The 284,765-nt window shown below is 38.4% G+C and overlaps 1 protein-coding gene across 11 annotated transcripts; it reads right to left on the reverse strand.

Moving 5' to 3' along the window:
• Window positions 1–67,558: 67,558 nt before the first annotated feature.
• ADD3 (adducin 3) lies at window positions 67,559–236,101 on the reverse strand. Of its 11 annotated transcripts, XM_036734605.1 has the most exons (18): window positions 233,795–233,975; window positions 165,298–165,371; window positions 156,438–156,538; window positions 154,358–154,491; window positions 96,775–96,995; window positions 83,848–83,986; window positions 81,443–81,594; window positions 80,424–80,504; window positions 78,949–79,098; window positions 78,281–78,424; window positions 78,071–78,169; window positions 76,984–77,166; window positions 76,063–76,320; window positions 74,836–74,955; window positions 74,170–74,256; window positions 72,531–72,654; window positions 70,654–70,749; window positions 67,559–69,846 (listed from the first exon to the last, which is right to left on the reverse strand). In XM_036734605.1, the coding sequence occupies exons 5-18, from the start codon at window positions 96,967–96,969 to the stop codon at window positions 69,554–69,556; spliced, it is 2,121 nt and encodes a 706-aa protein (XP_036590500.1). In that variant the 5' UTR covers window positions 96,970–96,995; window positions 154,358–154,491; window positions 156,438–156,538; window positions 165,298–165,371; window positions 233,795–233,975; the 3' UTR covers window positions 67,559–69,553. The 11 variants fall into 11 exon arrangements, with proteins under 11 accessions (XP_036590500.1, XP_036590501.1, XP_036590502.1 ...); XM_036734606.1 differs by lacking the exon at window positions 156,438–156,538; XM_036734607.1 differs by lacking the exon at window positions 154,358–154,491.
• Window positions 236,102–284,765: the final 48,664 nt, after the last annotated feature.

Genomic DNA, 284,765 nt, shown 5'->3' on the forward strand with positions numbered 1-284,765 from the left:
GAATATCCGGACTGGAGGCTGTGGAACCCTCTCTCTTGAGTTGTTGTTGTTTAGTTGTTTCAGTCATGTCCGACTCTTCATGACCCTATTTGGGGTTTTCTTGGCAAAGACACTGGAATGGTTTGCCATTTCCTTCTCTAGTTCATTTTACAGATGAGAAACTGAGGTAAACAGGGTTAAGTGACTATTGCAGCAAGCACCCTAGCATACCCAAGATGGCCTGCTAGCACAGGTTCTTAGATCTGCTTTTCTAGGAAAGACTACTCTAAAAGGGGTTAACAATCCTACTTTTAATTACATTCCCTAGTTCAGGGGAAAGGTCAGTACCCTGAACGTCAGAGAAAATACAAGCAGAGAAATTAGCAAAAAGACCAACACACAAGGCTCTTAACTTTTTGAACCAAAGCAATATTGCTACATACTTTACATGCACCACTGAATCAAGAGAGCCTTTACATCTGAGCAGTTGGAGAATTCTGAACATTTGGCTACTCAGAGTTTCGACCAGGGAATCAAAAGATCCTTCTCATAAGCGAACCCCCAAAGCAAAACCTCACCTCAGAGTAAATATACACTTTTGGCTAATAGGCTCAGAGCCAGAAGGCATCACAACCCTCATGACACAGGGCCTAATTAGCTTCGTATCAAAAGGTATGAAAGTCTTCCTACAAGCAAGCTTGCCCTAAGCAAGCTCATCCTTAGGCAAGTCCCTCCCCTAATGGACTCTGTGACTCAGGCTGTATCACAGCTGTGAGCTGGGCCAGAGCTCAAAGCAGGTCACATAGGCCTATTAATGGACAGGGAAGATCTTCTTATTCCATTAACATTACGGTGACTTGGCCAGGGTCCCACAGCTAGTAAATGTCTGAGGCTGGATTTGAACTCATGAAGATGAGACTTCCTGGTTCCAAGCCCAATGTTCTATCCATGTCACCATCCAGCTGTTCTGCTCTTGGGTTACTTAATGAGTTAATGAATTTTGTGCTTTTGAGCACATTACTTAACCTCTCTCAATCTGTTTCCTCATCTGTAAAATAGAAATAATACCATTTGTCCTATCTACCTCACTGTGCTGTTGAGGGGAAAGGACTTTGTAAATTTCTATATAAGTTGTCAACTATTAGTATACAAACCCCCCCTGGATTATATCTAGTATTAGGTACTATTTCAGGTAGAAGGATTTATATGACATGGTTCCTGTCCTTACAGAATTTATAGCTTGGAAGAAGAAATGACATCTATACAAGTAACTATGATAAATGTATATGAGAGATATGAACTAAGTGCTATAGGAATTCTAAGGAGAGATTTGTCAGTTCTAACTGGGGAGAAGAAGCATCTGGGAAGGCTTCATCCTAGAAGTGGTATCTGAGCTGGGACTTGACAGAATTTCAACAGTCAGATGTAAGAGAAGAATTCCTCAGATGTATAGGATGGGAAAGTGTGGTACGCACTCAGAGAACAGCAAGTCCAATATGCCTGGAGTTTAGAGGACATGATAGGGATTAATGGAAGCTAAGCTTGGAAAGGTAGGCTTGGGAAAGATCGTACTGGGCCTTGGATGTCAAGCGAAGAAATCTCCAATTTATTTGCTGTTTTAGAGAACCATTGGAAGTTTTTTGTTTGTTTGTTTGTTTGTTTTTATTAGTAGGGTACCATAACCAGAGCTTTGCTTTAGGAAGAATTACTCCAATAGCAGTGTTAGGATAACTAGGAAAAGAAACACTGGAACACGGGAAGTAGCAAGGAGGTCCAACTCTGAGGTTCATGGGTTTACTAGATTGTGAGCTCCTTAGGGTCAGGAGTATATCTTATTTAATTCTTTGTAACTCTACCATTGCCCACAGCTAATTTCCCTCTCCACTAAGGGACTTCTCTGCAGTGGACCCATGCTCCTGGTTACTAGGTTTGGACCTTTTACATTCATCTTAAAGAAGGGACAGGTTCTTTCTCTTTCATTCTTTCTCTTTGATTCTTTATATCTCACCCCAGAACCCAGAGAAAATTACTGAAAGCTTAGGTTTTGGCCCACATCTAGTGTCTCCCTGAAGGAGAGGGGAGAGAAGTGAAATAATTAACTTACATTTTGGGTCTGGATAGGACAAATATTTATTTTCTCTACACAAAAGAAATGCTAAACATAAAGGGTCTCCCAAGCATGAATTAATAAAGATTTAAAGCAAGGTATAGTAATCTATAACTACTGTTATGCACTCCCAGGAGGTTAAGGCAAACATTAGAACATAACAGGGAACATAATATGGGACTGATATATAGGAATTTTGAAATTCACCTTGGTCTTGCACTGTCCAAATAAATCTCTCCAACTTCATGTCTTCTGGCAAGCCAGGCTAAGGAGTTGAGCTTCACTCCCTGCCAATGGTTATCTTTTCTAAAATAGAAACTCTCCCTGCCACTAGTCAACTCTGACCCAGGGGCCCAGGATCTCTAGACCTCTTGAACGCACAAAGTTATCTCCAAGGTTATACACAACCATCTCAAAATCCCTATTCAGTCACCCATGCTCAGGGAAGGAAACATAAATTAGAAAAGGGAGCCAGGGCCCCAAAGCTCAGGCTCAAACTTGACTAAATCCACATATGTGCTTTAGCTGTGATGTATTTACACTTTGCCATTTTTTCCTAGGGTATAAGAAAGGGTGTTACCCTTCTCTCACCTTCTTATGGAAAACCAGGGAGAGCTGCTTGCCATGTGGTAGAGTCAAAGAAAGAGAGACAGAGGACAGAGTCACAACCATTTTAAGGTCTATTGAGTAGACTACTCCTCCTGGCTTAGTGGCCAATATTAATTGATGCAGCTTTGACACAGCATCCCTTCCCTCACATCAGTTGTCATGGGTTAGTTACCAAGGAGCCACTCAAAATTTGCTATGCTATCCAAAGTGACAAGTTGTTCAGACACAAGTCCATGTCTCCACAAGTGGCCAGGGAAACCCTGTGCATCACAACTCTTTTTACAGTCATCTCCTTTTTAACCAGAGAGTACAAGTTGAGAAGAAGGTTAATAACTCATTTTTGAGTTAATCAGTAAGGCACAGAGACAGAAGGCACTTCTTTCCAAGTCAGAAACCCTCCCCTGAGGTCTCCCTACTTTTTCTTCCCTAGATTATGAAGACACTTGAACCCAAAGGGAATAGTAGTGTGTATTGGTCCATGTGGGTGGTGATCAGTTATGACTTTCAGGGTTGCCAACTGGATTTACTGCTGGACAGAATCTCATTTCTATTCCAGATTCCCCCAAGAAGAGAATGGGGATCATCCTGCATCCTTCTGGGCCTTCTCACTAGATTGGTAGTATAGGATTCTAACCCAACAGGTGATTTCTTTTCACTCTCCATAACAACTCAAAATGGAAGTAGATGAAAAAAATTTGAAGTAGATGGGGGGGGGGTAGAGAGCCATGTACTTAAACCCTAATCTCCAATATAACTGTCCCCCAAACCTGCTCTGATTTGAGTCAATTAGCTTATTTCTGAAAACTGCTTCCCTGTATGAAGAGCAGAAGGGGCTAAGAAAAATACGCATTGAATCTGGGCCAATGAAAATGATCTACCGGCGATCAGAGAACCAGAGCTAAGAGAGCTCTGGGAAGGACCTCCAACCCAGTGACTAGAACACAGCACACACTTAATAAATACTTGTTCATTAATTGAATGATGGCTCCCTCAAACAATTTTAGAATCATAGGATCATTGATTTGATAGATTTTGTTCATTTGTGTGTTTGTTTGCACTGCAATTAATAGATCTTAATTATTTACTTAGAGCTAGAAGGGACCTTGGAAATCCAGTCATAGGACCACTGGATCATAGGCTGTATCTATATAGTTCTTTCCCACACCTTCTCACTCTGTGCAACTCTTGTTAAAGCTGAACCATAAATCCTTCATAGCTGGGTAAAGAAGAGTATAAACGCCTGTAAAAAAAAGGTAAAAGTCTGCATAATTATATCATATTATCATTACTGCTGTAGTTAGTCTGGCTCTGGCAAAATTATTCTAATCTTCCCTTTCCTATCTAGGGGATCTGGGGGCAGGAGAGCAGGGCCCTGGCCTTGGGCAGGAGGAAAGGGGTGTAGTTCACCTGCTTTCTCTCCAGCTGGTTAGACCAGTACCAGTGGTAGAGATAGGCCTTTCTAGTCTGTTAGTATCTCTTTTGTGGATGGCTTTTTGTTTTTCTTTGAAAGAAAAGAGATTGCGTGTGTGTGTGTGTGTGTGTGTGTGTGTGTGTGTGTGTATCTAGGGAAGTTTCTTCGATCTCCTGGGTGACCTGAAAATACCCCAAATATTTACCACCAACAAGAGATTCTGACCAGGATTTATAGGGACTATTTTCAGGGCATCGTTAAAATCTGCGGAAGAGTTCTTTTTTCTCAATGGATCACCCCAATGCACCTGCTCTTTTTCTTTGAGAGATAATCCTTTTCTAATCCTTTTTCAAATTTCACCTGCCGTTAAGAGTCCACTGCTGTTGTCATTTTTGAAGGACAAACCTGTTTTTCTAGTGATAATTGCATTGGCCATCTGTCTACATCAGCTACCACCCCTATCTTCCCTGCCTCCCACCAAATACAATGGGAATAATATTCTGATGGAAAAAAGCTGTTGGAAGCCCTACAACATTTGGTCCATGTTTAATTATATTGCTATTCAAGATAATGGTGACACCAATACACATTACCTCTTTGGACTTCCTGAAATCCCTTGGCCACAGATCTGAAAAACAATGGCTCCACATCTTATTTTGTTAGTTTGTCTATATGCAGGGATTCCAAGGGGTTTCTGTTGCCTCTGTTTGGGAAGTAATTAGCCAATGGGGCATCCTGGTGGAGTCCAGAGGATGCTGACCCCAGAGTGAGAAACATCTGATTCAAATCCTACCTCTGAGACATACTGGCCATTTGACGCTGGGTTGTTGTTGTTGTTGTCGTCGAGCTGTTTCTGTTGTCCAACTCTTCATGAGCCCTTTTGGAGTTTTTTTTGGGCAAAGATAAGTGGTTTGCCATTTCCTTCTTCAGCTCATTTTACAGATGAGGAAACTGAGGCAACCAGAGTTAAGTGACTTGCTTAGGGTCACACAGCTAGTAAGTGTCTAAGGCCAGAGTTGAGCTCAAAATCTTACAGACTCTGGACCTGGTGCTCTATCTACTTTGCCACCTAATCTCTCAATGTAACAGGCAACTTTCTGAAACTACAAGTTGCATTGAAGGTGTCAACCTGCATTGGAAGAGAGATTTTTACTTACTCATGAGTTCCCTATACCCATGAAATCACAGATCTGATTCCTTCCCCTAGCTAATATTCATTTGTGTGAGTGCAAAATGTGAGAATGACTGTTTTGGGATGAAGTTCTAATCCAAATCCTTTTGAAAATCCTTAGGAAGTCTCTAGCAAGCATAGCTACAAAGATTCCAGCTGTGAGGAAACTTCTACAATATGAATAAGATTTATGGATTTGCTTCAAATCCAGTAGACTGGATTGAATTTGCCCACACTGAAAAGCCATAAAGTCACAAACTTTTGGAGTTAAAAAGAAGAGAAAGAAAATAAGCATTTAAAAAAGTGCCTACCATGTGGGGCGGCTAGGTGACATGATAGATAGAGCACCGGCCCTGGACTCAGGAGGACCTGAATTCAAATGTGACCTCAGACACTTACTACCTGTGTGACCCTGAGCAAGTCACTTAACCCCAATTGCCTTCCCCAAAAAGTACCTACTATGTGCCAAATACTGTGCTAAGCACTTTCCAAATCAGTTGGTCCTCATAACAACCCTGGTATGCAGGTGCTGTTGTTATCTCTATCTTACAATTGAGACAACCGAGCCAGATGGTGTTTAAGTGACTTGTGAAGGGTCATAAAATCACTATGTGTTGGAGGCTGGATTTGAACTTAGATATTTCTAACTTCAGGTCTAGCATTCTATCTACTACACCAGAAATATTCTGCTGCCTCAGAGATTTTCTGCTTCAATTTGTACTTGACCAAGAATCCCTCTGTAAGATCCCTAAGTGGCCATCCAACCTCTACCTGAACATCACCAGCGAAGGCAAGCATACTACCTCCATTCAATTTTGGGACAGCTCTAATTATTAGGAAGTCTTTCTGAGGTCAAATCTAAATTTTCCTCTTGGCGCCTTTCCGCCATTGCTGCTCGTTCTCTCTTTTAGGGATAAAGACAATAAATCTAATCTCTCCTCCACATGACAGACTTTGAAATATGTAAAGAAAGTGATCATGTGCCCCTCTCAAGTCTTCTCTTTTCCAGGTTAAACTCTACCCCTTGCTCCTTGTTTCTTCAATCAATTTTTTTCTGGGAAGTTAGCCAAATATCCCATAATCCAGGTCAAAATTCATCCTTCCACAGAAACACAATTGAGGTTCTGTCTACACCAGCCCCAAACACCAGCCACTACAGTGGGATGAAAATCAATTGGTTTAGGGAAATCTATAGTCAAACTGGTTGATCAAACAAACCAAATAACTGTTGGGTTGATGAAAATTTTACTTCTGCTTTAACTGTTCCCATGGTGTCGATCCAGTTCCCCCTCCCCCATTTTGGTGAAAAATCTAACCCTTTAACTTAGGATGAGTTGAACATTTTTGGATGTTTTGATGTTAGTTAGGTTTGTGATTTGGACAGCAGAGCTGAATGAGTCCCAGACCTGGATAATGTAGGCTCTGATCTTCTCTTTTGTAAAATGAGGCTAAAACAACTTGTAGAGATAGAAATTTGATCATTCAGTGTTAATGATGTATGTTAAATTCCGCAATAATATTAAAATACCATCAGGTTTTTCTCCCGCCTCCCTGTACCTCTTCCTGAGAATTCTAAGAAAGGATCAATCCTGAATATGGGTGTGAGTTTTCTTTTCTGGGTATTATTCACACATTTTTCAGTTCTAGCTCCTTTCTTCCCATTAGTTCTGTTAACAGCAATGACAATTTTGGTGACTGTTTCACAACTTTTCTGCACTGACATTGGAAAGGCTTGGGGGACACAGATCCAGGGGAGCCCCTAAATTGGATTCAGCCTATCTCTATGTACATAAGCATTTATTAAACACATACTATGGACCAGGCACTATGGACCAGGCACTATGCTAAGGAATGGAGACACAAATACAAAAGTAAAACAATGCCTATCCTTAAGGAACTTACATTCTCTAGGGTGGATACAACACATTTATAGATAAGTAAATGAAGGATGTGTACAAAATAAAAATAAAGTGATTTGGATGCAGCACTAACAATTGGGGGAAATCAGAAAAGGCCTCTTGAAGAAGGTGATGTTTGAAAGTGAGCCTTAAATTGAGGAGCTAGGAGTTCCAGAAGGTGGAAGTGAAAAGAGAGAGCATTGTAGGCATTGTAAACCTGGGCAAAGACAAGGAGGTGGGACAGGGAATATTGTATATGGGGAACAGCAAGTATTCCAATGTTTAGAGTGCATGATGAGCAGTAACATGTAATCAGCCTGGAAAGATAAGTTAGAGCCAGACTGTGAGGGCTTTGAATGCTAAGCAGAGAAGTTTGTATTTTATCCCCAAATTAAGTGAAGATCCACTGGTGCTTCTTGATTTGGGAAGTGACAATGTCAGACCTGTGCGTTAGAAATATCAAGGTGGCAGCTGTGCAAAAGAAGGACTGGAGAAGGCAGAGACTATAGGGACACTAATCAAGAAGTTATTTCAACATAGCTGAAGTGTGAGGAAAGAGAAAGGGACAGATGTGTGAGGCACTGACAAGGTAGAATCAGTAAGACTTGGTAATTGATTAAAGATAGGGCTGGAGGAAGAGTGAATTGTGGACGACTCTGGACTTGCCACTCTGAGTGACCAGATGGATGGTGGGTGCCCCAAACAGTCATAGGGAATGGAGGAAGAGGGGTGGGTTTAGGGAAAATAATGAGTTCTGTTTTGGACAGACTGAAGCTGAGATGCCTGTAGAAGATCTAGGTGGAGATGTTTGAAATATGGAGATCAAAAGATAAGGGCTGAATATATAGGTCTGGGAGTCATCTCCACAGAGTTGAATCCATGACAGCTGACAATTACTGAGAGTGTAGAGCAAGAAGAAGGGGCTCAAGACAGAGCATTTGGGTACACCCATGCCTGAGTATGGGATGTAGATGATTACCATGCAAAGAAGACTGAGAAGGATCAGATCAACAGGTAGGAAAAGAACGACAGCAAAGGAATGTAATGAAAACCCAGTGACAGGAGAGAATCCAGAAGGAGGGCATGTTCCGCAGTATCAAATGCTACAGAGAGGCCAGAAAGAATCAGGACTGAGAAAGGGCCATTGTATGTAGCAATAAAGAGCTCATTGCTCACTTTGGAAGGAATGGAAGGAGCAGTTTCATTTGAGACAAAAGCCCAAATTGCAAGGGGCTGGGAGGGGAAAGTGAGGAAGCAACAAGTGTAGTGAGGAGCAACAAGTGTAGACAAGCTATCTCTAGTAGTTCAGAGTTTCTCCTCTAGGGAGGAGAAATATAAGGGGATAGCATGAGGGGATGGTAGGGTCAAGTGAAGGGGGTTTTGTTTTATTTTGTTTTTAAAGAATGGGTGAGCTCTGGTCGTGTTTGAAGGCAGCAAGGAAGGATCAATGGGTAATGATAGGTTGAAAATTAGGGAGGGAGACAGGATTATTATAGGGGCAAGTTGCCAAAGGAAACTGGAGGAGATGAGATCAGGACACAGATAGAGGGGCTGGCATTGGGAAAAAGAGCACCTTCATTCTCTGAGATTGTACAAAAGAGAGAGAATAGAGGGTGATGTTGAGATGATTAGAAGTGTGGAATTGGGAGGACAGAACTTACAGTGAAGGGTTTTCAGTTTTTCTATGAAGTTTGAGATGAAGTCCTTTGATGAGGGAGAGAGGGGAGGCGGTGAGGTTGCTAGCTGGAAAACAGAACAGAAGGTTTGGAACAGCTGTTTTAGGTAATGCTACAGAGAGCATTATGATGACTCGGAATGGAGGAAAGGAATTGCTGTGCAGCGGTGATGGCCCAGGTGAGAATGGAGAACATACATTTGTTGTGGACCCACTCAGCATTGTTATGTGACTTTCTCTAGCAATGTTTCACAGCAAGGTAGCATGAGAAGAGAAGGTAGATGATGATGGTATTCTGGGTTTGGGATTTGGAAAAGGATGAATGATTAGAGAAATGGAGGGTACGGGAAGGCAAGAAATAGGCAAAGCTTGCCTTTTGTTTCTTTACATTTTCATTTGCCTCTCCTGGCTTCTCTTCCCCCACCTGTTTTATGTCCTACCTTTACTTTCAACTGGCTACCAACTAATCTCTACTAAGGTATTAGTGAATTAAATTGAACTCATCAAACAATGATTTAATGTCTACTTTGTGCAAATCCTTGTGTTAGGGAGAAAAAGAAAAAAAATTATTTAGTTCCTTCCCTCAAAAAGGTTGTTGTCTAATGGGATGGGTGTAAAAATAGCTATGAAACAAGGTAGAATGTAAGAGGCAAATGAGATTTAGGAAAAGAGCTATGAATAATTTGAGGAAGGAGAAACCCTTTTTTTTCACCTGGTTGGGATGGGGTGCAGAGAAGATATCAGGGAGGGGGCAATATCTGAATAGGACTTCCAAAGGAGAGAGGGTTTTTAAGGAGATGGGGGAGGAATGGAAGAGTCTATTCCAAGCCAGGAGAGGATGTCAGCAAAAACTCAGGGGTGGGGAAAGGTAGGATGTGAATGGGAGATGGAGAATAGTCTGATTTATTTAAAAAGTACTGTGAATGTAAGCAATGAAGCTGAATAGGAGTGAGATTGTAGAGGACCATGAATGTTTACTCAGGAATTTAAGTTATATTTGGTAGGCAATGGGGAGCCACTGAAGGTTTTAGAATGATATCATCATAGCAGTCTTTTAGGGAGACTACTCAAGCAATGGTAAGGTGTTGCCCTAGCCAAGAGGTATTTGCATTTTTAAAAGGGGAAATCTCATACGGTTGTACTTCCTTCTACACAACCTCTAGTTTTCCTCCCTTACTGAGACCAGTAACAATTCACGTTTATATTGTGCCATTAAGGTTCAAAGTTTTCAGGTCCAGCTACAGGGCCATCTCTGAGCTCAAATTCTGCCCAGTCCAATTCAATCCAATTCAACAAATACTTATTAAGATTAGGTGTGGTGGAATTCATTTAAAATCCCTGCTAGTGGGGGAGGCTTAGGTTAGTGGATTGTTTGAGTTTGGGAGTTCTGAGCTGCAGTGTGGCTAAAAGTGATTGAACATCTGCATTGTCTGGCCCCACGGTGGGGTTGGGGTGGAGGGGATGTAGAGGGAGCTGGGAGGTTGGGAGAAGGAGAGAACCAGTCTGCATAAGGAGGGGTGAACCAAACTGTTCTGGAAATGAGCTTCCAGGACAGTAAACATTGCAATCAGGCCATTGAGTGGCTACTGTAACCTCCAGCCAAAGAGAACAGGGACAACAATTTCAAACAAAAAGAAAAACCATTTATTAAGCACCTACTATGTATGTGTAGAGCACATCTGAATTGCCATTGTATAAATACCACTAATCTGAAATCATAAGATGTTAAAGAAACAAGGAACTTTAGAAATCACTGAATCCAATCCTTTGTCCTCCATCCCCTTTTTTAAGGGAAGCTAGGTAGCCTGGTGGTTTAAGCATTGTGCCTGGAGTCATGAAGACCTGAGTTCAAAGCCTCTATCCTGAGACACTTACTAGCTGTGTGACCTCGCATAAGTCACTTCACTTCTGTCTCAGTTACCTCATCTGTAAAATGGGCATAATAACAATACCTATATCCCATGGATTTTCTGAGGATAAAATGAGATATCTATAAACTACTTAGCATAACTTAAAGTGCCATATGTATGCTATTATTATTATCATCCTACAAATAAGGGTATTCAAGACTCAAGTGTGAGAAGAAACTTGCCCAAGGTCACACAATGAGCTAATGATAGAGCAATAATTAGAACTCAGATTTCTATACTCACAATATGGGGCCATTTTTAAAATGCTAATATATATATATATATTTTCCAATTACATGTAGAACAATTTTTAATATTCATTTTTTAAAATTTCAAGTTCTAAATTCTCTCTCTCCCTCCCCTTCCCCTCTTTGGGAAGGCAAGCAATTTGATCTAGATTATACATGTACATTCACACAATACATAGTTTCATATTAGTCATATTGTGAAAGAAAACACAAACAAATAAAAGCCAAAACAAGAAAAATAAAGTTCAAAAAAATACGCTTTGATTTGCATTGACTCCATCAATTCTTTCTCTGGAGTTGAATAGCATTTTTCATCATAAGTTCTTTGGAATTGTCTTGGATCGTTGTATTGCTGAGAATAGCTAAGTCATTCACAGTTGATCATCATACAATATTACTGTGTACAGTGTTCTCCTAGTTCTGGTCACTTCACTTTATATCAGTTCACATAAAGCTTTCCAGGTTTTTCTGAAAGTATCCTGCTTGTCATTTCTTATAGCACAATAGTATTCCATCACAATGATGTATCATTACTCGTTTAGCCATTCCCCAATTGATAGGCATCCCCTTGGTTTCCATTTTTTTTGCTACCACAAAAAGAGCTACTATAAATACAGGGCCCTTTTCCTTACACTCTAGGGCAGAGGTGTCAAACATGTGGCCGGGCAGCTTGTGTCTCTCAACACTCCTGAGTGCACCTGAACCAGATTAAAATGTAATTGGGAAATATTTAACCAAACAAAAATACAACAAAATATAACTAACATTGATATAGTTTTCTAAGTGAATAGGGTCCCTGTTTCTCTTTGAGTTTGACACAGCTACTCTGTGGCTCCACATTAAATGAGATCTCTATGTATGCCAACTGACAAGCTGGGCAGGGTCAACTATATGAACCTCTTACTTCAACTTCTTGGGTAGTCAATATCGACTAATCACTTCGGAATGTGGATCACCCCACGTCTCATCTCTTCATGACAGGTTGAGTGACTTTATAGGTTCATATTTTAATTTAGGGGTTTTACATATGAGGAAACTGATGCTTAAAGGACTTGCCAATTTCAAACAGGTAGCAAATAGCAGAGTTAGAATTTGAACCAAGGGCTTCTGACTCCAAATCCACCAATGTTGCCACTCAACTTAGAGCAAGACCTCTTTCTACTTATTCCAGTCCATGGACTTCCCTAGTCCAGCCCCAAAGCCCCTACTCTCAAAGAGTTTACATTTTATCAGGGATACATTTTGTCAGTACACATATACATACTTACAGGTGGATACAAATAGATACAAAATAGGGAGGGAGGGCACCAGGAGTGGAAGAATCAGGAATGATACAACGATACAATGGAAAAAGATCTAGATTTGAAGTCAGGGGACCTGAGTTCAAATCTTAAACTGTTACTATGTCTGCCTATGAACTATTGGGCAAAGTACCTAAGCCTCTCTGAAAGTCCTTAGTTTTTCTTGTCTATAAAGTGAATAGTTTGAACAGGATAAACCAGAAGGGTCCTTCCAACATTAAATCTATTATTCTTATCTTGAAAGAATGCCAGGAACATGGCATCCGGACCCCTCTGCTTTTTGTGTTTCATTGGCCTTTTGGTCACAATTATTATAAAAAACCAGTGATTAGGGCACTTGAAGAGCTCCACATGACCTTGTATACAACCTTCCACCTCTCCCTGATTTACTTTCTAATTAGTCATTGTGTCAGGACAAGTGTGTTTTTTGTTGTTTGTTTGTTATTGTGGTTATCAGAAGGAACCTTACTTTCCCCAAAGAGAAAAGCAATTTCTTCCTCCTTGGATTTGCCAATATCTCCTCATTGTAGTTTCTTAAGACAGTAGCCTAAAGGAAATCACTGACACTGCAGCTTATCTGCCTGTCAGGGGTCCCTTCTCCCTTTCTCTAGTCATTAAAGACCATCTTCAGGTAAAGTATGAAAGTCTCTACTGGAACCTGTTGCTCTTGCAATTTAGAGAAGAGGAGAGGAGGAATTCAGCCTTTAAGCACCATAGAAATGCTTGAGATACCAATGGTTCAAGTAAAGCAATGTCATAATGGGAAATGCATCGGGCTTGGAGTGAGAAGGTGCCAGTTCAAATTCCATTAGGTGCTTATTAGTTATGTGACCTTGCACAAATCACTTACATATTTTAGTTCCCTAATATGTAAAACGGAGATACTTGCAGCAGAGTCATTACCTGCAAATCTATTCTGGTGATTGAGAGAAGTAGGATTGCATGGGATGGGGTGGGGTGGGGCAAAGTTAAAGACCTCTGACCTCGAGTTCAATGCAGTCTGTCCTTGCCACTGATCCCTAGACTGGGGACAGCCTGTAATTGGAGAAAGATGTCAAAGTGACAGGGCCCTTAGGGGTCTGTATTCAGGGATGTGCTTTCTCTATCCAGGACTCAGAAATTCATTCATTCATTCAATCAGTCATTAAGCACCTCTATGGGAGTTGCTAGGGATATAAATACAAAGAATGAAATCATCTCTACTCTCAAGGAGTTTACATTTTATCAGGGATACATTTTATCATTATACATATACATACTTACGGATGGATACAAACAAATACAAAATGGGGAGGGAGGGCACCAGGACTGGAAGAATCAGAAAAAGCGTCTTGGAGAATATGTTGCTTGAGCTGTATCTTAAATGAAGAAAGGGCTTCTATGAGACAGAGAGGAGGGAGTGCATTCCATGCATAAGGGACAGCCAACAAAGGCATAAAGAAAGGAGATGCAGTGCCTTGTGGGAGCAACAGAAAGAGAACTCATTTAGCTGAAATGTAGAAGGGGTGGGGTGGGGAGCAAGGTATAATGATGCTGGAAAGATAGCTTGGGGCCAAGTTATGAAGGGCTTTAAAAAACAAAAAGAAGATTTAGATTTTATTCTAGTGGCAATAGGTTTAAATACAGTTTAAATGCAAACTGGGGTGTACTGTTGGGAGAAATATATGATTCCTTCCTATGTAGGTCTTTTCCACTTTAGGGAGTATCTTAGGGACTCTGTCTCATATAGTGGATAGAGAGAAGGTTTCGAAGTCAGAAAGGCCTGGGTTCAAGTTGTGCCTCTGAAACATATTGGCTGCCTGACCCTGGAAAGATAACCATCTGGAGACTGGAGTGGAGAGAAAGTTGTGGCAAGCAGACCAGACAGGAGACTATTGGAATAATCTAGGCATGAGGAAATAAGACGTGGCACCATGGTGCCATGGTGGTGGCAGTATTAAAGGAAGGGGTGAGAGGAGGAGATGTTACAAGGGTAAAATTAACAGGCCTTGGAAATGGATTGGATATGGAGGGTAAGAGAAAGTGAGGAGTCAAGGGTGGTATTTAGATTGTGAGCATGGGGAACTGAGAGGATGGCAGTGTCCTTGACAATGAGAGGAAAGTTTGGAAGGGAAGAGGGCTTGGGGGGAAAAGATAATGAGTTCTATTTTGGACAGGTTGAGTTTAAGATGTCTACAGGACACTCAGTTTGAGATGTCTAATAGGCAGTTGGAAACTGGAGACTGGAGGTCAGCAGAGAGGTTAGGGCAGGACAGGTAGATGTGAGAATCATCAGCACAAAAATAATGATTGAATCCCTGGGAGCAGGTGAGATCACCAAGTGAAATAGTAAGGAGAGAGAAAAGAAAAGTACTGACCTTCCGGGTACATCTACTACTTCACAAAGGTGTGAGGAAAGTGCTTTGTAAATATTATAATAGTACATAAATATGAGTAATTGTTAATATTGGGCTTGGTTTGGGGAACTTCAGCAGGTGAAAATAAGCTCTAGATAGGGTTGTGAAGTCTAGCTACGGCCTCTTGAGTCTTGAGTCAGTATTTCTTTAAAAGGCTTTGATTTAAATGCAATTGCTTCTCTTTTCACCCTTTGACATTCTCCTAGGGTTAGAATCCTCTGCCCAGCAGACTGGGCAAATTACTGTAATGCCAAACTATTGAATGACACTTGGGGGGAAGGTCATTGAACTTCTAGAAATTACTGGAAGGCTATGGGATGATTGCATTACTGTATTCTATTTCTGAAGACCAACAGTTCATTTTCTAAAGCTAGTTCCAATTTCCATGACCAGATCTTTGATCAAAATGAGTGTCTGATATTTTTTCCAGCTAACGTGCTTGGTCAAAGCGATCATGTTAGGTTATTCTACTTAAATAAATCAATCAACAAACTTTTATTAAGCATTGCTATGTCCTAGATACTTTGCTAAACACTAGGGATATAAAAAAAGCACAAATAATTCCTGACCTCAAAGACCTTACTCTCTAAATGCTAAATGGTGGGAAAAGCGTGTATAAATGTAGGCGCATATAACATATGTCCAAAGCAGATGAAAGGTAACCTTAGAAGGGAAGAAAATAGGTGCTTCAGGGATATGGACAGGCTTCTTGCTGGAGTGAATCTTGAAGAAAGCTAAGGGGAGAAGGTGAAGAGGCACAGCCTTCCAGGCTTGGGGGACAGACACTGTAGATGAAACATGTATGAGGAAGAACAGAGAAGCTTTTTTTGGGCAGTCTGTTATGAGGCCATTCCTATGGCTATGATTGAAGGAGGAAGATCATTGAAAGAAATTGGGGATATTTAACCTGGAGATGAAAAGATATGGGAACATTATGGCTGTCTTCAGATATTTTAGTGGTTGTCATGTGAAAGAGGGATTGGATAACTTTCGCCTGATCCCAGAGAGCAGAACCGCGGTCAAAGGAGAAGTTAATAGAGAGGCACCTTGTTGTCGCAGTTGTCGTCACCAAGTTGTTTCAGTCATGTCTGACTCTTTGTGACCCCATTTGGGGTTTTCTTGGCAAGGATACTGGAGTGGTTTTCCATTTCCTTTTTCAGCTCGTTTTACAGATGAGGAACTGAGGCAAACAGGGTTAAGTGATTTGCCCAGGGTCACAGAGGTCAGATTTGAACACAGGAAGATGAGTCTTCTGGATTCCAAGTCCATTGGATTGGTGACTAAAGGTGACAAAAAAGGAAAATGACAACTGTTGGATGAACTTTGGGGAAACTGGCTCATTAATACATGTTGGAGCTATGAATTTGTCCAGATATGGAAAGCAATTTGGAACTATTCCCCCGAAATCACTAAAATGATGACCCTTTGACCCAGTGATATCACCCTAGGTTTATGTCCCAAAGAGAATAAGAGAAGGGGAAAACTGACTGTACATATAAAAACTTTGATAACAGTTTCATTTTTTGTTTTGTTTTTGTAGTGTCAGAGGACTAAAAACTAAGGGGGTGCCCATCGATTAGAGAAAGTCTGAACAAATTATGGTATATGAATGTAATGGAATCCTATTGTGTTGTAAGAAATGAAGAAAAAGGTGATTTCAGAGAAACCTGGGAAGGCTTATATAAACCTGATGCAGATCAAAGTGAGCACATCTGGGGGAAGCAATTTATACAATAACAACACATGGTAAATACAAGCAATTTTGAAAGACTTAAGAGTTCTGATCTTATGTAGTAACCAGCTACCATGAAGAACCTTCCTTTCTACTTTCTGGGTTTTTTGGGGGAGGCAATCCAGGTAAAGTAACTTGCCCAGGGTCACACAGCTAGTAAGTGTCTAAGGCCGGATTTGAATTCAGGTCCTCCTGACTCCAGGGCCAGTGCTCTATCCATTGTACCATATAACTGCCCTGCTTTGTACTTTCTGACAAAGAAGTGATGGACTCAAGGTGTAGAATGAGACCTACATTTTTGGACATGACCGATGTAGAAAGTTGTCTCCCATGACTATGCTTACTTGGGTTTTTCCTTTTTTCCTCCCTCTATGGGGAAGGGCCATGGGAAGGAACAAAAAAAAAAGGCTTGTTAATTGAAATGAAATGAAAGTTTAAAAAAATGAAGGAGGTTTGGAAAGATTTTTAAAAAAACTGTGTAAGGAGGTACTATAGGTGTTATTACCCCCATTTTACAGATGAGATAATTGCAATATTCATATATGTTGAGGTCTATATTCTCCCTATGATATATATTATATACATTACACAAATATATGCATAGATGCATATATACATACATACATACATACATATGTGCGTACAGAGAGAAGACAGAGAGACAGAGAGAGAAGGAGAAAGAGGCATTCACAATTAGAGAAAAGAGAAATCTGCAGAGAACAAGAGACAGGTCAGACAGTGAGGTAAGAGAAGAAACAGGATAGTACAATCCCAGGGGAAGAGAATCTCAAAAGGGAGAGAATAGTCAACACCTCTAAATAGCAGAGAGGATGAAGAAATCTAAGAAAAGTCTGTAGAACTCGGATCCTGGGAAGTCAGTGGTTAGAGCAGTTTCAATGAAAGAGACAATGACAATGAAAATGACAACGAAAGCCAGATTCCAGATTCCAAACGGCTGAGGAGTGAGTGAATGGTGAGAAAAGGGAGCCAGCAATAATAGACTACTCATGCAAGGAATTTGGCAGTGAAAGGAAAGAGAACTATAGCTTAAGTGGGTAGTGGGATTGAGGAAAAACTTTTTTTTTAGGTAGGGGAAATCACATTGTCTCTTATTCCTCCCTGGGTATCTGGATCTTTGCCAAATGTTCCTTGGGGGACAATTCTAACTAGCATCCATTCACAATTAATTCCAATGTATTGCCTGCTTGAGGCAAGTCATAAATGTTCCAGGTTTATACCAAAAAAGGTACCTTATTTACTAACACAGATGTGTGTGTAGTTTTTAGAGTTTTTTTTTTCTTCTTTACATTGGTTACTTCAAAAATCAAAAGTAAAGTTTACTCATCTGGAACTTCAGCATGGTAGAGTGTCAGAGGACCTTGGCCAGGTCCTCATTCTGACTAAGCACCTTACTACCTGTATGACGTGATTGTCACTCTACTTTTCTGGGTCTCATTTTCATCATCTGTAAAATGAGGGGGTTGGATATGATGATCTCTTTCTCTCTAAATAGTAGGATCCTAGGTATTATATAAGTGTATGAAAACTGGGCTGTATTAGCCAGATGATTCATTTCATGACATTTCATCTGAAGGTATTATGTATTTTCATGCTTGACAAAGTCTTCTTACTCAGAACTATATTCTCAGCACTCCATTATGCCCACTCTTTGATCTGTAAGCCTTGGCAGCTTCCTCTGGACAAAAACAACAAAATTCAGATCTGATCATTAGAAAATACAGTTGCTTTGTGTTATCAGGAAGGAAAGCAGTGATGGAAGGAGGATGGATGGATATGGGGTAGATTGTAACCTACTAAATTGGATTCTGGGAATCCCAGACTGAGTTAGACCCATGGGCCCACCAAAAGTTTAATTCCCAAGATTATCTGGGGCACTTAGCCTACAATCTTCATCATTTTTTGTTTTTCTTCCTTTGTTTGTTTGTTTTGGAGGGGGGAAGGCAGGGCAATTGGGGTTAAGTGACTTGCCCAACATCACACAGCTAGTAAGTTATGTCAAGTGTCTGAGGCTGGATTTGAACTCAGGTCCTCCTAACTCCAGGGCCAGTGCTCTACTCACTGTGCCACCTAGCTGCCCCACTTAGCCTGCAATCTAGATGCTACTTAGATGAGTACTCATTGGTCTCCCGAATAGACCTATTTCTTGGGTCTCTATTTGGGAGAAGCCAAAGTGGTGGAAATTTCTGGACCCTGGTCCTCACGATCCAAAGGACCCTCATGTTATAATGTGATTCTTCATTATCTAGACTTCAATATATTGCCGATAAGCTATCTAGGAGACACTTTAAATCACATTAACCAGCACATAACTCTATACAATAAATGCCTGATACAACTTGGTTAACTCACTGCAGGGGAGCCTGCCTAGTCTATAGCCCCAGTGTTTTAATGGGATTTTGCCAGTAGGCTCAGTCTCCTGAAGCTAAGGTGCCCTATAAAGACCCAATCTGACTCAAAAGAGATTCTCACTAAAGGCGGTTTTGTTATTAAGCGAAAAAGACCCTTCCCCCCACCCCAACTCTCAGACATGAGTCCCTGTCATTAGTTACCCCTGCTTCTGCAGTTTTATTATGGAAATGACATATTGAAATACAAATTGGAAGCTGTACAGTATAATTACTAATACTGCATATTCATCTCTGCCTTTGTTACTTTTTTTTCTATGCTATAAAGCCTGCTCACCCTCATCCCAATCCCCAGTGAGCCCAGCTCTGTGTGTATGTAATATATGTGGTGGGGGAGGTGGTAGGAAAGGGAGGGTGGAGAAGGGAAAGGAAGCCAAAGGAAGTACCTGCCTTCCCTGAGAGTTTCTATTTTGGTGACAATACTGCACAGAAGCCGCACCCCTCGGACCACAGATTTCAAAGTGCCTTCCAGCGCCAGAGTAAGAGTTTGTTGGCAGTGTCCTGGGAAATCACAATCCATTACACACACACACACACACACACACACACACACACACACACCCCCTACCACCACCACCACCAACAATAACAACACCAACAGAGATATTTCCAGTTATCCCAGAATTATCATCCATTCTCCTAATATCATTGTCTCTTTACTTGCTGAAGTCTCCTCATTACCTTCTGCAGAAAAGGGGAATTCTTAGTCAAGTCAAGTCAACAGGCAAGTACTGAGTGCCTTCTAAGTGCTAGGTATGCTAAACACTGGGGTTACAAAAAAAAAAAAGCAAAAACAATGTCCGCCCTCAAGGAGCTCTCAAGTAATGGGTGAGGCCACATTCAAACAACTAAGTACACGGAAGATACACATACATGCATATACATACATATACATTATATATATACACATATACACACATACATAGACATCTGTCTGTCTGTCTCTCTATCTCTCTGTGGAAAGAGAGAAATAGATATCATTATCTCCCCTCTGAGATAGCCTCCAATGACTATATATAGAGTATGTGTGTGTGTATATAATATATACAACTATATACACATGTGCATCAACATATATGTATACACACACCCATACCCACATACATATATACATACACATACATACATACATACACACACATAGTTGTTGTTTGTCCTTTTCAAAGATGACCAATGACATCACAGGGGTAATGACTTGCAATTGAAGTGAGGCAGAGTTACACAAAGTTGTCTGTCTTGTTCTCTCTTCCAGAGTCATTGAAGTCCTGGGGCAGGACAAAAGTCAGGACAACTGGCAAGGGCCCAGGATGGAGTGGATGACCTTGGCATCTTTGATGTCTGACCAAGCTCTAAGGTCTCCACAACACCTGCTTCAGCTGCCTTCATGGCTGTTGGAAGAAAGTGTTCTCGTCTGCCCGTTACAGTCATTAAGCCTTCATATGTTCGGGGTAGTTATCCCCCTAACTCACCAATGGGTTTGAAGCCTGTCCAGCCTGGTTTCACCCATCCGCCATACATGCTACAGCTTCTTGCAGCCACAGGTGAAGGTTGGGTGACAAGTAAGCACCAAAGGGGGATGAGCAGCCCTGAAAAGTGCTTGGCAAGCCCTCCCACTAGAGGTGCTAGTTCTCCCTATACACCCCATATATAATTACTATGTATGTATATATACATACATGTGTGAAGCACACACATATGTGCATATATGTATATGTGTGTATACATACATATGTATGAGAGAAGTAGATATTGATATCTCCCCTCTGAGGCTGCCTACAATTACCATATATAGAATATATATTATATATGTGTGTGTATATATGTATATACACATATATGTGTGCATGTATGGGAAAAACTATAAATACGTACATAGGGAAAGAACACACTGTCAAAAAGGGGGACCCAGAAGAGGCTTCTTCTAGAAGGTGGGATTTTAGCTGAGACTTCAAGGAAACGTGGGTGGCCAGGAGGCAGGGATAAGGAAAGAGAGATTTCCAAGCCTGCAGGACAGTCAGTGAAAAGGCACAATGAGTAGATGGAATGCTTAATACAATAAAGGGCAAGGAAGCCAATGTCCCTGGATCCTAGTGCACATGGAGGGAAGTCAGATATACGAGAGAAAGTTCAGAAGGGCTTAGGCCTAAGTTGTGAAGGGCTTTAAAAGCCAAAGAGAGGATTTTACATTTGATCCTAGAAGAAACAGAGAGCCACTGGGGTGTGTGTGTGTGTGTGTGTGTGTGTGTGTGTGTGTGTGTGTGTGATCAGACCTACATTTTAGGAAAGTCACCGTGGCAGCTGAGTAGAGGTTAGATTGGAGTGGGAAGGGACTTGAGGCAGGGAGATTAATGAGATTATTATAGTATTCAGGTTTGAGGTCATCTGCACCAGGATGACAACAGTGTCAGAAGAGAGTTGTTGTGAGGGTAGAATCAAAAGGACTTGGCAATAAATGGGATAAGAGAGAGTGAATGGTCAAGCATGATGCCTAGGTTATGAGCCTGGGTGACTGGTGGGATGGTGGTAACCTCAACAGTAATGAGGAAGTTTGGAAGAGGGGAGGACTTTGGGGGAAAGATAACAAGTCCAGTTTTGGGCATGTTGAGTTTAAAATGTCTATGGGACATCTTGTTTCAGACAGGCAGTTGGAGATGTGAGCCTATAGGATGGGAGAGAGGTTAGGCCTGGATAAATATATTTGAGAATCATTTACATATGATAATGATTTTTGGATTCATGGGAACTGAGATCACCAAGTGAAACAAAATATATAGAGAAGACAATGGCCTTGGGGGACACCCGTGGTCAGCAGAAATGGGCATTCTCTCTGTTACAACCTCTGTCCTTGTAAAGAATAGGCTCAAACTCAAAGCAGTTTCTTTTTTTTTTGAGGGGGAAGGCAGGGCAATTGGGGTTAAGTGACTTGCTCAAGGTCACACAGCTAGTAGATGTGTCAAGTATCTGAGGCCAGATGTGAACTCAGGTCCTCATGTCTCCAGGGCCATTGCTCTACTCACTCTGCCACCTAGCTGCCCTCAAAGCAGTTTCTACAAAGCATCTGCTCCACCAAGTTGACTTCCAAATGTATCACAACCAATGGACAGAATTACTCCCTTGCTTATAGAGCCGTGAATCTTGGTTTCAGGGTTTAATTGACTGCTGAGCTATGTTGTAGGACCAGGCTCGGCTGCCTGAGAACTCTGACATAGATTCTTGCTCCCATACTTCTGGTGCTCACTATCCCGACCTTTCCAAGCTCATAAGGTCTTAGCCATCTCCATTGTTCCTTTACTAAAAACACAAAGAGGCAACAGAGTCGTATTCACAAGCTGCATGTTGGCCCCAAGAGGGGAGGGCCTCAAGCCTCTCTGCATCCAGAGGTTTACACCAAGTCTTTCTCACTCAAGTAGGAAAGAGGAGGAGCTCTGATTTGGTTGGTTAGTACCTTTTAAATGTACTTCCGCAGCCAATCAAAAGTTGGTCGTTTCACCACCTGGTTAGCAGACTAGAAGCAATAAGAGAATGCTTAGACAAGAGTACACTACCCATCTTCTGGGAAGGAAGGCCATTCATAAAATACTTCTTAGGTGCCTTTTGTAAGCAAGACACTATTCTAGGCCTGGGTATATAAAGATAAAAAGTGACTCATTCTCTACCTTAAAAGAGCTTACATTTATTAGGCCATGGGTAAGGGAACCACAAGTAAGTATAATACAAAATGGGATTTGATGGGGATGAAAGAGAGATATAGGCAAAGTGTTGTAGGAAAATTTGCAAAAGGAGGAAAAACTTTAAGCTGGAGGAAACAGGGCAGTTTTCTGGGAGGGGCTGGTGGTTTCTAGAGAGAAAGTCACAGAGGTGGTGTGAACTGAACCTAAAAGGGAAAAAGAATTTTGAGTGGTAAAGATTTAGGAGGTTTAGGGTTAGACAGATGTCCCAAAGGGGCAAATTTAGCCTTGATGTCGGGGGGAAATTCCCACTTCCAAATAATTGGAGCTATCTCAAAATGGAATGGGCTTCCTCGGGACCATGCAGATTCTCCCTCACTAACTTTAAGCAGTGGCTGAATGACCACTTAGCAAGTATGTAAAAGTAGATACTTTTTCAGGTATGGATTGTACTAAACGGCTGCTGAGGTCCTTCCCAGATCTGAAATTTTGTGATTCTCTGGTGCCCATAGCTGACTCAATTCTCTGCTCCTGCCTTGTTATTCTGTTCCACCAAATGTCTTTGTTTTGAATCCATGGTCATTGAGCTTAGTCTGGTAAATGCAGCAAAAATGGGGACTTATGAGGTACAGGTTCAAATAGAAGATTATCCCTGTAGTATGGATTTCAGTGCTGTTGAGTGCGTGCCAAGATGGGGGAAGGTCTGGTGCTATACTATCATGAAGGAAAAAGCCCAGTATGGGGAGGTTGAAGCCTTCTAAATAAACTTCATCAAGGACTATCCATGATAATTGACCTGGTGACATCTGCATCATATCACCTGTTGTATAGCTTTAGATGGGTGGGTAAGAGGCAACCCCAATCCCCCATTCCCTTCCTAGACCTTCCTAGCCCAAGACCCAAACCACTAAACATCTCCTTCCTCTCAAGCCCCCAAGAATAATCCCTGAATATAGACCTTACTGGCAGACATATCCCTGGGGAGTCTGGTTTAAGACTTGGAACGATTAATACCAAGGAAAAGGGGAACAATCTAATTTGCTGCCTACCATCCCTGCCTATCATCTTAGTGCTAAGGCAGATGAATTAGCTTACTGGAGACATGGCCTGGGCCTCTGCTACAAACAGACTCTGCCTGGCACTGGCTTAGTTGAGTTAGGTCTCCCTGTCACCAGCAATTGGCTCGGTCCACTATTAAGCCTTTATTAATATCTGCTATTTACCAGCTCCATTCAAGGCACTGTGGTATGAGCGGTGGGGAATAGAGAAGTAGCAGTGGACATTGCCTTATATTGTTAGTTAAGCTTTTCTGGCAGGGGCCAAGTCTCATTGGCTTTTGTATTCCTGCTCAGGAGAGCTGAATGTTAAATTTTTGATGTAGCATTTACACATTGGGAATCAGATCTACAAACCAGGGCTTGATTTATTGTTTTTTTTAATTGTCTGGATTTAAGAAAGTTATGGAGAAAATGTTAATAATGCAGATTAAATTTAAAAGTATGTCATGGATGTATTCCTACCCGCCTCCTGCCCCAGGAGCCTATTGTTAAACATTTATCAGCACACTGCTGCTTATAGGTGTATAGCACAGGGTTCTTGCATGCAGTAGGTGGACAGTAAGTATGTGGCAACATATGTAGGTGAGCAAGAATTATTAGGACTAAGTGAAGACCCCTCCTAGACATTCTCCACCTTCTTGTATTTTCAGAACCATGGCATCACAGGTGGAAGGAATCTTTGAGGCCACCAAGTCCAATGCAATCCAAGTAAGAATCCTCTCCATGATATGCTCCCGAAAGGGTTACTCATCCTTTGCTTGAAGACCCTGGTGAGGGGGAAGCTACCAGCTCCTGAGGCAGCACATTCTACTCTGGGAATGTTTTACTTCTTAGGAAATTTTTCTTCATGTGGAGCCTAAATCTGTTTGTCTGGAACTTCTACTCATTGCTCTTAGCTCTGCCTTCTGGGTTGAAGCAGGTAGTTTAATCTGCCTTCAAATATTTGAACTATCATTCCTCCTAAATATTTTTATCTCCAGGCAGGAACGTTCCCATTTCCTTCATCTGCCTATATGGCTTCAAATGGAGTCCCTCACTATCTCATTTGCCTTATTCTAGACCTGCTCTAGCTCCTTAATGTGCTTTCTAAAATGTGGCACATGGATTGAACACAGTACTCATCACTCTGGACCTTTCTTCTTGCAGGTCAGTTAGCGAGGTAGGCAGGCACGATTGCTGTAGGTTCTGGCTATCATGTCATTTTGTACGTGGTTGAATAGCAAAGTGTCATTCAATATTCACTGTTTAAAATAGTCAGACTAAGAGTTGTTCATCAAAGCCTCCATGGATGGACAGAACCCATCCAAGCTACAATAGGATATAAGTTCCTTGAGAATAGGCATTGTTCCATTTTTTGGAGGGGGTCACCAGAGCCTAGCACAGTACCTAGCATACAGTAGGCACTTAATAACTGCTTGCTACATTATTGGAATATTGGACCTTCTGGTTGCTGCACATTCATGCTACTAAACATATGCTATGTCTTTGGTTCAAGAACCTTGAGTTCAAGGATAATAATAATAGTTGACATATAAATGCAATTTTATGTAACTTATCATTTGAGTTTCATGACAGCTCTGAGTTAGTAGCTACTAAAGGTTTTATCATCCCTATTTTATGGATGAGAATATTGAGACTTGGAACAGTTAAGTGACCTGCCCATGGTTACAGGGCTAGCGAGCGTCAGGAGGAGGATATTAACCTATGTTTAATTGAACCCAAGTTCAGCACTCTATGTAGTATGCAATGTCCCATTGTGATGCCTTTCTATTGGTTGGCCTCCATACCTGGAATGTACGCCCTTTCCCTTTGCCTCACAGAATTGTTTTCTTTCTTCATGATGCAGGTCAAACACCACCTTTTATGTGAGGTCTTTCTGGATCTCCTCAATTGCTAGTTCCCTCCTTCCAGAACTACCTTGTATTTAACTCCTTGGTATTTATTCTTTTTATGTCTATTCTATATATAAATCCACCCATCCATAAATATCTGTATCTGTAAATGTATGCATCTATGTTTAGATGGATAGATAGATAGATAGATAGATAGATAGATAATCTACTCACCTCTTGGAATGTAAGATCTTTACAAATAGGGATTATTTCATTCCTTTATCTGTATCCCAGGAACTTAACACAGAGTCATAGGTGCTTAATAAATACTTGCTCACTGATTAGATGTTATATGCCCTAGTAGAAAGTGAGCTCAAGGAAGGGAGGGTTTGTCTTTGTAGACTCAGTGCCTACCAAAGTTCCTTTAATGTAGAAGGTGCTTAATAAATGATTATTGAATAGAATTCTTCCACTCCTTTTAGAAATACTACTGTATTTTTCTGAGATATGTTTTATAGCAAAGGTTGATCAGGGGATCTTTGTGATTTGCTGCAGAATATCATAGGAATAATTTCTTTGAATCATTTTCATCTTAAGTATTTTCTGTGCTTCAGGAACTAAGCTGTTATATTAAACCTGGTGAATGTAACGTATTTTGAATATCTTTTCTAAAAAGAGACCTTGTTACCCACATTTTGGGGAGACCTTGGGGAGAAAGATACGGAGAGAGTGATGAGAGGGAAGGGGGAGGGGGAGAGAGAGAGAGAGAGACAGAGAGAGAGAGAGAGGGAGAGAGAGAGAGAGAGAGACAGAGAGACACAGAGAGATAGACACAGAGACACACACAGAGAGAGGGAAAGAGAGAGAAATCCCTCACCTCTCTTTGGTGAGAAGTCCATCTCCAGGATGAACTTGGTTCTCTATGAATCCAGAGCTGGAGTCCCTTACGGGAAGGAGGTCACATTTGGGTTTAAGGCAAAAATCTTGTGAAGGAAAACATTTTGCATATGATTTATGGAAACTTTCTGTCCAAGAAAAGAGAAAGCAAGTTTTTGGGGGGTGGGGGATGGGAGGTGGAAGAAAGGGCTGGTGGTTTTCAAAGGGAAAATATCACTAAGGCCTCTTTTTAATTTTTTTTTGTTTGCTTGTTTTCTTATTTTCTCAGAGATCTTTATAGCCCTTGACTCCTAGATTTGAGCAGGTTTCAAGCAATGACTTTGAATATTTCTGGGAAGGGTAGGAAAATTCAGTCAGCCAGTGAAAACCCACAATTGTGCCCCAGAGCTATACCACTCCCTCCCTTGAAAATACATCTCTGGCTTCTCCATGGGAGGTACAGCAAGGATACTCTGATTTTATTACAAAGAAAATGCTTCTAACCACCAGTGGCAGAGCCAAGCCTGCAGAAGAGCACGTAAGACATACAATAGTCAGGCTAATGAATGAATGAACAGCCAGGAATGAGGGATCCATCTCTCCAGAGTCCCTAGAAGGACCACACATTGGGCTCAACTTTCAAAATCAAAAGTAAAGCAGAAGGGAAGTCAACTTTTGCATCCCAAGTAACTATCATGGAAGCCATTAAAAAGAGAACCCCTCCAACCTCAGTCACCCAAGCAAATTCCAAAAACAAATCTATACTTCTGGCACCATCAAAAAGATGAACTTGTCCCCACAAACATTAAATATTCTCTTTCCCTCTCTTTTCTTCTTTCTCTTCTCCACCCAAATTTCTAATCCCCAAGCCCCCAAAGGAAAAGCCTCCAAGTGAAATCTTCAAAATACTGTATTATTACATTGTAAGAAGAACCAGAACAATATTTTTGTCTCAACCAATGATTTCATCATTGAAGAGAAGGGTGTGGAAACTCCCTCCATCCGTGGCACATTAGGATCTCATAGTCTTAGAGAATGGCCTGCAGCAACGAGAAGTTGCGTTAGGGAGTTATCTAAGAGTACTGATGCAGGTAACATAGCCTGATCCTGACCTTCCTTACTTAAGCCACATGCATTGATGAATTGGGTCCCCAGAGCCTAGCTGGCTACATCTCCCTCTCAGGGTACTAAGGGAACCCATGAAGGACAATGTTTTTTTTCTCTTATGGTATCATCTCAAGGCACTGCCAGTGATTAGCCACCCAGTATCATTTACCCAATTCACATCCATTGGATTTTACAATTGGATATTTGCTAAAAAGAGATAGCAAGAACAGAAATTACAAAGCACTCCTTTCCCCTCTCTACCACCATTCCTCATGGTGCATACTCTCCCATATGAGCACAGTTTTGGAGGTAGAATGAGCTCCAACTTAAAACACCTTTACAAAAATTTGGTTCCATGCCATTATCTCTACTGTATTTCCTGTTTCTGCATCTTTTTTTTTCCTGGAGAGGGAAGGTGAGACAATTGGGGTTAAGTGACTTACCCAAGGTCTCACAGCTATTAAGTGTCAAGTATCTGAGGTCAGATTTGAACTCAGGTCCTCCTGGCTCCAGGGCCAGTGCTCTATTCATTGCACCACCTAGCTACCCCTGTTTCTGCATCTTTGCAATGCCTATCTTCCCATACCTGGAATGTACTTCCCTTTGTCTCTTAGAATTAGGAATTTAAGACTCAGCTCGAGTGACATCGGCTACTTAGAGCCTTTTTTGATTACTCCTGTTGCTGCGGCCTTTCCCCCAAACCCTTAATCACTTTATATTTACTTTTAGTATAAATAGGCATTATACTTCTTCAAAGGCTTTTTCTGAATCTCTTGAGATAACCACATGACTTGGGAATGTTTTCGTTTTTAATTTGATTAATTATTTTGATTGTTTTCTTCATGTCAAACCATCTTTGCATTAATGGTATAAATATGACTTGGTTACAAAGAATGATTTCCTGGATAAATAACTGCAGTTTGACGGGATTTGATTTAAAATTTTTGGATTAATATGCATTAATGATAATTGGTCTATAGTTCTTTATCCTTTCCTTTATATTTATTTTTTAATGATTTTGTATGTGAATATAAATGTACATGTGGTCCAACTGCCTCCCACCCCCCATGTAGATTCTTTGAAGGCTGTCTCATTTTTGTCTTTTATCCCCAGAGCCTGGCACATATTAGGTGCTTAAAAATGATTGATTGATTGTTTCCAAGACTTCTGGATAAGGTCCCTAAAACAGGGCATCAATTTCTATTGTATTCTCTTACATAGTTTTTAAGGAAGGTCTTTCCTTCTCAAATGGCATCTCCACACTGGAGTTTTCCAAATAATTCAATGAATTGAATCAATTGGAAGTCTGCTCTTTGGTTCGAATTCAGAGATGGCTAACATGAAGGAGACAATTTAAACCTACACCAAGAAAGAGTCAGTCACAGGCAGTTAAAAGTGTGTTCAGCTTCTGAACTAGGAGTATCTAGGTCCCAAGAAGAGGGGAAGCAGTAACACTCTGCTGAAACCAGGCCTATAGTTTCCAGCTGAAGCTACACAGAGCTCTGCTTGGCCAAATGTCCATTAATGACCAGGTAGTGGAGAAGTCCTGCTAGGTGGCTCAGTGGATAGAGCTCTGGGCCTGGAGTCAGGAAGACCTGAGTTGAAATTTGGCCTCAGACACTTTCTAGCTATGTAGCCCTGGGCAAATTGCTTAATCTCTCTTTGCCTTAATCCACTGGACAAGGAAATGGCAAACTGCTCTAGTATCTTTGCCAAGAAAACCCCATGGACAGCGTCCATGGAGTCACAGAGTTGGACATGACCGAACAACAAGTGGAGAAGTCGAGTGTGAGGCACCAAATCCCAGTGACTAATGCCAATCAGGAGGAAGGAAGCACTGACCAAGAGCCCCAACTATTCCTGCTTAAGCAGCATACTTATTTTGGTTCTTGAGGCACTCTCTTTTTCTATTATAGAATGGGAACCACCTAGGGGGCACATCTAGTCTTGATGCCTACTTAGAGAGGAAATTGGAAATCAGGGTTGAGAAATCATGGGAGCTGCTGTGCTGCTGTTGCTGGTGGCTTGATTCCCTTCCAGCCACTCTGGTGGCTGGCCTGGCCATTGGCCCAGTGACACCTTTATATGAGGGCCCTTGTTTCTGGAGAACAGGGTGAGACTGGCTGCAGATGCAGACTCCTTACAATGTGATTGTCTGTCTCAGTATCCTGGCACAAAGAAACCAAGGAGAACCACCAAGAGACTTGTGGGTAAAGGGTATGGAACAAGAAGCACCATGTGAGAGCTTCCTCAAGATCTCATTGGGCACTCTTCCTTTCACATTTGGGTTAGTCAACAGCATTTAATTTTTAAGCACCTACCATGTAGCCGGCACTGTGCTAACAATATGCAAACAATTATATATAACGAGATATAGAAAGGATCTACTGAAGATAATAAACAGAGGAAAGACAATAGCCTTAAGGGAGAATGGAAAAGGCTTCTTGTAGAAGATGGGATTTTAGTTGGGACTTGAAGCCAGAAAAACCCAAGAGGCAGAGTTAAGAAGGGAGAGAACTCCAGGTATGAGGGACAGTCAGTGAAAATGCCCAGAGCTGGGAGATTAAGTGTCTTTTTTCAAGGAACAATGAGGAGTCCAGTGTCGCTGGATCACAGAGTACACAGGGATGAGTAGGTTAGATAGGACAGGTAGGAGGGGACCTGTTAGGTGGTGCGGTGGGTAGAGCAGTAGTAGATTGGGAGACAGGAAGACTTGAGTTCAAATCCAGCCTCAGACACTTCCTAGTTGTGTGACCCGAGGCAAATCACTTAAGTCTGCCTCAGTTTCCTCATCTCCAAAATGACGATAATAATAAGGACCTACCTCCCAAGTTTGTTGTGGGGATCAAACGAGGTAGCACGTATAGAGTACTTTGTAACCTTGCAACTTCCCCCTTAAAGCACAATATAAATGCTAGCTATTTTTTAGGAAGGACTTTGAATGTCAAACAGAAGATTTTATATTTGATCCTGAAGGTGACAGGGAGTCACTGGAGATTGTTCAAAGGTAATGAATAATGGACTGTGCAAAGATATGCTATAGCTGTTTCTGGTCAAGAAATCTGGATATCTATCAGTCCTTTGGTGGCTTTGGTGGTAAAACAGACAAACAAAAAACAACCACTCATCTTCCATGCTGCCCCCCTCCCCCACAACAACAATAACAACAAGAAGTCAGAAGCAGAACTTTAACCCTAGTTTTCCTTACTCGAAGGCCAGCTCTGAGACTACTATACATAGTGACTGGTATATAGTAGGTACTTAATAAATGCTTGTTGAATTGACTGCACTTCACTGCATACGCCATTCCGTCCTTCTTATTGCCTGTGTGAGCCTGGACAAGATACTTAATTTCTTTGAGTCTCATAATGCTTGCTGATGTGCATTGGCAGAGGGAATTTCCTATGTCAGTGACCTTGCAGATCTGATAAGCAGCAAAAACACCAGTGGAAACTCATTTTATCTTGCTTTAAGATTTGCAAAGCACTTTCCTTATAAGAGGCACAGTGGACAGAACAAGAATTTGGAGCCAGAGGACCTGGGATTCACTTAGCTTTCTACCTTGCTTCTTGTGTGACCTTAGACAAATCACTTAAACCCAATGGGCCTCAGTTTTCTCATCTATAAAATGGCAAGGTTAGATCAAATGACCTCTAAGTGTCTTTCCAGTTGTAGGTCTAGGATCCTATGGAATTTCATCCCATTATTTCAGGTTTGAGGCATGTGGGTAGGAAGTATATTAACCCCGTTTTACAAGTGAGGAAACTGAGGCTCTGAGAAATTAATTGACTTGCCTATGGTCATATAACTAATAAGCCTCCCAGGCAGATCTCCTGAGTCTGAATCTATCACTTTCTACTTATCTGTATTTTTGTGAAGTTTCTCTTCCAAGTGTAATTGCTCCCCAAGAGGAAGCAGCAAGGTACAGTGGGAACAGTGAAAAGAATGCCAGTTTTGGTGTTGGAGAAAGTGGTTTCATTTCCCATTCCTTATGTTTACTATCTGTGTGACCTTGGGCAGATTACTTAACCTCCCTGAGTCCTAGGTTCCTCAAATGAAAAATGAGAGGTGTGGACAAGATTGCTTCCCTTCCACCTTTAGAATGATGACACTATAATTCCCCATTATAACACGGTGGAAGAAATCCATATATGCTCCAAGTCATTTCTTCCTCTCTGAAATAGGTCCAAGCTCAACAGAACATACACAGCCTGTAATGCAGGAGTGTCAAACTCAGATAGAATCAGGGGCCACTATATATAAGGATCCTGGCTGGCTGCATTTTGACTTAGAAAACCACATGTTAACATTATTTATGTTTTATTGTATTTTTATTTATTTTGTTAAATATTTTCCAATTAGGAAATCAATTTTAATTTGCTTGTTGGGTTAACAGAGGCATATGTCTTCTTTTCCAACTTTAGCTTTATTCCACCCATCCCTCAGAAGCTTTGAGTTAAAAGGCATCTTGGAGACTATTTATCAAACTATACTTGAGCAAGAATCTCTTCTCTATCATCCTCAAAAAGTGCTAATCCAATTTTGCTTTGAAAACCTCCAGTGAGGGAGAACCCACTACCCACAGAGGCAGCCCATTCTATCCTTGAGTAGCTTGAATGGTTAGCAAGATTTTCTTTCCATCAAACTCAAATTTGTTTCCTTTCAACTTTGACCCATTTGCTCCTAGGTTTGCCTTCTGGGGTCAAGTAGGACAAGTCTGCTCCTCCTTCTGGTAAAGGCCCTTTAAATACTTAGGGACGAATATGCTCTTGTGGGTCTTCTCTTCTCCAGGCTAAACAATTTCCTTCAATCATCTTCATATGATGTAGACTTAAGGCTCTTCATTATCCTCATGGTCACCCTCTTATGGACGCTCTTTAGCCTGCCAATGTCCCTCCTAAAGTATGGTGTCCAGAACTGAATGTAATTCACCAAATTTTCTCCTGGGCTGGCAAGGGAAAAGTACAATAAGGATCTAATTTGTATTCCGGACACATTCTCTCTCCTAATGCAGCCTAGAAGAGTATTAGCTTTGTTGGCTTTGTGCCAATGTTGACTCATAAGTAACTCTCAGTCCACTAAACCCTTCAGATCTTTTTTTCACACTAACCATTGTCTAGCCATGCTTTCCTTAACTTGTATTTCTGGTTAGGTTTTTGAACTGGTGGCTAATTTTTGACTTCTTACTATTAGGATTAGATTTTATAGATTTGTCCCCATTACTCTAGCCTGTTGCATAGGAACAACAACATTGATACCTGATATTTATATAATGGCTTAGTAGATAGAGGGCAGGATTTGGAGTCAGGAAGACCTGAATTTGAATCCTGCTTCAAACACTTAGTAGCTGTGTGACCTTGGATAAGTTACTCAACCTCTCTCAGCCTCAGTTTCTTTATCTGTAAAATGAGGATAATACTATTATCTATTGAACAGGGCTGTTGTGGGGATCAAATGAATTAACATATATAACATTAATAAATATAAAGCACTTTATAAACCTTAAGATGCTATATAAATGCTAGCTATGAGGCAGCCAGATGACACAGTAGAGCACAAGACAATGAATGGCAAAGAGAAGAGAGGAAAGAAGTACTCATGGGGAAAGTATTGCAGAAAAATTATCAGAGAGACTAATAAAAAATAAGTAAACGAGAAAAGGATCTTAAACAATGAATAAATATATGGAGTTTGTATATATTTGTTTGCATGTTGTTTCCCTCATTAGATTGTAAGTTCCTTGAGGGCAGGGGCTGTCTTTTGACTTTTTTTTGTATCCCTAGCACTTAACATAATGACTGGCACATAGCAACTGCTTAATAAATGTTTATTGAACAATATTGAATGACATTCAGTCAGAATGATATTCTGCGAACATTCTGTGCCTGGCACAGAGTAGACAATTAATAAATGTTTATTAATCGATTGATTGAAGTGAAAGAAATAAACTTTGATGAAAAGGAAACTGATACCCCAACTACAACTGGACTTGTAGAAATCATATCTCAATGACTGCTAGAATCTCTCAAATACTTGAGAGAAGCAATACAATAATTAAAATAAAACATAGGGATGGGATTTAGGATAAAAGCCATGCTCTCAAAGGACTTAAAAAGAATGAGAGAATTGAGAGCAAATGATGCAAAATCTCTCCGAAACAGCAGATGCTTTGAATTTGCTATTCTGAAGTGCAGAGGTATAAGAAAATGAACAGAACAAAATACAAGATTGTTAATACTTGAAGCTTCTTCAAGTCAAAGCAGACAGCATGAGAAGGACATTGATTTAGAATGGAACTTTGAAATGATCTACTTCAACCTACTCATTTTACAATCAGGAGATTAGGGCCAAGAGAGGGTAAGTTACTGGCCAAAGTAACATAGGCAAAGTGGCAGGCTCAGTATTTGAACCTAGATTCTTTTAATTCTAAATGCATCATATTTTCTGCTGCACCACATGCCTCCCTGAGTTTACAGACAGAATTTGTAGAAACCGTCTAAAGGTCTTAGGTGTTTCACAAAACAGAAACAAAAACAAACCCTGACATTAAACAAAAGGTCTGAATCCCATATTTTAGGAAATCATGCACAAATATTACCAAGAACTATTGGAAATAGAGAGGAAAGCACAGATTACTATGGGGTATCCCTCCATAGAGGGATAAGTTTTAATGTAGTTTTAAGCTATTATGTATTAAATATTAAGCTATCATTGAAGCTTAAAACTGCACTGAGACTTTTGGTATACCCTCCATGAAAATCTCACTGACAGAAAGGAGATCCAAGTTTAATGCACAAAGAAGCATCATAGTCAAGCTGCAGAACTTCAAGATTATATACCAGGTTTTAAGAGCAGCCAGAAGGAAGTCCTTCATATGACAAGGAATCACATCATCCAAGACTATTTCTTGTTTATGAGAAAACAAGAAGCAATTTTAATATGACAGCCCATAAAAGCATTGCCAATCATTTTGTAATCCCAATATAACACATTTTGAAAAATAGATCTTAATGATCAATGGAAAAAATGGAATTGTACCAAAAGGGAAAAAATTGAGTTATTCTTTTCAATACAAGCTTGAGGCAAGCAAGGTAATTGACATAAGAAAGGTATACAAACATAGATTACAAGAAGAGACTAAGAAGTTATGCTTATATATATTTTAGGGCCACACGAAGCTACTGCGTGTATGTATGTTCAACCTTTCATCCCGTTTAAGGGTCACTGATAGATGAAAGAGAAGATATCTATGGACAAACTTCAAAAGGGTTCAAAGAAACTTTGAAGGAGGAAGAAAGAGGGACGAATTGCATAAATATTTCTTGCACTAGAACCCCTGCTCTCTTATTAATGGATTAATGTTTTATGGGGTGGGGATACACAGAGGAAGGTCTTTTGAGTGGGGAGATGGGGACAAGAGAGACTAGATGAACTGTTGTATGACCTGGGTGCTGGAAGAGAGGGAATTATTGTTTTTGGTCTCTCATCTTCCCTTGAGGGCACTAGGAGAACAAAGAGAGAGTATTGGGGGAATTGCCACTGGAGACTGGGAGTTGGGTTCCATCCAAGGAGGAAGAATACACTGGGGGCATCATAACTCATTCTCCCAGAGATAGGGGTGGTAAAACAGGACCTTGCTCATCCCAGGCCCCATATCTGTCTTGACTTGTTGAAGTCTCTTCCTCTAAGTTTCATCTCAGTGATAATCTCTTCATGAAACCTTCTCTGACTACCCCCCCACCTCCAATTTTGAAAATTATAGCTTCCTCCCAAATTGCACAAAGTTCTTTTACTGGATGCTTTATTTGTGCTTATCAAGTTTTCCTTTATATTATAGTTCTTTTAAAATTATTTTGTTTCTTGATATATTTCTTTTGTTTTGCCATGACAGATACAGACCAAGATAAAACATTTATAAAGTACACCCCCTGAAAACACTTTAGCAAAACCACCTAATTGCAATAAATGGTTATGTCATTGTGAAGATATAAACAGAAAGGATAGTTCTTTAATTCTGATGGTATATTTGTCCCCAGTTTTGTTATCTCTTAGTGTTGTCTTTACATTGTGCAGTCATCATGTACATTGTTGGTTTGGTTCTTCTTTTCTCACCCTCTTCACTTTATACAATTTCTCCCCACATCTCTCTGAATTGTTCATTTCTGTCATACCATATGGCACAGTAACGTTCCATTACATACGTATGCCATAGCTTGTTCAGTCATTCCCCATCACTGGACACATATTTTGTTCCCAGCTTTTTGATATCACAAACAGTGATACTATGAATATTTTTGCACATATGGGTCTTTTCTTGCTTTCAGTAACCTTATGACATGGTTCTTATAGTAGGATCGATGGGTCAAAGTGTTTGAATGATTTTTGCGATTTTTCTTGCATGATTTCCACTTGGTTTCTAGAACTTCTGAACCAATTTATAGCAATACTAGCTTTGAATTACTGGGGCTGCCTTTACATAGCTCCTCTGTCATTTAGTTTCCCCATCTTTTATCATCCTGATTAGTTTGGAGGCTGTAAAGCAGTATCTTAGAGTTATTTTAATTTGTATCTCTTTTATTATTAGTGATCTGAAGACTTTTTCCCCAGAGAGCTGTTGCTAGTTTGTATTTTCCTTCTTTGGAAAACTACTCACTCATATCCTTTGATTACCTGTCTATTAGGGAATGACTTCTAATCATGTAGATTTGTGTCAATTCCATATAGATTTTGGATGTCAGATTCATATCAATTTTAATGCAAATCTTTTTCCCCAGTCTGTATCTTTTCTTCTGATTACAGTTGCATTAATTTTGTTTAAGTGAAAAGTTTTAATATTTATATAATTAGGATCGTTGTTTTGTCTTTTATAATCTCTTCTGTCCTGGGCTTAGGTATACATATTTTCCTATCAATAACTGTGAAGGATATAACTTTCTATTCTCTTCTAATGAATTCTAGTTGATTATGCAGATATCTTTACTTCTTCTTCCCATTTGATTGTAATACTAAAGGGTTACCATCTAGAACTGAAAGTGGCCTTAGAAATCTGCTTTATTTTACAGATGAGAAATTGAGGCCCAGAGAAAGAGTGATTTGCCCAAGGTCACACAGGCAGAGCTACAATTCAAACCGAGGATCTCTGATTCCAAATCTAACTCTCCTTTATCTACTATATCATCTGTCTCTTTCAGAGCAGGGTGTATATTCTATTTTTCTTTTTCTCTTTAATAACCCAGCCTAGTGACTCAAATGTAATAGTAATACCTAATATTTATATAGCACTTTAAGGTTGCAAAGTATTCTCCATATGGTAAATCATTTGATCCTCCATAGAAGGTGCTCAAAGGTTGAATGGAATGGGACTATTACAGTATAACAAACACTTTTGGGGACATAATCTCATTTTATTCTTGCTCTTGGCAGAGTAGGTCTCAACATTTCAGGCCCAGATAAGCTGACACCTGCTCAAGGTCACAGAGCTAGCAAGTCAGTAACAAATCTGGTACAAGAAGCTAGGTAGTCTTACTCCCAAACCAGATCCCTTTTCAAAAGAGAAAGAAAAGGGCGTGGGGAGGATTAATAAATTTATTTGCTATTTTTTACAAGCATTAGTTATCATATCTCTCTTCCACTGTCTTCCTCCCCCCAAATTGAACAACATTTTAGTAAAAGAAAAGCACAACAATTAACAAATATGCATAGGACAACAAAATAAATCCCCACATTGCCCACCTATGCCTCATTCTGCATTTTGAATCCATCATTTCTGTGGCAGGAGGTGAGTGCAGGGTTTGAGTCCTCTGGACTTATGGTTTATCATTAGATTGATGAGAGTTCTAAAGCCTAAATATTTTCTCATTTGATCCTTATGACAACCCTGGGAAGTAGGTGTTATTGTTATCTCTACTTTACAGATGAGGAAACTGAGGCACATAGAGGTTAAATAGTTTGCCTAGGGTTACACATATAGTAAGTATCCTTCTGAGGCTGAATTTGAACTCAGATTTTTCTGACTCCAGGTCCAATGTTCTATTCACTGCACCACTTAGTTACTGCTATATGCAAAGTACTCAACTACTCTGGGAATGGAACCCTCTCTCCCATTGCCTGTCCCTCCTATTTCTTCTGAGATCTTTCTCCTTTGATCATTCCCTTCTCTAATCTCCAGCCTTCCTCATTTACCAGTGTTACAAATATGTCCAGAACTTCTTAAAAGAGAAGAATTATAACAATCTCATCCTTTAAAAACCTTCACTTGATCTTGCTATCCACTTAAGCTATTCCCTTATGTTTCTTCTTCCCTTTCTCTGCCAAATGCCTTCAAATAAATCATTCACATTCGCCACTTCTATTTCTTTACCATCCACTCTCTTCTGGATTCCTCACTACCAAGTTTCTGACCCTATGTTTCCTTACAATCTCTTAACCAATAAATCTGAGGGCCTTTTCTCAGTCTTCTCTGAAGATCTGGGCACTATGGATCACAGTCTCCCTCCACTTAGATACTCTCTATTCTGGCTTCTATTATGCTGAAAGAATACTTCACACTCTTCTTTATTGTATCAACAAGCATTTATTAAGTATCTACTACGGGTTGGATAATATACTACGTGTTGTATTTAAAAAGACATAGATTAAGCAGACCTTGGCTCTCACTGATCTTACCTTCTCTAGGGGAGACAATGTATACCTGTTCAAGTATATATAACATATATATGAAATATATACAATAATCTCTGGGCAGCTAAGTGGAGGCCTGGGGTCCGGAAGATCTGAGATCAAATGTGACCTCAGGTACTTCCTAGCTGGGTGACCCTGGGCAAGTCACTTTATCCTGTTTGCCTCAGTTTCTTCATCTGTAAAATGAGCTGGAGAAAGAAATGGCAAACCGTTACTCCAGTATCTTCACCAAAAAAGCCCCAAATGGGGTTAGGAGGAGTCAAACACAATTGAAAAAATGACTAAATAACAACAAAATGCAATAATCTATGAGACTAGGCTGGAGGTGGTATTGTGGTATGAGGGTAGAGGGTTGAGGTGATCAGAGCTTGATATGGTCGATGAGGGAACAGAGGAAGGGAATAAGTATTTATTAAGCACCTACTGTGTGCCAGGCACTGTGTTAAATGCTTTATAAATATTACTACATTTGATCTTTATGACAACCCTATCAAGTGGGTGCTATTGTGATCCTCATTTTATGGTTGAGGAAACTAAGGCAGACAGAGATTAAATGACTTGCTCAAGGTTGCTTGCTTGCTTGCTTCCTTCCTTAGTAAGTGCCTGAGATCAGATTTGAACTCAGACCTTCCTGAGTCCAGGCCCATTGTCCTATTCACTTAGTTGCATAAATGCTCCCAAAGCCCCAACTGAAAGCCATTGGCAGGAAAGAGAATGGGGGTAAATACTGGCCTGTGTCACTCACTCAGAAAGGGAGCGTGCCTACTGATGATAATTGCCTCATTAACATAAGCTATTCCTCATGAGACCACTACTATCCTTCCAAGCTTTTAGGCTTGAAACCTTAGTAATCTTTGATTCTTCCTTCTCTCCTTTTCCCCTTGCCTCATCAGTTGCCACTTCCTGTCAATTGCACCTTCCACCTAATCAGTTGCCAATTCCTGTCAATTCCACCTTGGCAATCTCCCTTATATTCATCGTCTCTCCTCTGATCACCCTCGTTCAGACCTTATCGCCTCTCTTTGGACAACTGTGATGGCCTCTTCTACATTTTTTGAGGTGGAATTGGCTTGCTTCTTGTCTCTCCCCTTCCAATCCTTTGTCCACAGTAATCTTCATAATGCACTCCTCTACTCCAAAAGGTTCAATGGCTCCCCACTGCTTCTAGAATTAACAACAATCAACCAACAATAAATAAGCATTTATTAAACTCGAACTCCATAACTTGCCATTAAGTCCCTCCACGAATCTCAGCCTGACCAACCCTGTCAATTTTATTTAACTCAGATCCTGTTTACACACTCTGCATTCCAGCAAGGCTGGACTTGTAGCTGTTCTTCAAACTTACCCTGCCCTTTCCTGTCTGTGCATTCTTAAAGGTCATTCTGTATGCCTGGTATATTCTCTGTCCTCATATTTACCTAATAAAGATATTAGGTAAAAGGACAACTAGGTGGCATGGTGGATAGAGCTCTGGGCCTGGACTCAGGAGGACATGAGTTCAAATCCTACCTCAGACACTTACTAGCTATATGACCCTAGGCAAGTCACTTTAATCTCTACCTGCCTCAGTTTCCTCATCTGTAAAATGGGGATAATAATAACACCTACCTCACAGAGCTATGTGGACCAAACAAAAATACTATTTGTGAATGCTTAGCACAGCACCCAGCAGCACTTAAAAAGCGGTTATTTCCTTCCTTCTTCCCCATTCTTCTAAAGTGAACTCTGGTGCCACTTCTTCCATGAAGTCTTCCTTGATCATTCCCAACTGAAAGTGATTTCTTTTCCCTCGTATTTATTATAGCATTTTTTTCTAGGCAGCTAGGTGGCCCTGTGGGTAGAGTGCTAGACCTAGAGTCAGGAAGACAGATTCAAGTCCTCATTCAGCCTCCAACAATTAGTAGGTGTGTAACAGTGGGCAAGTCACTTAATCCATCTCCCTCAATTTTCTCATCTGTATAATGGGATAGCACCTACCTCCCAGGATGGTTGTAAGGATAAAATGAGATATTTAAAAGTGCTATATAAATGCTTGCCAATATTATTATAGAATAAAATTATAGAATGTGTCTTTTCCTAAAACTTATAGCAGTAAAGCATTAAGAGACAGAGGACCAGTGGGTTTGCAGTGAATTAAATAGCCCCAGTTACCCTGCCATACCACTCACTGGGCAGTTTCTAGAGGCTCCTATCCTTCCTGGGAAAAATAGAAGAATAGCAGGTTATCCTTAAGGCAATTGGGATCGTGTTCAAAGCCAGGAGAGCCATTCTTATCGTTTTTCTCTATTATTGGACGGGGAATGAATACTCCAGTGGTCTGTGATCTATATCAATAATGTAGGTATTCCCTCCCAAGAAATGCAGATTGCAACTCATCCATACCTTCTGGTCCCGGTAATTTTGGCCCATGTCCTACTGTAAACAAATGCTTCCAAGAAGATCTGCCCAATGCAGTGGATCCTCCTCGAGGTCTTTTGTTGTTCTGTGGGTCCTGATGCAGTCCTTATCCCATCTATATCTGATCCCTGGATCTTGTGCATGAGTGCCCAACATTTCCTGGGTGAAATGGGTTACACCTCTGCTTATGAGCAAATCATCCTCTGTTCTTCATTTCATTGCTCATCCTCATCATAGTGCTAATTGCTCACACTTATGTGGAATTTTATAGCTTTAATTTATTTCAGTTGAACCAGCATTTATTAAGCACTTGCTATGACAGAGGTTCTGCTCTTGGTGCTAGGGATAAGATGACGAAATAAGATATGGCCTCTGTTAAAATGCTATATTGATAGTCTTACCCAGTTAGAAGTACTTACAACCATTGTTTATATACTAATTTAAAGTGACATGGCTAGTAGGTATTTGAGGCTGGATTTGAACTTACTAAGGAGTCTTCCTGATTCCAAGCCTAGTGCTCTATCCACTGTGCTGCCCAATCTATACACAAAATATTAGTAAAGCTTCATTTCCCCTCATATTATTAGATTAAAAAACATAACTAGAGATTTCATATTCTCTTCTACCGCTCCAATGGGCCATCTCATGTACTGCTGCCCTTGTCTATACAATCCATTTGTCCACCTCTCTCCCTACCATCAGACCTTACCCATAGCTAGGTGGTGCATGGTGGATGGAGCACAGGGCCTGGAGTCAGGGAGCCCTGAGTTCAAATTAGGCCTCAGACATTAGTTGTATGATCCTGGATGAGTCACTTAACCTTAGGTTGCCTCTGTGTCTTCAACTTTCAAGTGACACTTAAACTGTCACCAGGACCTAGAGACAAAACCTTCATCCAGCTGTTCTCAGACTTTTTAGACTCAGGACCCCTTTGTACTGTTCCCCCCCCCACATTACTATACTTTCTCCCAGCACCATACTTCCCCTCCCAGAGAGCCATCCCATAAAATAAATAGTAAATTTTAAGACAAAAAGAAGAAGAAGAGGGTAAAAATTAGCATAACTGAGAAATACTTTTATAATCTTAAAAATTATTTAGGACCCCTATAAGAGCTTTTGTTAATGTGGGTTATACCTATCAATATTTACTATATTAGAAATTAAAGCACCTTAGCATTATTACGAAAATAGTTTTGACCTCAGGGACCCTCTGAAACAGTTTCAGGGATATTCAGGGGTCCCCAGACCTCACTTTGATAACCTTGGCTAATCCAAAGGAGGAAAACGTTGGGAATTTCAGCCTTAATTGCAATAGGCTAATGGCGTAGCTCAATTAGGATGGAGGGAGAAAGAGGGCCTTTCATCACTTCATAAACCAAGCCAAAGAGTCAGTGACCAATTCACATCTGAGGGGCCAGGCCCAAGAACTCTCAAAGTCATCACATTTAGGTAGGGCATGGTTTAAATTGGTGTTTTAGACCTCGACACCCTGTCTGTTCTGTATAGAGACCTGACCCTGGATTCCAAGCTCAATGATGTCCAATGGAGATAAAGAGCACATATAGGGCAGGGGCTCCTGATCTCTGAGAAAGCTCACAAGAACATAGAAACTGAGTGGTTGCCAGGTGCAATGACATCAAAAGGAGAGGGAAATACAGGCTTTCACTTCTAAGAGAATACAACAAACAGCAAAGGATGGTAAAAAAAATGATCTTTCTATCCAGGGATGCTGTTAGGGCTTTTGAGAAAGGGGTTACTGCATTTCTGTTGATGGAAACCTGCTGGATCTCAGGAAAGAAGGAAGGAAAATCCTTCCTTCTTTTTTCCTTTCTTTGCCTTCCCATACCTTCCCTTTCCTTGCCTTCCCTTGCCTTCCCTTCTCTTCCCTTGCCTTCCCTTTACTTCCATTCATCCTTCCTTCCTTCTATCCATCTATCCATCCATCCATCCATACTTCTTTCCTTCCTTCCTTCCTTCCATGCTCTCTGGGAATGGCCCATTTCAGATGGTTTTGGTGGAATGGAAGAAGGCTTTTTGGGAAACTGGCATAGGCCACTCCATCTCAAGCCACTGAGAATTCTTTCCTAGCACTTTCCTGCCTCATTCCCACTGGCCCCACTCCTCAGACAATTTCCTCTTATTTTGGCATTCAAGGCCTTCTACAATCTGGTCCCAGCCCACTTTCCTAGACTTATCTCCTGCTACTTCCCTGATCTGTTTTAGCCAAACAGCACAATCCACATAGAGAAAACTCCAACCTAGGAATCAGGAGACCTCATTTCTAATCCTGGCTTTTCAACTTTTTAACTTTTGTAAACTTTTCCTTTTTTCTATGCAAACTTGGGTAAGCCATGTATCCTCTTTGGGCTTCAGTTACCCTCATTAAAAAGATAAATGGATTAGATGAATCTATGCCCCATACTTTCCAGCCTTTATTCCTTTGCCTATGCGGTTTCCTATGCCTCACATATTTTCCCCTCATCCCTAAATTTCTGCTTATTGAAAATTCTCCTTCTCCAAGGCCAACTCAAGTGCCTTCTACATGAGCCTTTCTTTGATCTCCTCCAGCTAGAAGGAATTGTTTCCTTTGATTGAACCCTCATCATAACCTATTCATACCCTTCTTATGCACATAGCACATTTAGCTTTTTGGCACCCCTGTATTACACGCTATACTAGATTACAAACTCCTTTTGGTCGGGGTTCATGTCTACCCACGGATACATAGGAGGTGCTTAATCACCCTCAATCCCACAGGTCATCTGGTGTGGGGATCTTAGTACTGAGCTTGGAGTCCAGAAGAACCAAATTCAAATCCTGCCTCTGACACTTGCTAGGACTGTGACCTGAGTAGATCACTCGATCTCCTTGTGCTTCAGCCAGCTCCTTAGCATTTGGCCACTAAATTCAGTAAGGCCCTGACCTCAGTGGGATCATATTCTAATGGGAGAGACAACATTCAAATAACTAGGTACATAGAGGGTTTATGTTATTGTTGTTCAATCACGTCCAATTTCTCGTGACCCTATGGACCTTATCACACCAGGCCCTTCTGTCCTCTACTATTTCTTGAAGTCTGTCCAAGTTCATGTTCATTGTTTCCATAACACTTTCTATCTATCTCATCCTCTGCCATCCTCTTTTCTTTTTGCCTTCAATCTTTCCCAACAGGGGTATTTACAGAGTAGATAAAGGGAGCTTATTGAGGAGGTGTGTTACATGGTTAGGCCTACTCTTTAGAAAACTCATCTTTGGGGCAGCTAGGTGGCATAGTGAGTAGAGCACTGGCTCTGGAGTCAGGAGGACCTGAGTTCAAATCCGGCTCCAGACACTTGACACATGTACTAGCTGCGTGACCTTGGGCAAGTCACTTAACCCCAATAGCCCTGCTCCCCCCCCAAAATAAAAATAAATAAAAAAGAAAACTCATCTTGGCAGAATGGATTGGAGTAGAAAGAACCACAAGGCAGATAAACCAGTTAGAAGGCTATCATAGTCATCTAGGTGAGTGAAGTTATAGGCTCATCCCCAATAAAACCTGAAAGTTCAGGGGGGAGAAGACCAAAAGGCTGAGAGTACATCTTTTAGCATTTTCACCCCTCCCATTATAATGGGAGAATGAGGTCTGCTCCAAGGAGATGGTCATGTCACCCTAGAGGCAGCACAATGGGACCCAGCTAGCTGAGGTGGGTGGAAAGGAAAGGGAGGGGCAGGACCTCGAGTCTAGTTATATTAGCTGGTATGGTAGGCCCAAGCAGGACTGAGCTGGCAGCAGATGAGGTTGGGGATGTGGGACTGGAGGCCAGGAGACTGAGTTCTAGCTTCGACACCATGTATCCACATTGCGACCTCTCCAAGCTAAGTAAGCCTGGATATGTTACTTTGGGCTCTAACATTCTTTAATTTAGAGTCCTGAGAAGTGAGCTAAGACATTAAAGAAGGTGCCAGAAGGGTTGGAAGAGGGAACAAATGACTCCAGAAGGCCAACTAGAACAGTGACCAGGGGATACTGAAGTGGCCTCTGATCCTAAGGGAGAGGCTATTTACTTTTTGCTTTTTTTTAATACTCTGCTAGGTGTGCGTAGTTCTTAAGTACATAGGTACTAAGCATGGGTAGAAAGAGATAAGAACCCTTATGAACCCTGGACTGGTAGAAGCAGGGACAGGTGTATTGGGATCACCAGGGGATCATCTCAAGAATGGACCCCAAGTAGGGATGGAGGAAAGGATACTAGGCAGTATCTCAGGGCCTTCCTATAACCTTAGGCAAATTGTGGAAGGAATTTTCCCTCTGACACAAATCACTCTTTCTGCTGGGGGAGGATGAGGAAGGGAGGGAGGGAAGGGGAGAGAGAGAGAGAGAGAGAGAGAGAGAGAGGGAGGGAGAGAGAGACAGAGAGAGATGGGAATCGGGGAAGTTCAGGCGATCTCTTGGTACCAATCTCCTGGGATCCAGCATCTGACCCTTAATCCATTGCTACTATTGTTTTTTCTTATTCTTGATCTTCCCATTTTCCACCCCAGGTAAGCCATGATCCAGGTGTTACCATGGTGGCATGATGATTCTTCAATCCAATTCTACCTTCCCCAGATGTTCAGAAGGAAGGTTGGTTATTTTATCTAGGATAGCTTGGGTTTCGATGATGCATTGGAAAGACCACTGGCATTGAAGAGCCTGATTCTGTTCCTTATAGCATTGTATCTTTGGCAACATCACAAGCTCCCTGGGGTTTAGCTTCCTTAACTGCAAAATGTGGGTGTTGGAATTATTTGACCTCAGTGTTACCTCCCAGCCGCAAATCTATTGTCTTATCTCTAATGCCCCTTCCAGCTCTGAGACTGTTACAATTCTACGACATACTTGCCAAAATTAACTGCTGAGGCAGCTAGGTTTGGAAGAGGCTAGAGTACTGGACCTGGAGTCAGGAAGACCTGAGTTCAAATCCAGCCTCCGACCCTTACTAACTGTGGGCAAATCGCTTAAGTCCGCCTCAGTTTCCTCATCTGTAGAAAGGAGGATAACAACAGTGCCTACTTCCCAGTGTTGTTGTGAGGATAAAGTGAGATATTTGTGCAATATTTTCCAAACCTAAAAGTGTGGCACAGTGGATAGGAGTGCTAGGCCTGGAGTCAGGAAGACTCATCTTTCTGAGTTCAACTCTGGCCTCAGACACTTATTAGCTGTGTGACCCTGGGCAAGTCACTTCACCCTGTTTGCCTCAGTTTCCTCATCTGTAAAATCAGCTGGAGAAGGAAATGGCAAACCACTCTAGTATGTTTACCAAGAAAACCTCACATAGGATCTGAAGAATCAGACACGACTGAAAAAAAACCTAACTGATGATGATTTTTATTAAGTGCCCACCATCACATAGCCAAGTATGTGACAGAGGCAGAATTTGAACACAGATCTTTTAGACTTGGAGGAACTATTCAAAGTACTGGGGATCTTTTTCAAATTTCCATGAGATATCCTAATAGAAAGGAGAGGTCAGCTCAGGAAACTTTCTAAGACCACAATGTGTGGAGCAGGTATTGATAGCTTTGACACTGATGGCAGTGATCACAAGATGTTCCATGGAGTAAAAAAAAAACCAACCTGACTCCATGATGTACTGTGTGTGCAGGTCTTCTGATGGTAAGCATGGGACCCAAGCCATCCTCACTTTTTAATCTGATTCTCGTTCCGATCAAAGGTCCACATTTATGAGACAGTTGGTCAGGATTAGGAGTGTCAAATGTGGAAGTGAATTTTATATAACTAAGACCACATGACCCCTGTCCTCAAAGAGTTCACATGGGTGAAGAATATGGGTACAGGTAACTATCATTAAAGAATATAAAAAGTGCCCATCGGAGTCTTAGAGGAAGGTGAGAGATCAGATGCAGTCTGACTTTGAGCTTGAACATTTTCTTATAATAATCCGTCTGCAGCCAACCCACAAATACACTTTTCCTAGGGAGTGCTAGACTCGAGCACATGCTGGGGGGGTTATATTCTATTTTCTCTCTTTTATCCTAATATTGTCTCACCAAAAGCCTGATTTTCACTGGGTCTGAGCCAGATTTCTTTAGCCATCTCGGGTGTTAATTATAATTTTTTGGTGTACTTTTCACACTTCAAAATGTTACCCCCCCACTTCCTCCCCTTCTCTCCCAGGTACTCATTGCTGACAGGAAGAGAGGTTTTTTTTTGGGTGGTTGAGGGGAGGAGCATTATTGAGGGCAGCAGCTTCATCAGGATATCTAAAAGCCCTGAGAGGAGAGGGTGTTCCCCCAAACCCCTCAGCAATGAACATCATTCCAGCAGACTTCAAGAGTAGCAAAAGTGAACTCTTCACAGCTGTCTTGGAAATGTGGCTTTCAATCTCAGCCTCCATTTTTCTCTCGGAACCCTCTACAACTAAACCGAGACCAAACCAACACAGTCTTCTCCTGAATATTCCTCTCTATGTATATTTTCTTCCTACTCATTTAGAAAGCAACTCTATTCCGTGTTGCCCCTTGCTGAAGAGGGCATTTCTTCTGAAAAATGAAAATTTAAAAGCAGGGCTTGGCTATGAAGAGCAGTTGGTTCCTTCTCTCCTGGGGATTTCAGGGAACTCAGTCAAGCATACTTGAGATGGTACCATTGCATCTCTTCTATCCCCTTACCCTGCTACCCCCTGTATGTGTACAAGGCCAGAGGGTGGAAAGTGTTGACTGCGTAGCTAGGGTGGAAATGAGAATCCTGGAAAAGGCTTCCAGCCTGCATCTGATATTAGCTTTACTCAGCTTTACTTTGGCTCAGTGTCTCTGGTGGTAGGGAAGGAGTCATCCTTTAGCGAACAGGGCTGAGAAGAGGATGTGATGGCCTTGGGAGTCAGCTGAGAAGAAAGGTACACCAGGACCTCAGGTCGTGCTCTCTTTGTTTGGCCTCAGGATATGTCTCCAAACTCATCTCCCATCACTCCCCTCCCCCAGTCCTCTACTGAACTGCTGTTCCTGCCTTCACAATGTGATATCCATCCTTTCACCTCTGGTTCACTCATTTCTGTCCTTCAGAGTCCATCTCAAGGCTTGCTTCCTCTGCAAGGCCTTCCCGAAGCTCCCAATAATCTCTTCCCCCTTTCAAATCCTAGAGTACTTAATTACGGGTGTTCAGGAAATATTTTGGAGTTCTAATCCTAGCTCTAATATTTACCAGCCACATGACCTTGGGTCAAGAATATCCTGAGTTCATACTGGGTCTCAGTTTCCTTATCTGTCAAATGAGAATGTGACTCTTTGCCTCTCTCCTTCTGGGGCTGCTTTTGTGGATCAAATTAGATCATATATTAATGTGCTTTGAAATAGGCATAAATCTAAGGGATTATTATTTTTATAGGAAGTCCAGCATTTTTGTCTTTCAGTATCCACACCCACATGTGTGTGTGTGTGTGTGTGTGTGTGTATTTCCACATATATTCATATAAAATCTCCCCAACTAGACCATAAGGTCCTTGTGATCTGGGACCATGTCTCACATATCTTTGCTTTTTCAGTGCCTAGAAAAGGAATTTTGTATTTAGTATATGCTCAATAAATATTTGGTTAACTCTGAATGCAACTATCAGCTCTGTTGGAGCAAAGCTTGAGGGTTCCAAGGAGACCCAAGAGCCCATCCCTAGGTAAGATTTTAAATCATCATCCAAAGCCTTAAAGAAAGTGAGACATGTAGAGGCTGCCAGGTTTGGATTAAAGATAGAACCCAGGTATTCCTTTCCTCTTCCCTTTCCCTTTCCCTTTCTCTTTCCCTTTCCCTTTCCTTTTCCCTTTCCTTTTCCTTTTCTCTTCCCTTCTCTTTTCCTTTTCAAATGCAATATCAAGATTTATTCTAAATTTTTAATACAAATGTATATGTTTTATTAAGAGCTTGACTTCACTATAGAGTTGACTTCACAGCCAGAAAGATCTGGGTTCAAGTCCTGCTTCTGAGACCTACAGGAGCATGACCCTAGGGAACTCATTAAGACTATTAGTTGCAGAGCACATGAGGACCTCCATTGAAAGAAGGTGTTCCCCCATCCGAGTTCCCTACACCAATGAAATCACAAGTCCAGTCCCTATAACTATTAAAGTTTAACATCAAACATCAGCTCAGCCAACTAAACTTGCTTAATAACTATTTACATTTAAATTCATTTCTATGCCTAAAGTCTCACAGTGATTTTCTAGTCACTCCCTCTAGAATGTCATCGGAATTCTTTATCCATACATTCTTATTCATTTTTCCTTATATATGGTCATAGGGTATATATTCTTTTGATTCTGCTCTTTTCACTTTATATTATTTCATAAACATCTCTCCAGAGTGAACTATATTCCTAATAATTGTTGGTTTTAATTGCACTGTTCTTACATTAATGTACCACAAGTACTTCAACATTCCCCTGTTGTACCCTTAGGTTGTTCTGAGTTTTTCATTATTAACTCTTGCAATGCTATATAATACTGTTATGGCCATCATTGAACAGACAGCTATTTTTGCCCTCGATAACATTTTCAAGGTATATGTCTAAAAGTGGAATAATGAGTAAGACCCCAAGGGTTTCCAATTCAGGCTTAATGAGAAAAAGAAATCTTTTAATTCATAGAATTCACAATTAGATCCTATGAGGGCATACCCAATTTGGTTCATCATTTTGAAATTTTATTTAGTTTTTTATTTCTATGGGCTCAAGGAAGGTCCTTATTACGTGTGACAGATTTACAAGAGAATATGGATAAGAAGCATATGTAATGGGCAAGCATAGATGTGTTATAATCTTCATCACTGGAGGGAATAAAATATCCACGTGAATGAGCTCAAGGAGGAGATGACCAAAGAGGCAAAATCCTGGGGGAGATGGGAAGGGATGAAATCAAAGATGGAAGTGGAAGCAAGGTTGGTCTTGGTGTGGAGAAGGGCTATTTTTTCATTAGAGATTGGATCAAAGAAGTGAATGAAGTGTGCAGAGCCATTGAGGAGGGAAGAAGAGGGAACTCGTACTAGATGGCCTCTATTTTTCTCAGTAAAATAGGTTTGGTGTCTTCTGTTGAGAGGGAGGGAGATAGGTAATGTAGGAGACTTGTAAAGAGAAGAGAAGGTATTGCTGGAGGGAGTTTGATAGTCAATTATGAAAGAACAAAAGGATGCCATCCTGCACTGAGGGCCTAATTAAGATTAGATGGCATACATTTGTAGCGCATACCCAATTAGCACAGCAGGGTGACTATTTCTAGCAGTACTATCCCTCCTCAGTCTTCTCTGCTGCTTCTTCATCTATGTTCCATCTCCTAATCATGGTTGTCCCTACCAGGTTCTATCCTGGACTTTTCTTCCTACTTTCTTTCTTGGTTATTTTATCAATTCCTTTAGGTTTCATTATCATCAGCCAGGTAGTACAGTGCATAGAATACTAGAGCTGGATTCAGGAATACCAGAGTTTAAATCTAGCTTCAGATACTGACCAGCTATGTGACACTTGGCAAGGCACCTAACTTTTTTTTTTTACATCAGATTCGTCACCTGTAAAATGGGGATAATAATAGCACCCAGTATTGTGGTGAAGATAAAATGAGAAAACGTAAAATGCTTCGCAAACCGTAAGGCACTATATAAATGCTAGTGGTTATAATTATTATTAATTGTTATCATTATCATCATGTAGATGACTCCACAATCTCTATAGCTAGCCCTCATCCCTCTTTTGACCTATATCATCAGCTATCTATTGGACCCTTCTACCTGGTTGTTCCATTGGATATAGGATTCCATAGAATATCCTATTTCAAACTCATATTTGAGAAGGACTCATTATCTTCCTCCTCCCTCAAAAAAAATCCTTCCCCCTTTTCTGAACTTCCCCTTTTCTGATGAGAGCATGCTCATCCCCCTCATTACCTACATTTGCAATCTAGGAGTCATCCTTGGATCTTCCGTCTCCTTCATCTCCCGCATCCAATCAGCTGCCAGATCTTCTTGATTTTATCTCCACAACATCTGTCCTTTTCTCTCCATTCACACGACCACCACCCTAGCTCTAGTCTTCACAACCTCTTGCCTGAATTACTGAAATAGTTTTATATAGGATTTAGTCTCTCTTCTCCAGACCATCTTCTGAAAGCTACACAATTACTTTTCCTAAAGCACAGGTCTATCCAAGTTACTTTCCTGTTCAAAAAGGGTCCATGGCTTTTCATTGCCTGTAGGTCTAGGACAGGGGTGGGGAACCTGTGGTCTCAAGGCCACATGTGGCCCTCTAGGTCCTTAAGTGCAGCCCTTTGACTTGAGGACCTAGAGGACCACATGTGGCCTCAAGGCCACAGGTTTCCCACCCTGGTCTAGGATAAAATACAGACTGCTTTCTTCTGTAATCTGACTCAGACCCACCTTTCTACGTTTATTACAGATTATTCTTCACACAGTAGGTTCTAGCTAGACTGGTCTATGTGTTGCATTTTGGATAAAACATGTCATTTCCCAACAACATACCTTTGTTCAGGCTGTTCCCCATGCCTGGAATGCACTCCTTGTTCCACCTCTATCTATAGAAACCCTACCTCCTTCAAACCTCTTCTACCTGAGGCCTTTCCCTACGTCTCCTTCCTAAAATGTATTTGTATTTATGTGTAGGTGTATACAAACACATATATATTTACTTATATGGATACATATGTGCAGAGACTATTTGTTGTAGTCTCTACCTCTGGTGTCTCATCCATAATAGGCACTTAATAAAATGCTTAAATGCTTGGTGAATGGTAGGACTCCAGTAAAAATTGGAGATCTGGAGAAACTAAAAGACAGATAAATTGAAATGCAAAGGAAAATCTTCAGGTGCAAAACAGACATTCCCCACCCTAGAAAGGGTCTAAATTGTGACTAGCTTCATTGAAGATGAAGATGCCAGAGAGACCATGGACTAGACTCCAGGTTACAGAGGGTATTAATACTCTTGTTCCTAGCTGTTCATCTCTATAAGATCCCCAAGGGACCATGGGAAATGGAATTGATCAATTGGGACTGATCTTTTTAAGGCAATGCAGAGTGCTTTACTGAAGGAGAGGGCTTTGGACCAGGAAGAGTGACAAAGCTTCAGAGTCTGAGGGAGTCAAAGAGAAGGGTCCCACTGCCCTCACTGAAAGAACACTGTAACACACACATGGTACCACCCAGCATAGCCAGTAGCTGAAGGTAGAAAAAGACTGCAGCTTTGGATGAAGAACAAACCCAGGAAATACAGCTTGTCAATTTATCTCCAGCTTCCGGGATGGTACCACAGAGAAAGCACTGAATCCAGAGGTGTGCTCATTAAAATTTTTAATGTAAGCATCTGCACCTTGGAAAATGGCAAGCTCCAAATCAGGGTATGAGTGTTTTATTGATTATCTAGACTCAAGAAATGATGGAGAAAATGATAACTCAGATGAAACTTAAGAGTGTATCAAACATACCTTTTTGGTGGGAGAACTAGTTTTTAAACATTTACCAGCAAACCCTGAATATCTCTCAATTCTGAGGCCTTGGGTTCAAATGACACCTTATATGCTTACTATCTGTATGACCTTGGCCAAATCATTTACCTTTCTGGGCCTCAGTTTTTTCATCTGTAAAATAAGGGAATTGGACTAGATGGCTTCTGTTTCCTTCTAGCCTGATTTATGACTGTATTTCTTACTGAATCAAATCTAAAATCCTTTGGCTGACTTTCAAAGCCTTTCATGATTAAAACAATTACAAATTTAATGTGAATCTCAACAAATAAAATCAAATAAGCAAAATGAGAAATGAAATGCCCAATAAAACCTTACACTCCAATTTAATTTATATTTCGATAAGAGAAAAAAAAATTTAACAAAACAACTGTGGCAACCTATTTGCATTGGCTTCTCTTCTGGTTTTGTTTCTGTCTGTGTACTGATAAAGACTTGTTGCTTTTTAACATAGCAACACTCTGGAGTGATCCACATATGCACTAGCAAGTTGGGTTCTTGGAGTCAGAAAGGCTCCATCTCTCCCTCAGGTTTCTTGGGGTCAGAGATAATTCTCTAGTTCTATTGTCTGGTGTGGTCTTCCCATTGTTAATTAACAGTTACAGTTAGTATCTCCCTTATATTATTGATAATTTCCAGTGATAAGAACTCTAGTATCATTTAACCAATTAATATTAATATTTAACCAATTAATATCTGTTACAAAAGTATATATACTATTGTGTAAGAACAGAAGTAAAAACATTCCCCCCCGCCCAACACCTGGCCATCCCTAGGCAGAGTGGGCTCAAACTTAAAAGACTTTTTACATGGTATTCACTCCACTAAGCTCACTTCCAAATCCAGCATAGCCAATGGATAGATTGTTGTAGTTCTCTCTTTGAGTTATACTGGGTCAGACACGTTGTTTTGATACACACTCAGTTGGGTATAGACATTTATCTTACCTTATTGGAAAGTAGGAGGGGAAAGGGGAAAGAAAAGGAAGGGGGTGCTGATGGAAGGGAGGGCAGATTGAGGGAGGTGGGGTTGAAGAGTATATAGAGAGCTGGAAAGAAGTCTTTTTCCTAGGCTGGGAGCTTTGACAAATGGTCAGCACCCAAACATTAACAGCATCCCTCCCTTGGAATTATTCTTGAGATCCTTGTCTTGTCCTGGTTTGTGGTGTGATGGATAAGGATGTTCCATTCCCTCAGGGTACTGCCACCAAGGTGCTTTTTTTCCTAAATTATTAGATAAGTCCTTGGCTCTAAGTGATTACTCAAGTCTGCTAGTCCAGATCCTGCGGGGCATAGATTCTAACCTGACTGCCATTCATTCATTCCTCCATATATTTGCTGAATCCTACTATTTGCTCTGGAGTTGTACCTTGGTACCTATTAGACAGGCCCATCTGAGCTTTGGATGGTCTAAGCTGTTTGTTTGTTTGTTTGTTTTTTGTTGTTGTTTGTTTTTTTTGAGGGGAGAAGGCAGGGCAATTGGGGTTAAGTGACTTGCCCAAAGTCACACAGCTAGTAAGGGTGTCAAGTGTCTGAGGCCGGATTGGAACTCAGGTCTTCCTCACTTCAGGGCTGGTACTCTACTCACTGTGCCATCTTGCTGCCCCTTCTAAGCCATTTTTAATGCAAAAGGGATGCTTTCCCATCTGTTTATCCAAAATGTCCTCCTCATTCTTCACGGCCAGGGTCAAATTTCACCTCTTCCATGAGGACTCCTGTGCATCCCCTTCTCTCCACCCTAGATTTGCCCCTCTTCTGTACTCCTACTCCTACAATTGTTAATTTTTCTTACTTGACTCTTATCATATATTGCATGATAATGATTGGTTATCTTTTTATGTGTACATAACTATAAGACAAAAAAATCTTCTTGAGGACGAAGGTCATGTATTATTGTTGTTCATATTCATTTACAGAAAAAAGCATAAAGTATGAGCAGAGGGGATGAGGAGGGGGAGAACTCTGACTCACTTCCAAATCCTTGATGGACCAAGCCAATATCATCCCAGCAAGCAGAAGGAAACTGGACTCCTGAGTTGGGGCCGAGATGGGAAAACCATCATCTCCAGAAGGCCAGTTCTGAGGATGCATACCCTTGCTGTTCCCCTTGACAACTAGGCCCATTGCCTTTAGGTGGGTTCTGAGAAGAAAACCATCCCACCTTTGCATTCTCAGTGGATGCTAGGGCCATGAGGTAAGAGGCTGAGGATCTAGGCTTCCTGAACCAAGCCTTCCCAGGGATCGTTTATGCCTCTCCATGTGCCTGGCAGTCAGCAGAGGGCCTCAAGGCCCCCTGGCCACATTAGCATTCATGCGGTCTATAGAGGGCACCAAATATGCTTCCAGCAGTTCCAGGTTTCCAGGCACAAATGGGTGCCCAGGTCAGGGAAGTGATGATGGGAAAATGAGAAATAACTTCTGAAGGTGGAAGAAAGGAGATTAGTTGGGGGTGGGGGATGATTATGAAAGATCTCTCCAACCATGGACTGGTGTGGAACGGGAAACCTCCTTCCCTCCCTCCCTCCCAACCCTCCATACCCACTGATACCCCTCCCTATTCCTCTTTCATCCCACACACATGCTTTGTCTCTCCAGAACTGCACTTGGCTCCAGGTTAAAGAAGCACCCCCAGGCCCAGACACAGCCCCTCACAGGAAACATGGCTGGCCGCCATCTGTTCTTTCCCCAACTCCTCCACTCTCCCCCCATCCCTTCCTCAACCACCTCACCAGTCACTGCTTGTCCCCTCCCAGCCCCCAAACTTCTTTATCCATGTTTACTAACTGTCAATTAGCTGGGCTCAATACCCTGAAAATAGAAAGCCAGCCATCCGCAGCAATGACTGTTTCTCCAGCTCCTGGCAAAGAAAAGAGGAGAGAGCAGTAGTGAGAGAGGGAGGTACCGTCACCCGGCTGAGGGCTCTGAAACCTGATCTCCCTCCTCCCCCTCATCCCCAAAAGTGAAGAGGGAGTTGGCCTGTTTATATTTGGCTGCTTCTCCCTCCTGGCTGACCCCCAGTGTGAGGGGTGAAAGGGCCTGTTGTGAAGCTGAGAATAGGGGGAGAGTTGGGGGTTTAGGTACTCCTGACAATAGGGAGAGGGGAGGGAGAATGGAAAAAAAAAAGATTCCATTTGTCTAGGGAGGAGTCTGGCCTGGAAGCTGATAGATTTTGACTTAAGAGGTTACTTTCTAGCTTTAGCACTGCCCCGCCCCCCCCCCCAACCGTACTTAGCCCTCTGTATCCCCGTTCTGCTTGTCAGAATATAGTCCCTGGTTGTGTTGAGTTGCTGTCTGTCTCAGTAACCCTTACAAGAAAGAAGCATCCCAGGCTGCCAACACATCTGCCCTCCTAACCCCTCCTCAGATTTAATCATTGCTCAGCCAGCACTCTAGCCCTTGGGGCCTCTACTGAGGTTTCCTTGCCCTCCTTCCTAAAGCACAGCTCTGAGTAAGATTGGGTCTCTCAGGAAATTCCAGGAGGGGCCACTGGGCTCTAAAAAGCCTGTACCTTTATATACACATTCTCCTGGACACACCTGGAAGGGCCAGAAGGCACAAATTATGGAGCAGGAAGGTCCAGATAAGGTTAATATTCACTTCTTATGGAGGAGAGGTAGAAGGGCCAGACATGGAGCTGGGGGTGTGCATTTGAAAAAATAACTGCCCTTTTGAACAGACAAAAGCTGGTCCCTGGCTCCCCTTTAGGGCTTTCTAAGCCCTTTTCGATCTCTCGGATCAGTTTGGACTTGCACAACACATTCTCAGGGTCTCATGCTGAATGTTACCCAAGGTTTCCTCTGGATCAAAACAGCCCTACAAAAGGAAGGAAGCTAAAAACTCAACCTTATTCCTTCCAAATGGGGAAAACTCACAGGGGAGATGAAAAGTGTCTAATAATTCAGTTTCATGTCCGGTCCTTTTCTAGCATCTCCCTTCCCCTACAGCTCTAATCCTGGCTCCACTTCCACATCTAATCACTAGTGGCTATGGTAACCCAACTTAATGAAATCCCACAGCTCAGAAATGCATATACTTGCAACGCCATGTTGCCCCAAACAATTCCACTCATTAACCAAGAATGAAACAAAATCGCCAAACTTTAATACAAAGCGACACCCCTTTCCCCCCTCCCCCAGACCTTCTCAGGAGCTGGAACCACTAGGGTAGCAGAATTCCAGTACATTTTTTCAGCAAGAACTCTAGCTGGGAGGAGGGGCAGGCAGGCAATGTGGGCCAGAGTGTCCTCTGGAAGAATACTTAAGCTGCCCTGAATGCCCAGCAGAGCAAATACCCTTGGTCCAAGGGGAGCTGGGGGCCCCTGAGTGCTGGCTGCTAGAGTCATATTCCAATTGTTCAGCTACTCCATGGGTCCACTCATATCTCCAGTTAATTCATAACCCCTATGAGGCCCACCTGCCATTTACCTTTAGGAGTTGAGTCAACTGATCTGAAAATGGGACAAGGGGGGTTAGTGGGGTGGAGAGGCATCTATATTTGGAAGAGTAAATAAAGTTAGGCGGGTTCCTCTCTTGTGTTATCAGGCCCTAAGCAGACCTGCATCAGTATGCCTGGCAGTTACCTCCTCAAGGCAAACAGGACCTGTTCTGTTATCTTCATACTGCCTGGTTTTCAGTTCTTCACCCAGGATCACCATTCTCAGACCTAGGCCGCCACAGTGACCTCATTTGATTCCCAAGTCTCAGCCAGCCCCATATGAAAGAGGAGTTGGGTGGCTTCCAAGATCAGGGCTAAGGGGGAGAATGGCAGTGCCTGGACGCCAGCCTTTCACATGCCCAGGGACCCTGTTGTGCAAATGCAGGTCTTGTTATTCCTGTCCTGGTGTGGCAGATACCATAGAGGATATAGGTTGGCATAAGCTTAGGGTAATTAATACCACTCTGATGTCAGAGTACCTGGAAAGAGCTTAAGCAGCCTTAATATTAGAATTCATTTAACAACTTGAGTGACACTAATCTCAACTATCAGCAGTAATAAAAAGATGCCCTGGAAGGCTAGTGCGAATCAGCCGAGGTGGAATGCTTTCCATGATTTATACTCGTTTTGCACCTTCGATGCTGCTTGATAAGTACCTGGATTTCACTTATCCTGTCTTTACCCATTCATCTGCTAGCTTCCTCCAACGATAATCTGTCCTAAAGTACGGGATGTGCATGGGCCAGGAGACCATCAGAGCAGTGCACATGCAGCCTGTGAGACAGTGATGAAATTCCTGGTGTGGCTTTCAACAGAACATTGTATTATAAAAGTAGAAATTACCTGCCTATATTTGAATAACTTAATAATGGGTTAACTGAATAATTAAATCATTTTAAAGAAATAGTCTGTATTGAATATAATTAGTACCCAGGGGCCAGCCAGCTTGCCTTGTCCGTCTATCTGATAGGATTGTGTAGAGGGGGGTGGGGTGGGAAGGGAAGCACTTGGAAACCTTAAAGTACTCTATAAAAGTGCCTGGCTGCTGTTCTTGGGATTTCCTGAGTATACTCCCACTGATAAGTAGAGGAGGTCCAACCCTATCCTATTTGGCTGCAGAAAATTCCCAAGATAGAGAACAAACGGGTGACTTTATTAAGCAGGTTTTATTGAAGGAAAACTTACTGTAGGCTGTTGTGGGGAAGGTTCTATTCAGCAACACGAGCACACAGGCAAAGAAGACCAAAGTCTGGGGAACAGGCAATTTCTTTCCCAGACAGAGTTGGGCTTGAGATTTCTCTTGGAAAGGACAGGAAGATAGGACATCCTCTCCAGAAACAACCCAGGTGGTTCTCCTAAACACACCTTAAATAAGCACAATCCTTTGTTTGTGTTTTCAGCTGGATCCCCAATGAAATTGGCTCAGACCCAAGTGTTCTCATTGACCTCCTGAATTTCGTATAAGGTCATTCAAGGCTCTGGAGCTTCTAAACAGCCTTTTGGGTGAAGCCAACACAACAGTTCCTTTGTTCATCATCTTTCCATGCCATGTGAGATCCCAAATCACACCTCGGAAAGTTTCCTATTGGCTAATGCCCATTCAAGCCAATCTACATAGAGGACATCTGTTCATTCCTTGTCTCCTGCCCTCCCCTTTCAAGGGAATACAAAGACTGGATGTCTCGTCAGTTAAGCAAAGAGGTTTGGAAAGAACAGGAGAGAGAATCTCCCAACTGCATACAAGACAATGGATAATGGTGAAAGGGGTAGGTCTGTTGTAGTTTATCTTTCCCTTAACATGAACTCCTCCTATTCTACTAGGTCAAGGAGACACTGGAAAAAAATAGAAAAGAAGCTAATGGAATAAGAACAGTCAGGTGCAACTTCTTTTGTGGACACTTAGGGGTATTTGGATGATACATTATACATACGTTTGCATGATACATTATACACACATAACACTTATACAGACATGCATGATACATACAGATACAAATAGTTTCATCTGTTGTGTGCACTGTATTATACAGCCATACATATGCTACAGCTCACGTCTTGACTGGCCAACATTCATTAGTGATAAAAGCATAGATAAACTGGGAATAGAAGGGTGAACTACATAAGCTAATGGCTTGTTTATTTAGCTGATGGCCACTATCCTCAAAGACTTTTAAGTAAATCTAAAAGGTGCTAAAATGAACCAAAGAACAAATATTAGATAAATTCACTGTTTTCTTAGCATATTCTTTTAATGTGCTGATATCTCTGTATGCAGATTATATGTGGCTGATGACTGCTGAACTTTTTTTAGACTTTAGCCAGGACCCCACCCTCCCCTCAAAAAAAATTATTCAAATTCAGATGGCATAACTTAGCATGCTGCCACCTCAATGGTGGATCCTGTTAACTGGATTATAGTCTTTTCTGTACTCTTAAGGCTTATACTTGGGTTTGCAATGTCAACCACAGAATCTGCCATGGTTTGCAACACTGTCTCAGAACTTGTCAGTCCAATTTCTTTGTTCAGAAGGTACATCCCTATTCCAGAATCAGGTTGATTCACCTAGCACTGAAATGTGCCAGTCAGCCATATTGGCCAAATACTTCCTTACCTGAAAGTCATTTTCACCTTGGAGGAAATGCAATTTTTGGGAAGAGAAGTCCCTAAATTTGGGACATCATGTTAATCACAGGAAAACAACCCCACTCATAGCAATACTGGGAGCCTCAACTTAATCGGTTAACTGAAAGCTGTTGTTCTTAATAGCAGTTATTAGCACATTAAGAGAGAAGGCTGGGGAAACAGTAAATTTATCTTACATTTGTTCTTTGGTTCCTCTGGATAATTGCCCAGATTATCACTGCAGGTTCTACCTTCCACTTAATTCTTTCCTTGCCCACTGGCTGGCCAGAAGGACACATACACTCTTTCCTTCAGATATGCTTCTTGACTCAAACTATTAAGAAGGTCATAAAGGACCCTGCTTTCTATTTGCATATAATTATGTATACACAGGCTGTATAAGTCTGTTAGCAATAAGCATGTGAGCCTCTGCAGCGTGCAAGGCACAGCATGTGTAGTGTGGCGCTGTAGGGGATACCATGAAGTACAAGATATGGTCTCTTATATTCTAGGACATTAAAAGTCTCACTGGGCAGATGGGATGTACACACAAAGAGTCAGTCAGCCAATAGACACTTATTAAGCACCACCTATGTGCCAGGCACCATGTTAAGCAGTGGGGATACAAAAAGAATAAAGACAGCCCTTGCCCTCATGGAGCTCACACCCTGGTGGGGGAAAACAAGAAGGAAACAAATATGTACAAACAATCTATATGTAGGACAAATGGGAAATAATTAAGAGGAGGAAGGCACTAGAATTAAAAGTGGTTGAAAAATTCTTGTAGAAGATGGGATTTTTGTTGGGCCTTAAAGCCAGCCAGGGAAGGCAATAGGTGGAGATGAGGAGGGAGAGCATTCCAAGCATTGAGGATAGCCAGAGAAAATGTCTAGAACTGAGAGATGGAGTGTCTTGTTTGTGAAACAGTAAGGAGACCTATATGACTGGATGAAAGAGTACATGGAAAATAGTAAGATTAGACAGGTCGGATAGGGTTAAGTCATGAAAGGCTTTGAATGCCAAACAAAAGATTTTGTATTTGAACCTGGAGGTGATTGGGAACTACCAGCATTTACTGAGTAGGGGGCATGATGTAGCTAGACCTGTACTTTAGGAAAATTACTTTAGTGGCTGAATGACAGTAGTACGCAAAGACTTGAGGCAGGCAAATCTATTCAGTGGGCTACTGCAACAGTCCAGGCAAGACATGATTAAGGCCTGTATCAGGGTGGTAACAGTACCAGAGGAGAAAAAGGAGCATATATAGTCAAGAGATGATGCAAAGGTGAAATCAACAAGCCTTGGCAACAGATTAGATATAGGAGGTAAATGTGGTAAGGAGCTGAGGGTGATATCTAGGTTGAGAGCCCGAGAGACTGGGAGGATGGTGTTATCCTCAACAGGAATAGGGAAGTTGGGAGAGGGGAGGGCTTAGGGGAAAAATAGCAACTTTGGTTTTGGACATACTGAGTTTAAGATATTTATTGGACATCCAGTTTAAGATGTCAGAACAGAAATTGGAGCTGTGAGATCAGAAGTCAGTAGAGAGGTTGAGGCAGGACAGGGAGATTTGAGAATCTTGTCAGCACAGAGATGGTAATTAAATCCATGGAAGCTGATAAACTCACCAAGTAAACTAGGATACAGGGAGAAGAGAAGAAGGCCCAGGACAGAACCTGGTGGGACACCTATGGTTACAGGGCCTGATCTGGATGAGGATCCAGCAAAGAAGACTGAGAATGAGTGGTCGGAAAGGTAGGAGGAGAACCAGAAGAGTGATGTTTCAAAACCCTAGAGAGAAGACTATATCAAGAAGGAGAGAGTGATCATCAGTGTCAAAAGCTGCAGAGAGATTAACAATGAGGACTGAGAAAAGGCCATTGGAGTTGGTAACTAAGAAATCATTGGTAACTTTGATATTATCTGACCAATTTCAAGTTAAATTTTGGTTGTGATCATTACCCTGAGAATCACTTTGCATTTTTTTCCCAGCTTTTCTTTGACATCCTCTGTCATTGACCCAGATACATCACAATGGAATGGAATGGGTTAGAGCATGAGGAAGTAGTAGTGGGGAAAGATGCTTCAGAAGTAGAAGACAGATTAGAAGGTCTGATAACCTACACACCATGGAAGAGGAAAGAACAGAAGAGCAGGGAAAAGCTTTTCTTTATTGCAGGGTGGTATTAGCGGGAGACAACTATTGGTTTAGGGTCAATTACTGGTTTTGGGGACTTGGTGATTAACTTCGGTGGTTCCAAGTGCAAGGTTTCTGTTGCCTAACTTGATGGCAGGCTTCAGAGAGCTCACAGAAATGTCTCCTGGAGGCAAGCATCGCTAAGCCAGCCAGGGGAATTCAGTGAATGAAGTCATTATTTGTAAGCTTCCCCATTTCTGATACCACTAAGCTTTGTACCCTAAATCACATGTAAGTAGTGGCTGTGATATGCTACTATAAGGGAATCAAGGAATCCTTCCTTCCTTCCAAGGATTACACTAATCTCTGACAGGAGTAAAGTTTACTGGAGTAAAGTTATTGTTAACATCTTTGGGAAGAAAATGACTCCCAAAGAACATAGTCTGTCTTTCTATTTATCAATTCAGTCATTCTATTGTATTTTTTTTCAAGCAGGTGGTATTGGTAAAGTTTGAGGTTTCCAAAAATATTAGTTGGCTCACAGTGACTTAAGAATCAGATATATTTCTGTTATCACATTATACAGACAGCACCTTGAAACACAGATGCCCAAGCCTAACTTTATTAAATATGTAAGCATTGCTCTCTCTCAACATTAACCAAAAGGTAAAAAAATAAAATATGGCCACTATCAGATCATGTATCTATGTTGAATAATTTTAGTGAGGGGAAGTGTAAATATTTTTTAAAACTGACAATATTTTCTATGAACATGGAAAATGGCTGATATTTATATAGCAATTTATGATTACAACATACTCTTGCATATACTCATAAAGAGGGAGTATAGAGTAGTGCTAGGGGGCAAAATGAATAGAATGTTGGGCCTGGCATCAGGAAGACCTGAGTTCAAATCCAGCCTCAGACACTTACTAGCTGTCTGACCCTGGGCAAGTCACTTAATCCTCTTTGCCTCAGTATCCTCATCTGTAAAATGACCTGGAGAAGGAAATGGCAAACCACTCCAGTATTTTTGCCCAGAAAACTCCAAATGGGGTCACAGAGACTCAGACATGACTGAACAACAACAACAAATGAAACAGTTAGAAAGAGTTCTGGCCTGGGAGTCAGAGCACCGAGGTTTGCCTGGTATTTACCACCAGTGTGACCTATGGCGACTACTCTGGGCCTTAGTTTCCTCATATGTAAAATAAGGGAACTGAACTAGGTGATGTCCAGGGTCTCATCTAGCTCTAATACTATGATCCGATAATAATAAGAGCTAACATTTATATAGTGCTTACTGTATGTGAGACACTGTATTGAGTGCTTTACAGCTATCATCTCATCCGATCCTCACAATAACCCTGGGAAGGAGGTGCTGTTATAATCCTCAGATGAGCAAATTGAAACAAAAAGAGGTTAAGTGACTTGCCCAGGGTCAAACAGCCAGTTAATGTCTCAGGTTGGATTTGAACTCAGATCTCCCCAACTTCAAGTCTAGTGCTCTATCCACTGTATCATCTAGCTGCCATCATCTTATCTGATATTCAAAACAAACCAGTATAGCAAGCAAGACAGAGATGCCTATTCTCATTTTGCAAATGAAGATACCAAGGATCTGAAAGGTAGATGCTCCATATCACACAGACTTTCATTTACTTTTGCCCAGATGACAATTCCAAAATATATTAGCTAAAAAATAACATTCAGGCTCAATATATTTACACAGTAAAGATCTTTGGAAGAGTTTGACAATATATACCAATGAGTCTACCATGAACACTTTTTCTTCAATTAACACCAAAGATATATCTTGGCAGCTGAAGCTAAAGTTTAACCACCTGCCCACGAGATATTATCCAATTAGAAGGGAACAAATAGTAGAGATAAACACAATTTCCTGTCAGCTCCTCCACAATAGGGATCTTAAAGACCCATCAATTGTGAAGAAATAGGCACCTAGAGATTTGATAATAACTGTTCATGTGAGAGGGCAGCATAGTTTTAAGCAGTCAGAATATTTAGTTTATAATCTTTTAAACAATCTATCCAACTCTTTGTTGCTCTGGGTCCAAGGTGGCGTAACAATTATATCTCTTACCCAGAAAAACTACTGAAGTAAACAGCACCCTAACGGGAGTCCACAGAACAGGCTGTGTCACCTCTGAAAGTTCATAACCATACCTCTCTCCTGACTACAATTGGCATCTGCTAGGGAATCATCACTTCTCCCAGCCTGGGGGTGTACTCAGAATCTCCAATCCATGTACTGGCCTGATTTGACTCTTTGATTTGTGAAATCTGACCAAATGATTATTTGTTTTGCTATAGGGGCCATAGTTAAATTAAGCTGGCTGTTGAGAAGCAGCTGGTTCATGGTCTAGTTGAGCTTTTTATTTCCTGTAATCACTAGAATGAGGGTGAAAGGGTTGGGAACCCCTTTTTGTATTTCCTTGATGTCTCATCTGGTGTCTTCTATGTCTTGGAGTGGCCAATAAATTACAGTAGCTTAGCCTTTGTTTATGCATTTCAGAAGCACAATTTAAGGATCGAAGAAGGGTTCCTTAGCAATCTGATATTCTTCAGTGCACAACTAAAGTATCTTCATAAAATCAATAGCATTGATTTTAAGGCTTGGGGATTGACACAGAGCTGGTATTTGGATGTGTGATAGGAGTTGTCTAGGACAAAGAAAAAGGGGCTTTAAAATCACAGGCAGCATCATGACTGGACTGGGAGAATGACAAACCCAAAGGTAGTTTATGCAGGCATAAATCTCGTTCAAATCTGGAGACAAAGGAGTAGCTTAATCAGTAACCTGCACCATTGCTCCAGCACAAAGACTTAACCCTCCTGAAATGACACAGGTTCAAAAAAAAAAAAAGACTTGATATCCATCCATCTTCCCATATATTACCTTTCTGCTAGAGGGCAAAGAAAATATACATCTTTGAGGTCCAATCATCAAAATGCAGCTGTTGGGCATGAGAGGTATAAATGGGGTTTCAAATAATAAATAAATGAACATCTCCATTCGCCCAAGGAAGTGTCCAAGGGACCCTCATGTAACCACTGACAGACACCTGAATAATGGATCACCTCCTACAACTTGGGAACATCATCTGGTAAGCCTTCTTTTCGCCTTTGCCACCCATCATAAAATCCTGCTGATTAATATTTAAATCACTAATGTAATTTGAGATAGTTTACTTATTGATTCAATACTGAAATGAAATCTATTGGAGGAGCACTAGCTATTGCATGTGTACTTCATTTATTAGTTGCTTGGTGTTATTTTGATTTTAAAAAGCCAATCTTTCTATAGTATCTTATCTTTAATCTGTGTTCTTTTCTGTATATCTAATTTATGCACATCCTGAAGCTACCAGGCATTCAGTCCTGGTACTTGGTATTCCCCAAATACAAGGAAACAAAGTAATATTCCTATCCAGGCTGATAAAAGCTTAGATAAGATTTAGCATAATTCTATCTCAAAATATGTATGGTCAACTGCTATTGAGTTCAGGGGAATACGTCTAGTTCAGAATTGTGGCATACCAGGAGAAGGGCAGAGAGGGGTGAGTGTGTAACAGGAAGTTGTTTGTTTTAGAAGTTAGACCTAGATAAACTTCTAAATCTGCTTCTGTTTTTGACCATCTAGGTCACTTCTGTTGATGGGCTGTACAAGTCAACACCAACAACGAATCTATCTGTACCCCTAGTACTTTACCGTAAGCACTAAGAAGTGTTCATTCATTTGCCAGACCATCATCCATGTCTTTTAAAAGCTTTTACTATGCATAGCCACAGTAAAGTTATGGTTGGCATCTGAACAATTTCTTCCAGCCAGCCAGTCAACAAGTATTTACTAAACACCTATGTTTGAGGCACTATGCTAAGCTCTGGGCATGGAACCACCCATAACTGGAATATAGTTGTCAAGTCATTTCCCTAGGCACAAAGGCTTTTGAAAAGTAGCTTATTAGTTTGCTAAAACCAAATCAAACCCACCAATGCCACCTAATGGCCATCTTTTAGTCACATGCTCTGGGTAATAAACACCAGTTTTTGATTCCTGGTGAAAGTTTCAAATGCCTTGGCTCTGTTTTAATTTCCAGCATTTCTCAGAGGGAGGTACGGGCTGTTTAAGGAGATTCCTTTAAATAAAGGTGCAATCAGAGGACTTTAGCACTAGTTTAGCTTTCAGAAACCTTTACTTAGTTGGGTGGGGATACCTTTTTAGTTGAAGTCGACTTTTACTTTGGCCTAGAACCCTAGACCCACAATTGAGAGGTGGAAATTGTCTTAGGTAACATAGGCCATTTTAATTGCACAGGTACAAAGAAAGGCTCTTCCTGTAATTCTATCTGTTGCTGGAACAAAAAGGAGAGAGGCTGTTTTTGTCTTCTACATATGGTGATGTGGATTCTAAGAGAAGCCAGCTTCTTATCACCACAGGCCAGTCAGACTTGGTAGTTCTTCAGTTTCCTCATAATTTGTCACCTCACTTAAAAAATACCTGCCTCTCAGTCAAGGGTAATTGCTGGATGCCAACATCCCCCCAAATGAAAGGAATTCCGGGTGGAATGGGAACTTTAACATTAGCTTTTAGATCATATATTAGCATCCCAAATCACTTAAGAGTTTAGGTGCACACAGATACCTGGGGTGATTTTACATAATAAATCCAATGTCTTGGAGAAAAGAACAGTAATGCATTATTAGTTCACTTTCCTTATATCTGTCTCCTGGGATCCTCTTCTCACGAGGAAGCCAGTGTTTTGCTTTTGTCATTTCATTTCAATTCAACCTTTTCTAAACCTTCATTATGTGCTTACTATGTACAGAGCACAGAGTCGGGTATAGGGAGAGATTCAAAAATTAAACCAGAAATACTTTCCTCACTTATAAAGTGCATAATATTGCTTTTTGTAAGGGTCTACTGTGTATGTCATCTGAAGAGCAGCCTAAGTTTGGGACTGTTGGTGATAAGAGTGATATGTTTTTTCATTCCTCATTCCTCTTTCATTCCTCAAAGATTGTCTACCAAGACAGAGAATAGTACCCACACTAATGCCATTTTGGTATCTTTGAAGTAGGTATGGAAATGGGAATGCTGGTCAGTTGAGAAACATAGAAAGTCTGTTGCAAGAGATGGACTTCTCACCAGTTTCCATTTGTGACTGTTTTTCCAGTGATAACTGTCTGGAAATACTCTGTTGTCTGGAAATAAGTACCTGGAAATACTCTGCGTTTTGTAACAGACATGAATGATTTAACCACAAACCAAGCTGATTGGGGGAAGAAGGTGTTGTAGGGGGTGAGAGGGGAGGTTAGGATGGAAGGTGGGGGGAGGTAGAATGTTTTCTGCTGTCTGAAGACCGAAACCAGGCAACAGGATTAGAAGACAAGACTTACTGCACCCTCTAGTGGCTAGTACACAGACAGTTTTCACTATTCCTGTGGCCCAAGTTTTGACCATGAAACCCTCTTCTCTTTGATTTATATACTTGCCAGCTAAATAAATAATACCTTGCCTGTTACTGCATGATGGCAAAATTACTTTCATTGGCTTCTGCAAAGAAAATTACCTTTTGAGTTTTATAGACAATAAATAATAATAATAATAATAATAATAATGATAATAAATTAGGGTTCCCCCCCCCCCAGTTTCACAAAATGGAAAGAGCTTCATTCCAAATGTCCTAGGACAAACCTTTTTAAATGAAATGGCTTCAAAGCATAATTGGCCCGGGGTGGGGTGGGGAGCTGAGGAGTCATCTTTGCTCCTGAAGGAAAGGCAAGTTTAGAAATGAGTAGTTTACCAAAGCTATTGCTTTTCACTGCAGTGTTATTTAGATGCCAAGGGAATAATTGGCTACATTTAAAAAAAATGAGTACATTCATTTTCTCATACCTTTAATTTTCATAAAGTATATTAAAAGCCTCAGGTAACCAGAACCCTCAATTGACTGTACTTTCCCCCCAGCAAATCACAAGAAAATAAGCCCATTTAAGGTTATTTTTTTAAAAGTTGATTTTTAGACTGTGTCCTGCATTTCAGACACAATCAATACTATTTCCTATACCAGTGGTTCTGGGCAATGAGAAATAATGTTTAAAAAAACCTGACCTTTGAGAAAGAGCCTTAGGTTTTAAATGATGCTTACTAGATAACACCTACCTAGGTAGGGAAGGAGAATCAGACAACACAGAAAGAGTTTCACCAAAAAAGACTCAAAGAGAAAGGTAATCAGAAAATAATTCCTGGAAATATTAATCCCAGTTAACTGAAGTTTTTATATAAAAGCTAACTGACAACAAAATTCATTTTGCTAGGCTTGACCACCCTTGAAATTAAAAGCATCTGATACTGGAAAGGTCTATTTAAAATACTGTTTATTTGTGATTTAACATTAATTAGCATTACATCTAGGAGCAATCTCAGATAACATTTATATATTTTTCCACAGGACACAGAGTTGGTTGGCTCATTCTTTATGCCAAAGCAAGTCAATAGAGGCATTAGCAGAAGGTGCAAAGAGCTCACTGTTGCATTTAAAAATACTTATGCACATTGTATTCATTTAGATAGATTCTTTGTTTAAAAAAAGTTATGAAAAGCATAGTTCACAGATTACTGTTTCTACATATGTTGTAATACAACAAAAATGATGTAGAACATAAACAAAATCCTCAAAAACAAAGTTAAGCAAAACTGAAAATTTTCACTAAAAGATTAAAAACACTGATTCCAGTAGTTAGTGATATCTAGAGTATGGTTTCCAGGATTTATTTTAACTTGGCATCATCACACATATACAGTCAAAACAGAACCAGCCCCATAACACACCATAATCAACATGATTTTTTGCATGCCAACTCACCCTCCAGAAATACTTTGGATTATGTTGGCCACTGGCCATTTGGGGGTCACAATGAGCAGTCACTAATTTGTGGTGGATTCATGAAGTCAAATTTTCATAGAAGGAAAAAACTGCTATGTTAAGTTTAGGTTTAGACTTCTATTTACAATAGAAAGGAAGAGAACAGAAAAGATGAGATGACCCATAAAAATGAAGAAGTGGTAGTTTCCCCTGGTGGCATAAACCATGCTCACCTATTCTAGTGCTATCCAATAGGACATAAGTCAGAATGATCTGACCCTTTTAAAATGTAAATGCAACCAAGAGTTGCTTTTGGCAGAGACATGAATTTTAAAAGTCTTAATGCACATTTTCCATGCCAATTTAAGAAATCATGATCTATACTGCATAGTAAACACCAGGCATTCCCAAATGGAGACTTTTCTTACCCAACGTCTCATTTTATTCTTGACATTTCACTTTCTGTTGAACAATTTCCTCCTTTCATTTGGTTATTTATTGAGATTAATTTTTCATTCATTAGCAATACCAAGAGAAAACATTTACTAGGATTTTAAGCATGAATCCAGTTTCATTTTTATGTGCTATGATCCTTTTGATCCTGAGGCCCTGGATTCTTGAATTCTATTTAAGTACACTCAGTCCAAAGCATTTTCAAATAGGCTCTACTGTTAAATGATTGGCTTAAATGCTTATAACACTTTTTATACTGAATGGTATACAAACATCTCAACTTACAAAAATTTGTTTTGCCAGAGTTAAACTAAGTTATCCATGTTATGTGTACAAAATCCCCTTTATTGAAAAATAAGGGGTTTTCTAACTAATAAAAAAGGAAGTTTTCAAAAATTATATTTCACTAAAATGAAATATTTGGCAAACAAAGTTACTTCAGATGAGGCCATTTTACACAATGCAAAAGATTCCAAACCAACCTTTGCTTAAAGTTTTTTTTTTTCTATTAGGTGCCAGTGTATACCTGTTTTGTAGGATGTAGTCTAAAAAGATTTATATATTCTGTTACTGTCTATCCACTGAAACAGTGGGTACAGAAACAGAAAAGATGTGGTCAAAAATAATAATAAAAAAGTATAATCTTATTACCAAGAGAGGCACAGCAGTTGAAAAATAAAAACTTCTCTTGCTCTCTCACTGGTAATATTCCCAGACAGACACAATGGTGAAGGAAGGCCTGAAGCACTTTGGGAAGAGCTCAGACTATGGGGCACTGCATCAACACCTGCTGGAGCAGATCTCATTTAAACTGCAAAATGTTTCAAAACTCAGAGCAACTTTTGGACCTACAATGTGAGAGATGAATTCGGGTTTTACATCTTTTCTTTTTAATCCAACCCTTTTCCAGTTCAGTTTTTAATTTTAAAGTCCAGTTTGCTGTCAATCCCTAATGCTGATCTACAAATGTATATTAATGGTTGACTTAAATGTGGCTTTTAAATGTGCAATGTCACATCATAATAAAAAGGAGGTACTTAGGCTTCAACTTTCTCCTTTTTCTTGTTCTTTTTCAGAAAAGATGGAGTGCGGAATTTCTTCTTTTTCTTGGATGGTGATTTGGAAGGAGAGCCTTCAGGGGAGAGGACTTCTTCGATTTTTTCAGAAGGCCTAATGGTAATCTCAACATTCTCTACAGTTGTGCTCGTGGTTAATTGACTCACACGCTTGGCAAGATCATCTTCTACATCATGCATATCATCTTTGCCATTCACTACCACAACGGGCACTTCCATGGACATGATGCTCTTGGAAAATATCTCATGGTTTTCTACAAAAAGGAAGTTTTCTTGTTACTGTCTAGGCTTGGTTCAAACATTTGGATTTTGTGAAAAACAATGTGCAAGAATTTTTTTTTATCATTAAAGGAAAAACTTTAATAGAATGTAATTCCTATAGTTTCATTAAATGCCATTTTCTGGGTAATTCATATCATAATTACATGAGGCTGGAAAAGATTTTCACATCAGTTTTGGGGGTGATCCAACAATCAATCTCAGAAAGATTATACGCTTCTGACAGCAGGAATTTAGACCAGGCCCGCACAGCTTGTGACCTGTGTGCCAAAGGATTGTGGGCAGCCCAAGAAAAATGCAGAGGAAAACATTCTTTGTATGTAGAGGAAATCCTCTAGTGGGCCACAAGCAGGCCCGAGGGCTGTAAGCCACAAGTTGTGCAGGCCCGACTTAGACAGCTCCAAGTGGATACAGTTCAATCCAATACATACTCAAGAAATGCCCATCATGTACCAAGGCACTGCTATAATACCTTGGACATTATTACTAAGGCAAAGTCTTTGAATTGGGCATACAAAGACAAGAAGGAAAACAGCCCCTCAAAGAACTTAATAACTGCTTATAGCAGATGATTTGTCTTTAAAATTATCATTCTTTTCATAAACTGAATAAAATGATTAGCCCTTTATGAAAAAGATCTCACCCACTGGAGAGTTCAATAATATCTAAGGTAAACTTATTATCATTAAGGATTTAATTTCTTTACATGAGATAACATGAATGATAGGGAGACAAGCTATAAGACCATCTCAGGGGGGACAATGGGAAACTACATTGAATACCTTCTAATTTTTCAGGGACATTTTGCGGTGACTGAGTTTGAGACTGAATTTGTGAGACAGATGAACCATCATCTGAGACTATTTCCTGCTCAGCATCTGTAGGATAAGAGTTTAGTTAAAAGCCATGCAAAACAAAAGATTGAGATTTCAGTCCAAGTTAGTGCATTCATTAAGGGTCTGTTTATGGTAAGACAATCCACCCTTCATCAATGAATTTGTCACGCTAAAGCTTATCACAAGATTAGTAAGTATTCATTTTGGGAGGTTAATGTGTTAAAGTTTTTGGCTGGCATCAGGAAGCATCAATAAATTAGCTAGTTTACACTCAGGATTAAAAAGGAAGTAGGGTCCGGTATAGAGCTGTTGGCCACCCAAGCAAGCAGCTTATATGTATAACTAACTCTCAGGTACAGTGTCACCTAGAAAATAAAAAATGCACTTTGTGGCCTTAAACAGTTATGAAACATTGCTCATTGTGCTACATTAGTGCAGGAGAATGCTTTGTGGTCCTGTTGAACAATATCCATCGCTAATTCCTGCCATAGCAAAATTAGTAGGCTACTGCAGAATATTATGGATGAAAGTGGACAAGCTTTAAAGGTAGATATAGTACATTTCAGTTTCTAAAACATAATATTTGTTACCTGGTACCTTTAGGCTTTCAAAAATAAGAAATTAAAAAGGGACATTTTATAAATATAGAAACTGGAAATAACTGCCAATCTTATGTTAATATAACAACTAGAGTGCAAAAATACTCCTTAGAATATTTATTATATTAATGAGCCAAGATGGCTCTCTTCTTTAATGATACACTGATGAAAACTTCTGCTCTGGAACATCCAGATGTCCTTAATTCCTCCTGTAGGGCTTTTAACAGGGACACAGTTCTTGAACTACCTTGGCTCTTTGCTTCTGGGTGAGGAGTAAAGATAATTATATATATTTTTCTAAGCAGTGATATGAGTGAGAGCAATTGTGCATGCTAATAAGAGTCTCCTTAGAAAAAAGAATTGGCTGGGATGCTTTTGTTAATATTTCCAAGACCTAATCCTAAAGCAGAATTGTGGAGACAGGACATTCACTTGGCATTCTGGTACTTAGCCAGGCTTTGCCTGCTGGGCTGCCACTGAGGACTATCTTCAAATACCTCAGAATTCTTAGAGTTTAGCTTTTGCCATTGATTTTTCCAATACCGCATAACCACACACCAAAAGTAATCAAGTAAAGGCATGTAACCTGACACCCTGTACCACAAATTTGAAAGAAAAGTGTTAATATCTTGGCCTTGGCTTTAGTATGCATCTATTCAGTTTAATAGATATTTTCTTACTGAGAACCATTGGAAATTTTTGCTTCTAGGATCACAGAATCATAGCTATAGAACTGAAAGGGACCTTATGGGTCATCCAGCCTAACTCTTTCACTTTATAATTGAGGAAACAGGAGCACAAGGAGGTTATGTGATTTGCCCAAAGTCATACAACTATTAAGTGGTAAAGCCAAGATTTGAACCTAGGCCATCTGATTCCAAATTCAGTCTTCTTCCCATCCCCAAACACTACCTCTCAGAAAACTTTGTCTTAAAACAAAACAAAAAAAACCCTTCCATTCCAAAATTGCTCTCTACAAGTGTACTCAGGGTGTCTAGAAGGCATAGTCCCTGGTAACTCTCTACATTGCTTCTTTCCATTTATGAATTAGTAATAAATAGAAAAAGAAGACCAGGAAAGGGGAAAGTTTTTTTTTTCTTCCCCAAAGCCAAGTAGCTTCCTTTGCCCTTCTATTCATGACTCTTGGATCTCAGAAAGATCATGAGGAGCCCCCAATGTTCAGAGTTTGGCAGCCCAAGCCTAATCTACAATTAAACCACTGACCTTCCAGGCCTTGCTGTTTGCGTTCGATTGTCTTTTTATACTCTTCAAGTTCTCGTTCTGTCAGATCGCTGAAGGGGTTAGGTGGAGCTGGTGGAGCATGTTCATCTTCTTCAAAATGCATAGTCTAGAAAAGAAGAAAACAATTGCTATGTGTAATAATCAATCAATCAACATTTATTAAGTGCCTACTTTGTGCAAGGCATTGTGCTAAGCACTGAGGATACAAAGAGAGGCAAAAGACAGTCCCTAGCCTCAAGGATATTAAATCTAAAAGGAGAGGCAACACACACACACACACACACACACACACACACACACACACACACACACACACACACACACACCATGCTATTTACAGCATAAACAGGACAACAGAGGGAAGGCACTAGATTTAAGGGGGACTGAAGAAGGCTTCCAGTAAATGATGGGATTTTAGTTGGGACTTAAAGGAAGCCTGGGGAAGTCAATAGGTGGAGTAGAGGAGAGGGAGCATTTCAGGCATGGAGGGGAGGGAGAGTCAGCAAAAATGCCTACAAATGAGAGTGTATCTTGTTCATGGAACAGCCAGGAGACCAGGGTCACTAGACTGAAGAGTCAGGGAGTAAGGTAAGATTTGAAAGGTAGGAAGGGACTAGGTTATGAATGGCTTTGAATGCGAAACAGAGCATTTTGTATATGATCTTGGAGGCAAATGGGAACCACTGAACCAGTGGAATTTATTGAAGGGGTGTGTGTGTGTGTGTGTGTGTGTGTGTGTGTGTGTGTGATAAATGGACTTGGGCTTTAGGAAAACCACTTTAGTAGCAGAATGGATGATGGATTGGAGTGGGCAGGAGGCAGGCAGACCCACCAGCAGGCCATTACAATAATAATAGAGCAGGGGTGGGGAACCTGTGGCCTTGAGGTCACATGTGGCCCTCTAGGTCCTCAAGTACAGTCCTTTGACTGAATCCAAACTTCACTGAACAAATCTTTTTATTAAGGGAAGGCCTTATTATAGAGGGCCAGAGATTCCCCACCCTTGTAATAGAGTAATAAAAACAAACAATCTATCTTTTGTGAACAATCTATTATTTGTGATGCCTTAAGGCTCAGGGCCAAACAAAAGCCTCAATTCATTCCAGTATCTGAAATACTGTGACTGCTGACAGAAAATCAAGATTCCCATCCACCCCAATAATGTCCTTGTAGGTCAATTTTAGGAAGTAAGTTTGTAAACTGAGCCAAGTTCCGATAGATGTTATTAATTAGGAAATATACTAATAAATGAAAAAAAATGATTTTTTCTTTTACAAAATGATTCTAAATAAAAAGGTAAGGGGCAGCTAGGTGGTACAGTGAGTAGAGCACCGGACCTGGAGTCAGGAGGACTTGAGTTCAAATCCAGCCTCAGACACTTGACATACTTACTTAGCTGTGTGGCCTTGGGCAAGTCACTTAACCTCAATTGCCTTGCCTTCCCCCCTCCAAAAAAAAAAAGACATGAAAAAAAAAAATAAAAAGGTAAAGATAAAACTATACCCAAAGAATTTACCTAAATTTGTCACGAAGATAGTCTTTAAATATTTCTCCTAGCATTACCAACTAATACCAATTAATGTGGTAGCTTAAGTGAAATCATTTTGTTTTGTTGACTTACTGAAGAAGGCTTATCAACAACAATGCCAGCAAGCAACTGAGATTGTGGTCCTGCTGTCTTCAAGTCATACCTGTTTTGTTCCCGAATCTAATGAAAACACAGTGAAAGCAAAAACAAAGCCTTTGTCATCCACTACATAGATGCCTTTTACTTCTTAGCTAAACACTAACATCTGGCAGAGAGTAATCACATATTAAGAACTAACCAAGAGTTTCTTTGATTTTTATCCTTCAAGGTATACCTTCAGACTTCTTCCTGAAGCCTCATTGATTACTAATAGCACTTATTATCTGTCCTGCTTGATTTGTCACTTGGGTACTACCACAAGGGGGTGTATGATTCAATGCTTTGCATGTATGTGTTATTTCTACAACTAGATAATAGTTCCTTGAATGTTAAGATCTTGTTTTACACATTCCAGTAAGCAGCACAGATCTGGGCACATGGTAGACGTTCATTAAAAATTAGTTGAAATGTTGAGTTCAATTCAAATACTACAACCTTCTTTAGCCCTCAACACCCCCCTGCCCTTCCATATTTCATTTTGGAATTGTAGGATTTGATAGTGATTTTAATATACCATTAAGATCTATTGAACTGTGAAAATACCTAGCAGTACACACAGAATACAAATTAGTTTGATGACCATTCAATAACAATTATTACCTTGTTTCTCTTTTCCAAGACCTCACTTGGGTTTGTATTCAGAGGAACAAACTGGTTTGGATCTTCAATTTTGATGGGTGTTCCACCACTAACTTTAGAGGGATCCTCTGCTTTCATCCACTTTAAGAAAGAGTAAAAATGTATTTAATAGAATGAAAAGCCACAACCAAAACATTGTGATTAAGATGATGCAGAAGGCTAGTCTTGTAAAGAATTTCCCTAATAACATTAAGCCATTCGATCTGCAGCATCCACCAGTTTTATCTATGTCCCACAATATGTCTCTTCATAAATAAATATCATATGCACACTGAGTTACTCATTCAGACATCATTTTCTTCTTGTGGTAACACATTTTCCACAAATATTTCACCTGAAGTGAAAATGCAGGAAACAAGTTTCATTCAGTGCTGTTTTCAGAAATTCTACATGGATGTTTCATCTATGGTTCAGGGTTAGGGAGCCACTTCAGGAGGTTCAGTGCATATGGTTTCTGGACCTTCACTTCCCATTGCCAGTCAGTAGAAAAACAAGGCTACACAGCTGAATCAGCATTTTGGAAAAGGAAGCACTCTTGGCAGCTCCTCACTTTGATCCTTAAAGGATGATGACCATTAATAAGTTTAAAGATTTTGGTGATGATGATCCCTGCCATACTACCAGTTGCCAATAAGACGGACAAGAGAAATTCACAAAGGTAGGAGCTGTCTAGAAGGCTTATCTCACCACCCACAGCTTTACAGGCTGACAGACAATCTAAGAGGTAAAGTGAGAAATAGTTAGAAACCTGAGATCTTAAGCAAATACTAGGAGTTTCAGCATTCTAATATTCTTGATTTACATGATGGAATTGAATATATTTAGATACTCAAGAGTTTTCATGTGAAATGTCATGGGAAAAGAAAATTAAAGGAAAAAAATCTGAAGCAAAACCTTTGATGAGAAAGATGGATTAACCTGTTCTCTAGTGCCATACACTATACCTAAAGTGCCACTTGGGCATAATAGCAGCTTTGGGAAATTTCACCCAACTCTCTCTGGAATTATTTGAGTTAAGTTTTGATAATCTCTTTGAAGAGATTTCAGTAGGTTCTGATTCACTGCTATAGCATCGAGTGCTTCTATACTATATTGCTAATGATTTGCTAGCATGAAGCTATTCAATGCCTGGGTGACTCAAGAGAATAGTGAGGACAGACAGGCAGAAGACATAAAATAATGGCGTACTGTGATTTTTGTTCTGGGACTGGTTTCCCCATTCCAAGACTCCTCAGGCACATTCACTCTCATGTAAGTATTTGGTGAGTTCAGCCATCTTGTCTTTTCACGCTGCTGTTTCTGTGCTAAGAATTTGAGAGGTGAAAGGGGCACCATATCGTCTTCAAAAGAAAAGGCAGTCACAGTTGCAGGGATCTCCACATCACTTTTGTGTCTGGGCTTCTCTCGGATCAAAGGATGCCTATAAGCATAGCCAGTTCTGTACCCCTAAAGGAGAGAGAAAATAGCACTTGGAAAATCAAAACATCCTGATACCTTAAAAAAGATGATTCTGAAAATGGTTTCTTTTGTTGTTAGCCTCTCCTCCCCCATAAGCTGAACTACCTGTCAACAACAACAACAACAAAAAACCCTTAAATAAGCGCACCCAACACAATAAAACTCCTCCAACTTTCGTGCTTAGCACTAAAGTTAAATAGACAAATTTCATTTTCTGGTCACAATTCATTCCAGTTTATACTACTACCTGAGCAGTCTTGCTTCAGACAATGTTACTAACACAATTCCCGATTAAAAACCAGATTTTTCTACCAAAATAATAAAACACTGAGAAATTCTTTGCTACATGCTCATATTTGATATATATTTAAAAGTGTTTTGCTATCAAATATCCCTAAGGCTTTGTGGTTTCTTTTCTTGTGTGTCTGGGCATTCTGTCCTAGAATATTTGTGTAAGAGTTAGGAAATCGAAGATAAAACAACATCTGTATTTTCCATTCTCACACTTATATATACAGAGACAAAACAGAAAGCTTTTCAGAGCAATTTTTTTCTAAGAGGGGGTCAAAGGTATGCTCCAAGCCCCAAGAGAGCCAGGGAACCTTCCGGGGCTGACACAAAATTGATGCTAATGTTGGACTGTCCACCTACCAGGTTATCCAGTGTCCTCATTAGTCCTTCAAACTCAATCTCCCCAACTTTCCACTTCTGTTGGGAACTCATATTCACACCTCCTCCTCCTGTTGCTGCCAGAGAATGAGTGAAAGTCTTGTATTTCTGTAGGTCTAGTAAAAGCAGATTGTCTACTCCTCCTGCTCCTGCTAATGCCCGCACCTGTAACCAGTGGAAAAATTTACAACCAGATAAGGTGATAATGAGTGGGTTATAGTTTGTTTAAAGGAGCAAAGTTCTTGATTAGTAAAATTATGTGAATCTCGGACAGGCTGCTAAGCCCAAAGGAAAAGGCCTTTCTACCTTTGTAGAAATTCATAGTTAGAGACGTTAAAAACCAAAATGAAAGGCACATGAAAAATTTGAAGGTCAGCTGAGAGACCTTAAAAAATGTTCTCAATAAATCAATAGTACTAACTACTTCTTACATAATACATAACACATAACAACATACATAACATAATTACATAATACATAACATGTATGAGATGTCTTAAATACACCAAAGGAAAATGATAATTATAATTTTTTATTAATAACACATTTATGTCATGCCTTCAGGTTTACTAAATGCTTTCCTTAAAACAACCCTGTGAAGTAGGTAATATCATCTCCACTTTAAAGAACAGAAAACAAAAAAAAACGTGATATACTACAGCTTGAGGATAGCAAAGGAAATCACACAAATTCACATTAATCCTGTCCTTATTCCTTTGGCTTTAAAAAAAGCAGTTACAACTAACATACAATATTTTAAGAGCTGATGAATCAGGTCGTGGTTCTTGTTTCTCTTTACCTCTTAGCACCTCCATAAGAAGGTAAGCAGGAGCAGAAGGAATATGCTACCACACTCCTTGTTTAGAGACTTGGCAAAAAGCTTTGAGAAGTGGCATGGTGCAGACTGACACTAAAGATGATATAGTTGGATTATCTGTAGCCTTCAATGTCACCCCCATGTCCAGTTGAACAGATAATCAAGTATTAACCCTAATTAGAAGAGCTCTTATTTAAGGACCTTCGGCCAACTGAAATTTTAGACATTAAGGAAACAGAGCATACATCTTACCTGTACCTCACAGGCTATTTGCACATTAAAAATATAATGAAAGGCTTCCTCTACTGTTTCTCCAAGTGCTACCACACCATGGTTCCTTAGCACCAGCACCTAAAATAGAAGCCCCAGAGCCACTTGAAATAATCACCACAGCTCACATTGTTTGAATCAACAGCAACAGCAACAAAAATAGCCCCCACAGCCAGAAACCCTGTCACATACCTTACAACTTGGACCCAGAACTTTCTGTAGCTGAATTCTCTCTTCTTGTTCATCCAGGGATCCCTGGTAATCATAATATGCAACTTCTCCCAGGATCAGTGCCTCTTGAGAGATTGGAAGGATCCCACACTTCATTGAGGACACCTATTTAGTTGAATCAACATGATGATGAAGCCCAAACAGCAGTGAACATCTACAGGGACCAGACACCCTGCAGACAGCTGAGGAAGTACTGGGCTACTCTTTTTCCCTGCACTCTTCTGCAAAATACTAGATACAAGATCCCAGAAGCTGCAGGGTACCACCAATTTAAATGGCGCGCCAATTTGTTTCTATAGAGAATATTAAATGTCTTGTTCCCATCCAAGGTCACTAACATAACTTTCATTCAATGGCTCAGATTTTTTTAAAAAGTCCATATTCCTGATTCTACTGCTCCTCCTACAATTTGTTATAAATAGAAGATCTGAAGCCTCTGGTCCAAAATATCCTACTTTTACATTCCAGGTACAGAAAGAAATCACTGGAAAGAGTTTTGACTGTTAATGGTTTAAGGAGGGCTTCTTTGAAAGTGTAATAATGCAATAGCAGAAGAACAAAGAACACAAAATTAATTCATTTCCCCCAAGTCACTGTAGGGACCCTCTGCTCCCCACCCCACAACTTACTGCTGCCGTTGCAGGTGTATGGATGTGTATCACACATTTGACATCAGGGCGTGTGGAGTAGATAGCAGCATGAGGACTGAATCCTGTATGGTCGATTCTCAAATTTGTACTTCCCTGATCAACTACTTCTCCTATTATATTGACCTTTACCTGCAAAATAAAAAAGAGTTGCATGAGGCTCTGCTCTTGTCCCATGAGTCAAACTTAAGGGAAACTGTGGTAGTATTTGCAATCAAACTTAGTACTGCCAAGACAGTACAGTCCTTGAGAAGCTTGCCAGTAACTCAAGCTTTTTATTGGGAAAATCAGGTGGTCTAGGGAAGTCTGCTTTTTACTACACTAGTTGGAAAGTTTCCATTTTGCAACACTGCAGCATCTGGGACTAATGTTAAGCCCTGCCATTCCTGAGGCTCTTGCGAGTAGACAGGAATGCCTTCTTAACAGGTCTTTTTACCTCCAATCTCTTCTATATAGGTTCTTCCTAATGCATAACTTTGATTATCACTCCATAGATTCATCATCATCACCATCAACAACAACTCCAAACCTTCAACTGTTCCCCATCACCCTCCACATAAAGCCTAAATTTATTATCTGGCATTCAAACATCCCACAATCGGATTCTACCTCACCTGGATGGCCTTATCTTATGCTGCTTTCCCACATACTTCAGGGAAAATGGACTATTTGCCGTCTCTCAAACACACCCTGTGTTTTCTTCTCTTTGTGAGTTGTTCATGCTTTTCCCTTTGCCTGGAATAGCCTCTTTCTTCTCAACTTCTTCCATCTTGCTCTAAAGAAATCCTCCTTGTCCTTTCAGGCTTGGTTGAAATGCTACCTCTTCAATGAACTCTTTCTAGATTCCCTTTCACCTCGAGATGAAAACAATTTCTCCCTCACTCTCCCACAACTCAAGGAATTTTTGTGCCCTTCTTCCAAAATGATCACATTATAATATGTATAATATGTGTGCAAGGCTTATTGTCCTCGCTATATAGGGGGAAAGTATTATATTTCTAATTTTCTCTGTCTTTCTCAGCACCTAATACCTACAATACACAATGAATTGTGCATAAGAAATATTTGTTGAACGAATACTAGAGCATAAAAATACAAATGCCCGGCTATGACGCTATGAGAAATGTTCTTTATCAATGTCTGTGATGCACTCTTTCTCTTTTTCTTTTAGTAAGGTAGCCAACACAGACCACGAAAAGTAAAAGAATATATTATCTTCAAAATATGAAGAGCTGGACTAATCAAACCCAGCCTACTCATCAGGACACTTCTCTTACACTTAAACTTCATCCCTCCAAACAAACAATCACTCGAATACCACTTCAGAGTTTTTGCTCAGTCAGTTTTTCTTTTACAACTCTATGTTTACTTGTTTCCTCCCAGACTGAAAACCATAAGATGTGCAAGAAAGGTAATGGATCACAGAGATAGTAACACAGTAATAATGAAAATTATACCAAGTTGGAGGCCGTGGCTTCAGAAAAAGACAGACCCCTAGGAATAATGATAATGTGGTCTTGTTCCTTGCTTATTCTTACCTGGAAATGAGAAAAAAAATAACAAACACACAGGAAGTTACAATCTAGCACCAAATTTTACATATGACACTAGTAAATAACAAATACTCCTTGCCATATATGAACATTCTGTACTTTTACTAGAGATTTACACCATCACTTGATCTTGTGAAACCAGGAGACCAAATGTTATTTCAATGTTAGATGAGGGAAGTAGGTTAAGACTCATGGCTTAAGTAACATGTCCAAGGGCACAGTGAATGGCAGACGTAAGACTCAAACTGAGGTTTAGGTTGACTTTGGACTTTATGGTTATCTTTCAGGAGGTAGGGATCAGGACGGTTGGGGAGGGAATGCTTTGTTTGCCAATTTACCTATGGTGAAAGGGGATGCTAATCACAGCAAAACTATCTTGAAAATGTTAAGTGCTGTGCCTCTCTTCCCAAGGAGGCAAAAAAAAAATATCAGGTCAAAGTGAAGAGTGAAATGATCAAATCACCAAAAACCCTCAGAAATCTTCTGTCCATCCCTGCCCTTCCCCCCACATCGCTTCTTTAATGCCATGAAAACTCAAAGGAAAGCGAGACTGCTTTCTGCTGCCACGTGGATAATGTGACACCCTAGGTTTCTGAGAGTTAGTGATGGATAGATATTTAGAGACCATCCGGCTCAGTCCCCTCATTGATAGATTTCCTGGCCTGGATTAAAAGCATGGCAGTCAGTGAGTTGAGCTGAACAATTTGGGAGAGTTGTAGTCCCTTCCTCAGGGATGGGGAGGTTCAAATAAATGTTAGGTGTTCTGCAGTTAGAAGACACAGGTTGAAAGCTGCTTCCCTGATACATTCCCTTTCCCCTTCTCCTCCACCCTTACTCTGGGGAAAGGAGAAATAAAACAATGATACCTTCTAAGCAAGAGTGGATTATCAAAAAGAAAGTGTATTAATTGGTTAAAAACTCACGGTGATATAAGAATTTGCCAAGTGTGCCCATCCGAACAAGTCAGCAAGTCTATATAAGCTGGCTAGTTTACAGCGAGTGAGTTTTTCCCCCTTTACATATGAGGTGGTATCTACACCAGGAAGGTCATTGATGGGTGTAACCATTCCAAGGCCTGGGGAGAGAAAGAAAGAGAGAGAAATAGACTAAACTCAATTTCTTATAAATCAGTTCAGTTCATATTTCCTTCAGGAAGCAGTCTAGGTTTGGGATAATCCCTGCTTTACCAGCTCACGCAGTGTTTCCTCAGACAGGCTTCCTTCATGGAACACATGAAGAGTATACACAGCAAAATTAATATCAGCAATATTTTCTTCTTTCCTGGTAAAAGCTGCTACTTATTTAGGATGTCAGGAAATAACCATTTTCTAAGACTTGAGTAGCCCAAGACCCATACATAGCCTTTGAAAAGAAAGATTAAGTGACACTATGAAAATACTATGGAAACACTAAGACTGCTAGTTTTGTTAGGGGGAAAAATACAATAGTTACATTTCAAATTAAAAAACCTCCAACTTTTATACAAATGTAGAAGGCATTTAAGTTAGAATGGAGTTAAATAACAACTTGGCTGCTGCTCTCACTACATGACAGAAACTGCTCTCCTAATAGTCACCAGTGACCTAATTACCAAACCCAATGACATTCTTTCAGTTTTCATCCACTTCGACATTTCTGCAACATTTGACACTGTTGCTCACCCCCCAATCTTGAAATTCTCTCCTCCCTTGGCTCCTATATTGTTATCCAGGTTTTCTTTCTGACTGACTGATCTACATCTCTTTAACTGGCTCTTCTTCTCTTGACCCCTAATAACTACACAGCAGCTGTGCTAAACCTCTTCAAGCCCCTTGTTAACCCTGACTCCTCTCTCTCCCAATAGACTGACCTTGCATCCTCTTCTACTTTACTGTGAAGACTGAGACCATCTGTCAGTAGCTCTTTTATTTCCACTCCTCCATACCTCAAAACCTCTATGTTTTGACTCATCCTTTCAGCTAAAGAAGATGGCCTATCATTTCTCCTTGCCAAGGCTAATCTTTCCACTTATGCACTTGATTCTATCAGCCAGAACCATAATTAGAAAGCTTTGTTCCAATATACTGAACTGAGAAAGGTACCCATATCCCTTAAAATCATTTGCAAATGTAGAGAAATAACTGAGTTTAGTATCTACTTAGCAAGAATAATGAAATAAAATAGGAAACCACCAGATGGCATGCTGGAGTGAGCTCCACCTCCACCAAACCTCCCCAACAGTGACTTCATGATGATGTCCCAGATTTCTCCCCATCCTCCCTCCAGGGGCAGTGTCTAAAGCCTCCTGCCTTACTTAACTGAAAACACTTTGGGCATGGTGGGTGGTACTTGCCTCAGCTCCAAAATTTCTAGTTATAGTTCTACTACAACTTCACATTTCTTCTGGAACCTTTATAATTCTATTGTTCATCTTTCTGCTCTTCCTTGCCTCTCTCCATCCCCCATAGGAATTCTCCTTCCTTATCTCTATTGTTTCCTTTTTTTTCTCTTGTAACCTTAATCTAGCCCCTTGTATTCTAAAAATGAGCAAACCAACCACTTTTCCATTACTCTACTCCAAGCTCATACTCTACTCAAGCTACTGTCCTACAGTTTTCTTCCCTTTCACTGCTAAAATTCTAGAAAGAGTTATCTGGACTCATCTCTTCCACTTACTCTCAAACCCACTCACTCCATAGCCCCTGACATCTAGCTAGCATCCCTAGGGTTTTACACAAACTACTCTGAGATCACGAATAGGTTAACTGCAAAATTTGATGGCATATTCTCAATTCTAACACTTGATTCTTTTGTAGCATTTGACACTGTTGGTCACCCTCTATTTGATATTCTCATCTCTCCAATGCACTGCTCTCTCCTGATTCTTTTTTAACTTGTGTGACCACTCCAGCTCGACTCTTTTGGTGACCCATCTTCTCTTGCACCCTAGGTGTGGGTGTCTCTCAAGGTGCTATCTGGAATCTTCTCGTCTCTCTACATTTTTCTTTTTGACTAATCATGTACCCCATAACTCTCAGCAGACTTTCCCCTTCTCCCAACTTTCGTAGTTTTCCCTAGTTACCCAGGTTTGAAATGTCATTTATCTTTGACTCTTTTCTCTCTCCTCACATTTCCTGTTTCTACTACCAAAAATTAGTATGCAATGACAAGAAACAGTAAAAAGAAGTATTGCTATCTTATTCTAAGGATTAAATGTCCTTCTTTGAAAATTTCACTTGGAAGACTCAAAGTGCAAAACAGAGGCAAGAGCTAGCTTGGAGAAAGATAGGATCTTTTCAAAAAGAAGCCACAGATGACAAAACTTTCTTTAATTGCCCAACTAACTTACTGAGGGGTGTTGAAGCAAAACCTGAGAAAGAGCTAGCCATGACATAATCTGCAATCTGTTGCAATGCCAGCAGTCCAGTTGGATTGTGACCCTTCTTCATCTGCTCTTGGATAAGGCATTCCAGGTCTTCTCGAAAGGCCTGCAACAAAGACGATTCATCAGCGAGCACAGCCAACTTTGATATAACTAAATATTTGAAATAACGAAACATTTATTGACTAAGATTCAATTTTTATTTTCTCCCTTTTTAATAAATTTTAATTTAAAAATTTAAAGCAACTTAAAACTATATATAAGAGGCTAAATAACATGGAAGCAAAAACAAAACACTGAGGCCCTGCCTTTGAGAACAAAGTAGAGAACTGAATATCAGGTAAAGTAAGTGAGGCTTTTTTAAGATTCACAGTCTCTGACATTTAGGGAAATTAAGTTACTAATACTTTTCATGAGCACAGAATATAAAGTCTTCTGAATACCCACTCCTTAACTAAGTGTCACAATCTAAACCAGGATTGATTCTTTGCCTTTACAGCACTTGACATGGCCTAATATTTTTACGTTCAGGGTGATATTTCTATAATGCTTTAAAATTCACAAAGTGATTTATTTGTCTCATCTTAACCTCACGATAACTCTGTGGGGTGAGTGCTATAAGAATCACCCCAAGAAACTGAGGCTAGGCAAAGTTAAATTATTTGCAGACTGTCACATAATTAATATCACACATGGGATTCAAAGGATGTTCTTCTGGACTCAAAGTCTGGCACTCTCTTCACTCTACCACACTCTCTTACTTCTTCATGTCGAGTTAATCATGAATTTCTAGTTTGTGATTTCTATGGCAGCTCTTTAGCAGCCTGAAGAACTATGAAAATGAGCTGGTACTGGCTATTTTCCAACAGCATCACTTTGCAAGCGCCGCCAGGTGCTGAAGCAATTCAATTCTCCCTAACTTTGAGTTCCAGATGTTTCCATTTTGGCCATAGGCCCATGGCAGAGATTTGTTTTACTTTTAGAGACAAAAAAGAAAATAGGCATACTCAGAAGTGCTCTTTATGTAAATCAAAGTGCATATACCCAAGAGAAAAAATATCACTCTGGTAACTCAGGTTTTGCCTACACTGAAAAATCTTATCAGCTTTGTAAGTTCTTTCAGGCCACCCTATCAGTCTAAACTGTATAGTTTACCTTCTGCCCAAACTAATCTTGTTAAACCACTATGTGCGCTCTCACTTAGGTTTGTTTTCTCTTTCATTAGTAGCTTCACAAATTAGAACTTTATTTGGTTCATACTGTACTACCATCTGCCTTGTTTGAATTCTCTAAACCATAAGAAAACAATGTATCTAAAAAATATAGTATTTAACAGTTCCTGCCATATTCCTCAGGAACAAATCAAAGCAATGTACCTCAACTAAAAAAGTCTTCTCACAAATGCCCAGTTTAACTAGGCCCGAAGCCCTTAATGTGCAGATCAGGCAAATTTGGTTCTGTCACCTGAGACTGTTTGACTAGTTTTTCTTTTAGAAATCCAGTGCTTAAGAGTTAGAAATTGAGGGGATGTCTGTCAATTAGGAAATGGCTGAATGAGTTGTGGTATTGTGTTGGAACACTATTGTTCTATGAGAAACGAAGGGGAAGGTTCCAGAAACACCTGGAGCGACGTATATGAACTGATATAAAACGAAGTGAGCAAAACTAGGAGAACAATGTACACAGCATCAGCAATGTTGTAATAATCGATTCTGATCAATACAATGAGATTCATGACCATTCTAGAGGACTCGAAATATGCTATCCGCCTTCCAGAAGACTGATGAACTCCGAGTGCAGACTGACACATATTTGTTTTCACTGTCTTTTTCTTGCTTTCCTCCCCACCTGCAATATGGTTAATATGGAAATATGTTTTGCAGCATTTCACATGTCTAATGGGTATCACACTGCTTGCCTTCTCAATGGGTAGGGGAGTGTCCTGAGGGAGGGAGAGAACTTGGAACTCATAATAAAAAATGAATGTTAAAATTAAAAAAAAATCTAGAGTTTATGAATGTGAGCTAACAAGTACAATCAGAGGAAAATGATGCAAAATGTTGCCAGTTTGTTAGATGTTCAAAGGAAATATTTGGTTAACTACAGGAGATTCAAATTGGAGTAACTCTCTTGTCACTTCTTAATACGATATATTAAGATTAACTTTTATAGACATTAGAAAACCTTGTTCATTCCTCTTCTAGACTATAAGTGAAAAGTTCTCAAAATATGGTGCAGAGATTCCAGGGGGTTCCTGAGACTTTCAGTGGGTCTGTGAGGTCAAAATTATTTTCATAATAATACTAAGATGTTTTAATTTCTAATACAGTAAATATAGATACAATCCATATATACAAAAGCTCTTTGGTTGAGGAGGGGAGCCCTCAATAACTTTTAAGAGTGTAAAGGGCTTCTGAGACCAAAAAGTTTGAGAACTACTGCTTTAGGCATACAAATAGTTGGATCCATCTATAAAATATTGAGAGAATTCGTACTCAGTGATGAACTGTGTGACCTTAGTATAAAAGTTTTACAATAGACAGATACATGCCAATGGGCCAAGTTGTATTCTTGCAGTTCTGCCTCTCTTTGAGCTATAATCAGACATTTCCTTGTCTGTAGCCTTCATTTTTTGGTTTAATTAAAACAAACATTAATTGAGCACCTATTATGCGCACAGAACTATTTGGCAAAAAGGGACAAAAAATGATTAAGATATGATTTCTGCCCCGAGGGTTCAATTAGCTTTATAGACAAAATGGGATGCTCAATAAACACAAGGAGGATGTTTCCATTACAAAGTTAAACAATATTTTCTATGTTCTGCAAGCACCCCAAAAGGTACAATCTGAATGGGCCCCCATCCCTTTAAAGTATGGAGAGGTGGCCATAATGCAGACCCTGATTCTTTTTCTGCTAATATAAAAGGCATGAAGATCTTGACTCTAGGAATGGTGGAGAGGATACTAAGGTAGTTCAAATAACATATCTTGCTCCCAGAGACACACCCCATATGATTTCTTCGGTTTTTGCATATGAGGAGCTTGTTTGACATATTAAATGATTCTAATCATATCTCTGCAGGTCAAATAAGTGCTTCCTTCCTGAAGTGTAGATAGATTAGTTTTATTACACTCTTAATTCAAACAAAGCTTATGCTATAGATCAACACAAGCAACCAAACCCTCTAAAGTCTTTCTAGGCAGTGGGGTGCAGTAAGTGAGCATGCTGGATTTTTGAGTCAGAAGCTTGAATTCAAATCCTTGCTCTTCCATGGTCAAGTTACTTATCCTCTATGGGACTCATTTTCTTGATTTGTAAAATGGAGTTAGACTAGCTGAGCTTTAAGCTCAGCTCTGGCTCTAAGTCTGTGAACCTAATAGCAACAGATAGTTAAAGATTATGATTAAGATGCTTCGAACTGCAGTAAACACAACAGGCTTTGGATTAGCAGAGGGGTTATGTTTGGAAATTGTGAGATGTGTAGAATTCTTAGTTCAAATTCCTTCACATAACATTTAGAATCATAAGAAATTGGGCCCCTATCTATATTTCCATCCCCATTTGCCCTAGCTTAGTATTGTGGAGATTAAGAAAGACTATATTAGACTTGGAGTCAGGAGATGTGGGTCCAAGTCCTGGCTGGGCTCACCTCTGAGCATCAGCTCCCTCATATAGGAAATGATTATAATTCTTAACTATCTCACAGGGGGTGCATTCCAGCCTATCATCAGTCTTCCTGATTTTTGTCCTGCCACTGGACTTCAATGACTCTGAAGGACAGAGTAAGGCTGATGACTCTGTGCAGCTTTGCCTCACCAAAATCCAACGCATGAGTCAAGACATCAACCCGTGATATTATTGGTCCTTTACAAGAACAAAGGACCAACAACAAACAACAACCTCAAAGGATAGTTTTGAGGGCAGTGCTTTGCAAACTTTAAAGACCTAACAGGAAGCTGAGCTACATAACTATTATTACTTCTCTAAATGAAACCTTCGTTCTAGTAAGGTTGTGGAGAAAGTTCCAGTGTTGGAGTCAGAAGATACTGACTTTAACATTTACTCACTGTGTGACTTGGGGCAAGTCCCACCCTCTCAGAGCCTTTGTTTTCTCATCTTTATAGTGGAGATAACAGGGGCAGCCAGGTGGTCCAGTGAATAGAGCACTAGCACCGGAGTCATGAGGACTTGAGTTCAAATTTGGCCTTGGACACTTGACACTTACTAGCTGTGTGGCCCTGGGCAAGTCACTTAACCCCGACTGCCTCAAAAAAATAAATAAAAAATAAGGTAGGGATAACATTTTTACTATTTACCTCAAAGCTATGAGAAAAAACTCAACAACAGACAGAGCCCCTTGGAAAAAGGGGTACCTGGACTCAGATCCTGCTCCTGACACTTAACAGCTGGGTGACCAGTTAACTATTCTGACCCTAATTACCACTCTGTAGAATGGAGATAACAATACCTGTAGGACCTATTTTACAACAGTGTTTTGAGACTCAAATGTAAGCAATATGCTAAAGAACTTTGTATTCTTTGTGGTGCTAAATAAATTTCACATATTATACAAATAGAAGCTCTTATTACTGTTAGCATCTCCTGAGCATGTCTTCCATTTTCTTGCTTCAGTCTCTTTATTTATGCCTTTTCTTGTGTCAGAAATCCCTTCCAGCTCCCTTTTCTGCCTTCTGAATTCCTACCCATCCTTCAAGGCCAAGCTCAAATATCTGCTCCAAGGAGCTTTACCTAATCCTAATCACTACAGTGGAAAGTGAGCTCTACCTCCCCTGAGCTCGAGTAGCACTTACTGCTGCCTATACCATTTATCTGGCACTTTGGCTCCAGAGCTCTGTGATTTCTTCTTTGTCTGTGTTTCCTCCCTCCATGGGCATAACAAACCCTTCACACCTTAGCAGACTCTTTCACAAATCTCTGTGGCCAAAAATATTTGTCTCTTTGTGACTAACCTTCCAGCAGTGAGCTTCTTGAAACCTAGCCAGGCCAGTCCTTAGATGACATACAATCTATGGCTTGGTTCATACTCAAAGCCGTTCTATGTCAGTAGAACTTGCCAAGAGCTTGCATTCTACAGGCAAAATCTATGAGAATCTAGTTACCTCCTCACCAAGCTGTGGCTAAAAGCTGGACTACAATGGAGGGACACTATTCATACTGTTTTTTATCGTATGACTACTCTCCCATACTATTAGATCTTTGAAGGCAAGAACTGTGTCTTATACGTCTTTACCTCAGTTCACAAAACATATTAGACTTATAACAAGTATCTATTGAATAAATCTAGCTGGTTAAACTTTATTTTCTCCCCTCTCAATAACCTTCAAATTCAAGAACTTGGAAGAAAGTTCAACTTTAATCTGGATGGTGAGTCCACAACAGCAATGATTCATTTCACAAAAATATAAGCAGTGCTTTTTTTTTCCCCTTAAAGAGCTTCATCAGCTAAAAGTCATTAATGAAAAATTCTCACCCTGTAATTTAGCCTGTCCATCATCGACTGGGTGAATGGGGTCTTCACCTTAAGGTGATGGCAAGAGAACAGTCATCACATTCTTCAACACTGGGCACATAAATGAATGGCCACAACTTTAGTTCATTCCCAGTGTGCTGAAATGAATGTAGTGATCCCCAAAAAAAAACAACTCAGAAAAGCACGGCTAAAGTTGCCAGGTAAAAAATATAAGTTTTAAACTAGAGAGAGGATGATTTCTTTTCCAACGTAGAACTGAAGAATGTGTTTGTTTAAATACATAGGGTTCCAGAGTTTGAAGTTCACACGGATTAAGGCTAACCTTTAACACTCAGTATATTCACAGTGAAGATGTTTAAAAGTCTTTAATAAAATGAAAAGAATTTTGAAATCCTCTTTTTGAGTTTTTTAAAAAAAAACTCTACCAGGCACAACTTTCAGGAGAAACAAGTAGCAGCAAGAGATGGGAAATGTGAAAACATAAAATAGGTAAGGATTATTTTTTTTAAAGAGGCAGAAAGAACTATTTAAGTGAATTTTTAAACAAAACTAAAATTAAGCTTAATTTACCAGTCATTCCACTTCATTACAATAGAAGATCATTTAGCAGAACACTGATGGAGATCAGGAATATGGCAGAGGCTGGTGTTTTAAAAAATACATCTGGATGGATAACCTCATAATAAGTAATTACTGGGGGGAGGAAAACTAGGGGAAAAAAGGAAAAGATTACAGACTAGCTGTGCCCAAGGCACCCTGCAATTATGTTATCAGATCTCCTCTGAAGGGGGATTAGAAGCATTACAAATAAATTCAGAATTCCTCCAAAAAGTAACATATCCATTTGGAAAATAGATTACCACTGCCTATTGAAAGGGAGAAAAACATAAAGATATGTCTTCTGGATAAGTTGTCTCTTGTGACAGCATCTCAACATGAAGTTTAATAGGTTAGCATGGTATCTTTTCAAGGAGAGAATGTATGAGAAAAACACACACAAAGATTAAGAGTTTCTACAACTTAAACTTCTCCCAAAACCCAAATAGGTAGTTGGTGAATTTGCCAACTCTTCAAATTATGGTATATTATTAGCATTTTTAGACCTTGGTTATACACACACACACACACATATACTAGAATTATACATGACTTTGAATTTCCACCTAACTTTAAGATGTTTATAACATTTGACACTGTTTTGATTTGAGAAATTTTCAGGGTACCAAAATGCCTTAGTTATCACTCTTGTTGTCCTATTCTGCAAATGACACTGAACATTTATTTTAACTACTCTAAGCTGCTTCTCCTGGAGGGAAAGCCCAGAAACTTGATTTTTTTTTCTCTCAAGCCCACCAGCTGTTTTCCATTTTAAACCGTCAAATTTAGCTGGGGCCTGTTGAGAAACTCAGTTTTTACTAACTCAAGGACCACCCAGTTCTTTACCAGTTTTTGAATTTAGACTTTACCTCACTGAGACTTGATGAGCAAGGGAATGAGACTACACCTGATTCCTGCATTCTGTCATGGGCACTTCATTATTTGTCTACAGAGAGTCCATACATTCCAATCTAGTGTTTCCATAGACACTGTATAGAGTTTATACACGTCAAAGAGAACTTAGGCTTTTTCTCTGTTGCCTTAAAGCATTTTATAGAAAAACTAACGTTATGACTGCTGTTTAATTTCTACTACTTAACTCATTTTCTCATTAAACTTTGTCAAAGCAGTTTTTTACTTAAGAATATCTTATTTTTGCTATGCCAAGCAGTTAAAATAAGAGGTATGTAGGTCTATAAACCAATTTTTTTACTCTATAGCAGTGAAGACTGGTAAAAAAGAAAAAGAAGATAAGGTATCATGTTGTAGTCAAGAAACGGCTAGAAAGTATCTGAAGAAAAGTGAATTTGAAGTCTGAAGTCCTGAATAGGACTAATCAGGGATGGCAAAAGGAAAGGGAAGGCTGTGCTCCACCTCTAATTTTTCAGCTCCTGTGGTAAGATGTATACTGCTTATGTTTCTGTCACTCACACTGAGGATCACAGAATATTACTGATGGAAGGGGCTAAATATAACCTAGTCTAACCTAGCAATTTCACACAGTGAAAACAGAGGCAAGCAAAATTAGTTGCCCAAGGCTTTGAAATGAAATGGTGACAGATACCTATAGCTCTTCTCATCAATCAATCAATAAACATTTATTAAGCACAACTATGTGCTGGGGAAAACAAATAGAAAGGATGACACAATCTTTACTCTGAAGAAGCTTAAATCCAAATGAGTAAGATTACATATGTAATATACATATGTAAGCATATAGAATAACTATAAAGTCAATAAATACAAATAAAAACAAAGTATTTGGGGTAGGAGGGTGCTAACAGTTAGAATCAGGAAAACTTCATTCATGTAGGAGGTAGTGCTTGATTTGTATCTTAAAGGAAGAGAGGGATTCTATTGGGGGGAGGTATTTGGGATGGCCCATGGGAGATGGCGTATAGTATGTGAGCAACAGAGAGAAAGGTCCGTTTGGCTAGATCACAGAGTGTAGGAAGAGGGGTTACATACAATGAGGCTAGAAAAACAGGGTAGAACCAGGTTGTAAAGGGATTTAAAAGTGAAATAGAGGAATTTATATTTTATCCTAGAAGGCAAAAGGGAGGCACTGGCATTTACTGAGGAGGGGAATGACATAGTCAGATACATGCTTAGAGGAAATCACTTTGGCAAAAGTTTGGAGGACTGACTAGAATGAAGAGACAGACTTGAAGCAGGGAATACAAGTAAGAAGTGATGAAGGCCTGAACTAAGGTGGTCACTGTGGCTTTTTAGTACAGCACCATGCTTTCAAAACTTCTGGTAAAACCTCTAGCTTTTCAAAACATTTAAAGGGCTGTTGGTTCTTTTTGAGTTTGGTTGACTTATGTGGGGCAAGGGAATCTGAAGAAGAGATAGATGAATTTTTCATCTTCATGGGATTCCCATATTAGGTGAATATTCTAAACAGAAAACAATATGAATGATTTTTTTGCATATTTAAATACTACATATTTACAAATACTATAAGCTTTCATCCTTGACTTTTCTTGATTATGGCATACTCTCAGAATCTCTAATCAAGGTTACAAAAGGTCTCCCCATTGGGGAGAATGAAATCATAGCTCATCTTAAAGTAAAACACCCATCATAAGGTAAAACTCTGACTGTCCAATAAGATGCCTCCTCCCCCCCCTCCTCTAATAGACCAAACATAGAAACATGGCTTCTTGAACCAGGATTCACATGAAAACTCTGTCGTTGTTATTGTTGTTGCTGTTTCTTCTTCCTTTTCCTCCTCTTCTTCATCGTTGTCTTATGTTCACAAATGATCAAATATGTATGTATGAGAAGGGAGGTATATAGGCCCTTACTAAGTAGTACTGACTTAAATGATGAAAAAAAAATTTAAGGACAACACAATCTGAAGAAGTGGAGAATGGATCCTATACTTTTTAAAGCATAGGGATGCCCCGGGGGGAGAATAAGGAAAGTTGGAAGCTTTTGTTAACTACTGTGGGAGTTAGAAATCCATGTTGTCACATATTGGCAGGTTTTCTTCTCTTCATGAGACTTTGATAATACAAAGCTTATGATTTACTGTTACCATCCCTGAAGGCATTTCTATAGAAAGACAGGGATTCTTAATTTGAGGTCCATAAACTTGACTTTTAAAAATATTTTGAAAAAAGTATTTCAGTACAATTCGTTTACCTGGTAATCCTATGTATATAATTTTATGCATGTAAAAACATTATTCTGGGGGCAGCTAGATGGAGCAGTGAGTAGAGCACCGGCCCTGGAGTCCGGAGGACCTGAATTCAAAATTGGCCTCAGACACTTGACACACTTACTAGCTGTGTGACCTCGGGCAAGTCACTTAACCCCAACTGCCCTGCCCTCCCCCTCCAAAACAAAACAAAACAAAATATCACTATAAAAACATTATTCTGAGAATAGATCCTTAGTCTTCATTGACTGCCACTAGGGTCCCTGACACACACAGAAAGGTTACAAAACTCTGCTTTAAGATGAGGAGAAAGTTGTTCTACTGTTCACACAGAGTTTTCATGTGTCTTTTGGTTCAAGAAGCCATGTTCCCATGTTTAGTCTATTAGAGGTTTCTATTGCCTGGATTCTCTTTGGCCTCTGAATCCTAACTCTTTTGTCATATATTGGGCTTCATCCAGTATCACAAAATTAAAACAACGCCACTGAATGCTCCTCATCTGGCAAAAGGCAAAAAGCAAACAACAACAACTATCAGTTGTCCCTTTAGAATGATAAAATGGAAATCTGGAAAACAAAGTTTCTTCAGGGACAGAATTATGTCAACCAAATCAGCGTGGTACTCAGAAGGATTTGAGTCCAGGCCTCCAGAGCTGAGAGTACAATTTATGGATCCACTTCATCACTTAAGACCATTAAAGCGGAGACTCCTCAGAGAACTCAAGGTTATTACGACTTAATACTCTAATTTAGTATACTTAGGGGCTCATGGATGGATTATGGGGCTTGATGTTAGGAAGACCTGTGTTCAAATCCTTTCTCACACATTTAATAGCTGTGTGACCCTGGGCAAGTTACTTAACTTCTCTTTGTCTCAGTTTCCTCATCTGTAAGATGGAGATAATAAAAGTATCTTCTTCACAAGGTTGTTAACATATGGGAAGCACTTTGCAAATCTTAAAGTGCTTTATAAATGCTGGCTGCTGTTTATTATCATAATCCTAAGGTAGAGATCTGAAAAAGTAGCAGACTTTCTCCTAAAGGTCTCATGAACAAGATTTTAGACTCATTGGTCAGGATTTAGAAGAATTATCTGCCTGTAATTTATTTAAAAAAATTAAATCACTGCCTACTTCTCTTCCCTCAGGTGGTATCAAAATATAGGCACCTTTTATTCTTTACTAGTCACCCAGCCAAAAATGACTCATTTCACAAGGCCAGTTGGAAAGTGAAGATCCATAAGATCATTATTTATTCTTCTCCATTAGGTGTAAAGATAACCAATATTGTTAAGGCAATTTGCAGATAGTGGGGGGATAGAGAATGAACTTGTGCTTTCTTCGGCACAAGGAATTCCTCCATGAAGAAAGTCTCTCTACCAATGCAAATTGGCTCTTTCTCTGCAATTTATACTAGTAGAGAGTTGCCTAGGACACGAAGAAGTTACATGATTTGGCCAGAGTTACAAAGCCATTGTGTGTCAGAGGTGGGACCTGAACCCGACTTTTGAGGTCTGAGGTTGGCCCAGCTCTCTATCAACAGGACCTTCTAATCTGCACATGAGGAAAACAAAATAAAAAAATTCAACGATTTGCTTGTCAGAGTCTGAGCTGAGGTAGGTTAGTAGGAGAAAGCCAGTAATGAGGTAGGAATTCTTACTTGATTCTGTATCCACTAAACTGCAGGACAAAACAATGGATCTAAAGACAAAAATTTCCTTACACAACTTTTATTTTCTCCCATATAACTAGAGATCAATAATCTATTCTGAGAGTATTTCATCAATAACCTCAACATGTAAGGACTCATGTTAGGATTCTGAATTCTCAAGGATAGGTAAGGATGCTCAATGCTATCTTCTTTAAGTTACAGCGTTACCATTTACCACTCTAGACTGGTTAATACAGTTTATTCTTCTTGCCATTTGAGCTATTTGAATTCAGTTGATAAATTATCAACAAAGTTAATACAACACTGTAGTATTTGCTAAATAGAAAAAGTGCAACTTATTTAAAAAAATACAGATACCTGCTCACTCCTGAATTCTCTTTTTGTCCTTGTTCTTTTATTTTATTTTGCATTTGTCTAAGCTCTGCTGTTATCAGAGGCCAGAAGAACTAACGTTTGAACTGAACAGCTCATCTTTCCCCTGAAGTGTTCCACTTCCAGAATCTTCTAGTATTTGCTACTCCCCTTAGAAGCAGGCCCCATGGCTATTAGTCTGAGTCATGGCACGAGTTGCTTGGGGGAGAATCCTCAGTCTGCTTTTGATTCAAATTTTGTGACTTCACCCATATGAAGTAAGAGAAGTCTTTTACTACAGTCACCTTGAACATCTCAACGCCTGCATATTCATTTTAATATCAGTTAGAAATCCAATATTCCCAAATTGGGCTTCACATGACCATAAGCACTGAATGATGCCTCAGGGCCATGCTAATTTCATTATGAATGCTGCTTTGAGTTCACTGTGCACATAATAAGCCAGTCTGACTGCATTAACAAATTTGAGCAATCCTTTACAATACAGTACTTGAAAATTTAAATACTCTGATATTATCGTTATCCAAAAAACTGAGTCACAAACAAAAAGGGTTCATCCAAGAGCCACCTGAGCTGAGTTGGAGCCTGCAGTGAAAACATGCTGAGACTCCATGATCCCTCTATCACCTGTGGAGAAAGTATGTGCATTCTCAGCACTACTGTGGTTTTTCAATCATGTTCAATTAGGCGGCTCTCTCATCCTCCACAACCAACACATGGCCTTTGTGATTTTACTCTGAGGTTAGAGCAACAGTTACAATTCTTTTAGAAATCATTCAGAGAATCTGGATGTTGTCTCAAAGACAGGATCACAGCCTGTTAGTGAGAGGGGCTGGACTTCTGATTTCATGGGTATAGTGTTATTTAGCGAGATAAAAGAATGTAGGTCCTCATTTTCTCTACAATTTTGGGTCTTAGGGAAGTGCCAAGGGCACTGAGCAGTTATGTGAGTTGCCAAGGTTCATACATCTAGTATGTGTCAGAGGCAGCACTCGAACCCAGGTCTTCCTGCCAAAGCGCAGATCTTTATCGACCTCTGCTCTGCCTCATTATAGCTTAGTATGCTTTTAAAATCAATTTAGTCAGGCTGGGGTTTTGTTTTTATCAGAATAGGTTTCAGATTACAAAAATCATCTTTTCCTTCCCCCTCTCTCATGCCTTTCTCCAACCCCCTTCTGAATATCCAGGTAAACACAGGAAGGATGACATTTGTGCATAAGCTGCATTTCACCAAGGTCTTGCTTCCTACTGGATCAGTCATGCCTTTCTGCACTTTGGTGATTTCCCAGCCTGAGCTCAATGTCCTTGAGCTCACCAGTTGCTTTTGTACTTCTCTAATGAAGCATAGCACCCAGAAAATTCACAAGAAAAAGTAATGCCTAGTGAATGCTAGTTTGTTCTTAAGTCTTTACAAGCCAAACATATAAATTAGCTGTCTGCTTCTCTGAAAGGACTGGGGGCCACTGGAACTTCCTCTACGCCCATTCTCATCTTGATTTCCCTTTTCGATGGGACATTTTGGGTTTTCCACCTCTACAAGTCAATTTCTTAGGCAGGAAGAAAAACTATAGTTTCTTTAAATTGCTTTGACTCACAGGACTTTGCAGGATCTGAGTGACTCTCTTCCTTTGTTCCATCATATTGAAGTCTTGTCTTAGGTCTGGAGACATATTCCTTTCCCTAATGTATTCAGGGTCATTTTCATTGATGCGATCAAAATACCTCTCTTTGTGAGGCATGCTGGGAGGGGGAGGAGTTGTGATCACTCCTGGATTAGCATCTGAACTCATGCTTCAAGGCTGTCAATTCTTGTCACCTGTATCAAGTAAAAAAGAAATGAGAGACATTAAGGTCATTATAAAATCTAACTTAGAGAGTACAAACATAGAATGTTTCTTGCCCTTCTAGTAATGATGGTAACATCCTTAAATGGGGCAGTTTCTCAAATGAAATCAGATCGAGTTCTATCTTTGTGAAGATCTCCTAGGTAATGACACTAAACTGCAAACTATGTTTTGGAAGCTGATGAAAACAAGCAACTAAATCATGATACTGGAATCAACTAATTGCCAAATAAAATTGTGAAAGAGAACAGTGGTGATAAACTAGAAAATCAGAATATTATTTAGATTATTTCTTGTTGAGAATATCTATTATTCTATGGGCGTTTTTTTGATCTGAACAAAATCAGGCATTATTATGATCCACAGTAATGCTTTTTGTTTTCTTGATAGAATTAAACCTTGGCTTTATTTAACAGGTTCACTTCATTCCAGTGACAATTTGCCAGCATGCTAGAATAAAATGATTTCAGGATTTTCCAAATGATTCAAAAAATTCCTTGGAAAATAAAAATTGTGGGTAGATTAAAAGAGGTGGGTGTGTGTTTGTGTGTGTGTGTGTGTGTGTGTGTGTTTTTCCTTCTAGCCAATGAAGTAATATGTTTTGCTTGACTTTGCATATTTGTTCCAAAAAATATTTTTCTTTTCTTTTCTCCCTTTCTTTCAATAGAGTGTGGGGTGGTGGGAGGGAGAAAAAATATATTTCTCTTATATAAAAAGAATGAGAACTGAGTGGTGCTACAAATGAGGTAACCATATTGTTAGTTTTGATTAATTGTTCTACTTTGTTACAAGGGACTCACAGAGTTGGGGTAATCTGGACATGTATGTAATGTAAAGACAAAACACATCATTAAAACTTTTTTGAAAATGAAAAAGATCTCGGTTTTAGTGCACAGCAAGCTCAATGTGACTCAGCAGTGTGATATGAAAGCCCAGAAACTTAGTGCAATCTTAAACTGTATATAAAGAAGCATCTAGGTCACATTTTAAAGCAACCAAAATGGTGAATGGGCCTCCAAATCATGCCACATAAGGACTAATGAAAGGAAATAGTGATGCATGTTTAACCTGGAGAAGAGAAGACTTAGAGAAGAACATGATAACTCTGAGTATTTGTAGGGCTGTTATATCAAAGGGGGTGGGGGAGGTAGTGTTAATGTGAACAAAGAACTTCCCCATCCATTCAACAGGCCTCAGGTGGGGCTAGGTGGGAAAGCTTTGTTTGTAAGTAGGCATAAAGCCTCTACTTACCAAAAACTAAGCATTTGGGCATGAGGCCCTTGGGCCCTAAAAAGAGTATAAATACCCAGAAGGTAGCCATAGAACTCAGAAGCTGCAGAGAGCTACAGAATTTGGAATTCAGCCCAAGGAGAAGGAATTCGGAGTAGACAGAGCTGCATAGCTGCAGAGAGAGCACAGAGCGGAGAGTGGAAACCAGGGAACTGCAGAGACCACAGAACCAAGGAGGGAGAGAACGAAGGCAAGCAGACAGCTAGGATTCATGAGTGATTGTTTACAGGAAGGCTCCAGTGGGAGGAGGTTACAGGATGACTTGATTCCTTGCTATAATACTGTGTTATAATTTCCTTGTTGCTACATTGAGGTGAGCTTACTGGTTTTGGAATATAACTACTGCTATATCGAATTGGAATTATTGGTCCTGGGATTGGATTCTCTGGTGTCTAAATAAATGTTATGCTTCCTCTGCCTTCTACATAGAGAGTTTTTCATACTTTGCAGTTCTGAAACCATTCAGGCATGTTTATGGTCACCCTAGACGTCATGAATCTCGCCTTACTGATACAGGGCCACACCTGTTCTGCTTGGTGCCAAGGACCATAACTAAGAGGAATTGACGAATGCTGTAAAGAGACACCTTGCGGTCTGATTTAAGGAAACACTTCCAAAGAATGTGAGTTCTTTCAAAGTGTGCCTGATGCAAAGGGTTGCATCAGGCAGTAGCTGTTTTCTCCTTGATGCAGTTCTTTCAAGTCAAGGCTGGATGACCACTTATCAATGAAGACAGGAGATTCTTGTTCAAGTAAGGGGTGGATTAGATGGAATCTGAGCTTCTAGGATTCTAAGCATATATATGTTTTCATGAATAATTACAATATTTCTTGGCTTATGAGTCTCCATAGTTAGTAGCCCCCAATCTTTTGTGGATTATGTATATTTTTATTATATTGCACTTTTACTTGTTCTATCCCTCCTGTCATTTTTCATTTCCTCTTATTAGAGGAAACATGTTTGCATATAAATAAATATAAAAAACATCTAACAAATGCATTTTGGAAAAGCACTAATGGTAGGAAAGGGCACTTCACCTGAGCTTTGAAGGAAGTAAAGGTTTCTAAAGGCAGAGGTGGAGGGAGATGTGCATGCCAGGCATGGGGCACAGCCTGCACAAAAGGATGTACTTGGGAAACAACATGCTGCTACACTCTGGACTTCTCTACCATGCTCCCTTTCAGCTTCCTCTCATGTGTGATTTTCCCCATTAGAAAGTGAGCTCCTTGAGGCCAGGGACTGTCTTCCTTTTTGCTTGTTTGTATTCCCAGCACTTAGCAAGTACCTGGCACAGGGTGCTACAGTGGATAAAGCACAGGGCTTGGAATAAGGAAGATTCATCTTCCTGAGTTCAAATCTGGCCTCACACTTACTAGCAGTGTGACCCTGGGCAAGTCACTTAACCCTGTTTGCCTCAGTTTTCTCATCTTTAAAATAAGCTGGAGAAAGAAATGGCAAACCACTCCAGTATCTTTGCCAAGAAAACCCCAAAAGAGTTGGACAGGGCTGAATAACAACAACAAATGCCTGTTAACTGAAATGCTTTGTTGATTGACTTTAAATGCCAAGATACAGAGGGCTCCACATTGTATGGTACCTTGCTATTGGTTTATCATGGCAGAGCAGCAGCACCTTTACCAACTCCTCCCTCGGTGATGTTGTCATGGACTATGATGAACTATACAGCCAATAAAAGTATGAGTTTCTTCTACGGAGCTAACTACAGAGTTATGTTTGTCTTGGACAAAAGGACCCTGCATTTGCTGCACACCTGCTCTAGCTGGCAGATTCTTATGTTTGCAATAGTATCCTACAGGAGATACTTAAAACTGGCCTGCAAAAGGGAGTGATGGAGGTGGTGGTGTAGGCGACAGTGGTTAAGGACCAGCAACTGGTACAGCTTTGGCAGCCAGGTGGTGTAGTGGCCAGAGCTTTGGGTCTAGAGTCAGGAAGCCCCGAGTTCAAATCCAGACTCAGAAATACTGGCCATGTGAACTGGGGCAAGTCACTCAGCTTCTCTTTCCTCAGTTTCTTCAACAATAAAATAGGAATAAGAATAGCACCTACCTTGCAGGGTTGTCATGAGGATCAAATGAGATCACCTTTGTAAATGCTTAGCAGAGTGCACGAGTATTCCCTTCCCACCCCTAATAGCCAAACAACAACACTGTTTTGGCCTGGTCTTAAGTAAATACCCAGCTATTCTAGGAAGCTGTCCAGTTCATTAGACCGTAAATTTCTAAGAGAGACTTAATAGCTTGACCAGGGGCAATGCTCATTAGGCCATGTGCTGCTCCCTCAGTCCCTCCACCCTGACCCTGGAGCCTGGCATTTCCTTGCTAATCATGTACCGGGATGTTCCTGCAGTAGATGGTTTCCACGGACAGGTCCGGAATTGGCAGCATAGTTCCCCACCACTGCATAATGGAGACAAGAATTTGGGTAGTGGTGGGGAGAGGAGGTTGATCCGGGGAAATGCTAGATATGAACTTGTTCCTCTTAATAAAAGCTGATGTTTATATAGTGCTTTGTTGTACACAATGTACTCTAAAAGAAACCATGGCCTACAAAAGGCTCTTTCTCCCCCAAAAGATTTTGTTCTACAGGTGAGAACACAGAGGTCTATAGAGGTTAAATGATTTGCCTAAGACTGCACAGCTAAATTAGGTCTATACCCCCCAAAGAGACCAAAGAAAGAGGAAAAGGAGCCAAATGTACAAAAATATTTACAGCAGCTCTTTTTGTGGTGGCAAAAGCGTATGCTCATCAATTGGGGAGTGACTAAACAAATCACAGGATATGAATGTAATGGAATACTATTGTAAAAAAAGAAGAAAGGTGTGGTTTCAGAATAACTTGGGAAGATTTGTATGAGTTGATGCAAAGTGAAGTGAGTAGAACCAGAACAATTTATACAACAAAAATATTGTAAAGAAATATAATTTTGAAAGACTTAGTAACTCTAATCAATACAATGACCAATCACAGTTCCAAAGGATTCATAATGAAATATGCTTTCCACTCACAGATAGAGAACTGATGGTACTCAGAGTACAAACCAAAGCATATTTTCCTTTATTAATTTTTTTGTGGACATGACTAATGTAAAAATTTGTTTTGCATGAATATACTTATTTATATTGAGTCTTGCTTTCCTTGCATTCTCAATAGGCAAGGAGGGGTAGGAAGAGGGAGATAACTTGAAACAGAAACAAAACCGAATTTAAAAAAATAAAAATTAAAAAAAGATTACAAAACTAGTAGAGTCAGATTTCAATCTACGTCTTCTGACCTCAAGTTCAGAAAACTTTGTGTTTAGTTCTCAATCCAAAGGATCAAATGGGACAACATCAAGTCCAGGTCAAATCTAGTAGCTAACATTTAAGGACAGTAAGTCCCCAAAATCAGGGTGGGGGGGTAGCCACTCAGTCCTTTTATCTGTAGCAGCCTTTGTCCCTCCATCACTCTGTGGGAGTTCCTGTCTGTGCTACGTCGCATGGAAGAATACCACATATGCCAAAATATTAGAATTTCTAGGAATATCAGGACAATAGAACAGCATGTTGGTAGTTGGGACGGTATAAGAAAATCTGGGATGTGTAGCTGACACAAATGAAGGGCTACTAAAGGGCCCTTTCAAGTGAGCTATTTTGGGCTGCTTATGTGTCAGGGGATGTCTACTTTCAGTTGTGCCCATCTAGAATTTGCAGTTAGAAATAGCTCTCTCTGTGTGTATGTGCACGTACACACACACACACACACACACACACACGTACACACACACAGAGCAAAAAACAACCACGTATGGTAATTTCTTCCTTAATCTTCTCTATTGATCTTGGTAATTTAATGGAGTTTCCCTTTAATATTGAATGGCAACTATGTACATCCCAAAAGTAAAATTTAAAATATATATCAAGAATAAGGTATGAAGAATTACGAGTTATCCTGTTGGACTTTAGCAGCTATTGGTGTTTACCTACTAAGGGCTCTTTCCCCTAAAAGATTTTGTATTGAAGTAGGTGTTAGAGAGGGAAATCTCATCTTTGTCCCACGTTGATATTAAAATAAACATATTGTGCTTCATAAACCAAGATTCCCCCACTCTTCCATCAAATAACAACCTCACCCCAGTGTTAAAGAGACACAGAGCATGATGCAGGAGGTAGGAAACAGTTACCAAACTTTATAGGGATCAGACAAAACCTCAGTCGCTAAGTCAATTATCTTTGAGAAAGTCTTTGTTTCCAAACTAGCTTCCTAATAATAGCTCTCTCAGTAAGCTTTCAAGATAGTTTGAATAAATTCAACCAAAAAATTCAAAACCACTCTTTGATAGGTAGCTTTACAAAACAATTCCAGCCACAGTCAATGTGAGAATTTTTTTTAGTTTTACTATGAATGTCTGTTACAAGGTCTTTGTTTTTATTTTCTTTTTGGGAGGTAGAGAGGAGAAAGGGGTAAGGAGATCAGGGGTAAAACAAAAAACAAAAACAAAAAAGAAAAGTCAATGAAGCATCTTTTAAAAAAATATGTAACAGAGACCAGATGGGAGGCCAGAAAGAAGCAGAGACAAGGTTTGAAAGCTATAGTTTGAATTTCTTATATACTTAAAAAAATTCGTTTTCCCCCAGTTACATGTAAAAATAATTTTTAACATTTGTTTTTTAAAAAAATTTTGAGTTCCAAATTCTTTCCCTCCATCTCTCCTCTCCCTCATTCCTGAGACTAAGTGAGAAGTCTCATGTAGGTTGTACATGTGCTATCATGCAAAACATATTTCCACATTAGTCATTTTGTGGAGGAAAACTTGAGTCAAAAAAAATTATTCTTTGGTCTGTATTCAGACTCCATCAGTCCTTTCTCTGGAGGTGGAGAGCATTTTTCATCAAAAGTCCTTCAGGATTGTCTTGGATCAATGTATTGCTGAGAATAGCTAAGTCATTCACAGGTGATCATTGTACAATGTTGCTGTTATTGTGTACAATGTTTTCCTGGCTCTGCTCACTTCATTTTGCATCAGTTCATATAAGTCTTCATAGGTTTTTAAAAAATCATCCTGCTCATCATTTCTTATACCACAATAATATTCCATTACAATCATATACCACAACTTGTTCAGCCATTCCCCAATTGATGGGCATCCCCTCAGTTTCCATTTCTTTGCCACCACAAAAAAACCTGCTATAAATGTTTATACAGGTAGGTCCCCTTCCCCTCCCCCCTTTTTATCTCTTTGGGATACAGACTTAATATTGCCATTGCTAGATCAGAAGGTATTGCTCAGTTTTATAGCTCTTTGGGCATAGTTCCATACTGCTCTCCAGAATGGTTGGATCAGTTCACAACTCCACCAATAGTTCATTAGTGTCTCAATTTTCCCACATTCCCTCTTACGTACTTTTAAAAAAGCAAGCTGCACGTAATGGAGATCTGCAGTCTCATGTACAATCTCCTTTCTGTGTTTTACTATCTGTGTTGGAAATGCTCATTTTATTTGTGTTTAGGTTTAAAATAAAAATAAATAATATTTTAAAACAAAGACAATTTCAGCTCTATTCCTCAGAAGCAAATTTTTCTGAAATAGTTTCTTTTAAAAAATAGGGCAATGAGTATCACAGAAAATATGTTTAGGGTCCTAAACTGTTCATATCTATAGATGAGCCTAAGAAGTGATATGATTCTTTTATTATTTGTTCATTCTTAGCTTTCACAAAGATAAAACAATTGCTATTAGTACTGATGACAATCCTACAGTTTATAAAAGGACCTGTAACTAATTCTAATAAAGTCTAATAACTCTTTATAACTCTATTGCCAATTCTTCCTAGAGCTCATAAAATTAACCATTTCTTCAAATCTTTTACACATGGTTGGTCCAATGAATCCTCCCCTGAGGTCTTTGACATTATTTGACATAGCCCCTTATCCATCAAGCTCTTCTGCAATAGAAATCACAAAATTGCTGATTTAACTTGGTGTAAAACATGTAAAGAAACCAATACTGTAGTATACATAGTCTGTGCTCTACTTATCTTTCCTAACACAATATGAATCCCAGCTTCCAGAGGAGGAGGTATTTTAAGTAGTTTATCTGAAGTAACCAGATTGTCTCTGAAGGAAAAAGCATGGATTCTGTTAGTGGTAACTGCAAAACGTTTTTCATGGCAAACAATCTGGGAATAGTTATGGAATACAAAATGGGCTTATGTAACAATTTCTTCAACTCAAGGACAGTAAAATGGGAAGTTGTCCTGGAAGACATGAATAAACTTTGTGAAAACAATTTTAATGGGCCCTTGGCCATAACAGAATACTAGTCTTTACACGCCAGAGCAAGAAGAAATATTTAATCAGGTTTGCATTTATTGAGAAACTTTTCCTTTTTAAAATTTCTTGCTGGAGCCAGGTTTAAGTTGAACAAAGATAGGAACAATTCAGTCAGTCACCCAGTTAACTAAAGCAAAAACAGTCCCTGCCCTCAAGATGCTGACATCTTAATGGGGGAGACAACATGCAAACAACTATGTACTGACAAAATATATACAGAGTAAATTGCAGAAAATTTCAGAGTGAAGGCACTGATATTAAAGGGCATGTAGAAAGGCTTCTTGCAGAAAGCTGGATTGTAGCTGAGACTTGAAAGAAGCCTGGGAAGCCAGGAGGCAGAGATGAGGAGGGACAGCATTCCAGCCATGTGGGGCAGCCAGTGAAAATGCAGAGTTGGGAGAATAGCAATTAAATTAGTATCCTAGAAAATTCAAACCATGAGTGAAGCAAGTGTTCGATTATTTTTAAAAATATCATCAATATGTATATTTTGGACAAATACAATACAAAGATGAGTTCAATCTGAAACTGAGTAGCAGGAAGAGATCAAATAGTATTGTGCTTGGGACACCATGAAGTATTTTCAGTGATTTCAAACTGCATATGTTATACAGATCCTTCTTAATAACATTAGTATTCTCTCACTGATACTCTGAATTGTTGGATACTATAATTTCAGTAGTTTCTAAAGAACAATGGAAATATGAATGGTGAGTATTATAGACATTATAGTTTTACCGACAGTGATTTGCAGATGAGACTAGAAAAGGATATGGCCCATTTGTTAAGTGAGAATGAGAGACAATGATGAACAGACCTATTGGTACATTGGTATCTCTAATATACTATAAGCACAAGAGAAATCCTTCTAGCACACCGAGTTAAGATTTTCTGTGGAAGATTTATGAGAAAACATGAATAGGAGGCCACAGGACTAGAAGGAATAGAGGAGTTGTGCAGGAACACTTATACTAATTAAATCATTAATTTATCCAGTTTATACATTTTTGTTGTAATATCCTTTCCACAATACCATACTGCCTTCTGAGGAAATTGAACTGGAAGAACTGGGTTCTAGACCCAGGTTTTCTGCTAACTAGCCATGTGACTTTGTCTAAGTCGTTTTCCTCTTTAAACCTTACTTTATCCATCTATACAATGGAATTAGGCTAGATGATTGAAGGTCCTTCAAACTCTAAAGTTCAATGATGCTGTGAATATATCCTCCAAGACACATATGTAAACAGATGTATGGCATTCATAACTCTGATCTGTGGTCATATTCATTGTCTCTGGAAACAGTCTAACAATAAGAGTTGCCCTTGCTTTGGGTAGAGGGTCAGAGTTTGAGATGGGACTGCTGTCATAGTCTGAAAGAGAGAAGTGACCGTAAGATTCTAGGGATCAAACAACTAATTCCAAATATACCCATTTCCAGCTGATACTTTAAATGGCCTAAATTCTGGATTTGATCCTCCTTATAACTCTGTCATGTCTGAAGAACCAACCATGACTATTTTTTTGAAAAAAATTCCTATATGTTCTTCTTTTAATTGAAGATTTAAAAAAAAAGCAGCCTTCAACATTAATGCCAGAAAAATATTTTGCTGATGCTATGAACTTCTTCGTAAAGAGGATATTTTACAGAAAAAGATTTAAAGCCTAAATAAAAATTTTTACAAAATCTTGTCCAGATGTTTTTATAATTAATTACCATAAAAATATATTTAAATAACCATAAGTTTATGACACAAATGGATGAAATAGCCCAGAAATTCAAAATTATGACCAGAGTCATTTAGAAGGTGAAGGTGGAATGAAAAGAAAGAGAAAGGGTAATGGGCCAAGATAGAAATTTTAAGGAATATTTCACAGAGGTGCACTGCATATTCAGATTTCTCTGAGAGAGAAGCAGTGCTGTGTAATATACAGCACATTGGATTTAAAGTCAGAAGGTACAGGTTCAAATCCTACTTCATCATTTACCAACTCTGTGACGCTAAGCAAGGCTCTTTACTCCCTGAACCCTAGCTCTCGTTTTCCTCAGCTATAAAATGCAGCTGATAAAATCTGCACTATATAAGGTTGTTGCAAGATCAGATAAGATAGTTTATAAATTGAAATAATGAGTATAAATGAGAATAAAATAATTAGAATGAATACAAATCATTTTTTATCCTTTGGGTATTATATGAATATGCTATTAGTATTACTATGCAACAGTGAAAGAATCTATTCCATACAAGTTATATTTAATATATCCTTGCTAAAGACATTATCATATTAGTAAAACAGGACTCAGCTAGTATGCTAGTTTCAAAAAATTATCTGAACCTCTTTAACTGTAAAATTATTAGCATTAATGGACACAAATATAAGTTAGTCCAATGCCAGTTAACATGGATAAAATGTACGCAAATGATGGAGTTGTGTTCAAAATTACATTAAACAGAACCTATCAAAACGTGGACGTTGAGAGAAATCTAAGTAGTTAGTCCTAGATAAATGTTAGCTCCTTTTTATAGGGAGAGGCTTTGGTGATAGACTAGTGTTGGAGGCCATATAGAGCACATACCAACGTCAGCTTTAGAGAATGATGAAAGCATTCTCAAGCCTTTTGAGGGTATCGTGCAGGTCACGGCTTTTATATATCTCTATACTGTACATCTGGGAAAGCACAATGTTCTTTTTATTTGACTGATGAAAACAAAAATATCTATAATACACACCCCCCAACAAGGAATTTAAAGGCTAAAACACAGACTCTCTTAAGAGTGCATCCAAGTCTTAAATTTCTTTCCCTCCCAAAGAAATGTACATCGTTCAGAAATAAGAAGCCCATTTTCTCAGCCAGTGCATGGGTATGTTCAACCAACATTGGCAATCTGAATGAAAGCTATTTATTTAGGGATCTTAATATGATAAAAGAAACGATTTCAAATGAGATTATGATTTTTTGCAAGCCATACCATGCTTTTGTGTTTTAAAACTATCTGAAGTTGAGGAATGTTACTGAATATGTCCACAGTAGGAAAAATCACAGGCAACATCAGAGGTGCAAGGCTAAACCTCATATGGTTAAACTTGCCATATGATGATACAAAAATAATTTTAAAAAAATTCAACTCCACTGACATTTGTTAATACCCAAAATGTCCTTCCAAATGCGGAAGATAAATAACACTGGAAGCTTCTGACCTCGGTATACATTATTCTCCACAAGCTCTTTAGACCAGTCAGACTTGCCTTCCTGTTGTTGCTTATACATAAAAACTCTCCCATCTCTGCGTCCTTACATAGGCTATCCCATACACCTGTATTTATACTCTCTGTCTCTTAGAATCCCTAGTTTCTTTAAAAATTTATCTCGTGAATTACCTTCTACAAGTACTTCTTGATCCTCCTGCAGCTGCTAGCACCCTTCTCATGCCCAAATTACCTTGTACCCATTTCGTATCTAGTATGTGCATGCGCGCGCGTGTGTGTGTGTGTATATATGTATGTGTGTGTGTATATATATATATATATATATATATATATATATATATATAATATGTACATTTTGTCTCCCCTAATAGAATGTAAGCTCCTTGAGGGCAGGGATGCTTTCATTTTTGCCTCTGTATCCCATCCCCAGAGCCTAGAACAATTCCTTGAGCAGATCGTGACCATATATTCTGATGATATTTTGTATGTGTTCATGCCAGGGGTGAGGAATCTGCGGCCTTGAAGCCACATGTGGCCTTCATACTGTTTATACAGACTAGATTTATACTAAGTTTTATACCCTTGTTCATAACAAATTCCACCTGGCTCTGGAGTCGGAGAACATGATTTCAAATCACATTGACGACACTGAGTGATCCTGGGTAAGCTTGCTCATCTATCAAGTGAAGAAGTTGGATTAGATAGCCTGTGATGTCCCTTCTGGTTCTAAATCCATGAGCCTATAAAGCTGATAAAAAACAGAAATAAAAAAGAGACAGAGAGCCTGGCTAAGTTTCAACATAATAGGAGGAGGGAAGGCACAGGACATTGTACATGGGACTGTGAAGACGACACTACATAGCTCTAATTAAAAACAAGTACTTGGGGCAGCTAGTGAGTAGAGCACTGGCCTTGAAGTCAGGAGGACCTGAGTTCAAATCCACACTTGACATACTAGCTGTGTGATGTTGGGCAAGTCACTTAACCCCAATTACCCTGCCTTCCCCCATAAAAAACAAAAAACAAAAAATAAGTACTAGCTGTTCCCAGAACTCAGCAGGCCATCTCTTGCTTCTGTGAATTTGTATAAGGCCTCCTCACCTTTGCCTTTCTGAATCCTATTCCTTCAAGGCTTAGCTCAGGTACCACATGCTCCTTGGAAAGTGTCCTTTGATCCTCACAGTTGAAGTATTCTTTTCCTCCTCAAAAATGATTTGTCCTTTGTCCCCATCATACCCTACTGTGGATTTTACTTATTTGTGTATATGTCACATACCTACATACACCCACGTTAGGCTAACCCCTACTATAACATAAACTTTTTTTTTAAACGAAGCTATTCTACTTTTTAATCCTTATATACCTAGTACCCGGCACAATGCCATACCCAGAGGAGACATGCTTGTTGAAGTGAATTTTAAAATGTACCTTCAGAATAAAAAATAGCATGCTTCCTTAAAAGTTTGTTTAAAGGCTTTTCAAAGGTAATTTATAAGAAGCCCTAGTAACTTCAGCAAACTGGATCCCTAAGTCTAGACTTAGTATATTTATTAATATACAAAGTTCAGTCTAGACTGATTTTATAAAACTTAAAAAAATAGGCTATGCATTAATTTGTTTCCTGTTCATAAATTTTTTGTATTGGACACTGGTATGGCATGCCCAATGTTACCCTGACCAATGTTGTCATAAAGTACCATAAAGGTGTATCATCTCCCCCTACTTCATGCCTGGAGTTCTGCAGGAAAATCTTTCATTTCTATGCTTGGACATCTATGGCTCTTGCTTCCACATCCAGGATTGAAGTATTTAGGCTCCCTCCAGCTTGGGTGGTTCTGATTCTTGATGACCACAACCACCTTAATCACCATCACCCCCTCAGACTCTGACAGAGATGACCTAGGACCCTGAATGTTTGTGGGTATGAAGAAAATGACGTCCTAAAATGAGAGGCATCAGGTTCATGTCTATCAGCAACACGTGTTCTGGGAGATACTCTGAGTGGAATGACAATAAGGACCTGTACTTTTTAGTTAAATAGTTCTTTTTCTTTTACCCAACTGATCTAATTGAATTATATTAAGTTAAATGTGCTGATGTGATAGACTCCACTGTACTTAACTCTGGATTGGCAGAAGTCATTACTGGTTTTTACACAGACCCTAGCCTCCTGCCTATCTGCTCAGATAAAGGACAGTGACTGCTTTTGTTCTAGCTGAAATGAAGTACAAGGAACAGAAAAAAGTGCATAGAACAGAAAAATTCCATGAAGTTGAGAAGCAACTGTCCTTGAAGAAGGATGGAAGGGAAGGAGGGAAGGAAGAAGGGAGGAAAGATAAAGAAAGAAATGAAGGAGGCAATGTAAATGAATGCTTTGTCTTCTATAATTTGTAAGCAAGACCTTAAGGAATTTTGACACCAAGTCTCAATGAAATATTGAAGAAATTAAACTCTCATATGTAAGGTGTCTCGCACTTTGGATATTGAAGTTATAGGTTTTCCTTTAAAGCAATGTAAGAACAACTTGAGTTAAATTAAGCAATATTTATTAATATACAAAGTTCAGTGAGGATGGTTTTTAAACTCTACCCTTATATTTCTATTCCTTTAGATTATGCTCTAGATTGTGTATTCTCTGACTGCCCTCTATTATGCGTATCTTCAGAAAGCCTCATCAATCTATCCTTGTAATACGACTGTAATCCACAGAGTAGCATATGGTGCAAAGAACACCTGACCAGAAATTGGGAGACTTGGGTTTAAGTCCTGAGACTCTGGTTTGTATTTGTTCCAACCTTTTTGAGCTTTGGTTTCCTTCTTCCTCTATAATCTTTTGAAGAGTTACTTATATTACAAAATAGCCATACATTTGTGGCTACTGTGGGTTTATCATTGCACTTATAATAATAACATCTTGATACTATTTCATTGTTATGGATTTTTCCCCTAGTGGCAAAAAACTAGCAGATACAGTAGTAGGTTATGGGATCCCTTACTCTGCTGTTGACAAACCCCAAATATTTGAGAATCACTGATACCTAAGAACACTAAGAATAGTCATTACTCTTAGTGACCTATAATTAAATGGGGAGAGCAAAATGTTATTAAAATGGATAAAAAAATTAAGGTGCCTTGTATTTGACTAAGGTTAAACTTACCTTGGATATCATTTAAGCTCAAATTAAAAATTTTTCTATGCATCACTAGACAAAATAATTTACTATGATTTGCTCAAATAGGATCTTAGTTCTTTACCAATTAATCTCAAGCTTAATTGCTACTGGATAGGGTGTGTAAATCAACTACCCCATGGTTCTACTCACCATTCCCATGACTTTCTAAGCCAAAATATTCCTTCCAGGCCATCACTTTCCTATAAAAGTTTTCTCCCTTTATTAGAATAAAGGTCCTTTAGGGTGGGGATGGTTTCATATTTATTCCTCCAGTGTTTAGTTCAGTGTTTGATACATAATAAGTGCTCTATATGTTTTTCATTCCTTCATTTAATGTAAGGTTATCTTGAAGTACTGAAAGAGCTGTCTTAAATATACTTTTAAATAAATAGAAAAAAAAAAAACAAGTGTGATGAGGTTATTCCCCTTGCCTCAAATTACTTGTTTTACTCTTTAAAAAAATTTTTCTCCTTTCCTTTACCCCTCCCTACCCACTGAGAAGGCAAGAAATATGATACCCATTATACATATATATATATATATATCCATATGTGTGTGTATACCCATTATACATAGCAAAACATATCTCTGCATTAGATATGATTGGGGGAAAAAGCAAGAAAACTCTAAAAAGGAAAAAAAATATGCTTCAATCAGCACTTTGGGTCCATCACTTCTCTCTCTGGAGGTGGACAGCATTTCATATCACGAGTCTTTTGGAGTTGTGGCTCAGTTCTTTATCAGAGAAACTTGTTGCAAAATTTCCCCCAGCTTCCTTTTTTTCTAATTTTAACTGCATTACTTTTGTTTGTACAAAACCTTTTCAATTTTATGTAACCAAAATTATCAATTTTGCCCCCAGTGAACCTCTCTATCTCTTGCTTGAAATGAATTCTTCCCCCATCCATAGATCTAATAGGTAATTTCTTCCATGGCCCCTATTTTGCTTATGATATCACCTTCTTATATCTAAATTATGTATCCATTTTGAGCTCATTTTGGCATACAGTGTGAGATGTTGGTCTGTCCCTAATTTCTATCAGACTACTTTCCAGTTTTCTCAGCAGTTTTTGTCAAATATCAAGTTTTTGCCCTAGCAACTGGATCTTTGGGTTTATCAACCACTGTGCTGATTTGATTTTCTCTAAGTATACTTTCATATCATCTGCAAAAAGTGATAGTTTTGTTTCCTCATTGATTATGCTTATTCCTTCAATTTCTTTTAACTATTTTATTGCTCTAGCTAGAATTGTAGTACAATATTGAATAATAATGATAATGGACATCTTTGCTTCACTCCTCTTTTTGTTGGAAATGCTTCTAGTTTATAATCATTTCAGATACTGATAGCTCTTGGTTTTAGATACTACTTACCATTTAAAGAAAAGATCCATTTATTTCTATGCTGTCTAGTGTTTTTAATGGGAATGCATATTGTATTTTGTCAAAAGTCTGTGTTTTATACTACTCTGTAGGGCTTCAACATTTAAATACCAAATTCTAGCTTTGCTATTAACTCACTGCTATGTCACAAACTCTCTAGATTTTAGTTCTTTTATTTGAGGGAGTTGAACTAAATCAGGGGTCCTCAATATTTTCCAGCAGGAGATTCACATCATCTTCCTAAATGATGAATAAGTGAAAATAACCGAGGACTGGGGGAGAGGGAAATGAAAATGGTGGTGGTGGTATAAGCCTTCTTCTGTACATGTATAGAACAATAATTAAAATGAGCAGCAGTCTCTGACAAAGAAGGGAAAGAAATTAGAAGCTGTCAGCACTGCTCCCTTCCATGCTGAAAATACCCGTAAATCAGTCAGATGGATTGTGGTTGACAATTATTGGGGGCCTTTTCCTGATTTACTTTGCATGCAATGGGGAGAAGGCTATGTTGTTGTTGACACAATTCCTCCCAGCATTTCTCAGATATTTTTTAGCAAGTAGGGCTCCATATTAGTGGTTGCTAGCCCACAAAAGACTTGGTCATCATTAACTGGTTGGATATTTTTGGATTACATTTTAAGATCCTTTCCAACCAATAAACTGTTATGATTCAATGAATGTACACTTGAGATTTGTCTCTCTGAGAGGTTTCTGACCACTTCTCAGCCATTTTGTCCTCGATCCAATCATTCCATATGTTCCATATGTGGGAAATTCTCCTTAGACAAATGCTCAAATAAGCATCAGAAGCACGAATTCATGTCAATCTCCTTTCTCTATATTCTAGATGACAGTAAATTTGAGGGTCTTTTTGCTATTTTTAAATCAATATTATTCCTTCTCCATAAGTAGTGAAGCTAAAGATCCAGAAGCTGTTGTTAACAGGATCTAAAATTAGAAGAATTATATTATCTAACACCCTCATTTTATGGATGAAGCCTGGAGAAGGGGGAATGATGTGATAAGTACACCTAGGAAGAAAGTAATAGAGGTCAAATTTGGACGCAAGTCTTCCGACTTCAAATTTACTGTATTTTTTTCCCCAACATATGTCCCTCACCTTTGTTCAAAACTGCCTCCAAGTAACTCGACAAATATTTATTGTTTCTACAATTTGCAAAACATAACACTAGGGGCTGAAATTACAAAACAAAACACCCCAGTAACTGCCTCTCAAAGAATTTATATTTTACTGGGGGCGGGGGGAGATAATGTATAGAGATAAGTAAATAGAAGGTAATTTGAGGAGGGGGAAAGAGTTAAAAACTTGAATGAAATCAGAAAAAGATTTAGGATGTGGCAACACAGTTTATTTTTAACAATAACTTGCCATCTCAATTAGTAGGCATGGATTTCAAGGAAGAGGAATTTGGGAGGATTCTCATCTCTTCAAGCACTAGCAGCAGAGCTTTGGTTTTTTTTTTCCTCCCTTTCCCAAAGCAATGGTGAGATCTTTCCCCTCAGCAGCTATTTTTGAGGTTAGAATAGAAATACATCTTTGATGGCTTATGAAATGTCTTTAGTGACCACTAACCACTATCTTAACTTATTTTGTTATTGCAAAGCTCCTTCCAAATGAATATGGCAAGTATTATTTCTCTTCTGAGAATATGAATGCTAAATTTTCTTATGAGAAGTTACTCCTTATGAAAAGTCTTTCCCAATTTAAAATTCTTGGCAGTTTCGAGCTAGAATATAAGCAATGGAATGACCATTCTTTCAATTACCAGGCCTATTGTTCCACATATAAAAAAACACACAAAGTTATGTCAAGATGTAACAGCAGCATACTTTAACTTAAAAAACACAAATTTTGATTTGCCTTGTAATTTTCTCCTCAAATAAAATTGTGAAATAATGAAAACAATGAAAAGTATCCCAAACTGCTTTGTACTAGCAGAGAAATCACATTTCCAGGGTTAATTAAAACTTAGCAAAACTTAATAGACACAAGCTACTTCTAATTGCTGATCACTGCTTTCAAATGCCATTGACAGTGAAGGAGAATGAGATCAGAACAGAGATCAGTAAAAGCTAAAATAGATAAAACTCACAGAATCAGAGCTTGGGTGATAGAAAAGACATTATTTATACCTATATGGTGTAAGGAAACTTTCATTACTCCGGTCCAGAAGATAGTGGAGTGAAGAGATACCCTGAGGCAGAGAGATCAATTAGGACACTATTACAATAGTTCAGGACAGGGGTGAGGAAACTGTGGCCTTGGGTGTGGCCTTTTGATGGAGCCCAAATTTTATACAACGAATCCTTTCATTAAGGAGATTTGTTCTATGAAATTTGGATTCAGTCAAAGGGCCACACTTGAGGATGTAGAGGGGCAAATGTGGCCCTGAGGCTGAAGGTTCCCCACCCCTGGTCTAGGAGATAAGTGATCAAAGTCCAAAATGGGTTGGTAATCATGAGTATAGAGAAGGGGCTGGCTGTGAGAAACATTATGAAGGTGGAAATGACAGTATGTGGCAAATAATTCATCACGTGGGGTGTATGAAAATGAGGAGTTGGGTATGACAACATATGAACCAAGGTGAATGGAATGACTGATGGTGGTTCCTTTAAGAAAAACAGGGAAATTTGGAAGAAGGGTGTGTTCTGAGCGAAGAGATGAAGAGAATTATTTTGGACATGCTGAATTTGAGATACCTATAAAGATATCCAATTCAAAACATCCAATAGGCAGTTGGTAACATGGGACTAGGGTTCAGTAGAGAGATTAAAGCTGGATATATAAATCTGAGAGTCATTTCCATAAAAGTGATAATTAAATCCATGGAGAGTAAGGAGGTGCAGTGAGAGTATATGTAAAAAAAGAACAGAGGAGGACACAAAACAGGGCCTACAGGGTTTGATGTGGCTGATGATCTAGTAAAGGAGACTGAAATGGAACAAGCCAGAAAGAATAAAGAGACAGCAATGTCGCAAAAGTCTAGACAGAGAATTCAGAAAGAAAGGATGGTCAATGGTGTTAAACACTGAACAGAGGTCAAAAAGGATGAAATTTGAGAAAAGACCATTAGATTTGGCAACTAAGGGATTCAACGGCTAGAATATCATGATAGAAAACAACCCTCAATATTTAATGAATACCATTGGCAGTATTTGAGGATATGCACATAAACATGATCTAACATTTAATTTCAACACAATCTTAATTCTGCTCATGTACACTACCTACTAATGTCCTATTAATGTAAGTTGTATAGAATAGTACTGACAAATCAGGTGCAAAGGAGGAGCTATTGCTAGGAAAACTGACAACAGACTTAGATATAAAAGAGATTACCAGTAAGCAACACACTTTCTCTAAGACCAAATGGCATTTGTTATCTATTTCAGTGGTCTCCAAATTTTTTTGGTTATGTACACCTATCAAAAATTTTTTTTACACATATTTATTTATAAATTATATACATGTACTACCATATTAATAATTCCACATATCATAAAACTTGTACAAAAACTGAAAGTAAAATGGATAAGATAAAGATGAAATATTTGATCCTAGAAATAATAGGGAACCACTAGACTTTACTGAGTAGAGATGTGACAGGCTTTGAGCTATACTTTAGGAAGATTGCCTTGGTGGCTGTGTAGATAGACTAGAGTTGAGAGAGATTTGAAGCAGAGAGATTCTGTTAGGAGGCTACTGTAACAGTCTAGGTGAGAGGTAATAAATCTGAACTAGGATGGTGGCTATGTCAATAGAGAACTAGGGACAGATATCTGAGATATTGCTGAGGTAGAAATTACAAAATTCAGCAACTAATCAAATATATGGTGTGAGGAGAAAAAGAGAATACCAACACTGAGAACATGAGTGATGGAAATAATGATGGGATCCTCAAGAAAAACAGGAGAGTTCAGAAAATGGATAGATTTGAGGAAAAAGAGAATGCTTTTTGTTTTGGACATGTTGAGTTTGAAATGTCTATGAGACATCCAATTAAAAATGTCTAATAAGCAGTCCATGATGTGAGACTGCAGCTCAAGAGAAACTAGGTCTAACTTTTTAGATCAGTCATCTGCATAGAAATGATAATTAAATCCACATCCAGAGAAAGAATTATGGAATCTGAATGCAGATTGGGGCAAACTATTTACTCTCTGTTTTTTTTCCCCTCTTTTTTTTGGTTTTGTTTCTTCTCTCTCATGATTCATTCCATTGGTTATAATTCTCTACAACCTGACTATTGTGTAAATAAGTTTAATGCGAAGGTATATGTAGAACCTCTATCGGATTACACACCATCTTGGGGGAGAGAGGAAGAAAATTTGGAACTCAAAAACTTGTGGAACTGAGTGTTGTAAACTAAAAATAAGAAAGAAATTAAAAAAAAGAAATGATAATTAAGCTCCATGAGAGTTGATGAAGTTATTAAGTAAAAAAGTACAGAAAAAGAAGAAAGCCCAGAACAGAAACTTTGAGTACACATACAATCTGGGGTGTGATACAGATGATAACCTAGCAAGAGACAGAGAAATGATCATACAGGAAGGAGTAGAACCAAAGTGAGCAACGTTGGGACAACCCAGAGAGGAGAAGGTAGGCATCCAGGAAAGGGTGGTTAACAGTGTCAAATCTTTTGAAAGATGAGTAGGAAAAAAAAAATCAGACAACAGTTAAGAACCATTACGAACTCTGAAGAGGGTGATTTCAATTGAGTGAGGAGTCAGGAATAAGGAAGAAGCTGAGAATCTAGGAGACTGCAAGGATGATGGTTCTCTCCAGAGAAATGAAGTCTGGAAGAGGTACAGGGAGAAGATAATGTGTTGCAACCTATCCATGACTACTTATTCTGTGTTTACTCTTTCCCACCAAAAAACTGTGTGTGTGTGTGTGTGTGTGTGTGTGTGTGTGTGAAGGAAGAATTACTCATTGGCCATTTCCCAGAGAGCAGAACCCAACCCCACTGGTGGAGGACATAGTGTTAGGATGGAGGAATTTGCCTGCACAGCTAAAGTGCCTGGCTCAGGCTAAGTTATATCCTCAGCCTATGGGCAGGGACTGAATAGGAGAGTCTTAAAGGAGTGGTAGCGATATAGTTGCACTAAAGATAAACCTACAATTGGCTGTGTAGTGGAGTGTGGTATGTGACTCATCTCTCCACCCTTTGATTGGGTGATAATTTCCCTTTTGGGGTCAAGCCATGGCCCTCTCTGTGGATACTACTGCTGTAAATACTAGGTTGTTTCTATGACAGTCATTAATTTCTATTTCTAATACACTTTCTTTCTACATCTAATTTCTATGAATTATTTACCATTCTAATTCTAACAAATACCTGGAATATCATCAACACAAAAATCAACCCTCTTATTTTACTCCAGTTCTTTAACATACACACTCACACACACCCACACCCACTACAACTTTATCAGTTTCAAACTTTTTAGGAAAATGAAGCTGAATTTCAGAAAATGTCAGGTTAGCAGTTACCTTAGATACTTCAAATTCAAATCCTTATCTTCCGGATGAGAAAGCTGAGGCAAAATGACTCTGCAGCTAGTTAGTGTCAGACAAATCCAGGATCTCAGTTCAGTGTTCTGCCTACTTCCCCGTGACATCTTATTGGACTTTTTTTTAAATCCATCTGGTCCTCTTTATCACTGAGAATAGAAAATTTTTCACAGCAAGATGCTCAGGGAGAAGAGAAGCAATGAGATAGCAAGAAAGACAAGTAGAACACTGGGTATAATCACACATAAAAGGACAGCATAGTGTATTGATATGAATATTTGAAAATCAAGACACAGTTTCTAATCTAGATTCTGCTTTTATAGCTTTGTGTGATCTTAGGCCAGTCAGTCAATTTGAAAAGTTAAGCTTCCTCCTCTGAAAAATAAGGGAGTTTATTTAGAATATACCAAAGACCCCTTCCAGCTCCAAAATTCTGGAATGATTTTTTAATGGAGTTCCAATGTCATATTCTCAGAAGGACATGCTTATGGGCTATCTGGCAGGCTTTGAAAACAATCTTTAGCCCTCTGAGTTGGAAAACATATCAAAGCAGCCACTATCTACTATTTGGATTGTTATTGATTACTATCAGTTTTATGTACATATTTGTTATTGAACCTGAGATAAAGTGTGGTGTAGTGGTTAGGAAGCCGGTCAGTTTCCTGAACTATAAAATGGGGATAATAACAGCACCCATCTCACAGAGCTGTTGTGAAGACCAAAGGAAATAATATTTGTAAAGTGCTTAGCACAGTGCCTGGTACATAGTAGGTGCTATAGAACTGCTTATACAGGCAACTAAGACTATGGGTTGAAGAGATGGCATTGATTTACACTGGTAGAAAGAATTCCCTATGCTAATAAAATGAAAGGTTCAGCTCTTGTCCCTCCTCCTGAATACATCTGTTTAATGCTCAAATGCCTATCCCTAACCAAGTGAGTACGTAGAGACTTCTTCCTTGGTGGGAGATTTCCAGAACACTTCCAGGCTGCCTGACTGCTCACAGGCCTTGGAGGAGGTGGAAATCACCCACCCTATCCCTTCTCACCTTCTGGCAAGATGCAGGACCACCTGACTTTACTACCTTGCTTGCTTCACTTCTATACCCTGCAATGTCATCTGACATACTGACACAGCCTAAGGACCCTTTGCCTTGTCATATATCTGCCTTGCAGCTTACTTTTGTTTTATGTGTTGTTTCCAATTAGAATGTAAGCCTGAAAACTGGGACTATCTTACTTTTTCTCTTTTTATTCCTAGCATTTGGAACAGTGTTCAGTGCAGAGTAAGTACTTAACAAATGCTTATAAATTCATCCATTCATCCATACTATGAGTCCTAGGTATCACATGTTTGGAAAAATGATGACAAGATAGGATGTGTCAAGGGAATGATGTCAAGGGAAGGATTGTGAGAGGCCTCAAAACGATGTCATATAATCATCAGCTGAAGAAACTGGCAATCTTCAGCCTGGAGAAAGAAAGGCTTCTGGGCAATAGTGGCCGAAGGTTGACTGTCTTCAAGTATTTGAAAAACTGTCACATGGAAGAAGATTTAGACTTGTTCTGCTTGGGCTCAGGGACAGAATAGGTAGAAGCTGCATGTAGAGAGGTAAATTTTGTTTTAATAAGAGGAAAAAATCCTAATAGGGCTATCCAGAAGAGGCTGTCCGAGGCAGCGAATAAAAACTTCATCTATGCAGGTCCTTAAGTGATAGCCAGATAACCAACTGTTAGGAATGCTAAAGAGGATATTTCCTTTTCAGGTGTATATGAAGGGTAGACGTGATGAACTTGAAGGTCTCTCCTAACTCTCAATTTCTGGAAATGGTATATAGCTCATTGAACTCAAGAATAGCTAGGGCACATCTGGATTTCTAATAAGCATGGCCAGCGTGGTAGATGCTAGGCATACACTATGATTCATATCCTCTTCATTAATGATGAAACGATACATATTCTCAAACTATTGATAATAATAAAAATTATATATAATATGGCACAGCTATAAAATTATTACAAGTGGTGAAGTCAAGCCCCTTCTCACCCATTACTACCCCTTCTACCATCAGTGATGTAAATACCAGTCTGCTTTTCTTAGATCTCTGCCCTTTTGAAACATTATATCTATACGTGCATATTTTATAACATAAAATCTAGATTTTAATATTAATTCCATGATGAAATCCATCATCTTTCCAAAAGGACACTGAAAACTGGATGTCATGGACTTAAACAACCCCTTTTTGTTAATGCATTAACATACCTGATAAAGGGTGTTTCGTTTTATATATATATGTATATATATACACACACACACACACATATATATACACACACATATATATACACACATATATACACATATATATATGTAAATTATATATATTACACACACACACACACACACACAGTATTATGGGCAAATCCTAAACCCCTAGCTAAAAGCTGGATTCTTAGGTAAAAAAAACAAAAACAAAACAGAATTATTAATCATCTTGTAAAAGCTAATATTGACTACTCATTTAGAATCTACAGGAAAACAGACATGTCAACATGAGAGAATACTATGAAAAGATTTCAACTTGACACATTTTCATAAATAGAGTACTGGCTACTTGACAGAAAATATGTAAGAAGAAATGAAAAAGGTCTGTTGGCTGTATGTACTCCATGGTATGTACTCCAAGTCATGAGGTTAGGATAGTTTATATAACAAGTTTATATAAAAATGTTAAGTAGGTACTTGTTAATATGACAAATCATTCAGCCACTTGGTTCAAAGACAAAAGGATACTGGCTTCTGAATACTGTCTTGGATTTAATAAACCCCTTTTTTCTTAATGCTTTAGTAGACCTAAAGAGTATTTCATTATTTCCACATGGACAGAAGAAGCAAGTATTGTCTCCTCCACTTGGGAAGTGGCACAACAAAACAAAGAAATCATGACTTGCTTAAAGTCTTAGAGGAAAATTTGCATATCTGGAAGTAATATCTTTTATTAACTTTTTCCAAAAACTTTTACATATTATAAAAGGTAAAATTAATTGATAGGCATCTAAGGGGTATAAATAACTATGAATATTAAAACACACGAATATCTTCTAAGGAAGTATGTTTTCTTGCTATCTAAACTATAGAATGATCTAGGGTTGTCTTCACTTGTTCCTAACATGAATCATTTGGAAAAACAAATATGAAGTGAACTTTTAAAAATACAGTGTTGTAAAATAATGGGTAAAACAACTGACCCCAGAGATGTAATCCCTGAGGTCTGCTGCAGTTTCCAAAAACATATGAACACAGTGCCCTTTTGCCTCCTTTCCTCCTGAACATGGTGACTGCTGCTTACACTCCCTCAACTCTCACTTATCTAGAACATTGATCCTCTGAAAATATGAAGGAAAAAAAAAACCACAAGATTTTTCTTTTTAAAGTGAAAGTTGGTGGAGACTAGTGGATTGATTACTCAAATGTGCCTCCCAGACATTTAGTTTCTCTTATTGAGTCCCATGATATCAGTGAAATCTTTAAAACTAAGATCCAGGAAGCAATCCAGAACTTGACAGCTTATGATAAACGAGAGGTTTTAAAAAGTGACTCAGTAAGGATTATGACTTTTAAAGGGAGATTCATTGCCTTCAATTTCTGGAGATATCTTAAATCTTTACTTCTTCACTGTTTGATAGTCCTTGAGGGCAAAAAGCTATTCTTTACTAGGAAGCAACAAACCTTTGCATATTTTATAAACAAATCCATTTTGTCATTTGTTCAGCACCAGAAGTTTAGAAGTCCCCTTTCTAGCCAAAAAAATTCATTTGTTAAATTTTCTTGATAAACATTTGTACTTAAACTCAATCCTAACTGAATGCCCTATAAGCTCTGAAAGAAAATTGTGCCAAAGTTAGCAATTAGAAAAGAAATACGGAGTATTTGTTTCTCTAAATGCTTGATACAAGGATTGTTTGACCATTCTGTTATACTTCTTATTCAACTGGCAATGCAATTGCTAGTTGGGGGGAATCATATAAAAGTCAATCCCAAGGAAAGTCCAATACTAAGATTTAGAAAATAAAACACTCTGGCCTGAGAGTATAGAGAACCAATCTCACACTGTGGATGCTATCTGTTCTGTTTGGAATTTTGTTGTTCACTTGTTCTTCAGTCATGTCTGACTCTTCATGGCCCCATTTGGGGTTTTCTTGGCAAAGATACTAAGAATGGTTTGCCATTTCCTTCTCCAGCTCATTTTACAGATGAGGAACCTGAGGCAAACGGGGTTAAGTGAATTGCCCAGGGTCACCCACCTGGTAAAATGTCTGAAGCCAGATTTGAACTCAGGAAGATAAGCCTTCATGACTTCAGGCCCATCACTCTAAATGTTCAACTAAACAAGTAATTAGTGAGTAACTGCTACATACAGAGCATTGTGGAGAAAGAAAAGAAGCATATGGGATTGTCTTTGTCTCCATGAGGCTTTTTGTTTGGGTGAATTGAAATATAATTAAAACAAGTAAAATAATAAAGTACATGATTAAGTGCCACATGTCTACCTAATATCCTGTTTCAGGTTTCCTAGCTAAAGAAGTTAGTTTTCACAGTTCTATCCTATAAAACACAGTTGCAAGAGTCAAATATGAAGTTGCAGACAGCTAAATATTTCATTACAACAAACCAACCTAAAGTAATCCCAGCCATTAGATTTTCACTGGCAGGGATAACTTCAAGGCTAACATTCTGGCTCTAAGCCCTGAAGATTCAAACTATTAATTCTATATGATAATGATAATTGTTAGAAAACACAGGTAGTGGTAGGATTTTTTAACCACTAAAATCAACAAAAAAACCATGTTTGTAATAATATATTTTAGGAATGTGATAATGGTTATAACAAGTCCACTGAAAGAGAAATCTACCAGACTCAGAGATCCTCTTTCTGAGTCACCATCACATATTATAATACTATTTTTGTACATGAATGATCAGTTTGGTTTAAAACTCTAAATTTTTTAGTTATGTCAAAGGAATGCTCATTCTAATATTAATTAATATCTTTTATTCTTGAATGATTATATAATGTTCATTCAATGGAGTACAAAGTATGCATTTCAGATATTTTCAAAATTAACTTTACAGAAATGACAAAGAATCAACACTGAAGATAAAATAAGATATCTGATATGTTTAGCAGTAACGAAGACATGGCTAGCTTCTGCAATGGTATGACCTTTGCAAACTACAATGTTAGACTGGGAAGCAAAGTTTCCATGGAAATCTGAAGCAAACAGATATGAATGTTCTTGTCACATCAGATTTTGAACAGAAATTCCTTTGTGAAAATTTATGAGAATCTACAGCGAATGCCAACCACATACCCAAGTTGTGATGGATGGCCTCTTCCATCTACATCATATTGGAAATGCAAATTGATTTGGTACTATCCAAGGTGGGTTATGAACATTAAAATCATTACAAAGTACATAGATATCACAATATTAAGGAATGTGCCCTGATTTAAATATTATGCATTGCTATTTTAAGTATGAGCAATAGTAAGGACTAAAAGCCATTCTTCTGCATGTTATTAAGTGTAAACAACATAAAAGTGAATGTTAATACCTAGAACATTAAATCGATGAAGAAAACACAGCCTAAAGCAGCATACTGTAACACATTTTTATTAACATGTCTCCATTTCCCGAGTGAATGACCATCGGTAAGTCACTTCAATTCTCTCATCTTACTTTCATCATTTTAAAAATGGGTATAATAATATGCATACTACCTACCTCACAGGGTTGTTTTGAAGAAAGTACCTTGCAAACTTTACAAAATTGAGGAAATATGAGCTCATTGTAAGAGTTATCTTAATTAAGTTATTCATCAAAATTAAAAGTATTACACATAAATTTGCTACTTGTCTTCACTTATCTTCTGGTATGAAAAAGGTAATATTTAACTTTGGCAAATTACTCTTTCAGATGTTTGAAACTGCCTTTCCCTTCTATAGAAAGAGGATAATAGGGTCTACTACTAGGGGCTTCTCTTAGATGTCAGCAGAATGTCTGTGGAAGAGTTCATGACATACCAGGCTTACAGTTTCAAGTGTCACCCTCACCTTCTCATTCTCACTCGCCTCACATATCCGATCTATTCATGCCTGTTGTTTATACCTTCACATCTCTTGTGTAAGACCCCTTCTCTCCATTAAACACAGCCCCCACGCCAGTGCACGTGCTCTTTACTTTAGGCAATAACCTTCTGCCTCAAGCCTTTCTCCCACACTAGTCCAACCTTCATTCAGCTGCCAAAGTGATTTTCCTAAAAGGCAGGTCTGATCATATCAATCCTCTACTCAATAGACTCTATGGCTTCCTATTGTCTCCAGGATCAAATATCAAATGTTCTGCTCGGTTTAAATCCCTTTGTAACCTGGTCCCTTTCTACCTCTCCAGCCTTGTTGCACTTTTACTCCCCTTCATGATCTCTATGACCCAGGTACACTGGCCTGCCTCGTTGCTGTTTCTCACACACATATTTCCTCTCTTGACTCAGTGCCTTTCTCACCTCTGCCTTCTGGCTTCCCTGGTCTCCTTCAAGATTCAGCTCAAACCCCACCTTCTGTCAGTGACAGCCACTGACTCTTAATGCTCGTGCCTTCCTTCTGAGGGGATGCCTTCCATTTAATCTTGTATGATCATAATTATTTGCCTTAGAATGTGAGTTCCTTGAAGGTAAGGATCCAGTGTTTGCCTGTCACTGCATTCCTAGCATTTAGCACAATGCTGGGCACAGAGTAAATATTTAATAAATGTTTCCTGACTGAAAAAAGTTCCTATCTAGGACAGTCTAGGAGGTCAAAGAGAGTTGAAACATGAAGGGCTAAAGAGATGCGTTTGGACACCAATCTACTATTGAGATTTACAAATTAAAACACAATTGACAATTTTGAAGCAGGAGATGCTAATGCACTACAAGGGACAAAATAATCTAGGCTCTCACAAAACTTCCTTGAAAATCAAAACAAGGCAAAATGGCACAAGGATTGAAGACTGCCTAATGGTGAACACTGAGAGTTGAACACCTCAGGGTAAAAGCTGACATTCTGCAGGAAGTTTCACTAAAAATGATCACATTATGCAAGAAGAAGAGGTACAGCAGCACAGCTGAAAAGACAATGAGCTGGAAGTCAGAAAACCTGGGACCCACTCAAGTCACAAGCTCCCTGAACTTCAGTTTCCTCATGCATATGATGGACAAAATGATATTTGCACTTCCTACATCAGAGAGTTGCTGTGAGGATCAAATGATATCTGCAAAAACACTTTGTAATGCTATATAAATGAGCATTATTATGAGTTATCGTATGAGGTATGAAGTCTATGAAGGAAAAAACACCTTAGAACACTGAGGAAAGGACTTACTTAGCATTGAACACTTAATTTCTTTAAGAGAATTCAATTTAACAAGTTATTAAAAACTCATGATGTACAGGGTACTATGTTCGTATTGGGGACATAAAGACAAATGAGGATATAAAGACAAAAAAATGTGTTGCTAAAAGTTAAAATCCAAAATGTTATTTGATTCATACTAGGAGAGCTCTTTACGGAATCTATGATCAACACTTTTACACCTCCTTTGTAAAGTTTGTATTTCATACAGTAAGTTTTATTAAAATGAAATAATGTTTGTAATTCCAGAGCTTGGTAAAGGTAGGACTTTGGTAAACTAATTCAAAAAAAGGCAAAGCTTACTTAAAATGATAAATTCTTTATTAAATTAAATTTTGCTAAAGAATCTACCCTTTATAATTCTAGACTTTAGGAAAGTAGACTGGGTGGAGGGAAGTCTTGTAGATTTTAGGACCTGTTCCTTTTTTGTTGTTGTTTAGTCATTTTCAATCATGTCTGACTCTTGGTGACCCCATTTGGGGTTTTCTTGGCAAAAATACTAGAGTGGTCTACTATTTCCTTCTCCTGCTCATTTCACAGATGAGAAAACTGAGGCAAACAGAGGTAAGTGACTTGCCCAGGGTCACACAGTTAGTAAGAGTCTGAGGCTGCACTTGAACTCTGCACCTGGCGCTATCTGCTTCACAACCTAACCACTCTTGTTTCTCTACTCTTCTTACTTAAATGGGCCTGTGGCTGTACAGCAATTGAATAAATGCTCCCTAGCAATGTCAAGAAAAATGAGTTAACCTTGAAAAGTTTTGCCTGGCACATGAATAAATTAATACTATCCCCCCTTTTCTTCATAACTTTTATTTCTGTTGACAGTTACTGTCCATTCTTTTAAAAAATTGTAATATATTATTTTATTTTCCCCCAATTACATGTTAAAACAATTTTTAAATCTTTTTAAAAGTTTTGAGTTCCAAATTCTATCCCTCCCTCCCTCTCCTCCCCCCTTCTGTGAGATAGTAAGCAATCAGATATAAGTTACACATGTGCAATCATGTAAAACATTTCTATGTCAGTCATTTTGTACAAGACTTGAATGAAAAAAGATTAAGAGAAAGTGAAAAACAGCATATCTCAGTCTGTATTCAAACAATATCAGTTTTTTCTCGAGAGGCAAATAGTATGCTTTATCATTAGTCCTTTGGGATTGTCTTGAATGATTCATTGTATTGCTGAGAATAGCTAAGTCATTCACAGTTCTTTATCAAACAATACTGCTCTACTGTGTACAACGTTCTCCTGGTTCTGCTCACTTCACTGTACATCGGTTCATGCTAGTCCTTCAAATTTTTCTGAAGTCTGTCTGCTCATCATTTTTTACAGCACAATAATATTCCATTCATATACTGCAGCTTGTTTAGCCATTCCCCAATTGATGGACATCCCTTTGATTTCCAATTCTGAGCCACCACAAAAAGAGCTGGTATAAATATTTTTGTACAAATAGGTCCTTTCCCCTTTTTGGGAATATCTCTGGGATATAGACTTAGTAGAGGTATTGCTGGATCAAAGGGTATGCACAGTTTTACAGTCCTTTGGACATAGTTCCAAATTGCTCTCCAGAATTAATAATATATTTGAATGAACTTAGCTTATGTCTCTATTTAAATTACTATAATTCCCTATTTTTAGGGATTTTAATAGATGCATGTTCATGGCTAATAATTTAGCCTATCACATGGATGTTCTTCAATAAGTAGGGTTATATATTCCAAAATTTTGGACTAATTCTTAAGATATTTATTGTAATATGAATGCTTTCCTTTCAAGTTTTTCTAGTCAATCACTTGAGAGAATATACTATGATTCAGATATTTATTTACACCTACTCACACAATCCTGGAGTCCATTTGATTTGCTGTGTCTTTGATGTAGACTTAAACGTGACTTTTGGCTTTTCTGAGGCTCACTAAAACTAAACTCACAAGAAATTGCTACAGCACCTATTTAACTGACCTCCAAAACCAATTAAAATATTTTGCTATCAAACAAAATAGAGGCTACATAGAGCTTATTATATAAATGAATGGATGTCCAGTAGACATCTTAAGCTAAATATGTCCAAAACAAAACTCATTATCTTTCCTCCTTAATCCCTCTCCCCCCACCCCCTTTTACTATTACTATAGATATAGAGGGCAAAGTCATCCTCCAAGGCCCTTAGGCTGGAAAACAATACCTCTCACTATCTCTTACCCCCCATACCTAAGCTGCTGCTATGGCTTGTCTCTTTCACCTCTGCAAGGTCTCTTGTAGATGTCCTGTTCTCTCCTGACACTGCCACCACTCTAGTACAGGCCCCCATCATCTCATACCCGGATTACTGCAGTCACCTGCTGGTGGGTCTGCCTACCTCAGGTCTCTTCCCACTCCAATTCATCCTTCAGCCAGCAAAATGATATTCCTAAAATGTAGGTCTGACCATGTCACTCCCCTACTCAATAAACTCTACTTCCTATAACCTTTAGGAGCAAATACAAAATGCTCCATTCATCATTCAAAGCCCTTTATAACCTAGTCCCCTCCTTCCTTTCTAATCTTCTTATTCCTTAGTCCCCAATATGTACTTTTCAATTCAGTGACATTAACCTCCTGGATGTTCCATGAACAAGACACTCCTATCCCTCATCTCTGGGCATTTTTTTCCTGGGTGTCTCCCATATCTAGAATGAGAGCATTCCTCCTCAACTCCGCCTATTTACTTCCTCATCTTACTTGAAGTCTCAACTATAATCTCACTTTTTTTTTTTTGCCGTAAGCCTTTCCCAACCCTTCTTAATTTTAGTGTCTCCCTTCTATTAGTTATTTTCTGTTCATCCTGTACATAACTTGTCTTGCATATATTTGTTTGCATATGATGCTGCCCCCCCTCTCCACTTCAATTATAAGCCTTTGAGGGCAGAGGCTGTCTTTTGCCTCTTTTTATATCTCCAGCATTAGACCAGTACCTGGCATATAATAGGTGCTTAATAAATGTTTACTGAATGATACATTATTTTTAAATATTTCCATTCTACTTTTGAGTTTTATTGTGAAGTACTTTGAAATAGTAAAGTGCTACAACACTGATTACTAAGAATCTTAAGGAAGGCATTGCTGGCATTACAATCAATGTTTTCCCTTATATCTTAGAAATAAAAAGCCCAGGTGATCCAAAGAAATAATTTTTATAATAGCACAGCATCTTGGGTTCAGATCACATACCAGAATCCAAGAATAAGATTCTAATTCTATTATCAACTTTCCAACTTATACTTCCTAAAAAGAAGGGAGTTCACATAGAGCCCAGTAAAAAATGAGTAACATTTTGAACCAAACTATCCCTGAGAACACAGTGAGTAGGAGAGCTGTCAGTAAATGGGGTGAATTGGGGCAAAGAATCAGGAGCAAATCCTGAAAACTGGGTTAATCATCGTTTGACCAGCTTGGCCAGTTACTCAAGGTAGGTAAGGCAATCATAACTATGACCTGCTGAATTGGTTAAACAGGACAGAAAAGCAACCACAAAAGCATAAGGTTATGGAAAGTGCAAAAACCTTTTTTCAAACTGTGGTATGACAGATAGACAGACCCAGAGAAATTACTGTCATACTTTTTTTTTTCTTTACAGACAAGATAATGAGAAATTTACTAAATGGGTACATCTGGGGAATGTCATAGACCAAGATGCTTAGTAATTTTTGTATGGTAGCCTCGGGGACAAGACAAAGATTTAGGCTATATGTATTAGAAATACAAGAGACAGATGATTTAGACTAGATGTACAACTAGATGTATATAAAACTGGTTGAATGACTAAATCAAATGAATGATGACTAATGGATTAATGTCAACATAGAGAGAAGCCTCTATCTAGTTCATAGCTTTGAACCTTTCCAGGGTTCCGTCTTTGGCTCAGTACTATTCAATATGTTTATAAGTAGTTAGGATGAAAGTATAGATGGCATGCTTATCAAATCTGCATATGACACAAAATTCTGAGGGACAGCTAACAAGTTGAATGACAGACTAAAATCCAAAAAGATCTTGAAAGCCTAGAGTAATGGGTCAAATCCAATAAGATGCAACTTAATGGGGTAGATGTGAAGTCTCAAGCTTAATTTCAAAAATCAATTGCACAAATATAGCATGGAGGAGGTGAGAAAGATCTGAGGGGCACAGGAATTTGTGAGTTCAAAATGGGTCAAGTGCTGAAAAAGCTAAGGAGATCTTAGGCTACATTTACAGAAGGCAATATCCAGAATGAAGTCTTGCTGTACTTGGTTCCAATCAGAACACGTCAGGAGTATTGTGTTCAGCTTAGGACACCATACTTTAAGAAGGACAATGAAAAACTGGAGTGCATCCAAAGTAGGGTGACTGAGAAGACTAGAGAATATGCCAAGTAATGATCAGTTAAAGAACTAGGTATATTTAGACTGGAGAAAAGATTTGTTTTTGGAGGAGGAAAGGACGTGTTAATCCCCTTCAAATATTTTAAAGGATTGTCATTTAGAAGAAAGATTAGACTTTTTTGGGAGGTCTCAGGACAAAATGAAGAACAGAGAGTAGAGAATGCAGAAATACAGATTTCAGCTTGATATAAGGGAAAAAAAAATTCCTAACAGAACTATTCATAAGTAGAACGTGTAGTCTTCCAAGTGGACGATACATGACTACTTATTGGGCATGTTATAGAAGAGATTCCCATTCAGGTATGAATTAGACTTGATGGACTCTGATGTCCCTTCAAACTCTGATATTCTATGATGGATAATACAAAAATAATGCTGCCATATGAAAAAAATGAAGCTACTAGACCAATTTACAAACAATTGATCACCTACTCTGTGCAAAGGTGTATAAGGCTCGCTTTCATTCCAACACATAAAAAGCTAACAATACTGGATAGTATATGCTAAGTGCCAAATAAACTAAATAAATACAGAAGATGGCATCTGAGTTGTACCTTGAAGAATCCAACATCAATAAAATAAGTATGGACTAATTTAGGGGCAAAGGAGATGAATTCTGTCAATTAATCAATCCACATACTCTCATCTAGTTCTCTGGTCAACACATTTGAAAGATGGGTAATCAATTAGAGATGCTAAAAAGGAAAGCAAGAACTATATATGTAAAATTACTACACATCAATGAAATGATAAATGCCCACGAGTTAGAGATAAATTGTCTTTCAAAGCTATGAAGCAGGCAAACAAAAAAACACTTAAAAGAGACCAATAAAAACTCCTTTGTGTTTCTCTACCCTCAGAGATTGAGTATTAAAAACTAATTTCTTGGAAGGAAGCACGGCAGAGCAGGGTGAAATTGGGAACTAGAAGTCAACAGTCCTGGGTCCCACCTGACACTTGTTAGCTGAGTGACCTCAGGTAAGTCACTTAAATTACTTCAACCTCAGTTTCCTTATCCCTAAAATGGGAATGAGTATAATAATAATACCTAATATATTCCCCTCATAGTGTTGTTGAGAAATTGAAAAGAAAGTGGATTTTTTTAAAATGGAAAAAAGTAATAAAAATTATTCTTGATATATTTAGGTGTCTCAAATTAAATTTAGATAGAGTCTATCACTGCATCAGAGTATTGCAGTTAAGGCATTTTGCTCTCACAAGAAATTTTCCCAGGTGCTACTCTTCAAACTTCTTAAGTTTTTCATTTTTAAATACACACAATTTATGCTTGGAATATGGACCTGAAATGGCTTAGTTTTATTTTTGTCCCTCTATAGGTGGGATAGCCTCTAAAAGTTCATCATTAGCTTAAGCACTTTTTCCCCCTTTCCTTTAAAAAAATTGTTAAGGACTTTATGTTTAGCAGTTGGTTAAATTGATTCTGAAGCCTACTCAAAATTTTTTTTAGGATACTACTTAAAACAAAATAAATGTTGGCTAAGTTATGACACTTGTTGCTCTAATACTTTAATAACCTATTGTTCACTGTAGTTGCCTCAGCAAGATAATGCATTGGAGGAAAAAAAGCATTTCCTGGGAGGAAGTGAATTCCCACTGTGTGTCATAGGCCCTGGCCAAGAGCTGTTCACCATAGGAAGAAAAGCAGTTCTCTTCTGGGATTGCATAACAGAAGAGGAGAGATGGGACTCTTTTCTCCCTTCTTTTGTTCAAAGATCTTTTTTCGCTTCAACTCAAACTATTGTCTATTTGGAAGACTTTGATTTTGCTGAACTGTTTTCTGAAAACAGCTTCAAATGCTTTAGAGAAAGTTTGTTCAACATCCTGCAGACAGCAGCATCCTGTATATCTTACGCAAACTATGGGAATTTCCTCAGCTGTTGTATTAATACCACAAAAGCTAGAATGACAACAAAGGCACTATCGGGTTGGGTCATCAAAGCCTAGAACAACCATTGGCAAACTATCATTTAGTGAGAGTAATAGTTTTTAAAGTCAATCAAACATACTAGGCACAGCTGTTCCAACAACATTTTAATCTCATAAATGAATTTTAGCAGATGATTCTCAAGTAAGTGGACCCAAACGTCACTTGATTGTTTATTTCTTTTTAAAAAGTAGAGCTGAAAGAAAATAATGATAAAATAAGATATGCAAATGGCAAGAATGAATCTCCAGGGTAATTTATGTTGCCTAAAAGGACATCAGGATTGTTATCTATGCCAATTCATAATCAAAATATGCTTTATTTTCATTGAATTTCTTAAACCAAAGCTTATAGAGAGGTCTTTCTGCTGAGTACCACTGCCCAAAGGAGACCTGGAAAATTACCACATTGAAAGAAACAAAAGAATGTTATTTTAGTAGTTGGCATAAGGAATTTGTGGCACAGAATCAACATACAATACCAGCTATCATACTGTACCCTAATATTTGGGGGTTTTGAAAAGCACACTCTCTTCAAAATGAGTCAGCCTTCAATTGATAACAGCTCCCAATTAAATTGCACTTCATAGTTTATAAAATTGTCTTTCTCACAAGTCTGTCAGGAAGGTAGTACAAATATTATTACCCTTGTTTTACAGATGCCCAAGTTGGAGCTCACAGAAATTAACTCACTTGTTCTAGTAAGAGGAAGAGAAAATTCTAGAAACTAGGCCACCTGGTACCATGATCAGTGATTTTTTTCACTATAATATCTGACCTCCGAGAGGTTAGAGCAAGGAGGTACAATAGTACAGCAGAAAGAACACTGGCAAAGGAGTTAAGAAACCTGGATTGCAGGTTCAGCTCTCTTTATTGTCTGACACAGGACAAGACACTTCAGTTTTGTAGCCTCAGTTTCATCACCAACAAAATGAGGAGATTGGGATTAGATCACCTTAAAGGTCATTTCCTACTAACATTTTATAATCTATGATCTTATAGTTTAATTTGTAACAGAAATCTCCCTAAGTGGCATTTTTAAGAAAAAGTCCTCCTACCTTCAGTTAGTTGTCCTTTTGCTGTATTTAAACAAATGAAACCCAAGCTCTAACACTGACTTGCTTTTAAATCAGCCATCATTTGAAGGTATGACTAGGATGAAGCTATGAAATACAGAATCCAAAAACATCCTTTTTGAAGAGCAGCATAAATTCTTGCTTCTGTAACTCTGTAACTTAGCAGGCAGGATGGTGGGTTAAAGTTCGGCACTCAGGTTGCTTCCTCAGCACCAAATCAGAAAGCTCTAGTTAAGTCCATTGATGTCAGTTTTGGTATTCAATGAAGCAAGGAAATGGATTAGAGGGCTAGAATACGAAAACAATATTAAACAGGGAGGCTAAAGCCAAGTACCAAAGCCCTCGGCTCAACTGTGTATGGCTGGCTTCACTGAAAATTACAAGGATCTATTTAAACACATACTCACACTCACGCTTACAAACACATACTTGCTCTCGCTCATACTCTCCCCTCTCTACTAATATTCGAGCTTTGAAAAGAAGTTTTGTCTTGGGGACAAGGACTTAACCTGTGACTTCACTGAGACAGGAAACTCTCATGTGAGGGAAGTTTCTTTACCAATGCAAGAACCTTCTCTGAAACTCAGGGTGTAGGAGAGCTGTCCCTCAGGGTCCCGTGGCAGGCAGTATATGTGAGAGTCAGGACATGAACACAGCTCTCCTTGGCTCCAGAGCCACTCTTCTAACCAATGCCACAGCTCTCTTCACGAGTTCCATAAACTTGGCTATAGGCCTTGACAGACTGTATTATGTATGAAAATGGAAAAGATGAGATAAGCAGTTTAAATGTGGTAGAAGAGCGATCACATTATTTTGTCAAAATAACATTGGACATATGTTAAAAAACAGAAATAGAGAAAGGTAGATGCAATTAGGATTAAAATAAAGAATATTTGCTATGGATTTTTTCCACATAGTTTAATTAAGAAGATAAAATTCGGCCTGACCTAGGGCTGAAAAACACATGAACTGCTCTCTTCTGAGGTGGTTAAAGTATTTTTTTTCCCAGCTCATTAGAATACCATCTGGGTCAATGAAGAAGTAATTTACTAAGCAGTATCTACATGCCAGAAAAAAGTGAAGGCATCTTTCCAAACTGAGAAATTATTGTCTTCCCAAACAAACCTCCCTCATCAGTTGCCCCTGAGTAGTATGTAGTATGGGGACACTGAGGGCTATCTAGGTTCCTTTCACTATGGGAGAGGAAACCCCAGTTAGAAGATGGAGTGGGGATACCCTCTACCATGTTCCTACTAATGCCCTCACTCTCCTCGCTACTGTGAAACTTGAATTAGAAAAGAGCAGGTAGGAGAGAAGGTAGACAAAACTCTGTTAGGGTCAGAGAATGCTTTGGGATAATTACAGAGTCAATGTTATGGTGGATATATTTAGAATTTAACATTAGTAATTTGATGATGTACAAATACGCTTATATAATATTTTCTAGAACAATTACAAAAGGCATAGAATCCAAATAAAGACATTTTTAGGAAACCTCAAGCATCTTTATAAAATAGAAACAGCATGAAAGAATTTTTTTTTTTTTGGTGTTGGAAGATACCTTAGAGTAGCAATACTTCTTAAACTAGAGTCCACAGATCTCAAAGTGAACAGATTTCAAAGGGTGTCTAGGACTTTGAGTGGGAAAAAATACTTCTTTCTTTTCACTAACCACAACTGAAGTTTTGCGTTTTCTTCAATTATGAATTGTAGGCAAGAAATATTATTTTGCAAAGTGGTTTACAGGCTTGACTAGAGGACCCTGGGGGGGATGGTCCATAATGCACAAAAAAGTTAAGAACCCCTGCCTTAGAGATTTGTTCATTCATTCAACAAATGTTTTTTGAATACCTACTTATGTCAAGCACTGTAATCACCTGGTCCAAACTTGTCACTTTATAGATGAGGAAATAGTCCAAAAAAGAAAAGGATGGCCCAAGGTCACATGATTTGTCAATGGCAAAAGCAAAACCAGAGAACCCTTTGTAAAGCACCTGCACTAGTGTTTCCTCTGCCACACCATGTTTCTTGTTCATTTTCCTTCACATTCTTCCATAGTGAGAAGTAGGTAGTCAACGAGAATAACTACCAATCTGTAGACAATGCAACTGAAATGGAAATATATTAAATTCTGATTCAGAGTTAATAAACTAGAGCCCCAAAGAGAAGCTACCCTTCATCACTTAATGTCTACTACTTTAGTCATCAGAATCATCTTACTTTTTGAACCATAATATTACTCTTCTAAGTGGGGGTAGATTGCACAAATTCTTCATTACAAATGGCGATTGCACCATCATTTCATTTCAAATGAAAATGTGAAAGAGATAACAGTCCAGGCAGAACACAACAGCAGTCTGTCTAACCAGACCCTTATTAAGTCAACATATAATAAAGCAATTAATGTGAATTTCAAGCTCAGTTACAAAATAAAATCCCAATACATAAAGAAAAAAAGTCAGCCTCTATTAAAAAAAAAAAGCTTAACATGAGCTGTAGTGAACCACAATAATTCAGCTGTAATTCAACTTACCACTCACGTCACTAACTCTAGAGAGCACAAAAGCATAGAAAAGACAAAGCAATGAACAGAATTTTGGGCTTCCCGCCCCCCCCAACTCTTCTATCAAACACACAGCAGTAACAGGGACAAAGCATCATTATAGGAGGAATAAAAGGCTCTTTAGATGCTGCCTTTTTTTATTCAATGAACCCACTCTTACACACAAAGTTCATGCCACGATGTCTCGGAACACAGTATTGCCAGGGTATGCTAAAAATGGGCCCAATAAGTTAACATAAAGCAAAATACAAGTATTTTTGCATTAAGTACTGTATAAGTCTATAAAATATTAGACATGCTTATGGAAATATCACTCTTTGCTTTGTTTCAATAGTTAATGTCATTTCAAACTTCTGGTTTAAAAAAAACAACAAACCTATATTCAGTTACTCTCCAAACTGAGAACTGATTGAATATTAAGTTTCTATGAAACTTTTTAACATTTGGAAAACAAAAATCTACAGGATTAGCTGAGCAGCAAGGCCCAGTGGTTCCTCCTAACCAGAATATTTTGGCAATCTATCAGCAGCTGGCACAGAATTATCCATGTATAGGCTCTATGTTTCTTTATCTACTGGTAGTCATTGCAACAGAAAACTCAATTACTTAGGAAAAAGAAAGAAATGAGGTTGCTGAACATTTCTTAAGCTGGTTAGCGTGTGGCAATTCTGATGCAATGCTGCCCTAAAAATGAACTTTGTTATAAACAGCAAGATATCCTCAGTAAATGTGGTTAGAGCAAGGGTGGAGTACACTCTGGGGGAAATAACACACCCCTGCTAGTTTAAGCTAAACCAAGTTTTGCACATTAATAATACAAATTTTTCCAGGTTTTCTCAGACTTAGCAGTCACATTTGTTTATGAATTCTCAAAGAAATGGGGGGAGAAGTTTATATTCTCCTCTCAGCCTCCCCACCTTAGAATGAGGGACAGATTTTCCCAGGTACCTGTTGTTGTAAATGAGAAATGAAAGGTAGGTCAAGCAGACCAACCAACAGAACACTAGAGGGAAGAGAACTGGTAAAAGGGAAGTCAGATCATGCCAACTTCTAAGTTTAGAAATAGTTGATTTTACATATCCCAAGGCATGAAAAAAGTTATACTTAGGTTTGATACTTCACTTTGGTGTGTTTTTCAGAATCTCTATATACATGAACATGGGCAAATTACCTAAAATCCTCACTAATGCTACAGCTAATCTGACCATAAAAAACACAGTACTAGGAGAATGCTGCTTACCAATAAGTGAGGCTTAATGGAGAATTATTGCCAGCACTTCATCTCTAATATTGCTTTGGTAGGTTTGTGACTTGAACTCATAAAAGACAAAAATAATTTTGAAGAAAATGATCAGTGCATCTCTTCTGAAGCAAACCACTTTTCTTTATACCAAAGGCTCTGTCTTTTTTTTTCACAACCACCACCCACTTCTCCAAACAAGTGATTCAATGTTCCATAGGAATTTTAATTGTTTCCATGACTTCCTACCTGCCAATGAGACCTTATTCCACACAGGGTACACACAAGAGACACCCTTTAAAAGCTCTGATATTTTTTAAAAAGGCAGTGTTTGAGACCGGCTTTTTTTTTTAAATAACATGGTACTTTTCCTAAGTGAATAAGTTGAATAATATAATTGTCTATTATCGTCACATCATTGAATCCTCAATCGTTTGCAAGATACCACAGAATGAAAGTCAAATATCCAGAAACAAGCCACAAATTTGTTGAGAACGACAAATAAACCTTGACAAAACAATGAAGAAATCATAGGAACCACATTCCTTCCTCCCCGCTCAAAAAAACCCCCCAAAACTCCAATGCAATAAATCAGCCTAGTTCATTAGGCTTCATCAGTGTTTTGGGCGGCACCCTGGAAGGGGCCCTAAGGATATTTGAAGGGAGATCTAACAGACCTAGTTTTCCTAGATACTGCCAAATTATGTCAGCAACATACTGTTCTTAGCATGTAATAAAATAAACCATATCTTGTTTCAAGCAGCATGGGAGAACTATTAGTCTGGGAATCAGAAGAACTGGGTTCTAGTCCTGGCTACAGAAACAACTTGAGCAAATCACTTCAATTCTCTGCATTTCATTATAATTATCTTTAAATGAAGGGGTTGGACTAGATTATAGGTTTGTAGATTCCCAGCTAGGAAGAACTTCAGCAATCATTTAGTTCAAACCTCATAGGTGAGAAAGCTGAGACCCAGAGAGATGAAATGACTTGACCTATGTCACACAGGCAGCAAGAGAGCCATGATTTAACCCAATTCCTTTGAGTCTAGTGATCTTTCCACAGAACTACGATGTTTTTCTAATGGAGGAATTCTGTGCAGATTAGGCAAAAAAGCTGCCCTTAGTTGGGGATAGCATGGAAGATAACAGACTCTGGGACACCAGTGGAAGGGCTAGAAGAGGTAGGGGAGGAGAATTTACCTCAAAGGATCATTTGGTAGCTTTCTGGATGATCTAATCCCCCCAAAATATTTATTAAATATCCTCTGAACTAGGTGCTAAGGATACAAAGACAAAGCAAAATTCTTCCTACCATCGAGCTTACATTCCACAGCAGTGGGGTGGGATGGAATATATATCATGTAACCAGAAAAGTATATACAGGATAATTTGGGGTGCAGGAGCATTAAACAACCACGGGGATATGAAGAATTAGGAAAGGCCAGTGTAGGCAATAGCATATGATCTTGACCCTAAAGGGAACTAGGGATTTTAAGAGGTAAAGATGAGAAAGAAGTATAAAGGCATAACCAGGGGAGGTTGAATGCCAAACTCAGGAAAGAAAAAGAGGATAAATGGGCTGGACTTGAGTGTGTGTGAAGGGGAGTGAGATGAACTAAGCATGGAAAGGTAGGCTGGAATCTGATTGTGAAGGGCTTTAAATGCCAAGCTAAGGAGTTTCTAGTTCATCTTAGAGTCAGTAGAGAGCCAGTCAAGAAGTAATATGGGGACACTTGTTCTTTAGGAAAATTATTCTGGTAGCTATGTGGGGAACATATTAGAGTAGGGAGAGACTGGAAGCTAGGAACCCAATTAGGAGGTTGTTATAATAGTCTAGATAGAGAACTGATGAGGGACCAAACTGGGATGGTGGCCATGGAAGTAGAGAGGATATATGCAAGAGATGTTATGAAAGTTCAATCTATAAGTCTTGGTTACTGACGAGGGCAGGTGAGGTAAAAGGAAGAAGTAAGGATGACACCTGAGGTTGCAAAACTGGGTGTGTGAAAGGACTGTGGTGCTATAAACAAAAATAGGGAAGTGTGGAGAAGAGGTAGGTTTAAAGGAGAAAAATAAGTTTCATTTTGAACATGTTGATTTTGACATACCTATGTGATAAGCAGTTGGAGAAATCCAATATTAGAGCAGAAAGAACACTAGATTTGTATTCAGTGGACCTGAGTCTGAATCCCAGCTTTGCCTCTTACCATGTGGATGACCTTGGGCAAATCAATCAACTATTTGGGACCTCAGTTTCCTCACCTGTAAAATAAGGGGGTTAGATTAGTCTATAAGGTCCCTTCCAGCTCTAATTCTATGCTACTATGAGGGACTAGAGTTCAGGAGAGAGAGATTAGGACTGGATACATAGATAATAGGAGTTATCTGCAAAGAGACAATCACTGAACCCAAGAAAGTTGAGGAGGAGAGAGGAAAGTAGAAATGAGTGGAGAGACTAAAAAGAGAATCTTAGAGAAAAGGAAAAAAAAAAGAAAGCCTAGAAAAAGCCTTGTGGGACATCTAGGGCTTGAGACATGGATAATGATGTGGCAAAGGAGAAGGAGGAGGGAAACTGGGAGAGATCAGTGAGAGTGGGAGAAAAGTGAGTAAAGGCAAGGACTATAAAAAGCTTTCTATAGAAATTTGGTTGTAAAAGGAGGAAGGGGAAGGGAATAAGCATTTATATAGCACCAACTATATGTGCTAGGCACTGCACTAAGTGCTTTACAAGTATAATCTCACTGGATCTCACAACAACGTTGTGAGGTTGGTGCTTACTATTCCCTTTTTTCAGTTGAGGAAACTGAGGCAAAAATGACTTGCCCTTGATTACATAGCTACAAAGTGTCTGAATATGGATTTGAACTCAGGTCTTCCTGACTCCAGCTCCAGCCCTCTATCCACAATGCCATCCAGGAAGAGAGCTTATTATTTTTAAACAATTATTAGCACTAAGGTATTATCTAGGCCACTGGTTCTTTGCCCAGGATGGTGGGTCTAGGAGGGAAAGCAAGCCTCCTCAGTCTATTAGCATCCATATCTTCACTTAGATGACAACTCCAAATATTAACTTCCCCCTATCCAAGCTCATTCATTAGCCTTTAAGCTTCTGGAGGCAGTAACTGTTGTTCTGCTGTCTTCGTATCCCTAAAGACTAGCACTGTATTTGACACAGCAAATCCTAGTTGAATTGAAGAAGACTAATGGTGGGTGAGGCCCAGTTTCAGTTTGCCACACCCCTCCACTACAGCTTGAAGGGAGTGAAAGCAGAACAGAAGGGTGCCTGAGTGGTCTTACCCCAAATATTAGTGCTTAGAGGTAGGACACCCCAAACTCTTCTTCCCCTCCTCCCCCCCAGTTCACCTTCAATGAAAAGTTTAAATTTGGGGCAACTTTTGTGACCGTGCGATCTCCTGGGCTCTACTTGTGAGGAGGAGCTCAGGGCGATGGAGTCCTTGTAGGCTGTGGGAAGAGGGCATGTCTTGTTAGGACTTCTGCAACTCAAGTGAGGGTGGAGCTGGGAGGGTTGGTCATCCTACTCACTTTTATCTCAGTGGACTACAAACAATTTACCACCTATTCCCCACCCCTACCCCGTCCTGTTATGATGCTCCAGTCTTGCCATGTTTTGTTCCAGCTAGTTAGCTTCACCATTTATTTATTAAGCACTTAACATGTCCAGAACACTGTGTTAGGTGCTAAGGAAGATGACAAAGATTAAACAAAAACATAGTCCCTGTTCTCTCAGAGTTCATGATTTATTATGTAGATACAACACAGGCATCTAGGTGGTTCAGTAGATATAGCACTAGGCCTAACGTTAGGAAGACTTGAATTCAAATCCTGTCTCAGATACTTACAAGCTGGGCAAGTCATTTAACCTCTGTTTGCCTTAATCCAATGGAAAAGGAAATGGTAAACCACTTCAGTATCTTTTCCAAGAAAACCCCATGAACAGCACTGGCTTACTATGGTCCATGAGGTTACCAAGAATCAGACATGACCAAGTAACACCCAATACATACACAACTAATTAATATGAAATAATACATAAATACATACGAGTCTAGCAAACAAAAATTTTTTTGAGGTCTAGTGTACCATTAGTTACTGAGGAGATCACCTTTGAGTTGAGCCTTAAAGGACAGACTGGATTTTAATAGGCAGATATTGATGGGAAGGGGGAGGGGGTACTTCAGGAACACAAAACGTTTCTTAGGTTCTAGGATTATAGTGCTGCGTGTTTCGATGTATTGATCTTTTTTATGACTCCATGAATGAGTAACCATAAGGCAGCTCACTACCTTAAATTCACTGACCCAAAAGCAATTGTTGAAGTTTTTCTTCAGCAGAATCTTGTCTTAGTATTCTTGGATTTGCATTTTGCTGGAAATGTCTGTTTTCAAGTCAAACTTGACTTTCCCAGCTGCAGAGGAAATGACAAGAAAAGAAAAACACAGCCAATAGATATCAACAATTAATTCCATCCACAACTAGCCAGCTGTTTGTGCATGGAAGAATCAGCCAGATTCCTTTTGGGGTTTTCACCACTGAAAATTGATACTGCAAATTCAGAGACACAAGCTGTTTGTAACATGTCAGGAATGTGCGTAAGATCACAAAAAGTTGAAGAGGATAAAATGAAATCCAGATCCAATTGTCTTTAGGACTTACCAGTGTAATTTTATATCTGAAGAACCTATATACACCTATATTTTTGCATATGAATGTGCACACATTTTTTAAAAAAACTCACTGAAAGATATTTCCCCTCTGATAAGAACGGCAATCTGCCAACTACGTCAGAGTCGTTATCCAGAACAGACATGGATTTATCAGCACAGAGAAGGTGTGACATTCTCAGGAATCCATATAACCAAAGAATAGTGAATTCAGCAAACCCTTTCAGATTATACAACTGCTTGTACAACATGTATGTTTTTAAAGTTTCCTTACAAATATGAAAGTTACTAGGAGTTAATATTCTGCCCACAGATAAAAAGAAAAGCAGGTTCTTCTGGTTAGCAGAAGCATTATTCTGACACATGCATGTACCTGCCATTTTTAGGAGTTTAGGTACATTTAATCAATAAGCCTTTATTATATGCTTACTCTGTGCCAAGCACCAGGCTAGGTGTTCAGGACACAAAGACAAAAAAATCAAATAGTCTCTGATCTCTTACATCCTATCAGGCAAGCCAGAACCTAAAAAAGTATATACGAAACAAATATCAAAAAAGAAAAAAAAATGGGAGGGAGGAGGTATTATCATCTGGGGGAAGAGGGATCAGGCGGTCAGGAAAAGCTTTAGATAGCAGGTGGCTGTGAAGGAATCCAGAGGTGCTGAGGCAGAGGTGAGGAGGGATCGCCTTCTATACATGAACATCATGTATGGGGAATACAAAGAATCGAACAACAAGCATTCACTATTCCACGCTTCCTGTGTACCAGGAGGTATGTAGACAATAAGAAAAAGTGAAAAGGGTGTCTTTAATGGTAATTTTCCTACTTTGAAAACATCTTCCTAAGTTGCTGGGCAAAACCACAGATTAACAAGCCTCTGGTGCAAAGGCATGTCATAGTTATCATAAAGAATCCAACAGAACGAGTCAGTTACCTTGAGCACCCATTCTGTTCAGACTGATGATGCAGTGATGTTAAATGTTCTGGTGCCATCAAGAAACAGGCACAGGCAGGTGGCATAGTGGAGAGGGTGGAGTCAGGAAGACATGACCAGCTGTGTGATCTTGGACAAGTCACTTGATCCCTCTACTTTAGTTTCCTCATCAGTAAAATGGAGATAATAATGGCGCTTAACTCAAAGGATTGCTAAGAGGAGCAAATGAGATAATATTTGTAAACGGCTGTGCAAACTTTAAAGAGCTACACGAATGCCAGCTGTTACTAGTTTGCTAATAAAGAGAAAAACTAGAACTGACAGGGGTTTCCATGCAAGCCATAAGCGATCTAACTACAACCCATCTTCAGTCTCATCTCTTATCTAATCTTCTTCATATACTTTCCATTGTAGACAAATTGGGGTATTCATCATTCTCCCTTTTGTCCTGCTTTGGCCTTCCTGTATGCATTTGTATAGGCCCAACTCCTGTTCCTGGAAGAGGCTCCACCACATTGTACATTGAATTATTTCACTTGCTACGGAGTCTGAGTCAGATGCCACTTTCTCTCCCTCATCTCCAAAGCTAAAAGGATCCTCCATGAATCTCTTATCCCACTATCTGACCTCTCACATTATATGCATATTGCAAGATACTATAGTTATTTGTGCACATAATCATCTCCCCTTCACAACTTCAAGCTTCTTGATGGCAGAGACCATAATTTTTCATTTTTATTTCCAGTGTGCCTAGCACAATACTCGGCACACAATAGGTTCTAGCTACATGTTGGTTTTTTCTTTTTTTAAGGAAAATGGGACTGTGTTACCATGTTTTTCCTAAACACCAATCGATAGCTATACTACTTGTTGTTAGGATTCAAACCAACCCCACTAATTTTCCTCATCTGTAAAATGTAGGGGCTGAACCTTAGAATTACCTTCTAGCTCCAAATCTATATGCCTAACTGATCTTCAAGTTATCAGAAGCTAAAGAGTCAAAGACTTCCAGCAGGGAGTGGGACTCTTCTTGGAACATATGCCAAAACGAAAACAAAGCGAGAGAACTGAAAAGAGGTGTTTCCCTCTTAAACAAATATCATTTAGTCAAGGAAACATCTGAGGGAGGAGTTGATTGTTTAATCTCTGGCTGATGGACACACATACTTCTACAAGTCTGGTATCATCAAGGACTTTAGTATCAGGGATGATCCTTGCTTGGCAAGCCTCAATTCAACGGGACTTTTGGCTCAGTGTAAAATGCCCCAAGGGAGTCAAGCTAATCTCTAAAGCAGGGCAGAGTTCAGCTCATCTTGGTCAGAACAGAGCAGGTGGGCAGCAATGACAAGGAGCTTTGACCAAATAAAAAAGCCATTAAGCATTTAGCACATTAACCAAAAAATGCTTTTATTCGTAGATAGTCATGATTTCACTAACCACTAAATTAGAACCTCCTCTGGGGTTCCACTTAGCTTTCACACAGTTAACAGACAAAATGATATCTGAAAGCCAAGAATGCCTCCGGAGGATGCCTCATCTGTCTCCCTGTTTTTGCAGATAAGAAAAGTAGGACCAAAGAGATACAATGACTGGCCCACGGTCACACAACCACTTAAGAGAGCCTCCTGACTCTCTGGTAAGAGCTCTTTCCACCATATAAAAACATCCATCAGAGGTGAAAAACATGTAAATTAGTTGGGAAGGATGGTAGACTTCAAGTGATCTAGGAGAGTGCTTCTTTTCGGAAGGGCACTGGACATCTCTCAAATTAACAGATTTCTATTGAGTTCTCTTTTGTTGCCCTTCCTCACCTTTTGTTTTTTATTTTAAATCAAAATCAAACCAGGAACTGACAAAATCATGGCGTGCTAAGACAGGTACAAGTGTGACAATTCCTGAAAGGCCACATCAGACATGCCTATCTTCTTACAGCCTTCTTATCTTCAGTGTGATAAGAAGTGTGGAGAACAGGATCAACCTGATACTGGAGAGACTGAGTGTTTATATCAGAATGGAAGCTGTCTAGGTAGACCTAAAGGACTAAAAACATTGGCATACAAACTTCAGAGGAGGTGGACAGGACCAGAAAAACAGTGGAGAGTAAGGGGAGGGTCTCTGAGCATAGTAAATAAAATAGTTATTTTGAGTCCACCATGGGCAAGGCAAGGCACTAAACCAACAAACAGGTAAACTGACTCGTCACTGAGATTCAAGGCCCTCTAATTAATTAGAAGAATTCTTCCCTTTGACTTCCAATTCTTGTATACTTCCTGTGGCAGGAGTACTAAAGTGTAGCCTATTGGGAAGAACACTGGGTTAGCAGCTGAGTATAGTCTCGGACAGATCATTAATTCTTCTCTGAACTTTAATTCCTTTATCCATATATAAGAAAGAATATCGTCTCCCCTCTATTTCTCACAGGGCTGATAAAATCAAAGGTGAAAAGAGATGCAAAAGTGATTGGACAACTGTAAAATACTCTAGAAATGTAAGATATTCCCACTGTTATTACTCAGGTTAACAGGTGGTCACTATTGATTTCTGAAGCTATTTGAGAGTAGAACTGCCTGGTTTATATAAAATGAAAACATTCTAAAACTAAATTTGTGGATGAAAGGTCTGGTAAAGTCTTTGATAAAAGTGGAGAGGTTGCTTTCAAAATAGGTATAAAATAGGTCCAAGATAATGTTAGCCATAATGAAGAAGTTCTGGGTTAGAGATAAGCTAGATAACTGAGTGATTCAAGAGACAAAGGACAGGAATCAATGGAAGAAAGCATAATGGAGGAAAAAGTCTGAGGACTAGCAAAAAGCAAACCATAGCAAAGCCTACTCCACAAATCACTGGCAAGTGCTCATTGTCATTCTCCATGTAGGAAGCAGATGCACTGCCTGGGCTAGAAGGTCCCTTAGAAAGATGGGAGGGAAAGCATATAAAGAAACAATAATCAAAAGAAGATTTGTAAACTGTTAACAGTCATCTGAAAGGATACTCCAAATCACTAAGAAGAAGAGTACAAATCCAAACAACCCAGAGGTTGATTCACCTCACATCCAACAAACTGACAATGATGACAAAATCTTTCATCGGGAGGTTGTAAGGAGAAAAGTGTACCAACACACTGTTGGTGAGGCTGTGAATTGTTCCAAGAATTCTGGAGGCAATTTAGTATTATGAGAAGAAAGCGACTTTGGCCCACAGGTTCAAGTACTAGGTATATGCCTCAAGGTTGCCGACAAAAAGAAGGGCTCTACGAGCACCAAAATATTTATAGGAGTACTTTTTGTGATAGCAAAGAACTGGAAACAAAGCAGGTGCCTATTGAGTGGGATGCGGCTAAAGAAAATGTGGCACATAAACATAATGGAATATTGTGCTGTGAGAAAAAACAAGCATGATAAAAACAGGAGCATGGAAAACCATATACGAATCAATGCAAAGTGAAGTGAGCAAGGATAGGAAACAACATACTCAATGACTACAACAATGGAAATGGAACAAATGACTACTACCCCCAAAAATGGAAACCAAATATTTTTAAATTATAAAGATAAACTTGACCCCAAAGAAGAGATATGAGATGACACTTCCCCCTGCTCCTCTGCAGAGCTCAAGGTCCAGAGGTACGGAACACTGCATATAACATCAGAGTTTTAAAAACATACTGATTAGTTTTGATGATTTTTTTTCTCTTCTTTCTCTTTTCTTTTTTAAAAAATTCTTTGTCATGAGAGATGGCTCTCTGGAAAGGGTTAGGGGCAAGAATACAGGAAGAAATCTAAAAAATACAAAACGTATAAATAAAAATCTTTTTTAAAAAATGATGCCTAGGGAGTTGCTCCAAAGCAATTTTTCTCCTTTCACATATGGAGCCTTTCCTGACCCTCCCCACCCCACTCCCAATTATCTAGCATTTATTTATTTATTTATTTATTTATTTATTTATTTATTTATTTATTCCTTCCACCAATGGAATGTAAGCTTCTGAAAGGCACAGCCTGTTTTGGTTTTGAGTCTTCATTATTCTCAGTGCCTCCCTCAGATGCTAGCACATAGGCACTTCATAAATGCTTTGTGCTCACTAAGTGAGCCAGATCCTGCATATGAATACCATACTCATAAGTGGTGCACTAGTGATAACACATTGATACAAATGCCAATCATCTGATTTACAAACAGATGCTTTAGAGCATGGTTCCTAACCTGGGATCTATGAATTTGTTGCAAAAAATATTCTGATAACTGTATTTCAATTATTGCTTTTCTCTGTAGTTCTACTTATTTCATTTTATGAATTTTAAAACATTATTCTGAGGAATTAATAGACTTTACCAGACTTCCAAAAGGGTCCACGACAACAAAATAATGTTAAGAACCACTGCTTTAGGTGACATAAAGGAGTCTACGAATTTGATGACACCCAACTCTGTTAGGGATTACTGTCTGAAATAATCAGTTTAGGTTTGAGGTATGCACAGTTTTTGTTGTTGTTTTATGGGCAGTTTGGTATTCTGAAGGAAATGAATGCCAAAACTTTTGGTTTCTGGGAATGCTAGCCAAAGGTCTCTGATTTATTAATATCTGATCAAAGATTACACTAACTGATGATCATGTGGTAAAAGAAATCATCTGTTATTTAGGAAGGAAGTGCTTACAGGAAACAGTAAGAATCAGTAAAATACATTTAACAGTTAAAGTGGACCTTTTGCCTGGAATTGTTCCCCTACGATTTTAAAAAGAAAAGCCAAAATGCATATATTCTTGATAATAAAAGGAAAATTAAGCCTAATAGAATATTGTGAGATTTAATGACTTATCGCATCTAGTTATCTGGAATACTCCACTTAAAATAAATTCTAACCTTGTAAGTATATTGATATTTTGCTAAGCCAAAGAATAATTTGAAGGAAAATGTTGCTTTGATTAAACTTTGGCAAAACGTATTTGAAAACGATGAGTTTATTAACAGTATTTCAGGTGAAGACAAAGCCAACATGAAAAAAAGCCTTTAAAGAGTAATAAGTAACAAGCAAATAAAAGCCCCAAGGTTTAATTTCTGAGTAGGGCATAATCTGCACATTTTCTTAGCTAACAGCCTAGAGATGAAACACTCGTAAAACCCTTCTTAAACTTTAAGAAAGCAGCATCAGGGAGATCTTCAAGAGAAGAAATGAGTAAGATAGGATTACTTAAAACATTTTTCAAGATTCCTATTACTCAGGAAAAACAAAACTGTAGAAACCAAGAAGGATTTAAAAAAAAAAAAAGGTTTCCAAATCACTTTTGGGAAATACTAAAATCAGGCATAAATAGTATTTCTACAGGAACTTAACCAAAGAAATTGAAATATAGGTTTATTCTGCATAATGCTGCCCCAATGAGTATCATTTCCTTCCTTGCGGGGGGGGGGGGGGGTTTGGTAGGGCAACTGGGGTTAAGTGACTTGCCCAAGGTCACACAGCTAGTACATGTGTCAAGTTTCGGAGGCTGGATTTGAACTCAGGTCCTCCTGACTCCAGGGCCAGTGCTCTACTCACTGTGCCACCTAGCTGCCCCAGGAATACCACTTCTAAAAAAAAAATCATTAATAGGGTCTTGAGCTGGAAAGTACATGATCATCCAGACTGACCCCTTTATTATAACTGAAAGTTACTGGAAAGACTTACATGAACTGATGCTGATTAAAGTGAGCAGAACCAGGAGAACACTACACACAATAACAGCATCATTGTAAGATGACCCATTTTGATAAGACTTGGCTTTTCTCAGCAATATAGTGATCTAGGACAATTCCAAAAGACTCATGATGGAAAATGCTATCTACATCCAGAGAAAGAACTATAGAGTCTGAATGAAAATCACAGCATACTATTTTCTCTCTCTATTTTTCTTTCTTGGGGTTTTTCCCCTTTTGTTCTGATTCTTCTTTCACAACACGACTAATGTAGGAATGTGCCTAATATGATTGTACACGTATAGCCTATATGAGATTGCTTGCTGTTTTTTGGCAGGGGGAGGAGAAAAAAACTTGGAACTCAAAATCTTATAAAAGTGAATGTTGAAAATCATCTTTATATGTAATTGGAAAAAATAATATACTATTAAATGGGGAAAAAATTTAAAAATGGTATATAACAGGAAAAAAAACCCTGAAGGTTGCAAAATAAACTCCACTGTAAAGTTGCCCAGCCATTTATAACTTTTTTCTTTTATAACTAGCTACTCTTTTTTCTTTTTTTTTTCTTTTTGGAGTGGGGAAGGCAGGGCAATTGGGGTTAAGTGACTTGCTCAAGGTCACACAGCTAGTAAATGTGTCAAGTGTCTGAGGCCACACTTGAACTCTGGTCCTCCTGACTCCAGGGCCAGTGCTCTACTCACCACGCCACCTAGCTGCCCCAACTAGCTACTCTTTTAAGATCTCATTTACCTAATATATAAGTATTAAGGGGTATGCTCATACTTATCTTTAATCATTATTTTAAGTCATGAAGGAGCTAAACTAAAGAAAACATATAAATTGCACATCTGTTCTCATGACATATTCACAACTCAGCACTCCAGTCATTCAGTCAAGGGTTAGTATTTGGCCAGTGGCCCAATAATCACCACTCTGCCATATGTAGAATGTGCAACACCTGTGGATCTCTCACCTCTGCAAAGGGGTGGGGTAAGAATGTCTTCTCATATCTCTTCTTTTGAGTGATGCTTGTTCTTCATCATTTTGCAATATTGACTTTTGATTATTTTTATGATTGTGTAGTCCTTGAACATATTGTTTTCTTGGCTCTTCTTGCTTCATTTTGCAGTGTGAATCTTTCCATATTTCTTTGTATTCATCATATTTGTCATTTCAAATATGGATAATAATTTGTTTAACCTTTCTCAAATTGATGGGTACCTACTTTATTTCCAATTCCTTGTAATAATAAAAAGAGCTGCTTTTAAATATTTTGAGGTTTATGGGGACCTTCTTGTCAATGAAAAGCCTTCTCAAGGCTTAATGCCTTGGGGCATAAAGCTATTAGTGGAATCTCTAGACCAAAGTATGTGAATCTTTTAGTCATTTTACTTTTATAATTCCAAGTTGCTTTTCCTTTTATACTGATTAACAATTCCACCAACAGTGTATCAGTGGGGCACATGTGAATTTCAGCGAAAGTGGAAAAAAAATACAATTAAAATCACCAGCACGTTATTCTGTCAATGAATAGTCACTGCCTAAGAATGATGCTGATAGTTGTGGGAAATGCCAGGATAGTTTTTGGTTTTGAAAAACTGAGGTAAGTTTGTTAAAAGTGTACAAAAATACATGCATATACACACTATATATACATATACGTATATTATATACATGTTCACACATAAAGATTGGCAAGTTGAATGTCCGAAAAATAATTATAGTTACTATGACAGCTATAAAAGAGTAAAATCGAAGATTTTATTAATTTCTACATTTAAGTATGTGTAGATAAAACACAAACTACTGTTTGTTCTTCTGTTATAAAGACTACATATACTATATGTGTATATATCTATGAACTGCTTTGAAAAAACCAGATATCTGCAACAAATATCTGAATTTGCCAAAGTTCCTACTAAAAAGCAGCTGAACTCGAATGAGTTAAAATATGTAAGACACTTTATAAACCTTAAATCACTATATAATTATTATTATCATCACCATCATTATGATGAAAGTAATAATCATATATTATATATTAATAACCTGTAGTCATATAATAACAATAACAATAATTGTAATGACCAATCCTAGTCCAAGAAAACAGACAATGACATATACCTCATGTCTCTCGGTAGGAAAGTAGTTGATTACTGGTATGGAATGCTGGATGCAATGTCAGTTTCGTTTAAATGTTTTTCTTTCTTAAAAGGAAGGTTCAAATTGTGGGGATGAAGGTGGGTAGGGAAATTACTATGATATTTAAAAAAACACATCAATTAAACTTTAAAAGCAAATAATAATTTGCTCCGTCACATTTAAAAAGATATGTTTATTACATAAGGCAAGGCCTGTTTATAATTCCTGAGTATGCATATCTAGTACTTTAACGCTGCTACTGGAAAACAGGCTGAAAAACCTGTCTGTCTTCTAAAACTAGGCGTTCTGAACTTTTGGTAGTTAAATTCTTCAACGAAACTTATTTCTTCAGAGAATCTCAGGGAGGTCCATCAAGATATAAGCCGCTTAAAAGTGTTTCCAAGTCATAGAAGTGAGAGGTGATTCAAACACACAGGCCCAGACACACGGACACAGACAGACAGAGACAGAGACACACACACCCCTCACACCCCCACCTTGGGTGCATGGGGGAGGGAAGGAGCTAGGAAAGCAGCCGATAACAGGAAAAAATAGAAGTGATCAAAGATAAGAAAGACCAAGTAACCACAGTGGCAATAAAAGGCACACCCACAGGAAGATAGTGAGTGAACATCTTTGGTTTGTTTAACTGAAAGGTCTTACAATCCTCTATGTGAGGAAAGAAAAAAAAGGGTATTTTTACAATGGGCAAAAATTCAGGGTGGAATAAATGGCTTTCACATTTAGAACCAATTTTATAAAGGCAAACTGGAGTAATGGTAAGAAATCAAACCCATCACAAATCATGGTTGGAAAAAAAAAAGATGGCAAAGAAAAGTACTGTTCTTTTTTTTAGGGGGGAGGGAGGAATGTCACACAATAACTAAGAGGCCAGTATAATCTTCCTAAGTACAACTCTGATCATGTTATTCTCCGGCTTAAGAATTTTCTGGGGCTGTGTGTTATATCTAGTGTGAAACACAAAACTCCTCAGCTTGATATTTAAAGCCCTTCACAGTTTGGTTCCAGACTCCAACTAAGGCTCAGGGAAGAGCTCAGAATAGGAAGAAGAGAAGAGGATTAAGTGGTGTGGGAAGCATCCTACAATACTAAAGGGGAAAAGTTGTTTCTGTATTGTGATAGTCATTTGGGGGGGGGGCAGGGAAGTCAGGGCAATTGGGGTTAAGTGAGAGTCATTATTTTATAAGGATTTCATTTTTTAAAATAGGCATTCTTACTTTAGTTCTCTTTTTAGTTGTCTTGTTTGTATATCTCCAGGTTTATTACATATACCTCCCTTTCTTACATTCTACGGTTCAGCCAAATTGGAATTCCTTAAGTCAATATTCTATCCCTGGCCTCAGTACCTTTGCATAGGTTGTGCCTGGAACATACCTCTGCCTCTCAGAATCCCCAACTTCCTTCCTGGTTCAACTCAAATGCTACCTCCTACATGAAATCTTTCCTGATCCCCTGTCATTAGTGTGCTTGCCTGGGTGTGTCTACTCTCTCTGTCTCTCTCTTAAAATTATTTTTTGGTGACATATTGTATCTTTCTAATAAATGTAAATACCTTGGAATCAGGGAACTTTATTTTTGTTTTGTATTCTCACTGCTTAGCACAGTACAGTATCCAGTATATATTAGATGTACAAAAAAATGCTAGAGGTATTGGATTAGAAGATGAATTCAAGCTTAGCTTCAAAATACCTTACTTCAGAAATTAATAAAATCACTGGCAATTTTATTTGCAAAAACAATAAATACTACAGCATGAAACAATGAAAAGCGTGCTAGACTTGGAGACAGAAAGCTGGCTAGGTTCAAATCCCAGCTGCCATTGATCTGGGTGTCTTTGGTCAAGTTGTTTACTTAACCTTTCCATACTTCAGTTTCCTTCTCTGTAAAAATGAAGGAATTAGATGACCTCTGAGGTTCTTTCTAGCATAAGCTTATCAAATCACAAAATAGTAAGGGCCTACTTGTACATTGCTAGCCACTGGAGATACGAAGACAACCTCCCCAACCCCCCAAATAAAATAGTTTCTGCTTGCAAGGTGCTCACATTCTATTGGGAGTGATATTATATGTACAAAGTAAAGTACAATAAAAAATACATCTATTATCTTATTAAAGTATACTTCAGCAAAACAGTGAGTGCATATATATATATATCAGCATGTAAACAATGTCTACAAAAAATGAAAAGTTACCTTTGTTATTGACTTTTGTTTTATATAGAGAAATAAGAACTTTGAAGTGAGACACCATAAATTCTATGAAAATGCAAAACTGTAGCATTTGTTGACCAATGGATATAGTTTCTTTATTGCTATGGTATTCAATTGAACAAATTTGGCATTTACTAAGCATCTACCATGGGCACTGTACAATCAGGACATGAAAAGATGAATAAAATATAGTCCCTGTCAGCAGTGATATATCCAATTCTCTGTTCAATAACCAAAAAAACCCATTAGGTACTGGGACATTTTGGGGGAAGGAGAGTGGGTGTGATTACTAGGTGATAAGGGAAGATAATATTTAAGATATTTTTTTACATTCTAGGTGAAGGTTAAAGAAGCTTAAATAGCTTAAGGAATCCTCAATGGTTGAGTTATTAAAACTTATCCCAAGATATACAGGAGGCTTGGTATTTCAGTACACAGCCAGCACTACATATATGTATGTATGTATGTATGTATGTATAGCTCCCCTCTTCTGCTACTGACCCAGCATAATAAATGGTACGGTACTAACAAAACCAACACAGCATTTGGAGTTGCTTTTGACTTTAATAAAAAAATGGAGATGGGAGGAAGTGAGGTGAGACATATTTGCTGTGTTAGCTTTTCATAATAACTAATGGTTAGAGAAGACATGTTTGGAAGGCTTGTCACTAGAGCCAGTCACCACACTTAATTGTTTTCTCACATTTAGTGTCAATTTTTCTACTGTACCCCACTCCCTTCTTTCCTACCTATTATTTCCCCCTTGAAATGAGATGCAATCCATTTTTTTTCACAAGTCAATTTAAGTAAGTGAACTGAGCCAGCTCCTTCTCCTAAGGATGAATTTATAACAAGACTTCAGGGATGATCCTTTGGGATGAATGACATACACCTGTAAGAAATGTTTGTTTTTGCTCCTACACAAAGTCAAGATGTATTTGAAAAAATAGGGAGTTCAATAATAGTTAAGTTAACTAAGAACAGTTAGCTTATTAATAGTAATTTGGAAGGTTATAGCACATTAAATAAGAGAAAAGCACAAAAAAACCAGCTGTGATTTTAATAGCCCAATCCTTTAATTTCATGTTGATTTGTTGCAGCAACTCAACAAATGCATACAAGATGCAAACAGATATCAATTGGATTCAAACAAACATTTAGGTACCTACTAAGTGCAGCACATTATGCTGGGATCTCCTAGTAAAGTCAACATATAGATATCTGGCACGACCCTTTACCATTATGATCAAGGCACTTCTCAAACACTCAAATAGCTGTTTCTAAAAGACACTCATACAAAATCATAAACAAATATAAAGAGTTCAATACTTAAGAGAACTGTCCTGTTCCCCTCAACCTGGACAGTAGTAATTAGGCTGACATCATAATAATGGATTATTTTTCTGAGAAAATTGAGGGCAGGGGTCATGAAGATGGTCATGTAGTAGCAGCCTCCCATCCTTCTGTAACAAATGTTCATACATATAAATACCACCTTGTCCCATGAACCAGTTCTGACTTTGTGAAGACATTAGCATCTAAACAAAATGCTTAATGTGTCTTCTAAAATCAAGCAAGTTATATAATGAGAATTACTGAAAGAAAAGTACTATCTAAATACTCAAATGTTACATGTTAAACTGTTTATTTCCTGAAAAAGCCAAAACAAATCCTAATGCTGTCATAACTTTAACTATCACTGCAATGCTATCATCAGTTAAGTAGTTTTCAAATCAGCATATTAACATAAACCACTTAGTCTATGCCAAACATGTTTATATTAATGAAATATTATGTATGTACCTTCTACTTTCCCAATTCCAACTAGCCCCTCAAGAGTTTTATCAGCAGTGTTAAAAAATGTTTCATCTGTCTGAATTCAACTGTTTCACCCCTCCAAAATACTCCTCTAATATAAAATGAACAATGTAAAGATTTATCCAGTATTAAAAAAAAACATTTAAAACATGTTTACAAAACTAAATTCTGCTTAAGTCATTTGTAATTTTACAAATTTTTCTAAAATTAAAGTAAAAAAGCAAGGAACATGGAATCACTAACCTGAAAACAAATGGCCAAGATTTGTTCTGTCTTTTTTGTTTGTTTGTTTGGAAATCCAGTTGTCCCTCTCTGCTAGGTTAAGATCTCCAAACTTCCTACTCCAGCCAGCACATCTCTGTCTTGTGAAACTGTGCCTTAACAGAATAGATGACAAGTTGTTCTGGTCCTCACTGTAATCAGAGACTTTACATTCAAGTTATCCTCTTTTTGCCCTACTACTGTTTTATCTCATAGCCCAGGAATCTGACAGTAAATGTGATATGGAAACTTATCTGCTGGCAGAAAGCAGCTTTCATGATATGTTTTTGAAGAGCAAAGGGGGCGACGGAAAAGGAAAGGCAAAGGGGAAAAGAGAAACCCATCCATCACTGCTCCCCAGGCAGTGGGAAGAGAAATTTGCTTTTTGCGTTTTTTTTTACTATGAAAAGTGCCCATACGCATAAAATTAAAAAAAAAGACATTCATAATCTTGATCTCAGTGTAGTAAATTAGTAAATGACAGATAATTTCTATTTTGACATTTCACACTCCAAATAAAATATTGTAAAGTATATGTTTGTATTCTTAATAATAGCTAACATGTCCAAAGTGTTGCTAAGATTTAAAAAGTTCTTTCATACATTATCTCATTACACCCTCATGATGACCCTATAAAGCAAGTAGCAAAAGTACTATTACACATTTTACAAGTGAAGAAATTGAGAGGTCAAGTGGTCTGCCATTATACCATAGTTAACACATATTTAAGGTAGGATTTAAACCTCCCACCCGTATCTTCTGACATCAAGTCCCAACACCTACCACTGCACCAAAGGGCCTCTCAAAACAGGATCAGAAAACTCTGTTTTCTAATTTGCTCTTTCATTTCCTTGAAATTTGATCTTGGCCAAGTTAGTTCACCTATTGAGCCTCAGCCTCCTCATTTGTAAAATAAGAATGATATTCTACAATCTTTTATTTTGCTCACCTCACAAGTCAGAAGGATCAAATAAAACACTCTAATGTGAAAGGACTTTGAAAACTATTGTTTCAGGCTGAGCCAATACAATAAAAATGACAATTCTATCTAAGTTAATTTACTTACTTAGTGCCATACCAATCAAGCTACCAAAGAATTATTTTATAGAGCTAGAAAAAAATAAGAACAAAATTCATCTGGAAGAATAGGTCAAGAATATCAAGGGAATCAATGAAAAAAAATGTGAAACAAGACAGCCAGAAGTACCAGTGAAGGAAATACCAGATTTCAAACTATATTACAAAGTGGCAATCATCAAAACAATGTGGCAGTGGCTAAGAAATAGAGTGGCAGAATGGGAAAAGGACACACATGCACAAAAATATTTATAGCAGCTCTTTTTGTGGTGGCCAAGAACTGGAAATTGAAGGAATGCCCATCAGTTGGGGAATGGCTGAATGAGTTGTGGTGTATGAATGCAATGGAATACTATGGAATGCTATAAGAAATGATGAACAGACAGACTTCAGAAAAAGCTGGAAAGACTTACATGAATTGATGCTGAGTGAAGTGAGCAAAATCAAGAGAACATTGTACACAGTAACAGCCATACCGTTTGATGACTGACTTTGACAGACATAGCTCTTCTCAGCAATGCAAGGACCTAAAACAACTCCAAAAAACTCGTGATGGAAAATACCATCCACATCCAGAAAAAAAAAATATGGAGTCTGAATGCAGATCAAAGCATACTATTTGCTCTCTTTTTTTCGATTTGTTTTGTTTTTTCTTTTTCGTGGTTCCTCCCATTTGTTTTAATTCTTCTATACATGACTAATGTGAAAATATGTTCAATAAGAATGTATATGTAGAGACTATATCAAATTGCATGCCATCTTGGGGAGGGGGGAAGAGAGAGAGGCAGAGAAAATTTAAAACTCATGGAAGTGAATGTTGAAAACTAAAAATAAATTTAAAAAATTAAAAAAAACTTTTTGAACTGGTATAGAATGGAACAAGCAAAAGCAACATATACAATAATGTAAAGAAACAAACATAAAATGAAACTGAGTAATTCTAAGTACCAATCTTGGTTCTGGAAAAAAAGATAATGAAACCTACCTTCCTCCTCTTGGCAGAAAGGTGGGACACTATGGGTCACAATGTTGTATAATATTGTCAAACATGGTCACTTTATCTGATATTCTTGCATAATTGTTCATCTTTGTTCCATGGGAGGGTTCGTTGATGGGAGGAATTTAATAACAAAACACGGTTCCATACGGTACAATGTAAAGAGAGAATAGAGTAAGATAAAGAAATGTCAGGAGTAGAGTTGACATGAATGAATAGGAGGGAGTCAAAAATATTAGCAGGGGAAGAAAGCTGAGGACTGAATTAAAGGGATTTTAACTAGAAAAAAGAAGGCTAGTTATATAACTATAGACTGAACCACATTTTCCAACAGCAAAAGCAGCTAGTACCGAGCCTCAGCTTAGTTACTTAGCATTTATGTACCACTTTTAAGTTTTACATGTCTAATATTTAAGCTATATCTTGCATTTCTGTAGTAGCAAAAGCAGGAGCCATCACATCTGAGCTTCACAACCTAGTCAGGAAATTGAGGCTCAGAGACATCAAGTGACTTGCCATAGTCACACTACTGGTATCAAATAGGATATGAATGGAGGCTTTTCTTACTCCAAGTCCAGCACTCTTTCTACTGTACCATGCTGACTCTCATCACTGGAAGATTTTAATTATAATATAATGCTAAGTAAAATCTCTAAAGATTTTTTCTAGTCCTCTCCTTTTTTAAAGAAAATAGGCTCACTGTGTCATTTAGTTTTTGAAAAGTGTATACCCTATATATAATTCTCTCTGCCTACAACCTTACAATTAACTACTGTTCACATTAATATCTGGGAAAAAATCCAGTCCTTTGCCACAGACTGCTTTACTAAATACTGTAGTAGTGTTCAATGTTATTTGGAAAGTAGAAAGACAATCAAGTGGATGTGTGGGAAAGTAAATCATTACCATGCATAGCACAGGATACAGCTGGGACCAGTCAAGCTCATTCAGACAAAGTTACAGTCATCCCCTTAGCTGAACAGGAAGTAGTAATCTAATAAAGTGATTCCCAACCCATATTTCTTTCTCTCCCACCCACTCCCATTCCACAATAACACAGACATAGCTATTTATTATAGTTTTTACAACACAAAAATTCACATTCCCCCAAAATTATTAGTATAATGGGAAGAATTTTGAGTGAGTAATTATAGATTAAAGTTCTGGCTAAGAAGAAACAATAGGGTACAACTGATACACTGATTGCATTCCTCTAGAAGAACAGGTTGTAGCAACAATGACAAAACCAGTTTTTGGCACATAGTATAAATGCTCTTTAATATTCAACTCCTGGAGTTTGTTTCCATAGCATCAAAATATTACCAAAGTAGCACTTTCTTTTTTTAAAGACATTTTGAAATCTTCACACCCTAGCAACAAATTTCTTCACCATCTTGTAGACAATTCAGAAAGTATCTCAAACCAGTCAGTACATCTCTCTAAATCTGTCCTGACTTCTGAACTTGCTATGAAAATTTGATGCTATTTCTGATGCTTTCCTCCATTACTTCTCCTATCCAATCCAATACTAAGCTCTGTGGATTCTTCTCCTGTATCTGTTGCATCCTTCTATTGCCTCTATTCCTGTTGCCCCAACCCTACTTGAGGCTCTTCCATCAAGTCTTACTGCCTTCACTTTATCCCCTCCAATCCATCTTTATATTGCTGTCAGACTAATCGTCTTTATGCAGAGATACAGTCCAATTGGTCTTCTGCTAAAAAATCTCTAGTGGTTCTCTACTAGCTACCAAGTAAAATTCAGATCCCTTTGTCTCTTGAAGTCCAACAATTAGGTATCACCTGACTCTCTTCAGTTTATTTCATGATGTTTGCTTCTATATACTATGCTCCAAACCAGACTGTTTCCCCTATCATGCCCTGAGCTTTCCTGACTTCATATCTTTGCTCATGTTATGATGTGAAATTCCTTCCTCTCTGCCTTTGCCAATTGAATACCTCTCCTTTCCTCTAATGTCCAATGCAAGTGCTGACTCCTCCAGGAACCTTTCCCTGATTGCATAGCTGTAATAACCTTCCCACTCAGACTTTACACCACATGTTTCTAATGTACTTATCACATAAGACTGCATGTTGTAGTTATGGTTAACAAGAACTGTATTTTGTTCTTGTTACTACTGCAGTTCCAACAGGAACAGGGATTAAGCAATTAATAAGCCTTCATGAAATGTTTACTATGATAAACCATGCTCTAGGCTAAATTCTGGGATACAGAGACAAAGTGAAGCAGTCTTTGTCCTCAAGGAGCTTAGATCCTAAAGAGGGAGACAGCATGTGTACATACACTTGTAATGTATACAAAGTGAATGCAAGTTGGTCATGGAAGGGAGGATAGTAATATCCAGGAGCAACTAGAGAAGCTTCATATAAAAGGCAGCACTTGAGCGAAGTCTTTAAGGAAGCCAGGGATTCTAAGAGGCAGAGGTGAGAAAGTTGTGCTCAGGCATGCAGAGCAGTCAATGCAAAGGCATAGGGATGGGCACAGAACTCAAAAGAATGTGAAATAGTGAGTAAGTAGACCAATATGGCTAGATTCACAGAACAAGGAGTAATGCGTGAGAAGACCGGAAATTTAAGAAGGGGCCAGGTCATGGAAAACTTTGAATGCCAAACAGAAGACTTTATAGTTGATCCCAGAGGTAATAGGGAGCTACTGAAGTTTGTTGAGTAGGGTGTGGTACGATAAACCTGAATTTTAAGAAATTACTTTGGGGGCAGCTAAGTGGTGCAGTGAATAGAGCACTGGCCCTGGAGTCAGGAGGATCTGAGTTCAAATCCAGCCTCAGCCACTTGACACTTACTAGCTGTGTGACCTTGGGCAAGTCACTTAACCCCAATTGCCTAGCCTTCCCCCCTCCAAAAGAAAAAGTCATAAGAAATTACTTTGGTGGTTATACCAAGGATGGGAAAGAGGAGAGGCTTGATTAAGACAGGATGAACAAATGGAAGGTTATTGCAATAGTTTTCATTCAGTTGATGAGGGACTAAACTAGAGTGGTAATTCTGTGACCAGAGAGGAGGGGACTTGAGAGATACCATGGAGATAGAAATGCCAATATCTGGTAATTAATTAGATATGTGAGATGAGAGTGAGAAGCTGAGGATGAAACTGAATTTGGGAACCTAGGTAACTGGATTTTTTTTTTCAAAATTCTGATTTCTCCCACACTGAACAGATCATGGTATTCTGACACACAAGGAGTTCGACAATTTGTTTAATGTTGAATGAAGAGCACAAAATAGCCACTTGCTCATACTGGATGCTTATCCAACATCTCAGGTATAATCCTCCCTTCTTAATCCTCCATTTTGGTGAGAAAAAAGCAGAAACTGACATCATTCCATCCACTGTGACTTAATGGCAATAAGATAAATCCTAGTCCACATTTCTATATGAAAATATGGCTTTGTAAACACTATCAAACTATTTGCTGTCTGTCTCAAAATAGGAACATGAATTCCCAATATAACTCAGATAAACCAGTCAGAGCCTAAACAATAGCTCTACTTACTTACTACATAAACAAGATAGGTTAAAAAACAAAGGAAATGATGGCTGATGAGTTTAAATGGGCGTGTCCAGAGTGAGAGAGGAAGTGGTAAATATTTTTAACCAAGAAGATACTAGATTTACCTTCAAAAGGTAGTTAAAGCAATACCTAACTTTCCATCTTTCCCAATTCCTAGCCTTTCCTTTTTAATCAAAGTTTAGAGAAAGTAAGAATTTTATGCCAATAGTTAAAGTATAAATATCAAAGCATTCTTTCTCAGGTACATGCAAAAAAAAGTAACAAGCAGGAAACTGTTACCTAACTGTTGGATGGCACACATTTGAACAGAAAAAAAAAAAAGCAGCTCTACGGAAAAAACAATTTGATAGCACAGAGTGGAGAAGCAACATATCTTTCTGAGCTTTTGCCCCCTCTCCAAGCAGCTTCCACATTTTCTGAACAGCTGGGAAATTTCCTTTTCACAGGAAAAGGATGACTTCATAGTTCACACTGAAGTGGAAATGACAAAAACTAAATGCATCATCCAGAAAAAAAGGTGTTTCCTGAAGAAAGGAGACAATGTATTGTTTGAAGGAAAAAAAACCCTCTTAGAGTAAACAAAAAAGAGACTACTAGACTAAGGAAAGTGTCAAGGCAAAAATAAGCTTCAGTGGGATAGATTATGCCACTGTAAAGACAAGTTTATATACCACAATATCAAAGGAGGAGCAAGAATATACATCCCTATTTAAGAATACTGTGGGACTTCAATCTTCAAGTTTTATAGATACATTTTTAACTTCAGCATTTTCCAAATGTAATAAGGATTCTAACCTTAGCATGAAAGTTGTTTGCTCTTAAAAAATAAAAACTGCCTCAGTGTTTCAACTGATAATCTAATAATTTACTTTTTAGATAAGTTTTTAATTGAAGCTTTTCTTTACATCATCAGTTTTCCCCAGTATCACTTCTCTCTTTCTACAAGAGCCATCTCATATAACAAATAGTATTTTTAGGATAAAAAAAAGTAAAAGAGAACAAAATCAGCATAACTTATCAATATATTGAAGAAATCTGAAAGTATGTAGAATATATAACAGCTGTGGATCTTCCACCTCTGCAAAGAGCTGGGATGGGAGGGCCTTCTCATATCTCTTCTTTTGAATCATGCTTATTCTTTATAATTTTGCAACATTCCCTTTTGATTTTTGTGGGGGTGTGGTTGTTCTTTGTTTACATTGTTGGAAATATTGTGTATATTGTTTTCTTGAATTTGTTTACTCCATCAGCTCATATAGACCTTTCCATGTATTACTCCAGTCATCATATTCATCATTTCTTGTACCACATTAAATTTCCATTACATTAATGTACCATAATTTATTTAGCTATAACCTAATGAATGAGCATCTACTTTGTTTCCAATTCCAATTCAAGTGTTGTTATGAATATTTTGATGTATGCCCTGCTTGGGGTATAAATCCAGGAAAAAAAAATCACTGGGTCAAAGTATATGGACATTTTAGTAATTTTATTTGCATAATTCCAAACCGCTTTCCCAAAGATTCGCATCTCCACAAACAATGCACCAATATACCTAACTTCCTCTCCCCCCAGTACTATTACAATACACTGTCATCTCTGACAATATTTAGGTTGTGACATGAAACCTCAGAGTTGTTTGATTTGCGTTTCTCCTTAAGTCATTTGGAGCATTCTCTCATGTGCTTGCTAATAGTTTACAAATCTTTTGAAAGCTTATTTATTGAGTAATGTGGAATTGAGGAATTTGAAGTTCTGGTCCTACGTGGTCATATGATCATGTGCATGTATATATATGCACATATACATGTGTATGCATATATAGCTGTTAATGGTTTATGTATTTTGGATATCAAACCCATATCAGAGAAATATGTTGCAGATTTTTTTTTCTCATTTGACTATCTCCCTTCTCAATCTAGGTGCATTAATTTTGTCTGTCCAGATGCTTTTCAATTTCAAGTAATTAAAGTTGTTTATTTTATCTTTCGTAATGGCCTCTATTTCTTTTTCTAATTGCCTCTATGGCTATTGATTTAGAATGTATTTTGGAATACAGTGCAATGTATCAGTTTAAGTCTAAATTCTGCCAGACTTCTTTCCAGTTTTCCCAGCTGTTTTTATCAATTAGAGAGTTAGTTCTTTCTTAACTCATCTATATTTTCCAGTTCGTCAAACACTAAGTTATTGAGTTCTATTGTTTCTGACTCTAGGCTATGTCATTGATCTACTTCTATGTTTTAAGCAATACCAGATGGTTTTGATGACTGCTACTTTATAATAGAGTTTGAGTTCTAGAGGAGCTATCACCTCTTCTTTCCCTTCTTCCTTTGATCATTCCCTTGATAATCTAGATGTTTTATTTTTCCAAATGAATTATGATATTCTTTATGAAATTCTGCAAAGTATCATTTTGATAATTTAATTGGTATGACATTAAAAGTGCAAATTAACTTTGGTGGTATTGTCATTTTATTATATTGACATGGCCCAGCCATGAGCACTGAATATTTCTCCAGCTATTTAAAGTATTCACTTTTTAAAAAGAGCATTTTGTAATTGAATCTATTTAAGTCTTTTATATGATTTGGTTGATTGATTCCCCAGATATTTTATGAATTTTATATCTTTTGGAACAAAATTTCTCTATTATTGTTTATTGGCTTTTAAAATAGTATTATGTATAAATTCAATTGATTTTTGAGGGTTTATTTTGAAGCCTGAAAATTTGCTGAAGCTAAGCTATTGTCTAAATTAGAATCTTTGCTTATTCCCTAGGATTTTCCTACAAACCATCACATCATCAGCAAATAGGGATAATTTTTTTAACTTTCTCTTTACCTAGGGCAGCTAGGTGGTGCAATGGATAAAGTTCCAAGCCTGGACTCAGAAAGACTCATCTTCCTGATCTGAAATCTGGCCTCAGACACTTACTAGCTGTGTGACCCTGGGCAAGTAACTTTAACTGTTGTCTGCCTCAGTTTCCTCATCTGTAAAATGAGCTGGAGAACCTCTCCAGTATCTTTGACAAGAAAACCCCAAATGGGGTCACAGAGACACAACTGCAATGACTGAACAACAATACCTTTAATTTTTTCCTCGTCTTATTACTATTCCCAGCATTTCCAGGACTATATTGAGTAAAAATGGGGAGAGTGGGCTTCCTTTTAATATCTTGTATCTATTCAGAAAAATTTTAGTGTTATCTCCAGTGCATATGATACTTGGTTTTGATTTTAGATAGATACTTTTGATGACGTTAAAAAAGATCCCTTTATGCCTATACTTTGTAGGGATTTTATCATAAACTAGTATTGAATTTTGTCAAAGGCTTTTCTCACATCTCTTGAGATAATGTGGTTTTGGATGCTTCTGTTTTTAATGTGGATATGTGTTGATAGTTTTCCTATTAGTGAACCATCCTCATATCCCTGATATAAATTGAATGTGATCGAGAAGAATTATTTCTTGGGTAAATCACAGTTGTCTGATGGGATTTTATTCAAAAAATTTGAATATTCATTAATGATTTTGGTCTGAAGTTCTACTTTTGTGTTTTGATCCACCTCTGGTTTAAGTATTAGGATTATATTTGTCTCATAAAAGGCATTTGGTAGGATACTTTTTTCAATTTTTGAGAATAATTTGTGTAGTATGGTTAACATTTTTCTTTAAGATTTTGATAGAATTCTTTGGCAAATCCACCAGTTCCAGGAGTTTATTTTTTTAGTAGTTCCTTTGTAGCCATTTCTACTTCCTTTTCTGAAATTTGATTATTTAAGATATTAATTTGCTCTTTTGTTAGTCTAGGTATTACATACTTTGGAAGTATTTCTATTTCTTTTATGTTCTCAGTTTTGTTAGTATTTAAGTATGTATAACAGGTTCTCATTATTCTTTTTTTATTTCTTCTGGTTTTGTTGCGATTTCACCTTATTTATTTGCTATTTTGTTCATCTGATTTCCTGCCAATTAGATTGGATAAAAGTTTATAAATGTTATTAGTGCCCTCAAAGAACCACTTTTTAGTTTTTCCTCCATTTTGGTAGATTTTTGTTTCCATTTTATCTATTTCTTCTCTAATATTTTTGATATCTCCTCTTTTGCGTTCATTTGAAGTTTATTTGTTGACTTCCTAATTTTTTAAATGTATAGTCAGTTAATTAATTCCCTGTTTTTTTCTATTTTCTTTATGTTTGTAGAGATATGATTTCTAACCCCACCATGAGCTTCTTAGAAATTTTGGCTTTTTGTTCTTTTAATGATTTGTTCTTTCATCCACTCATTATTTATGATTTCATTTTTAAGTCTCCATTTCTATCTCTGTCTTTTGTTTGGGGTGCCTGAATTAATTACTATTTTATTGTATTATAGTCTATATACTTACTATTTCTACATTTTCCCTTTATTTGTAATATCCCTACATCCTAATATATAGATAATTTTTCTAAAAGTTCTATATGGGATGAACAGTATGTATATTCTTTAGTAGTCCCTTTTAGAAGACATCATCTTCTTAGCTCTGGTTTCCCTAGCAATTTGTTCAATTCCATATTTCTCCCTTTATCTTTCTGTTAGACTTTTCTGAAACTAAAAGGGAGACACAGAAATCTGTTACTATAGTGTTATTGTCTATATGTTTCTGTTGTTCAATTAATGTATCCCTTATGAATTTTGATGCTTAAGCATCTGGAAGATCTAAATTCAATACTAATATTGGTTTGTTGTCTATGGTTCCTTCCAGAATAATACAGTTTCTTCGTTTATCCTTTTTTATGTTTTGAAAGTTTGTTTTTGATTTGTTTGATAGCATGATTACAATGGGAGCTGGGTGGTACCAGGCTTGGAGTCAGGAAGACCTGAGTTCAAATTTGACCTCAGTCAGTTTCCTCATCTGTAAAATGAGCTGGAAAAGGAAATGGTAAACCTTTCCACAGTATCTTTGCCAAGAAAACCACAAACGAGATCACAAAAAGTCAGAGACAACTGAAATGAATGAACATATTTGCAATTCCTGCTTTTTTGGATTTACTTGTTCTCATTTTTATTCTGTGTCTGTCTTTGTTTTTAAAATGTGTTTCCTGTAGCAACAGATTGTGGGTTATTTTCTTTTTCAAATTGTCATTCTTTTAAATTTTATTAGGTTGTTTAATACATTCACATTTAAAATTGAGAGTTCATATTTTCTTCAATTACTTTTTTTCCAAATTATGAAATAATTTATTCTTATATTGAGTTTCAAATAGCTATATCATAGCATAGAACACTCAGAGGAATACACTGTTTATTTATTTTACCTGGCTCTTGTTTTTCCACCCAGGACATGAATTCTCAGCTTTATTCTGGAACCCAACTTTGGGTCACTGAAGGCCTAAAGAAAGATAGAGAAAGACCTCAATAAAAACCCATTGCCCAATCACCTAACAAGAGATGCAACTTCTGGGTCATGTGATTAGGCAAGATAAAAGACCAGATATTTTCTGATTCCGTCAACCTCTCAAATCTCTCCCAAAACAGGAATTAAATGCTGAAGATAAAGAAGTTTCAGCTGTCGTGGAATACAAAAGAAGGTGAAAAACAAACCCGGGAACTGACATCTACACTGAGCCCACTCAGTAACCCTCCCTCTCACCACACACTACCAGCAGCAAGGCTGTATTAGCTGACCCATACTGTCTTGCAACAGACTTAAAACCCAAACCCAAGTCTCCTTTCCTCTTTCCAATGCCATGGAAATCCTGATTCCAGTCTGTAGGTTTACTCAGGCTAGAACAGATAGCCAGCCAGCATACTTCTCTGTAGTACTCTAGGCTACTGAAACTTATTGAGACTGCACAGCCCGCACCACAGCAGACTGAGCATTCTGTGCTGCAAAAGTTCTCTGTAGGACAGCCAGGAACAGAAGGAAAGAGGCAGGATGTGTGTCTCAACTGGAAATAATGCTCAACACCACATCCCACCCCTACTCTTCCCAGACCCTCAGAGACCTATATTACAAAAATTAACCTCCTAGCACTGAGAATGGAAGTTCTGTCAGAGAATTGAGGAATAGAGGGAGCAGGACAGCTCACAGTGAGCATGTGGCAAAGCTGAGGGTGGGGATGGGGATGCACCATGTGGCACTCAACTAAGGTTGAGGGAAAGTACTCAGCACCCAGATGGAGCCAGTTCTGTTCACCCAAAAGTCACTTATGGCAGAAACCTAGGCTGGTGTACCATGAATTGCCTGGTGTGAGAGGAGGTTAAGATGCTTTGAGATTGAGCCCCCCAAAAAACCAGCAAATCAAAGACTCAGAAAGCAATTAATAGGGGAAAATAAGGGGGAGAAAGAGACTGAAATTACCAAAGATCTTAGGAAGATGAAAACTCAAAGACTTTGAACATTAGCAGATACATCAACAGGGAAATCATTAACAGCAGAAAGAAATGTAGCCTCCAGATCTAGCCAATGAGTTCAAACATATATGAATAAATACAGCAGAGGAAACAAAGGAAAATAATGAAATATTTGATAAGCCTGAAGACCTTGTGGCATTTGAAGGGAGCATGAAACTAAAACATGCTATTCCTGAGTGGTTCAAAAGAGGAATGAGAATTATGAAGGCAAAATTTATGTCCTGCACAGCAAAAGTAATGGGTAGAATAGGAAAACTGGAATCTGTGATTGTATACAATTTAAGAGTTTTTGTACAAATCAAGCCAATGAAGACAAAATTAGAAGGGAAACAGTTAACTGAGTGAAAAAAAAAATCTTTGCATCAACTTTCTTTGACATTTCCAAGTCCTGTCAACAAGGATTTATCAAGCAACTATTATCTACTAGGCACTTTGCCAAGACAAATAAGATGATTCCAAACAAGAATCTCATTCAAATTTATAAGAATAAGAGCCATTCCCCAAATGATTCACAGGATACAAAGAGATAGTTTTCAGAGAAAGAAATCCAAGCCATTAATTGTACATTAAAAAAAATGCTCCAAATCACTACTAGAGAAATGTAAATTAAAGCAAATCTCAGGTTCTACCTTATACCTATCAGATGGGAGAATTTAACAAAAAAGAAAAATAACAAATATTGCGGGGATACTGGAGAAACATGCACACTAATTCACTATTGATAGAGCTGTGAATTGATCCAGATATTTTGGAAAGCGATAGGAATTATTCCCCCACAGCCACAAAAGTGCATAGCTTTTATTCCAGCAACATTGCTACTAGAACAAAGGTCCCAAAGAAATCTAAGAAAGATAAAAAAAAAGAACCTATATATATACACAAAGATATTTATAGCAGCTCTTTTGTAGTGGCAAAGAACTAGAGACTAAGAAGGTGTTTATTAAAGGCTGTACAAATTATAACATATGAATGTAACAGAATGCTACTGTGGTGTAAGAAATGACAAAATGAATAATTTCAGAAAAATGTAGGAATTTTTATATGATCTGATACAGAGTTGTATTGTTAATGTAGTTTTGCGTAATGGGAAGATCTTTCCCATCCATTAATAGGCCCATGTGACCTGCCTGAAACACATGTAAGTCTGAGTCACATCAGCCTGGGTCATGAGGGTTGTGATGCCCTCTGACCTTGCGGAAGTGTATATATACTCTGAGGTTGGCATTTTGCTTTGGGGCTCACTCATGGGAAGAGTGCTCGTGTGATGTAGCCAGATGAGACTCTGGGTAGCCATTAAGGAGGCCTCTCACTCCCAGCTTTGAAAGACCCAGGTGTTGGTGCTTCTCTCTCTCTGGTAACTATGTATGTATTACTTTTGGCCAGACAGTTGGAAGCCCTGTCTGTTGGTCTTTGTTGTTTGTATTTGCTCTGTTTATATAATTTCTGCTTGTAATTTCTGTTTGTATTTTCTCTGAAGTTCAGGGTGCTGACCTTTCCCCTGAACTAAGTGAATGACATATATATATATTTGATTAAAGTAAGACTGTTGACCCCTTTTAAGTTGCTTTCCTTTAGAAAATCAGATCAAAGAACCTTTGCTAGCAGCCTTCCTGTGTGCTGGTGTTACTGGTCTTACACCTCCACAGCAGCTGCAAGTAGCATTGTTATGAGAGTGAAGTGAGAAAAAACCAAGAGTACAATTTGTGCAATAACAACACCATAGAGACAAGCAACTTTGAAAGACAACTCTCTCTGATCAATGCAATAATCAATCACAATTCTTGGGGACCAATAATGGAGCATGCTACTCCCTATTTCCTGACAGAAAATGCTGTATTCAAGATGTAGAATGAGATATAAATTTTTTGGGCCTGGTCAAGGCAGAATTCGTTTTGCTTGACTGCATATTTATTATAAGAGTTTTGGTTTTGTTTTTCTCTTTTTTTCAGTGAGGGGAGCAGAAGGGAAAGAGAGAAAATAAATGCTTATTAATGAAAAATAATCTTGTTTTAAAAGAAAAAACATCATCCTTCTGCATAAGCAGGAGACTGCATGAAGCAATGCATATAGAATCAGAATCCACCAATTTACTGGTTAGTTTTTTTTTTTACTACTTTTTTTCCTTCCTTTTTAATTCTTTGTTATAGGGTACTACTTATTGGGTAGGAGAAGTAGGAAAGAGATATTCAGAAAGGAACATAATATAAAACCAAAATATATCAATAAAATTTTTAAAGGAAGCAAACCAAAAGGTTGATACCAGAAACAGTGTAAAGATTTTTTTAAAATTACAAAACCATCTATAAAACAAACATAGCAAGAAATATACTTAAATCCCATATGTTCAGCAAAGTATTTATTTATGAAGCAACTAAGCCATCAGCTAGTAAAAGCAAAGCAGGGTAGCATATTGTTCTTTTATGAGAAAATTCCATGCATAGAAATATCATTAACAATAAAATTTTGATTCATAAAACTGAAGAGAATCTTTTGCATCTGTGGCCAGATTTTCCAGTTAGTACTTAAAGATGATCTCAGAAGATACATTTGAAAGCTACCATTTACTATATTTGTGTTTGTAAAGTTCCTTTTAACAATTTCTCCCACCATCTGTTGTCCAATGGGAATCCTTTGGGCACACTACAGATTGTTTTGCCTCTTTCTTTTATCACTCTTTAGAATATGGATAATATTCTGATATTTGAATCATGGGGTCATCTTTACCACCACAAACAGAAACCTTAAAGAAACCATCCATCATTCCTCATTACTTACTGACTGAACATTGCTATTAGTGTAATGGTTATCATATCTGTCAACTCGACCAAACCCATTTCACATAGTATTACTTTAAAGGTTTCAAGAGACCACTTCTACTCATGTCATGATAGAGAAAGAATTAAGGAACACCTAAAAATCCTGAGCCAATTAAAATCCTGTCTAGTTTTAGTACTCTGAACAGGATAAGAGAACCCCAGAGAAATACTCTGAGAAAAGGACCAGATCTCTGGTAATTATTGTCAAAAGAGTAATGCAAAAGTAATGAAAAAGGATACAGTTGTCACAGAACATAGCATATCACCTTGGGTTATAGCTGAATAAGAAAAATTGGAAGAAAATATATCAGATGGGTCCACAGAGATCTAAAGCAATGCTTTGAGTCATTTTTCTCTCTCTTATGAACAAAGACATTAAAGGAGTTTGCCAATAAAGGAACCCTTGAGGAAATAATTGGAAATTGTTAATACGGATCATTTCCTTATACTTTGGGCCACAGGAATGCAAACAACTTTCCAACAAAGATACAGGTCTGGAAAAAACCAACAATAACTTAATTAAAATTCCATCCTCTCCATGGTTGTAGCTACCATCCAAACATTCCCTGTGGTGCTTGGGAATCTATGAAAGGAAGACTGGAAGGGGGAGGGGGAACTGGCAAGGGCCTTTGGGTATGGTGAGTTTCCCTTCTTCACTGGGCTTTCCTTGGAGGCCTGGAATTTATGCTATTGTCTCAAACCACATTCTTTCCTTAATATGCCCAAAGCAGATTAGACTAAAAAATTCCATTAATACACTATTTTGAGTACATGTCTTTATTAAAGTAACCATCTTGTAATTTCAAATGTAACAAATACTTTAAAAATTTTGCAACTGGTAGCACAAATGACAACAGCGAACAACCAGGACTATTTCAGTAGAGTTGATATGAAAGGGGAAACTAATGAAGTTGTTTAATGTCAAGTCTGCTAAAACAATATTGATTTAATTACTAATCGGTAATTACAAATAAACAACTGAGGCAAACCTGTGATAGCATTTCGCAAAGAGCACTGCACTTGGAATGAGAAGACCAGTTCAGTTCTTGAGTTCAGTCTTTGCCACTCACAAGCTTTGTACTGTTGGGGGAAATCACTTTGCTTAGTTAGGCCTCAGTTTGCAGATTCAGAATTCAATTAAATTCAAAAAGTACTTGTTAAGCATCTACAATTTACTATACTCTTTCCAGGTCAAGAAAATACAAAGACAAAATAATTCTTCTCATGTATCTTAACTGTGAAACAGCATGTACACAAATAAGTCAATGTAAAGTATTAAGTAATTTTAAGAGGCGGGGGCAAACAACACCAAAAAGAGACATCAGGAAAGGCCTTGTTATACTTGTACTGATCCTTAAAGGGAGCTAAGGAATGCAACAGACAGAGTTAGGGAGGAAGAGCATTCTAGACATGGAGATGAAATGTCATATAAGGGGAAGAATGGGCCAATTTGGCACAAACAGCAGACATGGGGAGGAGAGGTGTGAAACTGGCACAGAAAGATTTCAATACTAAAGAGTGTGTAGTTTGTCCTAGAAGTAATAGGAAGCCACTAACGTTTCTTGGGCAAAAGAGTGCCATGGTCAGATCTGGTACTTTAGGAATACCAATGGCAGCTGTGTGGAAGATGGTTTGGAAAAGGAAAACTAGAAGCAAGGAGAGCAATAATGCTTCAGCAAAAAACTCATCTAGTAATGGACCACGTCAGTACTGGTCAAATTTTATTAGACCAAGAATCCTTTCTAACATCCCAAATAAGTAGTCATCAAGATTTCACTAAAGGGATCTCTAGAAAGGGGGAACCCAATACCTCCCAAGGCAGTTCATCCCACTTTTGGACAATTCTAATTATTAGGAAGTTTTTTTTTTCCTTTACATCAAGCCTAAATCTGCCTCTGATACAGCTTCTACCCACTGCTCTTGATTTTGCTTTCTAAAGCTTACCGGAACAACTTTAATCCATTTCCCCCATGTCAATCCTTCAAATATTTGAAAACTACCTCTCCCACTTCACAAAGTATTTTCTTCTTCAGGATGAATATCCTTAAGTCCTTCAATTAGTACTGACAAGGTATGGTCTTTACCTTTCAATGTCCATATTATTCTCTTCTGGATATACTATACTTTGTTCTTGCTTATGAACACAATTCTCCAGATGTGATCTGACTAGGGAGGGAAGATCACTCATATATTCTAGACACTATGCCTCTCAATGCAGCATAAGATCCTATGAATTTTCTTCTGCTTTTTGTCACCCAGTTAATTCATGCTGAATTGGCAAGCTGTTCACCAAAACCACCAGATATTTTTCATATAAGCAGTCATTACTTCCTCACTCCCTTCCCTTTCCTTGCCTTCAGTTGTCTAAACAGTGATCATCCTCAACCCCTCTCATTGGAACCTTGGATTGTTTCTGGTTCACCAGGCTTTGATAGGTGAGTTTTCTCTTTGCATTGCCCAGGATCGATCTTTCACATCACTTCATAGGCATCTCTACACTATGTTGCTGCTCAGGTACCACTCCTTCCTTCCTTCCTTCTTTCCCTCCTTCCTTCCTAGCTCCCTTTTATGTATTTTCCTTCAAAAGAATGTACTAAGTTCCTTGAGGGCAGAAACTGTCAGCAATTAGAACAGACTGGCACATAGTAAGGACTTAATAAATGCTCTTGTGTGCTTGTATCCTCTGTCTCTGTCTCTCTGTCATTATCTGTCTGTCTGTCTCTCCTTCAGCCTTGCCTTTTATAACTTGTACTTGTGAAGCCCATTTTCCGAATCTAAATGATAGGATTTAACACTTAAACCCACTAATTTTCCGTCATATTAGATTTGGGTGATTGATTGTACTAGTCTATTGAGATCTTTTGGAATATTGGCTCTGTTATCAAATGTGTTAGTATTTGTAACCTAATACACTTCTAACTTAGTCCCATCTGCAGATTTCGTAAGTATGATACCTGTGCCTTCATCCAAATCATGAATGTTAAATAGAACAAAGTGAAAAGCATCCTTAAGGCACTCTGCTGGGGACTTCTGCCAAAAGTGACATCAACTTATTAAAGGCAACTTTTGAGGTCTGTCCATTTAACTTGTTCTGCATCCTTCTGTAACTGCTGTTCGGTTGTCTAGCCTACTCCTTCCAGTTTGTTCACAAGGACAAGAGAGACTTTGTCAAATGTTTTGCTGAAATCTAGGTAACCAACAGCATTCCCCTGCTCTACCAATTAGTAAGCAAGTCAAAAAGGAAAGGAGGTTAGTCTGGCATGATCTTTTTGTGATGAAGCCATGCTGATTCTTTGTGATCAATGTTTTCTTTTCTAGATGTTTGTTAGCAATCCCTTTAATAATATGTTTATTGAATTTTGCCAGAAAAAAAAGTCAAGCTCTTTGGAACATAGTTCTCAGACTCTATATTCTTCCATTTCTTTGGAAATGGGACAATATTTGCACTTCTTTAAACTTGTGGAACATTTTCTATTATGCACAATTTTCAAAGATCACTGAAGGGGCTTAGCAACTTTATCTGCAGGTCTCTAAGTACCCCAGTCTGTCATATTATATGGTGACCTGAGCTGGACGAGGGCATCAAGATACTATCTTTTTAGTTTTCAACTTCCTATCAGTGATATATTCTGTCTTTTCCTAACCAAAGATAATTTTTTTTTGGCAGAAAAAAAGCAAATAAGAATTAAATTATGTCATCATTCTTATATTTTAAGGTTGGGAAAATCCAAATCCTTTTTTCAGCTGTCACTCTAATTTACTAGCAATTCACTTTCCAAATCTCACCTGTGGAAAAAAAAAAGGGGGAGGGGGCAGGGCAAGTACACAGGATGTGGAGTCAGAGAACATAGGTTTATAAAATTATTCTGCCGCTTACTACTGGTGTTAGGTTAGGTAAGTCATTTCATTACTGTAAATTCAAAATTCAAATTCAAAATCAGAAAAATGAAGATGCTGAACTAGATTAGAGGTCAGCAACTTATGCCCCACAGGCAAAATTCTGTAGGATCTTAAAATGCTAATTTTTAAAAATGTAAAAACTATTATTAGTTCATGGGCTTTACAAAAAGTTTAGTAGGCCAAACTTAACCCATGAACTATAGAGTTTGCCAACATCTGCACTAAATTATCACTAAGGTTCCTTTCAGCTCTCAATCTATAATCCTATAATTCTAAAATGAAGGGTTTGTACCAGATAATTTGTAAAGACTCTTTCTGCTCTAACATATGATCCTTTGACAAATGACATTTTTGCAATATTGTCATTACTATATTAAACCATATTATATCATTTGACTCATCATCTCTTTTTAGATATATTACATTGTTCCCTGTAACATTTTTCATCTAATGCCCTACTTTTGAAGAACCAATTGGTGTTAGATAAGGGTGGCCTGTACATATGATGAAAAGCAAGCATAAAAAATATTTAAAACTAAGAATTCCTCTCTATTGGCACAGCATTTATATGTATACAAAATGTACCATGCCAGATTATAAACTGCTCTGACACTAATTAGTAGTGTGACCACAGGCAAATTACTTCATTTCTCTAGGCCTTAGTCTCCTCATCATAAAAGGAGGACAGATTAGAACATCTCTAGGATACCTCTTAGCTCTAAAAGACAATCAGTGAAGGAGTCATCAAAAGTATATCTTTCCTCAGTACCTAGTGCACAGTGGCAGCTTGACAGCAGTTTTCTTTGAGTTAAATTATACAACATTAGACAGATTTTAAAATATTAATTTCCTGGCCAGGGTTTGCCATTTTGACCAAAGCTATCGTTTGGAACAGTATACATACAAATGATAGTATGAGGAAACTGAGCAGAGTTGAAGCCATACTATGGCAATGCTACTTCTCCCCTGTCAATTAGAGACTGACTGGCTATAGAAGTTGAGCTGGCATTACAAGTCAAAATGCTTAGGGCCAGTAGGTAAAGCATTCATATATTTGGCATAATAATTCCAGTTCTACTTGCCCGCTTTTCATTTCATTCTTTTAATACTTAGCCAGTACAATGTAATATTTGCAATAACAAAGAGGTGAATTTGCTACTTTTTATCCCAAGGCTTTGGAATTTGTAGGGAAAAGAATTTCTCTTCAAGTAATCAGCAAAGACCTTCCCAAACTTTTGAAACACAGTATATCTGACCACTGTAAGCTAGAACTAAACAAACCCCTAAAAGGCTGGGCTACCACCCTATAAATATTCCCAATTCCCAAGAAACAGAGTGAAGTCATGACTTGCCCATTTCTTGTTTCTAGGTTTCACTTACAATTTTCTCTTTCATAGAAATACTGTTCATGCTGAAAACTGGCCAGAGAAGTAATCAACGACTACAAAAGAAAATACATCACCCAAATTCAAGACCGAAATGTCATTAAAGAAGAAACTCAACAAGTAGCCCTTGCATGTAATATATACATTGCCACAAAGTGTTAGGTATACCTGCAGAACTCTAGAAATCTCTTCAAATAATGATCAGTAAAAACATTAGGCTCACTGAAGTTGAAACTTTGGGGGAATGCCATCCCATCTACAAACCTTGGAACTGCAATATGAATTTACAACTGTATGCTAGATGAATGATAAAAATATTTTGAGCAATTCAAGAACTTCACTGTCATCAGTATATATACATGCTACTACAGTCAATATATTGGAATGCATATCTCAGCCAAAAGATTTCACAGTGGTTAGCATGGTTTTATAATATATGCTTTATTTTTATCATTACTATCTCATTATATTAGGAAAGCTGGTATCATGGGTTTTTTAGTTCACCCTTAAACATTAATAAAATTTGCTGTCCAAGGAAAATATGAAGTTTTTATTAGAAGTCAATTAAATGCCACGAAATTATAAAATTCAAGTTTGGCCCTAAAGGAGACACATGAAAAGGCACTTCTCGTCTTCTTTGCAGAAGTGTGGGACTGCAGTGGTGGTGGTAGAAAACTGCATGTAAGGTCAGACTTTTTTTTTTGGTGTATTAGGTCTGCTGATTTTTTTCCCCTTTTTTCTCTTTCTTATGAGGGTTGGCTTTCTGGAGAAGGAAGATGTTTCCCTAAGGCCTGAGAGTAACATTATAAAAACAAAAGATATCAATAAAAATATAGTTTTTTAAAAAAAGCTTAGATAACAACCCCTTACATTTACAGTGTACCTTACAGTATAATGCAGGTTTTTACATACATTATCTTATTTATTTCTCGCAATAATCCCACAGGATCAGCAATGTCAGTTATTAGCAAAGGCACTTTAATAAAGTGGAAAGAACAGGGGACTAGGAATCTGGGTGCCTAGATTCCAATCTTAGTTTTGCCACCATCTAGGTAAAGGATCATGGGCAAGTAAGTTTCATAACTTCACTAAATATCTATCCACTAATCTATAAAACGAGAGGGAGGCAGACTAGATGGTCTCTTAACATTCCTTCCAGACTTAGTCTATGTCTTTTCTGTTTGGGTAAAGGAAACAAAATAACAACAACAAAAAAGTTCACCACATTCTTGGCTTTAGGCTTCTACTATATTTACTTTACAGATGGGGAAACAGGCTCTGAGAGGTAACATGACTTGGCAAAGGTCACATAGCTAGTGTAGGGTTAGAAACTAAGCTATCTGACTTAAGTTGATTCAAATTCTTTAACACAATCTATTTTATTTGAATTTTCTGAGCTATCTTTGGGAGGGAAGGAAGTAAGGAGGGAAGGAAATAGAGAGGAAGGGAATAAAGGGGAGGCAAGGAAGGGGAGAATGGAGCGGAAGAAGAAATGGAAGGAGGGAGGAATGAAGGAAAAAAAAGGGGAGAAACTAAGGAAGGGAGGGAAGAAATAAGGAAGGGAAGAAAGGAAGGAGCAGGAAAGAAGGAAGGAGGGAAGGAGGGAAAGAAGAAAGGAAAAAGGACCTATAAAAATTTTTGAATAAAGGGATAAACCAAATTTTCATTAAAGACTTTGGACCTCAGATCAAACAACAACAAAAACAAAAAACCCCAACCTTACCAGATGAGACTTTTTATTCCTCTCTTTGGTCAATTCTGCTCACGACTGCTCAGCACTTAAGACACCCCAACTATGCTTGTTTTTAAGCAAAGTAATGTTTAAGAGGCACCACAGACTATATTTCTATAATTAAGGATAATGGAGAAACTGAGTTAACTGGCAGGTTTTTAAAACATTAACTCCAATATTCTTCCTATAAGTTTCCCACATGTTGGCTGTATATTTGATTTCCAAAAGCTTTCAAATAAATGAATCAAAGTTCAGTCAATCATTTGGGACACCATTTGAAAGTTTTGACATTAACACCTCTATTTCAGGTCCATTTAGTCTTCCCCACCCACATTCTCCACCAGCTTTTCATTCTTAAAGTAAAGCTAATATAACTTGTTGGAGATTAAAATGACAACTTTCTACATCACTTTTTGGGGGATGGCCACATTTAAGAGACTACTAAATCAGTGATTCCCTTCATTAATTCTAAAGACTAACCAGAAAAATTAGATGACTGGCAGTTAATGCCAACAACTGTGTCCCTTGTCCCTCCCTTCTGTTAATAAATAAATCTAACCATTCTCTTGATCCTGACTTCAAAAATCTGAAAAAGCAGATCAGATTCTCCACCAAAAAAAAAAAAAGTCTTTGGACACCTGATTTAGCACAAATGAACATTAACTTTTTTCTTTCTATTTTAAATTTAGTTAGAGATAAATAGGGTCACTTGTTTCAAGAATTGATTATAGGTTTTAAGTGCCAGAGGCAGAATTTGAATTCAGGTCCTCTGATTCCAAATCTATTGTTCTTCCAACTGAACCACGTGCAGGTGTAGCAAACCACAACCTCTTTGATCTTCAGTTTCCCTACTTGCAAAATGAGCCTAACAATACCTACTATCTCACAGAGTTGTTAACAAGTTTGTATATGTTTGTGTATAGTAGTTATTCCTTCCACACCATGGCTTTCCCCATCTGGTCAGCATAAGAAATTAAATGGGAATTTTGGGGAGTTTTGTGGAAGCCACAGATGACACACGAAGGCCAGCAGACAACACACTGCCTACGACCAAATACTCAACCCAAATTTTACAAGAAGATACTGTAAACACCCCATAAAAGAAAAAAAAAATCAAACTTCTTTTCTAGGTATGAAGTGAAGGCCAAAAAATTTTACATGGATTTTCCAGACGGTGGGAGCACCGCACCCCTAATCGCTGAGATGTGGAAAGAATAACATACATACATCACATTTCTAACATTCTTATGGGCTTATCCTCTACTATAAAGTCATCTTCTAATAGAGCATAATAAGAGCTCGTATTTCTATAGCATTTTAAGCTTACAAAACGCATTTTCCCCCCAAGGCCTTGAGTTAAGTAGTGCAAGTATTGTGATTGTCATTTTACAAATGAAAAAACCGAGGCTCAGAGAGGAAAAGAGACTTATCCAAAGTAACATAGTGAGCCTCTGGTAGGACAAAGATTTGAAACCAGATAGGGTCAACTGAAATGTTCTTTTCCCCCATACCATGCTGTAATACCAGGATAGGGCCTTAGGTTTTCCAAGAAATCTCACAGATTATGGCTCCTTTTAACCTTGAGCCAACACCCTTCTGAAGGACTATCCCTTCCTCCAAGTTGTGAAATAGGCAGGGTTCATTCTTGGCATTTATTATCTTCCCTATTAATGCCCCCTTCCTAATCATGGCCTGTCCCTAAGTCATAACTTTTGCTTTCCAGCTGGTTATCAGCTAATGTCTGCTAAGGTATGAGCCAGGTAACTCAAGTATAAAATAATGGGGCTCAATGCTAACCTTCTGGGGAGGCGGGGGCGGGGGGGGGGTGATTTGCTTTTAAAGATTCACATCTCCTGAAAACAAATATCCTTCCCAATCCAAAGGAATGAAACTATAATAGTGGAACAAGTCAGTGGGGTTGAATTTGGGGGAAAGTGCCCTTTCAATTTAAGCCTATGGGTAGTAAAAGTAACAATTCCCATTTTTCTTCATTTAAGCAACACCTACAATGTGCCAGGTACTAAGCTAGATGTTGAGAATAGAAAAGACAAAAGCACATTGTCCTCATGCTCAAGTATTTTACATTTTTCAGGTGGAAACACACATGCAGACAAATATAGCTAAGGTAAAAATAAATTGGGGTTTTCCAGAGCACAAACAACTTAGGAGCACCAAGAAAGGTCTCTTGTAATCAGTGGCTCTCAAAATGAACCTTGAAGAAAGCTTGGAGAAAGAAGAGGAAGAGGAAGAAGATGAGGAGGAGGAGGGAAAGGGTAGCATTCCAGGAATGGGGGATCCATTATGCAGAGGCCTGGAAGGAAGGTCATGGCTCCTCAGAGACCAGGTAATCCAGCTCCATCACTTTACAGATGAGGAAGCCCAAGATTAGTTAAATGACTTGCTTAGGATCACACAGGTAATAAATGAGAGAAGCAGGATTTGACAGGTCCTTTGACACCAAAATCAATGTTCTTCCAACTATATGGAAGGGATATTGTACTTTGGAAGAAGAAATGGGCCAGTTTGTCTGGAACATAGAGTCCACAAGGGGGAAGGGAGTAATGTGTAATCAGTATGGAAAGATAGACTGGAATCAGGCCTTAAGAGCTTTAAATGCCAAAGAGCTAAATGTTCTAGTACTTTGAGGTTTGCATACCAACTAAACATACAAGTTGAACCATCCTTTCCTCCCTTCCCTCCAAATAGGATGTAAATATTTACTGAGCATCCACAATGTACAATTCACTGTGCTAAGTGCTAGGAGTTACACAAATATAAATAAGATGCAGTCCCAGCTTCAAGGAGTTCATAACCTACTAGACAGAATAAAATTTGCACACAATTAAATATAATACAAATTTATGTATGTATCCAGAGTACTATATAATCAAATGAGGCAACATAATGTAGTGGATAGACTACTAGATTGGGATTTAGGAGATTTCTGTTCAAATTCTACTAATTAGCTATGGGATTTTGGGCAAGTACTTCACTTTGTTGGGCTTTTGTTTGCTCATCTGAAAAAGTAGAAGGCTGGCCATATGATTACTAAGGTCTCTTGCCATTTTATCAAATAATGACAACAAAGTATTATTATTAATAATTACTAAGTAAAATATCACCAAAATTCCTCTCCAAGCAGCAAAACAAACAACAATCCACCGTAGAAGCAAAAGTTAAAAAATAGAACGGTAAACAAACAGGATGTTATTGTTACTTTGTTAAAATCAAAACTGATATTTTGAAAACAAATTTTAAATAATTAATAGCTTATGGTATTATATATGATTATATTTTTTCTGTTTATTTGAATGTTTTTGTTGGTGATTGCTGTTTTACATGAAATTTAAAAATAAGAAGCTTACTCTATAAAGAAAGTTATAGACACCATTTTACAGAGCTGTACACCATGACTTTCAACAGGATACATTTCAAATTGGAATCATGTGCTGCCAAAGGATCCATGATTTGTGGGTGTGGGCTCTCTTTCCATTGACAAGCCCTCAAAAACTTGGTATAATTCATTAGATGGTTATATATACTAGTAGTGTTATCCGGAATAAGTCATTTCACCCTCTGTGGACCTGAGTGTCATCTGGAATATTATATAATGCTACTTACAGAGGCTCACAGGGTTGTTGAGAGGATCAAATGACATATACATATATAAACTATTACTATTATTATTCTCTTACTTTTCAAAATGACCTCATAGTTAGCATCACTGCCTTTTAGTTGGATTACTGATTTTCTTTTTTACTGACCCTCGGTCTCTAAGACAAGGAAATCATCAGCAATAACTAATGACAATATAGTTCCATACAAGAATGCTCTCAAGAACTTTAGAATCAATTGTGAGACATGGGAGACACTAGCACAGCACCATCCATCATAGCATGCCTGCATCAAAGAAGGTGCTGTGCTCTATGAGCAAAGCAGAATTGCAGTAGCTCAAAAGAAACTTGAGATGCACAAATTTAGAGAGAAATGTTCATATAGACTATATGTGCCTGACCTATGGTGGAGCCTTCAGAGCTTGCCACTGGTCTGATCAGCTGCAGTGAAGACACACTGAATACCTTGATCACGGCATAGTGATGTCATTTTGGTCCTCTTCAAGAACAACAAGAAATCAACCAGTTCACAAGTACGGACTATGTAAAAAGTCTTAGCATGCTTTTAAGCTTTAGTAGCTTTTAAGCTACTGTACATAACTTTGATGTAAATAATATGTAAATTTGATTAGTTTGGAAGTTTTCATTTATGTCATCAGATTTTTAAAGTATATTGACATTAGTGATTTAGAAGTCAAGAAAAAATGCTCTATTAACTGTCTCAAATCAAACTATTAGAAACTAATGCTATTTAGCACTTTTAATTAAGCCATCTTTATCATATTAATTTTCAAGGTGTGATATAAAGGCATGGCTCAATTGTATAAGTGACCTGCAGAAACATTCAGTACAGCTCTTTATTAAAGGTGACATATGGCACCTCCAATATACATTAGGATTTCAAATATGGGCAAATCCAAGAGTTCATAGGAATCTCTAGATTTCAATGAGTCTGAGCATCAAATGAATCTGTGAACTCAATGATTTGGGGATTGCATCCAGTGACAGAGATTGAAATCCATCTATACCTGCCTGACTTGTTACTCTTGTCCATGTCCGCCATAAGTTTACCAGGCAGTTCATTTGACAATAGGTCTTTTTTGCTTTTTCCTGATATTTTGGAGGGACCCTTGAAGTATTCCTGTTGTTCATCTGTCAGCCCTTAGCCCTACTATATGACCAGTCTCTTCCCGTCATACATATCCTTGATGACAACTTTTACTATTGTTTTTGGAAGCTCCTCATTAATTCTATATTATATGTTGGTTATATATTAGCTATAAATTCTCATCTCAAATGAAGATATCACCTCTCCAAAATATGAGTTAATTACATGCCAATTTACTATACAGAAAGCAATTTCTAGCACATAGTGCTAAAAATTCCCTGGGGCATATATAGCAATATATTATTGATTTGGTAATTATTGAACATGACACCTGAAAGTGTACTGCCTTTATTGATTATACCAAAGTCTTTCACTCAATTTTATAATTATGGTGGCTTATTTGTATAATGCATCTATAGAAAATAGAATCATGTGTAAATATAGTAAGAAAGTCTACATCAGCAGTCTACATAAAAGCTATTCTCTACTTGAAACATGCCAACACAATAATGACAAAAATAATTGATATAAAACATTGCATTTTCCAAGGAAACAGTTTAAGCCCATTATAGTTCTGCTCACCTGAAATCTATGATTGTCTCTCCTGAAAATAAGTATGGCTTCCAAATTAAAGCATGAATAAAACCAAATAATCTTACCAATCACTTGATATACATGGATGACATCAAGCTATATGACTCTAACAAAGTACTAAACAGCTCCTCCAACTCTCCATTTTATTTAAGTCTCATTTGAACTTGATAAGTATAAATTAACATAAACCAAAGTAAGATAGAGACTGAAGGATTTGAACTTGAATGTGTAGGTCAAATTAATCAATGGGTGAAGGTGATAATAATACTTTGGTCTCTTCCAGGCAAAACATATCTATACTACACTACAGCTACTAAAAGAAAAGGCATGACAATATGTTAAAAGACTTACTGGCATCCTGAAATCAAAGCTCAAAGTGAGCACATTTGAGGCAATTAACTTCTACACAATCCCATTTATACTTTCAGAACTGTTAAGCAGATAACAAATTTAGAAAAGTCTCCCAACAAAAATCTGTACAATATTAATGAAAGATAAGGCCTATCATTCAAAGGCAGTTATAGAAAGATGAATACCGTCTTACCAAAAAGGAGGTAAAAGAACTAATAAGATTGTAAGGGGTTGGTGCCAACCCCGGGGCTGTTGGGACCCTAGCACTTGGCCTGTTTCCTGGGTAAACCAGACAGGCTTAGTAGGAGTGGAACAGCAGGCACCCAGAGGGAGGGCCTCTGCCCTTGGGAAGCCCCTGTAGTCTACCTACACATGCAGGCAGAGCCTGTCCACAAGGGACACACAAGCCCAGAAGGGGAGACCCAGTTGGCCATTACCTAATGCTCTTGAACGATTGCCTAACGCAGTGCCTTGTTACCTTACTTACTGGGACATCTTTGATACTTTGCAGGAACATCCTGCCTCGTCTCATGTAGCTCATACAGCTCTGATACCATCTTGCAACATGCCTGAGCATTCCCATGCCCTCGTAGATACTGTAGTGCAACATCCCCCCTTGTTCCCATACCCCTACAGATACCGCCTTGCAACAGTCCTGATCTTTCCCATACCCTTGTAGACACCATAGTGTACCATACATTGCAACAATCCAGATCCTTCCCATGCCCGTACCGATACCCATACTGGAACAAAGTGCAACAATATACCTGTACTGCAACATTTCTATCCTGTCCCTCTGCAACATTTCTGTTCCTTCCCATGCTGTCATCCTCACACCCATTGGCCACTTGCTTATGCTCATGTAATGCAAACCCTATAAAAATGGATGATTTCTCCCAATATATCGGAGTTCCTTCCACCTTGACTCCCGCCTCATTCATCGCGTACTGGGATGGGTCCCTTGCCAGTCAAGGACCCCCAACAATAGATATTCTTAGAGCACCTGATAAACAGGTCAAAAAACCTGCAAAGATACTTTTGTAATAAACAGATATCACTTCAACAAATAATAGTTTGGTGACAAGTACATGCCATTGGATTTATCGAATGTAACAAAAAGTGTTTTGCCTCTGCGTGGAACCCATGAAATAGCTCAGATCTATGAATGTAATCAAATGGCCTCCCATGGGCAACACGGCATGTACTCAGTTAAAAAATGTCAACAAAAAAGCATTAAGTAAATAGCTTAGTAATGTAGATTTGTTTAGGAAAATGCAAGATTTAGGACAGCAATTCAGGACTAGGTCATTACCACCAGGTATTTCAGAAGGGTTATCCCTAAAAAGCCTAAACTTAGCAATCAATTGAGATTATACAAGGAAATGCTTAATGTGTCTAATACATCATTGAAGGCTGGAAAAAAAAGAAGCACCTACAAAATATTTAGCAAGCCATGACCTAGCATCTAGAATTATAAATCAGAATCATGCTATATTTTATGAACTGGCAGGTGACAAATTTCTGTTGTACAAACTGTTCTTTAGAACTCAACCAAAACTTTTTTTTTCTAGAATGCTTATAATATTGATTCATGTGTAAAAATTTAAGAACAATATTTTAGATGTTGCTATACCAATGTTTCCTACTCTCAAAGATATATGGAATGAAAAAAATTTCAAAATAAAGAAACCTGGAAGAAGAAATAAAAATCATAAGGAAATGGGATGAGGTACATATCTGTCATCCTGTCTGCTACCTGATGTGTGGAAAATGTTTTCAGTGAGACTACAGAAAATAACTTTACATCCTAATACTTCTATTCAACTATAAAAAGCAGTATTTTATCTCCTTATGCAACAATCCACAGAATATGAAATATAAAAGAATAACAAGCCAGACAGCAGCTTGTCATGAACCCCAATTCAATCCAAGCTCTGATTAAAGAGAAGAATGAGCTCCATTAAAGAGAAGAATGATTTAAAAATGATGATAGGCTAGGTTTGTGATATTTAGGCAATTCATTCTCTTTCAATCAAAAGCCAAAACTTTTTTCTCTGTAAAAAGATTTTGGCAACACACACACACACACACACACACACACACACACACACACACACACACACACACACGTGCGTGCACGCCCATGCCTTTAAATAGATTTGCTGTGTGGCTTAAAAAAAATCAAATGGCACTTCTAAAGGGATTTATCTAATCTTTTGTTTCCTTAAAAGATTTAAGGAAAAAACTCTAAGACACTGGGCCTTAAAAATTGAGTTTAAAAAATTTCAATTATAGAAACTGTTCCAGACAATGAAATGGGACATAGACCTTTTTGTTCTGAGGCTACATCTACAAGAGTACAAGATATAAGAGGACAAAAAGGGTGAGAAAAGCACTTGTAAAAGGAGCAAAGTATTCCAAGTTTCTGAAATAATATGCAATTAGACAAGAAATTAGACAGGCCTTCCAAAAAACACAAACGTTTCCCAGACCACAACAAAAGCAAACAAAAAAACAGATTACTTTTTTCCTCCCTCCATAGGTAAGGAATTCATTAAATCAGTCTTCTTCAGCATTGAACCAAGCTAAATCATGATTGGTCCCAGATCAGCAATTTTCCAAAAATCCTATGGAACAATTGTAGATAAGGGCAAAGTCAAGTTGCTTCCCTATTACTGAAAAATATTTCTTGTGATAACTAAATAATGGAACCTTTTCATATGGCACTTATTTGTGTATTACCCAAGAGATTAGAATTGACTCCAAAGTTTAAGCCAAGATTTGGTGAATCAAGTACAAAAGAAAATTGTCAACTGCTTATTAATTACAGTGAATCAATAATTTATTATTATAATTATTTAGCACTTATTAAGAACCTACTATCTGCCATACATTGTGCTAGACATAAGACAAAAATTCAACAGTACCTGTTCTCAAGAACTTTATCAGGAAAAAAAAAATGAAACCATGCACACATGTAGAATGGAGGTGGGGGGTAGGGAATTCCCTTGATCTATACCTGTTACACATACACATATAAATATGTAAAAATAAATACATAATAACAAATAAATAAATAATTTTAGGGGAGGCATTAGCAGCTTGAGGGATCAGAAAATACCTCCTGTAGAAGGTGGCACTTAAGGTCAGCTTTGAAAGAAACTAGACATTCTAAAAGGCAGAAGTGAGGAAGGAGAGCATTCCAGTAAGGGGAGGGGGGCAGTCAGTGTAAAGGCAGAGATAGGAGATGTAATGAGAGATGTGAAGAACAGCAAGAAAGTCGGTCTGACTGAACTACAGACTATGTAAAAGTGAGTAATATTCCATAAGTCTGGAAGGGTATGGTGAAACTGGGTTGTAAATGGCTTTAACTACCAAACGAAAGCATTTTTTTTTTTTTTTGCTTCTAGAGATAACAGGTAGCCATTGAAAGTTAATGAGTAAGGTAGAAGCATTGTCAATCAGATCTATGCTTTGGGAATATCACTTTGGCAACTATGTGGAAGACAGATTAGAGAGGAAAGAATTGAGGAAAGGATGCTAATTAAGAAACTATTTCAATAGTCCAGAAGAGAGATAATAAGGGCCTGAACCAGGGTGATGACTGACTGCATGAGTGGATAGGACAAATGTGAAAGATTTTGTGGTGGTAAAATCTATAAGACTTAACAACTGATTAGTTACATGGGATGAGGGAGAATGAGAATAACTCCTAAGACACAAACTTGAATGACTGGAAGAGGGACTGGCATGCCTTGCTTTAAGTGCCAACAAATGAATAAGTCAAATATGAATACATTCATTAATTAATACAATAAGAACATCCTGTGTCATCCCATAGTCATTCTATACAACAAAATATTTTTCTCTTATTCATGAAAAATTTTTGCCTCACCATCTCATGCCATACTTTTGCGTTCATCCTGGTACCTTCCCTACTACCATTTTTTGTACATGCCATTTTAAAATCTAAGTTCATTGGTGAGTTCCCTAAGCATATATCCTGGCCTCTTTGGACAACTCCATCTTCCTCCTCATTGTAATTACTACTTTTGCCTGAGAGCTTCAGAACATTCCTCATGAGCTGACTTCCCCTGTAGAATTTTAGTGAAGGGATCCTACTACCTACCTTTCCTTTGAACCCTTTAAAATTTTTTCTCCTAGAAATAGGTACTGCAATCAATCTTTGAATATTATGTTCATCCATTTTTCATTTAACTATTTTTCCTTAAACTATGTAAAGTGCCAATTTTAAGTTATCAGACTGAGTAAAAGAAAGTTTCTTATTGAAGAAAGAGGGGTTTTTTTGGTCAATCATCCAGATGATCATCTATATTGGAGAAATTCATGAATTAAATATGCAACTGTTCAATTCATCTTGCCAGGGTGACAGCATCTACAGATCTTGTTTCTAATTTGTAGTAATGTCTGGTAGGGGGAAAAAAATCCTATGTTTTACAGTTTGAATACATTCATTAGATCTTTGTGCTTTATATAATATATTCCATACTATGAAATGTTTCCAAGGAGGCACAAAATTACAATAAATATAGTAGGTGCTACATAATCTTAGCACTGGAAGATCATTTAGTCCAACACTTTTATTTTATGGATGAGGAAACTGAAGTGCAGAGACAGAAGCAATCTGGGTCATATTTTGTAAGACAGAACTAGAACTGGATGAAGCCTCCTTACTTCTAGTATATACTGGCTTTCCCCTATACAATGTGATACTTAAAACAAATGTCTTTCAACAAAACACAAACAAATCTTGCCTAATTATAAAGTCTATTGCCATTTACATATACCTAGCTATATTCCTATAAAAACAGGAAGCCTAGCTTTTAGGAACTAAATTGCTCAGTGGATAGAGCACTGGGCCTGCAGTCAGGAAGACCTGAGTTCAAATCCAGCCTCAGACTTAATTGCTTTGTGACCCCTGCAATAACTGCCTTTTGTGTGTTGCAAGACTGCGTGATAGTCCTGGGCCAGGAGTCTGAAAAGATGCATTCTATCTAATTCTGGTCCTGTCACCTGTTAGCTGGGTAGCTTTTGGCAAGTCACTTCAACTGAATAAACTTATTAAGTTTATTGAGGATCTGTTTCAAAAATGAAATAGCCCTGGTTCTGGGAGCTTGCATTTTACTGGGGGAGGGAGGAACACAATATGCACACAAATAAATATAGAACAAGGAAAATTGAGAAGGGAAAGAATAATGACAAATGAAAAGATCAGGTAAGGTTTTTACGGAGATAGTCATACCTGTCTTGAGCCTTTAGGCGGAAGATACATATTTAAACAGTTGGAATTTAGGAGGGAAAGCATTCAAGCCAGGGGCAACAGTTTATGTGAATACACAGAGGTAGAAGTAGATGGATGATCAAGTGTGGAACATGACTAGCTGTCCATTCTGGCTGGAACATACAGTTTTCATGAAGGAGAGCAGTATAAAATAAGGCTGGAATGATAGATAGGACCCAGATTGTGGAGGGATTTAAATATCTTTCTGAGGAACAAATGTTTTATCCTCTAGGCAGGAAGAGTCCTGGTGGTTTTAAAACAGGAGTAGGAAATGGTCAGACCTGTGCCTTAGGAAGATTATTTTGGCAATTATATGGAGGGTGAATTGGAGAGGGGAGAGAAGAGTGGGGAGATAAATTAGGAGGCTCATACAGTATTCCAGGTGAGAGATGATAAGGGCCTGAAGGAGGATATCAGGTATGTAAATAAAGCGAAAGGCTGGGTGAGAAATATTGTAAAGGTAAAACTGACAAAACTTGGCAAGTTATAGGAGATGGGGGATGAAGAAAAGGGAAGTGTCAGGGCTGACTGCAGGGATGTGAAACTGAGTAGCTAGTGGAGAGTAGTTAAGTGCTCTTAAGAGAAATAGGGAAATGTGGATGGGTAATAAGCAGTGAAGATAATGAATGCTTTTTTCTGTTTTAAACATAAAATCAGAGATGTAGTGCTAGAAGGAACTTCAGAGGCCTCATTACAGCAGAGGACACTTGAGGCCCAAGAGCTTTAGTGATTTGCCCAAGGTGACTAAGATAGTAAGTAACCCTCAAAAGCAGTATTTGAATCCAGGTCCTCTGACTTCAGGGCCAGTGCTCAGTCCACTGTACCAACTATCTCCCACTGCTAACCATGCATTCTGATTTATTGTATTTGGGCTTTGTCTAGAACAAGGTCTGTAGAAACACACTGCTCTAGAAGTGACTTCAGAAATCACTGAATCTAACCTCCTTTGCTTGATAGGTGAGGAAACTGAGGCCTAGAGAAGTTAAATGATTTGCCTCAGTTCACAAACTAGTTTTTTTAAAAAATAGTGTGTTTTTTTCAACTATACGGAAGGAATTTTTGATATTCATTTTTATAAGATTTTGAGTTCCAAATTTTCTCCCTCCTTCTTCCCCCCCCCACCCCCTGCCTCTTTTACATGGTAAGCAATTTGATATAGGTTATATATGTACAATCATGTAAAACAGATTTCCATATTAGTCATGCTGTGAAAGAAGAAACAGAACAAAAGAGGAAAAAAAACACAAAAAAATAAAGTGAAAATAGTATACTTCGATCTGCATTGAGACTTCATCAGTTCTTTCTCTGGATACGGATAGAATTTTCCATCATGAGTCTTTTGGAATTGTCTTGGATCGCTGCATTGCTGAGAAGAGCCAAGTCAATACACAAACTAGTTCTTGAGAAAAGATTTGAAACTGGAATGATGAAATGATATTCAGCAGGCAGTCACCAACACAGAATTAGAGAGATTATAGTTGAATTTATAGATATGAGAGTCATGTACATAGAACACTGGAATGCACAGGAGTTAATGAGATATCCAAGAGAGTCTCAACCTCTCTGGGTCTCTATTTCCTAAGTTATTATGGGCACTGAGATACTTTCCCAAGTTGATCTTTATGAACAGACAAGATACTGTAGGGCTTTCTGTGTGTTACAAGTAATCAGTATTCTATTTATAAAGTAGTGGCCAGATAGGATGGATACAAAAGATGACAGACAACAAGAAACCTAATGAGCCAGATCAGTGGTTTCAAACACAGATAGGATTCAATCCCTGTGGGCTACATATTGACTTAGAAAACAAGTTTATATTTTCTATGTTGTATTTTTATTTCTTTTGTTATATTTCTCAATTATATTTCAATCTAGGTTCATATCTCTCTTTGGAGTTTTGTGGCAGCAGCCTACAAGGTTGATGATACCTTGTACACTAGAGTACTGAGTCATTACAACTAAGGAATTATAACTTTAATGCTTTAAATTTCATTATCATAGAAGCATATAGAATACTAGAGCTGTAAAGAGCCTTAAAGGTGATCTAGTTAAAACTCCTTATTTGATAAATGAAGAAAGTGATTTCCAGAGAAGTTGATTTCCCAAGATCATACAGTTGGGGGGAAAAGCATACCTAGAATCCTAGTATCTTGACTGCCCATTCCAATACTCCTTCTAGTATACCACCCTGAAGTGTCATTACTAAAATGGGCTTTTGTGGTGACAGGAAAATGAATATTTGGAAGAGACTACACTATTTTTGTTCCTCTTTTAAATTAAAAAATTTTATTGGTGCCTTTTGTCTTCACATCACATCCATTTCAATACCTCCCTCATGAACATTCTCTTGTGACAAGTAAAAATAAGTGAAACATTCAATATAGTGACTATATCTAACAATATAAACCCTGTTCTGTCCTAGTGGTTCCCTGTTCCTTTGCTGTGAAGGGCTGGGGAGGTTTTATTATTTTATTTATTTATTATTTATATGTTCTCCTAAAACTTTTCTTGTTTTTCAATTACTCTAAATTTCTTTTAATAATTTTTTCATTCACATTGTTGTACTTACTGTATATGCTCTTCTCTTGATTCTGTTATTTCATTCACCATGAACTCATGTTTCTGTTCAGTCAATTTTCAGTCCAAGGCCAGATTTGAACTCAGGAAGATAAGCCTTCCTTGACTCCAGGCCTGCACTCTATTCACTGTGCCACCTAGCTGTCTCTCATGAGTTCATACGCAGCTTCTATTCCCTGATGATGTCCTCACATTCATTATTTCTTACAACTGTATACAACAATGATATTCCATTACCTTCTTATACCACTACAGCTTTTTTAGCCATTCTCAAGCCAATGGGCACTAACTTCGTTTCCAGTTCTTTGCTACAAAAAAAAAATGTACTTCAATGGCTATGTTGGTATATGTATTGTTGCAACAATTCAGCTAGCGGCTGCTGTGGGGGTGAAAGACCAACACAAGCCCACAACAGCACTGCCAACACAGGTTCTCTTGATCTGCTTTACTAAGGAAAGTAAATTAAGGAGTTAACAATCTCAGTTTAATGGAACATACAAATATCATTCACTTAGTTCAGGGGCAAAAGCCAGCACCTTGAACTTCAGAGTAAATACAAACCAATTACAAACATCAACAGACAGACCTTGTCTGATTCAAATCTCAATGCATAGTTACCAGGGTTTAACAAAATTCCAACATCTGGGTTTACAAGCTGGAGGGCTCTTAACTACAACTGCCCAGAGTCTCCACATCAATATACCTCCAAGAGTGAGAACCCCAAGCAAACAGCTCTGTTCTCTCTTTTTTATATAATCTTTGGACGTCATCAAATGTCATCTGAGCAACCAGAACTTAGGTGACTACTATTGGCTCTGTTCTTAGCAACTCCTCTTAGGACCCTGAGGGCTTCACGCCCACATAAGCTATTAGGCAGGGGTTTGGGCCTGGGGTTTAGCACCTAGTAAGACTCAAAGACACCCAATTTAATTGATATTACACGTATACACACACACACGTGCACGCACACACACACATATGTATATATACATACATACATATGCACACACATATGTATATAATGCACCTTTGTTTCTATCTTTGGTTTCCTTGGAGTACAGACCCAAGATTGAGATTACTAGGTCAAAGTAATTTCAAATTGATACCCAGAATAGTTGGATTAATTCATAGCTCCACCAGCCATTTTATTAATAATGTGCCTTTATGGCCAGAATCCTTCAATATTAACTGTTCCCATTTTTGCTATCTTTGTCAATCTGAATATCATAGGGTCAAAATTCAGAGTCAATTATTTATTCTGGATTTCTTTTACATGATGAGGCCGAACTATGTGGCCTCTAATATTTCTTCTAGTTCGAGATCTATGATCTATATCCTCCTGAGGACATTTATAGTCTGCCATTTTTCTTTTGAAAATGATTCCTATCCAGTTATCTATGGTTTGGTATTTTGCATATGTGACAGATTACTTTTCTTTGCATCAGACTTTCACTATTTTTCTTCCTAAAGTTTTATTTTTTTAAGAACAGAATTACACGGTAAATTTATATGAAGAGATGTTCTTTATTTTCATAGGGCTTCATTTTCTGAGTAACTACATGTAATCCTTAAATATTTTAGATTTTTCTTAGGCCACCTTCATGTTGTTTTTTTAAAAAAGAAAACTAATTTGCTCTGCTCCTTTTATTTTTAAAATAATCACTTATAAGAGGAGTTCTTAACTCTTTTTGTGTCATATACCTTTTGGAAGTCTGGTGAAACCTATGGACTCTTTCTCTGAAGAATGTTTTTAAATGCATAATATAAAAATACATAGGATTATAATAGAAGCCAATTGTATTAAAACACAGTTATCAAAATATGAAAAAGCAAGTCCATGGATCCCATAATGAGAACTTCTCATTTATAGGATGAGAGAATTTCTTCACGAACTCTTTTCTAATTAAAATGTTCTTTTTTCCTTAAGAATGAAATGTGTACATATTGGGTTAGCCATTGAGTAAATAAATAGCCACTAGGAAAATAATAGCATTTCAATTAGGCTATAATTATTTAAAATGGGTTTGGGGGGAGGAAAACCTAAGTAGACAACTGAGAATGATAATGACTACGGTAAAGGACTATGATCCTTAGAATAACTCTATTGGCAAAGCAAGAATTGTTATCCCCATCTTTAACCCTGGGCATGAAATTCTACCTTCTGCAAGAAGCCATTCCCAATCTACCTTTATGCTGGTACCTTCCCTCTGTTAATTATCTCCATTGTTTTACACACACACACACACACACACACGTGTGTGTATATAGATACACATATGTGTATCTATCTATAATAAAATCTCTTATCTGTACATAGTTATTGGAATGTTGTCTCTCCCATTAGACTATAAACTCTTTAAGAATAGGGACTGTTTTTTGTTTACCTTTGTTTGTGTCTCTAAGCTGAGCAGTGACTGCCCCATAGTGGGATGCTTGTTGACTTGCTTATCCACATTTTATAGATTAGGAAACTGAGTCTCAAATAATTTTAGTCACTTGCCCAGTGTCATTTGGTTAGTAAGTAGTAGAGAAGGGACTCAAACCAGAATATTCTAACTCAAGGTCCAATCCAAAGGCAGAAAACTACCTATCCATCATCAAATAAGATAATGTTTGTAAAAGATGCTTAGCATAGTGCCTGCCACATAATGAGCAATATATAAATGCCTATTCCCTTTCCAATGGCCTAACATTTGGGTTCCCTAACATATATGGCATATCTGTGTGTCTGTGTGTGTGCATGCATGTATGCCAGAGCCAAATGTGGCTCTCGAATCATCACCAGGTTGGAAAACTGGAAAGCTGTGTTTATGTGAGTGACACAGAAAGATTATTAAATATAGATAAACTGCTAAATATGAGCCAGTGGATAAATTGAGGTCTTTTTTCTAACCAATTATTGTGACTCAGGTTTGGGACATTTGACACATAAATCCAACCTTTAAATGAGGAATATTTCTCTTCGGATCAACCAACAAACCAAATTATGAGGTATTTTAAAAAAAACCTTTGTTTTGAAGGGCATGTAAATATTGGCTTTGACTAACCATTTGCCATATTAATGAAAATAGTATGTCTAATGCTAAATAGCATTTTAATGAGGCCTTTAAACCTCAAATAGAATGTTTTAGGTTTCTTCTTTTTTTGTGGAGCAATTCATAATGAAACCAAATCTCTTCACAATTGCTCGTGTTTAAAATAATAGGTTCATAATGTCACCAACACATAGGTAGTCTGAGGTGGTTGTGTAGTCTCTACAAACTAAGGATTGTGAACCTTGCAGTATAAGTAGTGTGATGAAATGGGGCTCTATACCCAAGCCCTTTCACTTCATGATTTAAGTTTCCTTCTTTGGGCCATCAAGAGATGTGGAGGAAGCAGATCCAGAAGGGAGAGTTTTTTCCTTACCAAAGATCATACCCTTGAGTCCCTCTGGCTTTGGCAGTACCTTTTTTTCTTCTACCTTGTTCATTATAGCCTAGGTCACACAAAAACTTAGGTGCAATAATCAAGCAGTGCTATGACGTAAGAAAATTATGGGGTACAAACTACATGTAGTTTGCACGTGCAACTACACTCAATGGAGCTTGTATTTAAAGTGCTCAAGTCTACCACTGTCACTGTGGGTAAAAGATTTCAAAAAGGACTAACCCACACCCTTTGGGGTGTGGCTTTTATCATTTCCAAAGTCATTCTAGGTCTTGACCTTTGGACTTAAAGCATTTGGACTTGAATGACTTGGGGCTTCAGTTTTGACTGCCATTTATTGCCTGGGTGGCTTTGAGGAGATCACCTCCCCAATTTAGGTTTCCCTTTCCTGATCTGTAAAGCAAGTTGACAGTATTGGAGGGCTGGACTAAATGATCTTTTCAGGTATCATCTAATACTAAAAACTGTCCTACTATAAACCTCGGGGGCAGCTAGTGGCACAGGGGATAGAGCATCGGGCCTGGAGTTGGGAAGACCTGAGTTCAAATCCTACCTCAGACACTTACTAGCTGTGTGATCCTGGACAAGTAACTTATTCCTGTTTGCATTAGTTTCCTCATCTGCAAAGAGTCAGAGAAGGAAATGACAAACCTCTCTAGTGTCTTTGCCAAGGAAGCCCTAAATAGGGTCACAAAGAATTGGATGTGACTAAAACAACAGAACAACAACAAAACAGTGGGTGGTTAGATCAAGAGAACTCCAGATGTTGAGAAATAGGATGGAAGACCTTTTATTTTTTAATTAGTGTGAATGTGCTGTTATTAAAGATATGAAACATTACAAGGTATCCAAAAAAGTTGCCAATACTGATTTTTATCATAGATGGTGCAGAGAAACTACAAAATTGCTTTAGCTATGTAAGATTGATTACAGTCATGTCCCATTACCAAGCAATGTAATGATTATGTGCATCATTAACTATGTGTCAGATTAATTTTGTATGTTTTAGTTTGTTACAACAGTTGGTTTATATATTCAGTTAGACTTTGTTTAATACTATAAAAAAGGAGATGAACGTTGGTTCTGCCTCTCACTTAGCCATGTGACTTTGGGCAAGCCACTTAACCTTTTGGCTTTAGGTCTCATATCTGTGAAATAAAGACATTAGAACAGATTCTGCTTTAACATTCTATTATTTTGTGCTTTGCAATTATCAAATTCTTTTCCTGAACAAGTTATTTTGACAGTGCCTGACAGACATCCTTAGTATAACCTTCTTAAACTACCATCAGCATATGGAAGGAGTGATTCATTTTGGAAAGTAGTACCAGTATCTTCTCAATGTATTTCGTGGATACTTTGCAGTTTTCTATGGATTTTTTAGATTTCTTTCTGCTGATTTTGTTTTCTTCCTGTTCTAAATACAGCAAATTGGAGTTCTCTTCTGTTTTTAAAAGATTGCAAATACAGCAGATTTTTCAAAACTTAGGGAGTGCTAGGAGTTGACTTCCTGTGGGGAATTTTTCTGTGTATGGAATACATGCATTGCCATAAAGGAAACAAAAATATAAGGAAAACAGTGAGAAAGATACATGTTCAATATTAAAGCATTCCTAGCTCACAGATCACATCTTAACATAGCTTTTGGAAGGTGAGACATGAGGGGTGATTCCATGAATATTTCCCAGCCGGTATTTTATTTTTTTTATTTTTATTTATTTTTATTTTTTTTAAATTTATTTATTTAACATATTTGGTTTTCAGCATTGATTTTCACAACAGTTTGAATTACAAATTTTCTCCCCATTTCTACCCTCCCCCCCACTCCAAGATGGCATATATTCTGGTAGCCCTGTTCCCCAGTCAGCCCTCCCCTCTATCACCCCCCTCCCCTCTCATCCCCTTTTCCCTTCCTTTCTTGTAGGGCAAGATAAATTTCTACGCCCCATTGCCTGTGTATCTTATTTTTTAGTTGCATGCAAAAACTTTTTTTTTGTTTTTGAACATCTGTTTTTAAAACTTTGAGTTTCAAATTCTCTCCCCTCTTCCCTTCCCACCCACCCTCCCTAAGAAGTCGAGCACTTCAACCTAGGCCACGCATGTATCATTATGTATAACCCTTCCACAATACTCATGTTGTGAAAGGCTAACTAAATTTTGCTCCTTCTCAACCCATCCCGCTTTATTGAATTTTCTCCCTTGACCCTGTCCCCTTTCCAAAGTGTTTGTTTTGATTGCCTCCACCCCCATCTGCCCTCCCCTCCATCATCCCCCCCCTTTTATTTTTTTTTATCTTCCTCCCTCTTCTTTCCTGTGGGGTAAGATACCCAACTGAGTATGTATGGTATTCCCTCCTCAGGCCAAATCTGATGAGAGCAAGGTTCACTCATTCCCCCCTCACCTGCCCTCTCCCCTCCTCCCACAGAACTGCTTCCTCTTGCCACCTTTAGGTGAGATAATCCACTCCATTCTATCTCTCCCTATCTCCCTCTCTCAGTATGTTGCTCTCTCATCCCTTAATTTCATTTTATTTCTTTTACATATCTTCCCTTCATCTTCAGCTCACCCTGTGTCTGTTCTCTCTCTTTTACATATATATATGTATGTATATATATACACACATATATATGTATATACATTTATAAAAGCACACACATATATATATACCTACATACACATGCATACATATACACATAGATACATACATACACACATTCACTTATATATATATATACATAAACATATATATATATATATACATATATATGCATATTCCCTTCAACTACCCTAATACTGAGGTCTCATGAATCATACACATCATCTTTCCATGTAGGAATGTAAACAAAACAGTTCAACTTTACTAAGTCCCTTGCAATTTCTGTTTCTTGATTACCTTTTCATGCTTCTCTTGATTCTTGTGTTTGAAAGTCAAATTTTCTATTCAGTTCTGGTCTTTTCACTGAGAAAGCTTGAAAGTCCTCTATTTTACTGAAAATCCATATTTTGCCTTGGAACATGATACTCAGTTTTGCTGGGTAGGTGATTCTAGGTTTTAATCCTAGCTCCATTGACCTCCGGAATATCGCATTCCAAGCCCTTCGATCTCTTAATGTAGAAGCTGCCAGATCTTGGGTTATTCTGATTGGGTTTCCACAATACTCAAATTGTTTCTTTCTGGCTGCTTGCAGTATTTTCTCCTTGATCTGGGAGCTCTGGAATTTGGCAACAATATTCCTAGGAGATTTCTTTTTGGGATCTATTTGAGGAGGTGATCGATGGATTCTTTCAATTTCTATTTTTCCCTGTGGCTCTAGAATATCAGGGCAGTTCTCCTTGATAATTTCTTGGAAGATGGTATCTAGGCTCTTTTTTTGATCATGGCTTTCAGGTAGTCCAATAATTTTTAAATTATCTCTCCTGGATCTATTTTCCAGGTCAGTGGTTTTTCCAAAGAGGTATTTCACATTGTCTTCCATTTTTTCATTCCTTTGGTTCTGTTTTATAATATCCTGATTTCTCATAAAGTCACTAGCTTCCACTTGCTCCAATCTAATTTTTAAAGTAGTATTTTCTTCAGTGGTCTTTTGGACCTCCTTTTCCATTTGGCTAATTCTGCCTTTCAAGGCATTCTTCTCCTCATTGGCTTTTTGGAGCTCTTTTGCCATTTGAGTTAGTCTGTTTTTTAAGGTGTTGTTTTCTTCAGTGTATTTTTCAGTATTTTTTTGGGTCTCCTTTAGCAAGTCATTGACTTGTTTTTCATGGTTTTCTCGCGTCCTTCTCATTTCTCTTCCCAATTTTTCCTCTACTTCTCTAACTTGCTTTTCCAAATCCTTTTTGAGTTCTTCTATGGCCTGGGGCCAGTTCATGTTTTTCTTGGAGGCTTTTGTTGTAGGCTCTATGACTTTGTTGTCTTCTTTAGGCTGTATGTTTTGGTCTTCTTTGTCAGCAAAGAAAGAATGCAAAGTCTGAGACTGAATCTCGGTGCGTTTTCGCTGCCTGGCCATATTCCCAGCCAACTAACTTGACCCTTGAGTTTTTCAGTGGGGTACGACTGCTTGTAGATTACAGAGTTCTATGTTTCACGTCTGGGGGGGAGGTGCCAGCTCTGCCACACCAGCACTGCTCCTTCCCCAACCCCCAACCCGAACTGGGCTTAGATCTTTGGCAGGTTGGGCACCCCTGCTCTGATCCGCCACTTAATTCCTCCCCCCAGGTGGGCCTGGAGCCGGAAGTAACAACAGCTATAGCTGCCCCACCTCCGCTGCCCCCAGGGCTGGAAGCCGAACCATGAACTCCTTCCACTCCCGCAGCTTTTCCCACTAACCTTCTCCACAGTCTTTGGTGTTTGTGGGTTGAGAAGTCTCGTAACTGCCGCAGCTCACTGAATCAGGACGCTAGGGCCCCCTCCGCCCGGCTTCTGGTCTGGATGGTCCACGCTCAGGCTGGGCTCTGCTCCACTCCGTTCCCAGCTCCCAGCTCCGTGTGGGATAGACCTCACCCAGAGACCATCCAGGCTGTCCTGGGCTGGAGCTCTACTTCCCTCTGCTGTTTTGTGGGTTCAGCCGTTCTATAATTGGTTCAGAGCCATCTTTTATAAGTTTTTGGAGGGTCTCCGTAGGGAGCTCACATTATTCCCTGCTTACCAGCCGCCATCTTGGCTCCGCCCCTCCCAGCCTGTATTTTATAAAGAGTTGTCACACTACTAAAACCAATTATTTGATTCCAGACTTGGGTGAGAAAATACTCAGTGGGAAATATTATTTCTTCTTGTTGTAATGGAACTAGAGTATGTAAAATCTTTGCCGGTACTGAAAGGTGGTCAGTTGTGCTTGCTTATCTGCAATAGGAAGCTGGTGGTACAGTGGTTAAAATGCTGGTCCTGGAGTCAGGGAGACTTGAGTTCAAATCTGGCCTCAGATATTTACTAGCTGTGTGACCCTGGGCAAGTCACTTAGCCTTGGTTTGTCTCATTTTCCTTAACTAAAAAAACCAAAAAACCAGGGATAATAAGCACCTGATTCACAGGGCTGCTCAAATGAGATATTTGTAAAAGCACTTAGAACAGTGCCTGGAACAGAGTAGGCACTATATAAATGTTTTTCTTTCCTTTGCTCCCTTCCCTTCCCCAAGTCAACAAAGGGATTGTAATTTCTCATGTTGCATTTGTATTTCTAAATAACTAACTTTTGCAGTTCTAATTTTTTAGTAGTCACCTGTAATTAGTAATTGTTATTTGCCAAGCACTCATTCCTCAGTTGAGGTATAAAGCAGATGGTGCATGTGGGGCTTTAGAACACTACGTACAGGTGAATATTTTAACGATTAGACTTTTAGTTCTTATAGCAATTGAAATATTTAATCAAAACCCAGAAGTTTATGATGCCGTTTAATTATTTTTTGCTCAAAGAAAAATTATAACTAATCTTTTAAGAACTTTCTTCCAGAGCCTTGAGTCTTCTTTTTTTAGAAAGCTCCTAAATTAGACTTTGAAAACATTCTGACTTTCATAAAAAGTTTAGAACCGTGCCTGTTAATGAGTTATCTATTTTAGAATTGTTTAGGAGAGGACTGCGTCTAGGTTTTTTTTGTTTGTTTTTTGTTTGGTTACAAAGACTATTTGATTAAAAAGTGGGGGTGGGAGGAAGAAGCGAACAAAAATTTAGCACTTCTGTGCCAGGCACATACAAATATCTCATTTTCACAGCAACTCTGGGAGGTAGTTGCTATTATTATCCTCACTTTCCATTGAGGAAACTAAGGCAGGCAGATTCAGTGACTTGCCTAGGGTGGTGGTGGTGGTTGTTGTCCTTCTCCCTCAGAGAGTACCGTAACACTGGAAAAGAGATGTCAAGACTCGAAAGTGTATTGTATTTAAGTGAGGGAGGGCTATGCAAAATCACCAGCCTCACTCTCTCCTCCGTCAAGGTCCAATGGCAAGATCAGGATGACTAGAGATGACGCCCAGGTTTCAAGTAAAGGTCAAGCAATGAACCACATTTTTGTTAACTAATTGATGAACTAACAAAGATTAAGTGCTTATTCCAAGTCAAGCACCCTGCCAAAAATTGGGGATACAAACACAAAAATAAAAGAGTTTTTTCCCTCAAACAGCTTATATTATACTGGGAAGCCACGTACCTAGATAAATAAATACAGACTATATACTGAAGGAATACAAGGTTTGTTTCAGAAGGAAGGACACTAGCGGCTGGAAGAAATAGTGAAGGCTTCATGGTGCTTGCACTGGGTCCTGAAAGAAGTAAGATTCTAGGAGGTGAAAATGGGGAAGGAGGTGAGCCTAGGAGACAGGCATTGCTAGGGCACAGATCTCACTAACTACATCCTAGGCAGTAATGCTAGGTGCTGAGATTCAAGTACAAGGAAACAAGGCTTACCTGAAAAGAGTTCACATTCTAATGGTTGGGGGAGAGGGAAACATATAAAATATATTAAGCAAAAATCTAAAGTTAATAAATACCCATACAAACGATGCAGTTAAATATATGGTAGTTAAGAAGGAAGAGTACTGTCATTTGGGAGAAGCAGGAAAGGGTCCATGCAGAGGATGGTGCTTGAACTGCATCTTTAAACGAAAAGAGTGTCTCTCTGAGGGTGGAGGTAAGAAAGGAGCAAATCCCTGTCATGTGGGATGACCAGGGCAAAGGCATAGAGAGCAAAAATATGAGTGTTGTGTGTGAGGACCTGAGAGAAGGCCAGCTGGGCTGGAGAGAAAAATGCAGAAGAGGGAGTAACATCCAAGACCAGAAAGATGGGTAGAAGTCAGGTTGTGGAACGTTTTAAGAGCTGAACAAAAGAGCTTCTATTTTATAAGAAGGCAACTGGAGTTGAATGACTAGAGGAGTCACAGGGTCAGATATATGTTTAAGGAAAATTATGTGGACAGCACTGGATAATATGGACTAGAACAGGGAGAGACTTAAGGAAGGCTGTAGTAATAACCTATGTGAAAGGTTATGAAGTTCCTGAACTAAGGGAGTGGTTGTTTAAGTAGAGAACAGGAGTCAGAGATGAGAGATGTTATGAAGGTAAAATCACCAAAATTTGGCAACTGATTAGATATGTGAAATAAAGAAGTGTGAGGTACTGAAGATAATTCTGAAATTATAAACCTGGATGGTGGTTTCTTTGATAGAAATGTTTGGAAAAGTAACTCAGAAAACCTACTTCTAAGGGATACAGAGGTTTCTGTCTGCTTAGATGTTTAAGCAGTGAAGTAAATTTGGGAAGGAAAGATGAAAAGACAATAAAATGGTTTCCAATATGACAAACATTTGTTATGTACCTGTTTTTGCAAAGCACTCTTCTGGGCACTAGGACCCAAAGAAAAATAATGTACAGTCTTTTCTCTCTTGGAGTTTGCAATCTAGTAGGGAGAATGTTATACAAAGACATAACTTACTTTTTGCACAAAAAACAAAACAGATGCTTAAGAATTAACAAGTGCCATGCAAAGTGTAAGAAACACTCAGACTAAGGGGAAAAATAACTTCCACTGGAGAAGGTGAGAAATCAGGGAAGGTTTCATGAAGGAAGTGGCATTTGAATTGGGTCTTGAAGTCTGTTACTTATTAAGCAATTAAAACATTTAGAAATATTCACAAATGCTATTTTACTTGATAAATTAAGCTAAATAAAATATCTATGCTGAAATACAATTAATGTAACAAAAACAGTAGCTCATTAAATAGTTGAGCAATGAACTGCTTCCCAAAATTCTTCAACCATTTACACGATAGGAGTATTATGATAAACCTAAATTAACTAGAATGCCCAAGGAATGGGAGTATTAGGCTTACCTGCATTTTCTAGTTAAATAAAAATAACACTGACTCTAGGTAAAATCATTTACCTCTAGTACCTTCCTACCTTACCCATCCTTCTAAAATAATCACTCTCCTTGTCACCCTTCCAAAGCTCCCATGCCACCTAAGATATGCTTTCCCACTGTGACAAAAAGGAAGAAAATGGTCTGAAATAAAAATCACACTCAAATGCTAATGGATTAAGACGAACTTAGATTGTTGCCCCTACAGAGGCATTTTTACTTTAAGAGTGAAAAAGAAGTACCTTATTCTAAAGAAACTATTGGTAGAGTTTCATGGAAGTGGCAGACCAGTGACGAAGAGGTAGGCAAGTTCGTTTATTTAATCATTCATTTCTTATTTCTTTCTTTCCTTCCTTCCTGTTTCCCTCCCTCTGGGACTCCCTCTCCTTTCTTTAATTTCTTTCTCTCCTTCCTTCCTGTCTCCCTTTCTATACTTTCTTCTTCCCTCTTCTCTCCCATTCTCATTCTCCCCTCTCTCCCTTTCCTTCTCTTTCCCCTTCCCTTCTCTCCTCCCTGTCCCTTCTCCCCCTTTTACACCCTCTCCTTCCCTCTCTCCTTCCTTAAGGGAAATGAGGAACATCTGACAACTTTCAAATTATACTCTATAGCAGAGATGTCAAGCACACTGCCAATACGCTACATATCTCATACCGGCAACATTTTCAATACAGCTAGAACCAGATTAAACAACACTTGGGAAATATTTAACAAAAATGCAATAAAATAGATAACATTACATTTTAAAATTAAGTCAATATGCAGCACACAGGGATCCTTAGGTACAGGCTGCTGTTCAGTCTCTTTGTGATCCCCTTTTGGGTTTTCTTGGCAATGGTTTTCATCTCCTTCTCCAAATCATTTTACAGATGGGGAAACTAAGGCAAACAGGGTTAAATGACTTGCCCAGGGTCACACAGCTAGTAAGGCTGGATCTGAGCTCAGGTCTTCCTGACTCCATTCCCTGTACTCTATCCACTGAACAACCTAGCAGCCCTAATGTACAGATTAGCAGTCCCCTTTTCTATTTTACTTTGACACCACTGCTCTACAGAAGTTACTATTTATATAAGAACAGGAAAAATAAAGAGAAAACTTCTTGCCCTAAACATCCATGGTAGAAAAATTTGCTCTTTTAATACAATAATTATTTTTCCTTGAAAGTTATGAATGCTGCAGAGGCAGATGATTCTCATTCTGATCAATTTTCACCACAGAAAGTGTCATTGGGGGGCAGAGCCAAGATGGCAGTTGGAAAGCAGGGACTTGCTTGACCTTTCCCCCAGGTCCCTCCAAAAACCTATAAAAAATGGCTCTGAACAAATTCTAGAGCTGCAGAACCCACGAAACAGCAGAGGGAAACTGGGCTCCAGCCCAAGTAAGCCTGGATAGTTGCTGGGAAGGGTCTATCGCACAGAGCTGGGAGCAGAACAGAGCCCAGCGTGGGCCATGCCAGGACCAACCAGACCAGGAGCCAGGTGGAACAGGCCCTGAATCATTGAGCTGTGGCAGTTACCAGACTTCTCAACCCACAAACGCCAAAGACAACAGAGAAGGTTAGTGGGAAAAGCTTCTGGGACGGTGTGAAAGGAGTTTGCAGTTGGCCACCACCCCAGGGGCAGCGGAGGTGGTGCAGCTCTGAGGCTGCTTCCAGAGCTACAGCTGCAGTTGCTTCTGGCCCCAGGCCCACCTGGTGGGAGGAATTAAGTGGGCAATTAGAGTAGGAGTGCAAAGCCTGCTTTGTCCTGCCTAGATCTGGACCACAATCCTGGTTGGTGGTTCTTGGGGGAGAAGGAGTACTGGTGTGGCAGAGTTTGCTGTGGAGAACTGAAAATAGCAGCACAGTCCCTCAAGCTTGGGACAGAGTACTCTCTGCTCTACAAGCAGTTGTACCCCAACAAAAACCTCAAGGGTCAAGTAGTTGGCTGGGAACATGGCCAGGCAGCGAAAATGGACTCAGATTCAGATTCAGACTTTGGAATCTGTTTTTGGTGACAAAGAATACCAAAACATACAGCCAGGAGAAGTCAAAAATGTCAAAGAGCCTACATCAAAACCCTCCAAGAAAAATATCAATTGTTCTCAGGCCATGGAAGAGCTCAAAAAGAATTTGCAAAAGCAAGTAAGAGAAGTAGAGGAAAAATTGGGTAGAGAAATGAGAGTGATGCAAGAAAACCATGAAAAACTAGTCAATAACTTGCTAAAGGAGACCCAAAAAAATACTGGAGAAAATAGGAGCTTAAAAAATAGACTAACTCAAATGGCAAAAGAGCTCCAAAAAGCCAATGAGGAGAAGAATGCCTTGAAAAGCAGAATTAGCCAAATGGAAAAGGAGATCCAAAAGACCACTGAAGAAAATACTACCTTAAAAATTAGATTGGAGCAAGTGGAAGCTAGTGACTTGATGAGAAATCAAGATATTATAAAACAGAACCAAAGGAATGAAAAAATGGAAGACAATGTGAAATATCTCATTGGAAAAACCACTGACCAGGAAAATAGATCTAGGAGAGATAATTTAAAAGTTATTGACTACCTGAAAGCCATGATCAAAAAAAGAGCCTAGATATCATCTTCCAAGAAATTACCAAGGAAAACTGCCCTGATATTCTAGAGCCAGAGGGTAAAATAGAAATTGAAAGACTTCACTGATTGCCTCCTGAAAAAGATCCCAAAAAGAAAACTCCTAGGAATATTGTCGCCAAATTCCAGAGCTCCCAAATCAAGGAGAAAATACTGCAGGCAGCCAGAAAGAAACAACTTGAGTATTGTGGAAACACGATCAGGATAACACAAGATCTAGCAGCTTCTCCATTAAGGGACTGAAGGGCTTGGAATATGATATTTCGGAGGTCAATGGAGCTAGGATTAAAACCAAGAATCACCTACCCAGCAAAACTGGGTATAATGCTCCAAGGCAAAATATGGACTTTCAATAAAACAGAGGGCTTTCAAGCTTTCTCAGTGAAAAGACCAGAGCTGAATAGAAAATCTGACTTTCAAACACAAGAATCAAGAGAAGCAGGAGAAGGTAAACAAGAAAGAGAAATCATAAGGGACTTACTAAAGTTGAAATATTTTGTTTATATTCCTACATGGAAAGATGTGTGTAATTCATGAGCCCTCAGTATTAGGGTAGCTGAAGGGAATATGCACACATACATACATACATATATATACACATACATATATATATATATATACACACATACACATATATATAGATAGATAGATAGATAGACAGAGGGCACAGGGTGAGTTGAATATGAAGGGAAGATATCTAAATAAATAAAATCAAATTAAGGGATGAAGAGGGGCGGAGCCAAGATGGCCGCATGAAGGCAGCATCTTACTGGAGCTCTTTCACAAGGTCTGTCAGATTCCTATAAAAAAGTGAATTTGAGCAGATTTGAGAGAGTCAGAAACCGCGAGCAGTCTGCATGGGGCAAATTTCCAAGCCAGGAGAGTCTGAAAGGCCAAAGGCACGAATCTGTAGGCTCAGAGAGGGCTCGGCGTGGGGAGCTGCTCCAGACCAAAGCGGAAGCAGCTGGCTGGGAAATCCACGTGGGAGACAGGCTGGGTGCCCGAAACCAGCGGAGATCCCCAGGCCTCCCAACACAGGACAGCAGTCTGTGGAAGTGACAAGAGGCAGCAGAACGCCACCTACCATGAAACATTGACTCCTGAGGCTTGCAGCCCGAAGGTATGAAACACTTCTTGAACTTCCAGGAGACATAATGACCAGGTAAACGGCTCTAATCCCTCCCTGCCTCACCCAGAGAATTCCTCGGGGGCAAAAAAAAAGGAACGCTGGAACAGAGCAGAAAGAAGTGGGGCTTCAGTGGTCAAATAGCAGAAGTTCATCAGGACCAGAGGGGCAGAGTCAGCAGGGGTCAACCCCAGGAGCCCAGATGTAATCTTGGTCCCCCAGGGGAAGTGCTAGACATCAGCTCAAACAACAAACAGCTGAAACCATTGCTGAAAAGCAACACTGCTGGAGAGCACCCATAGGGAGTGAGAAGTCAGGGAGCCAGACCCCTCCCCCACACCTCAGGAAACTGAAGGCTATAATTCTAGACTCACAATCCCCAGAATAAGAAAGCTGGGACAGAGAGCCCTGAGCCCCAAAGGCAGAAATTTGTTGTAAAGCCAGGAAAAGGCAAACCAACAAACATGAAGAAGAACACAAAAAAACCGAGGACAATAGATTCTTTTTATGGAGACAGGCAGGATCAAAATACCAATATGGAAGAGGACAACAATGACACTATAGATATATCAGATACCTCAAAAGGTAATATGAACTGGTCTCCAGCCCAAAAAGCATTGCTGGAAGAGCTAAAGGAGGATTTTAAAAACCAAATTAGGGAACTAAAAGAAAAAATGGAAAAAATGGAAAAAAAATCCACTGATGAAATTAAGTCCCTAAAGAATAAGACTGGCAAAATGACTATGGAAATTCAGAATCTAGAGAGAGAAAATGACACCCTGAGAGGCAAAATCAACCAATTGGAAAAGGAGACTCAAAAGCAAAATGAAAACACTAACTCATTAAAAATTAGACTTGAGCAAGTGGAAGCTAATGAATCTATGAGGCACCAAGAAGTATTAAAACAAAATGTAAAGAATGAAAAAATAGAAAAAAATGTGAAATATCTGATTGGGAAAACAACTGACCTGGAAAACAGATCCAAGAGAGACAATTTAAGAGTTATTGGTCTACCGGAAATCCACGATGAAAAAAAGAGCCTTGACGGTATCTTTGAAGAAATTATCAAAGAAAACTGCCCAGAGGTCCTAGAACCAGAAGGCAGAATAGTCATTGAAAGAATTCACCGATCACCCCCTAAAAGAGATCCTAAACTGAAAACACCAAGAAATATTATAGCCAAATTTCAGAACTATAAACTACAGGAGAAAATACTGCAAGCAGCCAAAAAGAAGCAATTCAAATATCATGGAACTACAGTAAGGATCATGCAGGATCTCTCAGCTTCCACATTAAAAGACAGGAGAAATTGGAATATAATATTCCGAAGGGCAAAAGAGCTGGGACTACAACCAAGGATCAACTACCCAGCAAAACTAAGCATAATTTTTCAGGCAAGGCGATGGACATTCAATGAAATAAGGGAATTCCAGACCTTCCTGATGAAAAGGCCAGAACTCAAAGGAAAATTTGATCTCCAAATACAAAACTCAAAAGATTATGACATAAAAAGGTAACCGGGGGGAAAACCCCCACAAACCTTATTAACCAGTAAGGGCAGGTTGTCTGTATCTTTATATGGGATTATATCATCATATGTATGTTTTATATATATATATACATATATATGTCAGTCTTGAGAATGGTACAGCTATTATGACAATTGAAAGGGATACACACAGATTGTGAATGCCTGTATAAATTAACTGACGTAAAGATAAAAAACATAAGTAAGAGATGTAAAGGGAGGGCTATGAGAAAAGAGGTAAGGAGGTAGCAGAAAAGGGTAAATTGCACCAAATGAAGAGGCACAAAAACATATTATAGTAGAGGGAAAGAGGAAAGGGAGAAGAGCAGTATTTGAGCGTCACTGTCATCTGATCTGGTTCAAGAAGGGAATAACATACCCTGATAAGTTTAGAAATCTAACTTGACCTATGGGAAGTAGGACGGGAAGGGGGGAAAAAGGGAGGGGGGGTGGTCAGAAGGGAGGGAGAAGTAGCAAGTGGGAAATGGTAAGATAAGGGAGGGGAATAAAGACGGAGGGTAAACTGAGGAAGGCAGTGGTCAAAAGCAAAACTTTGTTGAGGAGGAGAAGGGGAAAGGGAGAAATAAAAGCATACACAGGGGGAAATAGGATGGAGAAAAAGACACAGACAGAAATTATAACTCTGAACGTGAAGGGGATGAACTCTCTCATAAAACAGAAGCAGATAGTAGAATGGATTAAAAACCATAATCCTACAATATGCTGTTTACAAGAAACACATTTGAAACAGGGGGATACACACAGGGTAAATGTAAAAGGCTGGAGTAAAATATATTGCGCCTCAGCTAAAGTAAAAAAAGCAGGTGTAACAATCCTAATCTCAGACAAAGCAAAAGTAAAGACAGATTTAATTAAAAGAGATAAAGAAGGACATTATATCCTGCTAAAAGGCACCATAAACAACGAAGCAATATCATTGTTTAACATATATGCACCAAGTGGTAAGGCATACAGATTCTTAAGAGGAGAGGTTAAGGGAGTTACAGGAAGAAATAGACAGCAAAACTATAATATTGGGAGACCTCAACCTCCCCCTTTCTGAACTTGATAAATCTAACCTCAAAATAAATAAGAAAAAAGTTAAGGAGGTAAACAGAATTTTAGAAAAGGCAGATATGATAGACGTCTGGAGAAAACTGAATGGGGATAAAAAGGAATATACTTTCTTCTCAGCGGTACATAGCACATACTCAAAAACTGACCATGTACTAGGGCATAAAAACCTCACAATCCAGTGCAGAAAGGCAGAAGTAGTTGAAGCATCCTTTTCAGATCATGATGCAATAAGAATCATTTTTAATAAAGAACCATGGAAAAATAAGCTAAAAACTAATTGGAAACTAAATAATCTAATTCTAAAGAATGAGTGGGCCAAAAGAACAAATCAGAGAAACAATTAATAATTTCATTCAAGAGAATGACAATAATGAAACAACATACCAAAACTTATGGGATGAAGCAAAAGCAGTTCTTAGGGGAAGTTTTATATCCCTAAATGCTTACATGAATAAAATAGGGAAAAAGGAGACAAATGATCTGGGCATACAGCAGAAAAAGCTAGAAAAAGAGCAAATTGAAAACCCCCAATTAAATACCAAATTAGAAATTCTGAAAATCAAAGGAGAGATTAATAAAATTGAAACCAAGAAAACTATTGAATTAATAAATAAAACAAAGAGCTGGTTTTATGAAAAAACCAATAAAATTGATAAACCTCTGGTCAATTTAATTAAAAAAAAGAAGAAAACCAAATTACCAGTATTAAAAATGAAAAGGGTGAGTTCACCTCTAATGAAGAGGAAATCAAAACAATAATTAGGAATTATTTTACCCAATTGTATGCCCATAAATTTGACAACCTGAGAGATACGGATGAATATCTACAAAAACATAAACTGCCCAGGTTAACAGAAAAAGAAGTAAAATTTCTAAATAACCCCCTCTCAGAAAAAGAAATTGAGCATGCCATCAATGAACTCCCTAGGAAAAAATCTCCAGGGCCAGATGGTTTTACATGTGAATTCTATCAAACATTTAAAGAACAACTAATTCCACTGCTTTGTAGACTATTTGGGAAAATAGGTGAAGAAGGAGTCCTACCAAATTCTTTTTATGACGCAAATATGGTACTAATACCCAAACCAGGTAGAGTCAAAACAGAGAAAGAAAATTATAGACCAATTTCTCTAATGAATATTGATGCAAAAATTTTAAATAAAATATTAGCAAAAAGATTGCAGCAACTCATCATGAGAATAATACACCACGACCAGGTAGGATTTATTCCAGGAATGCAAGGCTGGTTCAATATTAGGAAAACTATTAGCATAATTGACCATATCAACAACAAAACTAGCAGAAACCATATAATCATCTCAATAGATGCAGAAAAAGCCTTTGACAAAATACAACACCCATTCCTATTAAAAACACTAGAAAGCATAGGAATAAATGGAACCTTCCTTAAAATTATAAATAGCATCTACCTAAAACCATTGACAAGCATTATTTGTAATGGGGATAAGCTAGATGCATTCCCAATAAGATCAGGGGTGAAACAAGGATGTCCATTATCACCCCTACTATTCAATTTGGTACTAGAAACGTTAGCTGTAGCAATAAGAGAAGAAAAAGAAACTGAAGGAATTAGAATAGGAAAAGAAGAAACTAAATTATCACTTTTTGCAGATGATATGATGATTTATTTAGAGAATCCTCGAGAATCAAGTAAAAAACTACTTGAAATAATAAACAACTTTATAAAATTTGCAGGATAAAATAAACCCACATAAATCCTCAGCATTCCTATACATTACTGACAAAGCCCAACAGCAAGAGATAGAAAGAGAAATTCCATTCAAAGTTACTGTAGACACTATAAAATATTTGGGAGTTTATTTGCCAAGACAAACCCAGGGCCTATATGAACATAACTATGAAACACTTTTCACGCGAATAAAGTCAGATCTGAATAAATGAAAAAATATCAGTTGCTCATGGTTAGGCCGAGCTAATATAATAAAAATGTCAATCTTACCTAAATTAATCTATCTATTCAGTGCCATACCAACTGAACTACCAAAAAATTATTTTACGGAGCTGGACAAAATTATAACAAAATTCATCTGGAAAAACAAGAGGTCTAGAATATCTAAGGTATTAATGAAAAGAAATGCTAGAGAAGGTGGCCTAGCCATACCAGATATTAAACTGTACTACAGAGCAGCAGTCATCAAAACTACCTGGTACTGGCTAAGAAACAGAAGTGTGGATAAGTGGAATAGGATAGGAATACAAGATGGAGAAGTCAACAACTATAGAAGTCAACAACAATCTACTCTGATAAACCCAAAGAGGCCAGCTTCTGGGCTAATAATTCACTATTTCACAAAAACTGTTAGGAAAATTGAAAAATGGTAGGACAGAAACTGGGCATAGACCGATATCTTACACCATATACCAAAATAAAGTCAAAATGGGTTCATGACTTAGGAGTAAAGGCTGATACTATAAGTAATTTGGGAGAGCAAGGAATAGTTTATTTATCAGATTTATGGAAAAGAAAAGAATTCATGACTCAACAAGAGATAGAGAGCATTACAAAATGCAAAATGGATAATTTTGATTACGTTAAATTGAAATGTTTTTGTACAAAAAAAGCCAATGCAACAAAAATTAGGAGGGAAGCAGAAAAGTGGGAGAAAACCTTTACAACTAGTATCTCTGATAAAGGCCTCATTTCTAAAATATACAGGGAACTGAGGCAAATATATAGGAATACAAGCCATTCCCCAATTGAGAAATGGTCAAAGGATATGAACAGGTAGTTTTCAGAAGAAGAAATTAAAGCTATCTATAGGCATATGAAAAAAAATGCTCTAAATCACTACTGATTAGAGAAATGCAAATCAAAACAACTCTTAGATACCACATCTCTCCTGTCAGATTGGCTAAAATAACAAAACAGGAAAATGATAAATGCTGGAGAGGATGTGGGAAAATTGGAACATTGTTGCATTGCTGGTGGAGTTGTGAGATGATCCAGCCATTTTGGAGAGTAATTTGGAACTATGCCCAAAGGACCACAGGAATGTTCATACCCTTTGATCCAGCAATACCACTTCTAGGGTTGTATCCCAAAGAAATCACACAAGTGTGAAAAGGACCCATTTGTACAAGGATATTTATAGCAGCTCTTTTTGTGGTAGCCAAGAATTGGAAATCAAAGGGATGCCCATCAATTGGGGAATGGCTGAACAAGCTGTGGTATATGAAGGTAATGGAATACTATTGTGCCATAAGAAATGGGGATGATACGGTCTTCATAACAACCTGGAAAAACCTACATAACATAATGCTGAGTGAGCAGAGCAGAGCCAGGAGAACACTGTACACAACCACAGAACACTGTACACAACCACAGAACACTGTACACAACCATAGATATATGGATTCCGTGAGGACCAACCCTGACAGACTTCACTCCTCTCAGCAACACAAGGTGCAGGCACAACTCCAAAGGACTCACAATGGAGAATGCTATCTACATCCAGAGAAAGAACTATGAAGTTTGAATGCAGATTGAGGCACACTTCATGCTCGCCTTTTTCTCTTCTCTTTTGTTTTTGTTTTTGGGTTGGGTTTTTTTTTTTGGTTCTGTTTCTTCTTTCTCATGATTCATGCCACTGGTCATAATTCTTCTCCGCAACTTGACTAGTGTATAAATTAATTCAATGTGAAGTCATTCGTGGCAGTTATATGAGATTCCATGCCATCTTGGGGAAGGAGGGGGGAGGGAAGGGAGAAAATCTGGAACTCAAAATTATGTAGAACCGTCTGTTGTAAACTAAAAATAAAAACAAATATTAAAAAAAAATTAAGGGATGAAGAGGAATATATTGAGAGAGGGAGGAAGGGAGAGATAAAATGGGGTAAACTATCTCACAAAAAAGTGGCAAGAAAATGCAGTTGTGTTGGAAGGGAAGAGGGGGCAGGTGAGGGGGAATGAGTGAATTTTGCTCTCATAGGATTTGACGTGAGGAGGGAATAACATACATACTCAATTGGGTATCTTACCCCACAGGAAAGGAGGAAGGGGATAAAAAAGTGGGGATGAAAGAAGGGAGGGCAGATAGGGGGAGGAGGTAATCAAAAGCAAACACTTTCAAAAAGGGACAGGGTCAAGGGAGAAAATTAAATAAAGGGGGACAGGATAAGAGGGAGCAAAATATAGTTAGCCTTTCACAACATGAGTATTGTGGAAGGGTTTTGTATAATGATACACATGTGACCTAAGTTCAATTGCTTGCCTTCTTAGGGAGGGTGAGTGGGGAGGAAGAGGGGAGGGAAGAGGGGAGAGAAATTGGAACTCAAGTTTTAAAGTTTTAAAAGTTTTAAAAGCAGATGTTCAAAAACAAAAAAGCTGTTTTTGCATGCAACTGGGATATAAGATATACAGGCAATGGGGCATAGAAATCTATCTTGCCCTGCAAGAAAGTAAGGGAAAAGGGGATGGGGGTGGGGAGTGAGGTAACAGAAAGGACTGGGGAATGGGGGCAATCAGAATATATGCCTCTTGGAGCTGGGGGGGAGGGCAGAAATGGGGAGAAAAATTTGTAATTCAAAATCTTGTGGAAATCAATGCTGAAAACTAAAAATATTAAATAAATAATTAAAAAGGGAAAAAAGCATCATTGAAAAAAGGTCACAAACTGACTTCAGACAAGCCATTTCCCTGTTCTGGGCCTGTTTCCTTATCTATAAAATGACTGGATCAGAATGGATGACTTCTAATTTTTCATTCAAGACTTAAAATTCTCTGAATTTATGTATAAAATTGGACTGAGTGAATAGTAACTTGGGGACCTATTTAGAGGTTGCTTGTTAGAATATCTGATAGAAATTTTAAAAAATCATTTATTCTACTTGCATTAAATAGGAAAATCAGAAAATTTTCCATTAAAGACTTCTCTTAATTCTGATTTTACATATTCTCTATAGAAAAAAATCCCAGAATAATGAACAGAATAAAATCAATTAGCTTAAAAATGATTATATGGCTTTCATCTAAGTTAACTTACAAGGAATTTAACATCAAAACTTTCACAATAGGTGAAACCCAGCCAATTCCCAAATATGTTGTCATTTTAATAAGAAATTGGACTCAAAGTCTTCTTAGTTCTAAAGAAAGTATCTTGGTCTTGTATCTATTTCTATTTAAAATTATTAAAATAATAAATAGCTCTAAAGACATTACTTAATTTAACAGTTAAATGAAAAGCAATTACATTTTATTTGGGCTCTAACCATAACAATGAACTTTTTCAGCTTTCAGAAAGGCCATATTGTAGAAATTATCTTGAAAATTGCCTTCTAAAATTGCTGTTAAGACAAAATGTCAGAGCAGAACAGTTTCTTCTAAAGCATCAGACCAAATCAGTACAAAGCTTTTTAATTGAAAATTAAAATGAATAAAAGGAGTTGATGGAATACGTTGCATTGTCTATGCTGATAAGTAAAATTTAATCACACACACACAAAAATCAGAGCAAGACACTATTATTCCTAAGATATATAATGATTTCTTCCTTTTCGTCTCTACTACAATGAATGCAATATTTGCATGAGTTAAATGCAACATGAGAATAACAGAAAATTAGGTCCTGAGTTCTATAAGCTTTTCAAGTGGCTTCATGACTTTCCTACTTCTTCTGGTTATTGGCAACAGGAACTCTTTCCTGTTTAAATATGTTCCTTGCTTAAAAAAAAAAGGTGGGGGGAGAAGGAAAGAGGGAGAGAGAGAGAGAGAGAGAGAGAGAGAGAGAGAAAGAAAAAGAAAAAAAAAATCCAGCAGCCAAACATGTTCAGCTTAAAATTTCAAAATAGTATTGCTAACCATGTCAAAAATATTTACCTTGTACATGACTTGGCTTCAGAAGCAGCCACACTAAAATCAGAACAATATATAGATCAGCCTGGCCCTGCAATAACAAGTTCATGATGCATTTTTGTGACTTAACAAAAATCTTTCCTAACTAAATAAGAGAGATAAGTAAAAGAAAGAGTTTTGGTAATAGGGCTCAATACACCCTGAGACATACATTCAGTTCTATAGGAGAGAGGGTAGGATAGCGGAAACAGCGTGAGATTCCAATCTGAGGACATGCATCTGAACCCTCAGCTCTAGTGTTTGCTATTTTGTGAGCTAAGACAAGTCACTCTGCCTGTCCAGGCCTCATTTTCCTCCTTCAAAAAATGCAGAAGCTGCACAGAGCATCGTAAAGATCCCTTCCAGATCTAAGGCCTACAATTCTTGTGGATCAATCTTATACATTCCAAAGTATGAGTGGAGAAGGTGGCAGAAGTTTAGCCTGATCCCATTTCCTCAGAGCTGTCAGATCTTAGAGCTACAGGCAGCTTAGTATATTAGAATTATTCAGCACTGACACTTACCTATTACCCTCTTCTCCTTGATATTCCCCTCTCTCTAGGTTTCTGCCTTACTACTCTCATGACCTTCCCCTACCTGTCTTATAATTGTTTCTAAGTTTCTTTTGCTGTGTTTTCTTCCAGATCATGCCCACAGTTTATGCCCTGGGTTCTCCACTGTTCTCCCTCTGTAGTATTTTGTTTGGTGATCTCATCACCTCTTGTGGATTCCCTTATCATCCCTATGTTGGGAACATACTTATCCAGCCCTAACCTCCTTGGTGACCACCAGTCACATCTCCAACTGCTTACTGAACATCTTGATCCCATGAACATCTTAAATTCAACATAACCCAAATTGAATTCATCATCCATCCCACCAAACCCTTCCCTCTTCTACATTTCCCTAAAACTGCTTTGGATACCACCATCCTCTCAGTAACCCAGACTTATGATCCAGGTGTCATCCTGGACTTCTCTCTCTCTCATTCCTGCCCCCCCCCATATCCGATCTGTTGCTAAGTCCTGTCAATTCTCTCTTCACAACATCTCTCCTACATGCTCCCTTCTCTCCTCTAACACTGTGACCACCCTGATTTAGGCTCTTATCACCTCACATCTGGACCACTACAATAGCCTAGGTGGTCTTCTTGCTTCAAATCTCTCCCCAGTCCAGTCTCTCCTGTTATCAAACTGATCTTCCTAAGATGCAGATCTGACCATATTCAAACAACTCCAATAGCTCCTTATTACCTCTAAGATCAAGTATAATAATATCATCTATTTGGTTTTTAAACTCCTTCAAAAACTGATTCTCATTTTTTCTAGCTTGAACACCAAACTTCATCTACCATGCCCCAGTCTTTATCTTAAGGCTCGCTAAAGTCCTAGAATTCAAACACTGGAAGAATTCTCCACCCCTACAGCTTCTTCCTCTAACTGGATATCTTCCTCCAAAACCTCCATTTAAGGAAGGCTCCCAGATTAGCCATGTCTCATTTCTCTCCAGGGGTTGCACTCTGGACTTTCTCTACCATGTGCTCTTTATCCTGAAGCTCATTCTTGTCTAAATTTCACACACTGGTGGCCTCTCCCTACAGATACCTCTTCCCAGAACCTCCATTTTAGCCAATTAGTCAATAAACATTTATTAATTGCCTACTATGTGCCAGACACTGTACTAAGCTTGGGTATATAAAGAAAGACAAACAATGCCTGCTCTCAAGGAGCTCACAGTCTAATGGCGGAGACAATATGCCAAGAACTATGTAAAAATTATCTGCATAAAGGATAAATTGGTGATAATCACCAGAGGGAAAGCACTAGAATTAAGAGGGAACAGGAAAGGCTTCCTGTAGAAGGTAGAATTTTAGCTGTGATTTGAAGGAGCCAGGAGGTGAAGACAGGGAGGAAGAGAATTCCAGGCACAGGAGACAGCCAGCAAAAATGGCCAGAATCTGAAGACAGAATGTCTTATGACACCAATAAGAAAGCAAGTAGGCCAATGTCACTGGATCACAGAATAGGGGTGGGGTGGAAGGTACAAAAAGACTGGAAGGGTGGAAGGACTCAGGCCAGTCATGTCTCATTCCTATCCAAGCTGCACTCCAGGTACCTTTTTCCTCTACCACCTACCCCATTTCAGTTTCCTTTTGTGTGTTGTCTTCCCCACTGAGGATATAAGCTCCTAAAGGGCAATTTTAACCCAGTCATACTAACCCCTATCTGGACACTCACAGAAGAAGTTATGCAGGTGATACTGGGAAAATGTCCCACCTCCCACTCTCCCCCCAAAAAAACTCCAACCCTTTCCTTTGCCTATATTACCTCTAGCTACAGTAAGTGTTTCTTATTTGAAGAAAAAAAAACAAAAACAAAACGGTAGTGACCAATGAATAAGAACCATGTTTCTCTTCTTTTAATTTTGGGTAGGACAAAGTAAGATGCATAGAATGAGCAGGTATGGATGGATTGCAAATATGCACTGCAGACGTTATTACATAATCTTTCTCATCAAACCCACCTTATCAACTTATTTCTAATAAGGGCAACATCATCTTTCTATTCTGTGTTCTTACCTTTTATATCCATTCAGTTACCAAACCTTGTCATTTCCATCTTCACAACCACTCATCTGTCTCTATTCACATAATCACCACCTCTCTATCTTATTTCATCACTTCTTATCTTGACTTTTGCACTAGTGTCCTAATTTTTCTTCTGGCCTCCAATCCAATTCCTATACAATTGCTAAAGTGCTTTAAGCATAGGTCTGATTTATTCAGTAAGCTACAGTTGCTCCCTTTTGATCAAATATTATTTCATGCTTATCTCATACCTTTAAAAACTTCTGTTCGGGTAACATATTTAATTTTTAAAACAGTACATATTACTTCCACCAGTTACAAAACATTGTGACCCAACCTTATGTCATATTTGTTCATGATAATGCAGGTTTGAAGCCAGGAACTTTGGTCAAACAAATCAAGCATGGTACCAGTACCTACACATAATCTCTTAGATTCTAGGATTCTCTAGGTTCCCCTTAATAAAAGGATCTGTTCTATGAAGTTTGGATTCAGTCAAAGGGCCACACTTGAGGACCTAGAGGGCCACAGGTTCCCCCCCATCTAGAACTTCTATTGAAGCCAAATCTAATACAATATTCTTCCCTTACCTAAATGCATATAAATTATTACTGTATTAGATTTTCTAGTAAATTTACATTGTCAAAGCACCTAATATAAGTTTTGTCTCTGTTGACTCTTCCATATATGCATTTGTGCCACCTAATTTTAATAATTCCAAGGGCAAACTGGTAAATTCATCAAAAAGGAAACTGCAATATGTCACAATGATTTTACATAAAGGGTGCAAATAATATTGGATTTAGCATGTCCTGATGTCAATATCCTTTTATTCTACTGAAGGGGAAAAAATGACAAAATAAGAAAAGAAACCTACTTTTAGAAACAGAAAAATTTCCTAATATGCATGAACTCCTATAAGAACACAGCATTTATTATTAGCATAAGTAATATCACTGAGTTATATAGCCCTTTGAGTACTATTATGCTGTTTTATAGAAGAGGAAACTGAAATACAGAGATTAGAGTGACTTGCCCAGGGTCACACAGATACCTTACGGTGAAACTAGGATTTGAACTCAAGTCTTCTGATTCTCGGTTTAGTGCTCTGTTTGTTATACTAGGATCTCTGATAGCTGAAATAATGCCCCTGAGTATCAAAATGAGAATTTTGGCTTTTCGTTCTCTATTAAAAACAAAATTAACAAGAGAGAATTGATCAATATATACTGATTTTCCCTACAGAAAAATCCCCACCCACTGAGACATTCTTCATTTATGGATAAAATTAGAAATGATTGTCCATAGTATCTAGGAACTGGAAATCATGGTAGGAAAGATAAGGGTGTGGCTAAATCAAAACTCTAGAGGAATTATAATTTCCTGGCCCTAATCTATATTGGATTCACTTATATAAAGCTCCTAATTCCTTGTGGGTTGGTACTTTCATTCTTCTAAAAAGAGTTATTCCTTATCAATACCACCAAGGTTCCTTGTAGAAGTTTTCCACAATGAAAGTTCAGTAATAACGTTTTTCCTATGCCTTCATTTAACCTCAAATATTGATGCAACAGCTGCATAACTTAGCTCGGCAACTATAGGCTCCTTCATTCTCCGGGTGGCCATCAGGGCTATAATCAAATTCAGTCAACCAGAGGTCAAAGCTCTTTAATGACGTTCACAATATTATGTTCTTAGTAATCCAGATATAGTCCCTTCTCTTAGAAAACTTTGATTCTAATCAAGGACACAAGGCAAAGAAACACACAGTCAACACAAATATGAGCTACAAGCAATCAGGGTGAATTGTAAAGGCAAAGTAAATTCTAAAAGGTTGAATATCATACCCTTTTAAAAAAATGCCTTTGGACACAGATATACTTTGATTGTAATGATGACAAAATATCAAGGAGGGGGTTAATTGTCAAAAATTAGAGAAAAAGTAGAAATGAATCCTGCATATTTTTAGTGATAGGCAACCAGAACAGGGAGAGGAAAAATCTTTACTTGTTTAGAATCAGTCAACTAGCATTTATTAATCACCTACTATGTGCCAGCACTATGATAAGCACTGGAGATACAAAGAAAGGCCAACAACAACTACATAAATATATAGAACAGATCGAAATCTCACCGAAGTAATATTTATCCTAATTATCTTAGGAACAAATTTACATCTGGAAATAGGGAAAAGGCAGGCTCCTAGTGTTCCACAAAGGAAGGAGGATAGAAAGAGTTCAAAGAAATATTCACAATGAACTGATATTACATATAATAAAGCAAAGAAAAAAAGGAAAAAAAACTGCCAAAACATTTCTTTAAACTACTCTAAGGAGATTTTTGCTATCCTTGATCATCCCATTGTTTTTGGAAAGGCTCTGTCCATTGCCAAGAGCCCACTGCTTCAAACAGAATTAAAACATTGTATTCCAAGAGTTGACAACTTCCTGGAGTGATGAGGCCCTCTTCTCAATTACCGTATATACACAGAGAGGAAGAACTTTCCCGATCTTGCCCTTTATTAGTCCATTCACAGGATCTTAGACAATAAAACCTCATTTTCATAGGGCACATTGGCAGGGTTCCAGTTGTAAATCACTATAATGTGTACTAGCCTTGTTCTGCAATAGAATCATAGTATCTTGGAGCTGAAAAGGACCTTAGAGATTCTCTAGTTCACTTCTCTCAATTTAGAAATGAGGAAAATGAAGTCCAGAGGGGTGAGATAATCCAAGACAGGTAACACTGGGGACAGAAAGGAGAACTGGGAGTCAGGGAAAACCAAAGTTTGAATTCTTACTAACTATATAACTGGGGGGAAATCACTTAACCTCTGCTTGTCTCAGTTTCCTCATCTGTAAAATGGGAACAATAAATAGTGCTTATCTTGCAGAGTTGTTATAAGGGTCAAAGGAGTTAACATATGTAAAATACCATTGCATCCTGGGTCATCTCCAGTCATCCTGTTGAATATCAGGTCACTGGACCCAGATAGCTCTGGAGGAGAAAGTAAGGCTGGTGACCTTGCACAGCAGCCCCTCACTCAAATCCAAGTCAACTGCAAGTCATGTCATCATTTCCCTGATGTCATGGTCCTCTTCGAAAATCAAGGACAAACACAATGCAACAACTCTGCAAACCTTAAAGCATCATATAAATGCTATATATTACTATCATTTTCATTATTGCACAATTTGATTTCATGATATTTGTTAAATGTCCTTGCTGCTTAAAACAATATCACACATCCAGGAAATAATTAATGAATAACTAATAGTAATATGGAATAAATGATAAGAAAAGCAGAAAATAGTCACAATCTATCTAAAGGAAGAGAGAAATAACTACAGCACAGTGCAAAAAGCAATGTATTTGGGGTAACAAACAAATATGGATTCTAACCCTGCTTTTGCCACTAACTGGACTGTCAGCATACAACCTCTCTGGGTCTCATTTTTCTCATTTGTTAAAGTAAGGAATTGGATCAGATGACTTCTGAGGTCCCTTCTAGTACTAAGTTGGTGATCCTGTGATTTAACATCCTATGACTTTGGACAAGTCATCTTGTGTCACTAAGGCCTTGGTTTCTATACCTATAAAATGAGAGGTTTGGACTAATATGATCTCTAATATTTCTTCCAATGCTACATTCTATAATTATAAGTTGTCATAATCTTCCTAGCTTCAATTTCAATGTAATGACCTCTTTCTTCATTTCAGGAAGAAAACAGTGGGATTGTTTTAAGAAGAGAACAAATGAGCCATGTATAAGGATTCTGTAGCTATCGATAGCTTCATCATATGAGACAGAGGTGAAGGAGGAGAAAGTGGCAGAAGGCACCTGAGTGATAGAAGATAAGGAAGAGGGGAGGAGAGAGCGGATGACCTGAAATTTTTTTTTCCCCATAAAATATGAGTCAGGGTTCTCAACTGAGAGAGTGGGGGTAGGGGGAACCATAGGAAGTTGAGGAGGGATAAAATTTTAGAAGAGTCACTGTGGAGAATGGGATAGTGGCTTGAAAAGGAGGTATATAGTAGGACTGCCTGGCAGTGAAGGCCCAGTGGAGGGTATGTAACAAATTTGTAGTGAACTTAGTCACGACAGTTGTGTGATTTTCTCTACCTTCCTTCAGCAGCATGTGTGTAGGAGCAAATGGGATGATCCAAAGCTGGGTGTAAATCATGACATGATAAGGGGGCTGGGGATTCAAGAAAGGGGGATAATATAGAGTTGAATTGGTTCACTAAGGAATGAAAGATGGGAGGAAGAGGAGAGAACGGATAGATAGCTAAGGAAAAAGATTTAGAACCTATAAAAGAAGCAACCAAGTTTACTATGCTTTTATTGTGAGCAAATTCTGCTACACTGGTTAAGACCTTTACAACTACTGATGAAAAGATATCGCAAAATCTGTGTCATAAGATATAGCTACCACCTAGCACAACTGAAGTTCTCTTGAAAACAGATTAAGTTCTGAAGTTGTTTTGCTTGCGAAGAATTATCCTTGAGATGGAAGTATACTAACTTACTACAAACTACTAAACAAGAAAAGAAGTAGTGGGACCAAAGGGGAAAAGTAGCTAGACTAAATGGTCTAGTGTAAGAATGTTTACAAACTATTTGCAACTTGCCATAGGAGAATGTTGCTACTGTCAAGAAAACATGATGTGCTCTGAAAACATCTCAGAATATGTTGCAGGAAGAATGGTTCTGTGCCAATTCAATCATCAAATCATATAGAGTCAAGTAGAATGTTTATCTAGGGATCAAAGCTCACTTGCTTATCACTTGAATCTTACTGAGGAGCAAATGACATTAGCCAAACACCATCTTTATAAACAAACATAGAGGAGATTAAAAATGCAAGTTAATCCCTAAAACAAAAGTAGGCAACTTTAGGTTGAAAAATTATTCTCATATCTTCTCAATCACTATTACTCCCTTGTGTCACTCCACAGAAGACACATATGCTCCATTTACAAAGGACTACTCAGTCTAGTCAAGCAATTAGACTTCACAATAATTGAAAACTTCAGAATAATACGCTATTCGCCATATGTAACAATAATGTTATTAATCTATAATCAAGAGGGCCAAAACTTTGAATTACTTTTTCAAAATGGGAATTTGTATTCCCTTACCCAGGCCCTACATTGTGAGCAGAATCCACATTAATAAGTTAACTTTCATGAATTGGGATCCAGTTACTAGAAATTCACAAGAGGTAAGGACCAGTAATCAAAGCTAGCATTTCCTAATTAATTACTATGATTCTAGTCTCAGAATTTCCCAAGTACTCTGTAGCCCAGAAAGAAGCATACTCAATTGACTTAAAAAAAAAAAAAACCTTCTGCTGGCATCTCCATGCAACTTCACAGCACCATTTAAATAGAAATGTTTAGCTCTCATAATAATGCCAAATATATTAACCTCTCCCCCACCTCACCCCCATTATTTAGAACTTGTAACAAAGCAAGCAAGTTTACCGTATAGTTTTACACTGAGCAAAATCCTTGAACTATATGGGCAAATGATGATAAATGTTTATGGGTCTATCTAGGTCATCAGGTCAATTTGTTAGAAATCTGTACCAACAAGGCTTACCAAAATACAATAGGTGGTCCACTGTCAATTCTAAAAAGTCACTCTGTACATAATGACTGAAACTGCACCAATTCATATCAGGAGAGAAATAAGCAGATGGAGAATTCAAGACATTCACTGACTCCTTAAATCATTACATCAACTCAATACGTGAACCAGCACATGCAGAGAACAGACCTGCAAAATCATCCAGTTGGTCACTGAGAGATGGGAAGACAAAATACCAACCAAACTCTAAAGTCAATGAGGGAAGTGACACAAACCAAAGACAATGAAACAGTATTCTATCACAATGCTCCAGTTAGATACAATTCACTGTAATGTTTCAATTAATAGGATTTCTAAAAAGGAAACAACTTAGTAATAGGGCGAAAGAAACAATAAGGAAATAGTTAAATATTAAAAAAAAAAGTCAAACAGAAAACAAAGTTTCATATGACACCTTTTTTTCTGGGAACTCTTAAAGAGCTATATTTACACCATATTCCAAACTAAAAAACCCCAATAATTACCAACAAGTACATAACACATGAGCCCTGATTAAAGTTCTTTGTTCAGTCCATAAACATGGTAAAGTTTCTTAAACTGATCAGAAAAATAAAGAATGTTACAATCATTGTGATTGTTTTAAAGTATCTTATCAATGTATATTACAGAAGATTCTTCTTTAGTCCTAGGGAAACAAGTACTGGTCAAACCAAGTACTGGGTCAAACACCTATACTTCTAATGACTCATAGAATACCTTCAGCGCTCCCTATGATTATTACCACTGAAGACAGACACTACAATCACTATTGAAATCCTTCTCCAAAAGAAAGTACTGCTCAATTTACTCAAGTAGTACCCAATTACTCCCTCACAGAAGAGTATCTAGAAAGGAAAAAAGCAAGTAAAATGTATATTCTTTTAAGAACTCTAAACACTAGTTTACATAGAAGTTATCATTGCTATTTTTGTATCTAAGCATAACTTTAAAAATAAGAAATTAATCAGTGTACTGGAACCATCTACGATTTTTGACTGCCTAAGGGAAGCACTGAAATATTTTTCCCCACTTTTGAAGATGATTTCATATTTGCTAACTCGTTACTTTTTGTGGAACTCTCCACTTTCCTAAACATTCCAACAAGTACTGGATTCTCTTAGTTCTAGTCATCATGTGTCTAGAACTCATGCTGGCTAGTACAATTAAAATTAAGTAGGCAGCAATTCCATTTGGCACTATGATCACGACAAATCCTACAAATGAAGTAGGGTCTGTTCTATCCAGTATTTAACTAATTTTACACACACACACACACACACACACACACACACACACACATATATATACATATATATATATATATACACACACACACACACACACACACACACACAGATAGAAAATATAACTCTACTACAGAGTGTGCAAACCTGATGGGCTGGCCATGTTGTTTGAATGCCAAATGTGCTTGCAAAAATGTCTATTTTATGGAGAACTCACGCAGGTTAAGTACTCACATGTGATCAGAAAAAGAAATACAAGGATACTCTTAAGGTCTCTTTTAAGAACTTTGGAATTGATTATGTGACATGGGAGACACTTGCACAGAACCACAAAGCATGGCGTACCATCGTCAGAGAAAGTGCTGTGCTCTATGAGAAAAGCAGAATTGAAGTAGCTCAAAAGAAATGCAAGATGTGCAAATTTAGAGAATCCATCCCAAATGTTCACATGGATTATTTGTGCCCATCTGTGGTAAAGCATTCTGAGCTCATACCGGTCTGATCAGCCAGTTGGACAAACTATAACTTGACGCTAGCATAGTGACGTCATTTTGGTCCTCTTCAAGAACAAAGGACAACCACCAAACCAAAACCAAATTAGCCAACAGCTCTTCTAGAAAACTCAGGTGCTGTACAATTTAAAGGTGACCATTCAGCCGTTTCCCTAGAAATGCATAAACCTAACATTTAGTCCAATGTCAGGAAGTTGACTGGAAGAATGCTCAAACAGAAAAAGAATCCCACCATAAAGAGTTATGGTGATAGATACTCAAGACTCAAATCCTGAAGAACTGAAAAATGAAAACAAAACAAAAAAAGAGAGAGAGAAAAATAGCCTGGGCACAAGTCAAAACAGAGTTTAAAAAGAGCTTAAAAAAGATTTTAAAATCCAAACGAGAGGGCTAGGGGAAAAAATGGAATGAGAGCTACAGAAGGAAGATTCAGAAACTGAATTAACACATTAGAAGAGGAGAAAATGTTACCCTAGAAAATAACTTCCTAAAAATCAGAATTGACCAAATGGAAGCTAATGATGCTATGAGACAAGAAACATTAAAATGAAGTCAAAAGCCTGGATGGGACAGGGAAACAGAAGAAAATATATGATAACTCATTGCAAAAAACAATTGATCTGAAAAAAATTAGAGGGATTTATTTAATAATCAATGGACTACTGAAAGCCACAACAACAACAAAAAACCAAAGACATCACATTCCAAGAATTCTTTTAAGAAAACTTTCTAGATCTCTTAGAACTGGAGAGCAAAGAAGAAATAGAATCTACTGGTTCTCTGCTAAAAGAAACACCCAAATGGACACTCCCATGAATATTATCTGCAGTACTTAATACAGGGCTGGGAACAGAGTGATTGCTTACTAAATATTTTGTGGGAAAAGAAATTTCCCATGGATAATTTTAATGTTTGAAGATCATCTTCAAAAAGTAACATTCGCATTAACAAAATGGAATAATTATATATGATTAGCTACTAATACGGGAGGGAAAACTAAAGTAACCAGACTATTAAAGATGATCTAGTCCAACTTCATTTTATAGATGAGGGAATTCAGATCCAAAAATCAACCACACGAAGACCACACAGTGAATTATTACACTACTGCTTCAGAAATCAATTTTTTAGCATATTGCTACCATAGCCTTTCCCTTTGTTTCTCAAAACTACATTTTGTATCACCTTAGTGGGGAGTTCGCCATCATCCCTGCTTGATTTTCACAGCTACCCCGTGCTGATGTCATCTAACATAACCTCAAGCAATCAAGTATAGCCTACTTAAATATCACTCCTTTATTTAAGGCTTCTTAAAGACAACCTGGCCCCAAGAGGATGAACTGCTAAAGAACACAAACAATGAGGGAAAGGATAAGCCAAATAACATTTTAACAGAACATGAGCACCATTTGCTAAATGACTTTCTTTTCTCCTAATCCATGCATTCCTCCAGAGCAGCAACAAAAGTATCCATTCAGAACTCCGTATAAGTTCCTTTTCTGTCTCTCCCTATCACCCCCAGTGCACACACAGTTCCTCTGATGTTAAAAATGCTAATCTTACTGAATGTTCTTTCTACATGCATTAACATGACAACTGAGGTCAAAAGAAACATTGCAACTTAACAGTTACTAGCTCTGACTTATGTAGGATTAAAAGTAATATGCTGTGATGACTAACCTTGATAGACTTCACTCTTCCCAGCAATACAAGGTTCAAAGATAACTCCAAAGGACTCATGATGGAGAGAACTATCTACATCCAGAGAAAGAACTATGGAATCTGAATGCAGATTGAGGCAAACTATTTCCTCTCCTTTTTTTTTTTTTCCTATTTTTTTGGTTTTGTTTCTTCTTTCTCATGATTCATCCCATTGGTCATAATTCTTCTTTACAACTTGACTACTGTGTAAATAAGTTTAATGTGAAGTTATATGTAGAAGGTATATTGGATTCCATGCCATCTCGGGGAGTGAGGGCGGGGAGGGGAGGAGAAAATCTGGAACTCAAAATCATGTGGAACTGACTGTTGTAAAACTAAAAATAAAAAATCTTAATTAAAAAAAAGTAATACGCTCTCAAAGAGAGTCTTGGAATAGCTTGATCCTAGCATACACTTCCTTAGTTCAGCCAAATAACCTTGAGAATATTTTTGATAGAGGACTGCATAAATCCCATCTCTTTCTGTAGGTCTCAGGCATTTTAGAAGATCAAGAGAGAGTATGTCAATAATAGTATATTAAATGGGGAAAAAAAATGTTTTCACTACGCACTTGCATGGAATTTCATAGAAACACTGTGAGCAGTCAGAGATTTAAGGGTGTACAGCACATCCCCATGCTACTAAAAGCACTAGCAGCTTTACAAACTTACTCTTTCAATATTGTTGAAATTCCAGCTCCCTTAGCAGGGCAACGAACATCAGGAACGATATCCTTGAACAATATCCCTCACTTGCATACAATTCCCATTATAAGAAAATGAGTTTAATGAATAACCCTAAATTTAGTGTAGTTCAACCTAACTCATATTAGGGCTCAATGCAGATGCCCCCACTTAATATGAATGTGTATAAATGTCATACAAAAGTTGTTCTAGCATAATTAGAAGGTAGACAAAGTCATCTTCCTATTAAGCAAACTTAAAAAAAAAACAACTTCAAGTGTTCAGCTGGGTACTTCTTACCACTTGCTACTTTGTTAGACAATTCTGGAAGTTAAATTCATCTGCTTCAGGCCCCTGGGATACTTTTCAGTAAGTTACTGCTTGAATGCAATAATCATATCATATTTATATGCAACTCTCATTTCTATAGTGCTTGAATGTTTATAAAACACTTCTCACAACAGCCCTGTCAGATAAAAATACTTGTATTACCCATCCCCATTTAAAAAACGAGAAAACTGAAATTTAGAAGTAATGTCACTCTCCATGCCCATGATCACTAGTAAGTGGCAGACTTATCTGATTCCAACCCCATGTCTTCCAGATTTCAAATCTAGTGTGCTTTTTTTTAACCACAATACAGTAAAGTAAATTATATCATAGTAGCATTTGAGTACTTGAGTATTTACCAAGGCCTGAAAACTGTTCCCTGTGTTACTGTCTACTATGAGCTATAAGCTTTCACTATACCACACATGATTTTACTTATCACAAAATAAACACATGCCAGAGAAAATAAATCTGACATTTAAGAGTATGTATTCATAAAACTAAAATTTAGTATCTTTTCTTCCTTGCCCCACACCTCATCATTCCAATAATTGCAGTCTACCTCTATTTCTGACTCTACTTTAGAGTCCAAAAAGACATCAACGTAGATTTTTTAAATTTCCAAATTAACATAGTGTCTGGCACATAGTAGGCAGTTAAATGTTTGTTGACTTACAAAGGAAGAATAGCTTAGTCACTAGGAGAATCCATTACAGACACGTTACAAGATTTGGTATAACTGAACATTTTATTAACCACTCAAATAAAAGCTGTGAGTTCCATCAAATTTCCAAGTGAAATTTTCACCTTTGGCATTCATCTCATTTTCTTTACAACCTCATTTCTTAAAAGTATTAAATGAACTTACTTCCTAGAGATCTTTTTACACTTAAATGCCAGTCATCCACTTCTGCCATACTTTAAGGATTCACTATTTCATTAGAGTGGATTACTCTTTTAAGTAACGAAGCTAGCAATCCTACTCTATGCCTTAGTAAATGAATGGTCTCTTCATGAGTTTCTATGGCTGAAAAAAAAAATTCATCACCTGTTGGTCAACTTTGTGGTGACGAACTCAGACTCCATCAGAGGAATACAAAATCTGGCAGGTCCTGACAATACAGAAAGGCTTCAGGTCACTGCTATTGGCTGAAGACCAGCTAAATCCAGAGAGGTCCAGTCTTAAGATTTTTTAAATCTTTTTTTTTAATCCTAAAAGCTCTTCACCATTTTACATTAAATAATCTTCCGTTCTTCAATTCTGTCACTTAGATTGTAAACTTTACAAGGCTGTAAATTTCTTAACTAGAATGTAAATAAGTTCAAGGACAGGGATTGTTTTATACAGTGTTGTACCTCATGCAGTTCTTTAACATAAGGCTTGGCACACTAATGTTCACTCTTTGTAAAGGCAACAAATTTCAAGGGGACAATTTCTAAATACTGTTGTAGAAAATTTACTAAATAAAGTAATGAAGCTACTAAAACTTGTACCCACCCTTAATCCAAAATTCACAGTAATATACAGGGATCACTGCTATAATACAGAACTGGAGCTATCCTGGATCCTGATCAAAATAATTTAATTGGAAGTATCAAAAGGACTTTGTGAGACTCATCTACATATACTATAACATGAACCTCCAAACAGGGATATAGGGTATTAATAGGCAAAATAATGTAGTGGAAGCTGTGCTGAATTGGGTATCAGGGGATCTGAGTTCAAATCCTGAGTAATTACCACTAGCTATTTGTCCTTGGATAAGTCATTTATCCTCTAGACCTCGATTTCCTCCTTCCTAAAATAACAGGGCTGAAAGAACTGACCTGTAAGGTCCTTTCCTTCTCTAGTACTCTGTAAGTCCATGAAGATCGAATATATTATGACATTCAGTTTGAACTTTTTTTTTTATAATTTTTTTTTGGAGGGGGGAAGGCAGGGCAATTGGGGTTAAGTGACTTGCCCAAAGTCACACAGCTAGCAAGTGTGTCAAGTGTCTGAGGCTGGATTTGAACTCAGGTGCTCCTGACTTCAGGGCCCGTGCTCCACTCACTGCACCACCTAGCTGTCCCCAGTTTGAACTTTTAACAGTTATAATTCCTGTGGATATTATAGAGTAATAGATATACAACAAAAAAAATCACTTTCATATTGGATTCTACAGTTAATAATTTTATATACACCTGGTATGATGAGCACAAGCTGTGGATATGATGGTTCTCTGAATTCCAACTTTAACCAAGAGTTCTTTCCCTAAATAACAATGGAGATATTTAATTGTCCACTCAAATGTGTCATATATCTGTGGTATATTAACACGAAAACTATACTTAATTTCATATACCCTTACAAACAAACAGAATGGCACAAGAAACAAAAATAATGTAATTCAATGTTAACAGTTGTGCAAGGAAACAGGCACTTGAACACATCACAGGCAGAACTGCAGACTGGTTCAATTATTTTGGAAAACAACGTAACCATTATGGAAATAAGGATCACAAACTTGATCAAACCTTTTGATCAAACAGGGAATCTATAGGAACTCCTGGTACGGGAACTCCTTTGACTAGCTGCATATTGAAACCAGTCCATGACTTTATATAGGATGAGTTACTTAACTACAGCAGTAAGAGACTGAATGACTTGCTCAGGGTCATACTGCTAGTGAGGGACAGGATTTAAATCCAGATCTTTTTGATTCTTGAGTCCCGCATTTTATTCACTGTTCCATTTGGATATGATTTAAGAATGATAAACACTATAAAAGGAGGAAAGGTACCTGTCTTCACAAAAATATTCATAGCACAACTATTTTATTTGTAATAGGAAAAAAATTTGAAATATCCTATATGTTCAACAGTGACTAATACTGGTATGGTAAAATTACTTAAGCATATAATGCCTGTATGAAGAGATGCTAACACCTAAATTTTAAAAAAAAAAAATAAAAGCCAAACTAGAGGCAGTTGAATTTCAGCCAGAAGTGGACGTGGACACATTTTGGGGCTTATTTGTTAATTCATTTGGTTCTCCTCTGGTAGATGCTAAGAGGCTTGTGCAAGATTTCACTCATTATTTTGTGTTTATTTTGCTGATGATTAAGTATACAATAAAAATGTCTAACTATGCTTAATTTAATTTATAATTTGTTCTACATGCCAATTATCCTGTTGAAGCAGCAGCACATTGAAATTTGTACCATCACCAGTTATTGCAAAGAATTTAAATGTTTTAGGACACAAGCAATAAAGTACATTGTTTTGGTTTTGTTTTAAAATATAAAGAAAGCAGAAATTAGGAGGCTAGTAGTGTTGTATAAAAAAAGTTTTAAGAATATGCAATCTTTTGCTAATGGAGCATTAGCAACTAGAAGTTCCACACACTGAATCAATGAATAAACAAAGTAACATGAAATTAATATGTGCTTCAAAAATGCTTGATTCTATGTTCAAAGGATATGAATTGGCAGTTTTCAGAGGAAAAAATTAAAGATATCCATAGTCATATGAAAAAATGCTCTGAGGTACCACATCACATCTGGCAGATTGGCTAACATGACAAAACAGGAAAATTACAAATGCTGGAGAAGGTGTGGGAAAATTGGAACACTAATGCATTGCTGGTGGAGTTGTGAACTGATCCAATCATTTTGGAGAGCAATTTGGAACTGTGACCAAAGGGCTATAAAAATGTGCATACCCTTTGACCCTGAAATACCATTTCTAGGGCTGTATCCCAAAGAGATAATACAAATGGGAAAAGAACCCACATGTACAAAAATATTTATAGCAGCTCTTTTTGTGATGGCGAAGAACTGGAAATGGAGGGGGATGCCCATTGACTGGGGAATGGCTGAGTAAGTTGAGGTATATGAATGTAATGGAATACTATTGTGCTATAAGAAACGATGAGCAGGTGGACTTCAGAAAAACCTGGAAAGACGTATATGAACTGTTGCTGAGTGAGGGGAGCAGAACCAGCAGAATATTGTACACAGTTACAACCATGTTGTGTGATGACTAATTTTGATACACTTGGCCCTTCTCAGCAATGCAAGGTTCTAAGACAACTCCAAAAGGTTCATGATGGAAAATGCCCTCCGCATCCAGAGAAAGAATTATGGAGTCTGAATGCAGACTGAAGCATACTATTTGTTCTCTCTCTTTGTTTTGTTTCTTCATTCTCATGGCTCATTCCATTAGTTATAATTCTTCTTTGAACATGACTAATGTGAAAATATGTTTAATGTGAATATATATGTAGAGCCTATATCAGATTGCATGCTGTCTAGGGAAGGAGGGAGGAGAAGGAGAGGGGAGAAAACATGGAACTCAAAAGCTTGTGGAACTGAATGTTGTAAACTAAAAATAAATAAATAAATGGAATTTTTTAAATGCTTGATTCTAGGGGCAGCTAGGTGGTATAGTGGTGGATAGAGCATTGGCCCTGAAATCAGGAAGACCTGAGCTCAAATGTAGCTTTAGACACTTACTAGCTACGTGACCCTGGGCAAGTCACTTAACCCTGATTGCCTAAAAAAATGCTTGATTCTAGAGGGCATTGTGTTCACTGGGTGTAGGTGTGGCATATTACTAGACTAAGCTAATAGCAGTGGACTTTACTACTATCATCAATAAAATGTTTAACATGCTCAAGACTAAATTCTTCCTTCCATCATTCTATCTACACACAAGTTGTCTCTATCAAAACATCATTTTCCAAAATCAAAAGTGAAGCTACTAAATGCAGATACATAAATCACTGTTACAGATTTAGCTTTAATCTTCCACCTGAGTAGTGTGTTTAAAAAGGCTAATAATGTCTGACCATAGAAACCATTTATGTGTTGTACAGGAAATTCCTACTTTGAGTCAGGGTTGGATTAAACAACCTCTAAGAATCCAACAGGTCCTCTGAGTCCTGACCAGGTGTCTTCTGCCTACCATAGAAAGGTTTTCCTTTGATTTTTAGTACTCTCTTTGGTGTCTATCAATAGTGGTGACATAGCCTCTTTATCTCACTGGTAGCATGACACCTTTCCTTAAAAAGACATGCTATCATTGATTACTATACACCAAACTGATAGGCTGATGCTATTGTTTCCCAGAATTCCACACCCAGTCTATGTTACTTCAAGTCATTTCAGTGTGATCTAAGGACTTTTCTTTTGCTTACATTACTTTTCATTGCCCCTTGGGAGTGCTCAGAGCATAGCAGTCCTCTTAAGGCAAGAAAAAAAATGGTAGGTAACAAATAGCTTTGAGAACAGTAGCCTGGCTATATTCTGAATCTATGTTCTACTTTTCTATTCAGTTTTGTTTGGCCTATTGACTCATGAAGCCATTTATGCCAGATATGAGACTTACCACAATCAGCAAAACACAAAAGCTGGGTGGTCACCACTTGTTACAGAGCTCTAGTTTAGTCAGGGACATTACTGGATGTACATCATAGTCTATTAGTGTGTCAAAAGGCACTATGGTTTTGATTAAATATTTGATAATTCGAGCCAGTGTTTACTGGCATTCACCCATACTTCATACTCTTCAGAGCTAAATCTTATAGGAACAAGTGGTTAAAGTTAGCAATGAGGTAGAAAACCTACACTTTTTTCCATTTTCTTTAGCAAGTCAATCATTTCTGTTTAAGACATACATACTATAAGATACTCTTAGGGCAGGAAATACTTATTCTACACGTATAACATTCTCCTAAGTAATATATTCCTAATTTATATTCAAGACCACAATAAAAAGCACCTTTCAAAGCTGGCTAGTGTGGTTTCCTTTTAACAAATCATCTAACAACAGAAAAAATAAAACCTCAACAACAAATTATCTAACAGCATTAGATAACTGAGAGCATTAGACAACAAAGTATTGTAAAATATAACAGGTCAGACTTAGAGAAGGAAGGTCTGGGTTCAAGTTCTCATGCCCCAGGGAAAGTTACTTATTAATGCCTCAGGCAACTCTCAAAGATTCAGAGTTAAGTTTTGCAGCCAATCTGATCTTCGGGGGGGAGTTTCTGCACAGATGAAATAAGAGATTCCCCCCTCCACCTCCATTCAAAACATACACTTAAAAAAAAAATTAAAAGCTAGCCATCATGTGAGCCCCTGTGCCTAATAATTGACACATTTTAATATTTGGAAAATGAATTAAATACATTTTTTTCTTCATTTTATCTTCACAACATTAGTAAGGTAAATAATATAGGCATAACTATCCTCATTTTTACAAATGAAAAAAACTGATCGAATTGCTCTTAGGAAGTGTGGGAGAAGACCCAAACTCAGATTTGCCCAGTTCCACAGTCCAGCTTGTTCAATTCTATAACACGCTTTGCTTATAAGTTAATAGAATGAAATCTTCAAAAAGTTAAAAATTTATTTTTTTCAAGAAATTAACCTATTTCTCTGGCTCTCCTTCCCTACTACATATGATTGAACATTCACTTGCTTTAACAAGGAAAAGTGAATTTTCTTTCTGTTCAAGACTTTGTTCCAAACGTTTCTACTAAAACTATAAAAGTAAACTGAATCTCAAATAAGAATAAACTGAGTCTGGTTCCCAGGCCATCATGTCATCTTCAAGAGTACTCAGATTGGGCAAAGCATTTCAAAAAGATTTATCCTTCCCATAAATCAGAATGCTACCCAAGAAATTGGTTCAGGTCAAATCGAGTTCGAAATTGAAGGCAGGAAATCTCACACTAACATTAAAGAATCTATTGATAAATGCAGCTATTTTATAATGCTAATTTTTAATGATTACAGAGCATAACAACTGCACCCACTGGAATGGACCTTGCAAGAACACAGGTGGGCAGCGTTCCCAAACTCTTCCTACTTCGTCAATCCCGAGAAGAACCCTTAACCTTAGAAGATCTTCAGCAATTCGACTGGAAATTAGTAATTTTACTTAACACACTTTTCAAAGGTGACCTATTTGCAATCAAATCTCTGCACCCACATAACTCACCTGCGGTCATTCCAGGCATTTTAATTAGAGGAGCCCAACTTGCCCTAGTTGCCCATACCCTTGCTTTGGATTATGAACCTCAACTTCAAAGAGATTGCCCATACGCAGGAACACAAGCAAACCAAATCTGCTGTGACCTCTTCCTTGTCACCCTGGGGCAGAAAGCACAGACTAACTTTGGGTGTCTGGGGGAGAGGGCTTCTTCTCCTTTGAAACGCCTTCGTAGAAAGTTAAAGGAGGAAAGGCTTCAACGTCCTCCCCGCACACCTACCCTGCTTCATTTTCTTTCCTAAAAGCACCTTTTGCCTGTAATGGATCCACTCACCTAAAGCCTCGCCCCGCTCCCACACCAACTAGAGGGGTTCGAGTCTTCTCCAGGCCCGGGGAAGAGGAAAGCTTCGAGCCCCCCTCTCTGGGGGAGGAGGAACAAGTATTTGTCACCAAAGCTGCAGATCGGCTTTGGAAGATCACCCCACCGTGGGGGGCACCAGAAGTAGGCACGGGCCAGCAGGGTATCCCCTTCCCAGCCCCTCCCCAGCAGGCACACTCAGCCCCCCAAGCCAGGGCCTCCACCCTGCCCAGTTCAGGTGTTCCGGGGCTCGCGCCAGACCCAGCACTCTTTCTCTCCCTGTGACTAGCAGCCCCCTCTCCCCCTGCGGGGAGGGGTGGCTTACCTGAGGCCGTAAGGGGGCAACCAATAGGAAGCCAGCTCCACGGCGCTCGCCCCCGTCCACACCGCCCCCTCCCCTCGCTCGGCGCCCGACCCCCTGGCAGGGATTTCCCCCCACCCCTACCCCTTTCCCCGCCACTCTCCTACCCCAGCCAACCGCGGCGCGGGAAGCGGGGCTAGGGCGCCTCCTCCTCCAGCGCTCCCCTCCACATTACCTCGGGGCGCGCAGCCGGCTTTGTGCTTCCCTCCCCGCGCCTCAGCTCCGGGCTGCTGAGGCTGCAGCCGCCTGATCCTCCGCCGTCGCCGCCGCCCCTCCCCCGGGGAGGGGAGAGGAGGGAGGGGAGGGGCTGGGGAGCCAGCGAGCGCGCGCGCCGGGCGCGGATTCCTCTCCAGCAGGAAGCGGAGACACCTGGGTCGCAGCCACCTCCTCCTCCCCTCCTCCTCCTTCTTCAGCGGGTTTGTTTTTTTAAAGCCCTCCCTTCCTCTCCTCTCACCCCCTTTCCTAGGCGACCGTTACGAGCAGCTCACTCCAGCGGGGCCGGCCTCCGCGGCTCAGCTCGCCCGCCCCCTCGGTCTGGCCCCGCCCCCTCCTGCGTCTGGGCTCCGGGCAGGGGCGGGGGTGTGCGGCGGCTGAGCCCCCTCCCCTTCCCTTCCCTCCTCTTCTTCCTATCCCCTCCTCTCCGCTCCCCTCCCCGTCGGTCGGGCGCGCGTCCGCCTTCTAGTCCTAGGGGCAGAGGCGGCCTCTGAGATGGGGGTGGGGACGGGGACGAGCGTGGCCGAAGAGGCTGCGGCAGCCCTGGGCGCCCCCTCCTGTCCTTAGGACTGGGGTGCATCCTCTGCCATCACATCCCCTCTGGGAGGGCCACCGCAGGGGCACTCTGAATGCGGGAGGACGGAGGCACCGAAAACCCTCCTCCCATCCAGGCCCTCGCCCCACCAGCCTGATTGCGCCCCCTCCCTCTGGCGCTGCTGCCCGGCGAGAGTGAGCGGGCATCGTTCCCAGATTCTGGCCACGCGTGTGGACTCACGCAGTGGAGGCACTCACTGCAGTCCTCCCCTAGGATCTGAGGATAGAGGCTTCAGTCACACACAGGAGAGATGGGCAGCAGACGCAGAGACAGCCTCCCCATTCTCAAATCTGCCCATTTCTCTGGCTGATGCAGAGCATCTGGGTTTATATGTCTGCCACGGAGATGCCCCTCTTTTCCTCTCCCTAGCAAGTTACAAAAGCTCCCTGCACCCCCATGGAAGGAGGTGAACTGAGACAGCAGTGCCACCCTTCAAAGCACACCTTGGGTCAGCCAAACTTTGCAACCTTGTAGTGGTCCCATAAAGTAATTTCAGGGGTGTGGCTCTACACGTGACACTCGGCCATCCACCTCAGACTGGGCACGTTTTGCTCATAATCCTATCCTTGTAGCTGAATTCCCACCGATGCATACCATGTCTAGCACACCCCCAGACTTGCACGTCCCTCACCAGCACATGTCTTCCACAGGCACAAATAGATGTCTCCCACGCCCCACCAAGAGGCACGCCCCTCCCTAGCTCTTTTCTGGTTGTTATTCCTCCTGGGTCATCTTCACCCTACGTATACTGAGCAAACTTCATTCCCACTCATCTCCCTTCGATCCCAAAGGAAAGGTGACGATTCATTTTCCCTCCTCTCCATCACAGCCTCCTCACTTCAATTCCGCCCCTCGTTCCTCTCTCCGTATATCTCACACCATCCCCCTCATCAACTTCATCTCCTCCCTCTAAAAATGTGCTAATTAAGATGTAGTACCCTCTTTTTTTCGAACATTTGAAGTGTGGAAAATGAAGCTTGTCTTGGCACAAGAAATGATTCATTTACCCTTCTCATTTTCAGACTCCCGTGGACTAGGGCTTTAGGAGTTTAACTCTGCCATAATTTTCCATCTGCTTCAAACCTATTTTACATATAGCACACCAACATTATTATTTTAAATACCCTTAAAATGCTTAGGAGTGCTGTCTGTTCTGAAGTACGAAGATTTGGAACATACACATTTCATTTTAGATCTGCAGTGGTTAGAAGGGAGAAATACTGGGAGGGGCTTGAAATTTTCTTGCATTTAAAAAGCAAAAATGAAAAGCTTTGCATGCCACAGGGTCAGCCTTTAAAAAAAATGAATGTCATAAAAGTACCCTTAGTGCAGCTATAACGTAATAATCTTCAAAATACAGGCTATATTTGTTAGACAAATCTATGAGCCCCAAAAGGAAGACTGATTAGCATAACCCATTTTAAACATGTCTGTTGAGCAGTCTCTCCCATTAACATCCCCCTTCACACAGTTACTAGAGAAAAGAATGAAAGATCTGCTTACCTAAACTCCGTTCAAGGCTGGAACGTTCACTGTCTATGATCGTGTGTGTATGTATGTCTTTCCTTCTTTAGGTGTGGATTCTGCAGTGCTGCACAGAAACACACTGCAGCTCCAGCACTAGTCGAAGCAGCAGGAGCAGCAGCAGAAACTCCTCCAATACTGCCTGTAGTAAAGTGTGCTACTTAGCAGAGGCTCTACAATTACCATTGGAGCTCACTGGAGAAAAGGAGAGTTCTGTCTTAAAGCTATGACTATTTTTTTTCCCCTCTAATGTTGCTTCATAAGATGTGGAAATTTTTTTGGACTGAGAAAAGCAATACAGCTGTAGGAGGTCAAGGTTAAAATTAACCGTGATTGAGGCTGAGATTTAGCATGACTCAATGAAACACTGGAGACATTAGTTTTTAAGAGGCCTGCTAATTTCAAACACTGAGGGGGCAGGGTGAGATAATAGGGACACATGACCTGCAACTGCTGTGTATTTGGGGCCAATATTTAATTTCCTATCATTACTCTATAATGAACCTATGTAAGATTAAGTCCATGAATAGAGTCATAAAACTCCCATTCATGTATTTGGCAGCAATGGATAGAAGTCCTATCAATACACATTTGTAAGCTTATTTGAGACACTGAGTGAATGACAATAGTAGAAAATATGATTGACAGATTTCAATTTCTGCTCAGTGTTTTTAAAACCATATAGCACAAAATGATTTATAGAATTAACAATGGAAAGAGATATGTAATGTCAGTATAGAATGAAATTAGATAAAAACTGCTGATGGATTATATTTTTGTAATAATTCTAAATGTATTCAAAATAAAGCAAAACAAGATCTCATAGCTGTATTAATGTGCTTTAAGTGAAAGTGATGCTATATTTAGGTAGTTAAGGTATACTTGATGACATAAGCAACTGTGGTGTGTACACTTTTTTCAGAATGACCTTTAGAGTCTGTGTTTTGTATTTGAAATTTTGTCCTTAAAATTCCACTAGGGTTTATCTTTTGACTTCTAATATTACTTTCAGGTGGTAAGTGAAGAAGAATGGGTACAAGATAAGAATAGAGGGATTAAAATTAAAATGCAGAACTTCAGATTCTGCTTCTACTCTTCATATGTTGTGAAGCCTACTGTTTATGAACTATGTGATGTTGGGCGTATCTTTATGAGTCTTCAGGTTCCTCATCTATAAAAAGAGGAAGTTGTAATAGATTACCTTCTATTCCAGATCCAAAAACCTATCATTTTATAATAACTTATGGCTATCCAAGCTCTGGGCTAAAATTGACTGTATTTGATACTAGGGGTTTACTCTAAAAATATTAAACATCCCTTTGGTTCGTTTGATCTGACCATGGCTTTTTTTTTCCCAGGAAAATTTCCAAATATAGTTTATGTCTTAATTTACATAAATGTGGTTAGTAGTATCCTAAATTCCTGCAGAAGTATCCAATGAAAAAATATATATTAAGCACAAGAAAACCTTTATTTTGCCCCACAGAAAATGCAGAAGATGCATAGGACTCACTGGAGCCCATAAGTAAATGTAGGAAACACATACAACACTCACAATAGCCTACAAACAAACAATACAGTTCTCCACCCTCTTCCATAGGTCTTTGTTTCTCACTAGTAATGTAAAATCCTTCTGACTCAATACCACCACATGATTTGGACTCCTCTCAGAAAGACACCAAACTTGCTATTGATGATAAAGCAGCATTCTGACATTCTGATGAATCACTTTGTTCCTTGTGGTGCTAATCAGTCCCTTTTAAATTTGCAGTGACACCCCTTAGTCTGGACTCCCACTCCCAAAGGCAAATATACTTTGGAGCTTTTGGGCCCTTCTCAACAGACCTGTACTACCCAAGTAACTTGAGGCAGTAAGGGGAAGGAAAGTCAGGCCTTCTGGTCTCCCACTTCATAGCTTTTGTCCCTTATTGGCCTCCACCTGCAAGGCCCACTCAAGAGGGTGATACTCTTATCTTTTCAAGAACTTCTTTTCTTCAACTATTGAAGAACTTCCCAGATTTCGCTAGAAGCCAGCTCTTTGAATTTTTTTACTTGTCATTTTTTCTTGACTCTCAAGACTGTCATTGTCTAAGGAATCTCCCTTCTTTAGCTAGAAGGCTTAATTATAGGATTATGCTACCAAGGAAATTCTCTAACAAGGAGATCCGGTTTCAAAAATGACATTGTCCATGGACTCCCTTTTAGGTCCGTGTGGGCAAGCACATGTAGGTCCATGATATTCCAACATTCCCCAAGCTGATGCCATCTCTTGAGTCAGCAAAGATAACTCAGGAATTCTGTTTCCATATGCTTCTGCTCTGAGGCAGTCATTGATGGCCCCTGGTTAGAGAAGGATGTCCTAGGAGCTAGGTTTACTCTTAGCTTTGCTATTCTCACAGGATCTTTTAGTTACAAAAGCAAAATTGGGAAAGAAGCCAATAAGGAACTGAACACATCTTTCAGCTCACTTTTATAGGTCAGCATGAAAGATGACTCCTTCCAACAGAATCTGTTGTCCCAAGATCTTCTTGGAGTCAGCCTCAGTCACTAAATCCCTTCCCCTAGGAAGCTCCAAGGGAAAGCTCCAAATCAACCAATTCTTCTCTGTAGGGATAGCCTTAATCACTGAGACCAAATTAGGAATTTTCTTTTGTCCTAACAAATAGACATGTCTGTACCTTGTGCAAAAAGACAAAAATGGTAGGGATTTAACAGAAGAAGAAGACATTAAGAAGGACTGGTAAGAATATACAGAAAAACTAGACTAGAAAGATCTTAACATCAAAGATAAACATGATGGTGTGGTTACTGATCTAGAACCAGACATCCTGAAAAATGAAGTCAAGTGGGCCTTAGGAAGCACTGCTAACAATAAGGCTAGTGGAAGTGATAGAATCCCAGCTGAGCTATTTAAAATCCTAAAAGATGATGCTGTTAAAGTGCTGCGCTCAATATGCCAGCAAATTTGGAAAATTTAACAGTGACCACTGGATTGGAAAAGACCATTTTACATCCCAATCCTAAAGGGGAATGCCAAAGAATATTCAAACTACTGAACAATTGTACTAATTTCACATGCCAGCAAGGTTACGCTTAAGATTCTGCAAGCTAGGCTTTAGCAATATGTGAATCAGAAGAACAAGCTGGTTTTTAAAGAGGCAGATGAACTAGAGACCAAATTGCCAACATTTACTGGATTATGGAGAAAGCAAGGGAGTTTCGGAAAAACATCTACTTCTGCTTTATTGACTACACTAAAGTCTTTGATTATGGAGCTCACAACAAAATGTGGCAAGTTCTCAAAGAGATGAGAATACTAAATCATCTTACTTTTCTCCTGAGGAAGCTATATGCAGGCCAAGAAACAAAAGTTAGAACTGAACATAAAACAACTGATTGGTTTAAGATTAGAAAAGGAATATGACAAGGCTGCATATTGTTACTTTAATTAAATTATATGCAAAGTACATCATGCATAATGCCAGACTGGGTGAATTAAAAGCTAGAATTAAGGTTGCCAGGAGAAATATCAACAATCTCAGATATGTAAATGATTCTACTGTGTTGGCAGAAAGTGAAGAAGAATTATAGAAGCCTCTTGATGGTTCTTAGCAAATGGAGGAAGATGAAATGGAAGAAGTGTCAAATTTTGCATTCTCAGGCTCAAAGATCACTTCAGACAGTGACTGTAGCCATGAAATTAAGACACTTTCTCCTTTGCAGGAAAGCTATGGCAAATCTGGACAGTATGCTAAAAAGCGGAGGCATCACCTTGCCAACAAAGGTCCAAATAGTAAAAGCTATGATTTTTCCACTGGCAATGTATGGTTGTTAGAGTTGAACTATAAAGAAGCTGAGTGCACAGAATCAACACTTTTGAATTGTGGTATTATAGAAGACTTTTGAAAGTCCCTTGGACAGCAAGAAGATAAAATTAGTCAATACTTAAAGAAATTAATTCAGGCTATTCACTGAAAGGCCAAATGCTAAAGCTTAAGCTTTGGCCACACAACAAGAAGACAAGACTCACTGTAAAAGACCCCAGTGTTGGGAAAGATTGAAGGCAAAAGGAAAAGGGGACAACAGAGGATGAGATGGGTAGAGAGTGTCATGGAAATAATACATATGAGCTTAGACAAACTTTGGGAGATAGTGGAGGATAAAAGGATCCGGTGTGCTATGGTCACAAAGAGTCAGACACAGCTCAAAAACAACAAATTCCCTGTACAAGGAGGAGGTATGGAGAATCAAAGATTTTGTACCCTTTAACAGGAGAGGTATGGAGAATCAAAAAAAAAATCTGGTAATCTCATCAGATTGTTAGGGAACTCCCTTACATTCTGATTCTAAATGATATATCTTAGTTGTTTTATGCGGTTGCATCTAGCTCAAAGCTGTTGGTGGTCTCCATTGCCTGACCCCCTATCTCCTCTATTCCACTTGTCCAAACACATACATACATACACATACACACATGAAGTTTCAATCTTATTTTATGGGTACCAGGGGAACTCAGCATTTACGAGTTAATCCTTTCATTAAATATGGAATCATTTTCTTAAGCATATAATTTAACTACTTTAGACTTTGGTATTTTGTTATATAAAACTTTCTTAAATCCGAGTCCACCTCTATTAATAAAAATACTAATCTAACATAGATAACTATAATATTGAATAATTAATAACTGAAATATCTTTAGAGATGTAGCAAAAAATTAAATTTATGTGCAACCATTCACTGCACATTTGGGGAAAAAAGGCAAACATTGGGGAAAGTATATGAACTAAATAGTTTGTTATCAGGATTTATCCAAGTTGGAGGGTAGGAGGGAAGGTTTTATATAGAGGAGAAAATTAAAACTAATGACTAGAATCCAGGACTTTTGACTACTACACTTGTATTGATTCTCAAGGTCCCAGAGAGCTCTTCCTTCCTTCCTTCCTTCCTTCCTTCCTTCCTTCCTTCCTTCCTTCCTTCCTTCCTTCCTTCCTCCCTCCCTCCCTCTCTCTCTCTCTCTCTCTCTCTCTCTCTCTCTCTTTCTCTCTCTTTCTTTCATAACTGCCTTGCTGGTGATGTTTTATCAGCTTTTATCTTCCTGGCCTGCTTTATAACCACCTTGGAGATTGTTTTTAACTGAAGATTTTTCAACATCATTTTATTAAATGGATTATTTGAATCATTAGGCTCTGAATGGTCCCTTTTATTAGACATGTAATTGTGACTGGGACACCTGTCTTGTCTACTGTAAACAGTTGTTGTGAGAGTCAAATGAAATAAGTGAAAATAAGTGCTCTGAAGAGTTAAAAGTACTGAAGAAATATAAAGTATTCATTATTGTTTGTAGGTGTATTGCCCATGTTGCAGTCTTTGATTTGCAATTAGGTAGACAACCCAGAGAGATGGTCCTTCAGTATCTATATCTTGAATAGATGCTGTGGAGGGATAGATACAATCTAATCTTAATACCCCCCTTCGAGGTAAGTGAGGGGAAAAAAGGATTTCTCATCCTTGGATTTGGAGCTTGGAAAGCATAAAATATGTTCAGTGGATAGTAAATAAACTAAAAATAAGTAAAGACCTAGTCTACATCTAGCCTGCCAACTAGCATGGTGGCTGTGGCAGCATGACCCTCTTCCTATTTTTTAGAATAAGTTTTATTGATGTGTTTTGTTCTTACATTTCATTAATTTATAGATTTCCTTCACTTTGTAAGAGGTCTCTTGTGACAAAGTAAAACAGGTAAGAAAAACTAATAATACAGTGAACTAATCAGAAAATGTATGGCATTCCATATTTGTAGCATCCCCTATACCTATTAAAGAAAATAAGAGCAATCTATTTTCTCTTCCTCCCATCCCTAACCTATTGAAAAAAAGGAAAAGCAAAAAAAAGACAAATTCTCTCAGTAGTTGTATACAAAGATATTTATGTCATGGTTTCGCTTATTTCATTCTTGAGCAGTTTATAAATGTCCTCGAAATTGTTCATTTTTATATCACTGTTATATCATAAATTGTCCCATTTCTGCAACTCTACTCTGTATTAGTTCATATAAATCTTTCCATGTCTTTTTGAAATCTCACAGCACAATAAGACTCCACCACATTCATATACTACAACTTTTTCAGCTATTGTTGTTCAGTCATTTTTCAGTTGTGTCCAACTCTTTGTGACCCCATTTGGGGTTTTCTTGGCAGAGATGCTGGAGTGGTTTGCCATTTCCTTCTCCAGCTCATTTTATAGACGAGGAAACCGAGGCAAACAGGGTTAAGTGACCTGCCCAGGGACACCCAGCTAGTAGGTATCTGAGACATGATCTGAATTTAGGAAGAAGAGTCTTCCTGACTCCAGGCCCAGAACTCTATCCACTGTACCACCTAGCTGCTCATTTAGCCATTTCTACTCTTCAAAAAGGTAGGATAAATGATATCTATCCTTGCCACCCACAAGACCTTTATATGCATTTAGAAAGCATACACATATTGTACATTAGGAAAGAAAAAGTTTGTTTCACTAAAAAGTTTCTTTACCTCGGTCCTCCCACCCCTAACCAGTATCAATTTCCTGGGGGTGGGATGGGGTGAGGGATAGAATTTTGTGGGGGAGGAGTGTGACATGGTGAAAAGTGCCTTGGCTTTGCAATCAGAAAACCTAAGTTTAAGTCCCTGCCATGGATTTGCAATCAGAGAACCTAAGGTTAATTCCTAAATCTGCCACTTTCTAATTGTATGACCTTGAGCAACTCATTTCATTTCTCTGAGCCTCGGATTCCAAAGGATAGAAGTCTTTTCGTATCATGTAAGGCTAATCTTCATGGTTAGATGAGCTATTCATTAGAAACTTGGCCAACTACATAAATTTTCTTTCCCCCCTTTTATACCAAGCCAGTCTGGAGAATGCTCCAGGAACAGGGCAGGGGAGAGTGACATGGAGCTCATGTTAATGAGTTCTTCATTCCCTATGGAGAGATAATCAGGGCACAACTCCAAGATTCATCAACATATTTTATTAGCACTATGTGACCTATATGGTTTATTTTTAAAAGAATTACCTCAGCCAAATGTTTGAGAGTGCATTACACAACTGTTTTAGCAATCAGGTTTGCTAAATTTCTGTAACCCCTATAAAGCATCACCACTGGGTTCCTTTTTTTTTTTTGAACAAGGGGCATTTAGCTTTATCCATTCTCACTCTGTGTTCCCTTTTAAGTCTCCCTTTCTAAAAGAAACTGTTGCAAATAACTTTTTCCCAAGGAGAAACAGTAAATTTCTCTCAAAGATAAGATATTAGAAGCTCCTGTATTCTTGTATACCAAATGCACAATTTGCAAGTGTTTGAGGAATAAAGTTTCTTCAAGCTATGACCCTAAGATGTGGACCTTATAATACAATTATCTACATCTTTGGTACATGCAGTGATATGAAAGGAAATCCACTGGAATTTCTCCTGCTTGTGTTAATAATTCAGTGGTAGCATCACTCAGCAGTGCTTATTAAGTACCCTAGTCAGATGGTTCTGTGCACAGCAACTTCAAAAGAATTTTAGCCCCCAGAGCAACAATTTTATGAATGTGGAACTCCAGGAACTCCAGGGAATCCAGGGATGTGAGTTGTGTAGCTTAGTTTTCATTTTGCGAGAGGAAGTCCAAACATGATTTTTCCTGTTAATAAAAAAAATGCATTCCTCTTATTCAGCTCTTCAAGGTCTCATTAATAAATAAAGATGAACTAAGGACTTGTCCCTAGAGTGCCTATCATAGACATCACTGATTGTATATATTGTGGCATATAAGTCAACCTTTTATGATGAACAGAATCATTTCCCAAATGGGAGTCTTCACACAATATATTGACTATAAGATATGGTACCCTGCTACTTTTCAGCAGCTGTTGTCAATAGCTTGTAGAGATTTCCTCAATTTGCTGTTTAAGCAGCTGTTAATAAGTTAATGAGAGTCAGCATGGTCTAGTAGTGTTTAAAGCAGTACTACCTGGGTTCAGATCACTTCTTTAACACATACTGACACAGAGCAAGACCCTTAATCTCTCAATATGCCCATCCCCAAATAACTTTCTAAGACCATAAGTTGAAGAACAGTTGCCCATCTGCATTGCTGGAAGGAGTTTCCTAGAAAAAATGAAATCACAGATCTACAAAAGAAGAGGTCGACAGGTCTGGGGCATTCCCTTCCCGAAGCTTCTAAAAACATCATTGTAATAAGGGTAGACTTTAAAATCAAAACCTGGAATTTTTATAAATTCAGATTCAGGTCAACATATTCCAGGACAATTTATATACCCTGTGCTACAGCATATGGTAAGTCAATGTATCTCAGAACAATCCAGAATTCTCATTATCAACATACACAAATATTTATTTAGTACCTGCTATGTTTGGGGGGGATGCAAAGACTTGCAAAATATAAGACATAATAACTCCCCACAAGATGCTTATAGATTAACTAGAGAGATAAGACACTATGTATGTGGGAAAAGAACTACAGTTCAAGTAGGTATGTTAGTGTCAAGTGACAGGTAAAAAACAATTAATACTGGGTGGGGGGGAGTCCCAAGAAGGGAATTTTGGGGGGGTTGGCATAGCCTTGGAAGACTTTGTGGAGGAGGTAGAAGTTGAATTGGGTCTTAAAGAATAGGTAAGATTTGAATAGGAAGAGAATAGGCTAGGCCAGGCCAGGGAAATGGGATCAGTAAAGTCTTGGAGCTAAGAAAGCATAAAATATGTTCAGGGGACAGAGAATAAATTAAATATTACTAAAGAACTAGCCTACAAAAAAAGTTATTGGTCACCTTAAAGGGCAGTGTCTGTCTTGGGCAAACCAGTTAGCCTCCCTTTGCCTCAGAAACCTCATTTGTGAAATGAGGGGGCTGGATTAGATGATCTCTGAGGTCCCTTCCAGGTCTAGATGTTATGATGCTCTTACAGGGGAATTTCATGTTTCAGATTTTTATGAGATTCAATATCTATGATTCCAGGATTCTGGTTCAGCTAGAGTGACTGACGTAAGGGAACATTAGCTAACAGTAGTAGTGGGTTTTTTTATTTTAATTACCTTAAAGCCATACTAGTATCCCTAAGATAGTAGGAATTATTTCCTTAGGAAATTATAATCTACTGCAATTTGAAATGGTCACAGTTAAGTAGGATACTCTATCTTTAATTCTCACAACTAAATTAAGAAAGAATCCTGAGGCTTCTGTTGAATACTATTCGAATTGTCTTTGGAGTACAAGAATAAGCTCTTTTAGAAGTCCACCAATGGTATTATTCCACAAGGCTAATTTGAGACACCCTTTGGGAGTACTGTGAAGTAAACCCTAGAAAAAGAATATCTCCCCTACCTGATGTCTGGTGCTAGAAATACCTCCAACAAGGTGGGAGGGGGCTGCCATTCCACAATTAGAGGTAAGGTTTTATAATTTGTATAACTTTTCAGGCAGTATAATTATGAATGAAGTTTATGCTAAGGTGTAAATAACTGACAAAATGAGCTGGGGAAGGAAATGGCAAACCATCCCAGTATCTTTGTCAAGAAAACCCCAAATGGGGTCATGAAGAGACAGACACAATTGAAAATGACTAAAAATAACAAAGTCCTTATAATAGGTTTTTGGTTTTTTTAAATAAATTTTTTTATTTTAAATTTAAATACCAAATGTGAAAAGAAAAACAATATTGTCATGTACACAGCAGACCATAAAAGAGGGTTCAATATAAAACAATAATTTCCATTTCAAGAAAATCTATGTAATAAATACTACACATTGTTTTCAAAGCTACCCAGTTTTTCTTTGCTTTCTTGTTGGTTTTCTTTTGTCCTCTGCTGTACACTTTTAATTTTTTCCCCTCTCCTCCCACCCCACTCTAAAGAAGGCTAAAATTAAGCATGGATTCACACACACACACGCACACACACACACACACACACACGCACAGATGTCTATAAGTGTACACATATATACAAGACTGTATTATGCTTATTTCCTACCATCTGTTTCTCTGAAGGTGGATGGTATCTTCCTTTGTAAGTCCAGGTCTCTCTACGGTTTTCTAAATTAACCAGCTCATCATTTCCTACACCACAACAATATTCCAACCCAATCATATCCTGTCTGAGAGACTGTCTATGAAAGTCCCCGCTGCCCCACCAATTTTCTATATTCCTTCTGTTCTTGACTACGTAGGTTTTATTTATACAAGAAAATTTTAATTTAAAATTATCCACATTATCCTTTTCGGACTTTAACAGTGCTCTCACCTTGTAATGTAGTTCAAAGTCTGATACTTTTGAATCTGCTTCCTTTGCATCTTTTCCCTCTGGTTTCTTTGAAATTACTGACCTTTTGTTCTTCTAAATAGACTCATTATTTTTTCTAAGTCATTAAAATAATTTTTTAGTAATTTAATTGGGATGACATTGAATAAATAGATTAGCTAGATAAAATTGTTATTTTAAAAATTATATTGGCTTTACCTGCCCATGTGCAATAACTGTTATTTCAATTATTTAGATCTGAATTTATTTGTATAAAAAGTGTTTTATGTTTATGCTCACATAGTTCCTGTGTCTATTTGGGCAGGTACATGCTCAGGTATTTTATACTGTCTAGACATTTTAAATGGTCTGAAACAATACTGAATAATATTGCTGCCATAGTGTAATTCCTATATTTTTCACTTTTGATTAAATCTATTTTAACTTTAACCTTGAGATCATGATTACTATCCCTGCTTTTTTTTTACATGCTAAATTCTACTCCTGCCCTTTATTTTGTATGTATCTTTGTGTGTATCTCTCATTTTTATGTTTCCTGAAAGCAACATATTGTTGAATTCAAAATTTCAATCTGCTATCCATTTTCATTTTATGAATAAATTCATCCCCAGATCACATTCTAAGCCACAATTACTTATAGATTTTCCTCCTTCCTATTTTTCCTCATTATCCTTTTCACCATATTTACCCTATCCTTCCTCACTCTGTTTTATTTCTACCTGTTACCTTGCCCTCCTATTCCTTAACCTACCCACTACTCTGAGTCCCTCCCTTATCCTCTCCCCCCACCCTATCCCCTTGCCTTCTTATTTCTTTCTGAATGTAGAGGACTTTTATGACCTTCTAGATAGATGTGTTGTTCTATCTTTAACCCATTCATAATGAGAGTAAGGTTACAGCATTTCCTGCCCCCCCACTAGCTTCTTCTGTATCAATTTTTCCTTTTATGCCTCAATTGTATGAAATAATTACTCCTTCTTATTTCAACAGTTTTATTTTTTTGGAATCACCCCATTATACTCAGCTCAGCCTACTCCTTTCTTTCAAACTCCCCAAATAATGATGACAATCTCAAGAGTACTCCTAATATTTTCACATATACAAAGTAAACAATTTGACCTTATTGAGTCCCTTATAATTAGTCTTTAATATTTATCTTATATTTCTCCTGGATGTTATATGTCAAATTTTCCTTTAAGTTCTTGGGGTTTTGTAAGAAAAACTTGAAAGTCTTTGAGTTCTTTAAATATCCAATTTTTTTTCATTTGGGATTATACTTAACTTTGCTGTGTAAGTTACACTGGATCATAACCTCAGTTCTTTAGCTCTATGGAATATGGTATTCTAAGATCTACGATCCTTCAATGCACTTGCTGCTAGGTCTTGTGTAATCCTTATTGTAGCTCCATGATATTTAAATTGTTTTTTTTTCTTGTTGCTTCCAATATTTTCCTCCTTAACTTGGGAGTTTTGAAACTTGGCTATGATATTGCTGTAAGTTTTCCTCCTGGGATCTCTTTCAGGTAGTGATCAGTGGATTTTTTTTTATTTCTACTATTTCTACTTATCAATTTTCCTTGATAATTTCTTGTAGTATTGTATCAAGATTCTTTTTTTTAATTGTCTTAGAATGCCATTGGCCACCCTTGCCCCATTCTAGTTTTCAAGGAAATATTTTCTTCCTTAAGTTTTTGATTCTTTATTTCCAGTTGGTTGACTTTCTTTTCATAATTTTCTTGATTTCTTGGACTGCTCTTATTTTTTTCTAATTTTTTCTTGATCTCTCTTATTTGATTTTCAAAGTCCTTTTAAAGTTCTTCCAAGAACTCCTTTTTGCTTGGGACCATTTTACATTTCTCATTGAAAAAAGAGTGGCTTTTTTTTAGCTCCATTATCTGCCTCTGAATATGAATCCAGATCTTCTCTATCCCCAGAGTGACTATCTAGGTTGGGTTCTTTCTCCTTTCCTTACTCATTTTTGTTTATTTATTTTTTGCTTTAGCTGGCCTTGCCAGATATCCTGATACTGCATCAAAGATTCTCTAGGCCTTACCATTAGCCCCATCACTATACCCTCTAGAACCCAGTGCAATATTATTTGACATGCCTATGTACCCTAAGGATCCCTGGGCTTTGCCATCTGTATTAGCCTTGCAGCTTAACTCAGCATTTACCCCATTAACTCATAACCTCCGTTAGAATGAGAGCTCTTTGAAAGCAAGAACTACCTCACTTTTTCTGTTTGTGTTCCCAGAACTTATTATAGTGCTTGCTGCATAGTAAGCACTTAATAAATGCACATTCATTCATTCATGTATGCATTCACCTACACCCCTGTCCAGCAGGACTATGTCCTCTATTCTCTCTCTCCTTCAAAACCTATTATAAGGACTTGCCAGATATTTACATCTCAACATAAACTTCATTCATTGTGATACTGCCCCAAAATGTTATACAGATTGTAGAACTTTACCTCTAATTGTGGAATGAAAGATTTCCCCTCTTATTGGAAGTATTTCTAGCACCAGACATCAGGTGGGAAGATATTCTTTTCTATTCATTTCTACTCATTCATTCCTTAAAAACAAGTTACCTAATTCATTGTTTTGCTTAGGGAAAGTCCTGGTCTTATTGATCTGAAAGAAAATCTTTAAAAAAATGTTGCATTTCAAAGTATCTACCCTAAGGACCATGGTACCATTCCATCTGACATGCAGCTCAAACTTTCCATATGTGCTGTCTTCCATATTAGAGTATGAGTTCCTTGAGAGCAGAGACTGTTTTACTTTTCTATTTGTATCTTCAGCACCTAGCACAAAGTAAGTGCTTGATAAGTACATTCATTCATTCATTCATTCATACTAAACTCTCCTACTGCCCAGTTTGCTATCATTGACACAAGCATTTTTGTTTTGTTTTGTTTCGTTTTTGATGCAGTAAAAATATAGTGCTCATAAGGACAGGGACTGTTTTAAATTTTGTTTTTGTGTTTCCAGTACCCAGCACAGTATCTTATACATATGGCATGCTTAATATGTGATAGCCAAATAAATGAATGGAAAGAACACCAAATTCTAAATCAGAAGACCTGGGTCACAATCCTGGATTTGACATGTACTAATCATGTGATTTGGGAGTGCTATTTCATATCCCTGACTCAGTTTCCTCATCTATAGAAGGACAAGAATGCTTTCACTACTTACCTCACATTGTTATGAAGAAACTGCTTTGTAAAGCATTAAATTCTATAAAATGTCAGTGATTATCAAGCTAACAGACCCAAATACAAAGTGTAGGTCTTCCTAGTAGATGGCACAGTGACAAGAGCACGTAAACTTAAGACACCAACTTAAAACATGAGAACATTAAATTTAGTTCTCATTTCCTTTAGCTGTCCCCAGGGAAAGAAAGAACATCCTGTTCCTTCAATAACTGGAGCAAAATACTAGTTATCCTTTCCTTCTCCCCTCCCCAAAATACCCAAATAGCCCATAATTCTTATTCGTGTCTTTCTTGGAAATAAATCTCCTAACTTCACTTCATGTCCCCTTTCTAAAAAATAAGCTTTTATCTACTAAATCAGAGAAGTTTCTCACAGTGTCATTTGCAGCCATGATAAGAGAGAAATATTAGTAGATATGATGCAGAATGTACAAAGCCTGGAGTTACAAAGAGTGTGGGCCACACCCATAAGGAGATAACAGGAATGTTACATTTTAACCAAAGCAATAAACTATGAAGTCCAATCATTTCGAGTTATGGTGCACTTTACGTAAAGGACAAACAGAAATTAGTGCTTGATAAATTTTATCAGTGCAGACCTGGATCAAAGACAGTTTCTGTTTTAGGGGTAAGAGAGAATTAACACCAAGGAGGAAATAGATAATGTTAAAAAAAAAAGTACCCTATTGATCTCAAGCTGGGAATATGGAATTGATAGCTTTTATTTACACAAATATTTGGACTCAGTAGATGCTGAATACATGTTTAGCATGTTTGTTGTATTATTGTGATGTCTTAGGATTTTTTTAAATGTTAGTAATTCTCATTGATAACAAATTCAATGACATAAATTGAGTGATAATCCAGTGTCTCTTGATCTCTCCTGCATCTTGTACATCTGATTCCCTGTGTAATTGTTTAAGACTCTATCTTTAAACTATCTGGAGCTGATACCCCCAAATAAACACATTTTATGTAAGCTAAGTCATTGCACAATTAGAAGTAAATTGTTAACAAATTTGTGAGCAGCTCTTCCAGAACTTAACAACATGGTCCAAAATAACTACAGTTTTAACCATCAACAGTTTGAGGGACCTAGTTCAAAGTGAGTCCTCAAACACACAAATCACCTCTGAAAATGATTGAAAAAGTCTTGATCGATATTTCATTTTAAATGAGGAGCCTACTCTTTTGGAGGGACAACTTCAAGTAAGTTTGGGAAAGATGGAAAAGAGATCAGCTTTATGGTTTAAATATTAAACTAAAATATTACACACTCTGCTCCCCGCCATGTAACAAGGCTATAAGAGTAACATGCCCATAAGATGGAGTAGGGTGTCACCCTCAATATGAAAACTATCCCCAAATATTTGCATAACAACAAAATATTGTTTTGAATTTCTAGGCTAACTCACTGAAAACCAAGCCACAATCACTAACCTCTGAGTTGGGATATGGTACACCCTCAGAGGGACTGGTGGATTCTGGATTTTGTGAAATTGATGAATTTGTGACTAATATTCAGAGAAAGGACATACTGATCATGGAGCCTATTATCTTGTGCTGGTTTTGCCATTTCTGAGGTTTTTAATACCTTTCCACTACAAGGTATCTTTATTAATTCTTCTATTACTGAGTTGGGAGACCGGTGCCAAAATATGTGAATTAAGGTGATACCAAATACATTGGACTAGACTATACTTCTTGTCACAGCTCTTTTGCATAGAAAACAAGATAAAACCATGGAGGTTTTTCTTCTTCAGATGAGGACCAGATATTTTTTAAATGCCTAATAAGGAATGCATAAGGTATTGAAGAAGTCAGTTTAGTGCAATGAAAATAGCACTACTGTGGCTGTGCAAGGCCAATAACACCAGTACACCAAAGGGCCACTAGCACAGGTCCTTTGATCTGCTTTTCTAAGGAAAGCAACTTTAAGGGGATAACAATCTCACTTTAATTAAACATACATATATCATTCACTTAGTTCAGGGGAAAAAGTCAGCACCCTGAACTTCAGAGCAAATACAAACAGAAATTACAAACAGATCAACAGACAGAAAATTCATCTTGGTTTAACTCTTCATTTAACTGAGGATGAAACAGAGGCCGAGGTAGGTAGAATAACTTGTTCAAAGTTGTACAACTAGTTAACAGCAGGACCCTGGTCATCTGACTCTCAGTTTAGCACTTCCCACTACAGCATATTGCTGCCCTCCTGTACCTCTAAGTATGTTAATATTATAGAATATAACTATTAAAAGTGTTCAAATAATTGATTTTTTAAATATATGAGTCTTTACCATCGAAAAGGTTTGATTAAGTTACAAATGTGTTTGCCCATAGGGGTGTGAGAAGCTGTACATGACACAAGCCAAATATTTTTTTCAAATCTCAGGAACTTCCATTCCAAAACACTGTTGTATATATCTGTAATACAGCATTTGTTGAATGCTAATTCAGTTGGTTATAGCACAGTATTGATGAGAATCTGATCACCTTAGGAAGCATGTTGGTTTCAAACAGAAAGAAACTGTTACCTGGCTATGGAATATATTTCTGAGCATAGTCAAATTACCTCTTGAACTCACCTCAGAGAAGAGAGAGAGAGAGAGAGAGAGAGAGAGAGAGAGAGAGAGAGAGAGAGAGAGAGAGAGAAAGAGAGAGAGAGAGAGGCAGAGAGAGAGAGAGAGAGAGAGAGAGAGAGAGAGAGAGAGAATATGAGAACAAAAGAATCTGGCTGAGAGAATATGGAAGGCTAAGTGCAAACCTATCATCATTATTTGACAAATAAGTCAAAATACATGACTTACTTAACATCCTTCATACAAACAGCATAGGAGAGAAAAGGAGCAGGCAAGGCAGATGCAGAGTTTGTGGAAACAGATTTTCCCTACATTTCCTATATTGGTGGCATAAGGGAGTAAGAGACAGAGTTAGGATTCAAACCCAAGCTTCCTAACCCAAGGTTGTGTGCTCCTCAAAATTTAACCCTGATAAGACTAGGAAACACATAGACAACACTATAAGACAAAGTTATAACATGGATAAATACAAAGTTTTTCCATGAGATAGTAATGATGATGTCAGTTGAGGACAGGTGGACCATGTTCAATCTTGAAGACTTAATAATAATATCAAGGTTTATGCCATTATCCAGATTCTCTTTCTCATTTTATCTTTCACCAAAAAAATTAGATTCTATTCTGCAGACTGAAGTGTCTAATAATAAGCATTATAAAAAGAATATTCAAGACAGTAAGAACAACAACAATTCACATTTATATGGAGCTTCAAGGTTTCTGAAGTGCTTTATATGTTATCTCATATGTAAACATCGCAAGAAGATAGTATCCCAGCCCCTCCAGCAAAGCAAATGACCATTACTTTACCTCTAGGTGACTATTCTTTCTTATCCATCTATCCCCAAATAGTTTTGTTTCAGTGCCTGGAAACCTATGCCCCCAATAAAGGAAGATTTCCAATAACCTTGATGCATCATAAGTACTGGTCCCATAGCATATGTAGGTTCTGTAACCCCATCTGTCAGACTTTCTTGTGAATGGCCCAGTGTGCCATTAAAAGTTTTGCAACATCTGCATTCTAGCTCAGGTACTTCTGGTCATTTGACCACCAGCTGGCAGACCTTGTCCAGGTGACCGCCATCCCTAATAGGTACCATGAATGAGATGTTACTCTGTTTTTACACATATCTTTTTCTCTGCCCTCCTGATTCTTCCTCCCCCAGCACTCTTGCCTTTATCCTTATTGGTCATGTGTCTTCATTCCACATCTGGGAAATGGTGGCTTTTCCTCCCAGAATCGTTACTGTACATCCTGAAATCCACAAGTGTGTCTTTCTTCCTCTCTCCCTCTTGTCCTTCAAAAAGGAGTTATAAAACGGGATGAAAAGATCCAACTATCTGATGGCTCTCAAGCACATTAACAAGAGTGCCGAAATTGTTTCATGGAATTTGCAGGCTGGTTTTCTTGGGGAGGGGGGAATAGAGGGGAGTTTTAGTTCAAAATGTAGGTTTTTATCAAAGCAATACTGAGATAAATGAGAAAAGGGTACATGTTAATGAAAAATTGAGGTAAAAATTCTTAGTGGTGGAGTGAGAATATGGAAGAAGAAATAAAAGTTGGGAAAATTTTAGGTGAGAGCAGGTATAATTTTTTTAGTTATCTCTTTTCTATGTTATGTTTTCACAGGGCTATGTAGGAAGAAGTAGAGAGAGGGAGAATGAAGGGGAAGAATGGGAAGAAAAGAGGTAGGGAATAAGAAGAGCAAAGAAATACTGGAAGCAAGGAAAAGACGAGGAGGGAGTAAAGCAAAAAGATTAAGACAGTGGGGATGATATTGATGGTTTCGTAGCAGGGCCTCTCTTGTAAGTCTATGATACCAACGGCTTAGTCAGGATGATTGAATGACTTCTTTCTGCAGAGAAGTAATCATGATGGTAGTCAACGTATCAGTATACAGAAAGTTCACACAGAAAGCAGGGAGGCACCCACATTCCTTGTTGCATTCAGGCAGAGAATTAAGAATTGAATTACATCCAAAACAATTGTGGAACTTTTTTATCTGTTTTCTTGTGAAACAGAAAATGAAGATGAACTACTGACTAAATTCCCTGAAGAGTTAAATACTTTCTCTGGAAAATATTTATCTGTTTAGTGCAATTTAAAATTTTGGTGGATCCACCTTTTAAAAACCAGCTATTGCTTCCAGGAAAACTTTGGAAAAATCACCATGGTGATGCACATAGTGACCTATTTAAAGGTTGAGCTTTAACAGATTTCTTATCTCTTGGAGAAAATTTTTTCTTTGTTTTCTATATTCCTTTATTCATTTTCATATCTCATATTTAAAAGTTCCTGTGATTTCCTAAGAGTCAATCTTCCTTCTACCAACATAGATTGCAATTCATCTGAACCACAGTATGTAGTCTTCCAAAGTTGTGGCTGAAAAAAAATATTATCTAGTGGTTAACTCTCTGAGGATGAGCCTCTAATAGGATGTGAAATGAGCTCATAATCACAGGACCCCAAAACTTTGGACTTAGGCATGCATGGAGCATGGACTGGCCTATAGTCTATACATACCTATGACCTTGGAGTTGGAAGGGACATCAGAGACCATATAGCCCAACCAACACATGAACAAGAAGCCTCCCTTTGATACCCCTACACGTCATCTAGCTTTTACTCGAAGACTTTCATTGAGGAGCTCCTCACTACCTCCTGAAGCAATCTATTCTGCTTTTAGGTAGCTCTAAATGTGGCTTTTAGAGTTAAAAACTATACTCCAGATGTATAGGACAGACCAGGACAGAATACAGAAGAACTATCACTTCTCTGGTTTTGGACCCAATGCCACATATGTTAGAGCCTAAGATATTGCTAACTTTTAAAGTTGTTATATCATATTGTTGATTCCCATTGAGCTTGCAGTTCACTAAATCTAACAGCTCTTGTTCACACAAACTGCCATCTAGACATGCTTTGAATCTGTGAAGTTCTTGGATTTTTTTAATCCAGTTGTAAGACTTTACATTTATCCCTGTTAAATTTCATCTTAGATTTGGCTCAAAGTTCTAGACTGTCAAGATCTTTTTGGATCCAGGTTTTTATTGAATGAAGCTCCTCTTTTCTCTAATATAGCTTAAGAAAAACCCCACCTAAGTCTTCTTGCTTTCCTTAACTTTCCTCACCAGTCTTAAGTCATCCTGAGCTTTAGTGTTCCTGACATGATTTTTATAAGACCACACCACCCTTTTGTATTCATCATCAGTTTCCTGCCCTTGCTTCCATTCTCTCTGCCAGGCTTATGATCTGTTTCTCAAATTCCTCATTTATCTCCTCTTTCTGTCTAGGTTGTCTCCAAGTGTACTCTCATGACAATACTGCTCCTGTTTTCACCTCCATTGATCTTCACCCAGATGAAGACACTGAAGCTAAAGAAGTGAAGTGACTCTCCTAAGACCTCACAGGTAGTAAATGTCAACAGAGAACTGGAAAGTTCATAGGAAGAGGGCAAATATCATTCAGATATTTTTTTAAAAGGAAGAGAATGGAATGTAAGACCTATTGTCTGATGAGCTTGGCTTTGATATTTGGGAAAAATTCTAGAATATATTGTTAATGGGGTAGTTAGTAATGCTTTAGAAAAGGAAGTGGTGATCACAAAGACCCAACATGTCATCAAGACCCTATCACCTTAGAATTTGTTCTAGAGAAGAGAAAGATAGATATACACCAAAGGTTTAAATGAAAACAGTTTGAAAACTGTGCTACATATAAAGGATTGTTATTATTATCATAAATTTCCTCGGTCAAAACTCCGTATTTCTGACATCACTATCACTTTTCTTAGCATCCATTAGCAGAGTGAAGCCTAAGCAAAATTTATTAATTGAACCCTGTTCCCACCAGAAGACCTTCAGCTCTTAAAGCCGTGGTGGCTAGTGGTGGGAGGGGTGGAGGAGAAGTTCTTAACCTTTTTTGTGTAATGGACCCTTTTGACAGCCAAGTGAAGCCCTACGTACTCTTTCTCAGAATAATACTTTTAAGTTGACAGTATAAAATACGTAGAATTACAAAGGAAACCAATTATACTGAAACAAAGATGTACTTAAAATTTTTGTTATTTATTTATTTTTTGTTTTTAACATTCACTTTTATAAGATTTTGAGTTCCAAAATTTCCCCCTTCCCCAAGATGGCATGCAATCTGACAATCATATTAAGCATATTTCCACATTAGTCATGTTGTGAATAAAGAATTAGAACAAAAGGGAAAAACCATGAAAAAGAAAAAAAGAGAAAATAGTATGCTTTGATCTGCATTCAGACTCCATGCTTCTTTCTCTGGATGTGAATAGCATTTTCCATCGTGAGTCTTTTGGAATTGTCTTACATCATTGTATGGCTGAGTAGAGCAAAGTCTATCAAAATTGGTCATCACACGATGTTGCTGTTACTGTGTACAATGTTCTCCTGCTTCTGCTTATTTCACTCAGCGTCAGTTCATGTAAACCTTTCCAGGTTTTTCTGACATCTGCCTGCTCCTCATTTCTTATATAATAATAGTATTTCATTATATTCATATACTACAACTTGTTCAGCCATTCCCCAATTGATTGGCATCCTCTCAATTTCCAATTCTTTGCCACCACAAAAAGAGCTGCTATAAATATTTTTGTACATGTGGGTCCTTTTCCCTTTTTTATGATGTCTTTGGGATACAGACCTAGTAATGCTATTGTTGTACCAAAGGATTTGCACAGTGTTATAGCCCTTTGGGTATAGTTCCAAATTGCTATCCAGAATGGTTGGATCAGTTCACAGCTTCACCAATAATACGTTAGTGTTTCAATTTTCTCACATCTTCTCCAATACTCATCATTTTCCTTTTTTTTGTCATGTTAGCCAATCTGATAGGCATGAGGTGGTACCTCAGAGTTGTTTTGATTTGCATTTCTCTGATCGATAGTGATTTAGAACATTTTTTCATATGACTATAGAAAGTTTTAATTTCTTCATCTGAAAACTGCCTGGTCATATCCACTGATCATTTATCAATTGGGGAACGACTTGTATTCTTATAAATTTGACTTAGTTCTCTATTTATTCTAGAAATGAGGTCTTTATCAGAGACACTGGTTGTAAACATCATTTCCCAGCTTTCTGCTTCCCTTCTAATCTTGGTTGCATTGGCTTTATTTGTGAAAAAACTTTTTAATTTAGTGTAATCAAAATTATACATTTTGCAAAAAGGTAATTTTTTTCCCATCTAAATTCACATATGCTTGAATTCTACATGAAGATCTCAGGTTAAGAAGCCCTGCTTTAAAGGAATTGGAGTTTCATATAACTAAATGCCTCTGATTGTGTTGTGTTGTTTTCTATTTTAATGTAACTAAATCTCTAAATGACACTAAGATGTCTGTAGAAAGCTAGGAGATCTCCGCCAAAGAAAATGTAAAAAATGTCTGAGTCTGACACAATTTAATTATATATTTCCCACAAATCTCTTTCCTGGGACTTTATCACTGGAGACATTTATCTAAAAAACCAAAATAAATGGGGATCTCTGCTACTTTGTATTTAATTTCCCTTGACTTTGTATTCTCTTGAAAAACCTGAAATCATAATCTTTGCTTGCATCATATTCTCTCGTTTGCTGTGTGCACAAGGCTATAAAGCAGAGTCTTCCTCACAGCAACAACCAAAAAACTTCCCATTGGCATTGACTCCTCTTTTTATGCAACACTTTAGTAACAATATAGTGTCCTGTTAACATTACATTTTTACATAGGTAACTGAAGAGAAGAGAGTTCCAGCTGTTAACAAGAGCATGTACGTCACCTTTAAGGCAAAGGCAAATCCATCTTGGATTGCTGGTTACCTAAAGTGATTGCTATTTGGCAAGCCATATGAATTCAACTGCCGGTGGCCAGGCTCCTAATAAGCAATAGGAATAAGACTGTTATTATAAGCTGACTTGTATCCTTAACATGGTGAAGTATAAAGATTGCCAGATTGGAGTAAGGAGAGACCTGCCTCTTCCATTTACTCTGCCATGTCACCATGGACAAGTCAGTCAGCCTTGCTGAGCCTCGGTGTCTTCATCTGTACAATAGTACAAGGTTATTGGGAGGACCAAGTGAGGTGATCTATGTGAAACTCCGTATGAATGCCAGCTATTATGAGCATTTACTGTCTTTTCCTCTGGTTATAGGAAAATGGTATTTTTGCTTAGCTTCCCAAATTGAGGGCAAGAAGCTACCCTCTTTACAAAGTAGATATTGGGCTGGCCCGGGAATGTAAGTATAACTGTATAAAGTATGTCATTTCTAAATTTGTTTCCTCTATTTATCGTGTTCAGTCCAGAAATAGCCTTGAAGGGAGTCTGGAATGCTGTAAGGTAAAGATGGAGTGAATCCTTCTCAAAGAGAAGAACATGCATCAGAGTTTCTGGCCTTTGTTTGAAAAGCATGTGCTGCTTCTCCCACCTGTTCTGTGAGGGAGAGAATATTTCCTTTTCCATACTGTCAATCTGGCATCTCCAGCCAACACTAAATCCATTTAAAATTACATTGGGGTACTATAATGCAATTTTTATGAAGTACCTTTTATTTTGCATTTGGTTATTGTCTAACAAACGAGTGATTGATTTTCTAAAAATTTTAAATGTATCCAGAAGGTTTTTTTTTAATAGCAACTCTGAAGCCAAAAACCAGTAACCATATCCCCTCCCAGCTGCTTTGCTTTAGCGAGAGCTTTCATCTCTATCAATCTGAGTTCTCTTGACAAGAATGAAGGACTGACATCCGGGTTATTTGTTGTCCCTGAGAAGTCTTCTGTGGTTGAAGGGGCCCGCTAACTCACAAGTCTTTGCTAAAGAGTTGCCAGGCAAAGTTATTATCTAACACTTGTTTGCTACATTCCACAGGCCTTAGAAAACAATAATGGGGAAGGGAAGGGTGGGCTTCCTGACAACCCAGTTCTCTTGGTGATTTGTGACTTGCTCTAATTTCAAGTGAGTTTTTGAGAGTTTTCCTTGGAACATTAGATTGGAGAATACACTGGAGTCTTCCTATGGAGTTATTCTTGGCTGGGGGGAAGAGGGAGCCTCCTGAATTCTCCTCCTTCTTTCCAAGCTTTTCCTCAGGCATTCTGCTCCCAGGTAGACATTTCTCTATCTTCTCAGAGGATCATAGAATCTTGGAGGATCATAGGATTTTCATTCAGAAGAGATCTGCAAGATAATCAGCTCAGTGCCTTCATTTTCCAGATGAAGGAATTGAAAACGAGAGAAGTTAAGTACTTTTTAGAAATATAAGCTCATTTGATCCTTACAACAACTCTTCAAGGTAGGAGCTATTCTGTCCCCCATTTCACAGTTCAGGAACCTGAGGCAAACAGAGATTATGTGACTTGCCCAAGGTCGCACGGTAGTGTCTGAAGCCAGATTTGAAATTGGATCTTCTTGACTACGGGCCCAGCACTCTATCCACTGTGCTACCAGTGGCCTCTTAGATAGAAAGGATAAAAGGCAAAGACCATGGCTCTCCTCAAGAAGCCCTCAATCTAAAGGGGGAGGCAAGAAGCAAACAACAATTTACATACAAGATATATACCAGATAAATTGGAGAGAGAGAAAGTGTGTGTGTGTGTGTGTGTGCACATGTGTGTATGTGCGTGTGTGTGCGTGTGTGTGTGTGTGTGTGTGTGATATGGTTAGATCTGTACTTTAGGAAAATCCCTTTGGCAGTTGAATGGAGGGCACGTTAAAGTGGAGAAAGACTTGAGGCAGGCAGACCCACCAGCAGAGTATTGCAATAGCCCACGTGTGAGGTGATGAGGGATTATGATTATGAAATTATGGGATTATGAGAGTGTGAGAGAAGAGAAGGGAATGTCTTAGAGAGATGTTGATTGGAAATGGAGAGAGATAGTGAGGAGGAGTCAAGGGTGACTCTTAGGTTGCAAGCTTGAGGAAGTGGGAGTGGGCTGCCTTCTACTACTTGTTGGTTATAATATTTTGCTCTGTCTCTTTATAATAATACCATGTGAAGCCCTTCAAAGGACATATTATTGTTTTTAAGTTTAGCATCAACAGAATTAGTGATGAGAATGTCTTTTTCTTTATTTTTGCTTCAGCAGCTACACATGGGCTGGCCAGATCATTTATGTGCTCAACAAATGTTTATTAAGTACATACTGAGGATAATTTTTAAAAAATTAGACCAAGCCCTTGCCTTTTGATGGTTTATAGTATCACAGGGCAATGAGAAGCTTTGTAAAACTGAGCACTAGAGACATGTAATTTATCATCTTCATGATTATGAAGATAACTAGTTCAAGTTAGATGATAAGTATAGTAAGAAAGTATAAACAATATGATATAAGTACAGATGAGGGAGAAAACACCAGAGCAAAGGTCCCCATGTACTTATTATGATTACCAGGCTGTGTCCTAAAGTTTCCCACAAAAAGAGGAGTCAGATACCTGCGACAGAAGTCTGATATTGGTTAAGGAAGTTCCTAGGCATGTGGGATGCTGAGCTCAGGGGCCAGAGGCAAAAGGTGACATCCAGATCAGAATCAGGGGTTGGACACAGGATCAGATGTCTGAAAAGCCAGTAAAGAGTCAGGAACTGGAGGAGGGCACTCTGAAGGATTAAAAGATAGCTGATTTTATAAATTTTTAGTACTCAAATTATGTTTCTTCAAATATTCCAAGCAACATAGGAAAACATAAATAACATGCTTTGCTAAATTTCTTTATGTGGAATTAGGAAATCTGGTTTCCAGTCCTGGCTCTGCCACTTACTACCTATGTGACCTTAGGAAGGATACCTACACCCCTGGTTTCCTCTTCTACAAACTGAAAGGGTTGGATTTAATCCCTTCTGAGAACCCTCTAAGCTCTAGATCTATGATTATGTGCAAGATGACCCTAAAGGTTCCTTCTTTCTCTGAGTCTGTGGTCCTATAATCCTGATTCTTTGCCCCATTAAATTTGATAATACTGCCTTAACAAAAATCATAACTTTACATGAAACAACATTATAAAGGACAGTTAGGTTCGTGGAAATAAGATGAATCCCTAGCTCACTTTAAGGCTCACCTCCTACTAAAAGATTATCCTGATTTCTCCCCCTACCCCCGCCTACAATTTGTGTTCCAGCCTATATTAGTGTGTATTTACTTTGTACAGTTTGTATTTACTTACCTGTGTATACATTGTTTTCCTCTAGTCAAACATAAAGTTCTTGAGGTTACAGATTCTTTTGGTTTTTTTTTCTGTATCCCCAGGACCTAGTCCAGATATTCCCTCTCCCACCTCCATACTTTTGCATGGGCTATCCCTGATGAATTCTCTCCTCAAATCTGCTTCTTATAACCCCTAACTTCCTTCAAATCTCAGCTGATATTTCTATGAAGCCTTTCTGGATTCTTCCAGCTGCTACTGCTTCAATTCCCTTTCCCACAAATTGCCTTGTATTTACTTTTTGTATATGTAATGAAGGGAATTTGGTTCCCCTCATAGCTCAGTTGATGTAATCACAGAAAGTGTCAGATAACAGGGATAACAAGGTATTAATATGCTAACAATGGGCAAAGATATCCTGGGATCCCTTTATGAAATGTGAAAAGACTCTTTCTTTGAATCAGAAAGGGGAGCATAGCCATTGACTGGCAGACAGGCTATATATGGAAGATGTCCTTTGAAAAAGAAGCCAGTCATTTGAACAATTTGATATTTTGAAGTGTTAGAGGCAAGGAGCAGCTTTGTGGAGTGTGACCTCTACATCTCTACTAGAGGGCAACAGGGGTGGGGTGGAGAGAAGGTTTTTCTCTCTTCTCTCCCCATCAGCTGTTGCTCACAATAGAGTTACCCACCAAATAGGAAACACCACAAGCCAGTCCCAAACTGGGAGAGTGGAGTACTTTGAGCCAGGGAACAGAAATGCACATTTTTCATATATGCATGTCTGTCCATACAGATAGACAGATACAGACACAAAAAGGCTGTATTCATTGCAAGAGACTTCAAGGAGCAGGACTTCTAGCAGTAAAAAGAGAGCTGACTATGTACATGTTTGGGAGAGAACAAGCTCTGGCTCTTTGAGCTGTAGAGAATGCAGACTCAGGGAGCCCAGCTGGGCAACTTGCCCAGCAGAGACATTGCACCCAGGGATGGGTTGGGGGGGGGGGTTGGCTGGGACAGATATAGTGAGGATTCTATAAAAAAAGAAAGGGTTTTCAGGACCATGCAGCTCTGGAGGCATGAGTTGTCTTGACCATGCATTTCCTACATGTGTCTCATTACCTTGGCACTCTGTGCCAACTTCTCCCTGTATCTGTAGATGAGTATGAGGTAGCTTTTTTAGGAGGATGTCGTGTAGCTACTGTTTTTATTAATATCTCTCTCTGAGCTAATTGTGTCTAACAATGGGGGCACATGAGCTGTAATTTTAGAAGTGCAGACCTATGTGTGAGAGTAGTGACCCCTTTCCCCCTTGGAATGAACCCCCAAACCTGTAAGTACTGAGGCAGTCCAGAGGGCTACACGTATTTGTTGTTACTTATAAATATAAATAATATAATATAAAATACAATATAAATAAAATATCAATATCTTGTATTATTTACTTTATAAATAATATCTTAATGATTTTTTATAAATTTAAATTTATAAATTTAAATATAAATTTATATATAACATATGATAATAATATATAACAATATAATATAAATACATTTAAATATAAAATTATAAATTTTTATAAAAATTTTATAAATAAAATATCAATATCAAAATAAATAAAATATAAATAATATAATATAAAATACTTATAAATATAAAGATTAAAACACACACACACATTGCTGCATTCTGTGCTTGTCTCTTCTAGCCCTCCACCCCTTAGAATGTAAGCTCCTTGAAAGCAGAGACTGTTTTGTCTTTGCATGGTTAGAACCAAACATAGTGCCTAGAATGTAACAGGTACTTAATAAATTTGGTTTGATTGACAAATGCATTCCTGAGTGCTAAAGTCATAGCTAAGATTCCCCCCTTCCCCTGGGAAAAGTCCCAAAAGCCTTGCCTAGGGGAAATCCTAATTTGAGGGGCACATTGTTGGGCATGATAAAAGATGCTATTAGTAAGTATTATGGAGGCTAACTTGGGCTACAGTGTTTTCTGAATGGAGCCAGGATGCCAGGGGAAATACTAGGTGGAGTCAAAATGAACCAACTTTTGATGTCCCCAAGGAAAACAGAGTGGGGGACACAAACCATAAAAAGAACCAAAACCCTAATATTAAAACCTGTTGGTATAAACATGGAATGTTATCAGTTTCTGAATCATGAGTTACCCAAGACTAGGGTAAAGGTCCCAATACTGTAGCCCCTAGAGATCAGAATCCTCTGGAGATTATGATTGTGTAAAGAGACTCAAGGATGGTTTCTTCCTTATTTTTATAGTAGAATTGCCAAGAATCCCCATCTTATCATAGGTTAATTCAAGAGACATGGCACATATGCAGATGAATTTGACTCTAACTCTTAGTGGCAACATGACCTTGAACAAGTTATTTGACTTCTCTGGACTCCCATTTTCTTTATCTATAGATTGGAGATAATAATACTCACCATACCTACCTCACAGGGATTATTGGGAGGAAAGATGTAAATTATTAGAAAAATTAGTTATTATTGTCATTATGTTATTAACCTATAAATCACAAATCAACAAATCATTGTGGCCCAATACAATTACACATATATTAAAAAATATTTTTAGTATATTAAGGCAATGATACCAGATTGTGACAGATTTTGTGGGATTCACTTATCCTACCAGAAAGTATGTCTGAAGTATAAAAATCAGCTGAAGCCATTTTCTGTAGCAATTTCACTTCAAGAAATTCACTAAGCACTGAGCACTCACCTAGGCAAGGCAAAGCAACAAGCATTTATTAATTACTTACTATGTGCCAGGCTCTGTGTTAAGTGCTGGGGACACAAATTGTTCATTCTTTATTTTTGAAGAGGACCAATGATGTGTTGACTTCTGTTGCTAGTGAATTGGATTGAAGTGAGGCAGAGTCATACAAAGTCATCAGCCTCACTCTCTCTTCCAGGGTCACTGAAGTCTTGTGGCAAAAAGTCAAGATGACCTTTGATGGCCCAGGATGCAGTGGATGACCTTGGTGTTTTTGATACCTGACCAGACTCTAAGTGTTCCACAGCACCTGCTTCAGCTGTCTTCATTGCTTTTGGAACAAATTGTTCTCAATTGCCTGTTTGACCAGGGGAATTCTTCACATACTTGGGGTGCTTAAGGGTAACCAACAGGCCTCAGACCCATCTGTGAGTTAGGGTAGTGTCTACCCCAAACAAGTGAAGGACACAAATACAAGCAAAGACGAAAACAGCACTGCCCTCAAGGAGTTAAAGGGGGAAGACAGCACACAGAAAAAGAGCTGATAAAGGGGAGGAGAGGAATGGTACCCATAGGGCATGTTGTCAAAATCCAGTAAGTCAGAAATTAAGCTAGAGGGGAAGAGGATTGGTTAGCCTAGGCTCCACTTCAAAATGGAGGAACTGATGAATGGGAGAAAGGAGCTGACATGGTAGAGGGATTCTCCAGAGTGAGAAGGCTATGTGCAGTAGATGGATGTTATAGGATGAGGAGGCCCCAGATTTTGAGGAACATTCAAAGTAAAGCTGAGTCATGGTGGCAAAGTCCTAGATACTGGGGGATTTGAAGATGGATAAGACATGGTCTCTACCCTCACAGAGCTCCCAATCTAGTGGGAGGATATAATGCACATTGCAAATGATTGCAATAAAAAATACTTCTTGGTAAGTTCATAGTATGGTTGTAAATGAAGTAGTGGCAAGAATGTGGAGTGGGGAAGGATCATTAATCACTGGGTTGGGGGAGGTGAATCAGGGAAAATAGGAGAGAAGAGACCTCTGAAACTGGACCTTAACAGGTGGGTAGGATGTCAGCAGGGGGTAGCAGGGTGGGATGTCATTCCCAATATAGGGAATAATATGATAAAAGGTGTAGAAGCAAGAGAGCATGGAATGTGGGAGATCTTGAATAACAGGCTGTGGAATCTGGATTTTATTTGATATGTGATAGGGATCCATTAAAGGGTTTTAAGCACAGGAATAACATGTTCAGAGTTGTGGACAAGTAAAAGTTATCATCAAAAGAATCTACACTGATATAAATGTTTAATTTAAAAAAAAAGAAGAGGAAGAACCCAGGCTGATGAACCTGAGAAAGTACTTAAAAGTAGGACACAGTCCTTTTACCTATAGAATGGAATAAGAAACCCAAATGTCTGCTCACAGAATTTTAGCTACCATTACATACTTGCTAACAAAACCAACTTTCTCCTATTGCTATTTCCTGATGCTCTTCTCTGTCTTTCTCTTCTGACTTTCTGTCTCCCATATTTCAAAATCCTGTTCTTTTAGTTTCACTCCTGCTTTCCTTGAAGTACTGTTTCTTTTTAAAAGATTTCTTTTAATCAGACTGCCCTTGCTGGCATGAGCTGTCAGTGGTATTCATTTTAGGAGGCTCTGGCCGTATGTTGAATTACCTTGGCAACTAGATTTACAGGCAAAGCACTGGCCTTGAACTTGTCAGAGTCTCTGACAATGTGAACTAAGCCCTTTTTACTCTCTAGCAAATCAAGTTGTCATGCCAATTGTTAACAATTAAACCCATCTCTCTCCCTTCTATTGCTTTTAATTCAATAACTTGGAAAATATGTTTCTTCTATAATCCAATTGGCCTGAATGTATGTATTACTTGAATGTGTATTTTCAAGAACCACTAATGGCCTATAAATAGATGACAGAAGAACTGGAAAGGGTCTAGAAATGAAATTTGGGTCAAAAGGTCAATGAAAAGCAAAGAAAACCTGTGTTGTTTACAATGGAAGCTCCAATTTTAGAGTGATAGACAAAAGATATAACTAAATCCTGGGAACCAGCTCCTGCCCTCTAATGTATGTGCCCAGCTTCTACTGACATGGTTGTGCAGTGAATTTTATATTCATGTGGACATACACTGAAAATACATATTTAGAACTCTATTTGGTAGCTCTCAGCACAGAACCACCTGTGCATTTTAAAAATCACTCTATCTTTACATAGCACACCAGCACGCAGTTATTCAGCTACCTTCATGCTGTGTCTCCTGACTCCAACTTCTTCCCCTGCCCTGAGATCCTGATTAGTGAGAGTTTCTTAATATCTAGTCTGGCCCAGACCTGAGTACAGCGCTCTCTGCCCACCTTAACACATGCTGCTACCTGCTGATTCTTCTTGCCTTCTTGTTTCTCTCCTCCAACTTTGTGTACAGAAATCTAATCAACATTACCATTCCTAGAAAGAGGTATTAATTAATTTCCCTATAGCTTTACTCACTGTCCCTATTTCTTTCCTGACCAAAATACCATTCTCTGGCCATTGCTCCTTTATATGTGTTGTCTTCCCCCAACTAGAATGCAACTACTTGGCAGAAGGGATGTCTCACTTTTGTATTTGGTGTGCTAGTGCTTAGTGCCTGGCACATAGTAAGTACTTGGTAAATCATTATTCATTCATTCAGTACATATTCTTACCCTCTAAATCCCAAAAGTTGCATTTGGGAGAAACTTTCCACTTAAGTTTCTTAACCCTCTCAAGTGTCTCTCTCTCTCTCTCTCTCTCCCTCCCTCCCTCCCTCCCTCCCCTCTTGCTCTTCCCTCTCTCCCTCTATCCCTCTGTCCCTCTGTCCCTCTGTCCTTCTATTCCTTTCTCATTTCTTGACATAGTAAAGCAATTTTTCTAAAACAGGAGCCACTGATGAACCTGGAGGAGCTAAGTTGGGTACATCAGAACAATTGATAAGGAAATATCAAGAAATACATGGTGGAAAGGAAGAAGGGGAAGAAGATTTAGAGAGGGGGTGGTTTCCAACTAAAGCACAGTTGGCTTGTAACTGAATACAAAAAAAGACAATGTCTTGACTTTCACTATAACATAATGGAACAGACAGTTATGTATCCCAGGTGAAAATCAGAAGGAAAATGAGGATTGAAGAAAACAGAAGTAAGGAGAGATAGAAATGAACATGGAAAGAGTCACACACAGAGTAGGAATACCACCTGCAAAGCAGTCTCTCTCTGAAGAGTCCTTTGTATACTCTCCAAAGAGGTGCTGCTTGTAACCGTATATACAGAAACAAGAGCAGATCATTAAAATCCATTTAGAGAACATGATCTTACTCATGAAGTAATTCAATAGATAAGCTAAAACCAGATGTTAAATCAAACAATTAATCAAATATTTATTGAGCATCTATCATCCTAAGGTGCTATACCCCGTGGCAGAGGATGGAGTGGGAAAGGAGATAAGAGAAGTATAAACTCTGGCTCTTGCCTTTAACAGAACTCACAGTCTAATAAAGAAGACAATACATAGAAAAAATGATTGGTAATACAAGGTAATATGTAAGTGCTAAATTGACAATTTAGATAGTAAATGCTAGAGGACTTCAGATGAAAGAGACATCCATTGGAGTAAAAATATTCTTGCAGCCAGACAAAATAGCTTTGATCTATGGGCTCAGAAGTTTAAAGACATCATTCAAGGCCTAGTATAGGACTGTGTAGGGTGAGAGCCTAGAAGGCTCTCAGTCAATGTAGTCAGCTGACTGACTAAAAATATCATAAAATGTGTGAGCAAGGAAGAAGTTGAAAAAAAAAACAAATAAAAAATTGAAAGTCTATTTTGTAAGGGAAATGAGACTCTTTGTGATCAGATTGGGGCAGTAATTAGGGCAGCGAGCTTTGTCCCAAGGTGCTGAAATTTAGAGGGCACTTGCAGTTCTTCTTCAGTCTAGAAACAACTGAGTTTAGCATCTGGCTGGCAAAATAAATCATTAAAATAGGAAGCTACCAGATAGATATGCTCTTTTTTTCACTCTTTCTATCCCTCTCTGCTCCTCCCCAGCAGCAGGATCTCAAGTGAATTCCTCTCCACCTGGCCCACTTGGCTCTGCTCTTCCCAGGCAGTAGTCCACCTGGTAGCAGCCCTGACGTATCCTGAGATCTCTGCCCACACACCTCCCCTACCCCCAACATTTGTTTTCTGCTGTTTGCCCTGGGCAGAAAAGGCATTTGTTCTGGCTCTGGATTAGATGCATATAAGGAAGCTGTCTATAAACCTGATGGTACTTGGGAATTTAGCATTTTAGAGAAATTGCTATGAGCAAGTTTATATGAAGGGAGGATAGACTGACTGACTAGATTAACGTCCCTGACAGGGCAATCCCTGACTGACTAGATTAACATCCCTGCCTTATATGCCTGTGTATCCTCTTTAGAAGAGGTATCAAATTTGGCCTGCAACACTCATGTGTGTGATCTGAACCAGATAAAAATGTAACTGGGAAATATTTAACAAAATAAATAAAAGTACAGGGTGTTCCTAAAGTCTGGACACAAAGGCAAAATGCATATTTTCAAGAAATGAAATGAATGAAATTTTCAACAACATTTTATTTAATTGGAATATTAACAAATAACATCTTCAGTATGGTTTCCATCATCTGTGATGCAAAAGTTGATGCACTTTGCAAGATTCACGTGAACTCGATGCAATAACTCCATGTTACCGCACTCTTTACGTGTTCAATCAAGTGTGTTGCATCCATGATTTTCATTGAGTACACCTTCTCCTTTAGCATACCCTGGAAAAAGAAGTCAAGGGGGCTAAGGTCTGTTAATATTCGAAATATTTCAAAATGTGCATTTTTGCCTGTGTGTCCAGACTTTAGGAACACCCTGTACAATAAAACATAGATAACATGACATTTTAAAACTCAGGCACCATGTGGCCCACAGGGATCCTTTGTGTATAGTTTAGTGGCCCCCATTTCTATTTGACTTTGACACCTCTACTCTCCAAAATCTAGCACAATGCCTTGCACGTAGCAAAGTATCCTATAAATATTTGTTTTATTTGTTGAAAAGATGATATAAGAGCTTTAGAAGCTCTATATAGTGTCACCCAGAGCATCAGACCCAGAATCACTTTATAAATCCACTATTTTTTGTTATCGTTAGATAGAAAAGAAATGATTGTCATCCCTAAAAAGTATTTATTCTATGTTTCTTACTTTCAAGTAGTCCCATGCTAAGCACCATACAAAGAGCTGTATAGATATAGTCCCTGCTATCTTGGGTCTTACAACACAGATCCATATAGACATTCAGGTAGCAAAATGAAACCATTGACTTGATACCTGAAAGGGCAAGCAATGTTAAAGAAAACTCCCAGCACTCTCTGTGCAACGTATATAGACCCAAAGAGAATGCGGCAGAAACACAGGACCATTGATTACCATGGGAGAGAAAAGGATTTGTACTGTTAAAGATAGGGGTCTCCATGGTTTGTGGATGGAGTCATAGGGTTGATGGATGAGGAGAATTTGGGAGCCAAAACTGGAAATGAAGTGAGCCAGAGCTAAAAATTATATAACTAGGAAGATTAGGAAGGAAAGCCCGGAACAACTGGGATATTAGAAAGGTAAAGAAATGATAGGAATCACAGGTACACAGCATAGGTAGTGTGATTTCAGCACTCCAAAATACCTCCCAACCTGTTCCCTAATGCCTTAGATTCCTTAAATTAAATTAAATTCCTTAAATTAATACCTTAAAAGAGACAAAGCCTTTCCTGCTAAGGTTAGAAATCAACACACAGAATATTGACTTAAACCTGCTTTGGATAAGGCATAAATGACTGATAATAAAGGCATTATTGCTGTAGGTTGTGATAGAAGAGAAACAAACAAATGGATGCTTGGGGTTTGGAGGGGGCACTGGAGGGTAGAGGTGGGGGTAGAGGGAAGAATGCAGAAAGGGTTATGGAAAGCCCCCAAAGACAAACTTAAATGACTTCAAAATTTTGTGAAAGGCTCCTCCATAAAACATCAATGGATGGTACATGAAAAGGGAAAAAACTTCAGAGAAATGTCCACTGTATGGAAGATACAAAGATAAAAAACCAGACTCTGCCCTCAAGGGAAATATACAAAATAATACTTGTTAACTACATAAGAGATGTACAAAGTGCTAGATGAAGTATGCATGTGTGGGTACAGAATGAGAAGTGCATTTTCCTCTTAAAATCAAGACCAGTAATTGTATAAATTGCATATGTTCCTTGATTCCACGACCTTGTTTCAACTCACTTCTGCCCCCCAAGTTGAAAGATAGTTGGGTTATTCTCTGCCAGTGAGTCTTACAAGCTCAGATTCCATATGGTCTTTTAAGAACAGGTTCCATATTCAAAGGTAAAGTGATAAATTAAGAAGATATGTGGCAAAATATACAAACTGAGCCAATGCCAATATTCTTATAAGTTATGAACAGTTTGGTCTGTAAAGAATTGAGGTCTTTAAAAGACCATGTGTGTGGTAAAATCCAAATATTTTAAACCCTTCTCATTTGAATTCTGATGACTGATACACAAATTTATTATGAATTTTATGGTGATTATTACCTACTCTCATCATTTCATTAAATGGAACTTCTGCTCTACTAGGACTTCTGATTTGTTAACTAAGCTTCAATTCCTTTGTGGGGAGTAGTTTTAATAAAACATCTTATAATTCAAACTGTTTAATAATTCAGACTGACTTTCCCATTAGTCTATATTAGTGACTTACACACACACACACACACACACACACACACACACACACACACACACATTTATGGAAAAAGTTTGAGACATAGGAGGATCTAGGATTAAATATTCACTGTCAGTTGCTGCCTCTCTGGGCCTCAATGTCCTTATTTGTAAAAAAAGAGAACTTGACTATATGATTTCTAAGGTTCCTTCTAGCTCTAAACCCATGACCTTATGATACTATGACCCCTCTGGCCCTTGTTTTTGGCTCATTTGTAAAATGAAGGGTTTGAACTGGTTGATTTCTAAGACATTCCCAACTCTCAATTCTGCGATCCTGTTAGAACTCAGTTAACTTGTTTATGAGCTGGTGAGGAGCTATTCTTTGAGGAGGGGGAGGACAGTGACTGATTGATATTGCTGTTACTCAAAGGAGCAGCTGGCCAAGTGCTTGAGACTATGTCATAGTTCTGTGACTGTTCCTCTTTCCTTGTCATTTGGTCTTTCCACCATCATGTGCTCACTTCAGCATGCTAGGCTCAGTGCCTCTTATTCATCCAGTACTTCCAGAATTGGCTTTGGCCATGAATTATACATTCTAATAGCATAAGAGATTCTATCTTGGAAGTGTCCTTGTATGGTTGCGTTGAATGGGGGCTCATTTACATCCCTGTGTATATTTAGTAATCTTCACAGGGCCGGCCAGCCTCAGAGTTGTTATAGATCATTGTCTATGTGATTCTATTTGAGACCAAAAAAAGGTCCCTATCAGTTAAAATGCATTTGTTAAAGATCTATTATGTGGTGGGTTTTTTTTTTACCAGACATTTTGCCAGTGCTGGGTATACAAAGACAAAGGTAAAACAGATGACCTCTAAGCTTTGAATATATGATACTTAATAAATTCCTTTGTAACTCCAATAGATTAAATCAATCAATCAGCAATCAACAAGCATTTATTAAGGACCAATCTTGTCCCAGGCACTGTGCAAAATGATACAAAGAGAAAACACAATAGTCCCTGCCCTCAAGGAGCTTACATTCTATATGAAGAAACAGCATGACACAGATAAATAAAAACAAAATATCTACAAAGTAATTTGGGGGAGCCACCAATAGGGCTGAGGAGAGAAGCAGAAAAAGTCTCTTGTAGGAGATTGTGCCTGAGCCGAGCTTCGAAGGGAGCTAGGGATTCTTCTAGGAGGTAGGTAAGGAGGGAACGAATTCCAAGCGTGGAAGACAATATATGAAATAGCATGGAGATAACAGATGTAAGGTTGTCTATAGGGTATAGCAAGTAGGCCATTTTGACTGGAATATAGACCTTGTACTGGAAAGCAATGTGTAATAAATCTTGAAAGATAGCCTGGAATATCACTTTGGCAGCTGTGTGGAGCATGGATTGGAAAGGGGAGAGACAAGGCAGGGAGGTCAATTAGGAGGTTTTTTGTAAGGCCATGTTAGGCAATGGGACACTGATTTTATAAAGTCCAAAGGGGTGTGTTTGTGTGAGGGTTAGGGCATGTTTAGAGCATTATTTGATCAAAATAGGCTAAGATATGAAGTCAAAATGGCGGTACCATTGGGCTACATTGACACTGAAGATCTTGGGTGGGACTGGGGTGGAGCATGGTGAGAGGGGACACTTCCCAGAAGGAGCAAGGGTTTGACTTGGAGACATAGGAACATGAGGAAACAAAATTCACCAGGATCACATTGTCACCCAAGGCTGGCCCAGAACATTAATATTCCTCAGGAAGAAAGTAAAGTCATGTCTTTTAATGAGCCCTTGAGAATATATTTGCATTCTATCTTAAAGTATACTTTACTCCTGAGCAGGATTGACAGTTTTTAATATTCAGATGTCCAAAAGTCAAGACAATTTTCCTAGCTGCAGGTACTAAATAGCAAAAATTGGCGTGTTTCAGGGCATCTTGCCCTGATTTCCATAGGATCCTTGCATTGGAGTGGTGCTGTGATATTCCCACAAGGGCTTATTTGGCATCCATTAGAGGCTAAGGCTAGAGGCTAAGGAAGAAGTAACCTTTCAACTCTTGTGTAAAGAACTCTTCTCACTGCCCAAAGATGATAAATACATCTTAATACCATTCCCGCCTTCCCACAACAATAGCTGGAGATCTACAAACAAGGAGAGTCAAAAGTCAAAGAATGGAAACAGATTTGTCAAACCGCCTCCCCTCTAGGACCAGAAGTCCAACAGATGTGTCTCCAACAGAGAATGATCACTGATGCAAACAGGAACTGGGGAAAAGCTGCAATTCTGTCTTTCCCCTACACAGCTCGAGGCCTACTAGCACAGAAACAGCTCCAATAGAACATAATTGATTTAGACTAGAAAGAAAACACATTCAGACGGACCTACCCATTGCCTCAGTTGCCAGTCAACAACAAGCTATGTTTCCATTTTCATTTAATAGAAAATTTTTAAAAATGGCCACTGGTGTTTGTAAAACATTTATAAACTAAGAGTATGAATGTTAAATAATGATAACAACCGACATTTATGTAGTACTTCAATGTTTGTAAAGCCTCCGACTGACGTGATCTCATTTGAGCTTCACAATAACCCCGTGAGGCATGTGCAAAAGGTATCAATTATTCCATTTTATAGATGAAAAAACTGAGGCTATAAGAGTTTAAGTGACTTGATCAAGGTTGCACAATTAAGGTTGCTGGAAGAGAGAGAGATGAATTGGGAGCTTTCTGGCTCTAAGCTCGGCCTTCTTTCTGTTCACTATCCATACTGCCTCTAGAAAACCATTTTACTGCCATTTGCATAGTGCTTTAAGTTTTGCAAAGTGACTTAATACAATTATTTTTCTATATAAGTTTTACAACAACCTTTTAGGGTAGCTCCTGAAGCAATTTTTATGTCCTCACCTCCATTTTATTGTTAAGGAAATCCAGACCAAGAAATGTTATGTAATTTGTCTGAGGTGATTCAGCTAGTAACTTTCAGAAGTGGGATGTAAAAGCTTGATCTGGTCTTTTATCCACTACACTGTTCCACCTTCCATTAAAGGGTTCTTGGTGGTGCCAGTGCTACTATCAAAGAGAAAAGAAAAGAAAAGAAAAAAAAGAAATTGAGTTTTCTTTATAATCCTGGACCATGACAAATTCAGTCGAATTATTTCAGTTACATAAATACTGCCTATCTCGTCACACAAGATTTGGAGTCATTTGCTGGTCAAGACAAGACTTTCAAAGTCTTTCAAAGAGGAAACAGTTATTCCAATTTAAACAAGCATTCTAAACAGTTGGATTTTTTTTCCTGGTGCACTCATCACAGAATGATAATTCAAACTTATCAGGAGTAAAAAACACACACAAGAAAGCTGGAAATGGGGTAGAGAAAGAGAAAATGCAGCAGGGGCCTGTTTGTCAGCAGCATTAGACCTCTAACTTTTTGGAGGAGGCATTTCCTCTCTCACACTGGTTTGAGTCAAGACCCTATTGAACTCCAAATAGGCAACCAGCCAACCCAGCAATAAATGCTACACTGAAGCATCTCTTAGATCTAGGTCATAAATTCTGACTCTCAGAGTTAATTTCCTAAGGCTAGGTCTATACAACCTAATTATCTAGATAATTGAGATTGTAAAATGTGCTTTGATCTGTATAATCCATGAATTGACAGGAAAGTGAACATTTATATGTAAGTTATTCAGGTCTTCATCTTCTCCATCAGGACATATATCTTGGACAAACACTGCAAATGGATGATGAGCTGTCCCCAGAATCTAATTGGGTAAGGAGAGCATGCTGTGCTTTTAATGACCCTAGGATTTTCCCCGGATCAAAGACCCATCTTTTTAACAACAATATTTTTCTGGTGATACTGTCTGTTTGCAGTGCATGGACAACCACAGCCTCAGAAATATTAAAGTGGAAGGTCACTCCAAGGGCAAAGAGTAGGTGGTCAGTGTGAGCAGGCTGCAATATATTATCCACAAAGAACTGGCATCATAAAGAGCAGCATCACACTAAGTATGTCCAGAAAAAAAAAAGTCGTTCCACTCACATAAGGAGAGCAAGGGCTTCCCAATGGATTGACCATGTGCTCCATAAGTATTCATGCATTTATCGTGAATCCAAAGAAAGGCCCTCAGCTTGGTATGGGGAACTTCTCTGAAAGATTTTTTTTTTGAGGGGGGGGGCCAGGGAATGGATAGAGTTGCACAGAATAGGCAAGCATAAATGCATTGTGAGATATACACACACACACACACACACACACACACACATATATATATATATATATATATATATATATATACATATATAAGTGTATACAGTGTTTGAGGGAACACCCACATCGACAAGATCACATATTCATCTTAAGTATATAAACTGACCAAATAATGATCTGTGTTCATTCTACTTGGTGGAATGTAGACCTGGCCCAAGGGAATAAGCTTTTGGCTAAATTCTTTCTCTCCCCCAACAAAAAGGGAGGTAGATGTTTGACATTGGGCACCTTATGATAAAAAAATAATAAATTCATCATTATTTAACTTAAAAGTAGAAACTTTATGGAAAGTCCTACTTGATGAGAAATTACAACTCCTACATTGCTCTATGAAGACAGTTACATTGTGAATCAGTCGTAGAAAAGTTATTTCAAGGATTCGAATTTGAACTCTCATGTCAAAAACTCTCAGGCCCTGGGATTTTGATTCTCTAACACTGCTGACATCGGTCCAAATGTTTATCCATTCATTTTTCAGATCTCTAGTCGTTTGTTTATTTTGGCCAACCCCTTGCAGCCAGAGACTTCCTACACCCTGCCATCTGGCACCCTCTCTGGTTTCATTCCCACAGGCTAGTCATGAGGAGAAATCTCAGAGGAAGTTGAGATACTCCAAGGCCCAGAGCTGGCCTCCTGAGTTCTTGTGCCCAGGTGTCCATGCAGCAAAGAACAGTCTTTAAGTGGACTCCCTTTTGGAGATAACTTTTCAGATTCATTACAAACACAGCATGAACTCTGACCATTGTAATGTACTAAATTTTCAGAAATGAAATCATCTGACTAGTGCTTTCTTCTTTTCCAGGTTAATACCAGACATCATCTCCTGTCTTCCATCAGACTTACAGACCTTTCTCAGGAAATTCAGAGTTGGCACAGTTTCATTCATTTTAGGGTGCAGTTTACTTAATTTTCCAAAAGATTTTCAAAAAATAGTTAAAGGAGGTTAAAATGAATCACTTTGTAATGTAAGCCCCAAACAAACCATCATACTCATTGTCCCTTGAATTTACCTTGTGAATTATCATGCCTCTGCCTTTCTATGTATCTATGAGTCACTCCTCCTACCTCTCAGATTATTTGAATCTTGCCTATCTAACCTTCAATCCCTACCTCAAGTTTCACCTCCTTCTTGAAACTTTCCCTCACTACCCCAATCCACAGCAATCTTTCTCTCCATTGAGCTACAAAGAATATTTATTTACTTCTTATTTTATTTTGCCTTAAACTGTTGAATATCATGGGTTCATAGATTTAAAGCTAGAAGGTACCTTAAAGATCACCCAGTCATTTTAGAAATGAGGAGACTAAGACCTTGAGAGTAGTGATTTGTCCAAAGCCAAATAGTTAATAAACAACCAAACTGAGACTCAAACCTGGGTATGCTGATTTTAAACCTAACGCTCTTCCTACCGTATCTTTTAATATCAATGTGATTTTGTCTCTACGTTTAGATTCTAAGCTCCTTGAGAACAGTCTATATATTTTTCATTATCTGCATCCCCATTTTGATCAGTGCCATACATATTATAGACACTCTATACACACACACACACACATACTACATCTATCTATCTATCTATCTATCTATCTATCTATCTATCTATCTATATATATATAGTTAATTGAACCTTCAAATTTCTTCTTCTTGAACTGTTCGGTTTCTCTCTCCTAATATGGTAAGCCTGGGGGCTGCGAATGAACACCTAGTGAGCATAGTCTTACAGGTAGGATAAATATACCTGTGAGCCTGAAAAATACCTCACCAATCCTTCACTTGGCCCAGGCATTGTTATAGCTAGTGGCATCATAAGAATTACGCATCTAATAGTAGGGAGCACCAGAATCATGAAATGCTGCCACCTGTAATAATATAGTTGGAGCTCTTCAAGTGGATGGGGGAGGTGTGGCTAGCATCATACTCTCCAACTCTGAAACATGGCAGAGTGCCATCAAATTAAGTAAAGAAAATGGCCCATGGCTGCCAACATTTTGTAATACCTACCTTCCATCCCTGTACTCTGCTTCTCTGCTCTTGCATTTTCTGTTACTTTAAATGGGGACAGACTAAGCCTAAGTCCACCTTGGGGCCTATTTGATGCCTTAATCTTGTGCTCTGTGTATCCTGTTGCTCTGGATCCAGGCCCTGATTTATCCTATACTGGTATTTCTCAACCCCAAATATAATATACATCAAAAAAAAAATTCTTCACCATGACCACTCTGCCTCCAGAGTCTCAGCATAGTAGCTCTTGTTACCCCAAGGATCATAAGTTTTAGAGCTGGAAAAGACCTAGAGGAAATTTAGTCCAATCCTCTCACATTATAGCAAAATCATATCATAGTAAATAACAAAGCCAAGTTTTGAACCTGAGTTCTTTGATTCCAAAACTAGCATACCATAGCATACCATACCTCCTCTAGGGACTAGGAACTGGAGAAAAGGAAAAAGCCAAAGAAAAAAACAGCAATAAAATTCCAAACACTGTCACAGTTTTTATCTGTGGATCTCTGTACTGCTATGAAGGACATCCAATGTTCCTCCTGGCAGACCTTGTCTCCAGTCCCATTCCTGGCTCAGGTTGGGTGGGACAAGGCCAAAGGTAAAGTGTCTGTACTGGAGGGTGTAAAGTAAAGGGGCTGGACTAGACGAGTTCTAAGGTCCTTTTCAGTCTTAAACCTCTAAGTTTATCACCCTATAGGACAGAGTGTCCCAGAAGTCTTAGTGCAGTTTTAGGCCCTTCAAACTGACACCCAGTAAGAAGATTCAGGTTCTTTCTTGTCCATAGCCATCTTTCAGAGGAAATCTGGCACGGTAGAAAATGTGTTGGACTTGGTATTGGGAGATTTGTCCACTCAGATAATTACTCATCGGATGATCATTGGAAAGTCCTAGTGTTTCAGTGTTTTAGTTTCCCCATCTATAAAATGGGAGCAATGATAACTGAACTCCTTGCCTCACAGGGTTGTTGCAAGGATTGTGCTTTGCAAACCTGAAAGGACTATATAAATGTGAGTTACTATTTAGTCTACAGACTTAAACTAATTGGGATAATTAAATTTTAATATGAATATGTTGCAAAGGCCACTGGATGGGAAGAACCAGGTGAAATCCTTATTAGACATGACAGAGTCAATCATTTCATCTCTCTGTGACTCGTTTTCATCCTATATAGGATGGTAATAATAATGATTGTTGAGTCTCCCTCACAGATCGGTTATAAGGAAAAGTACTATAGAAACGATCAGAACTATATACTTGTGAATTATACTGACAATCATGGTTGTTTTCTAGTGGTGGATAGCATCAGCCACACCTGGCATTATCGTGACTTCAAGTGCTTCTGTGAAATAAGTTGGGCAAATATAAGCTCCCCAAGGGCATGAACTGGTTCTTTTCTTTTTTTCTTAGTATTCTTGGCACCCAGGGTTGTATTTTTCACATAAAAGGCACTTAAAGGTGCTTTTTAACTTGAATTACTAAAAACAGTAGTAGGGTAGATATCCTCTAAGATCCACATCTGGCAGGCATGAGGACACTGGGACAATAGTAAAAGAAAAAAAAATTAAAGCCCAAGACATTAAACTATGATAACTCAACTAGCCACACCTATACTCCCAAATGTAAGGTAAATTCCATTTACCTTCCTGGGATCTGCTTAGGGAAGGGAAGGGAGATGATGATTTATTTACAGCCAGCTTCTTCTCTGACTTTCAAGTCCCTAAGAAAAAAAACAGTTGTGATGTGTTGGGAAAAGAGGGAAACCTGAGGCTAAGTGAAGAGGAAGTAGCAACATGACTCCTGTCTTCAATGATATTTCATCAACCTCCTCAGGATGCAACCTACAGTTCCATGTAGGGGAGGTCAGGGATCCATTGAATCAGGAAGCTGTAAAATTTGGATGTCATAATTTTGGGGTGAGAAAGAGTGGCTTTTGCCCACAGGGGCTCATTTCTAGTGGAAAATATCTAAAGTATCTTCTTCCTGAGGCAAAAATGACCATTTTTCATTTTTGGAAACTGAGTTTTCTGACTGGAAGAGGAGGCCTGAATTTGCAAAGAGCTCTGCCTGCTTCAAGAATCAGCTTGATAGTTCTATTATTTACTGCCTTGGATTGCCTGTTCTATTATTTACTGCCTGTGACTTTGGGTAAGTCATTCAGATTCTTTGGGTCTCAGTTTCCTTCTTTGTAAAATGAAGGCGTTGGACTACATCAGCTCCAAGGTCCCTTACAGCTTTAAATCATTGATCTTGTGATACCTTTCACACCTCAGTCCTATTGACTGCAGTTTTCTATCTAGATTAAATTTTCTGACCACCTCTCAACCTACTTTCAGGAAGGTAAGCTTTGCTAGACCTTTCTCATGACCTCACTACCTGAAGATCAACAGGCAAAGCCTTAGCTTGCCTTTTAGTACCTGTCTTACCTGTCTAAAAGAACTGGGCTAAAAAACAGTGGGTCAGAGTTAGAAAATAATCATTCCCAATGACCTCAGTCTTTCATTATAAACAGGCCAGGTAAAATGAGCCACCTCCCAGCAGGTGGCTCCTCCACCAAAGAAGGGAAAAGGAGCAACATGAGCAAGGAAAAATTCATCTAATTAAAAGTGATTTCCAGGTGCAGGGGACAAAACCCAGGCAGGTTACAGGGCTGGCAGGCTAAACATTGACTTGTACAATTGCCTAGAATGAGACTGAACAGAGAGCAAGGCCCCTAATCATGAGGAACAAACTGCTTAGGTTTAAGGGCTAAGAAAACAATCTATCTAACGTATCAGAAAATGTTTTTTCTAGCAGCTTTTAGTTAGAACCCATGATTACCTCCTGCAGAGCTCTGTGACCTCATCCTTCCTCCCCTGCCCTCCCAAACTGTAAATATAGGGTTTTCCCGGTTGTAACTTAACATATGGTTTACAGCAAGGAAACCAGAGTAATCCTGGAAATGAATATCAGCTCATGTTTCAGACCCCATACTCAGGTGAACATGGAGGAATGGTCTTTGTTCCATAGGAAAACAGAGTCCAGAATGGTGTTGTATGAGCTTGATGTTTTAAATGGGGCAAGACTTTTTTTTTCAGAAATGTCCACACAGTTTGTGGGCTGGTGGAATCAACAAATGCCTGAAGAAACACCTACAAAAGACAGTGATTTTCATTGGGATTTTAAAAAAAAATCTATATGTAAACCCTCAATTTCTCTAGTTGAGACAAATCCAAACCATTTTTTAAAAAAAGGATTCAGTGTTGGGTGGATATTACTACAGAAGAAACATAACAACTGATTTGGTCCTAGGAAGGACCTTAGAGGCCATCTAGTCATAGAATCATCCATTCCAATGCCATTATTTTACAGTGAGGAAATTGAGGCCCAGAGAAGTTAAGTGACTTATACAAGGTAATATTAAGTTACAGAATCAGGATTCAAACCTTGGTCCTTTGACTCCAAATATAGGACTTTTTCCACATGCCATTCTGTAGAAAAGCAAAAATGCCAGCTCCTGCCGCCTACAAAAAAAAAGGCAAAAATTTTAGATAATGCATACATTAGAAAGTTAGGCCTTAGATAGCACATCTGTATGTCTAACAGAAATTACACAACAAAGAGTGTCTTTCTCCTCATCTGTGATTAAATGATAGAATTTAACACTTAAATTTCCTCAATCCATCCATCCAACACTCTCTTTTTGCAGATGGGGAAACAGACTTAGAAAGGTTAGATGACCTGTCTTAGCCTATACAGACAGTAAGTGGCAAAGCCAGGATTCCAACCTAGACCTTCCCACTCGAGGCCCAGCATTCTTTCCAGTGCTCCATTTTTTGAAAAGGAACAAGAACTTGGGACAAGACCACCTTATGGTAATAGCTTAGGGTGCCTTGGCGTTTTTTCCCCTCTTACAAACTCAACTCAGCAGAAGCCTGGCTTTGCATCCCCAACTTCAGGTTGTGGCAAAGCGTGTGAGTGTGGTCCTTTGAAATCCTAATTGTTTGGATGTGTTTTGTTACTTCTCTGTTGAAATAGAAGACCATTTTCTTTCTTTGCTTTTGGTTGCCAAGGCTTCCTCCTTCCCCAAGATAGTTGCATAATCTTTATCATGCCCAGCACAGTGCTAGGTACTTGGTATGAGTTCTGTGGATTTCTCTTGAATTGAAAAGCATTCGCCAATTGAATCAGGAGATATTTGTGAGTCCTGAGCTGCAGGCATCTGTGGTGGTATTTCAGCTGGGGGAGAAATGAGTGTTAACGCCCACACACATTGCAACTGGTGACTAGGGAAAAATAAAATCAGCTTAAATTGGGGATGGGTAAGGGGTGACAGTAACAGATTGTCTCCCACTCACTGGGCCTCCTTTTTGAGATTTCTTCATGCACACATTGGTTTTCTACTAAAGATGCTAGTATGTCTGGTGATAGTTTCATTTGAAAAGGGCTTTTGTGGTCATAATATACTTTTGAATTATTTTTGCAAAATCTTGAGTTGTTCTGAATGTTGCCTGAGGCCATCCCAACTTGATGGGACCAGAGGAAGGAGGTGGGTGATTAAAAAAAAAAAATCCAAATTACACAGACTATGTGGAGCTGGAATGATTTCCCACAATAAATATTTTTAGTTCATTCATAAACTCTCAGCAACTACAGTATTTTGGGCAAAGTATGCTTAAGGGACAAACAAACTATAAACATCCTTATAGAGGAGACAGGTCTAATTGCAACCCGACTTTACAAATGGGCCAACACAGGTATGAAAAAGTTTTTCTGAAGCCTGTTCTGGTTAGAGTCCTAAACTGAAACAGAATCTGAAGCTTGAAACTCAATCATCCTCTCTACCTCTCCTGATAATCACTAGTTGGAGCAAAGTCCACATCTGGTTTCCAATCCCCTCCTTTTAACCTTACATTTTGGTCATATTCTCAGCATCCTGCCACAGCTAGGCTTAACTAACTTTCTCCCAGGATCATTGAAAAACTATTTGCAGAATGATTTGAATATAGCCCAGATTTTCGAAGTTGGCACTGACTTAAAACGGACTTGAATGTTTTAAAATTTCTTTCTCCCATCCATAGCAGATTAAAGGAAAAAAGAAATACCAGTAGATATATGTATATATGGGGCAGCTAAGTGGCCCAGTGGATAGAGTGCTGGGTCCATCAAATCTGGTGTGAGACACTAACTGTGTGACCCTGGGCAAGTCACTTAACCCTGTTAGTTTCAGTTTCCTCATCTGTAAAAGGAGCTGGAGAAGGAAATGGTAAACCACTCCAGTACCTTTGCCAAAAAAAAAAAAAAACCCAAATAGATTCATGAAGAGTCGTCAGACATGACTGAAAATATGACTGAACAGTGTGTGTGTGTGTGTGTGTGTGTGTGTGTGTGTGTGTATGGACCCCAGTCCTGGCTCCACTACTATTAAGCTGTAGTACCTTGGGCAAGTCATTTTTGTCTCTCTTGGCCTCAGTTTTCTTAGCTGTAAAATACTCTCTTTGACTTTCTGTTCAACTGTAGTTGATGTCTAAACCACGTAAGAACATATAAATTGCTATATGATTTCTAAGATCAATTCCAGTTAAAACATTTAACACTTGAGGAACTTGGGTATGATATGGGGTATGGATGCTATAATGAAAATTATGATGCAGACTTGGGTGTACTAATTTTTTTGTGCACCCAGAGCTTATAACACCTAGGTCTCTTATTCTTCCTACTTCCTACTTCCTCATTCCTGATGAAACCTTTGCTAGCATGGTGCCAAGTCTAAGTTGAAGAGGGAAACTGTGGATAATGAGGTCCTCCAAGTGCTCTTGCTTTCAAAGGGCACTGTGCTTGCTGCATCAAACCTTCTAGAAGAGATCTCTAACTTCTCAAAAGAGTTTGACCTGATAACCCCAAAAGGAAAGACTTAAGCGGTTGGAAGACCCTACCATCTCAGTGGCCTGTTTATCCTGGAATATTTCTCCCCTGCCAAATCATGATATACAGTTAGATGGACAACATAGAGTTTTTCCATCTCTATGTATATATGAGACAACAATACAAATGGACAACCAGCTGGGTTGAGAATTAAGCAATAAGAGAAGAGATGGCTGAATTACTTTTAGGAAATTGCAAAGCTCCTTTAATGATCTCAAGCTTTTTTTTCAGAAGCATAAATTCCTTTTTGAAATGGTTTTAAAAAGGAAAGTGTGCTTCTGTCACTTTAGAGGTAGTGGGACTTGTGGTTCTAAGAGTAAATGTTTGTTGACTAATATGGAAACATGTTTAATATGATTGTATACGTATAGCCTATATCAGATTGCATGCTGTTTTGGAGAGGGGAGAGGGGAGGGAGGGAGAAAAACTGGGAACTCAAAATCTTATAAAAGTGAATGTTAAAAACTAAAAATAAATTTAAAAAAGAGTAAATGTTTTTTAGCTAATACAAAGTATACATAATTGCACAACTGATTCCTGGCTGCTCAGGGATGAGCAAAAGTAGGGTTTTTTTTTTTAACATTAAAAAGTGATTTCCCACTAAACATTTGCAAAACTCTTTGAGGTCTATGGAGAAAAACTGCCAATGCCAAGAATTATGAGAGTACAGATTTTGCTACTGTTGGCCCTGTGCTGAGAGATTCTTACCGGATAACAAGTATTTACCACTATTAGCCACACTGCACAGAAAGCCAATGAGCTATTATTATCTCAGCACACTGCCCATCTGTCAAGATCTACAGGGTTCTATTCATGTGCGACATCCTGCACAGTGCTGAAGACATTTTAATGTTTTGCTTTTCCTTATAGGTTGGCAGGGCAAGTTAGGATACCTGTTATGTAACATCACCACCTTTTTTCATAATGAGCAACATCTAAGGAGGAGTTCGGGAGGGAACAATACAACCAGGCCTTTGCCAGCCTCTCCAAAGCTGTGCCAATGCACCTGTGGAGAGCTCTGAAGGCAGCCTGCAAAAGCAAGAATGTTCATTATGTCCCATTGTGTGAGATGTTGGAGGAGCTTTCCAGGACAGACAAAACTGAAAAAATCCCTCTCTTTGTTCCCTCGTCAGATTTTATCCAAAGACTTTCAGGGCTGGGGAATCATTCACCAGCTGTGCTTCTGAACCTCTGCCTTTCACTCTCACCTGCTTTGAGAAATTTGATCAACTCCAACAGGGACATGAAATATTCATTCGCTGCTCCTGGGACTGCTCAGGGTTAAATTAGGAGAGGGTCCTTCAGTTGTTTGTGCCTCAATAGCACTTATCCAAGACATTTCTTGGCAAAGTCGAGTGGATTGGTTTTAAAAAATTTCATTAAAAAGTCAACATGGAACTTGAGTAATAAATTAATTTTAATGTAACAAAGTATCACAACAGTCTTTCAACCATTCCTCAGTGCAGAAGTTCTCAAACTGTTGTCTGTGAACTTAAATTTTATTTATGACTCTACTTCAATGTAGTTGTTTCCTATGTAATTCTATTTATTTCAACTTATGCAGTTAAAAACATTATTCTGCGAAGGGGTCCATAGGCTTCATTAGACTGCCAAAGGGGTCCATGACATGAAAAAAGGTTAAGAACTCCTGCTGAGATCTCATTCTTTGCCCTTTCATTCTCATTCCCTTTTAAAATAATTTTGTTTTCAATGGACAGAAATATATTTTATTTTCCTGTCCCCTATTGTTTTTTTAAACCTTGTAACTAATAATTACCATTTACTTTTCATTGGCTCATGTGAGCATATATTTAGAGCTGGAGGGAATCTCAGAGGCCATCTAGTTCAAACTTCTCATTTTATACTTGGGCAACATGAAGCCAAGAGGTTAAACAATTTGC

This window comes from Trichosurus vulpecula, chromosome 8 (assembly GCF_011100635.1).
Source record: "Trichosurus vulpecula isolate mTriVul1 chromosome 8, mTriVul1.pri, whole genome shotgun sequence".
In the NCBI taxonomy this organism is placed as follows: domain Eukaryota; kingdom Metazoa; phylum Chordata; class Mammalia; order Diprotodontia; family Phalangeridae; genus Trichosurus; species Trichosurus vulpecula.

What these genes read in the sequence shown, in the direction of transcription:
- ADD3 (XM_036734604.1), bottom strand. Translation starts at nt 96,969, where the DNA reads ATGAGTTCAGATGCTAATCCAGGAGTGATCACAACTCCTCCCCCTCCC. An exon ending in AAATAGCCTGTGAGGTACAG is followed by an intron (nt 77,167 to 78,070) that starts GTAAGATGTATG and finishes CACTGGTTACAG; the next exon opens with GTGCGGGCATTAGCAGGAGC. An exon ending in TGTCCCTGAAAAATTAGAAG is followed by an intron (nt 69,847 to 70,653) that starts GTATTCAATGTA and finishes TCCTTTTTGTAG; the next exon opens with AAAACCATGAGATATTTTCC.